The sequence below is a fragment of the Lagenorhynchus albirostris genome, chromosome 1 (genome assembly GCF_949774975.1).
Source record: "Lagenorhynchus albirostris chromosome 1, mLagAlb1.1, whole genome shotgun sequence".
NCBI classification, from domain to species: domain Eukaryota; kingdom Metazoa; phylum Chordata; class Mammalia; order Artiodactyla; family Delphinidae; genus Lagenorhynchus; species Lagenorhynchus albirostris.
The window spans coordinates 49,360,647-49,623,683 of NC_083095.1; the positions used below are offsets into that span (position 1 = coordinate 49,360,647).

Genomic DNA, 263,037 nt, shown 5'->3' on the forward strand with positions numbered 1-263,037 from the left:
GTACAGTCATAAAAATAAAAAAGTAATTAATTAATGAAAGATACAGTTAGTACATCTTGATCTGAAGATGGAAAGAAAGTCATGTGTTTAGAAACCTGGTACATGAAAGATACTGTGTTAGAGGATTTCCCTAACATTTTCTTATTTAATTTCTCAGTACAGCTCCTTGAGTTAGGTATTACGTTTCCCACTATATTAATAAGGAAATTGAGGTTCAAAAGGAGCATTAATTTATCCAACAAATATTTACAAAGCGCTCATTATATCTCAGGCACTGTTCTCGATGCTGGAATATATAGCAATGAGAAAAACAATGTCCTCATGGAATTTATGCCCATGTTCTTGTGGCTAATAAGTGGGTTTACATCCAGATCTGTCTGATCCCAATATTCATGCTTTTTTTCACTGCTCGTGGCAGCTGGAATGGAGGAACTCAGAGACAATTACAATATTTGTGTAACCTGAATAAATTCTATGTGACCCTGCCTTGGCTCTACAATAAAAGAGCTAGTGTACCCAAAAAGTAAAAGTACTTCAGTTCTTGGTTCTAAGTTATTTATTCTTCTTTTTATGACTATTATTTTTAAATTTTATTTATTTATTTTTGCCTGCGTTGGGTCTTCGTTGCTGCACGCAGGCTTTTCTCTAGTTGTGGCGAGCAGGCTTCTCATTGTGGTGGCTTCTCTTATTGTGGAACACAGGCTCTAGGCACACGGGCTTCAGTAGTTGTGGCACGTGGGCTCAGTAGTGTGGCTCGCGGCCTCTGGAGCACAGGCTCAGTAGTTGTGGCACACGGGCTTAGTTGCTCCGCGGCATGTGGGATCTTCCCGTACCAGGGCTCAAACCCATGTCCCCTACATTGGCAGGCAGATTCTTTATCACTGTGCCACCAGGGAAGTCCCTAAGTTATTTGTTCTTTTAAACGATTAACATATACTTTTTTTTTTTACTTACAATATATTGTTAAATTCCATTTTTCCTGTCTAGACTCTGGAGAGTATCAGATTTTTGTTAGTTAACAAGGAATTATTCTGACTCTTTCAGAGGATGCTAAGGCTCATGGACATGTTTCTGCCCTTTTGGAAAAAGTCCAGCTCCTTCTTCCATACATATGTTCTTGTGTCCTATACACTAAAATAATAACTCTGGGTTGATTCCCTTTACTACAAATTTTGTTTTCAAAAGACCCCAAACTCCAACTTCTCTGCTTACTATGTTCCCTACTAAATGTTCTTTCCAACCCTAACTGTTTCTTCTGAAATCCAACCCATGAAGCCTTCATAACCTCATCCACACATGCTCCCTCCTCTGACCCCCATGACACTATGGAACACATTTATGGCACTCACAGTCTTATACTGTGATCTTGAGGGATTTTGTCTTATTCTCTAATAAACATTCACTCTGAGAGGGCAGAGATGTGTTCCTTTAGTCTCTCATAATCAACAAATGAGCAATAAATATTTTTAATTGATTGTGTTATTTTTAAAAATTTAAGCCCATAATTATCTCTACCCAGATTTTTTTAAACTGTCATTTTAGAGAACCGTCTATTTTCAAACCCACAAATAAATATGCCACTCAAATAAAAGCCCATGTTACAGTTATTGAATCTGTAAGAATGTAAAAGAGGGTTTTCCATTCAACCCATAAATAATTATTTGTCCTCTACACTGCAGAAATAATAATTCCAGGATAATTGGAGGTTGCAGTGAAGAACCATATGTACATCCAAATTTGTGAAGTGTTATAAAATAATTTAATAGCCAATCAATTAAGGGGTGATTGCAAGCAATTCAAAGAGATTTGAATTATGGAGTTGGAGCAAGAAAAATGATCTTACTCATTCAGGCTCTCATCAGAAGTAGATCAGGAAAATTGGAAAATCTGGGGCTCAAAACCCAGCAATAAATGAAACTATCCTAAGATCTACATAAAGGCCTTCTAATACACTATCCATTGGTGGCATCAAGGAAGAGAAATATGGAGCAATAAATATTAGCCACTTCATAAAAATAGCACCTCATTTTCTATGTTACTACCCTACAGATATCATTGAAGCTGAGAAAACATTGCATAAGACAACGCTACTATTAGAAATTATGACAACAAAATATTCCCTTACAAGTTGGTTTGGCTACTCCTATGTATGAACTGAATTATAGCCCAATGCCATCTGCATGACCCTGGGCACGCCACTTAACCTTTAAGAATCTCTGTGTCTGTAAAGATAAAGTCACTTACCAGGATTATGAGAACCAAATGACATCTAATACATGAAAGTGTTCGTGAAAAATGGGGTATCATACCAAAGGTATTATTTCTTCTCTGCTTAAATATTAAATCAATATGTTTACTACATTAAACTTGTATTTTATTTTAAGGCATAAATAGATATTTTCTGCTTGATATTTGAGTAAAAATTCATACCAAAGAACAGAAATTAATAATGAAATGTCTAGTAGTACTACAGCCATATTTTAGCAATTTTCCTCTCCCAAATGAGTTTGAGCTCTATTTAATCCTATTTAGATGTCATCATGTAGCAAGTGGTTCTGACTTTTCACTTACTGCAAGAAGTCGTACAGGATGCTTTAAGTATTACGTGTTCCCCAGAGCCTATTCTCATTCTCAGTAAGCCTGGGGAGAAAATGATATGAAACATTTTTTCCTTGAAGACTATAGGACACATGCTCTTCCTCCTCCTCCTCCCCATCCTCTTCCTCCTCCTCCTCCTGCTCCTCCCCCTCCTCCTCCTCCTCCCCCTCCTTCTCCTCCTCCTGCTCCTCCCCCTCCTTCTCTTCCTCCTCCTCCTGCTCCCCCTCCCCCTCCTCCTACTCCTCCTTCTCCCCCTCCCCTTTCCTCTCCTCCTCCTCCTCCTCCCCCTCCTCCTCCTCTTCCTCCTCCTCCTGCTCCTACCCTTCCCCCTCCTCCTCCCCCCTCCTTCCTCCCCCTCCCCCTTCTCCTCCTCCTCCTCCTCCTGCTCCCCCTCCCACTCCCCCTCCTTCTCCTCCCCTCCCCCTCCTCCTGCTCCTCCTCCTCCTCCTCCACCTCCTCCCCCTCCACCTCCTCCCCCTCCACATCCTCCTCCTCCTCCTCCTCCCCCTCCCCCTCCTCCTCCCCCCCCTCCCCCTCCTCCTCCTCCCCCTCCCCCTCCTCATCCTCCTGCTCCTCTACTTCTTCTTTATCCCGTTCTCTTTTGCCTCCTCCTTCTTCCCAGAAATATAATTTGGATATGAAAGCCAGAGTTTCATAGAGCTTCAAAGTACCCAAGGAACCATCCAGGCATTCTTAAGACTTGGAAATTTGGGACCCACATGGTACAGGACATGCACAAGATCATATAGCTCAAACAATCCTGAGAAATCTAATTTTAGAACTGTAATCTGTGCTTTCTTCTTCAAAGAGCAGCCAAGTTGAAAGAATCAGTCCATTCAAGTCTTCACATTCAAGTCCAAGATCTTTACAAATTTCCTTAACTTGTTCTCTCCCTCACCAACATTAAGCAGTATGTAAACAATAATTTTATTCTTGTTTTTCTGATAGCTCAATGTAGGGGAAAGAGAATTGGACCAGAAGTAAGAAGTCCTGGCTTAATGTCCTGGCTCTGCTCCTTAATTTTTAACCTTGGATAAGTCACTAGATTTCTTTAAGTCCCTGTTTTTGTACTTGTAAAACTAAGATGCCTGTCTTAATTACCTTACAGAGTTTTAACAAATTAGAAGGTGAATGTGAATACCTTTTATTCTATTAATATATCTCTTAATGTGAATATCTTCTATTAAATTATACAGTTCCGAGTGAACACGGGCACTTTTAGTATTTATTATTTGATCTCCTGGAAGGTTTCTGAAGATTAAAAGAGAAAATTTTATGGGGCAGAAATACAAACCACTTAAATGCTCTTTGTAAAATGTAGGATAAGAATGATGTCAGATTCTTGAGTTGATTGTCCTATGAGGAGCTTCAGCGCACGTCCCAAGCTGAGGTGTCGGCTCAGCCGTTTCACGAGGAACTCTGGTCTGAAGGGCTGGGGGCAAGGCCTCTGCATGGGGCCCGTTATGAGCAAGTGAAACAGACTAAGCACAAAGGGAAAAAAGGTGGATGGGCTAAGCCTGAAGTGAGATTGCCAGATTTATGTCCTTTCCAAATGAAATGTGGACCCTCTAGCAGCAGGAGGTGTGAAGAGAGAGGACCTTCAAGATGGTGCAAAAGTAAGATGTGGAGATCACCTTCCTCCCCCAAGATACATCAAAAATACATCTACATGTGGAACAACTCCTACAGAACCCCTACTGAATGCTGGCAGAAGACTGCAGACTTCCCAAAAGCCATGTGGCTGACAGGGTCTTGGTGTTCTGGCCAGCTGTCAGGCCTGAGCCTCTGAGGTGGGAGAGCTGAGTTCAGGATATTGGACCACCAGAGACCTCCCAGCTCCACGTAATATCAATTGGTAAGGGCTCTCCCAGAGATCTCTGTCTCAACACTAAGACCCAGCTCCACTCAACAACCAGCAAGCTCCAGTGCTGGAAACCCCATGCCAAACAACTAGCAAGATAGGAACAAAACCCCACCCAAGAGCAGAGAGGCTGCCTAAAATCATAATAAGGTCACAGATACCCCAAAACACACCACCAGATGCGGTCCTTCCAACCAGAAAGACAAGATCTGGCCTCACCCACTAGAACACAGGCACCAGTCCCCTCCACCAGTAAGCCTACACAACCCACTGAACCAAACTTAGCCACTGGGAGCAGACACCAAAAACAATGGGAACTACAGACCTGCAGCCTGCAAAAAGGAGACCCCAAACACAGTAAGTTAAGCAAAATAAGAAGACAGAAAAACACACAGCAGACAAAGAAGCAAGGTAAAAAGCCACCAGACCAAAGAAATGAAGAATAAGTAGTCTACCTGAAAAAGAATTCAGAGTAATGGCAGTAAAGATGATCCCAAATCTCAGAAATAGAATGGAGAAAATACAAGAAACATTTAACAAGGACCTAGAAGAACTAAAGAGCAACCAAACAATTATGAACAACACAATAAATGAAATTAAAAATTCTCTAGAAGGAATCACTAGCAGAATAACTGAGGAATAAGAACGGATAAGTGATGGGCTTCTCTGGTGGCACAGTGGTTAAAAGTCCGCCTGCCGATGCAGGGGACACAGGTTCGTGCTCCGGTCCAGGAAGATCCCACATGCCACGGAGCAGCTGGGCCATGAGCCATGGCCACTGAGGCTGTGTGTCCGGAGCCTGTGCTCCACAACGGGAGAGGCCACATCAGTGAGAGGCCCGCATACCGCAAAAAAAAAAAAAAAAAAAAAAAAAAAAAGAGCGGATAACTGACCTGGAAGATAAAATATTGGGAATAAATACTTCAGAGCAGAATAAAGAAAAAAGAATGAAAAGGATTGAGGACAGTCTCAGAAACCTCTGGGACAACATTAAACACACTGAATTCAAATTATAGGGGTCCCAGAAGAAGAAGAGAAAAAGGGAATGAGAAAATATTTGAAGAGATTATAGTTGAAAACTTCCCTAATATGGGAAAGGAAAAGGTCAATCAACTCCAGGAAGCGCAGAGAGTCCCATACAGGATAAACCAAAGGAGAAACACACCAAGACACATATTAATCAAACTATCAAAAATTAAATACAAAGAAAAAATATTAAAAGCAGCAAGGGAAAAACAAATAACATACAAGGGTATCCACATAACGTTAACAGCTGATCTTTCAGCAGAATCTCCGCAAGCCAGAAGGGACTGGCAGGACATATTTTAAATGATGAAAGGGAAAAACCTACAACCAATATTACTCTACCCAGCAAGGATCTCATTCACATTTGAAAGAGAAATTAAAACCTTTACAGACAAGCAAAAGCTAAGAGAATTCAGCACCACAAAAACCAGCTTTACAACAAATGCTAAAGGAATATCTCTAGCAGGAAACACAAGAGAAAGAAAAGATCTACAATAACAAACTCAAAACAATTAAGAAAATGGTAATAGGAACATACATATTGATAACTACCTTAAATGTAAATGGATTAAATGCACCAACCAAAAGACATAGACTGGATGAATGGATACGAAAACAACACCTATATATATGCTGTCTACAAGAGACCCACTTCAGACCTAGGGACACCTACAGACTGAAAGTGAGGGGATGAAAAAGATATTCCATGCAAATGGAAATCAAAAGAAAGCTGGAGTACCAATTCTCATATCAGACAAAATAGATTTTAAAATAAAGACTATTACAAGAGACAAAGAAGGACACTACATAATGATCAAGGGATGAATCCAAGAAGAAGATATAACAATTGTAAGTATTTATGTACCCAAACATAGGAGCACCTCAATACATAAGGCAAATGTTAACAGCCATAAAAGGGGAAATCAACAGCAACACAATCATAGCAGGGGACTTTAACACCCCACTTTCACCAATGGACAGATCAACCAAAATGAAAATAAATACGGAAACACAAGCTTAAAATGACACATTAAATAAGACGGATTTAATTGATATTTATAGGACATTCCATCCAAAAACAACAGAATACACTTTCTTCTCAAGTGCTCATGGAACATTCTCCAGGATAGATCATATCTTGGGTCACAAATCAAGCCTTGGTAAATTTAAGAAAACTGAAATCGTATCAAGTATCTTTTCCAACCACAATGCTAAGAGACTAGATATCAATTACAGGAAAAAAATCTTTAAAAAATACAACCACATGGAGACTAAACAATACACTAATAAATAACCAAGAGATCACTGAAGAAATCAGAGGAAATTTTAAAATACCTGGAAACAAATGACAATGAAAACACGACGACCCAAAACCTATGGGATACAGCAAAAGCAGTTCTAAGAGGGAAGTTTATAGCACTACAATCCTACCTCAAGAAACAAGAAAAGTCTCAAATAAACAACCTAACCTTACACCTAAAGCAATTAGAGAAAGAAGAACAAAAAAACCCCAAAGTTAGCAGAAGGAAAGAAATCATAAAGATCAGATCAGAAATAAATGAAAAAGAAATGAAGGAAACAATAGCAAAGATCAATAAAATTAAAAGCTGGTTTGTTGAGAAGATAAACAAAATTGATAAACCATTAGCGAGACTCATCAAGAAAAAAAGGGAGGAGACTCAAATCAACAGAATTAGAAATGAAAAAGGAGAAGTAACAACTGACACTGCAGAAATACAAAGGATCATAAGAGATTACTACATGCAACTCTATGCCAAGCAAAATGGACAACCTGGAAGAAATGGACAAATTCTTAGAAAAGCACAACCTTCCGAGGCTGAACCAGGAAGAAATAGAAAATGTAAACAGACCAATCACAACCACTGAAATTGAAACCGTGGTTAAAAATCTTCCAACAGACAAAAGCCCAGGACGGGGTAGCTTCACAGGCAAATTTTATCAGACATTTAGAGAACAGCTAACACCTATCCTTCTCAAACTCTTCCAAAATATATCAGAGGGAGGAACACTCCCAAACTCATTCTACAAGGCCACCATCACCCTGATACCAAAACCAGACAAAGATGCCACAAAGAAAGAAAACTACAGGCCAATATCACTGATGAACATAGATGCAAAAATCCTCAACAAAATGCTAGCAAACAGAATCCAACAGCACATTAAAATGATCATACGCCATGATCAAGTGGAGTTTATCCCAGGAATGCAAGGATTCTTCAAGATACGCAAATCAATCAGTGTGATACACCATATTAACAAATTGAAGGATAAAAACCATATGATAATCTCAAGAGATGCAGAAAAACTTTTGACAAAATTCAACACCCATTTATGATAAAAGCCCTCCAGAATGTAGGCATAGAGGGAACTTATCTCAACATAATAAAGGCCATATATGATAAACCCATAGCCAACATTGTTCTCAATGGTGAAAAACTGAAACCATTTCCACTAAGAGCAGGAAGAAGACAAGGTTGCCAACTGTCGCCACTGTTATTCAACATAGTTTTGGAAGTTTTAGCTACAGCAGTCAGCGAAGAAAAAGAAATAAAAGGAATACAAATTGGAAAAGAAGAAGTAAAACTGACACTGTTTGCAGATGACATTATACTATACATAGAGAATCCTAAAGATGCTACCAGAAAACTACTAGAGCTAATCAATGAATTTGATAGAGTAGCAGGATACAAAATTAATGCACAGAAATCTCTTGCATTCCTATACACTAATGATGAAGAATCTGAAACAGACATTAAGGAAACACTCTCATTTACCATTGCAACAAAAAGAATAAAATACTGAGGAATAAACCTACCTAAGGAGATAAAAGACCTGTATGCAGAAAACTATAAGACACTGATGAAAGAAATTAAAGATGATACAAACAGATGGAGAGATGTACCATATTCTTGGATTGGAAGAATCAACATTGTGAAAATGACTATAATACCCAAAGCAATCTACAGGTTCAGTGCAATCCCTATCAAACTACCAATGGCATTTTTCACAGAACTAGAACAGAAAATTGCACAATTTGTATGGAAACACAAAAGACCCCGAAAAGCCAAGTCAATCTTGAGAAAGGAAAACGGAGCTGGGGGAATCAGGCTCCCTGACTTCAGACTATACTACAAAGCTACAGTAATCAAGACAGTATGGTACTGGCACAGAAACAGAAATATAGATCAATGGAACAGGATAGAAAGCCCAGAGGTAAACCCATGCACATATGGTCACCTTATCTTTGACAAAGTAGACAAGAATATACAATGGAGAAAAGACAGCCCCTTTAATAAGTGGTGCTGGGAAAACTGGACAACTACATATAAAAGAATGAAATTAGAACACTCCCTAACACCATACACAAAAATAAACTCAAAATGGATTAAAGATCTAAATGTAAGGCCAGACACTGTAAAACCCTTAGAGAAAAACAAAGGCAGAACACTCTATGACATAAATCACAGCAAGATCCTTTTTGACTCAGCTCCTAGAGAAATAGAAATTAAAAACAAAAATAAACAAATGGGATCTAATGAAACTTAAAACCTTTTGCACAGCAAAGGAAACCATAAACAAGATGAAAAGACAACCTTCAGAATGGGAGAAAATATTTGCAAATGAAGCAACTGACAAAGGATTAATTTCCAAAATATACAAGCAGCTCATGCAGCTCAATATCAAAAAAACAAACAACCCAATCAAAAAATGGGCAGAAGACCTAAATAGACATTTCTCCAAAGAAGATATACAGATTGCCAACAAACACATGAAAGGATGCTCAACATCATTAATCATTAGAGAAATGCAAATCAAAACTACAATGAGGTATCACCTCACACTGGTCAGAATGGCCATCATCAAAAAACCTACAAACAATAAATGCTGGAAAGGGTGTGGAGAAAATGGAACCCTCCTACACTGTTGGTGGGCATGTAAATTGATACAGCCACTATGGAGAACAGTATGGAGGTTCCTTAAAAAACTAAAAATAGAACTATCATATGACCCAGCAATCCAACTACTGGGCATATACCCTGAGAAAACCATAACTCAGAAAGAGTCATTTGCCACAATGTTCACTGCAACACTATTTACAGTAGCCAGGACATGGAAGCAACCTAAGTGTCCATCAACAGATGAATGGATGAAGAAGATGTGGCACATACATACAATGTAATATTACTCAGTCATAAAAAGACACGAAATTGAGTTATTTGTAGTGAGGTAGATGGACCTAGAATCTGTCATACAGAGTGAAGTAAGTCAGAAAGGGAAAAACAAATACCATATGCTAACAGATATATATGGAATCAAAAAAAAAAAAAACTCGTTCTGAAGAATCTAGGGGCAGGACAGGAATAAAGACGCAGATGTAGAGAGTGAACTTAAGGACAGGGGGATTAAGAAGTGTAAGCTGGGACGAAGTCAGAGAGTATCATTGACATACATACACTACCAAATGTAAAATAGATAGCTAGTGGGAAGCAGCCACATAGCACAGGGAGATCAGCTCCGTGCTTTGTGACCACCTAGAGGGGTGGGATAGGGAGCATGGGAGGGAGACGCAAGAGGGAGGGGATATGGGGATATAAGTATATGCATAGGTGATTCACTTTGTTATAGCGCAGAAACTAACACAACAATGTAAAGCAATTATACTCCAATAAAGATGTTTAAAAAGAAATAGAATGATGTCAGAAAGATAACAGAATAGGAAGCTGCAGCCTTCGTTCCCACACAGAGACACTGACTCAACCATATATAGACCAAAATGCCTTCACAAGAACTTCAGAAACGAGTCAAGATGTTGCAGAACGCCAGGTGAGTGCAAAGCCAAGAACAGCTGCGCTGAAATGAGTAAGGAAAGCCATTGCATTCTGTCTGCATTTGCACCTCACCTCAGCTGGCACAGCTTGGCACAATAGGGAGAGATCACCCAACTCGTGGCTTCTCCCTTGAGAGGGAAAGAGAAGCTTGGAATGTGCATTCAACATTCTGGCTTCTCAGGGGCTCCCCAAGGGACTGACTTCTGTCTTCCTGATATTTTGAATGCCCGGGGGTCATGGAGAACAAAAGAGAACTCTGGGACTTGTTGCAGCACCAAAGAACCTGCAGTACCACAAACAGAAAGCATGAGATAACAAGCTCCTAAAAAGTAAGCCAGCAAATCTCTCTGATTGGGAAATTATCTGCATAAGCCCACAGAAGATGGGTTCCCAGGAAAGGCTTGAGAGGTCCCCAGAATCTCTGGCCTGTCTGATTGGTGAAGGTCTTCCCTTGTACAAAACTGTTCCATAAAGACTGGAAGAGGTGGCTATTTTTTCAAATATCCCACTCTCAGAGGAAAAAAATTACAAGGCATGCAAAGAAACAAGGAAACATGGCCCAATCAAAGGAACAAAAATAAATCTCCAGAAATTGACCCTGAAAAAACAGATGTCTATAAATTACCTGACAAAGAATTCAAATTGGTGTCTTAAGTTCAATGTATATAGAACACAAACAAACCACTAAGTGAAATCAGGAAAATGATGCATGAAAAAAATGAATCATAAACAAAGGATGGAAACTAAAAAGGAACGAACTTAAGATTCTGGAGTTGAAATTAGGTAGTATAAAAGGCAGAATGGGTCGAACATCACAAAAAATGGGGGAAAAAAATGACCATTTCATGAGATGAAGATTCTCTTCATTGCCTTCTTATGCACACAAAATGGCTATTTTGGTTTGGAAGCACATCTGGAGACATGAATTTAAGTGCAAGTATTTTATTTGGGGGATGATCCTAAGGAACACTGTTAAGGAATTGAAATAAGAAAAGACAAGAAGGTAGCCAGTAAAGGGTGAGTTATTAAGGCACTTTGGGCAACTTGAGCTGATCCTACTGGGGAACTCTGGGAGGCAATGTGGAAAAAGTCTCAAAATTATCTCAACCAAGAGATGTTAGGAACCTAGTTATTTATCCACCAATCCCTCACCTACCCAGCATCACTTGTTGGGGGTGCTTCCAGGGGCATTAATTCTCCAGGCTTCCCCTGTGTCTTGACTGAGCATGCTCCTTGGCTAGAAAAATCTCTCAAAAACTCACAGTTTTTTGCACTAAGTGGCCTTTGGCATGAAGAGGTACATGCTAAAGAAAAGTGGACAGAGCACCAACAGCATCTACGACAATGCAGATCTCAACATCTAAGTGATTAAAATGTGACTAACTGAATAGTTTGATTTTAGTCTTTTGATTGGAAGGAAAGAGAGCACACTTCAGCTAACCAAGAAAAGTTAAATTTATTGTAAAGATACCAGTAAATTTGTGGCATACCAGTACAGAAACCAAAGTAATGCCAGGTCTAATGGGAACTATAACAAATAAACAGGTAAGAAGCAACATAGCTACTTTGTCTCTTTTAAGGGCTATACTCATGACTTGTCTCTGCCTATCTCTTCCATTTATCTCTCTTTACTACTATATTAGTCAGGTTAGGCTGTGCTGTGTTACAGTAACACAGAACCCTCACATCTCTGGCTTAACACGCAAAAGCTAATTTTCCTCAGTTGTTCTTCAGGCAGTGAATCACCAATTCTGATAGCTGCTTTCTATGTGCAGATTCAGGGATCCAAACAGCTTTGATCTATGGTTCAACAAAATCTCAACACATTTTCCATAACTTTGTGCAGGAGATTTTCATTAACTCAGTCTGGAAGTAACACACATTTCTGCACACATTTCTATGGCCAGACCTGGTCACAAAGTCTTGCCTAACAACAAAAGTTTGCATAGTCTCCCATACATACGCCCAGGAGGGAAAAGATATTGCTAAGCACTGATAACATCTGCCACGCCAGACATGTTCCTTGAAACTTTAGCTTCCATATAACCATACTGGCTAATTTGGCCTCTAGTACACTTCATGAACTTTCTGGTTTGCACCTCCAATCAGTTTCCCAAATTCAAAATCCCAAGAGAAGAATTCCTATATTCCTATATCCTATATTCTCCTGTATTGGTCTCCCAGCATTACCAAAAGTAATAACAACTAAATTTAAAAGAAATTGTGAATGACTCCTGACTTTGAGACTTAAACAGAGAAGAGCTTGGGGCAATGTTTACTGAACACCTACAGCAAAAGAATTCTGCTGTCAAGTTAATTTTTCTAGCAAATTATCTGCTTCTTAAAGGCAGGGAAAAAATATTTGAAAACTTGTAGAAAGTAGAGAAATTCACCAGGAAGACAGCTCCAGAGAACACTCTAAGGTGCAATGGCATGGGAACTGTACTGGGAAGCTTAAGAAGAAACTAGCTCTGGTTTCCTATCAGGATAGAATACATGATATATTGTCAGATTAACACTGTAACAGCATATGTAAAGTAGAATTCCGAAATTTCAGATCAGAAACATGAGATGCTTTTTAATTCTGGCATGTAACAATGAAGATTAGATAGGAGAAAGGGAATTACAAGTAACAGTAGTCACACTCCTTCAGAAATTATTTCAAAATTCTTGTAAGAATTATTTTTTAGATACTTTTCAAGTTATAACACACTTGTAACACGTTTGTTACAAAAAGTGAAATAACCTAGAACAAAGTGTATAAAGGCTAAGCCAACATTTTTCTTTGCTTTTTGAACTTTTTAACCTTATTGATGTTTGTTTTTAACTTTAATAGATGTTCCCACACAGCTTACTTAGAATCTTTATTTACCATTAATTGACCATAGATATATGAGTCTATTTCTAAACTCTATTCTGTTTCATTGATATATATTTCTATCCTTAAGCCACTAACACAACAGGTTAATTACTGTAGCTTTTTAGTAAGTCTTAAAATCAGTTAGTATAAATCTTGCAAGTTGGATCATTTTCAAAATACTTTTGGCTGTTCAAGCTTCTTTGCATCTTCAAGTAGATTTTGGAATCAGCTTGTCAATTGCTTACCCTCAGAAACAGACTTCTGAAAATTTTCATTGGAATTGCATGGAATCTATAAATCAATTGGGGGGAAATTGCCATCTAAATAATATTGAGTCTTACAAATCTATGAACATGGGATATCTCACCATTTATTAAAGTTGCTTTCATTTCTCTCTGAAACATTTTGTATTTGTCAGTGTATAGATCTTATACATATTTTGTTAATTCAAATTCATGAAATTTTGATGCTGTTATAAATGGTACAGTTTTAATATCGGTTGCTAATTGTGCATTGCTAATATATTTTTGTATATTCGATGCTTCCTCTTCATTCCGGCTAAAGAGAATATGAACGATTCCTGGTCCTATGTGTGCTCTGAGAATTGTTTATATTACAAATCCAATAATTGCTCTTTCCTCAGAAGTTGTTATTGCCCATTCTTGTGGAGAGTAACCCTATACATGCACACCTTGTGTTCAAGCACTCAAGCAAATCCACGTGCAGATTCCTTGAAACTGTCTGTCTGATTCTTTCCTCTCTCCAATTCTAGCTTCCTTCACCTCCCCAAAATTGAATCTCTTTCTCCTCAACTCAGGGAGATTGGTGGGCTTGTTTGGATTCCTCCTCTGTATCACATTCTGGAAATTACCATTTGGTCGAAAGCCTGGTTGAAGGTAGGGCTCACCTCTTTGTCTGCCTTCTCTCAGGAATTATAACCCTACACTGTCTGTTATCTGGTGTCTGACAATAGTTGATTCCTATAGTTAATCCTGCTTTTTAGTCATTTATGGAAGGAGGATTATTCCCATATGGCCAAAAGAGGGAATTTTGCCCCTTTAATTTTTCATGTAATAATTCGTGTTGATAGTTTACCTGACACTCAACCGTACTAAGATTCCTGGGGAAATCCTAAGATCCTAACCTTTTGCTACAGCGTTGAAATCTGTTTGCTAATATCCTGCTTAGCATCTTTACATCTATTACTTAGGTGGTTTAGGTCTATAGTTTTTGATTTATTGCATTCTCTGTTAAGTATATTATTATATTGTGTTCTTAAACTTATGATGACTTTATAAAGTGGACTAGGGAACACTGTATATTTTTCTTTAATTTAGGTTATTTCAATAACATTAAAATTACTTGTTCTTAAAAAGTTAACTAGAGCTCGTCTGTACAACCATGCTATCCTTTTTAATGATAAATCAAAACTTAACCTTTCAAATGTCTTTTATGGAGGTTGGTCTATTTAAGCTTTCTACTTTGAAGGATTAATTCAGTTAATATAGTATTTTGCCAGGAAAGTATCCATTTCTTTAAGTTTAAAATTTGTTGTCATTGAGTTTCACATAGTACTGCCCCCAGGTTTGTTAATTGTGAGTTATATTGTACTTTCCATTATATTAATAGTTATATTTCCTTTCCCAGGCCTCATAATGCATGCATATATTTACTCTTAAGTGAAAAAGAAAAGATAATAAGTAATCCCTCCAACAAAAATATTCTATTTCTCACCTATCTTTTCATATTTTTTCTCTCTCCCCAATTCTTAGGTCCTCAGAATACTTTTACTTTCCCATCATCTCCTTACGCATCTTGTGGACTCTAAGATTCATTTGTATTTAGTTTAAAATCCTTCTCAAGTATTTTTCTTAGATGGAATATGTGAGCGCTGTATTCTCTAAATTCTTGCAAAATCTTTTTTTAACCTGACAAGTGATCTCTTGGCTGGCTATAAAATACTTAGACATCTTCTTTTACTTCTAGTAGGCTGTAGACTTTATTTCACATTCTTCGTGCCTTCAGGGCTGCAAAATAGAAATCCAATGCCAATCTGATTCTTTTCTTTTTATAATTAAGTTGTTTCTGTCTGAGAGCTTGTAGATGTTCTTTTTTCCTTGGAGTTCAAGAATTGTATCTGTATGTGCTTGAGTCTTTTTTTTAAATCAATGTCATGTATAATTCTAAAATCCTTTCAATCTGTAATCTTATATCTTATATCAGGAAAATTATTTTTTTCAGTTGTGATCTTTTCTCCATCTGTGCCTTTTCCTCTTTCTAGGATTCTTATTATTCACAAGTTGGGTCTCCTGGATTTATTCTCCAGCTGTTTTACCTTAATATAAGATTCATTAAATTTCCATCTTCCCAGATTCTCCTGTCTACCCTTTCCAAAGTACTAGTCCCATATTACTCGTAGTTAGAAACAGTATTTGAATAAGGTCATGTTCCAGTAGTACTAAATGGGCAAAACACTCTTAATTTACTGTAATTATTGCATAATTAAAAAGAAAAAAGAATATCAACAATAAATAAATATGTAAGTTATTAAAGGATGGCACAAACATTACAAGTTTAAAATTAAATATTAATGGGTTAAGTTACCCCATTAAAAAGTTTCCTCAAATTTCTTTTGAAATAGAACATCACCTCCATTATTTTCAAATAATGCAATTTTTACAAACCACATTCAACAATACCCTTAATCACAAAATAAATACAGAATATGTTTATCTATTTGTCAGAGAATCTTAAGGTGCCAGAGCCTTTAATCAGCTCCTTTCATGATTTCCCCCCCAACACCCCGTACCTAAGGATTGATGGCACTAGAAGAGAACGTGCGGGGAAGAGAGAGAATTCTTTCTCCTCTGAGTGTTCATTCTTTAGAATCAGAGACAGTTATGTTAATAATCAAGCACTGTAGTCAAAAGTAAACAGGAAAGCACCTAAATTTTTCATTGGAAAACACTTGTCTTTAAAAAAAATGGAAAAGCTGCTAGTACATTTTAAGTTTGCTCAACTTATTGCTAAAGAACATCATTTGGGTGAATAGTAAGTTTCAGAGGCACTTTACACAAATGAGAACATCTACAGTCACTCCAGGAATGATAAAATTACAGGGCTGTCAATCCTCATGCTTCAGGGCATGGGCTGATCTCCAGCTGGAAGAGAGAAGATAGTCCCTATAGTATTTCTATAGTATCAACTACATTCAGATTTTTATTTCCTTTAAATACAACTCATTGGAGGGTTGTAAAGTACATTATGGCCAAATACTGCAACATGAGGGGAAAATATAAAATATTTTAGAGAAACAAATTCAAGAAAATGCTAAACTATCAGAGAAGGTAAGCAGAATAAGCATAGAAGTTAAAAAAAGATCATTTGGTTTACAAGCAGCTCATGCAGCTCAATATCAAAAAAACAAACAACCCAATCCAAAAATGGGCAGAAGACCTAAATAGACATTTCTCCAAAGAAGATACACAGATTGCCAACAAACACATGAAAGGATGCTCAACATCATTAATCATTAGAGAAATGCAAATCAAAACTACAATGAGATATCATCTCACACTGGTCAGTATGGCCATCATCAAAAAATCTAGAAACAATAAATGCTGGAGAGGGTGTGGAGAAAAGGGAACATTCTTGCACTGTTGGTGGGCATGTAAATTGATACAGCCACTATGGAGAACAGTATGGAGGTTCCTTAAAAAACTACAAATAGGGCTTCCCTGGTGGCACAGTGGTTGAGAGTCCGCCTGCCGACGCAGGGGACATGGGTTCGTACCCCGGTCCGGGAAGATCCCACATGCCGCGGAGTGGCTGGGCCCATGAGCCATGGCCGCTGAGCCTGCACATCCAGAGCCTGGGCTCCGCGAGGCAAGAGGCCACAGCAGTGAGAGGCCCACGTACCGCAAAAAAAAAAAAAAAAAAAAACTACAAATAGAACTACCATATGACCCAGCAATCCCACTACTGGGCATATACCCTGAGAAAACCATAATTCAAAAAGAGTCATGTACCAAAATGTTCATTGCAGCTCTATTTACAATAGCCAGGACATGGAAGCAACCTAAATGTCCATCAATAGATGAATGGATAAAGAAGATGTGGCACATATATACAATGGAATATTATTCAGCCATAAAAAGAAACGAAATTGAGTTATTTGTAGTAAGGTGGATAGACCTAGAGTCTGTCATACAGAGTGAAGTAAGTCAGAAGGAGAAAAACAAATACCATATGCTAACACATATATATGGAATCTAAGAAAAAAAAATGTCATGAAGAACCTAGGGGTAAGATGGGAATAAAGACACAGACCTACTAGAGCATGGACTTGAGGATATGGGGAGGGGGAAGGGTAAGCTGTGACAAAGTGAGAGAGTGGCATGGACATATACACACTACCAAACGTAAAATAGATAGCTAGTGGGAAGCAGCTGCATAGCACAGGGAGATCAGCTAGGTGCTTTGTGACCACCTAGAGGGGTGGGATAGGGAGGGTGGGAGGGAGGGAGACGCAAGAGGGAAGAGATATGGGAACATATGTATATGTATAACTGATTCACTTTGTTATAAAGCAGAAACTAACACACCATTGTAAAGCAATTATACTCCAATAAAGATGTTAAAAAAAAAAGATCATTTGGGGTATTTATCATACACAGAGCCTGACAGAGAGTAGAGCTCAGCAGTTGTTGAATGAATGAATGAACAAAGAAAGAAAGAAGTCCCAGTCTCACCAATATTTGACCTTCAGAACTTTGCTTATCCTCAGTTTACTCATCTTTAAAATGGGGATAACTATACCCATCTCTTCTTGTTATTACAGAGATTGAACTAGGTATGCATGTAAATAAATTAACTTACGTCCTGGAACAGTGTGAACACTAAACAAATGATACTCATTTAAGTCTCCTGGGTTTGATTTAGCTAATCCTGACCAAATAGATCTAACAAATCATCTCAATATATTTCATATTTCATAGATTTCATATATATCTGTCACAGGTCTAGAGACTGGGAAGTACAAGGTCAAGGTGTTGGCAAATTTGGTAACTGGTGAAGATCCTCACAGCGGTGGTCTTCTCATGGTAACCTTACATGATGGAGGGGGCAAGGGAGATTTCTTGGGCTACTTTTATAAGAGCACTAATCCCATTCATGAAGGCTCTGCCAAGGGCCACACCTCCTGATACCATCACCTTGGGAGTTAGGATTTCAAGATAGGAATTTTGGGGCGACACTTTCAATCCATAGCAGATGTTATACTGTGATAAGCAAAGTTCAAACTCATAAAAAGAGTAACAGCTGCACACCTTGAAATGTCCAAAGCACTGGCTCAAGGCTACTACAACCAGCCAAATGCATATAAAAGTCATTTGAAGGATTGTAAATCATGAGTGGTACTGACGCTCCTTTCTAACTACTTATTAATTATTAACTACTTGTTATTAGCAAATTATCTTGGGACCTGTAAATTAGATGTATCCTGCAAATAGATAATGTTCCAACCTCGAAGAAGTTCAATGTTTATAAACAGAGTACATATGCCTTTGGATGCTCTGGACTCAACTAGTTAAAAGCTAGGTTAAAAATAAATCACATAGAAATCAACTATACTCCAATATATTTTTTTTAAACATCACATAGCATTTGTAATTAACATAACTTAAAAAACGATGAAAATTTTTTTCCCCAAATAATGATCAGGTGCTGTTTTTACTGCAGTTGAAGGTGGGAAAGATAACCTAGTTTACGGACTATTTCTCCAAGGACAGGGTTATAAAAAGTCCTTTTTTTTTTTTTTTTTTCCTGCACAGTAGAGTGATTTAAATGAGCTGCATATAATCAAGTTCTCTCTTTTTTGGAAGGCGGAAAATTGGAAGATTTGTTAAAACTTGGAAAGAAATTTTGTCATTTACTTCATGAATCACTCAGCAAAACAGCCATGTGCAACTTCAAATAAGTTATTACCTCAGAATATCACTAAGTCACTTAACCTAAATATGAGTTTTTTGTTTTTTGGATTTTCTTGTTCGCCATCATCAAATCAACAGTTTTGCAGGCAAGGGGCAGGACCAATTATCTCCAGCGATGTTTGGGGAGAGGGAGAAGAATGGAGCTTAATATATGAGGACTAACACTAGAACTAGGCCCCCACCATCACCATCACCTCTTGCACTTCACTAGAAGAAACAGAAAGAATCCATCATTCTGCAAGCTGTGGTAGATGCTTGGGCCACATAACATTGAATAAAGCTATTTGGAGTCACACACTGAGACTCGACAGTGACACAGTGATTCATCTACAGAGCTAGTTTACTAAACTATGGGCACTCAGAAATAAGCAACCCATTCCTGCCTCAACTGAACCAAAGGTTCTGCTGGCCTTGTGAAAGCTCAGCCAGGTGCTGAGAGCCCCGGTGAGAGGACAGCTTTGGGGGGAGGAGGACTGAAGAGGGGACAGAAGCTCTTTTACATGAAGAGGGGATATAGAGACACGTTCACACCGCAAGGTAAGAAGCCTCTGGGCCAAGCCTGAATTGAAAGCGTGAAATGAAGGGGGCATAGATTTTAACTAATATATTGAGCCTTTACGTGGGTCGCGTAGTTTAAATCTCACAGCAACACTAGGAAATCGATACTGTCAATCCCCTTTTAGACACCAGGAACAGGGAGAAAAAGAAGCAAGAAGGCTCTTGCCAGGCCTGCGCCGTCAGACCCCCGGGATGCAGGAGCGCAGGGGCCGGCTTCCGCGGGTTCCTGAGCGGGAGAATGGCCCGGCTCGGGTACAGAAACCTAGGCCTGGGTGAGGCGCCAGCAGCGGAAGAAGGTGGGGGTCTCCCGCGCGGCGCAGCACTGGCGAGCGGAGATCGGAGCGGAGACTACAGCTGCAAGCCAAACGCAGACGCCGGCGACAGGCACCAGCCCCTCTGCCAGCCCCCTCGCAGCGCGGAGGGGTTTCTCACGCCCCGCTCTTGGGCGACTGAGCCGGAGGTCGGAAGGAAGCGGGGCGAGGGATGAGTCATCCCGCCTAATCCCTCCTTCCCGGTGCCCTCGCCCCCGCACGCCGGCCCCCTCCCGAGATTATGCAGCCCGAAACGAAGACTCCCCTCATCCTCAGAATCCTCCACCAAACCCCCCGTGGCCTGCGGAGGAGAGGAGAAGGACGGGGCGTGTGGCCAATGAGAGCTTTGCTCTCTCGCCCGCCGTCCAATAAGCCGCTGCTTACAGGCTGGGGCGGGACTAGAGGGGCAGGAGGGGGCGGTCCCGGGTTGGCGCTCGGCGCCGCGGTTCGGTGGCTCACAGAGAGAGCGCCTCACAGAGAGTCGGCGCCTAAGCGACGCGGGAAGGCGCCACTGCCAACGCCACCGCCGCCGCTGCTGGCCAAGGTGCTGGACACGACAGGCCGGCCGGCCACCTCGTCAGTTCAGGATCCAGTTGCAGCCGCCGCTGCTTCGCTCCCAGCAAGGTCCCCATGGAAGAGATGGAAGAAGAGTTAAAATGCCCCGTGTGCGGCTCCTTCTATCGGGAGCCCATCATCCTGCCCTGCTCTCATAATATATGTCAGGCGTGCGCCCGCAACATCCTGGTGCAGACCCCGGAGTCGGAGTCGCCCCAGAGCCGACGGGCCTCGGGCTCCGGGGTCTCCGACTATGACTATCTGGACCTTGACAAGATGAGCCTGTACAGCGAGGCGGACAGCGGCTATGGCTCCTACGGGGGGTTCGCCAGCGCTCCCACTACCCCGTGCCAGAAGTCCCCCAACGGCGTACGTGTGTTCCCCCCGGCTATGCCGCCACCGGCCACACACCTGTCACCGGCCTTGGCCTCGGTGCCCCGCAACTCCTGTATCACCTGCCCCCAGTGCCACCGCAGCCTCATCCTGGATGACCGGGGTCTCCGCGGCTTCCCCAAGAACCGCGTCCTGGAAGGGGTAATTGACCGCTACCAGCAGAGCAAAGCGGCGGCCCTTAAGTGCCAGCTTTGCGAGAAGGCACCCAAGGAGGCCACCGTCATGTGCGAACAGTGCGATGTCTTCTACTGTGATCCGTGCCGCCTGCGTTGCCACCCGCCCCGGGGGCCCCTAGCCAAGCACCGCCTGGTGCCCCCGGCCCAGGGCCGCGTGAGCCGGCGGCTGAGCCCGAGAAAGGTCTCCACCTGCACAGACCACGAGCTGGAGAACCACAGCATGTACTGCGTGCAGTGCAAGATGCCCGTGTGCTACCAGTGCTTGGAGGAAGGCAAACACTCCAGCCACGAAGTCAAGGCTCTGGGAGCCATGTGGAAACTGCACAAGGTGAGTCCTAAGAAAACCCACCCCTAACTCCCCGCGCCTCCGATCCTCCGGTTTTGCAGCAGACGGTCCCCCTCTTCTACGCACAGAGCCTCCCAACTGGGGCGCAATGCAGGTGCCTCCAATATCTGCTTCCCCCGTCTGGTGCATTGCAGGAAGCGCAGGGGACCGTAAACGGCGCACAGGGGAGTTGAACCTCTCCAGAGAGTTGAACCTCTCCAGAGAGTTGTTTCGGGGATGCGTAGAGCGGGTCTCCCGGTGCACGCAGCCTGCGAGCCAGCCTTAGGGCGCCCCCTCCCCGCCGCGGACGTGCAGCTCTCGGCGGCCACCAGCGTGCGGGAAGGCGATGAGTAGCTGGGCCGATCCGCGACTGTGCTCAGGGCCGCCAGGGAAGCTCCAGGGCAGAGCCGGTTGTGGGGCTCCGGCCGTGGTCCCCGGGGAGGAGGTGGGCGCGGCTGGGCGGCGCGGACCGCTGGGTGCTGGAGCTGCTGGATAGGCTGGAGCCTGGATTCGCAGAGGGGGCGGGGAACACGCCGCGAGCTGAATGCTGATAAGTCGGCGCTGGCCCAAGTCCAGCGGCAGCGCGGTAAGGATGCGGGTCCGGGTGCTTTGCGCACAGAGGTGTGCGAATGTGGAGTGGGGTGGAGAAAAAAAAAAAAGAAAAAAGAAAAATCCTGTAGTCGCCATGGCAACACGGCCTGAAGGCTGCGGCCCTGACCCTCGCGGAGGGGATGTAGGCTGGAGTAGCAGGACTGGAGGTTTCTGCGCGGTCGCGGCCTGAAAGCTAGGCAGGTGCATCTCCCAGTCTCCCAGGGTAACCCCCTCCTATCGATCACCCACACACCCATTTGTCCAGAGTCCAACCCTTTTCCTCACAGTCAGTAGTTGTCTGTGAAAATTTGGGGACACCTGTTACCAAATTTATCTTTCTGATGTCATTTGATGGTACCTCCGCCAAAGCTAGCCTCCAGAACAGGGCCTTTAACGACTTGTTAGGTGATGCCACTCCTCTGTTCAAAATCCTCCAATTGCCCCCCGCGTTTCTTAGACGGTCCTTAGGGTAGTCCACCAGGACCTCACATGACCTGTTCCCACTTGGCCTCATCGCCCTCATTTCCTCCCATTCCCTCTGCTTCAGCCACGCAGTCCCTCTTGCTGTTCCTCCACCAACACCAGGCCCCTTCTGAACCCGGGGCCTTTGCATTTGATGTTCCTTCAGCCTGCATCTGAACAGTTCACTCTCTTGCCTCCTTCAGATCATTACTCAGATGTCACGCTTGCAGTGAGACCTTTCTGAACCCCTTGGTTCCCTCCCTGCTTTATTTTCCTCAGTAGTACTTACCACTAACTGGGATGCTATATATTTTAACTATCATGTTACTTTTGTATTTATCTATTGCCCCCCCCAACATACACACACAAAATAAGCTTCGTGAGGAAAGAGATCTTTATAATGTTATTGCCCACACTGCTTAGAAGGAAGGGAACCACTCTTGAGGAGATGTACATGGATTGGACTTTTACTTTTTAAATAATCGACTTAGTTGGGTGTGCAAAGGGCAAGGCAGGGGTTCAGGACTCTTGTAGGGAGGTTTTCTTCACATCATTGAGTTGCAAGCCCCAGGATGAGGCAGGGCAGTAGAGATGGTGTTCAGGCATCAGCTCTGCCCCACTCAGGGTTTCCTGGCATTCCTTGGAGACCAGAAAGGCTAGCCTTTGAGAGAGGCCTTGGGGTTAAGGAGGGGAACACTGATATTTTATTTGCAGCAAGAAAAAATAAAATAAAATAAAATAAAACATCACCATATTCAGCAATCAGGGAGCTCAACTCAATACTGAATGGGATCCATGTTTACAGTCATTTATGTTCTCACATATAGTCTATTAAACTGTATTAGTACTGATGAAGAGACTTAATTCAGCACAAATTTGAGCTCCCCTCCTAGGTACATGCCACTATTTTTTAAACACTTCAGTTTGTTTAAATGATGTGTAATTTTGAAAGTTTTCAGAACTTTAGTTCATGGCCCATTTTTTCTTCATATTATGATTTCACTCTTAAGCTTCTAACTATAGCCTATGTTAAATTGCCCTACAAAACTCTCCTTGGAACTAAGAAACTAATCACCTGTCTGGAAAAAGAACTTAGAGGCACATGCTAATTAGGATGGTCAAACCACTGCATTATTCTTCTGTGAAGAAGAGCCTATACTTTATCCATTAAGACCAAAGGCAGCCTTTAAATCTCTGCCAAGCCCTGTGTAGATTTGAAATGTTAAACCATTTGTTTTATCGGTAATGGACATTGTGAGTAGACACTGTGGTGTGGACAGGGTTGAAATTTGGATGTCTGCTAAAAAAGAATAATATAAAGCCCTTCAGACATGACATAAGTAGGCTAGGAAGGGAATATTGGTTCATTTTTTAAAAAGACCATTTCTTCTCTGATCTTTTGCACATTTTTTCAAAAGAGTAAATAGTTATATTTTTGTTCAGTCAATATCAAGATTATTAAACTGCCAATAAATATAAGGCAGAAGGATGACAGATTTTAACATTCACTTATCATCTGTTAGATGAACAACAAACATTATTCCCCCACCTTATCTCCTTAATAAGGTAATGTGATAATGTGCGATTTTCTCCTATGTCTATTTATCTTCCATCCTCACAAAAAGCTTATGGGCCAGAATTTCTATGTCCTTCAAAACATAGGAGAGCAAAGAATTACACTAAGTAGTTCTCCCAAAGTTGGGCAGTTAGTTATCCACACAAGTTATCACCAGACCTGAAAGTTTTCATTAATATTTAGTCATTTCCAGTGATAAAGAAAACCCTGTAAATAACTGTTTCCCTCAGAAAGTCATCATCTTACACATTTAAGACAAAATGGCTGAAGTTTATCTTTTAAATGGTATTAAAAACAACTAGTTGAAATTCATTAGTTGTCAATTGACTAAATTAAAATACGTTTCAGATATAGATGGCCTTCAAAATCCATGAAAAATAATGCAGGAAGTGGCCTTATAGGGCAAATATCTGGTGACACTTTTTATTTAGTATCAGCACTTGCTCTATTCCTTATCAAACTTGGGTTGGTATAAAGAATTGCTACTCACACAAAAAAAGATTTTGTAGACATTTTCATATAGGCAATTGGAAACATTATTATTACTTTGTAATTTTGGCAATTCATATTTCTAAATCTAACATTATCCTTGAATTCTTGGTGTATTTTATCAATCACTGAATGAGTAATACATTTGTAACCGTTCCTTTGTGTTTGTACTGTTGAGCAAGAATTTTCTTTTCCTTTGTACTCTAAACACTGACTATTCATTCAGAATCTTGTCTCAAATGTTATTTCTCTATTACCTTCTTTTTTTTTAAACAAAGATTTGCAAGTTAAACATTTTAAAATAAATCATCAGTTATTATGGTTTCACCTTCAAAGCCTTCTGGAAAAAATACCTGCTTTGTAGTATGGTGGCATCTCATCAAAAATTTGTGTAGTAAATGTGTTATTTAATGTAACCAAAGTGGTGTTCAGTTTTATATATATATATAAATATATATATTATATATATTATATTATAATTATATATTATATTATAATATATATTATATATATTATAATATATTACATATAATATATGTAATATATATCAGCAGTAAATACAATATAATCTAGATGTCTGTATGGTAAATGTAACAGGTAACATATGTTCATGTTTTTAACTTCTTAAAAATTTACTTTTAGTATAATCAGAACGTTCTGTGAGCACTGTGAATATTCTGACAGGTATTAAGGAGAATGTTACAGAGGAATGAATTGTTCCTATTTGTGCTGAGGCAGAAATAGAAAGAACTAGATGAGGTTCTGGGTTCCAGACCTGTTGCTGCCACTTACTCGCTGGTAATTTTAAGCAAGTCTATAACCTCTCTGTGCTTCCTACACACAGGATGTAAAGCACCTAAAACTATATTTGCGAAAATATTTTGAAAAAGTAATTTAGATGTTTATAACTTACTAATTTCAGTTTGGCAAAATAGAAAGTTTTTGCATAAAACGGAAGTTATTGTCTCACTAGTCAACAGTTACTGCATAAAAATCTCATCCCCCAATTTGGGATAATTTGCTTGCTCCTTACAGAGCACAAGGTGCCATACAAAGGCTACTCTTAAAGGTGGCCTAAAAGAGTGAGCCAGATCCTCATGCGTCCTCAGAGAATAGTCACTTGAATTAACCCCAAGGAACAAGGACACACACAAAGATTTATTTGTTTTTTTGCGGTACGCAGGCCTCTCACTGTTGTGGCCTCTCCCATTGCGGAGCACAGGCTCCGGACACGCAGGCTCAGCGGCCATGGCTCACGGGCCTAGCCGCTTCGTGGCATGTGGGATCTTCCCGGACCGGGGCATGAACCCGCGTCCCCTGCATCGGCAGGCGGACTCTCAACCACTGCGCCACCAGGGAAGCCCTTATTTGTATATTAAACAAAGGTATTTTGTTTTTCAATTACAAAGCTAGAATGATAACTGATATGATTCAGTTTTGAAGATATTATCACTTTTGAAGCAGCAGAAATTGTTCTTCCTGTATATACCATGAAAAGATGCTATTAACTGGAATTTCAGATCAACTCACAGTTTTCATAAAATTAGAGAAAACTGTCACAGCCATCTGTCATTGAGTAATAAATATAATGCACAGGCAAAAATTATCCTTACCATGAGTACAATAAATTGCACTTCTCTCACCTAAGCACCTTTCAAAGTGTGTGTATTCGTATAACTTAGCCTTGGCACAGAGGAGGCTAGAACCTATTCTATGATAAATGTTTAAGAAAAAAATAGTTCTAAATAATATTGTTTTTTATCAGTTTTATCAGAGGTTGTTGGTAGTAAGGAACAGAAACCCACTTAGGGGATCTCAGAGGATTTCATGGGAAATAAAATCAACTCACAAGGAGACTGGAACTGGAAATCTAGAGATTAAATTCACATCTGTGTATCAGTCAGCTTGGACTAAGTTATGCTGCAGTAACAAACAATTTTTTTGTTTTAAAAAACAAAAAAATAATTTTTTAATTAAAAAATTAATTTTGTAAATTCTCAATGAATTACAACAATATCATATAATTTCTTACAATAATACCCACTGAAAGTCAGCTCTGGCCCTTCTCCACATCCTCCTTATTCTTGAACTTAGGCTGAAAGAGCATGTTTGGAACACACCAACCTTAGGGCAGAGAGAAGGGAGTAGAGCAGAACCACTCAATAGCACTTAAAGTTTCCACTCAGACATTGCATGTCTCTTCTGCTTACATTCCATTGGCTAAAACAAACCATGTGACCAAGACTGACATCAGTGCTACAGGAAATTCACTCTTCCAACAGAGAATGGCACTGAGAAGAGCCTTGTAGAGGAGGACAGAGAACGTTTTGAACAAATAATACAGTCTGGCATATGCCTAACTCTCTCATGCCTGCTTCTCTCTCTGGATGGGTTTCCTTGGGCTGCACGAGGCCTGACATGACTCCTCCAGCCCCAGTGCAGCATGACATTTCTGTTCAAGTATCCACTCTCATCTAACTACTGTCTCTGTGTCTCTTAGGCCACATTTTGAAGTTTAGAGAAAGAATGTGATTGGCCCAACTTGAGTCAGGGGTCTACTGATGACTGCCTAGGTCACAAGCCTACCCCTTTAGTGAGGTGTATGCAGAAGACTTGGGTGAGACAAGTGAGGCACTCACCTTGGGTGAAAAACATAAGGGGGTACCAAAAACTCAGTAATCAGGATAAAAAATATTGTAAGGCAATATCTTAAAAAACAAAGATGAATACAAAAAATCCATGATGAGCAGAATATCAGCATTTTAAATGTTGATCAGTAACAGTGCCATGCTAAGCCATATTGGAGCCTGAGTCTGAAGGGAAAATCAGTACTATTGATCCTATCTTTGTTTAAGATTTTGCTCTTCTGTTCATCATGTATTTTGGGGCATTCATTTTTATTTTTAAAAATATTCCATTAAAATATTAGTGTTGATTACTGAGGTTTTTTGGCACCCTTTTAAATTTTGCATCAAGGGAGAGTGCCTTACTCCCCTCACCCTAGTCCTGGCCCTAATGAACAGATACTTGATACAAACCTGGCCCCTGGTTTCACTGTTCAGCTGGAGGAAAGCCCAGGGCAGAATGCCTTTGTGAGCAGCAGGGACAGGGAGGCACTGACCGGCGCCTCTTGTACAGTCTAAGAGGAAACCATTCTGAGTGCAGAAGAAAGCCTTTTTGCTCTCCCTGGATCTTCTGCATTTTAAATACAGCACTAATTTCTTGAGATGCTTCAAAAGTGGAGCAACAGGGGCTTCTCTGGTGGCGCAGTGGTTGAGAGTCTGCCTGCCGATGCAGGGGACACGGGTTCGTGCCCCGGTCCGGGAAGATCCCACATGCCGCGGAGCGGCTGGGCCCGTGAGCCATGGCTGCTGAGCCTGCGCATAAAAAAAAAAAAGTGGAGCAACAGAGTTGATGAAGAAAAAGAAGACAGAAAAGGGTAGAGAACACTGATAGCTATAGCTCAGTGCTTCCTCTCCCCAGTAATGCTCCACCACCAAGCAGTTTGGGTGGTTATTCCTAGTGCTATTATATATTATGGTAAATATGGCCACCTAAGAGCAAAGTGATCCCTCACTTGGCTTGTGTATGAGTGAAGGAAGGAGGACAGAAGGTGCCAAAACACAATTTTGCACTAACTTCCGGTGCCTCTTGAAAAGTATGTGATTGGGTTGGGAGTGGGGGGAATCATATAGTTTCATTTCAGTAATTCCATCTATTTGTTAGAAGAAAAGAGTGTATAGCAACCATAGAGTTTAGTGTTTTGTGTTGTTTATGTTTTGGTCTCATAACAGCAGTATTCTTCTTACTTAGTTAAGTGCTTCCCCACACCACCACATTCCTGCCTCTGCTCAGTCCTTGTGATTCTGGTGGGCTGCCAATCCAGTGTTCTGCCTTACCTGGCCAAGTGGGAGGGCATGTGACATAGGCCTGACCAATCGTCACACCCTATCCCACTGGCCAAAGTGATTAATTCAAAAACTGAGCACATGAAGCAAGCCAATCCAATCAGAGTCCTCTTCTGAGGTTTATAGATACTGAATCAGGGACAGAAGAGCATTGCTTTCCTCTGGGCTTGTTGCAGCTAGAATAAAAGCCAGAGGTGTCTGTGTCCCTGCCTCTTCCTCTTCCTCTTACCTTAGTAGAAGAAAGTAAGGCAATCCCCAGAGTTACAGAGGTAAGAAACAGAGACTTCTGAGAACACTGTTGAGTCCCTGGAACCCTTCATAACCCCTTTCTACCCCCTCCTGCCTTTCCAGTTAAGTGAGTCAGCAAATCTCCCCCTCCTTTTTCTCTTTGGCTAGTTTGTATTGGTTTTCTGTCACTTTCAACTGAGATTTAGCACGTATAAACATTTGTATCTGAAGATACTAATTCTTATTCATTTTAAGTATTATCTCTAGAATACTATAGTTGGAAGGCTGCATTCTGATGCCATAAATACAAAAAAAGCAGTTTTGATTCAATGAAGCAGAAATTATATAATATTTAATCTAACTCTGTCTACTCGTTGACCACTGTGTAATCTTCACTAGTTTTTGGCTAGTCTCTATTCTTATTGAGAGATTGCTTACAAAGAAGCCTCAGGGATTTTTTTTTAACCAATTCTAAATTACTTGGCATATATGGTGACGTTATGGTTAAGACCAACAGGCTGGACAAGGAGGTTCTGAAATCAAACTTCTGCCCAAAATCAATGTTGTTTGTTTTCAAAGGCAAGAAACTTCTGAAGACACACATGTTGTTTTGACCCATTCTCTAGGTGGGAAGTTTTTAAGTGTATTCCCTCGAAGTTTCCATAATTAAATAAGTTTGAGACTCTCTACTCTACACATGCTCTTGGTGATCCACATTCTGCATTGATATATCCATATACCGATCGATCCTGAAACAAAGAAACCTGCTTGGTTCAACCTAGAATTTTCCAAACTTATTTGACTTTGGAAACTCTTTTCTGTTTGTTCGTTTCCTTTTTTTTAGCTTTATTGAGACGTTACTGATATATATATAAATTTAAGGTGTACAACATGATGATTTGATACATGTATATACTGTAAAATGATTACCACAGTAAGATTAGTTAACACTTCCATCCCCTCGCATAATTATCATTCTTTTTTTAACTTTCAAGTATATAATACAGCATTTTGAATTATAGTCACCATGCTGTATGTTAGATCCCCATAACGTTTATCCTATAGCTGGACATTTGTACCCTTTAGCCAACATCTCTCCACTTCCCCCCACCACCACCCCACCCCCAGCCCCTGGCAACCACCATTCTACTCTCTACTTCTTTGGGTTCAGATTTTTTAGATTCCACATATAAAGTGAGAACATACAGTATTTGTCTTTCTCTGTCTGACTTACTTTACTTAGCATAATACCTTCGAGGTCCATCCATATTGCCACAAATGGCAGGATTTCCTTCTTTTTATGACTGAATAATATTCCATTGCATGTGTGTGTGTAGGTGTGTGTGTGTGTATATATATATACCACATTTTCTTTATCCATTCATCTGTGGATGGACACTTAGGTTGTGGAAGCTCTCTTTGCTTCCACACAAGTTTGGGAGACATCATTCTAGGCAATGACTAGCCAATAAGTCAGTAAGGAGGTCAGTGTTCTTAATTTCTTGTGTGTGCAGAGTAGACTACTCTAAAACTCCACCCTGCTGATAAATGTCCCTAATTAGCCTATCCTTAAATCTTATGTTAAATCTAAAATATTAAAAGTTAAATTTATGTTATTCCTTAAATATTAAAGTCAAAGACAAAGAGGTAAAGCAATTATATAAATTTTGTAGTATGTATGTACATATATTTAATATATGTTGCTTCTATTTCTATTATAAACAACTGAAAAATGATTTTGGACATCAGTAATACTAATGTAATATAATTAAAAATAACTGCTTTGATCTACTTCTGACTGCTTTTACACTTTGTATACATGATACCCAATGACTGGCTTGATTGAGTTTTTCATTAAATTGTGATAGAAATAGATTGTTTTAAACATTCTTTTATAAAGCAAAAAAGGACAATTTTTGCGCGCAGGCTCAGCGTCCGTGGCTCACGGGCCCAGCCGCTCCGCGGCATGAGGGATCTTCCTGGACCGGGGCACGAACCCGTGTCCCCTGCATCGGCAGGCAGACTCTCAACCACTGCGCCACCAGGGAAGCCCAAAAGGACAATATTAAAAGGTCAAAACTGGTGCTGCTCTTGGTAACAACAGAGCAGAACAATGTGTGAAAGCTAAGAGTAGTACTGTAGTACTTTGCCTGTTACATCCCAGCCTTCCTAATATTTTCATATTGACATTCAGGATCAATTTTTAACCTTGGAAAAGGAGCTAGTATAAAATGGCCACCAGCAGAGAACCTAGATTATCAGAGACCATCTAGGTTTTGTCAACAGCATGTCTAATTCATCCCCCAAAACATCTCAAAGCCAAAAACCACTGTCCTGGGGTGTTCTCACAGCAGTTTTATCCCTAACCTGAAACTGGGCCCCTGTCTTAAACTGAGAACTATCTCAGAGTAAGATTACTAGGAAAAACCCAAGCAGACCGCACAGAATGCACTTAACATCATTGTCAGGGAAATTGTCATTTCACTTCTGTTTGGCCCAGACTTTGCCATCTTTTTAACTTTTCTGGTTTACGTTGCAGATACAGCCATAGTCCCACCTGCCTGTCTAGGTTACCTCTTCCTTCTTGACCTTCATGGCCTTCCAGCTTCCCCACCAGCCCTCTCCCGGTCCACCAGGCCTCCCTCCACCATTTTCTTAGACTAGACCTTCAAATCACCCCACTAAGCTTGCCAGGCGCAGCTCACAGGAGCCAGCCTCAATAGCCTTGCCCCAGAGCAGCATGCCCGCCGGGAACCTGGGTGCAGCTCTGCGTTCCAGCAGAGCCTCTCCTGCACCAGCAGAACTCCCACCCCAGCTGGGTTTAATTACAGACACTTTTTTTCCTTAACTGTAGAAAGAGTTTTCTTCATTTTGACTGACTGATTTTAAGCTGAAAGAGCAAGAAAACTCATCTTGAATTTCTAGTCATGAATAAAGAAACATCACTGACTTTTCTGTTCTCAACACACCTGTCTCTAGAGACTCATCTACCCCATGGCTTCAACTCCCACTTGTATCTGCATGTCTGGAACAGAACCGGTCATTTCAGTGCCCTGCCCGTTCACAGTGTGGTCCCAAACTCTGTTCTACCTTCTGTGCGCCCCACCCACCAACCCCCGCAGAGCTCCCATCTTTGTGTTCTAACACTGAACATCCTCCCACTGTATTATAATTGCATATTTTAGAATCTCCCATTGGACCCTAATAACTCAAAGTCATAGACTTTTCTTATATATCTGTTTTCCCCCATTTCTGCACTCAGAAGATGTTTTAAAAAGGTTTGTTTAATGAAAAAAATAATCAGTACGAAAAAGATTAATGATTAGCAACATATCCTAATATTTTGTTTCTCATACAAGCCTGACTGTAATAATTAGACTTGAAAACCTGTATTTCACACTTTTTGTTAAAAATGTACTGAACACTGGGACTTCCTCGGTGGTCCCGTGGTAAAGAATCCGCCTTACAATGCACGGGACATGGGTTCGTTCCTTGTCAGGGAGCTAAGATCCCACATGCCGCGGGGCAACTAAGCCCACGTGCCACAACTACTGAGGTCTTGCGCCTCGACTAGAGAGCCTGCGTGCCACAAACTACAGAGCCCACGTGCTCTGGAACCTGCGTGCCACAACTAGAGAGAGAAAACCTGCAGGCCGCAACTAGAGAGAAGCCCGCACGCCGCAATGAAGAGCCCGCGTGCCACAGCTAAGACCCAATGCAGCCTAAAATAAAATAAATAAAAAATTATTCTTTTTAAAAAAGATGTATTGAGCCCTTACTACATGCGAGGCACTGTTCTAAGCCCTTTCTAGCCACTTTTTCATTTAATCTCCAGAATTCACATATTTTCCTCTGAGAAAACTGAGGCACTGGGACTTTAAAGGTTATAAAGTCGTACCGGTTGTAAGAGGCAGAGCCAGAGTTTGAATCCGGGCTAACTCCAGAGCTCCTGTGTCGAACTGCTCTTCTGTCCTACCTTCTGATAATCCCAGGAAACATATGACTGCAAAGCACAGTTTTATGTGCTTACAAATTCAGTGACATAACTGAGATCTTTTAGTTCTCATGTATGAAAATTAGTGAGAAATTAAAAGTCATTTGTCTCCTAAGTCCCCTTGTGACAAAATAAATTTAAAGAGGAAAATAGCGGGTAGAGGGAAGGGAGAGACAAGTACGTTGAGTGTTCCATAGACCAGATCATTGGAAGTGTGCTGGATACCTCGGCCTTGTCAGAACCAAGCAAGCGACAGATAGGCAGAAAGGTTCTATCAGCTCAGCCAGGGGTTCATTGTCCTCTTCTAACAAAATAATCATCTTAAAATTTATAGGCAGAAATGATATAAAAGAACAAGTATATTTTTTTGGCATTTTAAGTATATTTCTGTAAATCTAAAACATTTATAAGTCTATCCTGGAAAACATCAAAATGCATTCAAACCTGTAAGCAGTTATTAATTCTGTTTACTTTCAGTTTTTTCTTGCACCTTTTGCCAAGATGGTTAAAAAAAATTATGTGTATTCCTGTTCAGGAAAAGACCTAACCTGCCTTTTACCATAAATATAGAAAGGAATATGTGACCTGGAAAAGCCTATTGTTTAAGAATGGATTAAAGCACAACCAAATAAAATGGTTTTTCATAAGCCTTGCATAGAACCAGAACTGCACATTTTATCCTAATAGCTCTGATCAAAGAAGAAACTGTTCCTTAAAAAATTATCTTGGGAAGTAGAATGCTGAACCTTGTGCTTTGGTATGGGAATAACTACCTTCTGTCATTAGCCAGTACACATAGATGGTTAATCCTCATCTACTGCTGATTTATTCATTGAAGCTGACTGAGATTTTTCTTTATCCTCTCTTTACTCTTACTTTCCTTGCAGCTTGCATGTTAAGAAGCAACTGTTTGACACCAAACACTTATCACTCTCTGCCATGCTCCAGGAAGAGCCTGCGAGAGGGCCGTGCTGCTCTGACCTGTGTGGTATATCAGTCTAAGATATTATCTAGTCTCTGAACAAAGCCAGTTGCAGAGAGAAGTAAATGTGAACATGGGGGATTAAACAGTTTCTACCTAAGGCAGGTCTTCATAACAGGCTTTTTGATTTTGTAAGGAGCAAATGCTCAGAAGGTCAGATATACACAGATTCAGTTATAATTATAACTCACCCAAAGCCAAAGGGAAATGACTTTATAACATAATCTACCAGTTTTGATCATCTGTACTTTAATTTCTTTTCGTCAGTGCACATAATCAACAGCTGATTTTATTATAGATGTGCTACTTACTGAGGGTATTTATGCCATCACCCAGACACACCAATTCATGAACTTGAGAAGATGGTGTCACTTGTGCTGTGCCATCCCTACCCCCATGTCTGTGAAATGTTATCCCAGGAGCATTAGTCGCATAAAATCAAATGTAATATTGGACTTCCATCCAATCTAATAAATCTTACATGGCACAGATAAATCTGTGGTGCTTTTAACAAGCAGTTATTATTGATTTTATTGACCATCAATCATCTGGCCCAGACTCAGCAAGGAAATACGATAAACAGCTTTTAGCACACAGTCAGTGCAGTGTGAAGAAGCTCCGTGTTTACATTCAACTCGTGTTATCTGGCTACCTTCTGCCACTATGGAAGCAAATCTCCCGTTGGTGGAACTAAAATATTATTCAGAAGTTAATAAAATTTTCTCTACATTCTACTTGGAGGAACAAAAAATACGGAATATAGGAACTTGTATGAGCACTGAATTTCCAGGCTAGCTTCAACAAGCATGATAAGCAAGTGTACAGAGTGTAACTACCATTCCCTTACCATTCAAAACTGACACGTTTCCACGTGAACAAAGAATGGTTGCTCTGGTCACTGTATATAGAAATTTTGTGGAAAAGTTTGACTTGACAGTAAGGTCCTGCTATGTAGGTTAAAAAACATATTAATAAATATTGGTATTAATTGGAAAGTCAACACACGAATATTTTACATTAATTTAAAAAAACAGCAAGACAAAGAGAAAATTAATGCTTCCAGCATTGAGAATATCCTTGAGTCTTGTTTTCCAAAGAGGCTGCATCATCTTACATTCCTACCAGCAATGGATGAGGGTTCCAATTTCTCCATATCCTCCCCAACACTTGTAATTGCCTGGCTTTTTGCCTAGAGCCATCCTAGTTGATGTGAACGGGCGTCTCATTGTGGTTTTGATTTGCGATTCCCTAATGACTGTGATGTTGAACATCTTTCCATGTGTTTACTGGCTATCCTTATATATTTTTAAGAGAAATGTCTATTCAAAGCCTTTACCCATTTTGAAATTGGGTTACTTCTCTTTTATCGTTGAGTTGTAAGAATTCTTTATATATTCTGAAGTTTACTCACTTTTTGAATGAAAGGAACAGAGGTGTGAGCCTCTCATCTCTCAGAGACACAGGAAATAAAAAAAAAATCAGACACAGATATGAGTGGGAGAAAAAACTTGTCAAGACTGGCCTACCAGGACCTACTGCTGCTTCCTTACCCAGTAACCTCTATCAGCCAGTTCTGAAGCAGAGCTCAGATAGGCTCTACCAGGATTGGCTCATGACAAATAGGAAACATGGAGAAATCCAAAAGCGGGGGGGAGGAAATAATTTCGTTATGAAAATCCCTGAATATGATGGCTGTGCCTCCTCTTTACTTCAAGTGCCACTCCTCCCGACGTTAGTGATGGAGTTCACTTTAGTACAATATCATAAAGTTCCAGTGGTTCTGCAGTTCCTGTTACTTACAGGTTACCACTGTGGTATTCAAACAAGTCACTTCAGGGTGTCAAAGTGGTGGACGTTTCCCCTGTATTTGAGAGTTATAAAATGATAGAATCGGGATCTTTTGCCCAACCCCCTCAACAGTCAGAGAAATAAATCCCAGAGCACTTCAGTAAATTATGTACAGTATGTATTACCAAAAATGCCTTTGATTTCTTAGAACTTATATTAATTGTTCTGAACAACCAAGGACCTATTTTCAGTTGCTTCTGTGTGTATGTGTGTGTGTGTGTGTGTTTGCACGCACATGTGTGTGAAGCTCAATTGAAACACGTTTTCTCTCTTTTGGAGGCCTTCTTGTGCCCCCAGACAAGCATAATCACAGTTTTTTCCCCACACTCCATGACTACAACTATCAAAGTTTACCTTAACCTTGTTGTTCTCTCTTGAAGGAGAGATTATATATGTCTATACTATTGAATAATGTTCCTTCATTATAAATGGTAGTCCTTTTTTAACATTTGCCTTCAGTACGCAGTGCCTTTGCTCAAAGCATCGATCTAATGGTAGGAATTTCAGCATAAAGGCCAGAAAAGGAAGAATTTGTAGGCAACAGGCTTTCCTTTGTCCCTCTTGCAGGGAGAACTGCTGCATTACAGCATGGCTGTCCCCTGATTGGCTCCTGCCCTGGCCAAAAGCACAAAAGAAGTTTATGAGACGATGCGAAAGAGTCTCCTGTTGCTCCTCTCCCCCTTCTGGTGCACTGCTTGCCAGCTTTGTTGGCACCTTACTGGCCACCACCCCTTTCTACTCCTCCCCGCCCCACTCCCACTGTGGTCTCCTGTGAATCTCCTGGTTTCTGCTCACCTGTCTGCGGGCCCAGCTTTGGTTTCAATGTATGTCCCTTCCTTCCAGCCATCTCCATGCCTTGCTCTGACCAGTGTGTTTCCAGTCTGCTCATCTAGCTTCAGACCCTTGATAGCAACTTCCGGGGAGTCTCTCTGCCCAGCCCATCTGGCCTGTGCACCCTCTGCCTCCAACCTAACACTGACTTTCCCAGCCCTGGCTTCCTTCCCAGTAAACGTCCCAGTGCTGACAGCTCCTCAGCTCATACCACGTGGGTAGCAGCTGCAGGGCCGGCACTGATCCCAGCAAAAGATTAGTGTAATGTACTTGGCCGATCACCTGTAATGTTAAAATAAGATTACAACGTATACATCTGGGTTGTATACAAATGAACTCACATGACACTTTTCTTTTGAAACATGCCATAAAATGATTTAACTAAATACAAACACAGAATCCATTGACTTATAGCCACCACTGAAATGAAATATGGCGCTATTTAGTAGAACCTGGAAGCTCTGCTTACACTGAAGGCAGGAATTAAAGAATAATTTATAAATTTTATCTGCAAAACTGGGAAGGAATGAATTAGTAGGTAGAAGATTATTACCCAGTTTGGAGGCTGGCCAAAGACGGTCAATTACTCTCTTCTGAGTGGAGCCAAATAGTTCAATTATATTAAAATTTCACTCCCTTAGGTCTTATATTTACTTTTATAAGAACAAAGTCATCAATTTACAATTCACGTTATTTAATTTGCATGTTATGAGGGCTTTTGAGTTATGGTCAATTATTAAGTTTTTTAAAACTATGTATAGAAGGTTATTATTGTGAGATACAGCCATCAAAAATTAACCCAGTGTTTTTAGAGAAATTCTATAGTTAGTATATCTGAAGGGATTGGTATAAAATTTGCATAAATATTAGATTTGAAAATTAATTTCATTTAGCATTTGTTCGTATCACATGATTTTCTTCAGGGATTAAATCGTATTTATCAGTGGTCTACTAAACCCACTACATTCCTACTGTTCTTTAATCTTCCCAGCCATGTTAAGGAATTTAGATGGTCTGTATTCAGAGCTCAATCCTCACTGTAACTTCCTCAAGGCCTAGTGTGGGCTGAGTGAGGACCTTACTGTTGTTGAATCAAGTTCAGGATACTGATGGTGCAGCGTGAGACCACTGGCTGTTTAGCCAGCTCTGAGCTCCGGGTTTATTCAGCTGCTCAACTGGGGAAACTCATACAATGAGGGAGATTTCCAGTTTGATCATAAAAACAAAGCACTTTTATGTACGCAGAAAGAGGAGTGGATAATGGTTACACAGATAATGGCGTGTGACTATTTTAACTCCCAAGCACCTCTGAGAAGAACTGGTTCTTGTAATGTATTAAAACAAAGGTCACGGAACAGTTGTTGCTAGAACAGGATTTGCTGTGTGAACTGTGCTATGAGATGTGATGTCGCATCAGTGTCTTTTCCACCATGAACTATTTCTTTGATTTAACAGTGATCATCATTATAACTGGGTTAGGAGGGCTTCATCCATGTTGAAGTTGAGACTCAGGGCCAGGACTAAAGTCTGACAGCTCATGATCACCTTACCTCAAACCTTAAAATACCCTATTGAGGCCACCATGTCACCTACCAGAAACATGAGACTCCTTCCTCCCCACTCCTAAAAGCAGTTGACCATGTATGCCATTGTGAAGTTGCCACATCAGTGCCTTGTTGGCTGAGAGCAAATGATGGCAAGCATTTTAAAACTATATATAAGCTAGAAGAATTTGAGTTGCACAGCAGGAATTCAGGTAACAGACAATAAAATAGGAGAAACAGGAAATAGAATGAGCATGGCGGAATGTAAAAACTAGTCTCTGGTTAAGCCCTTTTATAGTAAGCGCTGTAACGAGAGTTAGAACCAAAGGACTAGAGCCCAGCTGAAGAGGCCTTTTCATGATAAAGCTGTAGTGGAAGTGCCTGCATGGTACTGGGCCAGAAAAGTTAGTATAGGGCCAGAAGAGCTGTGTTCTGTTCCTGGGTCTGCTATTATTCAGGCAACACAATGGAGGAGTTAAGAACACGGACCTTGAAGCAGACTGCCTGGGTTTAAACCCTAGATTTTCTACCATTTAACTGCATGAACTTGGGTAAGTTACTTGACCTCTCTGTGCCTTGGTTTTCTCATCTGTAAAATGGGGATAATAATCAGATTGATCTCCAAGGATTGTTGTGAGGATGAAAGGAATGGTAGATACAACACCCTTGGAACAGAACCTGATCAGAATAAGTGCATGATTAATGTGAGCTATTGTTACCTGTTAAATAGGACAGGAAATAATAATAAGTCATATATGTATATGACTTATCTTTAGGAATTGGCTCACACAGTTGGAGGCTGAGAAGTCCCATGATCTGCCAGCTACAAGCTGGAGACACAGGCAAGCTGGTGGTGTAGTTCACTCTGAGTCTGAAGGCCTTCGAACCAGGGGAGCTGATGGTGTTATTCCCAGTCTGAGGGCAGGGGAAGAGCAAGGTCCCAGCTCAAGCAGTCAGTCATAGAGACAAATCTTCCTTTCCTCCACCTTTTTGTTCTATTCAGGCCCTCAGTGGATTGGATGATGCCTGCTCACACCGGGAAGGGCAATCTGCTTTACTCAGTCTACCAATCCAAATGCTGCTACTCTCATCCCAAAACATCCTCACGGGCACACCCAGAAATAATGTGTAGCCAAATAGCTGTGATCCAGTCATGCTGACACATAAAATTAACCAGCACATGGGGTTAGTCAGAAGCTGGCCAAGAGCAGTGAGAAATTCAGGTAGGCTTGAGAGCGAGGGTAGCGCAGCCATCCACATTGCTGTCTGCTCTTCCCCAATGGCTGCTCCAAGGATTCCTGACTCTCACTCACCTCTGGGTGTTTGTGAGGAATTCGGGCCAAGACTTCAAGGAGGACAGCAAAAATGGAAAAAAAGATTGACAGGCAACAAGCTGCTAAGGACTGCTTCCAAAATGCAGCCCCAAGTGGGCATGTGTTCCTGTAAACTTCATGTAAACAAAACCATATTTTTAAAATTTTTTTAATTAATTTATTTTATTTTATTTATTTTATTTTTGGCTGTGTTGGGTCTTTGTTGCTGCGCGTGGGCTTTTCTGTAGTTGCGGCGAGCAGGGGCTACTCTTCTTTGTGATGTGCGGGCTTCTCATTGTGGTGGCTTCTCTTGTGGAGCATGGGCTCTAGGCATGCGGGTTCAGTAGTTGTGGCTCGCGGGCTCTAGAGCGCAGGCTCAGTAGTTGTGGCACACGGGCTTAGTTGCTCTGTGGCATGTGGGGTCTTCCTAGACCAGGGTTCGAATGCTATCCCCTGCATTGGCAGGCAGATTTTTAACCACTGAGCCACCAGGGAAGCCCAACAAAATCACATTTTAAATGTACTAGAAACATTTCCTACAAAGAAATCTCCGGTATATATTTTTCAAATGTAAATATCTGTTGTAAATCTACATTGCCTAGATTCTAGGACACCAACAAGTTAATAACAGGCTTTAATTTATTTCTAGGAAAAAAATGATAAACAAGAAAAAGAATTTTAAAAAGAATTACAAGGTACATCCCAAATTCAGAAACATTAACATGGGCTTTCCTGGTGGCGCAGTGGTTGGGAGTCCGCTTGCCGATGCAGCGGACATGGGTTCGTGCCCCGGTCCGGGAGGATCCCACGTGCCGTGGAGCGGCTGGGCCCATGAGCCATGGCTGCTGAGCCTGCGCGTCCGGAGCCTGTGCTCCGCAACGGGAGAGGCCACAGCAGTGAGAGGCCCGCGTACCGCAAAAAAAAAAAAAGAAACATTAACATGGAGTAAGAGTGGGGGAGAGGTCCATCAGGAATTTATGAAAGTGGCAACCAGGTCCCAATATAAATAGAAAAAGCAAGAGACACAGAGTTAGAGGTCCCTGTTCTGACCTCTTGGGCAACCCACTTGGCTTCTCTGGACATCCAGCTTCTTATGTATAGAATAAGGATGTAAGATTAGATGAGAGCTAGAGTCACCGTCAGTGTCAAATTTAATTGGGATCTAGATTTATTGATGTTTCTCTGGTTCATTTCCTGACAAGAGTTTCTTGGATAAAACTCTCTGCTGCCTGCTGCTTGTGCCTTTGTGAAGAGACACTTTAATTTTCCTACTGTTTCAAGTTTCTCAGTTGGGGGCTTCAATATTTGGGGATCAAAAGAAGATGGACCGAGTAGCTGCAGCATCTTCCGTTCCCCTCATATTACCCTGGCCTTGGAAGTGCCCCAGGGGCTCCAGAGCCGTGTGAGAGGGAGGCTGACAGCACAGGGTGGAATGGGCAGAGGCAGCTAGGTGGGGAGAGGGGAGCACGCGCCACCCAGCTTTGACTTCTGCTTCTCTATCCTGGGTGGGACAACCCACTGGCGGGTCTGTAATGACCCCTGTCTACAGATGACACTCACTGTCACCTCCTTGCAGAGAAAGAAAAGGGCAGGGCGGAGGGGGGTGGTCAAAAAGGAACAAAAAAGCTACTTTGATTATTTACTTCCTAAAATGAGAAGATTTGATTGAGAGAGATCAAAGGTGAAAACAAAATGGGTAAATGTGCTTTAGCCTTCTCCCTTACCCACCACGAGGATTTTGAAGTTTGAGTCTTGATGTGGAGTTCCTTATCTCAGTGCAAGAGCCAGTCTGGTGCTAATCTTCTAAGGGGAATGTTCATTTTAGATGCAAAATTTCTTCAATTTCAAGTGATTATTATTTATGCAGAAGAAATTTATCACTGCTGTGGTTCAGTGGCACACTGGAAAAAAAAAAAAAGTAAAGCCCCGATTTGTAGGGTTTGCCATGTCTGACTTCAAGCTATCCTGATGTGAAAGCAATGACCTTGGAGCTGGGATGAGAGTCAGAACAAGCCAGCTCCAGCACACCACCACTCATTGTTAGTGCTTTTGCTTTATGTCAGACCCAGGAAGTGCCAGATTGCAAGTTTTCTGAAATTACTTCTAAAATTATTTGAGTCTGCAGCTGCAAAAAAAAAAAGGAAATGTTACAGCAAGTTTTAGTGGAGAAATCGTGAATGTACAACTCAATGAATTTTCACAAACTGATCACACCTGTGCCTGCCAAGGGTCCAAATATCCTGGCTTCTGACAGCATGTTAATTGTGCCCGGTTTTGTATTTCACGTGAATGTAATCAGACAGCACACACTCCAGCATGGCTTTTTTTTTTTTTTTGCTTATCTTTATGTTTGTTGGATTCATTCGTATTGTTGCCTGTAGTTTTAAATCATTCATTTTCATTGTTTTACAGTATTCCATTTTAGGAATATTCCACAATGTATCCATTCTACCATTGGTGGACATCTGGGCAGTTTCCAGGTATTGGCTATTACGAGTAGTGCAGCTGTAAACATTACACTACATGTCTTTGGGTGTACGCACGTAAGCAGTTCTGTGCGTTATATCCCTAGGAAGGGAGCTGCTGGGTCATAGTGTACACGTAAGCTCACCATTAGTCCATGCTGCCAAACAGTGTTACCAGGTGGCGGTGCCCTAGTGCGTTCCCACCAGCAGCACCCACTCATTCTCACCAACACTTGCTATTAATTGTGTTTGCATTTTAGCTATCCTGGTAGGTATATAGCGGTATCACAGTGTTGTGATAGCCAATGGTATTGAAAAGGTTTTCATATGTTTTCTGGTCATTTTAATATCTTCTTTTACATGTAGTCAGCTAAGTAATTTGCCCACTCTTCCACTGAGTTGTCTATTACTCACTTGTCTTTTAAATTTCTTTTCTTTCTTTTTTTTTTTTTTTACTCACAGATACTAAAAGAACCCTAATTCTGAAATAAGCTGCTTTTCCTTGGGGCCCAGAGGTGCTAATTAGAAAAGATTTGCCACCTCTGCTTTCTCTACACTGTACATCTCCCTATCAAGTCATCAGATTTTGTGCATATTTCATAGTGTCACTTAGCAGTATTATGAAGCAGTTTAGGGAGAAGGGCGTTTTAAGAGCAAACAGTGCAAATGCAAATACATTTTCAAAAGAGAACAATTCTTTCTTAAATGAAAGTAAGCTATTCAAATAGTCTGTTAGAAAAAAATGAGTTGAAACCTAAATAATCTCAAAAAAGTAATTCTGATTCCATATTAAATATGAATTTTTTTAAGTTTCCAGAGGTAAGGCTTCTTTTTCCTTTCAGTTATCTCAATAGAAAGGCTTTGTTCCTTATCCTCAGTCTTTTTTTTTTAGAACCTTGTCCACTAAAAATTGAATTCCTCTTACATATTGTGTGAGCTGTCTTATTTTTTAAATCCTTATTTAGATATGGGAGTGCAATCTATTAATCCATAGCTGATTCTATGGCAAGAATATAGATAATTATAAAGAATAGTTCACTATTTCAGAGCTTAGGGAACTTTCCTTGGATGGCTGGATGTGGGACAGATATACCAACAGGTTTGCCATAGAAGCCTAATTACTTTATCCTCCTTCAGTATTTTTTCTCATGTAATAAGACAAAGTATGAAGATAACTATTTTGGGAGTGAGAGTTAAGTTTCCCTATGAGAAGGCAGAAATAAATGTCTTGAAATATTTCAGAAAGAATTGGGGATATTCCCAGTAATTTGAATTGGATCATAGACCTAAAAGTATAAGTTGGAACCATAAAGCTTCTAGAAGAAAACGTAGAAGAATATATTTTCAGTTTTGAAAAAGCAAAAATTTCTTAAAGAGGACACAAAAAATGCTAACCATAAAAGAAAAAAATATAAATTAATGTCATCAAAATTTATAATTTTTCTACAAATCAAAAGGCATCAAGATGTAGACTAGGAAAAAATAAAACATATATCAAAGAATTTGAATCTGGTATATATATTCCTGCAACAAAAAGCAAACAATCCAATTTTAAAATGACAAAATACTTGAATAGACCCTTTACCAAAGAAAATAGAGGAATGGCCATTAAGCACATGAAAAAGTACTCAACATCATTAATCATTAAATAAATGTGAATTAAAACCACAATAAGATACCATTTTATATTATATTATACATTATAATTATTTTTACATTATATTTTATATAATTTTTATACAATAAAAAAGACTGACAATACCAAATACTAGCAAAGGAATGAAGCAATTAGAAATTTCATCCATCACTGGTGGGAGAATAAGTGATTTTTGGAAAGCTGACAATTTCTCATAGATTTAAACGTGAATCAATAATGAATTTATCACTATTACACTATGAATCAATAATACCACTCTTAGGCATTTACCCAAGAATAATGAAAACATATGTCTACAAAAGACTTGTGCAAGAATATTTATAGTAGTCATATTCATAATAACCTAAAACTGGACACAACTCAAATGTCTATGAATAGGAGCATGGATAAACAATTGTAGAATATCCACATAGTGGAATACTACTCATCAACACAAAGGAATGAACATGCAACAGAACGAATGAATCTCAAAAACTTGATGTTGAGGAAAAGCAACTGACACAAAAGAACATATACTGTATGGTTCTATAAAAAATAAGAAGAGTATGATATGTGCAGAGAATGTTATGATGTTGACCTAAGAAGTAATGAAGGAATAAAGAGGTTGGCAAGGTGGTAACAGGAAGATTGGCTGATATAGGACTTTGAAGGGTAGTCTAGAGAATGAGAATTGACTAAGCAAAACAATAATATTTAGACTCTTGACAGGTAAGTAATATGATAAAAATGCTTTCTGAAGACTCTCCTACCAGTCAAGTGCATTTTTCTTTATAGAAGAAAGAAACAGAAAGCTAGAAAACCCATTACAAATTCTGAAGTTTTCCAGGCAGGAGGTGATTTGTCTGTGTATTCCAGTTTAGTGGAATTTTTTTTTGAGTGAAAGAGCCATAAAAATCTTGAAACTGGGACAAAACATTTCTTTTACAGAATTTATTCCACATTTTCCACTTAATGAATTATTTGGAACCTGGTTTTAGAGCCTTGCTAGTAACTATTCTAAAGAACCTACACTGATAGCGGTAGCTAGAGGAATATTAAATTCCCTAGTAAAGCTGTATTGTTTTCCCATTCTTCTCATTGTGCCCCCAATTCTATGTCCCCAATTTGTGGTGAACAATCGAAAGTAAATTTTGAAAGACAGGACTACCCCATCGTGTATTTTTAGCAGATGCCCTGTAACTTCCTATTACTAAGGAAGGCACCTGGGTAAACGCTATGCTTATGGGGTCCACTATTGCTCTTTCTGTAGAACTTAATTCAAAAGGCATGTGGTAACCATTGTAACATCAGGCAAAGTTGTAGAAGAGGTGATTAGGGGAAATGAAAAATCCCAGCCCTTCTTATCTCTGATTTTCTGTGCTCCACTGTTTCCCTCCTTGGAGGAAAGAGTTGATTTCCCAAAAACCATTATGGGGAGGATGGGCATTGGGCTGGTCCTAGGCCTAGCCAACTTAGCCTCCATTTCATCACTTCTTCCTTAAAAACACATTCTGGGGGACTTCCCTAGTGAATCAGTGGTTAAGAATCCGCCTGCCAATGCAGGGGACATGGGTTCGAGCCCTCGTCCGGGAAGATCCCACATGCCGCGGAGCAACTAAGCCCGTGTGCCACAACTACTGAGCCTTCACTTTAGAGCCCACTAGCCACAACTACTGAGCCCATGTGCCACAACTACTGAAGCCCGTGCGCCTAAAGCCCGTGCTCTACAACAAGAGAAGCCACCACAATGAGAAGCCCGCGCACCACAACGAAGAGTAGCCCCTGCTCGCCGCAACTATAGAAGGCCCGCGGGCAGCAATGAAGACCCAATGCAGCCAAAAATAAATAAATAAATACATTTATTAAAAAAGAAAACAAACACATTCTGACCTGCCCTACAGAACGTGGAGACCTGTGCAGTCAGCCCATGAGTCCCAAAATCCTTGTTTCCTTCTATGATCTCCAAAGAAAAATGCAAATCATCACGAGAATTCTTACTTGTATGTGGAGAGCTAAGAATATAATTTTTAAGCTTAAGAAACAGCAATATTTTTCTTATTCTTTAAGCATCTTATAACAAATCCCAACCAGAATTTTCAGGGCATAGGTCATTCATATTTAGTGTGATTGGGACATACCACATGCAGCTGAATTGAAGGCACTTAAACATGATGGAAATTTTCTTCTTTTACGTAAAAGTCTGAGCTGAGTGTACCTATTCTGCTGAAGGAGTCATCAGGAATGTAGGTCCCTTTGGTCTTGCTGCCATCATCCTCACGGCCCAGGATTGCTCACCACCACACCTGCATTCTCACCACCACCATGGCCAGAGTTAGTTCTAGGGCGACACCCAGAGGCTAAGAAATACAGTCTTTATTCTCGTGGAAAGAATTCACATGCAGCTGAATCAATAACCTAATACATACGTGATCTCATTTAGTCTTCCCAACTTGTAACATTGATAGAATAGGCAACGCAGGAATAACTCTTCCCATTAGGTGGATGTGAGACTCATAGCACCTCAGTAACTAGCTCAAGGGCACTCAGATAATAAGTTGTTATGTCTGGACTAGATTAGCATTTCAGCTCTGAGTTCCAGTGCAAGACTGTGTTGTGCTGTAAGTCCAGGACCCTCTCAGCCGTACTGAGGAAAGTTGAAATGTGCTAGCCCAGGTCCCTAGATCACCATGGGACTTTTCTTCATTTTCGCTTGTTTTTCAAGTCTCTTTACTAGGCTATCAATTGTTGCCTCTTGCTGTAATCTGTTTTCTAGAGACATTACTTTCAGTGAGTCGTAGACTTTGAAACAAAACAATCAAGGTTGTTAGAATTTAATTTAAAATCAGAGTAAATTGTCTTGGGATCAGGGCCCAACTTTCTCTCCTTTGAGTAAATTATCTTGAATTGATCTTTAGCAGATAAATTTGTGTATCAACTTGGCCCTGTCGACATCTTCTCCAACCCACCTCTTCTTTCTTACTGAGTTCCAGAGAGATGGTTTAGCCTTGTACAAATGTTTTGGTCTCAAAAGAATTTTTTTAATTTATGGATTTTATAACCTTGGTGATTTTTTTTAGTCAACAGAGTATATTACTAGAAGAAAGATGAGTAAATTCAGATTAAAAGACCATGATTTTGATTTTATAACAAAAATAAAACATAATTTTCATATCTTCTGAAATTTGCTGATGTGCAATGCTATTCTGCCCATGTACTGTATGTCATATTTTCAGTGGGTCACGAATGAACAGTTGACAAGCAGATTTTAAAGATAAAATCTAAGAAAAAAATTTCAAATATGACAAAGCAGTATTTTTAATTTAATGTATTTTATTTTAGCAGATAGAATATTACTCTAAAAGATAGGGGACTCAAGTTTTAATAATATTAATTATTATGACTTCCCAGAAAACAAATGCCTTCATCTTTAAGAGGAAATAGTGTGACTTGCATTATAACCTTCCTGAAGACAGATAAAAGAATATTTGTAAATTTCTTTGGGTTATTTTAGAAAACAGAAACATTTCAATTCTGTAATATGAGCAGCACTTCTAATAATCAGGCTAATAACAGTAATAGAACAATTCATTAGCTCAGTCATTTGCTGTTGAGACCACCCAAGCAATTTGCTTCCCATTGAAAGTGTGAGCAGCAGTTTCTGTCAAAGTGGGGGGTGGCGGTTAGGGTGATGAAATAAGGATCAGAAGACTTAGAGCACAACATCAGTGGCCATGCGGGTATAATATGTCTGAAACTCCATGCTGGCTTCCCAAAGAGCCTTATCAATAAGTGCTCCAAAAAATGAACGTCTCCAGAATGATTCTGTTAATGAATGGGAAGTGGGTTCATTTACTCATTTTTTTATCTGATGGGCAGAAGCTAAGCCAAGCCAGATGAATATTAAGGTACAAAATATTGCCTTAAATCTCTATTTCACCGTAATAAGTATTTGCTTTCTGATCCCAGAAGCTGGAAACACTGACCTTCGATTTGAAGAGGATCAGAGAAAGGGTTGGGAAAATTGCATTGTGTATGCCAAGACAACAGTGATAGAGGAAACAAAGAAATAAAAAGAAAAAAACTGTTGGCCAGAAAAAACAAGATCTTGGCCCAGCTACAATTAAGATCCTTCCTGGAATTGTGAAACTTGAAGGATAATGGCATAAGAATAACAAAAGAATAATTTTCTTTGATGGTTTGCTGAGCTGGTGCTCCAAACCAATGCCTAGGTCATCTATTTTGTATTCAGAGTACTGTGCCCCCTGAGGGATAGCTCACTGTGCCCAGGTGAGGTGACATTTCCAAATTGCCTGAAAAATGTTGGACTCATTTAATGTCAAGGTTTTATACATGAGATTATGAGATCTGGGATCTAGAGTGTAGTAGGCCTGGTGCTGGGGATTATTCAAAGATTAGTTTGTTTATTTTGTTTTTAGAAATTCAGCTTTGGATTTAGGTAGTACAGTTGCAAATTATACATTTGTATAGAATGAATGTATTATGTGCTAGACTGAGGGCTAACACAAAGAATTTGATATTTAAAAATTTTTGAAACCAAATAAATACCAATTAATGTTTTTCATTCCATTACATGATAAAGATTCACTGACTAAAAACTAATATCTGATCTGGTTAGAGAGGTTTTAATACTCTGGAATATTCTAATGTTTTAGCTGGATCAGTGATTATGAATGCATAGGCATTATTTTGTCCCATTGTAAAGGGTTTTTTTCCACATCTGTAATAAATAGAAGTGAGCAAAACATCAGAGACAAGTGAAATGTTGAGTAGTAAGGTTGATTCCTGAACGTATTTATCTGAATTTATACATCCTAATGAAGGTTGTCCCCTATGGGAAAGGAGTGCATAATTAATCTTTTCAGGCTTGTCTAAAATTGTTTATGAATAACAATTGATAAGTTTCACGAATTTATATATCTAGTAAAATATAAATATTATAATTTCAAATTTGTACAAGTTATATTCATGGATTCTAAGATGTACATTGTATTAGCTTCCTATCCCTGCCATAAAAAATCATACAAACTCAGGAATTACCTGGCAGTCCTGTGGTTAGGACTCCGCACTTGCACTGCAGGGGGCACAGGTTTGATCCTTGGTCGGGGAACTCAGATCTCACATGCCGCACGACCAAAGGAAAAAAAAAATTAATTAAAATAAATAATAAACGACAACTCACTAAAAAAAAAATTATACAAACTTGGTGGATTGAACAATCACAGGTTTATTACCTTTTACAGTTCCATGGGTTAGAAGTTCAATACAGATCTCTCTGGGCTAAAATCAGGGTGTCAGCAGGGCTGCATTCTTTCTGGAGGCTCTAGAGGGGAATCTATTTCCTTGCCTTTTCTAGCTTCTAGAGGCCACCCACCTTCTTCACTCATCGTTCCTTCCTCCATCTTCAAAGCCAACAACCTTGCTCCTCTCTGACGATTCTTCTGTAATTACATCTCCCTCTGACCCTTCTGCCTCTGTCTTCCACTTCAAGGACCTTTGTGATTATAATCCGGAATAATCTCCCCATCTTCTGATTAGCAATGTTAATTCCATCTGCATGTATTCATCTATATGAATACCTAACATGTTTGTGGGTTCTGGAGATCAGGTTGTGGACATGCTTGGGGGCCATTATTCTGCCTACCACACACATTTTTTTTCACATTTTATCATTTCTGCAATCAGGATATGACTTACAATCAATGTGATTTTTAACAATTGCTTCATAGTTTAACTGGCAATGCTTTTCTTTCTTACTGGAACATAAAATGATGGTGCTTTTTAGGATCGATGGCATTTAGACCTAATGAAATAACTTATGGTAACTTCAAAGTAATATGCCAAATGAGTACAAGTAATGTTTAATCCTTTCTTTTCTGTGTGAGTCATAAATCATACTCTCAAAATGATGTCAAACTTCTTTCTAGAGAAAGATGAACTAATTCTGTGATGGTCCCTGGACTTCAATTACTAAATTTTAAGATAATGAATTTTTAAAATTCAGGTTGACCATTCATCTATCTTTAGAGATGATGGCTGATTAAATTGACAACTTCTTTTATTAAAGATTTTAAGAAAGCAGATGCTTGTAGATTCATTTTTGCCCATAAATATTTCCTGTACATTTGATAATCTTTATCTTCAGGTGATAATTTGTAACCCCTCTCATCCCTAAGAATACTCATTCTGATCAATCTTGCAGTTGAGCTTGTGTGTCTGAGAAACTCCCAAAGAGTGTGAAGTATGAACTGCAGACTGAGTGTTGAGTGAACTTTTCTGCATTTGAATTGAATGAAGCCTCATCCCCTGTTGTCAGTGTGTACAGGGCATCGCTTCTCATCAGTAAGAGCATCCCCAGCTCCATAAAGACTAAGGTCTTTAAAAGAAAGTACCAGGAAGAAACAGATGATTTCCCTCAGGACTTTGGGAGGAAATGGGCTTGACAACTTGACTCATCTTGGGACCCTTAGGAGTCTGATAAATAGTGTGAGAGTACCTGAAATAAAGCTCATCTAATTATTATTGATAAAACATTTCATAAATATGAAATGAGTGCTCAGTGCAAGGTATTTTTCAAGATTCTTTTCAATTCTTAGTTTTTTGTTGGTTTGTTTAGTCTACAGAGAGTAAAATGACAAGTTCTTTCCATCGGTGTCAGGAATGAGGTATGGGGCTTATACTGTGCACCAATAAAGTGATGTGACCTGTGAATCCTAACTCTCAACACTTAGAGATTTACAGCCAATGATGTCTGTATCTGGGGTCAAAAATGAGGGTTAAAGAGGAATCTGCTTAAGTAATGGAGTCCGAGTGCATAGTGGCAGCTGCTAAACTGAATTATAGAATCTTGGCAACCTCTGTGCCTATGTCAAAACTCTGCTTTGAAATCAGGGACTTGTATCAATTGAAGAGTGTTGACATGTCAGAGTACGCTGCTTCAGGCAACAGAATCAGTGTCTCCTTCCCATTCAAAATAAAATCCATAGGGATTAAACACAAATTAAATGTTGCTACTAGCAACGATAGCCAAAATACTAAGGGACGAGACTGTTGATGATTAAATTTAATTCTCCTGAGAAGAGGAATTCCAGCAGACACACAACAGGGGGTAAAAATGTTTTGAAGACTCTTTATTAACTAAAAAGCAATTCCTAATCTTTTTCACAGGCCTTGGCTCTTTTGTTATTTGTATAGTGTCTCCTCAAGTGTTACGGAGTTGGCAGTTTGCTTTACAACATTTATAGGTCTTTTTTCTACCATACTAATGATTTTGGAAAAATACATGTTGAGAGAGTTAACTTAATGACAAACCACATAAGGTATTAATAGAATTCAGTAGCTGGCTCATTGTGCCTATTAGATAAAAAGACCGTAAGTATGCGTTGTTTGACTGCTCCATCTTTTCTTCAGGGAGCCTACATTTATACCTCACTAACAGTCCAAGTTTAGGATGATTTAGCTATTTGCATTCTACTCCTCTGCTAATTACACCCACACTGGCAAGTTAGGTGAATGCATCTCTTCCTGGGTGTTTTCTGTAAAAATCTCTCAATCTCAATATGCAGCAGAGGCCTGCCTTCACCTCACCACCCCAAATTCCTCTTCAGTGCTTTCCTCACAGCGGTGGTTTGGCTAAGAGAACCACAGCTCCCCTGAGTGCCACTGGGGAGGCCAAGGAGGGAGGGAATGTGAGTAATTGAGAGAAAGGAAAGGAGCAACAACAAGGGAGAGGGGCATTAAAGAGAGAGCACAGGTGAGAGAGATGAGATAAAGTGACAGGAGGAAGGAGAAAAGATAGATACATGTTCAGGGACAAAGAGGCTTTCCTGTAGTTATCTGGTTATGATAATATTTTTTTGTAACTGGCAAATCAGAACATATAGTTCCTTACTAAAAACCTTCCAATGACTTTCCATCGTACTTAGAATTAAATCCAGACTCCTTACCATGACCTTCAAAGGCTTACATGATCTAGCACTTAGTGACACCACTTAGTGACTAAAAGCAATTCGTCATCTCTCACAGTTTCTGTGGGTCAGGAATCAGGAGTGGCTTGGCTTCGTGATTCCGGCTCAGAGTCTCTCATGAGGTTGCAGTCAGATGTTAGCTGGCACCAGAGTCATCTGAAGGCTTGTGTAGGGGTGGAGAATCCATACCCAAGGAGGCTCACTCAGATGGCTGGCACGTCGGTGCTGGTTGTTCGCGGGAAGCCTCAGTTCCTCTCCATCAGCTTCTCCAAGAGGTCTGGGCTTCCTCACAACCTGTCAGGTGGGTTCCTATGGGTGAGCATCTCTGGAGACAGGGAGGGAAGGAGGGAGAGAGAGAGGAGAGAGAGACGGAGAGAGAGAAGAGAAAGAGAGGGAGAGAGAGATTGGAAGCGAAGCAGAAGGAGGCTTTATCCTCTTTATGACCTAGCCTTGGAAGGCACATAAGATCACTTCTGTCACACTGCAATGATTGGGACAATCCCAAGCCCTCTGTAGCTTCAAGGAGAGGGAACATAGACCACTTCTCTTGGCGGGTCACGTTGTTAGAAGTACATCTAGGAAGAGATAAGTATATAGATACGGCCATCTTTGAAAAACACAGTCTTCCACGGGGAGGGTTCCCTGTGGTTATATGGTTATAATAACTATTTTATGTAAACGGTAAATCAGGTAATATCAGTTGGTCTAATGGCTCTCCATCAGTTACTTTCAAGAACTCCTTACCTACAAAACCTTACATGACCTAGCCCTTCACTGTGAACCCTTCTTCTACTCCCCTTATCCCACCCACACCCCTCTCCAGCCACGCTCATCTTTTTGACACTTCTCACACCTGCTAAGCACATTCCCTCTCCGCGGATTGGTTTTTTCCCAAATTGTCACATGATTTGCTTCCTGGCTTTATTCAGGTCTCTGTTTAAAGGGTACCTTCTGAGAAAGGCCCTCCCTGTGACGCCCGCACTACTTGCCCACGTACACACTCACTTTCTCTCTCTCCTCTCTTTCCCCTTACCTCACTCTGTCTTCAAGGCACTTGTCACTACCTGACATCATGGATAGAGAGATAGATGGATGGATAGATAGATGGATAGAGAGAGAGATCTATATCTATATAATGTCATCTATTAGATACAGATACAGCTTTGTTCTCTTGCCTCTCAGCAGAATATGTGTTCGATGAGGGCAGGAACTCATTTTGTTCACCAAATGAGTTCCAATACACAGAACAGTGTCTACCCCAGAGTAAGTGCTCACTCTGTGCGTGTGTGTGTGTGTGTGTTGAATGAGTGAATGAAAATAAAAAGGGATGGCACCTGTTCCTGAAGGCCATTCCCAGGTTCCTCTGATCAACGTTGGCAGCACCGTAACAAGTGTGTCTGGGAGGATCAGGAAAGGCAGCGCTCCACAGCATGTACACCTTCTAGCTGCTAAGTCACAGTGAGACCCAGTGTAATCTTTTCAGTCTTGATGAAAGAATAAGAAAAGCCCATCATGGTGCTTACACTAAACTAAGTTAACGTAAATGATAAGACTGAGACGGGATGACTTTTAATTTGTGGATTCAGAGTCCAACCCAGCCCTTTGCTTTGCTTTTGCGTTTGTTGCTTGTGCCAAAATCAACAATCTCTGAGGCTTTTTGAAGTAGTGGAGCACTGTCTTAATGATGATATATCAAAGAGTTAAAACTTCAGGGTAAGTAGCATTCCGTAATGGATTTTAAAGGCAGGCTTGCCTTGCGTATCACTGGGTTCAAGGGAAATGGTACGGCTAAGGAGCTGAGAGTTCAGACCTTTTCTGAAAGCCAGCAGAATAAAAGCAAGAATAATGCCTATGCTTACTCATTTAAGAAATTTGGCAACAACTTGATCAGTGATGGTTCTGCTTACTACGGGAAGCAGAGAAAGCAGCAGGACATCTCTGGACCAGATCTCCTCACTGCTGTGCTGCAGCCATGCCGAAAGGCTCACAGTTCCCAACTAAGCCGGGCCATCTTACCCCTCCATACCTTTGCTCGCTGGGAACGCTACAGCTCTTGAGCTTTACCTCCTGACGCTCTCTTAACCCACACCCCCCAAAGTAGAACCAGGTGCTGCATTCTGTTAGGTCCACAGTAGCCTGACGCACACCTCTCACAGCACCATAACACTTTTTTTGCATTTATGTAAGTTCGCATGCCTGCCTCCTCTCCTGGATCACCAGCTTCTCCAGGACAGTCTGGGGTCATGCTGGTCTTTGTGTCCCTACTAACTAACCAATGACTTTGACATAGGACACACTCAGTAGAAGGATTTGATGGATGGACAGGCAGACAGACAAGTGCATGAACTTTCTTAACAGTGCTCTGTTGAGAACGGCTCTTGAAAAAATGAGGGAAGACGTGCTCAGCACCCTGCTGTCATTCTCACTGGGGAAAAGCATTAGTGGCTCTCTTCCTAGACTGTCACATTGAATGTGGCTCCTGTCTGTAAAGTCTGTGAGATGAGAATTCTCAGGACAGGCCTTCGGGGACAGAGCTGCACGACCTCTATATCACCTGCAGTCAAACCTTCACGCGGCAGGGACTGCCCATGTGATGATCCTTCCCTAAGCTGCCAGACATCCAGTTTAACCCTGAAAACCTCTGCATGTGCAACAGTTGGAGAATTTAATTTGGTATAGCTAGATATTCATTTTTCTAACATTAATGATAGAGCCTTGTAGGAGTAAAATTTAGGAAATGGCACCTTGGAGCAAGCTATTAATCAGGAAGGAAAATATTACCTTTCAGGGCCTGAATGAAGGCATGGACTGTACAATGATAAGATAGCTAAGGGGACTTTTTAAAAAGAATAAATTATGTAAGAGCATATGTATGCGAAATAGATTGTTCTTTTAGGTGTTTCTTTAAATTACAATGAAATATAAATATTTGTTAAAAGCTATGTATTTCCATTGAAAATATTTTTATATGAAATGTTGCTAAAAGCTATATACTTCAATTGAAAGCTTAGTTCTTGTTCTCTAAAATGTGTTGCATTATTCTCACTTGGGGGAAAAAAAATGAATCTCTCAAGATTTTCCCATAGCATTTGGTTGGTACCCTTCTTTGGCCATTTTTCTTACCAGATACAGATCATATGTGCAAGTCTTGCCTATACTAGATCTCATGTCCCTTGTCCTGTTTGTGTTTGTACAACAGGGCCTAGACCAGTGCCTTGTACATGTTAGATGCATCCGGAATATTTTAATTAATTACCAATCAAATAACTTGCTGCAGAGTGTTAATCGTCCTCTCTTGCTTCCTAACTTTGCAACACTGCTGGTAACAAATCAGTCCCATGATTTCATCATCCTACAGGATGGTTTTCTAAGCATTATGTTCATTCCTCAATATTCAGCCATTGCCCAGTGGGCCTGACCTTGCCATCAAGGAGCTCCGGTGGGGACACAGCCATGGAAGAATGAGTGCTGAGGCAGGGGTAGATGAAAGTGCTGTCTGAGTGTAACTGATGGTCTCACCTGGGGCAGGGCAATCAAGGACAGCATCTCAGAGGAGGCGATGTTTGAGCTACAGGACTCAAGAGATAACACACTATGCAGACAAATGATGCTCCCAATGTGTGCCTCCCCAGGGACATTCCGTTCCCCGTTATCGGAGGTGACTCTGTCCTGAATTTGTATTTATCATCTCCATGCATTTCTTTATAGTCTTACTATAAATATACGTATCCCTGTTTTCCACCTTTATATCAGTGGTACCATAGTGTTCATGCAATAAGAACCAATGATTTACTAGGCACCTAAGATATGCCAGCACTGTTGTAAACACTGTACATATACTGAGCCAGTTAATCCTCACAACAACTCGATGATGTGGGTGCTATGGTTATCCCATTTTTACTAAGAAAGAAACAAAGGCTCATAGTCTTCCATTTGTCCAGGGTTTCACAGATAATCAGTGGGAAAGCCAGGATTCAATCAGGCACTTGTAAGAAGTAATATCGAGAAATCCCTTCTACACTTTTTCCAGTTTCCTCAGTGGTAACATTTTGCAAAACAGTAGTACAATATCACAATATAACAGGATATCAACACTGATACAATACACCAATTTTATTCCGATTTCCCAATTTTACTTTTACTTTCGTGTGTGTGTGATTTCTATATAATTTTAGCACTAGTATAAGTTTGTATAGACACCACCACACTCAAGATGATCAATAGGTTGGACCCCACAAGTCTCCCTCCTGTTGTACTTTTAAAACCACACTTTCTCTCTCACCATCCGACCCCCAACCTTCTCCAACCCTCACCTCTAACCCCATTGCTAACCAGTGGCAACCTGTAAACTGTCCTTCATTTCTAAAACGTTAGCATTCCAAAGCCCAAATTTTTAACCTCTCTATTATATTACAATTTGCTTTTTTTCCAATGAATATTTTATTTTCAAGATTGATACTTTTTTTTTTATTCTCTTGTTCATTCATTGTAACTGGGGTGTGCATACTCGCTGACTTACTTAACTTTTCTTCTGTTGATGGACATTGAGGTTGGTTCCAGGATTTTTTTCACCAGTACAAACAATTCATGAATATATCTCCTTGTGCAGACTGTTGCTTCTTCACACTTGAATTGGGGTCTGCTTTTGATGACCAAAGAAAGATGAATGAGAAAAATTATTTGTTACAGATAATGCACCTATTTGTTATAATCAAACTCACCAGAACTGTCTTATCATAGTCATTCACTGTCCTTTTTCTCACAAATATCCAAATTACTAGCTCACTTCTAATGAAGGTGTTTGAGTTAAGGCAAACAATGTTACAATACAATGACAGTAGCGTCACATGTCCTCTATTTTAATGGGGATTTATGTTACAGTCTCCTTAGTCTGGACTACCTGGAAGGTCCATCTAGTTGGAAGGGACCTTCTAGGTAGTCCAGACTAGTTAGGTCTTGAATGCCCTCTACAATCTTCCCATCAAAGCTTGACATCCTATACCAAACCTCCAGGGTCAGGTAACTCTGCCCCTCTCCAGGCAGTCCATCACACCTCCTGATAGCTCGGGGAGTTGAAAGTCCTATTTGACATTAAAATGAAATCTGTCTAGGCGCAGCACTGCCATCACCGCAGCTGTCGGTGCCGGAGACCATGGCTCCACGCAGGCGGTGCTCATGCCTCTGCTCCCCGGCCAGCCCGCGCCCACCCAGCTGCCAGGGCTGTCTCCAGGCTCCCGCCGCTGCCGCCGCATGGTCGGCAGCACTGCTGCCGCCGCATGGTCGGCAGCGCTGCTGCTCGCCTTCCAGTCAGTAGTGAATCAGGCTTCTGACACCACCCATTACAGATAATATTCTCAGAGGACAAAAGTGCCCTTCTGGCAGCCAAATCCAATGTCTTAGAAGCAAGAAGAACTACAGTCCTGCAGCCTGTGGAACAAAAACCACATTCACAGAAAGGTTGACAAGATGTAAAGGAGAGGGATATGTACCAGCTGAAGGAACAAGATAAAACCCCAGAAAAACAACTAAATGAAGTGGAGATAGGCAACCTTCCAGAAAAAGAATTCAGAATAATGAAAGTGAAGATGATCCAGGACCTTGGAAAAAGAATGGAGGCAAAGATTGAGAAGATGCAAGAAATGTTTACCAAAGACCTAGAAGAATTAAAGAACAACCAGACAGAGGTGAACAATACAATAACTGAAATGAAAAATACACTAGAAGGAATCAATAGCAGAATAACTGAGGTAGAAGAACGGATAAGTGACCTGGAAGACAGAATGGTGGAATTCACTGCTGTAGAACAGAATAAAGAAAAAAGATGAAAAAAAATGAAGACAGCCTAAGAGACCTCTGGGACAACATTAAATGCACCAACATTTGCATTATAGGGGTCACAGAAGGAGAAGAAAGAGAGAAAGGACCCAAGAAAATATTTGAAGAGATTATAGTCGAAAACTTCCCTTACATGGGAAAGGAAATAGCCATCCAAGTCCAGGAAGCACAGAGAGTCCCATACAGGGTAAACCCAAGGAGAAACATGCTGAGACACATAGTAATCAAACTGTCAAAAATTAAAGACAAAGAAAAATTATTGAAAGCAACAAGGGGAAAATGACAAATAACATACAAGGGAACTCCCATAAGGTTAACAGCTGATTTCTCAGCAGAAACTCTACAAGCCAGAAGGGAGTGACATGACATATTTAAAGTGATGAAAGGGAAAAACCTGCAGCCAAGATTACTCTACCCAGCAAAGATCTCATTCAGATTCCACGGAGAAATCAAAAGCTTTACAGACAAGCAAAAGCTAAGAGAATTCAGCACCACCAACCAGCTCTACAACAAATGCTAAAGGAACTTATCTAAATGGGAAACACAAGAGAAGAAAAAGACCTACAAAACCAAACCTATAACAATTAAGAAAATGGTAATAGGAACATACATATCGATAATTACCTTAAACGTGAATGGATTAAATGCTCCAACTAAAAGACACAGGCTCGCTGAATGGTTACAAAGACAAGACACATATATATGCTGTCTAAAACAGACCCACTTCAGACCTAGGGACACATACTGACTGAAAGTGAGGGGATGGAAAAAGATATTCCATGCAAATGGAAATCAAAAGAAAGCTTGAGTGGCAATAGTCATATCAGACAAAATAGACTTTAAAATAAAGAATGTTACAGAGACAAGGAAGGACACTACATGATGATCAAGGGATCAATCCAAGAAGAAGATATAACAATTATAAATATATATGCACCCAACATAGGAGCATCTGAATACATAAGGCAACTGCTAACAGCTATAAAAGAGGAAATCGACAGTAAATAATAGTGGGGGACTTTAACAGCTCACTTACACCAATGGACAGATCATCCAACCAGAATATTAATACGGAAAAACAAGTTTTAAATGACATATTAAACAAGATGGGCTTAAATGATATTTATAGGATATTTCATCCAAAAACAGCAGATTACACTTTCTTCTCAAGTGTGCACAGAACATTCTCCAGGATAGATCACATCTTAGGTCACAAATCAAGCCTCAGTTAATGTAAGAAAATAGAAATCATATCAAGCATCTTTTCTGACCACAATCTTTTCTGAAATCAATTGCAGGGAAAAAAACATAAAGAACACAAACACATGGAGGATAAACAATTTGTTACTAAATTACCAACAGATCACTGAAGAAATCAAAGAGGAAATCAAAAAATGTCTAGAGACAAATGACAGTGAAAACATGATGATACAAAACCTATGGGATGCAGCAAAAGCAGTTCTAAGAGGGAAGTTTATAGGAATACAATCCTACCTCAAGAAACAACAAACATCTCAAATAAACAATCTAACCTTACACCGAAAAGAAATAGAGAAAGAAGAACAAACAAAACCCAAAGTTAGTAGAAGGAAAGAAATCATAAAGATCAGAGCAGAGGAATTCTCTGGTGGCACAGTGGTTGAGAATCTGCCTGCCAATGCAGGGGACACGGGTTCGAGCCCTGGTCTGGGAAGATACCACATGTCACAGAGCAACTGGGCCCGTGAGCCACAACTGCTGAGCCTGCACATCTGGAGCCTGTGCTCCACAAGAGAGGCCACGACAGTGAGAGGCCCACGCACCACGATGAAGAGTGGCCCCCGCTCGCCACAACTCGAGAAAGCCCTCGCACAGAAATGAAGACCAAAAACAGCCATAAATAAATTAACTAATTAATTTAGAAAAAAGAAAAAAAAGATCAGAGCAGAGATAAGTGAAATAGAAACAAAGAAAACAATAGCAAAGATCAATAAAAGCTGGTTTTTTGAAAAGATAAACAAAATTGATGAACAATTAGCCAGACTCATCAAGAAAAAGAGGGAAAGGACTCAAATCATTAAAATTAGAAATGACAAAGGAGAAGTTACAACAGATGCTGCAGAAATACAAAGCATCCTAAGAGACTACTACAAGCAACTCTATGCCAATAAAATGGACAACCTGGAAGAAATGGACAAATTCTTAGAAAGGTATAACCTTCCAAGACTGAACCAGGAAGAAACAGAAAATATGAACAGACCAATCACAAGTAATGAAATTGAAACTGTGATTAAAAATCTTCCAAAAAACAAAATTCCAGGACCAGATGGCTTTACAGGTGAATTCAATCAAACGTTTAGAGAAGAGCTAGCACCCATCCTTTTCAAACTCTTCCAAAAAATTGCAGAGGAAGGAACACTCCCAAACTCATTCTATGAGGCCACCATCACCCTGATACCAAAACCAGACAAAGTTACTACAAAAAAAGAAAATTACAGACCAATATCACTGATGAATATAGATGGAAAAATACTCAACAAAATACTCACAAACAGAATCCAACAACACATTAAAAAGATCATACACCATGATCAAGTGGGATTTATCCCAGAGATGCAAGGATTCTTCAATATATGCAGATCAATCAATGTGATACACCATATTAACTAATTGAAGAATAAAAACCATATGATCATCTCAATTGATGGAGAAAATGCTTTTGACAAAATTCAATACCATTTATGATAAAAACTCTCCAGAAAGTGGGCATAGAGGGAACCTACTTCAACATAATAAAGGCCATATATGAGAAACCTATAGCAAACATCATTCTCAATGGTGAAAAAGTGAAAGCATTTCCTCTAAGATCAGGAACAAGACAAGGATGTCCACTCTTACCACTGTTTTATTCAACATAGTTTTGGAAGTCCTAGCCATGGCACTCAGAGAAGGAAAAGAAATAAAAGGAATCCAAATTGGAAAAGAAGAAGTAAAACTGTCACTGTTTGCAGATGACATGATATTATACACAGAGAATCCTAAATATGCCACCAGAAAACTTCTAGAGCTAATCAATGCATTTGGTAAATTTGCAGGATACAAAATTAATGCACAGAAATTTCTTGCATTCCTATACACTAATGATGAAAAATCTGAAGGAGAAATTAAGGAAACACTCCCATTTACCATTGCAACAAAAAGAATAAAATACCTAGGAATAAACCTACCTAGGGAGACCAAAGACCTGTATGCAGAAAACTATAAGACAGTGATGAAAGAAATTAAAGATAATACCAACAGATGGAGAGATATACCATGTTCTTAGATTAGGAGAATCAATATTGTGAAAATGACTATACTACCCAAAGCAATCTACAGATTCAATGCAATCCCTATCAAATTACCAGTGGCATTTTTTATGGAACTAGAACAAAACATCTTAAAATTTGTAAGGAGACACAAAAGACCCCGAAAAGCCAAAGCAGTCTTGAGAGATAAAAACAGAGCTGGAGGAATCAGACTCCCTGACTTCAGACTATACTACAAAGCTACAGTAATCAAGACAATATGGTACTGGCACAAAAACAGAAACATAGATGAATGGAAGAAGATAGAAACCCCAGAGATAAACCCACACACTTATGCTCAACTAATCTATGACAAAGGAGGCAAGGATATACAATGGAGAAAAGACAGTCTCTTCAATAAATGGTGCTAGGAATACTGGACAGCTACATGTAAAAGAATGAAATTAGAACACTCCCTAACACCATACACAAAAATAAACTCAAAATGGATTAGAGACCTAAATGTAAGACCGGGCACTATAAAACTCTTAAAAGAAAACATAGGAGAACACTCTTTGACATAAATCACAGCAAGATCTTTTTTGATCCACCTCCTAGAGTAATGGAAATAAAAACAAAAATAAACAAATGGGACCTAATGAAACTTAAAAGCTTTTGCACAGCAAAGGAAACCATAAACAAGACGAAAAGGCAGCCCTCAGAATGGGAGAAAATATTTGCAAATGAATGAGCGGACAAAGGATTAATCTCCAAAATATATAAACAGCTCATACAGCTCAATATTAAAAAAAGAAACAACCCAATCCAAAAATGGGCAGAAGACCTAAATAGACATTGCTCCAAAGAATACGTACAGTTGGCCAAGAAGCACATGAAAAGCTGCTCAACATCACTAATTAGTAGAGAAATGCAAATCAAAACTACAATGAGGTATCACCTCAGACCAGTTAGAATGGGCATCAACAGAAAATCTATGAACAACAAATGCTGGAGAGGGTGTGGAGAAAAGGGAACCCTCTTGCACTGTTGGTGGGAGTGTAAGTAAATTGATACAGCCACTATGGAGAACAGTATGGAGGTTCCTTAAAAAACTAAAAATAGAATTACCATATGATCCAGCAATCCCACTACTGGGCATATACCCAGAGAAAACCATAATTCAAAAAGACATATGCACCCCAATGCTCATTGCAGCACTATTTACAATAGCCAGGTTATGGAAGCAACCTAAATGCCCATCAACAGACGAATGGATAAAGAAGATGTGGTACATATATACAATGGAATATTACTCAGCCATAAAAAGGAATGAAATTGGGTCATTTGTTGAGACGTGGATGGATCTAGAGACTGTCATACAGAGTGAAGTAAGTCAGAAAGAGAAAAACAAATATCATGTATTAACGCATGTATGTGGAACCTAGAAAAATGGTACAGATGAACCAGTTTGCAGGGCAGAAGTTGAGACACAGATGTAGAGAACAAACGTATGGACACCAAGGGGGGAAAGCCACGGGGGGGTGGGGGTGGTTGTGTGATGAATTGGGTGATTGGGATTGACATGTATACACTGATGTGTATAAAATTGATGATTAATAAGAACCTGCTGTATAAAAAAATAAATTAAATTAAATTAAAATTTTTTTTTTAAAAATGAAATCTGTCTTGTCATAAACACTCATTAGCTAGTGTCACCCTCCTAGGGCCACACACAAAAATTTGTTGTCTTTGAATATTCAGAGACAACCTTCATGTCCCATTCCATCATGTATCCCCCAGTTCTTCTCAGAGCATAATATCCAGAACCAAACCTGGTGCCCAAGGTAGGATGTGAATGATGGCAGGGAATGAAACTGGTTCCTCCCCACGGACCTGAGCTCATGAGCTGAGCTGGGGCTCGCAGACTGAGACCAGCAGATGAGTCTTGAAAAGCCCCAACAGGGTCAGCCAACACAGTAGTTAAGAGTTTTCCATATTTTCACATGATGACAATCAACAGGAGGTGAGAAGCAGCCACTCTGTTATACAAATGAATTCTCTAGTTCACCACAATCCTCACCAATCCCAAGTATCTCTCCGGTGCAATATTAGGCTAATGTTAGAGATAGCCTGGATTTTTCTTCCTTAAGCAAAACCAAACAACTACTACTATTAATAGAAACTTCCATGTGGCGGAGATAATAGAGAGTGGCCAAGTAGCAGCTACTCACCTAACCCATTTCATTCATTTTTCACAAGTTAAGATTGGATTTAGCCACATAATAGGAAACAAGATTGGATTCAATAAAATAAAATTTTTTCTCACTTGCATAATATAAACACAGAGACAGGTAGTCAGCTTATGGTGGCTACACTGTCATCAGAGACCTATGTTCTGTCTATTGTTCTGCTCCACCATCCTTATTGTGCAGCTTCTACCCTCCAAGTTGCCTGATAGTTCAAAATAGCTGCTAAAGTTCCAGTCATCGAGGTCATGTCCCAGACAGGAAAAAGAAGAAAGGGAGGAAAGGGCTAAATGGCACCTGAGTCAGTTCCCATTAAAGAACTTCCTCAGAAGGCCTCTCAAAAACTTCAGCTACCTCTCATTGGCTAATCACAGCTGCAAGGGAGGTTCAGAAATAATTTTTAGCCAAACACATCGTTGCCCCCAATAATATAGTGATCTGTTAGGATGGAAGAAGGAGGAACTGGCCATTAGGAAAGCAATTAGTAGCCCCTGGAAGAATTTGAATTGTTGACCTTTCTAAAGATGCAGATCTATATCAATGCATCCTGATTTTTTTCCTGCATTCACATCATTCTGTGACCTCTGCTGAACCTGTTTTCTAAAATTCCTAAACCACTTTTTTTAAATTAATTTTTATTGGAATATAGTTGCTTTACAGTGTTGTGCTAGTTTCTACTGTACAGCAAAGCGAATCAGCCATACATATACATATATCCCCTCTTTTTTGGATTTCCTTCCCATTTAGGCCTAAACCACTTTTGACATTATTCTGCAAAATCACATCTTACAATCTTGGACTTGCGCAATTTTTTTTAGATTTTATCAAGGGCAAAGCATATAATCTGGTTCAATTCAGACTGTGGCTCCAATCAGAATCTCTTTGGGTCCTCAGTCTGTCTTTTAATTTAAGTATATGCAAATATAGTATCCTCTTTGCTTTTAAGCCATCCATACTCCATTGAAATCTAAAAGATAAACCAAACAGGACCAACATTATGCCTGAACCGTGCATTATACCTTCAGAAATCTCCCTTTGTTATTTAAAAAGTTACGCTCCACCAGCTAAATAATAAGCTAGCTAAATTTTCTTTTTCTTTTCTAGAAAGATATCACACTAGATTCATTTAAATGCCTTTTTAAAATCATACTATCAAGTTGGTTTGACAGTACTTATTTCCTGTGAACCATTATTGGCTTCTGGGGATCACTGTTTTCCTTCTAAGTAAATACAACCCTACATTTAATAATTATCTTGAGACTTCATGATTTCTATTAGCTTATAATGATAATAGAATTGCCTACATTTGAAATTTTATTTAGATTTTATATAGCTGAAACTCTGCTTCATTTATCAAAAAGACTTTGAGATTGATTTCTTAAGCAGTTGCTTTATTGAGATATAATTCACTCACCCTTTTAAAATTCACCATTTCAAAGTTTACAATTCAGTGGGTTTTAGTATAGTACTCACAGACTTGTGCAACCATCACTACAATCTAATTCCAGAATATTTCCATCACTCCAAAAAGAAGTTCTGTACCCATTAGCAGTCACTCTCATTTCCCCCTACCCCAGCCACTGGCAACTACTAATCTATAAAACTTTCTGGCTCTACAGATTTGTCTATTCTGGACTTTTCATAGAAATAGAATCATACAACATGTATCCTCTTGCATCTTGCTTCTTTCACTTGGCATAGTGTTTTCAAGGGTCATCCATTTTGTAGCATATGTCAGTACCTCGTTCCTTTTTATTGTTGAATAATATTCAGCAATAATACTGCGTAGGTATAACATTTCATTTATCCATTCATTGGTTGTTGAACATTTGGATTTTTTTCACTTTTTGGCTTTCATGAATAATGCTGCTGTGAATATTTCTATACAAATTTTTGTGTAAACATATGTTTTCAATTCTCTTGAGTATATACCTAGAAGTGGAATTACTGGGTCATGTGGTAACTCTATAACTTTTTGAGGAACTGCCAAGCTGTTTTCCAATGTGGCTGCACCCTGTTACATGCCCACCAGCAATGTATGAGGTTTCAATTTCTCCATATCCTCCAACACTTGTTATTGTCTGTCTTTTTTATTATATTCATCCTTGTGGGGATGAAAGGGTATCTCAATGGGTTTTGGTTTGCATTTTAATTTGATTTTTATACGCACAGCGTTCTTAGCATTAAAGAAGACTTTATTTGCTTACTGTAGAACTAAATGTTTTTCAAATCTTTCCCTTCTATATCAGCCAGGGTTCAATCAAAGAAGCAGAACCACTAGGAGATATGCTGGTTAGTTAGTTAGTTAGTTAGACAGACAGGGGGATTTGTGACAAGGATTTGACCTCACACAATTGTAGGAGGAAGTGATTAAGCAGTCTCTGTAAGGCTGTTATCTGAATTCATATCTGACCCTGGAACTTGAAGTCCACAGGGCAGAACTAGAGGAGACTGAAACACACAAGCGCAAGCTGGAGCTCATGAGGATGGACCGAAACCCATGTCAGTTCTTCTTGCTTCTGACCTTGGTGATGTGATGCAAGTGTCTTGCAGAATCTGGGGCCTTTTGTCATACAACTAAACCACACACACACCTGGCCCAGGAATTGGAGAAGCTGGAGGGTCCAGGGGAAGGTGGAGCGATTGCTGGCTCAGTGGCTGCCTCATGCCAACTAGTTGAACCAGCATATAAGTGACAATGTGTGTAAGTTACCAAATGACTGATAATTCCCTCCCCCACTCCAAATCTCCTTCAAGGATCTCTCTTGTGGCCCACCCTAACTGGACATCCAGGAAAGGGAATTCTGGAGAATGCAGTTCTACTTTCCTTCACACATTTCAAAGCCACCACCGCTTCTCAGTTTCTTTCTACAAGCAGAGAACTGAAAAGTAGTCATATAATTAGTGAGATGCCTAGTTCTATTAACTCTGTATGCACATCCTATAAAAACAGGTAAAGGATCTCTAAGTTATAAATCCTAATATTTGGTTTCCTGACCAAATTTCACATAAAACTTCTGTAGATAAGTGTCTATCATTGGATGAATGGATAATGAAGATGTGGCACATATATACAATGGAATATTACTCAGCCATAAAAAGAAATGAAATTGAGCTATTTGTAATGAGGTGGATGGACCTAGAGTCTGTCATACAGAGTGAAGTATGAAGTAAGTCAGAAAGAGAAAGACAAATACCGTATGCTAACATATATATGGAAGTTAAGAAAAGAAAATGTCATGAAGAACCTAGGGGTAAGACAGGAATAAAGACACAGACCTACCAGAGAATGGACTTGAGGATATGGGGAGGGTAAGCTGTGACAAAGCGAGAGAGTGGCATGGACATATATACACTCCCAAACGTAAAATAGATAGCTAGTGGGAAGCAGCCGGGAGATCAGCTCGGTGCTTTGTGACCACCTAGAGGGGTGGGATAGGGAGGGTGGGAGGGAGGGAGATGCAAGAGGGAAGAGATATGGGAACATATGTATATGTATAACTGATTCACTTTGTGATAAAGCAGAAACTAACACACCATTGTAAAGCAATTATACTCCAATAAACATGTTAAAAAAAAAAACTTCTGTAGATGGAATTGATCAAGAATGCTTATGAGTCAACAGGCATTTCAACACTACCCTAGATGGTCTAGTATTTGATTCTAGCTTGTTCTCTATCTTCTCTTTCTACCTTTCTATCTTGTTCTTCTCTCCATCGTTCCCACCATTCTCTGCCTTCCCCTCTGGGATGCCCCCCCACCAGCTTGATGTCTCTGCTGTGCTCTGCCCATGAGACCACATATTCTACCCACTCTGGTTTCTTCCTTCCCCAACACCTCTTCTCTCTCCATACTTAACTCTAATCAATTAGCCATCAGCATACCAGAGTTCTGTCACTTTAAATATATAACTAGAAATAGATGGAAGATGATATTCTAAATATAAGACATTCAGGTAGACAATTCCCATAAAGCTGATTCACTCTAGTAATAACATTCTCAGTCAAAAATTCAGAAATTTCTCAGTCAGAAATTCAGAAACACTATAGGAGTTATAATGTATGCATTTTAGGACCTCATATAAGCAAGTTAAGCTGTTAACATTATTAACCATGAGCTTAATATTTTATGCTGGGAATATATATGTGTGATATATATGTAATTAGAAGTGGCAGAAGAGGAGGCCAGCCCTGTGTTCACCCAGAGAAGGTTGAGGCCAAGTCTAGAAGAAGCAGGCAGGTCTGTAGCAGAGCAGGCTTGGCTCAGCTCCTGGGAAAGGCTCACGATGAAGGGACACCAGTTTCTCCACCCACACCTGCCAATTGGACCAGGCCCCCAAAGGCCTCAGAGGGCTGCTCTTACCCTAAGGAGGAAGATGCCCAATGGGAGGGATGGGAGGAGAGAAACTTTATCCTAAAAAGATCATTTCAGGTTTGCCTTTGTGGCCAGCACATTTGTAAAACTAATGTAACTTCAAGGTCCCCTTTCCTCATCAAAATTCTTCCCAGTTTTCTCAACATTACCAAAAATTCCCTTAACTACAAAGTCTTTCATTTGACAACTAGAAATAAAAGATGTAAAAGGGAACTCTTTGGTTTAGATAAAATTTTAATGTGAATGAATTTCAATGACAGGATAATGGCGTATTTGGTCGATCATTCGATCATTCTTAAGTGACTGGTATCCGATCCTCCCTAAGCTATGAGAGGAAGGAGAAGAATTGACATCAGGGGACAGGCTGAGAGGACAAGGAAAGTGCACAACGCAGAGAGGCAGACTTTACCAGATTTGGCCATAATTATCTTCTGCTGGGTGGGGAGAATGACAGGTGGGATACTGAGGAATTGCTGTGTAATACTTGCAGTGACATTTAAAACCCGCTTAGCATAATGCAACTTAGGCTGGGGAGGGAGGGGTTGATTTAGCTATCAAGTTCACACTTTGCAGAGGGTCCTCATCACAGTCTTGAATAATCAGCATCCTTATTCAAAGCTGCATACTCATTCCCTTCTCAGTTCTCTGCTGAGGACACCACCTCACTCCAACAGAACTTCCTGCTCCAGCAGTGAGTCCCACGGTTCAGAAGGAAATGTGGCTTAATGGATTCAGGAATGGAATTAATGGAATTCGCTTTGCTAATTATATACTGCTAGATTGATGGCAATTTTTTTCTTACAAATCAGAATTAACCATTATGAGTTATATAAATGTTATTAGGAAAATATGTTTATAAAACATTATTTGAAACTCTGAACAATAGGTTTTGAAATGAAAATAAAAAACCTGAAAATGTTCCTACATATCTTAACATATAGAATAAATAATATATTTTAAATTATTTTTAATTGATAAAATAAGATTACTAAGAAGGGGAAATGATGGTAAAGAGAAAAGAGTATTCTTGGACAATAGCAGCACCTTATTTTAACAGAGATAATAAGCAACTAAATTCATATCATACTTAAGAACAGCTCCGGGAATCTCGTCTTTTCAAGAACTAATAGTTTCTGGAAATAAGAGGAAAGACATTTGGGGGTGAGCACTTGTCATTTGCTGTGAGGTGCTCTAAAATCTATTCCCTCTACCTCGGATGAAAACATCATTGAAATTCACAGGAGGGCTAGGCTGTGCAGCCCACACTTGGCGGGTGCAGAACGCAGCGAGCTGCAGCTCCAAACAGGCCTCTCCCTGCACATTGCTCTGTCTGCGTGATGTCACCTCACATAACCCACCCTTGCTCATGCAAGCTTTTAACAGGCTTTTCTTTGGAAATGATTGCACAGTTATTTAGTCGTTTACAAAATCAACCAATTCCCATGGTGAGATTCATTTCTGCGGGAGTCAAATCTTAGATTCTAACTAGCAGAGCGAAAAGCTGTTGTCATGGAAACCATTCCCATTTCACTAGGCAGGAGCTGCAATTCACTTGCCTGGAGATGGATTGACAAAGACGCAGAGGGAAAGGGTAAAAAGAAATCAGACATAGCTTAAATCCATTTTTCTGAACAATATTGATGATCGCTACTAATCTTACTTTGGATGGAAAATTGACCTGTAAATACTGGATCCTAACAAACCTTTCAATGCTGGGGGGAAGAAAAATCGAAGTATGTTTTAGAAGCTATTTAAGATAACCCAAAGAGTTTCTCTTTTGTCAATGAAGAGGATCATTTATTAGAATAATAAGATTGTGTTTTAATTTGTTCTCAGAATAATTGAAGCCATGGTAGTGAGAGAGAGAGTTATGTTAAGGGTAATTCAGTGTCCTTATATTTAGGCTTTATAAGTTAAATGTTAGGACTGTCAGAGAAGTAATATGTGGATTTATCATGAATATGAAAGGATCGCATGCATCTCAAACTCATAGTCAAACCAAGCACGTCTGCACACAAGTTCTTCTTTCTACAAACTTATGGCATCATGAGTTGACCAGAAAGGACATGTGTATTTCGAGCCTTATGGTATTCGTGCCTTCCTAAAGGACGGGACATTTCTAAGGGTAGGTGGAGGTACTAGCAGAGGTGGTGTGAGCCATCCCATTTCGTACTCCATGGGCCCAATCATTCCTCCTCCCTCTGAGAAATTACCACTTTTCAGATTAGGCATACATTTCCTCCTAAAGGACCTTCAACCAGACACATCCTTTATTTTATTTTATTTTTTATTGAAGTATAATTGATTTACAATGTTTTGTTAATTTCTGCTGTACGACAAAGTGATCGTTATACATATATATGCATTCCTTTGTATATTCTTTTCCATTATGATTTATCAGAGGATACTGAATCTAGTTCCCTGTGCTATACAGTAGGACCTTGTTATTTATCAAACCAGACACATCTTTTAAATTACAATGATGTCATTGTGAGAGGGCACACAGATCAGAGTTAGCGGATGCCATGTGGCCAGATTTCAGGTGCTGCTGGGTATCTGCAACAGAAGTGAAGTGACAACACGGTCAGAGGAAGGGTTGAGAGATGACGGTCTTCATCCAAGGCAGCAATAGCTCCCAATATCAAGTATTACAGAAAATTGAGTGAAATATTTCTAGTAGTCAACTATAAGATCCTTGAGGGTTTTGTGGGTATCTGTTTAAATTCAGAGATTCAGTTGAAAGACAAACAAAGTCATCTGAAAAAATACTAACCCCACAGCATGGGGTCTTAGTAAACAAAGATTAATTATATACAAGGAGTATTTATCCTTGGGAAAAAAAATGTTCATTTTAAAATAAAAAGCGTAAAGTATCTCCAGTAAAATATACAAACCTTAAATTTACAGCTCGATGAATTTTTATATATATACAAACTTTTACACTTATATATATGTTTCTACCACCCGGATCAAGATGTAGAACATATCCCTACACATAACACTTTCACCATTTTCCTGACTTCCATTATCATGGATTAGATCTGCCTTTTCTTAAACTTTACATAAATACAATAGATATATTTTTGTGTCTCACTTCTTTTGATCAACATAATGTTTTAAAACTCATTTATGCTTCGCATATATCATTATCTTAAGTGTTTTCGTTGCTAAGCAGTATTCTATTGTATGAATATACAGAATTTATTTATCCATGTTACTATTGATAGACATCTGGGCAGTTTCCAGCTTGGGGCTATTATAAATAAAGCTGCTATGAACATTTTATCTAAGTCTTTTGTGGACATATGCTGTCATGTAGGGTAGCTGTATATTTAACTTGCGTAGAAAGTGTCAGTTTTCTCAAGTGGTTTTGCCATTTTAACTCTCATTAGCCTCTGTGAGGCTCTCCATCCGCACCAGCACTCAGTGTTGTCAGTCTAGTGGGTGTGTAGTGGTCTCTCTGTGTGTGCCCTTTTTTCTAAAGAAGCTTTTTAAAGAAGCTGTGCTAATATCTGCCTCAATGTTATAGGAGGGTCCTGAGGTCAGAATAAAAATTTCAGATATTGTGATTAACACTTCCCAGCCTCCCAATGACCCCATGACTTTGAAAAATGTAGCTTTTCCAAGATAAGTAAAATTTCAAGTGAGCTGAGATTTCAGGGTATAGATAAACTGATGGTCATAACAGGTTCAAGTGGAAAGGAACACTGGTATCCAAAACACACATCAGTTTAGGCTTGAACAAATAGCCACTTGCTCTGAAGAGACCAAAAATCTGTTTCCGGTCCCTGTTTTAAAAGAGCTGAAATTCAATAGCTGACTCCAGCCTCATGGGGAAGCTTCGCCCTTGGTGATTAGCCGCAGGGCTATTGAGACAGCTCAATCTCCCAGAATTTCTAGTTTATGAGGAGGTCAGGTGCCTCAGATACTTCACATGTGTATGGAAAGGGCTGAATAGCCAATTATGGTTCCTTAACCTTGAAATGTGTCCGCAGATTTCACTGGGCCAAATTCTTTGTGGTCATTCTACTTTTCTTTGGAAGCTAGTCCAATGTCAAAGGGAGAACAGAGGATGCATATTCTAAATACATTTACAATATATAAGATGAAGCAATCTGGCCATTGCCCAAGGGAGTGAGCACCCAGCTTCTAACTGACTGCCTTCTCAGGTGTGTTAGGTTTCTATTACCACAACCCTTCATGACTTAAAACAATGCAGATTTTTTAATCTTATAGTTCTGTAGGTTAAAAGTCCAACACACAGGGCTGAGTCCCTTCTGGATACTCTGGGGAGAATCAGTTTCCTTGCCTTTTTCATTTTCTAGAGGCCACCTGTGTCTGTTGGCTCATGGCCAGCTTCAGAGCCTGCAATGTGGCTTCTCCCTGATCCTTCTTCTCTTGTCACATCTCTCTCTCATTGACTGTAGCCCAGAAGGTCCTCTACTTTTAAGGACTGATGTGATTAGAATGGGCTCATCAAGATAATCCAGGATGATCTCCCCAAACCAAGGTCCATAACCTTAATCACATCTACAGAGTTTTTTTTGCCATGTGAGGTAAGATGACACAGGTTCCAAGGATTAGGGCATGAACATTTGGGGAAGGGGCATTATTCTGCATACTACATCAAGAAATAGAATCGACACCCAGGGATTGAACCTGGTCACCCTGATTCTGGTGGCTGAGCCCTGCTCTCAGTGACACTACTAAGACACAGGTGCTCCCTTGGAGTGAACATTCATTAATGCTGCTTAATGGTGTAGATTCCACAAGTGTGGCTTTTATTCCTCCCAAGGTGTCACAAAAGCTGAAGAATAGATGGTATGACACCTCTTGTATTTGTTTCCCAGTAAAGTTTAAAGGAAACTTGTGACTTTAATCTCAGTTACAGGATTGCTTAGCTGTGAGCTATTCTTTGATGTTATGAAAAATATTTTTAAAAGAGTTAGAGACCACTGTATCTTGCCATGCAACTCATAACTTAATACTGGAAAAAAAGACACTGAAATTATTGAATGTTCAGAACATAAGAAGAGTCTGCCAGAGCCATCCTGATGTAAGCACTTAAGTGCAAAAAAGCCTCTTCTTTCTTTTATGATCTGGCCACTATTGTGATTTACCTTTGAAAGTATATTAGAGTTGGGAAGGATTCTATTCTGGGTCTAGGAGGTACAGGATAGGGAGAAGGGAAAAAAATATTGCTGGTTTTCCAAGTTCCATCTAAGAACAATATTTCTAGTAGGAACAATGTTATAAAGAGTATGTGGGTTTCCTACCTCACCCAAATAATCATATTTTTGACTGTAATATATTTTCACAAATTATTTCTCCTCATTAATATCTAGATAAATTATAAATTCAGTTTCAGTTTCCAGTTTGATCCAAGGATTATTTAGAACGGTATTTTTTAACTTCTGAGAGATACATTAAGTGAAGCATTTGGGGTACTGTAGTGGGAAAGGAGAGTCAAAGTTATTAGTTAATTTTGACTCAGTAATGGACAAATGTAGGTTTACATGTGATGAAGATGGGAAAGTAGCAGCTTGCAAATGGAAAAACATAGCAAAACATCCAAATTAATTGGTGAGTGCGATTAAGATATTAAAAGAAATCTGATAAAGCCACACATTTTTTAAAAAGGAAAAATGGATTATAACAAAGAGAAATATAAACAATATTGATGGAATACAGTCAACTATATCAATTAATACAATAAGTGTAAATAGCCCAAATTTCCCTACGGTAATAAAAAAAAGTCAGATTGAGTTAAAAACAAAAGTAGTTTTAAAATGAAAGATGAGCAAAATTTTACACGAGAGACAGGAGGGTATATATATAGTAGTATCATATGAAGTTGAATTCAAGGCCAAAAGAACTAAGTGAAACATAGAAGGATAAGATCTAGTGTTAAAAGGTATAAAGAAGATATAACAAAGAAGAAAGCCACAGATACAGAAAGGAAAAACTCCTAAAAATAAAGGAGAACATGATCCTTGTGGGAAATTTGATATCTATTTGTTTTAGAAAATTATGTCAAGTAGACAGATAATGAACAAAAATATAAAGTATCTTAATAACCCAATTAATAAGTTCAAGTATGTTTACAAATCTGTTACAAAGGTTTATATTATGCATATCATCTTTATATTATACATATCCTGTCCTGTAAGAAGAGAGGATATTCATCTCTTATGCCTGTTACATGTTTACCAGAAGCTATCATGTACTTGTATCTGTCCGCAAAATAATGATTATAAATTCGAAAGAGTAGAGATTTTGTGAACCAGACATTCTGACCATAATCTACTAAAACTAGCAACCTATGACTTCACTTCCTCTCCAACAGGCAACCTGAATTTTCCAGATCTCTTTCCAGTTTGGGGCCCCTAAGGTAAGCAAACACGTGTGGTGAGGCCAGCCTTGTCTAGTCATCAGCAGTGGGAAGAAACTAGCTTCTGTAATTAAACACTTAGGTAGCACCCCATGGACGAGGACCTCTTCTAAGGGCTTCACAAATAATACCAGTGAGAACTTATACCTTAACTAGGAAAAGATCAATAAGAAGCTTTTGAAAAAAACCCACCCACCCACGCTGGTAATTTTAAAATGCAAATTTTAAAAATGAGGTTCCATTCTTTGCCTATCAGATTACAAAGGTAGATACAAATGATAATATTTAGAGTGAGATATACAGACAATAATACTTGCCTATATATTACCTTCAGCAGGAGTGTAAATTAGATGATTACCTAGAGGGACATTTTGATAACATGATTTTTAAAACCTTCTAACTATGAAAGTTTGCTGATCAAGCAATTTCACTTTTGGAAATAATCAAGAATGTGTCCAAATACTTCCTACGAATTTCATTTTGGCTCTTTGCAACAAAATGGAAACAAACTAAATATCCTAAAATAGGAGATTATTTAACTAAATTATGATGCGCCTGCACAGTGGGTTACCCTACAGTTTATCGGTGAATAGCACAGATTCTGGCCACAGACTTCCTAGGTTTGAATCTCTGCTCTGCTTCTTAACAACTGTATGACTTTGGACCACTTAACCTCCCTTGCCTTCAATCTCTCACCTATAAAAAATATGAATAATAATAGTAACCACCTTTGCTGGGTTCTTTTGTGAAAAAAGTTGAGTTAATATGTGTAAAGCTTTGTGAGAAGTGTCTGCCATGTAGTAAATGTTATCAAAGTGTTATATAGCTATTATATAGTCAGATAGGTAGTCAGTGTACTTAGTCAGATGGAAAAATATTTATAGCATATTAAACGAAAAGGTCATATTTCAAGACATCAATAAGTATATGACTTGATCCCAATTTTGTTGATATACACTATATGGAGACATATGTAATTGACTATAAGTGTATACAAAATTTCAAAAGATAAACATCAAGGGTTCATTATCAAGGCTATTAGTAGTATGTCTCTGGTGAGATTGAGGGTTTTCTTTTTTCCTTCTAAGTCTCTTTATTCTCTGATTTTTCTGAAATGAGCATATTCTGCCTTTGAAATAAGGTGGGAAAAGTTTTTTCTTAAAACAAATAAAAAGTCTTGCTCTTGCCAATTCTCCTCACTGGAAATTTGAAGGGGTGAGTAAGAAGTCATTCCTGTTTTGAGCACTTAAAACTTGAGTCTCTGAAAAAGCACAAAGCGTTTCTATATGAAAAATAGTTCAGTGCTTTTTTACCTTTTCATGTATATTTCTAAGATCATGTTTTAAACTATTTAGTGAAAAGTGCTTATTTTAGAACTGAGAGTTTCTATCTGAGGTATTTAAATACTATTAAGAACTGAAAATTTATAGATCTTAAATCTGTTTTGCTTGTCTTAAAACAATTCCCTGGTAGTAGCAGACAAAGCAGAATGCTGTAATACCACCTGGAAGAACATGATGGACCAGTGCGGACGTGAAGGCAGCCAGGGGGATCCACAGAGAAAATAGCTTTCTGGAAAATCACTCAGAGCCTGCTGGTTGGGGCCCTAGAATTCTCCTAGGAGAAAAGGCAACACACACACAAAGGAGATCTATCCTGTACTCCATCTCCAGGATGTAAAATCCAATATTTGCACGAAGGCTTAGCCCAAGGAAGGCATATTTCTGATTCTCGGCTGTAAATACTTAGTAACTGCCTAACAACACACATGTGGTGGCTTAGAATATCCACAGAAAGGCGAGCTCTGCCTTGGGAAGAGTGGTGTTGACCTTACAGCCTGTGTGCCTGCTACTTTATTAAAGTTTCAAGCCTTCAATCACAACAGTTTCTGCATGAATTCTTTCACAGCTTGCAGCACTCTAAGCAAAAGCCATAGAGACATTGAAAATCAATTTCCACCAAGAAACTATGAATACTGGGGTGAGGCAACAGTTATTTTGCTTTGCGATGAGGTAAAAAGTGGCTCCTCTATTTCATTGCTGAAAAAACCTTCAGTGTTGATTTGCATCTCCATTTTGAGTGTTTTCTGTCTAAGACAGAGAAAGGTCTGAAGTTTGGTGGATAAAGGCTGTGCAGAGAACCTCTGGAATCAAACTCTGGCCAGAACTGGCTATGTCTTACTAGGAAAGCAGATACTTCTCATTTTCCCTGAGAAGTGGAGAAGCTACATTTCTGTTGTTAGTTGTTAGAATATTCCAGGTTTCTTCTGCTTTATTAGAGAGCCTATGGGAGAGAACTTTTAAAGGGGACATTATTAAGCTCAGAATGGTGGAAGTTTCAATGCAATGATGGTTCCTTGAGGCAAGAGATTATGTCTACTGTCTTTATTATTGTTTTCCTGGCATGAATCACTATGCCTGGTCCATGGTAAAAATGGAAGGTTGATTAAATTAATAAATCATGAAGGGAAAGTTATAATTGCTATCTGTATTAGTCAGTTTTGCTGCAGTAACAAACAACCCCCAAAATCTCAGTGGCTTATAAACCAAAGGTTTATTTCTTGCTCATATTATATCATAGGAAGTAGTCTGAAGTTCCATTATACATGTCTTCTTTCTAAGGGCCACAGCCACCATGTGGGATATGCCCTGTGGCATGCTGACCTGACTTATACCAGCCCACAGCTCAAAAGAGTTGATGGTGCACATCTCTCCCCAACTCTGTTCAGTGATGCCATGTTGGTGGCCTAAAATTAACTATGTATTTACACCATGGGAATTGGCAAACACTGCAAATCAAAATTTGTTTGTTTCTTGGTTTTGTTTTTTGAGGGCCAGTTTATCAATACACCCCTGGATCTGTGTGACAAAGAGCAAAAGAGCTGGTAGAAAATCACAAGACCTCTTTAAGCTAAAGCAAACCACATGGCCAAGGGTGACAATGGGGCAGGAACACATGCTCCATCTACAGGAGGTCCTCCAAGTCCTGTGGCAAAGATGGGGAGGGAACAAACAATTGTAAATACTACAATATACCCAACTGTCTAGATAATTGTAATTGACCAAACCCCACATTGGGACATGTGGTATGACAAAGTGTTTTAATGATTTATGTATGTGTATTTTAACATAATTCTCATTGTAAAAACAATACTATTTATTAAATGCTTATAATATGCCATGTGTTGTATAGAACTTTATATAGTACATAATCCTCACCACAGTACTATGATACAGGTACTGTGATTATCCACGTGTTGCAGATGAGGAAACTGAAGCCTAGAAAATTGTTTTTTTAGATAGGGTCCCCTGGACACAGATTCAGAGAGTTGAATAGGGATGGTTAGCTGCTCAGTGGTCTCCATAGATCCATCTCCAAGGAAGTGAGAAGGCCAGGATTGAGCAGAGGGAGGAGTTGACCTGCAGGAGCCTCAGCCAATCCTGCAGGGAGTTCTGGAGCTGGGATGACCCTTCAGGATTATTCTCAAAACAAGGTAAGGGGGTCCCAGCTGGTCCCTATCCATGGGACATCCCTGAAAGGAGGCATAGCCTTGAGCAACCCAGTTTGCTATGGCCAAGAGCAATTCCTAGCGTAATTTATCAACAGCAGATAGTCCCAGCTGGAAGAAGGGTGCAGCAGCCTGGAAAGGGAACCTGGGCAGAGCACCAGAGAATGCACTGTGGTTAGGTGATATGTCCAGGGCCACACAGCTAGTAAAAGGCTAGGATTGAAACCCACATCCACCTGCAAAGGAGGCAAGAGTATACAATGGAGAAAAGGCAGTCTCTTCAATACATGGTGCTGGGAAAACTAGACAGATACATGTAAAAGGATGAAATTAGAACATTATCTAACACCATATACAAAAATAAACTCAAAATGGATTAAAGACCTAAATGTAAGGCCAGATACTATAAAATTTATAGAGGAAAACATAGACAGACAGACACTTTAAGGGAGACTAGGGTCATCCTAGGGATGCAGTCTTGAGCTATTAGAAAGTATGTTAGTGTTTGTTCAAGTCTATGTAGGCCATAATTGAGTCCTATAAAGTAAACAAGAGGGCTCAGAGGAGCCTGGCTAGATAGAGTTTGGTCAAGGAGAGACTCTTTGTCACACCAATTAGCAATAAGCAGCAGTTTAGTGGACCAGTGCCCTACCCTTAAGACCACTGTGATACAAGCCTTATCCAAAGCTAAGAGCCTCCCCATACACCACTGATGAGATAGCTCATACACACACAGTCACTCTATACTCACTCTCACACACTCTATACTCACATTCACACTCACATATACACTCACATTTACATACAATCACACGTAGGCTTTCGCACACACATATGCATACACACATACACAGCCTTGCACACACATGTTCTCACACTCACATACACTCACACACACACACTTGCCCCTGGACTGTGTGTTTCAGTTCCCAGGCCCAGCTACTCAGTTTGTAGATTGCAGCCTGTTTGCTGCCCCAGCCCTGCTGTTAAGTAAGAGACAGGGTGGCAGCTCCAAGCAGGCCATCCTCTGAGGCCTCCCACCCATCTAACTACCGTGAGCTGGGGCTGGGATAGATCCAGGATCTCCCACCAACAGACCAGAGGAAAGAGCCCTTCGTGGGGGGAGGAAAGGTACAGGCAGGAACTGAAGTTCTAAGTGGAAGGAGAATCAGGCCCCTTGGGTAGCTCAGCTTGGAGGTTGCCCAGGTTCTACTCACTTTTCTCTTCCTTGATCTCATTCCACACTCAGCCCAGTCCCTGCCCGAGATCTCAGGTCAGTAGGTGATAAAGCCAGCATTGGACCCCAAACTAAAGCTTCTGGCCCTCTCCCATGAGACCCCTCTCTTTGACAGGGGTCCTTTTTAAAGTCACTAAAAGTGCTTTATGAAGGAAAAAAGTTGACCATTTCATAGGGTAACTAGTCTTGCTGTGGTTTACATGTAAGCTGACTGTTAAGCATAATCAAATTCCCTAATAATCATAATCCCCTCCTCAACTCACATTCTTTCGTTTTACATACTCTCACCATGGGTTGTTTTTGTTTCTTCCTCTGTGGGTGGGGCAAGAACTCTCTTCTCAGGAGGCTGGAGCAAAGAGCACAGCTTTGGAATCAGACTAGGGTTTGTGTTCTGGCTCTTCCTTGAACCAGTGAGTGGTAAAGCCTTAACTCAGGAGTATCCATACCTTTGAACCTCTGCAAAATGGCAGGGAGGTGATTGGGGTTAAATAGGACACCTGATAAAAGCACCCATCAGAGTTCGTGGCTCATAAGAAATGACCAATATGTTGACATCATTTGAATTTCTAGTTTTTACTTTTTAATTATATAATGTCAGTAATGTAGTGAGAATCAAAAATCAGTATTTCTTCAATAAAAATTGTTATTCTCCCGGTGGGGGGTGGGGGCGGCGGGGGGCGGGTCCTTCTGAATCGCATTGCATCGATCCTCACTTTTCTCCTGTGTTTTGTGGTGACCTTGGTATCTGGCAAAGAGGGGGCGTGGGCCACAGTCCCAAGCGGGGTGCACTATGTCAGAGTTGCCCAGGGTGGCAGCAAGGTCGTTTTGGGGCCATCAAGGTGCCTTTGCACATTTGCCGCCTCACCTATTTTGTACCAAATCTTGGTTGACCCTTTTTGACCCATCTCGTGCTTATAACTTCAGATCCCAGACAGCAAGGAAGCTTCCTTTCATTTGTTCCAATTTGTCTCCATGCAGTATTTGTAGTAAATTGAGGGGGGGAAATGACAGAAGAATAATGTTCACGGCAGGGAAAGGAAAGAAGACGTGACTTTCTGTCTGGGAAAGCTTGGTATCTAGGAGGATGCACTGAATCCGTTACTGGTTTCCTGAACCTAAATAATAGTGGTTCTGAAACATCCTCCACTGGGGCTCCCAGACTGAGCTCTGACCTCTTATAACATACACTCCTTTGCGAGGCTAGGGGAGCCAGCCAGGGTAGAAGCTGGAGGGGGAAAAGCCCGGGAGAAGGAAGGGAGGAGGTGGAGTTCTTTGTTTCTCTCCTTCAAGCTCCAAACAACTTGCCATCTTTCTGGGCGATCTTGGTTATTCCGAGCATTCTCTGAGCTCTGGACTGGAAATTTGTCAGTGCTTCTTTGGCTACATCATTTTCCCACTCCCATTCACTTTCTGATCATGACATCTTTTCAAAAGTAAATTGGAAAACAAATATCCAAGAAATCGGGATGTCATTGCTTAGGCATTATAAACAGCTTCTGATGGCTACAGGTACAGCCAAAGATGCCAAAATGAAAACACATACTACGTATTTTCATCTTCAGTGTTCTGGTGTAAATTTACAGGGCTGCTCTGTGGTCCTGAATACAGAACGTCTCTGTTAGCATAGAGCAGGAATGTAAATGCTTCTGGGAAACAAAATCAATCAAAAATAATGTTCTTCTACATCAGATGTGGCTTATAACTGTAATCAAAAGACTGTCCTATAAAAGCAACGCACATATAAATCCTTACAAGAAGAGCATTGTCTAGTGATAGATAGTTTCCAGGATTTTTCATTGTCTCCTGCTCTGTTTCCACAAGGTGGCAAATCTTAAGAGAAAGGTTTCTAGATCTTTATCTTATAATGCAGTTGTTTATCAAATACCAGAACAATCATTAGCCAGGTAGAAGGCCTGAACATAGACACAAAGGGAGGAAATCCACAAATAAACTGAGTTTTGCAGTTTATGTACTGCTTTACTGTATAAAATCCAGGGAATGGTTGAGGCCAGCACTCTTTTTCTACTATAGTATAATCTTCTTCTAAGTATATAGCAGCACCTGGTCAACAATGCTTATTGGGTGTCAGGTCTGACTTCCATTATATACACACACATTTAGTTGCAAGGCTGGACTGTAAGAAATCAGGTAGCTCCAGTTCTGTGCAGCTGAATGAATTTGACTTCTCTACTCAAACCTCCAAATGTGGTTACTAAGGCATGGGTTACAATAAAAGGGGGAAGAAAACTGTGGTAGCCCAGCCCACTCTGACTCATTTAGAAGAAGAGAGAATATGAGTTCTAAAGTCACAAGAACAAACTTTTTCCTTTAGAATATGATTCTCATTCTATTGCTCACTCTTCCAAATAAGACTCTCTTTACCTTTTTCATCCCCTGGGCTCCTGAAAAAGTTCTTGAGACAACTTTTAACCCAAGTTATAGCGCAGCCGGGACCCAGTAATAAATCATTGAGTAGCCCTTTCAGCAACTCACTGTAGGATCACTTTTTACTTTTTCTTTCTGGGCTGCATCGGTTTAGACTCCCAGAGTTTGAGTACCTCGATCAAAGTACAAGTGATGAAGGGTATCCTCCAAAAGATCCTGTGCCAGGAGCCTGCCCCGTGAATCCCACCCCAGTCAGTTCACAGGTGTTTGTGGGCAGGAAGGAAGAGGTGAGTAAGAGTTAATAACAGCCGACATTTATTAGCATGAACCATGTGCCAACAGGGTTCTGGACTTTAGATACAGTATCTCATGCCGTGCCCACAGCACCCAAGAATCGTAGTGTTCTTCTCATTTATGGATGAGGTCAAACTATGTGTAAGATATGAACAGCTGGTAACTGACAGCATTTAAGAATTTGGAATAGTTCCCCTAACCACTATCCTTTATTAGCAGGAGCCTTCAGGCTGATGAATGCCTTAAGCCTTCACAGTAACCCAACTACAAAATATTATTATTCCCACTTTTTCCATTGGAGTAACTCAGGCAGAGGTCACTTTCTCAAGGTCACGTTTAGAAAGGGACAGAGCCAGAATCTGAACCCTTCCAAAGTCTGTGCTCTTACTGCCTCCCCACAGTGCTTGCACCAGGCCTGTGGCATGCACACTTTTAAAGAGATTCAGTGCCTGACTGCGTATGTAATAATGCAAATATAAGTGAAAAACATCCATAGGACCAAGAGATATAATTTTAAGATTCTGCCCTTTAGCTGAAAGGACAGAGTGGATGAGGCACTGTGTTGGCAAGGAGGAGAAAGGGCTTCAGCCTTCAAAGAAAGTGTTGTGGGGAAAGGCAGCGTGTCTCTGTAATTTATAGGAGGGATGGAAGGACTTGCCCAGTCTGCCAGGAGCAGGAATTTTGTACCAAGTACAGTGGTAATGGCTGCAAGTAACGGTAAACTCCAGTACAGGGATTAAACTCGGAGGTAATTTTCCCCCCACCATAACAAGAAGTTTGGTGGTAGGAGACTTCAAGTGCCGGTTCAGATGCTCAAAGATGCCATTGGAACCCAGGCAACTTTCTCCTTTCACCGTCCTCCCTTACCACGTTGGCCTTCTCTTCTTGAGAGTCACAAGGCATCTGCCATAAAGTCAGCAGCCAAAGGGAAAAGGTTGCACCAGCCACAATGGTCCCATGTTAGCAGAAAAGCAGAATCTTTCTCAGACCCCTCCAGCCCCCATCCAACTTCCACTTAGGTCTCATCAATCAGCAACAGAGATTGGGAGCCCGTGTGGAGGATGTTTCAGAACCACTATTATTTAGGCTCAGGAAACCGGTAATGAATTCAGTGCATCCTCCCAGAGACCAAGTGCCACCCGCCAGCAGCAAGTACTTACCTGGACACCTGGGCCCCCCCAGCAGAACTGCATCCGCATGTGGACGGGGTGGTGTGGAAAGTCAGAAGAGAGTGCACCTTGCTTTAGGAGGCTAGTGTGGAGAGGAGCTGGGGCAACAGGGCTGTACTTGAGAGAAGGATGAAGGCGCTGATGAGGAAGAACATCATCCTGCCCTCTGTATCTGTCGTTACAATTAAGTGACCCCAGAGCATGGCACAGGCTCTCACCCTTTCTTCCCTCATCGTGTTCTTAACTGTCTTCATTCTTTCTGCCCTAATCCCAGATCAGTAGCACATGGAGCTAAATAATATTGATAAGTATCAGATCATCTGACTCACTGTTTTTTTTTAATTAAATAAATTATTGCTGAATTAAGTAATTAATGAGATGAGGAACTTCCAGGCAGATATCAGCTGGGAAGGGCCTTTGACTGCGATGGCCAGAAGTTTTCACCTTGTCAGAGGAGACAGTCCTCAGGGGCCTCTGGAAGGAGTCGGGATGCCGTTATTACCAGCATCCTCAAGTACAGATGTTGGCTCAGTGGCCCAGCTCAGACAAGAGGAATCTGAGGAGGGCGAGGTCTCCTGGGTCTTGGATGAAAACCACCCTGTGCGGCCTTGTGGCTGCCTCCTATGATGAAAGCTCCATGGTTTCCTTCTTCGTCTCTGCAGAGCCAGCTTTCCCAGGCACTGAACGGGCTGTCGGACAGGGCCAAGGAAGCCAAGGAGTTCCTGGTGCAGCTGCGCAACATGGTCCAGCAGATCCAGGTATTGGCAGCACCGGAGGCGGAAAGCACGCCCCGCGGGTTAAGATGTAACTGTGGGGCGGGCAGGGAGGGGTTGTCTGTCTCTTTTATTTTCTGTTTTGTGGGAAATTTCCTATGTATTTTTTTCCTGATCTTTCTCTTCTAATACATACGAACACACATACAGGCCAACTTCAAATATACCCCTTCTCAAGGTGGTTACGTTTTCCCAACAGGCCAAAGACACAACCCCGTTTTCCAACTGGTTCCCATCTTCCACACTGAGCTCCTAATTCTCTGCTGCTGTGCAAAGAAAGATACCTATTTCTTTGTGAATGCAGTCATTATTGTTAAGTTTTTTTAATTCTATAGGTTCCCAAAGCACCTTGCAATCATTATATCTTATCTAACGGTAGCAAACAGGTCACATTTTCTTTTTTTCGTCCTTCTTTCCTTCCTTCCTATCCCATAATAATGCTTCTCCTCTACTTAGATACTTAAATGTTTTTCAACCGTGATCCCCTGGCAACTAGAATTTGCACAGTGACCAACGGATCAGCTGACATTTGAGAGCTTGTGAGCTCTCTACTATAGCTGAAGGGGAGAAGCCAGAAACTGCATGAGATGCTAGAATAATGACCTTCTTCACTGTTTACTGTTCTTATGTTTTGAGGTTTGCCTCACAGAAATAACCTTAGCTCTGGCCTCCAATAGATTGGCGTTCTGAGTTAATATTTAACCTGTGTCAAGGCAGAAATGGCTTTTTAAATGTAAGCCTGGCTTCCAGAGAATCTCACACTGATTTCTTTGCCTTTAGCTGGCATGCAGGCCCATGTTAAAACTTTTGATTCCCTAACAACCTAACAGTTGTACACTTCCTCCTGTTTTCCAAAGTAGAAGCGTTGGTCCTTTCTTTGCTTTTGCTGGCATAAAGTGTGCAGCCCCAGCCTTGCCTCTGCACCTCACCTCTTCATCAGAGCAAAGCTTTCTTTCTGCTTTAAATCAGAGCCAGCTGATTTAAATCAGAGACAGCTCCCCACTCCCTACCAATACTACCCTGCTTGGGACATAGAGAGCTCTTCAATGATGTTTTCCAGGAGAGTTCTGTGAGAGCTCGAAAGCAATTGCCACGAAAACCAAAACCTAACCTTTGTAGAAGTCATTGCTGAAGCAATTACAAATGCACACCTTATACAGGCGTGTATAAGACCTTGCATTTGAGACAGTGGCTTAATACCTATCCATAGATCCTTATATTAAGAGACACAGTTCTTGATGACTTTGGGAATAAATTAAAATTTGATAGGCTAAGCTGTTCCTTCCTTTCCAGCCCCCCAAATTTTACTCCGTTTACTCAGTTGACTGCTATTTTTTCAATACTATTACTGTATATGTGACGAGTATTCAGCTTTCATTTGCTGTAAATTACAATTGTTTTCCAGATTATGGTTTGAGAATCAAAATTACATATGTAACTATTGAAAGGGTTACCTTTAATTTAGGGAGAGAATTGCTTAAAAGAAATGTCTGTAGCATGTGCAGATTTAAATCACGTAAAAAATTTTAGATCCAACGTTCAATTTAAACATCATGGGAAAGCTATAATCCATTTCGAACATGCTTACTGTTCCCCACAAGCTGGTTGGTTCACATCTGATTTTTACAGCAGGCTGATGCCTGTTACGTATACCAGTTATTCTTCACTGCCTACATGCACTCATGACTTGCTTTTTTAATGAGGGGAGCAAGTGCTTTTGCCCATGATTATTCTGTTGTCATTGGATTATTGTTCAATATCGAAGACGATTGCCATCCGCTTTCTTCTTTGTCCCCCTGGATTCGATGATTCTTTCTCCCTCATGCCTCAACAATACCCCATTCCCCCAGCAACCAGCCTTTCTGAATGCCACCTTCCACCATGCACAGCTGGGCGCATGCCAGCCCTCAAAAGGATTCATGTTCAACTCTACAAACTAAAACTTTATTTTACTTGATATAAGTCAAACTGTGGAGATGATTTCCTTCTGATAAGAATAAATGTATGAAGTAACATTTATTCCTTTGAATCTAAATTTAACGTGAAACACTACCACTGTGGAACAAAATTTATTCCGTTATTTATAAAAAGCAAATGTGCACTGTGGACGGGGCTCCTCTTCCTTCCCTTCAGCAGGGATTTCCACCCCACAAGTGGACAGGGGTTCTGCTGTCTCTGGCAGCCCCAGGTGCCCAGGCGCCTCGCGGCTGAGCGCTGTGCTCTGTCACGCAGGAGAACAGTGTGGAGTTCGAGGCCTGCCTGGTAGCTCAGTGTGACGCCCTCATTGACGCCCTCAACAGGAGGAAAGCCCAGCTGCTCGCCCGTGTCAACAAGGAGCACGAGCACAAGCTAAAGGTGAGCGCTGTGCACCGGGGGAAGCAGAAGGCCCGCAAGCCCGGCTCCCAGGCTGGGACAGGCAGATGTACGCCCGCCCACAGCCTTGGATGGCCAGTAGCCTGGCCAGGGAGAAGCAGGCACGTCCCTTCATTCACCACTCACTCCCTCCTTGACATCACCGATACTCACTGAGTGATTTCTCTGGACCAGGAATTGCTCTGGGTACAGACATAATAAATAAATAAAAATCCCTGCCCTCCTGGGGCTTATGTTCTACCAGAAGGGATAAACGGGAAGCAAGATAAGTAAGTAAAATACGCAGTATGTTAGTAAAAAGTGCTAAGAAAAAATAAGGAAAAAGGGATGGGGAATACGAAGGATGGGGGTTGAAATTTTAGACAGAGTGGCCAGAACAACCATGCAGAGGCAAATGTATTTTTGAATTGGGAAATGGAATCTGTACTTTCCAGAAAACAAACAAGATTTGTCTTAACTTCTGAAGCAAACTATGCAACTGAACAGCTGTACAGACTTTGGTCATCACACAGTAGAAGCAATTGATTGCAAGTCTAGGGCCCTATTGGCAGGAAGACTGATCTTCCTGGAGACATCTGATACCCCATCTATTGCCCCCTTGGAGCAGGGCAACAACACGTGAGAGCAGGCTGGATAGACATAGATGGGCAGCGGCCAGCCGAAGGAAGCAAGAAGTAGACCATCCGGAGAGGGCCACATACATGGCCAATAGCCTCAGGGTGGCTACCAGTGGGTAGTGGGTGGGCAGTGTGCCATGTTGGCCTGGCATTGGGGTGGAGGGAGAAGTGAGGTCTGACCATTGGTTCTCTGTTGGGGTCAGGCAGTCAGCATCAGGGAGCTTCAGTATTGGGCAAGAGTGAGTGGACACAGCCTCGGGGGAGCTGGGGACTGGTGAGCAGCCCAGGAAGTGGCAGATATCCCCAGCAGGCTTGGAACAGGCTTTAGTCCCTGAAGAACAAAAGGAGATCCCATTTCTAAAAGAGTGGGATTCCAGTAGGAGAGCCAAGGGAGAGTTTCAAAATGAAGAACTAAGACAACAGAGCTTACAAGATTTGGGGCCAAAGCTTGGTGGCAGGGAAGCTTCAGACAGGGCCAGTGCCCAGTTCATGGTTACTAGAAACAAGGCAAGAAACTAGTTGCTAACTGGGGCACGAGACCTCAGCAAGACCTGCAGCAAGACGGCAGTGCTGAGCCCTGAGCAGCGGAGTCACCGTCCTTAATCTGTGCCCAGCACACAGCAGCACCCAGGGCCCAGGGCACTCTGCTGTGAGCATGGGGAGCTGGGCAGCATGAAAAGAGAAACATTTCCCCAGGGAAGCTTAACAGGTCTCTCCAAAGTTGAAGGAAACCCCAACTCTATCTTCTTCCTTAAGGTTCCCTCCTCTGCTACCCACCTGCAACTCCTCAAAACGCATTTAGATCCACATTCCCACTTCTTCCTTCCCCAAAGCCAGGGCAGTGATGTGGCCGGAATATAAACCTTTCTCCCCTGCCTTTGTGACTTACCCACCTGTCACTCTGAAGGTGCCTGTGACATGGAGGCTGAGCTGCGACAACAGGGTCCAGGCCAGAAAGGGCCTGTGAGGGCTGTGCCCTACAGTAAAGTTGGCCGGCCTGACCCCACTGGTGCTGTGTCAGGGCCATGTCCCTCTGAGTGTTCCCGATGTGACACAGAAGAGCAATTGCATCAAGGAGAGGCACAGCAGATTCTTTGTTGAAGAAAATTGCATGTCTCGAAGTTGGAATCTGAACCAGGAGTTAGGAAAGAAGAGTGCCCAGGGATTGAATGTTCAGAGAGCCCCAGTCTGTTGGCTTGGACAGCAAACCAAGGCTGGGGATCTTACCGCTTCTTCCAGAGAGGCCATTGCTGTTTTGGGGTGGTGGGCCTGACTGGAAGACCCTCTCAGTTTCATCTTAGAATGAATACAAGCCCCTGAGGGGCACCACACCAACCCCAGCCCTGTGGAGCCTTCGCACTGAACTGCAGGTGATCGAGAGAGCCCTGGGTTTTCCACACTGACCCGTGTCATGCATGACTCGCAAAGTGCTCACTCAGGGCGAGTTTTACTTAGACGACTTTCTCTAGCTCATCAGTTTCCAGGCTCCTGTCCCTTAGCGTCTGTGATCAAGTTTTTTGCTTTTGACTTTTGTAAAGGGCCCCTGGACTGTGTGTGTGTTTCATGGTAACATATGTAGTCATTGCTAAAATGTGCGGGAGACAAGTGTGGGTGTATTCAAGATGCTGTTTTTTTACCCAGAAAGTTCTCTGAAGGTTGTACCATGTGGATGCTAATCTTATACATTTAGCCGCAACAACCTGGGAAATGGGTTTAAATCCAGAAGCATCTTCATCCAAGGTAAGTTAGGCCTCAGTGAAAAATTCTTCTGGAGTCACCTTTTTTTTTTTTTCTTGCGGTACGCGGGCCTCTCACTGCTGCGGCCTCTCCCGTTGCGGAGCACAGTCTCCGGACGCGCAGGCTCAGCGGCCGTGGCTCACGGGCCCAGCCGCTCCGCGGCATGTGGGATCTTCCCAAACCGGGGCACGAACCCATGTCCCCTGCATCGGCAGGCGGACTCTCAACCACTGCGCCACCAGGGAAGCCCTGGAGTCACCATTTTTTATCTGAATTAAAATCTAGAAGTGCTGCGACATGTGATTTTGTAGTTACCCAGGAGCAACGCAGAATGAGCATCCTTGTGACCAAGCCTGGCTTTCATAACAGCAATAGCTGACGTTCGGGGATACCTTCTTTGAGGCAGCACTATACAAACTGTGTTACAGGGATCAGCTCCTCTATTCCTCACAACAATTCTGCAAGGTCATTATTACTATTATCCACATTCTAGAGGTGAGGAAACCATGGCACCATGACATTAAGAACTGGTCCAAGGATCCAGAATTCCAGTCCTGGCAACCTGGCTTCAGAACCCAGAATGTGGACCGTGGCCCCCTACGGCCTCTGGCTGTTAGTACAATGCAGAGAGAAGGCATACGGGGATTGACGTAATCCGTTCACCAGTCAGCCAGCACCTACCTAATGAACACCTGCTAGGAGCAGAGTGCTGGGCACAGGGGCAGGGGGAGGGGGACACAAAGGTGACTCGGGATTCTGGGGCTTACAGTCCTGTGGATGAGATCAGTCACACCCACAGATGACTCCAGCACAGGTAGGAAGTGAGTTTCCAGGAGAAGGTGGCCATGTCGTTAGAGTTGTGAGGAGGGCAAAGTTACTTCCAGCTAAAAGGGTCACAGAGTGCCTCATGGAAAAGCTGGCACTGGAGGAGCCCAAAGTCTGGGAGGCGTGTGTTGATGGCGACTTGCATTCTTGCCTGCAGGGATGGGCCAAGCTGTGCGAGAAGAAGAGGGTGATCAGCACAGTGCACCCTGGTCTTGGTGAATCCAGTTAGTCATGAGGACCAATGGGTGCTTTCTGCTTCCATCTCCTGCTCTAACGCTACTAAAAGCATTATCACCATAGCCCTTCCTTTTATCACCCTTCGGAAACCCAGAACTTTTATTGTTATGGTGGAACTTAAAATGTCATTTGAACCACATAGAGTAATAGAGTATCTAAAATAAAACCACAGCTGTCTTCGGGCAATGAGCTGGACAGCTGGGATTTTCCCTCTAATAGTGGACCAGCCGTTTTAATACGTAGCCATAAAATTTTAACTTTTTCCTTAACGGACGTCTCTTTTGTGAAACGTTGCGGACACTTTCCTGGCATCTTTAAACAGAAACTGGGAACAGTTTGTGTTAAGTCATAGGGTGACGACAGTGGCATCTCCGGGTTTTCTATATGGGAGAGATGTAAGGGCAGCAATCTGGACAGATAGGGGATCAAGGATTGAGAAAACATCATTTATCCATATCAAAAAATGCAGAGCCCCCTGTCTCCCTCTCCTTAGTGCTGCCTCTGCAGGACGGGACTGTGTGGAAATCAGTTATAGGCTGTGCTGTGGGGACGGGTGGGGATGGCACAGGAATAGCCGGAATGCATCTCGAGGACCCCACGTCCAGCGTCAGTTCATCGGTGCTGGTGATCTGACTGGCCAAGCACACTGATGCACTCAGGGACCACTGAGCAGAGGCAGCTGCCTGCCCTCATTACACCCGGGGTGGAGTTCCCTGCCCCAGATCCCAAAGGGCTACTGAAACGAGAGACAGGTGGCTGGCTGTGGCCCACGGCAGCAAAGCTGTTCTGTCTTCTGTCTCGAGTGATTTGTTTCTCTGCTGTTTTCAGCTGATTGTATGTCGCTGCTTCTGAAAACAGCCAGCAAGGTCGACACCGCGACTGCTGATGTCAGCCTCCGAATGTCTCCCTCCCTCTGTTTTTCTCCTCCTGCCTCTTCCCTTTCTTGTCACTTCTGTTGCTCCTCAGATTTGTGAGAAAAGACTGGCCTTTTATAGACATCGCTTGCCAAGCACAGTACTTCTTTCTGTCTTTGTTGGCTAGCCCATCACTCACGGTCTGGCAGGGGTAATCTTATGGTCTTCCGCTTCCCTTTGGCAGAGTTCTCTTGGGGGCCTGCTTTTTGCTGACAAAGAGGAGAGTTGTATGTGTGTGTTTTTCTGGGAACTTTCTCTTCTTGAGCCATGCAAAAGACTAGGGGAGCTGGAAAGCAAGTGTGCATAAAGGCAGTCTTTATAATCTACTCATGCCCCTCTCTGAAAGCACTGATTGCTTGAGCAGATTGAACAGTTCTGGTTCTGAGGCAAGATGGAGCTGAGGGATGAGAAGCCCAGATTCTGGGTCATAGAGAATGGGGCGTGAGGACAGACTTTATCACTTACTAGGTCTCTAACCATGGACAAGTCTACAGCTCCATTTCTTTCACCTGTGCGTAAAATAAGGCTAGACGTAGTCGACACCTCACAGGGCATTGTAAAGCACTTAGCACAGTACTCAAGATATTAGCTTTATGGTTGCTGTCATTGGAAGACTGGAAATATGCTCTCACTCAGCACACTGAAGAAGTGCTCCTAGGGACTCATTTTCCATAATACCAGCGTTCATATTGTAAAATTAGCCTATGTGCTAGTGTAATTGTCTCTGAACCTAGGAAATTCTTTAGCGGCTTGAGTATAATTGATCGTCGCATAAAATAGTGCACCAAATTTGGTGAGCTATTTTTAAAAGCTGAAAAAAAGGCTTTGAGGCATATGCAGATGTGACCATATTTCAGGAACACTGTCTGAAATATAAATTATAGTTAATGCTGTCCTGTGGTTTGAAAACACACTGGGAGCCAAATGTCTGTTTTCAGGGTGTGGTAAACTAATCAAATGTCAGAAAGCTACTGGAGGGAAAAAGTGCTTTTGAGCTTTCAAAAACTATTACTAACTCACATTTGGTGCTACTTGGGCAATATTCCCACTATCAGCAGAGTCAGCTGCGTCCCCAGTTTTCTTGTACGAACTGTGTATTTTGTCAGTATCCTTCCTAGGTCTTCCTTAGCTGAGTAAGGCTTTAAAATATCTTCATTGCCTGTGATCCTCAGAGGGAATTTGTAACAACACTTAAAATGTGCCATTAATGAGATCTATGCTTTTTTCAGGAACTTTACAAATGTCATTTTTCTTTTGGTAAGCCCAAAGAAATATCTGAGAATTATTTTCATGTATGTAACATTCAGAATTTGAAATAATTCCACAATCATCTTAAATGTGTTCTCTCCCCAATATTTTAGAATGAATTCATGTGTTGAATAGTACACAACTATGATGATAGGTGATAAGTGACAGGTGTCTTCTTGGTTTCTTGGTTCCCTTGCAACTCTAGAGCCTCTGAAAGAAAAAAAATAGTTATAACTATTCAAATATATTCTGAGAAAATCTAATCTTTAATTTCCATGTGTGGTTGGTAAATTAACATACCAAGGACATTACTCAGTGAGAATGCTGAGGGAGAATCATAAAGCTTACTGTTTTCCAGAGCTTTCACTTTTACCGAGGGCTTCCATGTCCCAACTGTAGTTATCTATGGAATGCTTGATTTTGAATCCAAGTGTACCATTGGGTTTTGTTAGATTCATTATCACGATTGGCATTGTTATCTTTGTTATTATTTACCATGTATTGCCTGTATGTCCCCATTATGCTAGCAAAAACATTAGTTATAGGGCCATATCATTAAGAGTAGAAATTTACACTAGGGATATTACTGGCTTACTTGAGCCATTTTGCCAATGCTTCATAACAGGCAAGTAATCCTTTGATTCAGGTTGAGAGAGAAAGAGAGAGAGGGAGAGAATGGAAGAAAAGGAAGAAGGTAGTCAGGAAGGAAGGAGGGAAGGAAAGACGACCAAGCTCACAAAGAATTTAAAAATAATTAGATAGGATTTGACTGTTACAGTCATTTCTAGAAAGTAAAGCAAAAACTAGAAAGAAAAAGTCAATAACCCACTCAATTCCCTTAAAACTACTGGCAAGGAGTTCCATTAGTTCATTACAGTGAAGACATTTGGAAAAATTAGGCACACTGGAACACTTGAAACCTTTGCCCTCAGCAGAAGTCTTTTGGGGGTCAACTTTCATAATTTAACCACAGTTATTATTGATTACAAGCCTATCATTAATGGGGAATTCATTCGGCAAATTCTGTGGTCCTCTGCTTCCCACCGTGTAGGAGCAAAAGTCACAGAGGGCGTGTAAGGAATAGAGCGCCCAAGGTGCCCGTGGAATCGTCAGGATGCCACCACACACAGTTGCAACTCACCAAGGTTAGAGGACATACCTTTAAACACCCTCAACCCACTCTGGCAATGCCAATGAAGCATAGTCACAGAACTTGTTTAATGCCCTTTGCCTAAACCCATATATGAGTGACACTCTTAGCTCCAGAAGACACTTAAAGCACACTTTGAAGATGATGGAATAATCCACCGTATCTCACATCTTACAAAACACCATACTGGATGCATCACTTTCATTGCGGAATGGCATAAATTGTAAATGTTCTCCTGTGTGGGTGGGACCACACCAGGATGCTTCTCTCTCTCCAAATACCTTGTATTTCTTCCTTCATTAACTTCTCTGTACAAGGATACAGTATTCTATACACTAAGAGCATGCATTGGATATTCCACTCAATGTTTATTGATGAGGTTATTGGCATTCACACTTCTGAGATAGAAAGTTCACAGTTTTACTGTTAAAATCTCAAGCCTTCCTCAAAACAGGTATGTGTTTTATTTATTTAATAGGCCTAAATGATCCTTTAATTTAATTTATTTATTTTTGCGGTACGCGGGCCTCTCACTGTTGTGGCCTCACCTGTTGCGGAGCACAGGCTCTGGACGCACAGGCTCAGCGGCCATGGCTTACGGGCCCAGCCGCTCCGCGGCATGTGGGATCTTCCCGGACCGGGGCACGAACCCGTGTCCCCTGCATCGGCAGGCGGACTCTCAACCACTGCACCACCAGGGCAGCCCAATGATCCTTTTATTGATTAAAAACTCAAAACCTCAGACTTGTCTTTGAAATAATTAGTTGCCAATGTGGTTCAATTAATAACACTAGCACAGAGGATGGTATCTAGAGAATGGGGGAAATAGCTGCCGTATTTCCATAAACCATGTGGGAGAATGGTGGCATGTGAGACATTAAAAATGTTCTTCCTTAATTTAAATGCCTCTAAGTTTCAATGAATGTAATAATATAGGAGATAATATTCTACTCTAGGAGAAAATCAAGAGAATTATTTATTTTACTAGATGAATCTAATGGTCAAAGTACTTCACCTGTAACTCACCAATGAGTTCATTCCAAGTATCAGTTGGGCATCTTGCTTCAGGACATTATGGGACACATAGAAAAAACTATCCCCACTGACCAAAGGGACCTGTGAAGAATAAATTCTTCAAGACTGTATCTTGAAAGTACTTGTATCTTAGAAAAAAAAAAATTGCATTATACTTAGAGGAAATTGTTTTAAATGGTGATGGAAATGTATAGATTCTATTTAAGAAAGAATATCTTGAAATATGAGAGAGAGAATGTTAGTATTTACTTAGACTAAAAATTCATTAGTCTTATCCCTCCAGACCCCATGATGAGAGAAAATACTATGAGAAAAAGTATTTATTAAAAAGAAGATTTAAAGAACAATTTTTAAAGAGCCACATGTAAGAGGGAGAGGTGAATGGAGGTGGAGGAAAGGTGTCAAGGTCAATATTGGATAAAATAATGAAATTCCCCTTAATTAACCTCAGTTCTTGCTGCTCTTTATATCACCTGAGCTGAGTGGCGAGAGATTGGCCTGTTCAAGATGTGACGGGAAAATGTAGTTGTGGATAGGCAGAATGAAATTTCACATTTGTACTGTATAAGCTCTCGTGGGTTACTCTCTGACACTAAAAAAGTCTAAGCATTCAAAGGGGCACAGCAGTCTGTTCTCAAATTCTCCTTTTCCAAAAAGGTACAGTGTCATATCCTGACCCAAGAAATGACCTTTATAAATTTGCCACTCAACAAAATAAAACTCTTCAAGTGATCAGTAGGATTTGCCATCCAGAAGAGATGGTGACTGCTTATAAAATTGTGGAAGCCTTCTCTGAAACTGTGGACCACAGATTAATTGTCCCCTGAGAGCTGGTTTCGGCTTTAATGCACATGAAAACGGGAAGATTGTTTCCAAGTTCCTATTTGTGTCACTCCCGCAACTTGTACATTTCCTTCTTAAGAAAAGAAAATCCGGACTTCCCTGGTGGCACAGTCATTAAGAATCCGGCTGCCAATGCAGGGGACACAGGTTCAATCCCTGGTCTGGGAAGATCCCACATGCCACGGAGCAACTAAGCCCGTGTGCCCCAACTGCTGAGCCTGCGCTCTAGAACCTGTAAGCCACAACTACTGAGCCCACGTGCCACAACTACTGAAGCCCACGGGCCTAGAGCCTGTGCTCCGCAGCAAGAGAAACCACCACAAGGAGAAGCCCCCGCACTGCAACAAAGAGTAGCCCCCGCTCGCCGCAACTAGAGATAGCCTGCATGCAGCAACGAAGACCCAACGCAGTCAAAAAAAATAAAAAATAAAAAATAAATAAATAAAAGAAACTACTTAAATCCAGCCAGCTGCAAACATGGTGCCAAGGGTTTCTCCAGAGCATCAGAGCCACTGCACAGAAATGTGGAACTCAAAGAAAAAGTGATATGGCCTGGCTTCCTAAGAATTGTTTTTCATAAAAAAATATACTGTAGAAATAAATAATAATAATGTGGTAGAAATAACACAGAGTAAAGAAGGTAGCAAGTAAGAAAGCTGATAAAGACACTCAGAGAGGGACTTCCCTGGCGGTCCAGTGTTTAAGACTTCGCCTTCCAATGCAGGGGGTAGGGGTTTGATCCCTGATCCGGGAGCTAAGATCCCAAATGCCTTGTGGCCAAAAAAACCAAAACATAAAACAGAAGCAATATTGTAACAAATTCAATAAAGACTTTTAAAAATGGTCCACATCAAAAAGATATTTAAAAAATAAAAGGGGGGGGCTTCCCTGGTGGCACAGTGGTTGAGAGTCCGCCTGCCGATGCAGGGGATGCGGGTTCGTGCCCCGGTCTGGGAAGATTCCACATGCCGCGGAGCGGCTGAGCCCGTGAGTCATGGCCGCTGAGCCTGCGCGTCCAGAGCCTGTGCTCTGCAACGGGAGAGGCCACAACAGTGAGAGTCCCGCGTACCGCAAAAAAAAAAAAAAAAAAAAAAAAAACAAGACACTCAGAGAAAAAAATATTTATACTCTTAAAAGATTTAATTATCTGGCTGATTTCCATAAGATGGGAAATCTTGCTAGATTAATTAATTGAGAAACTAAAAGTTAATTATGAGGGACTTCCGTGGTGACGCAGTGGTTAAAAATCCGCCTCTCAACGCAGGAGACATGGGTTCGAGCCCTGGTCTGGGAAGATCCCACATGCCACAGAGCAGCTAAGCCCGTGCGCCACAACTACTGAGCCTGCGCTCTAGAGCCCGTGAGCCACAGCTACTGAGCCCACGTGCCACAACTACTGAAGCCCGTGCACCTAGACCCTGTGCTCCACAAGAGAAGCCACTGCAAGGAGAAGCCCACACACTGCAACGAAGAGTAGCCCCCACTCGCCACACCTAGAGAAAGCCCGTGCTCGTCAACGAAGACCCAATGCAGCCAAAATTAAATAAATAAAATTTTTTCAATCTTATAAAAAAAATGTTAGTTATGAAACACCCAAAAATGCTGCTTCTGGGAACCCCACTGTTTAATTTTTAACAGTGATTTTTATCACAGGCTACTGTGATTATTGCGAAACGGTTCATTAAAATGCTTTAAAAATGGACCAGCATCCATTGTGGCAACAGTGGGAGTTGAGAGCCAAGAATTTAGGGATGTTGAGTCCTTCCAAGAAGCTTGAACCATGGACTACAGGAGCCAATGGCAAACAGCCTTGAAACTCACAGACTCTTGGCAGTGCAACAGTGAAGCTTCTTAAGAGTAGTCAGAGCCCCCAACACTCCCACAGCTCCTGTTGCACCAAAAAACCTTGCTTGAGAAGGAAACTTATAGAGGCAGACATAGAATTTTATGAGGCCTGAGTAATGTATTTATTTCAGCACATTGAGGTCATAAAATTATCATTGAGCTGAATGTTCTGGAAAGTAAACAGAATTCCGTCTTTTTTGCCTCAAAAGCAGACTTAGTTTGGGTTACAGCGCTCAGATCCAGTCTGTGCTTGTTGTTTGGACTTTCAGTACCAGTCAGTTCTGCATAGTCTAGAGCAGATGCCATTTGGATAGTGAATGGTGACTGCTGAGGTTTCTGCTACCTAGCAGCATTGATGCACAGGCGGCTGAAATGTAAAAACATTTTCTGGGAACAATTTAGTCAAGCCTCATATAGCAGAGAGGAGTAGCGTATTAGCTGTAGGTCACCTGTGTTGCATTTTTAAGGGTTTAACCTGTGGGTGTTTTTTTTCCCCTAAGAAGCAGAAACTTAACCTTTCTTTACTTTCCGATTTTAAAGCAAAATAATAAAATATAGTAATTTGCATTCCTTGAGCCCAGACCAACAGACGGTGGTGGTAGTCTGACAGAAACATACTAGATGTCAGAAGAAAATAAATCAAACAGTGAATTTAAAATTTGATCTCTCCACCCCTGCCAGTCAAAATCACAAAACAATCCCCACATCGAAGTTGGTTTCTTTCACCAATTCCGATAAAGAGATTTTAAAGCCTACATTTTATTTTTTATTTTAATTATATTAAAAGTTTAAAAGCAATAACAAATCAGCTGTCAAAATATTAGGAGACTCCAAATAGTCAGAACAATCTTGCAAAAGAAGGGCAAAATTGGAGTTCTCACACTTCCTAATTACAAAATGTACTGCAAAGCTATGAAGTATAATACTGGCATAAAGACAGACAAAAGACCACTATTGAATAGAGCCCAGAAATAAACTCTCACACATATGGTCAAATGATTTTTGACAAGGGTTCCAAGACCATTCAATGGGAAAAAGGAAGTTTTGTAACAAATGATGCTGGGGAAACTGGCTATCCTCATGCAAAAGAATGAAGTTGGGCAGGTATAAAAATTAACCCAAGGTAGATCAAAGATTGAAATGTAAGAATTGAAACTATAAAACTCATAGATGAAAACATAGGGCAAATGCTTCATGACACTGGATTTGGCAATGATTTCTTGGATATGACACCAAAGGCACAGGCAACAAAAGAAAAAGTAGACAAATCGGACTTCATGAAACTTTATAAACTTTGTGCATCAAAAGATAGCAAGAAAACCAAACAATCCAATTTAAAAATGGTCAAAGGACTTGAATAGACCTTTCGCCAAAGAAGATACACAATAAGCACATGAAAAGATGCTCAAGGGCTTCCCTGGTGGCGCAGTGGTTGAGAGTCCGCCTACCGATGCCGGGGACACGGGTTCTTTCCCTGGTCCGGGAAGATCCCGCATGCCGCGGAGCGGCTGGGCTCATGAGCCATGGCCACTGAGCCTGCGCGTCCGGAGCCTGTGCTCCGCAACAGGAGAGGCCACAACAGTGAAAGACCCGCATACCGCAAAAAAAAAAAAAAAAAAAAAAAAGTTAAAATAGTAAGTTTTATGTATATTTTATGAAAATAAAAAAATCAGAAAGGAAGATCAACAATAATGAATGGATGAACTGTCAAAAAATTAGGAAGAACTTTGTGTCAAAAAATAGGTTAAATTATGATAAGCCACGCAATCAGATATTTATGTAACCAGTAACATTTATTGATGACGGCAACACGGGAAATGCCTATGATATGGTGTTAAGTGGGAGGAGATAAAATTGTCACATACTATAATTGCAGCTATAACTAAATCTAGCTCGGAAAGAAAACTGAAAGGAAATATCAAAATGCTTTAACAATTTGCATTGGAGTGGTGAGGTGATATGCTTTTTTTTTTTTTTTTTTTTACCTATTTTCCTATTGTTTTTGAAAGAGGGTGTCATAATCTTTCATGGAAAATAAATTTATAATGAAAACTGAAAAGAAGGAACAAGGAAAAGTTTTAAAATCATTGTTATTAAAACCCCTTTTAGTTATTACCCATAAAATCCAGAACGGTGGTTATTTTTGAGGCTTTTGCCAAGTAGTATAAATATAGAGGATGAGTAATTGAGGTTCCTAGAAAACCCTTGTTCAACTCTATGCTTCAAAAACTGCTTCAGGATTTGGGTCACTGAGCAGAGGACACAGAAGATGAACGTTTCTAAAGAAGGAAACTATTCAAGGACTGCCATGCCCTTGACACTGGGCAAAGACAACTTCCTGGAGAGAAAAACTGCATGTTCAGCGAGATGCCTCTCTAGGTTAAGGTAGACTCATCTCTCGGCAAATAGCCTTTGAAACTGCTTTCCAAAGTGAAGCAGTGAGTGATGCTAAGTGGATTATAGCTTGATTCTGTATCCGTCTTTCTCTGGCATACTTGCTGTCATTAGCTCATTGTCTTTCAGCAAGTTCCACCTCTAGCCCTACTCTACCACCCACCCAGGGAAAAGAGAATTGGAACAAGAGAGGATCTGGGTTCAGATGATGTCTGCTCTTCAGGAGGGACGGGTAGAGGGCTTCTGTCCCAGAGCAGAAGCTGCAGCTGCACCTCAGGTTACTCAGCTCCTTGACAGGCTCTCCACGACCTCCCACTTAGAGCAGCTCCCGGAAGAGGGGCGTGAGGGGGACCTGTGGAAGATGTCCCTTGAGGCACCAAGGTAACCCGCTTCCCAGAGGTCCAACTTCTGCGTGCCTTTCTGATGGGTCCAGTTGTTATAAGCCCCTCCCCATAAGAGCCATTATCTAATCAGTCTTCCAGAGCCATTGTCCACAGCAGACATGGCCACGCCACAAATACTCTCATAAATTTAGTTCCATTCCATGATGCTCTTGGATTCTGGTTGAAAGAAGCTTTCCAAAGTCCCAGTTTGCTTTCTTTTCTACCCTCTGCCATTTTGGACCGTTCTGTTGTCTCATCAATCCTAGGTGGTTCGAGATCAGATCTCTCACTGCACAGTGAAGTTGCGCCAGACCACGGGTCTCATGGAGTACTGCCTGGAGGTGATTAAGGAAAATGATCCTAGTGGCTTTTTGCAGGTAAGTGTCAACTAGCTTCTGCTTCAGATTCCCAATGCCCCACGAAACTGAGTCTACGACGCCAAGGCCAGACTCCCAACGGCCCTGGCTGGGCATGGGCCCCTGCACATCAGAACCCACCTTTGTGTGGCCGTGCGGACATGGGTGCCTGCAGAACTTCACTGGCTTCTCAGAAGTCTCTGCCACCACGTGCTACAAGATTGAGAAGTGCACGGGCTTTTAAATTTGTTTTTGTTTATGTTTGATCATGAAAACATAATTCCCTCTAAGTTCCTCCAAAACAGAGTTATTGCCTTGCTTAAGAATTGGGTCCCTTTACTAATATCCTGGACAGTTTTGTCAGCTAGAGATGTAATTATACAAGGTTTCTACCTTTTTTGACACCTCCTTCTGGCCAGTAAGTCAGTGATTTCCCAAATAAATTGAAGTTTTTTCATTCCTTGGATGTCTCATGATTTCTTCAGAGTTGTTTTAATGACATGTTATGATGTCAACTAAATTTTACTTAACTTTTGATCCCAGTGATTAAGGGACCTTTTATTAAGGAACGTGTAGATTCCTTCCAACTGACATTCTACCAAACTGGCCAAGAACAACAGAGGGGACCTAAATATAAGAAACAAAATAGTTCTCTACCAAAGAATAAAGTCATACATGAAGATGATGTGCTTAAAGTGTAGGAAATTCTATATTACAGGTTAGCATATGCAGCCTCTCTGAACTATTTAATAAAACTAATTTCTAAGTCTTGACAGGATACCCACAGCTCATATCAGAAACTTAGGGCCATTGGTTCTAGTAGATTTAACTAATTGCTAACATATCATTATTTAATGTTGTTGGCTTTTAGTTGATAAGTCATAAACAGCATGATCATGTATCCAGATCATATATTAGAGCAATAAACAGCAGCTAATTATATATAGTGCCTCCCTCTGACTCCCAAAAGTGTTCAGATTCTCATGATAAATCACGGGTCACCCTCGTCATAAAAGGCTCCTTGCTGCCTGCATAGAGACAGGAAGGGTGTGAGTCCCGAGGCACTCAGTGGGCTGCTCTGGGAGAGCCGAAGAGCTCTGTGTCCATTGTGGGGATGTATTTCTTAGGCTGTGGTCTTTGTTGTGATAGATTTCTGACGCCCTCATAAGGAGAGTGCACCTGACTGAGGATCAGTGGGGGAAAGGCACACTCACTCCCAGGATGACCACGGACTTCGACTTGAGTCTGGACAACAGCCCTCTGCTGCAGTCTATCCACCAGCTCGACTTTGTGCAGATGAAAAGTGAGTGCCTGTGCCACCCCCCTGCCCAGTCATAGCAGTACCCCAAGTGGATCCTGGTGCTGGAAGCAGGATAAAGGCGGCTTGCCAGATTGCAGCAAACAAAAGGCAGCCTCCAGGTTTATAAATCAGCTGAGCGGTGGGAAAGTCCACACACACACACCTCTGGTTAATGTTACAAAAATCTGGAGTGGCTCCTGTCTTATCATGTAATAGAAATGTACCCTTTTAGCTGGGTGACCTGCCTCTCAGAAAGTCAGATAAATCCAGATCAACTCAATGCTTGCGTCTTTGAGAATCTTAGAGATTTCACGTGCTCAGCATCAGAGAATAGCTGACATAAAAAGAGGAAGAAAGAGAGAGAGCTGTACATAAAATCTTGTTACAGATAGTAACCCAGATATATTGATATAAATCAAGGGAGTTAGAATTGAGACTGCTTCCACAGGAGTAGAGATAGTGGCAAACAATTGAGTGTAGATTAGCGGGAATTTGAGAGGATCAGTCAGCCTGCCTATAGTGGTCAGGAAAATGAGAGCCTGGACACAGAAGGAAAATGAAAATATGAAATAAATTTTAACTTTTTAAACATTTTGGTCCATGCAATTAGGGGATATGGCAAGATCTGTTTGAGATTTGGGGTGGCTGAGGGGAAGTACAAGTACTTAAAATTATCTTAAGGAAAATAACTCTTTGAAAAAAAGCTAAAAACTCAAACCAAACATGCAATGATATTTTTATGGCAGTGTAAGTAATAGCCCATTTGAAAAATATTTCTGATTTTTTAAAACTTCTTATTGTGAAATAATTATACATTCACGGGAAGTTGCAGCAATATTAAGGAGAGGTCCCCTGTACCCTTCAGCCAGTTTCCATCAGTGGTTATATCTAGCGTTTAACTATCACATAATATCAAAACCAGGAAATTGACATTGGTACAGTGTGTGTGTGTAGTTCTGTGCCATCAGGTCACATGTATAACCACCTCTGCAATCGAGATACAGAACTATTCCATCACCACAAAGATTTACCTCCTACTGCCTCTTTTAGTTACACCCACACGCCTCCCCTCCCCCATCCCCAATCCCTGGCAACCACTATCTGTCCTCTATCCCTCTAACTTTGTCATTTTCAGATCTTTTTTTAAAACTGAAGAAATTGATTTGCTCTTTGCTTCTCCCAATTTAAGCATCCGTGTAATAAATAACTTAGAATTCAGTGCTTTAACATTTTTGTTTCTTAAGAAAAACCTGCATGCGTCCTTTTATTAGACAGATAGAGCCATATAACCCAGCAAGTGTTAGGGCTGCAGACTACATCATGCAGTTACACGCATCCCTGTCCCTGGTACATGTACTTCCCTCATTTTTTTAATGGATTTTGACCCTCTTTTATTTTCAGTTTTCTCATCTTTTTGTTTCATCTGTATTGCTTTGGGATAATGCCTTAATTTTCGAAGTAAGTAGTATATAGATGATAAATAAAAATGCTTTGTTGTAGTAACAAAAATAGTTAGCATTTACTGACTGCCTACCAAACCAGACACACTCCTAATTGCTTTCCATGGATTAACTCATTTTATTCACACAATCCTAGTAGGCAGCTGAGGCACAGGAAGACTGGGTTACTTGCCTGAGCTCACCCAGCTAGTGAGTGGCAGGGCCGGGATTCAAACGCAGGGAGCATGTTTCCAGAACCCACACCTACAACTTCTGGTTTGTGCTGTAAAGTTAATGCCTTACGAAGTGGCTTCTTCAAGGAATAACTGAAGTCTTCTCTTAAACTTAAGAAATTTAACTTTTTGTTGCAGCAGTGCTTTCAAGCTTTAAAATTTTTTTTTCTTTAACACCTACACAGTAGCCTGTGATGTGTCACCATCCAAGTAGTATAGAGAGCCTGAGGTAAAGCCCCCTTGATCAGCCTCTCTCTTTGCCCAGTTCCTTCAAGGAGGTAGAATCATTGAAAGGTTATGTCATAAGTAGCTCAGAGGAGAAAATGTGTCCCAAAAGGGCAATGTAAGGGCTTTTGGTGGAAGAGAAAAAAAAAAAAAAGAGCCAATCCAATTAGCCTTGGTGATGGGGCAGGAGGAGGGGCTGGTAAAGGATAGAAGCCTCAGGGCTTTCAGATGGTTTAATCAGCTGGAGAGCCCTCTCCTCCCCCATCCGTCCTGAGTCATGTCCATCTGCCATGGTGGACTCCAGGCCAGCTGGCATGATGGTAGCTATTGTACTGGAGTGAACTGGCCCTTCATCTGATGTGGGAACTGCAGGTTCACGTGTCGTGCATCACAGACCACATTCCTAAAGCATTCTCACTTGGCCATTTAGGGCTGCACACAGGAGTTAAGTGTGGACACGACTGTACACACAGGAGAGAATGTCACACATGCTAAAGGCCAAAACGCAGAGAGCTCTCGCAGCAAAAATTCACCTGGAACACAAAATTATCCAGAACAGTTATTTATGAATTTAATATAGCAGGTCATTTGGTATGAGAGTGGATTATTCCATTTTCCTTTTCAACACTTCATGTTAATTTAATTTACTTCTGTTAAGTGTCCCTCTGCAGAGTTCATTTATAAGCTTTGCTTTGTGCTCATTAAGTTTAATTAATTCAGTGAGAGCCCAGTCCTCTTTAGAATCTGAATAATTTTTATCGGTCATGCTTTCAATGGAAAGAAAAAGCCAAAAGGTATGACACAGTAGAACTTAATTGACGGTAGTTAGGACTTCTCCTACTGGCCCCTTTGATATCTGTTAGTATATACGCAACCTTGCCTTGTGTAGTGTTGGTCTTTTTATTTTCTTAAGGTATTCATAGTCAGTTTAATAAACTGTGCTTTCACAGCTTGTCAGTAAAAATATCTCAAGAAATTACACCCCAATATCCATGTACAAATGGCCAAATTTAAGTAGCATTTGGAATGGTGTTAATCTGACCATTGTGAGACTAACAATACGTTAGTTTCAATATATGATATCTAATTGTGCGAAGTGGATTAGCAGAAACTTTAAAATATTTTCAAAGTTACTAGAAATATGTATTTAAAGCTATGATTCAAACTTACAGCTAGAATATCTGTTTAATGCCTGACTCAAAATCTGAGCATCTCTCTGGTTTTGAAATTTCATCTCAGGTGCCTTTTTTTTTTTTTTTTTTTTTTTTGCGGTACGCGGGCCTCTCACTGTTGTGGCCTCTCCCGTTGCAGAGCACAGGCTCCGGACGCGCACCGGACGCGCAGGCTCAGCGGCCATGGCTCACGGGCCCAGCCGCTCCGCAGCATGTGGGATCTTCCCAGACCAGGGCACGAACCCATGTCCCCTGCATCAGCAGGCGGACTCTCAACCACTGTGCCACCAGGGAAGCCTGCCTTTCTTTTTTTAATATCAAAGAAGATAGGTCTGTGGTTGGTTTTTAAATATTTCCACTTAGGCCAGCTGCTACTCAGCTAAAATGCATTGCCTAAAATTATTCTCTTATTAGTTGAGGATTTAACTGATCTGCTCTTTCTGATTCCATATCAGCCTCAAGCAATTGAGATTTGAGTAGAGAATGCTGGTACCCTCTTTGTTCAAATATTCCTAAATTGTGATGGCATGTTTTCCAGTTGCATTTTGATTAGAAAATCATCTTACTCTCTTTCCAGACTATGGGAGTTGTGCTTGATCTCTCAGGCTTTTCTTTTGTAGAAAACAACTGATTAAACTTTGTGTTCTGTTTTTATTATGGAGTAATGAACACATTTTTCCTTAATTCTAAATTGCTATTTTCAACGCTTACCAGGTCATGGGAAGGAAATTTTAATGTTTTTTTTCCCCAGTCTATCAAGGGCTCTGCTGCTTGGCTCAGAATAGATTTCAGACACCTACCCTCTCCCAGAAAAATATTACCCCAGAATTGCCTAAGTACACAAAGTGGTCCAAGGTTCATGAGTCAGTGCTGAAATGAAACACCAGTGTGTTCATTCCAGCCCAGGATGAAACATTGACCTAATGGTCTATCAAGCGTTTTTAGCACATAGACCAATGGCTGTTAATCCCTTGAGTGCCTCTACTCACCTAAGGACACATTTATCTTCATTAACTAGTGTTGAATGTTAAAAGCCCTGAGTATGCACCAAGGTCACGGGCAAGGACGGTATGATCTGAACAGACCCTCCTATAAATCATGGAGAACGAATGCACAGAGCTTTGGCAGTGATGGGAATGAGCACACGTGCGGACTCGTGTGGAAGCTGTTCATGGTCTGAGGGCCTGGAATTCGTGTCCTCAAAGCCCGTGTTCACATTTATCCTTAGCAAAGTACTAGTGATAGCTTTCCAGAAACAGCCTGTCCTTCCTCTAAAGTCTAAACTTTCCTCAGATGCCATTTGTATTATTCAACCACCATAAAAAGGAAAGACAGTCTACAAAGGAACCTTCAGAGAACATGACGGAGTAAAATTGCTTTCCCAACCACCATAGCTCTTAAGGTGAAATGTTTCTTTAATCTATACCAGCAATTCTTGAGAAGCTTTATTGTTCACATTATAGGAACCAAAAATGTTTCATTCTCTTGGAATTAGGCCTACACTTTCCGTCTCATTCACTATTACTGAAGCCCAGACTGGAGAGACAATAAAAACATCCAGCCCCTGGAACCAACCAGCTGGGCATCAAAACCCAGCTCTGCCACTGACTAGTGGTGAACTCTTTCTGTGTTTCAGTTTCTTTGTCTAAAATAGGGATAATAACAGTACCTACCTTGTGGGGTCGTGCTGAAAATTAAATGAGTGAACACATGTAAGCCTCTGCCCACAGTCTGGCCCTCAGCAGTGTTTCCACAGCACGGGATCTCTTTTCTCCCATTGTCCTCACCACACTCCTGTGAAACCTCACAGAGGAATTCTGGATGATTGTGAGTGCTCTCAATCTGAAAAGTACTGGGAAGAGGGAAAAGTAAACAAATGTGAAAAACGTGAGAGATAATTTGAACTAGAATGGCCTTTAAAAGGTAAGATGTTTGAGGGCTTCCCTGGTGGTGCAGTGGTTGAGAGTCTGCCTGCCGATGCAGGGGACACGGGTTCGTGCCCCAGTCCGGGAAGATCCCACATGCTGCGGAGCGGCTGGGCCCGAGAGCCATGGCCGCTGAGCCTGCGCGTCCGGAGCCTGTTGCTCTGCAGCGGGAGAGGCCACAACGGTGAGAGGCCCACGTACTGCAAAAAAAAAAAAAAAAAGGTAAGACATTTGAAAACCTTGGTATAACAAGCCACTGTGGCAGAATTTAATTTTGAGATGAGACTCCACCAGACCCCAGGGAAGTCAATAAGAACACCTACCCTCCTGTGTCAAAGAGACTTTTTAGCCTGAAGCTTGATTTTACAGGCTAAAAGGATGCTGAGTACTAGAATTCTGATCAGGTCAGGGGAAACTAGTTCTTTAGGAAAAATAAAGATGTCCAGGAATGATCATGAAGGAGTTAAGATAGTTATTGTAGCTCCAACTATAGGAATTTCAATAAAATAAAACCTTCTCTCTCAGAGTTCAGCCCAGGAACTGTAATGCTGTCCATTTCCAAAACACAAGAGATAAATTCATTTGAAAATACTTTATATTCTTGTAGGTCATTTATTTTATACCTAATAAAGTGAAAAAGGGTAATAATAATATAACACCCAGTATAAAATCCGTTGTTCTGAAATGCCACTCTTAGTCTTTGCTAATGAGGCTGTAATTATGTCCCATTTCCTTTTATATGCAACATCACTTTGGGGTAAATAAGGAAAAAGAAAAAATAATTCTCAGCACATTGAGAAATAGATTTAGATACATGCAAATGTTTCTGGGTTCCTTCCTTCTCTCTCTTCCTTTCTCTCTCTCTCTCTGTCTCTCACTTTGCTTTCTTTCTTTGCTTGTTTGTTTAAATTTGGGACACTGTTAAGATCTGAAGATTAGTGACTGGTTAGACTTTTTTCTCTCTTCTTGGCCTTTTAAAGTGTATCCACTGAGGACTTATGAATGAAGTTCACATGCTTTAATTATATATGACACCATGTATTTCAATTAATCTTTTAATTATACCTATGTCTATATGGGAAATTTGAGGTTTCTTATCAGAGACATTGCAAGTATTTGTATGATTCAAATTGAAAACATCTTGTGATCTTATTCTTTGATTTTAAAATTGATGAAATGTAAACTTGCCTGAAACATGAACAAAGGGAAAATGAAGACTGATAGGGCACATAATGAAATAGAGTCCAAGAAATTGTTGTTTTATGGAAGGCTGTAACCATTAGGCACAGCTAAGAGCAAATGTCCCCAGGGAGAATCGTTCCATGTCTCTAGAAGCCCTTTGAAGAATGGTTTGCTTAAACTTGTCAGATTTTACTCCACTGTTGATATGTTAAGATGTATTCTGTTTATACGGAAAAAAATTTAAATGACAAAGTAAGTTCCTAACTGGAATAACGACCTTAAGTTAACCTCCAATTACAACTCCTAGATGATACCTGTTACATGTAGATGGTCATTAGAATCATTCGAAGCAGTTCTGTCTTCTGTCTCCTCCTCCCAGCCAGTCCTGTAGTCTATGTATTGAACAAGGCAGTGCATTTATTTCCTTTCCTCCAATTCCAGATTTCCTCTGAGGCTGCAGAGCCATTGTTCCCTGATAAGATCCCACCTGAACCCTGTGCAATTGAAACTTGAAACGTTATTTCCCTTCCTAAACTGATGACCTCCAATTACCTGGTGGTAATTTTGATTTAATTATGTTTGATCTGGTAACTCAGGCATGGTTTTCTTGTCATGTACCAGCCTTCTTAATTATAAGATAATAGACCTGCTTCACCTTCATATCACTTATAGTCACTGCTTTTGTTTTCTAGGTAATCCACCATAGAACCTGTTTTCTAAACTGCTGTTAAATTAACCATCTTAGTCAGGGTGACTGGCAAGGAGATTTAATTCAGTGCATGACACTCCAAGTCCAGTTTTGGTACAGCATACCAGGTGTTCCACAGTTAACATTTGTTCACCTGAATGTCGCTGGACGTGGTCCACACCATTCTCTCCTGTGTTAAAGTGCTACAAAAATAAATTCATGTTTTGGTGCTGAAAAATAATTTTAAGCAGTTAGTAAAAACACTGCTCCCAGATACATAAATTGAGTTCATATGTTAGGAGCTAGGATTATTCATTCGCTGACATTTCTATGTCTGTATGTCTGAAGGCTCAACTAATCTGCAGTTTTAAGTAATACAAGACTCAGCACAAAATGGGGGGGGTGGTATTGTGACTAGTAACACTGTGACAGATTCTCACAAGGTCACAAAGACACTCTGACCTTCCCTGCCAGGCCCCATCTGTTCCCATACTCCTCTCTAGGTTCACAGTTGACTGCTCTACACCTACAGAAAGAACAGACTTGAGCTAGTGCCATTTTCAAGGTATAGCTGCTTTGAAAGAATGGTGTCAAATTCCTCAGAAGTTTCAAAACTGAGAAATCACTTGGTACCAAATTTTCAAAAATCCAGAGCTATAGCTTCTTATGTGCACAAAACCTTGAGTGGAATCACTAATAAAAAATGATGGAACCTTAGAAATATAGTGGTTTCAGAGCTATTTCTCAGCATAGGCAGTTCCCATTTTATTAAATGTGGTTTAAGGCTCAGAATAAACTCTATGATAAATTCATCAGCCATGTTATGGGGGTGAAACAGGCTTCAGTGGGCTGGATGGGACATCCATTTCCTACGTGAAACACTTCTCTTAGGGGTGATGTCTTCGGTGCTCAAGGGGGTGAGAACAGAGCCATTGTCTCCCCGCCAGGTAAGGTAGGAAGTACCACCATGAGCTGGGAAAAGGCAGCGCAGTAGACCAGAAACCACGGCCACTCCTGGAGACTCTAGGAGGGATCCTGTTCAGGCGCCCCCCACCTCCATACACCCCAGGCTAGCTGCTTAGCCCAGCCACTTGGCCTAAGGAAGGGCGTGCTTCTCATTCCTAGATACTGAAAATGTTGGCAGCTCGACAGAAGCCAGTGTTACACTAATTTCTGTTTAGCTTCCTCTCCAGTCCCAGCGACTCCCATCTTACAGCTGGAGGAGTGCTGCACCCACAACAACAGCGCTACGCTGTCCTGGAAACAGCCGCCCCTGTCCACGGTGCCCGCCGAAGGATACATTCTGGAGCTGGATGACGGCAATGGTGGTCAGTTCCGGGTAAGTGGAGAACCTACGGCTTGTCAGCCAAAACCGGTGACGACCTCGGAGGACCCACCATGGAGTCTCCGACCCATCCCGGCAGGGCCTGCCTGCTCTTCATCTGAGGCCTGCTTTCTCCCTGTCCCATCAAAGAAGGACAAAGGAGTCCCTGAATAGAAACTGCTCCACTCTTCTGAAGAGAAAATATTGATACGTGCAGTACTGCCAGCTCTGGTGTCAGATTGCCTGCATTCAAGTCCCAACTCCCCCACTTGGCTCTGGGACTGTGCCCATTTCCCAGCTCTCTGAGCCTTCAGGTCCTCATTTGTAAAAAGGGGATGACAATAATATGTACCTCGTGCACTGTTGTTAAGAGCCACTTAGATAATTCATATAAAAGTCTTAGCATACTGCGATCTCAGACCCCAGTCTACTGAGTATCCCACTGACAAGTTGTCATTTTAAGGCTGTGCTTTTGATGCAAATTATTTTTACTCATTACATCAGCATAATGTTGCAACGTGTACAGCTAAAGAGAGAGGCATCTGCCTAACCTATGCTAAGGATGCATTATGCTAGGATTTATTTTAAGCTTTTGAAATGTCATTCTTCCTCCCTTCCCTGTTTCCTCCCTCTTCCTTCTGTACTGTGGTGAAAATCTGAATACTCATGATTTCCCTTCCTAAACTTCAAAACTCCTATGCTTTGTGGCAGTTTCTGAAGTTATCAGTGGGTTATAAACATAGCATAGAGACCACTGCATGTTTTCAAACCTGTTTTTTACAAATCATACTGATGAATAAAGAGCTCAGTAGGTATAATATACTGAATAAATGCCAATAATAATAATAAGCATAATGCTAACTGTAAGTACCCAGTTTTCATCTTTTAAGCCCTATCTGCTAATAACTAGCATTCCGTAAGCGGCCAGACCCACGCTAAACACAAGGCACTATGCTAGTCAGTTTGCACGTATGACCTTATATAATCCTCACACCAACCTCATAAGGTAGGTATTTTTGTCCCCATTTTACAGAGAAGGAAACTGAGGCTAAAAGAGGTCAGTTCAGTGCCCAGTAGCTCACAGGCTGAGCTCAGATCAGGCAGACCCCAAAGCACCTGCTCCTGTCCACCCTGCAACATTGCCTCCTGACCAGCCCCGGGCAAGGGTTGGCGTTAAATGGTGGCCTGTTCTTTTCTGCCCCTCAGGAAGTGTATGTTGGAAAGGAGACCATGTGCACCGTGGATGGTCTTCACTTCAACAGCACATACAATGCTCGCATCAAGGCCTTCAACAAAACAGGAGTCAGCCAGTACAGCAAGACCCTGGTCCTCCAGACGTCCGAGGGTAAGGCCCTTCAGCAGTATCCCTCAGAGCGAGAACTGCGAGGCATCTAGAATGGCTGGCAAGCCCGGAGGTAACCCCACCACTGCCCACATTCGCAAGTGTTTCCATGACTTGCCCTGCATTCTGGCACAGAGCCGCTGTTTCTCTCCTGCGTTTAGCGAGCCCATGGTATGTGGACGTGATCAAACCAAAGAGTCCACAGCGGCAGTTCCAATGGCCTTGGCCGGCGGCTTCCTTTGATAACGCTCTAAATAAGCTGCAGCGGAAGAAGCTGAAAAGTGAAGGCCTCAATGTGCCGCGGTGTGTGAGACAGATGTATGTAGGCTCTAGGGCAGGCTCCCATTCTCCACGATACACACCACCGGCCAGTTTTGCCCAGACGATTCTCAATTGCTTTGTAGCGCTGGCTTGTGTCTGAGGGCGGGGCTGAGGTCCTTTCCAGCTGCGGATTTATCTGACTGAACGTGTTTCCAAGGGGTGTGGGGCGCAGGAGCCTTTCCAAGAGGGCCTGTCGGCCACTCCTGGCTTAACCAGCAAGTTCCGTTTCACACGCTGGGACCGAGGCTCCCCGTGGGCACCAGCCAGGAAGAGGCCAGCGCCTCTGCGTTACCTCGCCATTTTCACCTTTGCCAGTCCCTCTAGGCTTGGTTAGGCTGCCCGGGGCCTCCGCACAAGGTCCATCTCCAGACAACTTTCGCTTCTTGGCTATACTGTAAATATTTTGGCCATCAAAGGCAAGCCATCCATGTCAGGAGAGGGGCTTGCATTTGATGGCCAGGTATAACCTCTGAGGCTGTTAACATTTTCACTCTAAAAGCAATTGCAACACATGAAATGAAACTTATGACGAGGTATTTGTGGTCGGTGCCAAAGCATTTTCAGACCTTCTGGGTGTCACTTTAATCATAGAAGCCACCCCCATCCCATGGCATTCTCCGTAACTTCCCTCTGCAGAACTGATTATGTTGATTTTGCTCACATTCAAAATGTTAGCAAAAAGAACTGTGCTCCGCTTCCCACAAACCTCAGCATGTGCCAGTCACCCCTAAAATGGTTCACATGGTTAAAAATAAGCACAACTTCAAATCCCACAGCAAGGTTGAAAGGCCCCTAGTTGTGAAAACCACACTTGGGGAGCACTTGTAAGTCTGAATGATGCTACTCAAAGAGAAGGATCTGGTGAAGGGGAAATGCCCACATACCTATCCCGCTTTGGGTTATAGGGATGTGGCAGCCGAGCCTCCCCTGGGATGATCATTTTAGCAACTTCTCTCTGGGAAGAGACCTGTCAGCTGAGAGCAATTGCCTCTTTTCCCAAAGCACCATGCTAGATGCTAAAGCCCTCCAGAAGTGTTCCTAGGTGCAATGCAGAAGGCCCTTGATGGGGATGGCCTTGTTTCCCATGTGTGTACAAAGCGGTTTGATTGAAGAGTGAAGTGCATGCTATCAGAGCAGGGTGACAATCTGCAGCAGCGTTGTTAATCTGTGTCACCAGACCTATGGGAAAACTATTTCTATTCATAATGCATCATGGAAATCATACTATTCTGCTAAAAATCAGTTATTAGCATAGCAGCCTGAGCACTTATGTCTCTCTTTTCATCCTGCAGGAGGATGTAGTTTCTAAGTTTCGATTAATGTTCATAAGATTATGGTGTCTAATAAATTACAGGATTGGAACTGCGATCCTTGGTACCACAGTCACAGAACTGGGGGTCATTTTCTAAAAGAAACTAACGGAACAAGTCCTCTTCCAACAAAGAAACTGTACTGTAGAAATTAATTTCCTCCATGAATTTTATATATTGTGTACAAATATAAGGTATGTATCTAAATACAAAGAAAACCCTATCATCGTGTAGATATCAGTATTCTCTGTTACTGCACAGAAGTGATTTTCTCATGATGAAATAAAGTTCACACACATACTTTCTCCATAACTTTGGTTTGTTCTATTTGTTTCTCCCTCATTCTAATTCATTCCAACAGTGAGACAAGATTTAGAAAGCAAGAAAAAATATAACGAATAGCTTATTAGGAAAAAACAGATTTGATCGATCTGTAACAATTGAGAAAGCCTGTAGAACTAAAGAATTATACCTCTTTTTTTTGTTTTTTAGAAAGCAATGAGGAAAATGCCATTAACAAGAGTTTTAATAAGTTAACTGAACTTATACTTTATTAATCTTATTTCTTACCATTCCTGGAAAGATTTGCTTTGGAGATTTTTTTTCTTTGCTACTGTTGTGGGTGATGGGATGGTTGGTTTGCTTTCTACTTTAATAAAATCTTTTATGTTCTTTTTAGCAAGAGTTGACCCCTTTCCAAGGTTCAAAATAAAAAGTCTGTATCACAGAAGGGTACGATCTCGTATGTGATAGCAAGTCTAACTCGTATTTACATGCATTTAGTCCAAGGTTTAAATCACCTATCACTTATACTCTCTGAACTATTAGAGAACCTTCTGCTGACCTAAAGGTAACTTTATGCAGGGGAGATCAAATGTCCACATTGTTGTGAATTCTGACCTTTTTTTTCAAAAGCAAATTTGTTTGTCTATTTGTTGGGCAGTATTTGATAACTGTCTGATATGGGTATAGAGTGTTGAGCAGAGGTCACCCCAGCTGTCACGGAGCTCACAGTCTAGGAAGAGAGACAGGCCTTAAAGAAATAGACATGCAAATATTGCATACTTACAAATTACGATAAACACTGTGAGAGAAGGAAAAGGGACCGTAAGGAAGACATAATTTATATAAGGGAATCAGTCAGGAAGACAATGAAAAATAATTTAATGCAATGGAATTATAAAGAATGTGTTATCAAAAGAGAAAAGGAAAGGAAAACAAATTAGTATATGAGTTCAAGTTTGCTTAGTTCCCTGAAAGCAAAGTTCTTGGGAATGTACCTAACACAGCCATGAGAATAAGGCCAGTTGCAGATCTAAACCAAATTACCCTGACTTAAGAAGAAACTGAACTGTAAGCAATTAATAATTTTAATGAAATTTTAAAATAAGGCCCACAACCTGGTTGTATATATCTTTAAAGTAATTCATTTAATAGCTGTGATGGCTGTGTCACGGTCTCTGAAACCAGCTACAAAAGAGTATTTGTTTAAAATATTATGTGACAAGGTCTTGTTAATACATAGAGTTCTAGGGCTCATTCTGTGTCTGGGAGACTATCCTCCTGCCCCCCACCCCCAAGGAAAAATAGACATGGGTGAGAATAGGACAGAAAAATTTTTGTTCATTTTTCTCTATTTTCCTTCTACCTACCTAAACAGACTACTTTTTTTTTTCTTCTTTTCAAATCTGGAGAAAAAATAAGATAGACCAAAGATAATATTCCTGGTGCTCAAATAATTCACTGAGACTATTATCTGGCTGGAGAAAGGTCTTTCTCTGACTTCCCTCAGCTCTCAGAGCCAGGCAACTGCTTCACACAGCCTTCTCAGCACAGGAGGAGCTGCAGCTCACCAATCCTTCAGAGGAATTAGAACACAGAGGGTTGCACCTTCTGTGCAAAAAATACTCTTTAATCCAAATCTTTGCGAAAAAGATCATTTCACTGGACACATTCTTAGAAGTAGAATTACTAGACTAAAGAGTATGAACGTTTTTAAGCCCTTGATCTATGTTTGCAAATTGCTTTCCGGATAGATTTTACACCAGAAATGTATGAGCCGTTCCATTTTTAATATCACCTTAATTCTACTATTTAGAGTTTAATTTCGACTAACAAGCAGCCTCTTCTAAAAGTAAAAATGTTTCTAACAGAGGGTTTTTTAATTCGTATTTTCATAGACATAATATTCTGATTGTCTTACATCTAATAGCTACATGACATACAACACACTACAGGGAAAATGAACATGATCTAAAGGGAAGGAGAGACTTCTCAGAGAAGGGAGAGAGAGAAATCCTAACAGAGGGAATAACTGTAGGTAAGGTAAAAACGTCAAATTATGCCTTGAGCTGACTTTGCAAAGGAGGCCTCATTCACTCACAAACATTAATTGAGCGAGCCGATTTGACGCTCACAGCGATGCATACAGCATGGCCCTGCCCAGTGACTATGGGCTTTACTCTTCCTCCTTCCCTGAACTCCATGGCACCTGGCTCAGAGTGCCTAAAACTATGGTACCACCTCACCCCTCGAGAACTAAGATTTCCACCCTACAGTGTAGGCAGTCATCTTACAGTCAAGATGTAAGCAACAATGGCCTGTGATTGGTAGGAAAAGGAAGGACAGAGTTCAGGCACAGAAGCTCCTACGTTGTTCTCACGGCAGAGCCCTTGGTGTCACTCGGCTCTCCCTCTTTTTGTGCACAATTCCGCTGAGCTCATTGACCCATTTGCAAAGATCACAGCAGACCGGAAACCTCACATTAGAAGAGAAAGGAATTTGGTATAGAAGAGAATTGAGGCTGTTGGCAGCACTGAGCAAGGAAGGTAACTGGAAAAACTGTGAACAATCCAAAAAAAAAAAAAAAGGGGGGGGAGAGAAAGAGAACGTTCTGTGGCATATGCTCAGAAAGTCAGAAAGTCTATAATGCATTTTAGAAAGATTTCCACCTAATACATTTAAAAGTCAGTATATATTCTGGAACTCTTGATAATGGAGTATTAAGTATATCAGAAGGCTTTATGGAATTACAGCATAAGTACCCCCCCAAAAAAAATACTATGGTAATTTTGTGTAGAGCTTCCAAGAACTTTCTTCATTGCCCATTAAAAGATTCCATGAAAAAAGACAGCAATTTGAAAGCCAGCAGATATTTTTAGGATACTGAAATCCAGCAGAGGAATTGTATAAAAGCTATCCATTTACTATAAGGTCCTAAAAATAGGGATTCTTTTCTCTTCACCCTAAGACTGCTATATACCTCTGTACCCACTGCTATTGTTTAAACCTCCCTTCTGTTCTGTTGCTGCAACATTCCAGATTTGCCCTATGTATTACTTTCCCATTGCTGCTTTAACAAATTACCACAAGCTTAGCAGCTTAAAGCAACACAGATTTATCACCTTACAGTTCTAGAGATCAGAATCCTAAATGGGTTTCACTGGGCTAAAAGTGAGGTGTCAGCAGGACTACGTTCCTTGGAGGTGGTTCTAGGGGAGAATCTGTTCTGTTTCTTTCCCAGCTTCTAGAAACCACCGGCATCCCTTGGCTCACGGCCCCTTCCTCCATCTTCAAAGCCAGCAGCATAACGTCTTCCAATCTCTTTCTGACTCTAACCCTCCTGTTTCCCTTTTATAAGCATCCTTGTGATTTATTACCTTGGGCCCACCTGCATAGTCCAGGATAATCTCCCATCTCAAGATCCTTAACTTAGTCACATCTGCAAAGTTCCTTTTGGCATTTTAGGTGCCATAGTCAACAGATTCTGGGGATTATGACATGGAGATTTTTTGACGGGCCATTGTTCTGCCTACCGCACTCTATGAGGAAAGTGTTATTATTATTATTCCACTCTACATATGGCAAAACGGAGCCTTCCCTCTCCTATCCTGGGAGAGGATAAATGACGTGCCAGGTCTGGGCCTTTCAGCTCCTTTCAGCCCAGCACAGTACACTTTGATGCTGACATTAAAACAGTGCTATTTGCACTCAACCAAAAAGAGGAAAAGAGGAAAAACTACCCTAAGTCTGTTTGCTAGATGTCTGAAGACAGCTTGTAGAAGCAGTACTGTGTAGCTGCCTCACATGTTCATCCAGAAACCCCAGGCAGAAATTGGACTTTAACACTTTCAGTCATGTTAGACTTTTGCTCTAAAGAACAATATTCCTGCTTTAAGAAGGAGATGTGAAAATGACTGTCATTTCCAGTATCCAAGCACGTCCTTGGGTCCTGTCCTTTTTCCATGTCTTCCCTCTGGCTCCCCAACCCCCCGGGTTGAGCTTCTCTCCAACGTGGACACTTTCAGCTGGCAGTGATGGGTCACTGCCTGGGAAGGAAAAGGATGTCAGAGCCACATCTTTGAGGTCCTTGAAAGACCCCACCAAGTGAGGTCTGGGACTGGGAGCCCTGCTCGGGTTGAAACCACAGAGCTATTTATTCACAGAAGCTCTCAGCCCTCCAGATCTCAACTGTGAGGAAAAGTGGGAAGCATAATCAGGGATCATGAGAGAATCAGGCTGTAGATAAGGCTGTAAATTGTAGCATTCTCTGCACACAGGTGCTCAGAGCACTGAGCAAAAGTGCTCTCAAGCATTGTCTTACTTGAACAGCCGTAAAAGCCATCTCCCCAATGTTTTCCAGGATTGTTTTTATCTAATGGCAACAAAAGGGTTGGGACTCTTGAAATCACATCTTAGAAACTGCTTTCTAAAAGGGGACATAGAAGGTGTTATTCATAAAGATTAAAATGCCTTTTTCTTTCGCATTAGGCTCTCAGCATCACAGCACCCTTTCCAGTGTGCTAGCTTCTTGTCCCACACGTCACAGAAAATAACCCAGAGAATATTCAGTGATGCAGGCAGAATACAGGCCCAGAATGACCCCAGATGCATCTGTTCAAAAGTCTCTTTGCAGATATTTTATAGTGATTTGGGGCCAGGATAAGTGCTGTACTCTTAAACCTTAATGTACTGAGACACACGCCCACCCTACTTCCCACCAGAGAATGTGTAACCTTGTGGAGGGAAAAGAACCTCATCTGATCTCAGCCTGCCCACCTTGTGTGGTCAGAATCCCAAAGGGGAGGGTGACGTATTTGCCTTTCAATTCCTAACCACCACAGTCCACGGAACCACTCTATATAGACAAGAAAGATTCATCCTCAGTATAATGCAGGGTGTGGAGAATGATAATTAGGTCCTCCACACAATCCTTGGTCACCCCTGAGACCACTGAAATGTGCCCCATGGCCTATAGCATCGACCTTACCTTTTATACGTTTCCAAGGCACAAAAGAGAGCAATGGCCTTGTCAGCCCCCAAATTTTATCTACCAGGAATTGATCTGCCTGGGGCCCTTATCCTGTCCCATCACAGGTGGCAGTGTGACTTAGATGTGTCCCTTAATCTCTCTGGACTTCACGGTTTTGTTTGGCGGCGGGGGGGGGGGGATTGTTTTGTCTCTAAAACTATAGACTTAGAGCAGATGACCTCTAAGTTTTTACAGTTAATACCCCCTGGTTTTCTTCTGTGGCTTCTCTCTTCAAAATCACGGCCGAAAGCTGTTACTATTTCAGGAAACGCTATGGACTGGCGTAGCCGCCTCCTACTTCCCCCAGGGGTTCTAGTGGGTCTCAGAGGTTGCCTGTGACACTGAAAATTCAACACTAGTAGGAAGTAGCCGGTAAAGGATCACACAAGGAAAAGCGTATGGTCCACTCTGCCTCGGCTGTAGTTTTCATGACTCCGAGCACCAGAGCCGTCCCTGCAACCCCAAATACAAGTATCTAGTTAGAGGGATATGCATTTCCAGGACAAATTCCTCAAGGTAGGTGAACCATACCTGAACAAATCCAGGTAGATTTTATGAAATCCAAGGTGAGAGGCATCGTGACAGCTTTCAGAGCCCAGAAAAGAGGTGCTTTACTCTTTCTAATTTTGACAACATGCACGACATCCCAGAGAATTGCCTGATTTTCCATAAGACCGAATTGGATCCAAACCCTGTTTTCGCTTTTGGAGAATGTGCTTTGCACTTGACACTCTGGGGAGCAGTTTGGTCCTTTGGAATCTTTTGTATCTCTTTGAAATATAGGAATTTTCAGTTCTTCTGATGATAGTTCCTTATGAATCATGCCCTGGTGTTCTAACTTGGAGTGGAGGACTTGGTGACAGTGTGCAGCTGTCCCAAGGGTGGAAAGAGCCTGTTGCCTTTCTTCTTTTAAAAGGAGCTTTTCAGAACGGAAGTGTTTCTCACTTCTCAACTGCAGTTCATGCCACACTTAAGAAAGATTATAATACCACCTTTCACTGTAAATTATGTACCAGTGGGACATAACTGTGACTTTGGATGCTCATTAGATCATTTAAGGACACTCAACCCCTTCATTCATTTCTTTGTCTCTTTTCAAGTCTTCCCAACAAAAGCAAATTATTTTACAGCTGGTTTATAATTGAACTGAAACTCATCTTTAACGCTGCTCGTGCAGCTCTTAGTGACATATCTTGCCTTACTGTACTCTGAAATACAACCATCTTGTTGAACCAGCACCCAAGGACTGCTTAAGTTATGAAGCTGTTCACTACCAGACAGGAAGATAACCAAGAATTCTACCAGAGCACAATACAAGCTGGGTTAGCCTATGGAATCCCTGTCAGTTTGCCTTTCCTCTTTGAATTCCAAAAATAATACCTCAAAGACTGTACTTTACAGTTCCAAATATTCCACATCTGTAGAAATCTTTAGTGCACTGTACATGTTGGAATCAGTCAAGAAACTCTACCCTCAGAAGTATAAAAACCAATTAGTAGTATAAGATACAGATTTTCTCTAAATACGGTCAGTTCTCCTCCCAACTTCATGCGTCCCATTTCCCAGCTGCTCAGGTTTAATGCAATGTCTGCTAGTGAACAAATAAAATAAATATACAGTAAGGCAAAAAAGGAGCACACCACTTAAATATTCTTTTTTTGCCTCAAACCCAAAAGTCAGTAAATAATAAGTGTGGTCCCCAGCCAATCTTTGCTTTGATGATTCTTGATTACTTCTTCCAAGCAGAGGCCCCAACTCCAGAGTCTGGCCAATCCAGGTGGGAAGGGAAAGCAGTCCAGGCAAAGGCAAGAGGAGAGTGATGGTCACTGACAGAGTTGAGGGAAAGTGTGTCTCGTCACACTCCCATTATAAACACTGTCCTCATCCCAGAGTTACTGATATGCCCGGAGCTGCCACACCAGTATTCCGTTGGCATTCTGTTTCCTGTTGCTCTTTCCTGCTAAACTGCTTTTTGCTCAGCAAAGCTCTTCAGCAGACAGGATCACTGCATGTGATGAAACATGACAAAAAAATTAAAAATCTTTGAAGGGGCTATTTTTCTTCCTCCAGCGACCTATACGTGAAAAATTAATAATAGTTATCCTGGTTATTAGCTATGACCTGAAACATAGCTTCATATCATGTATTCTGAAAAAAGCACTAACCCAATTCCTCTTTGTCGTGACTGACAGAATATTAATGGCTGAAAAGCCTTCTCCAGATCTCAGTAATTGTGCTTTGAAGGAGAGGTAAGGAAGTGGCATGTACATCCTTCCTGCATCCTGGGTATAACACAGAATACACTCTTGGGTAGCTATGTGTAGGCTCAATGTTAGTTGTGTGATTTGGCTAAACATGGGTGTGGCACCACTGTTCCCAATGTTGTCTTACTGTCTTTGGTTCATGTCTTTGAACATGTCCAGAGGGGCACGATGAGGAGAGTAAAGATTTGAAATCCACACCCTAGAAGAAAGGTTGGAAATCGATTCTATTTATCCCAGAAAAGGGATGATTTAAAGGGGACCGGTGACTGCTCTCAAATATTTGAAGAACTAGCGCGCTGTTCTGTATGGCCCCAGATAGTAATGGTACGATTAAGGAGTCGAGTTCCCAAAGAGATATATCCAGACCCATGTCAGCAATGACTACAAACAGGAGGGGGCTGCCGGAGGCCATGAGATCCTCAACCTAGGGGACTTCAAGGGGAAGCTTGTGATTGCTGCTCAGATGTTATCGAGATAAGTGTCTTCCCTCTTAGACTCCTGCAACCTAAGGTAATATCAAGTGACTTAGATGACCTGTAGGCAACTGACCCAACACTTGCACCATGTGCCCATGGGGAAGGGCACAGAGAGTCTGCTGGGATCAAGTGGAAAGTGCTCTCTTGCACTTCATTTGGACAATTTTCATGACAAGGTAGGAAGTTTTTTTTAGGAGCTTCTTAGAGAAAATGGGGTAAGAGCCCAGCTGGTAGGGTATGGGAGGCCATAGGTGGGAAAAATTCAGAGACAGAGATGGAGTGATTGGGTAACATGTATATTAAATAAGCTTGCTTGAATAGAGAGTATGGTTCAAGACTGAGAGGAGTCAGGGACAATTGGGTCATCAATAAATAACGAATCTACATAAAAGGATAGAAAAGCTAACCATTTTAGTGTCAAGTTATTAATCCCATGAATAACCATAGCTGCCCTCAGCCCAGTCCCGCAGAGTGGTACCATCACCAACTCTAAGTGCTTCTTCCCGGTGCTGAGAATAGAAAAGGGGAGTATGATGGGATTGGATATGCTCCCTGAGTCTGGATGCAGTACACGTCTCTTCACTGGTTTTCAGATGATTACTCGAGAGTTCAGTATACTCTGAAATTCATTCTACTGTATGTGTCCTTTCCCTTAATTTTCAGGGCAACAAGTATTTTAAGGATAATGAATTAATTATTATTACTTGGTGAAAAATACATTTCCAAGCAAATTCTTGTTAAAAATGTTTTACTGAGATAAATATAATTGTAAATTCTCTCCCTAAAAGAAGCCCGTATCAGTTTGTGGTGCTGTGCAATTGTCTTTCAAATTTTTCCATTAAACTAAAAGACTAATTCCCCCCTGAGATCATTATAATGTAAATCATTTCTGAACAAGGAAATGATCACACATGCCAAATTACCCGAACCATTTGAAGTTTAGGTAGAAGAAAATTGGAATGTATTGTTATTGGGAACACAAAGCCTTAACTCCATAAGTAGCCATTTCTTTTCTCTGAAAATCTGCTTTACGCTTTTCTGTAAAAAAGTAAAAAAGAAAAAGAAAAGAATTTTCCCCAAGGATAAGTCTAAAGCCTGAAAAGCTAATTTTAATATGCTCAGAAATGAAAATGAGACCGGGTTGGCAGTATTAAGCTGAAATGCTCCACCAATGCCCTTGCTCTGAGCTCTTCAAATAGAATCCCGTTCTGCACACACGTGCTCCACTGAGCATGTGCAGAATAGCATTTGGATAGGATAAGGATGTGTTCAACACAGAGGAACATGCTAACAGACTCAAACCAGAAAAATATTCCCAGGAACACTCTCTGGCCACCAAAACAAAATTATTTTTTCAATGAGAAGAAAGTTCCTTGGTGGTTTTGGACATAGAATACTACCATCATGCCATCTGTATTTCCTAAATTATTACTATCAGACTAAGCTCTAAGAAGGCCCCTATTGGTAAAACATCTGTCTCTGACCAGATAACCCTACTGCATACAACCACCTATTGTTCAACAGAAGAGAAAAGAATGATTTTAGTAATTTAGAGGAACTACCTCTAAATTACTCTAAATGTTAGAACCAAATCAAGTAATTGGTATGTCCTTACTCTGGGATAATAGTGATCTTCATGCCAGACCTGACTATCTGAAAATAAAGACATTTTTGCCACAAATGCACCTCACCACTGCCCATGGTCTGTTTATTGTTAGAGAACCAGAGATGTTCAAGGGCATCGTTAGGGTCTCATCTTAATGCAGAGACAAAGGTAAGGCTCCTTCCCTGATTACTTGTTCAGCCCTATCTTCCTCTCCTATTCAAAGAGCAAATTCAAACAGTGTTGTGCTGGTATAGAAAAACCATCTCGTCCATTTAGAAACGGAAAAAATAAGAGACAAAAGGAAAAATATGGAACAGCAAAGAGTTGGTCAAAATCGTCACCTCCTAAATACAAACCCTTTAAGAGGCCATCGTTGTACAGGTAGTAACATCCAAGGGAGCTGGAGAGGGTGAAGTATTAATCTCCTCTTGGTCATCAATGGGTAAAATTTACCTCTAAGGTTTCTAAATTCAACTCGAAAGATATTTAATTAAACGGAAACTTCCAATACCTTCTCTACCACTAAAAATTGGGAGAAGAGAAGACAATTGTCTGTGATATTTGAAGTATCCTCTGGTCATGGGTTCCGACCTGCCGAGAATTCCCTCCCAGTCTCAAACCACATTGGCAACTACGGGGTGGATGAGGCTTTGTGAAAATGCATTCGTAAGGCAGGTCTTGGGGAAAACTGTGCACAGCAGGTGGCAGATTTCTGATCTCTAGTTTGCGTTGATCTTACATTTAGACACAGATTCAGAAGAACAGACAGTCCCTTTTCCAGTGCCTTCGGAAAGATTGCCGCTCCGTAGAATGAGTCCTTTCTCCTCCACCCTTAATCTACAGCCCAGCTTCCCCAGGAGATCCTACTTTGATTTCCGATCCTCACCCCATCAGCTGAGCTTGCATTCCTCTTTACAGTCTCTCAATGCACCTGGTGAGCTGAGCTCGTCTGACCTTTCCTCTTGATCTCTGTGCCTTGAAGGCATCTCTGAATACCTGTTTCGTTCTTGGCGTCCATGTGCGTGCAGAGGGTGATGAGCTAGTCTCTGTGTCTGTGGCCTGCTTCCTGTATGAGGAGCATTTGGATGAGGGAGCTTTGTGGCATCCTTGTGTGTGTGGTGTGAGGACCAACCCATCGAGCTGTGGTCAATGTATATAATGGTGTCGGAAAGTGATGAGTGAAGTTGTTCTTTTTGCACAAGCTGGTACCACCATGGGAAACCTGCTCTGTCATCACATGCAGTGGCATAGCACGCGCAGGTGCTGGCTGAGTGGAGGCTGTGGCCTTAGTATGGAGGTTTGCAGCCCTGCTGTATCCAGGAAACCAGCTGTTTCTGGGAGACTGGATCAGTGCACCCAGCCTGGAGTGGTCTGATTAAACATAGACTCAAGAGATCTTTATTGAAAAAATAAAAGTAAAAAACTTGCCGACAGCAGAATACATCATACAAAGCAGACACACCAGAGAGCAGCAAGTGAAAGTATTTCCTGCCGAATCCTGCGCTCCCTGGTCAGACAGGGTCATGGCTGATTTTTTTCTAAGCAAAGGGGAGGAACCACCACCAGCTAAATCAGAAACCCTCAACTAGCCTAAGGCCCAAAGATGGGAGTCACTGAAAAGTCTGGCCTCCCGAAGTTTCCTACAGCTAAGAGGGTTGTGACACGGCTTCAGGCTGATTTCAGGAAGCTGGACTAGTGATACTATGCCATGAACTCTGTCTAGCCAATAGAATCCTAAAATATCTAAACTGCAGTCCTATTTGATCTCTTCAGGACTATATTGTAATCAGGGATACTTACGATGCACATTTCACATTTCCAAAGGTTTCTTTTGTTTGTTATTTTATTCTGTTTGCTCATCCCACATCCTGGAATGAAGAAGCCCACAGCATGACAGTGCAAAAAGGATGCAGGGACTTCAAGCTCTCTTTAAAATGACATTTTTCTTTGTGCTTTTATGTTTCTTAATGTTTTTCTGTGCGCTATTGGCTTTTAGACATGCTTTGTTATGGAAGCCTTTTCACTTGTGTCTAATGTACTGAAATATTGTTATAGTCTTTGTAATGTATATATTGTCTCAAGAATAAAATATGTGGGTTTGGGGATATCTGATGGCTGTATTTGACACCATTGTTCTAGTTGTATCGTTGAAACTTAAATGTACGATGGTGTGTTTAAAGTAGTGTAAAAAAGATTTCAGAAAACTTGTTTTGAAAAAGACTTGCACAAGGCATGATTCATTTAAAAAATTTAAAAGCCCTATTCAGATTCTACAAATTTATGTCCAAAGCTGGATATCAGATTCAGTTTTAAAACTCCAGGTGTTCTGTACTCACTAAGTTCTAACCTGTGAATAGGAATTGAAGTGATAATTGATACAAACTAAACATAAGTATTCAGCCATGAGTTGGAGAAAATGATTATTCTGCATATCAGTTCATCCCAGAGGAAAAAAAAAAACCAAAAGTAATATCATAATCTTTACATTTTGTTTTTAATTCAATCATTAGTCCTTTCTAAGGTGCTTTCTTAATTCTTCTAAAATTCTTTTAATTCAGTGTATTATCCTTTATTTAGCACATAAGGGCCTTACTGAATTGAAAAAACATTAAATGATCCTTTCTAGGAGATACCCTGGTGCTCATCAAAAACACATTTCCTAGATCAGTCACTGACAGCACTTGAAATTGTAGTTCACACACCTTTGAACATTTTAAGACTAGACTGCTTCATCCACCCTGATGAAACTTCTCATGGAGTAGGTGAGGGTATGTTAGGGAAAGAGGGAGACGGTTGCAAAAGTCGCACAGGTGATTCCAATACATCTCTGAGGTCACTCCCACCCCCTTCAGCACCATTTCCCCCTCCCTCCCTTAGGTGAAAAGGACTCATGTAGTAAAACAATCTAAGAAAGAGATGAGGTCATTTTCATATTTACGACATTTAATTCATGTCATTATTAATAATGACCAGGTGTATGTATTAACATAGGGATTACATTACACATCTAGTTATATAATTATCATGTGACTTGAGCCCAAGTCACAGCAAAGGCCTCTGGGCATAACCAGAGTTAGAAGTACATGGAACAGTGATGTAGAATGGAGTTTTATCAAGATTCAGTGATTTCTCCATTTCAATTGGATGAATTTTTCTCATTTTCTTCTGAATACGGAAACTTTAGTGGAAAAGATTAAACTCGGAAGATGATGAAAATTTAAGCTGTACAGTTTAGAAACAATTGGAGGAGATTTTATTAAATGAAAAGAAAAAAAAAAGATTCATTTTGAAAGAGCAGAGAGGCAATTTTTACCCAGGCAAGTAAACTAATATAGAAAGGGCTTTGGTTTTTCATGAATCAGGCCTCTGGTGACTCTCTTCAGCTGGTGCTTTTTACATGTATACAAATAATTTTTATTGACCTGGTTGTTGTTTCATAGCTTTGATGTGTAGTATCTCTTTATAGGATGCAATTTTGAGACACAATCTGCACCTTACTCTCAATTAGGCAAGTATACCTATTGTAATTGTTATCTTTTACATATGTGCTTGGTGTGCTCCACTCCCTTCACAAAATAAACGGTGGCAGCTTATTCTATGTCAATAGAATTGTCTAATTGTCATTCAAATCCCATTATAGCAGTTTCTCACATGCGCAGAAAAATGAGTCTGTATTTTGAAATCTTATGCCTCAGAGAAGATTACTTTTCCCCCAGCTTTCTTGTACATCAATGCAAAGCACTCTTTATAAGCAGAGCACTTGTGGGCAAATGTACTAATCAGACTGATACAGTTTCAAACTGAGTAGTGTATGCAGTTTTAAACTGAGCCCTTTTTTGGTATGAGTCTATCAAGAGAGACATGTTTTCTTATCAATGTCAATTTTGCTTCCTATTTCTCTCTCCCATGCCTTTCACTTGGAATGACAACAGTTGATATTAAAAAGCTGTTGGCAGGTATGGAATAACCTTATTCTGTTACAAATAGCAAAGACCAAAGTGCATGTGTGGTGGCTCACAGATCTGATAAATCAGCAATTTCATCTGTCCAGAGCAAGTTCTGGGCAGGTGACATTTAGAACTCGGGCACAGCGCTGCGTACAAAGACGTCATTCCATCTGCACCTAAGGTCCAAAACGTTTTACACGGTAGTTTTAGGAGTAACACGGAAACTGCATTTGTGGTGAAGGAAGCAACCTGTCTTACACCCAAGTCACAATCACTCATGAAAATTAGTTTCTGTTGCTGATAGCTTCGAAGCTTTTGAGCTTTCGCTAACACTGAGGAAATTTTCAAAACGAGTAGACCTGAGCAATTCTGCAGAAGGGACATTTCCTTGTTTCACTGAGTGTGTTTTATCCCTCCTCCATCCAGGACTCTAGCTCCTAGCCTCCCCGTCTCAGGGTTACACAGGCATCTTAGCGCATCCCTCTCCCCTTATGTCTCTGGTGTACTGTTCTGCCAGTCACCGGGTGAAGGGACTTGCACCTTCCAAAATCGATGCCACTGCGCTTCCGGATCACCCGGCTGGGAGTGCAGGCTGAGCCGGGTAACCCCTGCTGAATCGGTCGTGTGTCCTCCGTCTGCTTCTGGGCGCAGAGAGCCCTAGCTCCCAGGAAGTGCCCCCTGTCTGCTCACTCACAGCCCCTTCTGGCCCTGGACACCTCCTTCCCGCATGGAAGCATGAAAACGGGACAAGACGCTCCTCTGCGGCCCAGGAGTGCGTTATGGCGTGAGCTCAGTGGGTCCGTCTTAGTAACCGCCCTCCCTTCTGTTGTTCCCAGTGGCCTGGTTTGCTTTTGACCCTGGCTCGGCGCACTCTGACATCATCTTCTCCAATGACAACCTGACTGTGACCTGCAGTAGCTACGATGACCGGGTGGTGCTGGGGAAGACTGGCTTCTCCAAGGGTGTCCATTACTGGGAGCTCACGGTGGATCGCTATGACAACCACCCAGACCCTGCCTTTGGTGTGGCTCGCAACAACGTGATGAAGGATGTGATGTTAGGAAAGGACGACAAAGCCTGGGCAATGTATGTGGACAACAACCGGAGCTGGTTCATGCACAACAACTCGCACACCAACAGGTACCCTGCAGCCCCTACCCCCCAAGCAAGCCTTCTTCATGTTGGCCTCTGGTCGAGAACGAGAGCCCGAGTTCAGAGACCTGTTAAACAGACAACATGAAGGAAGACAGGCAGGCGATCTTTATGAAGTAGAAGTCCTACTGCTCTTGGCTGAGTCCCTCCTGGAGTTTTATTTTATTTTATTTGCATAATGACAGAGACACGAGTACTTTCCTAGGTCCCTCATTGCTACGTTCCACCCAGGGCTGGAAACTAAGAATCCTCATGTATATGTATTATAGAAAAACATTCCAGGATTCTAAAATCCAGACTTACAACTTCCCAGAGAAGCACTGTTGGACAAGATACTTAGTTTCTCTGAACATCGGTTTCCAAATCCACCAATTAGGAAAATCATGTTTTTCCATGCATAAATGTTCCCCTGATTACATGAATCATGCAAAAATGCCTCCCATCCACCTGAAAATAGAAGCCACTGTTCTTATTATGATTATTATCAATGCCACTTCTCAGAATAGTAGCCATTCATTAAACGAAGTGTATGGATGCCAATTTGGATAGTCTTGTACTTGAAGAGCTCTCTTATTATTGTATGGACTCAGAGTACCCAGTTTGCTGGGGAAAGAGAACAAAGGTAAATAAAGGTTTTCCTTTAACAACAAAATATAGGCAAGTATAATTTAACCCATGCTATCATATTTTTTCTAGACCTCCTTTTTCATATGGTTTGCGTTTTCTTCCTCAAATGTATTTGTCACACATTTCCTAGGTAGAGAAGTGTCTTTTATGGATCCTAGTCCACCTTATTCTCAAAGATTTCCCCAGGATACATTCTCATTGGTGTCTCTGGGAAAAAAACAAAACTACAGTTGTAGTCAGTTGGATCACAAGGAAAGTGAGTCAGGCAGTGGTAGGCAGTGGACTCCACTGTCTCAGCTTTTTCTGTATGGTCATCACTGCCCCTTTTCTAGCCAGTAGGACTCCTAGGTCCTTCACTTCCTGTCCCCTTGGATAGCTTCTATACATCTGCATTCAGTTGTGTATTATTCACCATCACTTGAAGTGAGCACACATGCCATTCCAGCCTGATATCAAATCCTACTAGATGTATATAAGCCATTGTCTTCAGTAATTCACATTGGGGGGGACCCTCTGTCACCAGATTCCCTGATGCCACGTACCACGCTTACCTTTCCCTTTTAGCTTCTTTATTTGGGAGTGAAGGAGTGAGTAATAACACAACTGCCACGCTATGCAGAGAAACACTTTCTTAAGGCAGAGCACATCTGCTTGCATGCAAACTGCATGTCACCAGTGCCCTCATTGCCGAAGCTGTGAATTTCCAAGATGAAATTGACACCCCTGTGTTTTAACCACCACGGGCAGTCTGTGTTCTGCGTGCCGGGGGGAAAGAACAACACTCTGACATTTCTGTGCTCTGCTGAGATGAGGCTGAAGTTCAGTATTGCTAGCTCTCAAAGAGGAGGAAAAAGGCAAATCTGATCATCCATGCTTAATGGCTTTTGTGAAACCATCAATGGAAGCGTAAGACACAATTCGTGGTCAAATGACAGTCACTCCACCTCCTACAGTATAATTAATGATTTCACCTTACAGAGAGGAGATTCCTCTTCTCCGGTGTTGGCGTTTTATGAAGAGCCTCCAACTTCTCCAAATTCAGCATGCCCCAAATTACCATCTTTCTGGAATGAGCTTTTCTGTTTCATGGAGAGCAGAAGGGCCCAAATCCAATTTTTCATGCATGTGTTTTAGGTTCAGCTTAAGTGCTTCTTTGACTTTCAAATTAAATCATTTTGTATTTAATGATGTTTAATTCACACCATATGTGCAAAGCGTGAGACCCAGCTCTAGGCAGAGCTCTGATAGCCCAGAGGCTACTTTTTGCTCCTGGCCTTTGATGCTTTGTTTTCTACTAGACGACAGCCTGTAGAGACCCTGTATGAAGGAGTTCGCTCTCAGCAACGGCAGGGCAGCACGGTGAACCTATACCTTCTCAACAGGGGAGTGAAAATTGGTTTTCCAGGGAGCGAGCAAAAGATCTTACTTCTTATATATATAAAGCACAGATATACGTACAGCCCATCAGCAGATACACAGTATATCTGCGGTATTAAAATTGTAAGTGAGGAGGGGCGATTAGGGGGAAAAATGTTTTAAAAGGCTCCTGGGGTGGGGATGAGGAACAATACTTTTAAACAAGTTAAAAAATACTGGTTTAACCATACAAAACGGGAAGCTTCTAGAATGATGACAGGCAAGTGAAACCCCATGTTTTCTTTTCCCACAGAACTGAGGGAGGGATCACAAAGGGGGCCACGATCGGGGTCCTCCTAGACTTAAATAGAAAAACCTTGACATTTTTTATCAACGACGAGCAGCAAGGTCCCATCGCGTTTGAGAACGTGGAAGGGCTGTTCTTCCCGGCAGTCAGCCTGAACAGGAACGTGCAGGTGAGCTGCAGACTCTGCTTCTGAGGCTGCCCACGGGCAGCGAACTCAGCCCCTGCCCACCGAAGGCCCAGACCGAGACGCGGAGGAAGGGGGGGGAGGAGCGCCGGGTGGGATGGACGTGACAAGCGAGATGATTCCAGACTGGCATGAGCCCCTCGGTTATATTTAGACACAATCTAGTGAACAGCAGGTGGGAAACCGGGATTCTCTGCGTGGCTGGCTAATTAATGATTGTCCCTCTGAGCCCTAGATTCCTCTCTAGTAGAAAGGAAACTCTTGAATCAGCTGGCATGAAAACAAGTGAAATGACTGATGGAAAGCGCCGTGAGTGCCAGAGAAGGGAAGGTGTGAGCCTGAAGTGCTAGCACGATGCTCAGAGATTTGGGGCGATTTCTCTGCACTCTTATCAGTTCTGTCAGGCGCTTCGGGGACAGAAAACACATACTGATGATTTACTGTAAATAAAAACAACAAGTTCTTCTCATTCGTTCATTCAACAAATATCTATTGAGTGCCTTTAATATGTCAGGCGCTATTGAAGTATTATGAGTATTGGTGTTTACCAGTGAAAACAAAACAAAAATCTTTCCCTCTTAGGGCTCACATTCTAGTTATAGGAGACAGACAGTGAATAATAAGCACAATTGCTATGTTAACTATATAGTATGTTAGAAGGCGATGTCCAGTGGAGACAAGACCGAGGGAGGGCAGTGGCCATCTTAAGCAGCGTCGTCAACGTAGGTGGACCTTATTGTAGTCACAGGTGAGCTGAGCCTTGAAGGGGGTGAGGGAGTGAGCTGTGTGGGGCTTTCCAGGCAGAGGGAACAGCCAGGGCAAAGTTTCTAAGGCACGAGAGGCCTCACTTAAGCAAGGAAGGGCCAGGAGGTGGCAACTGGGGCAGATGAGGGGCAGTGGGAGACAAGATCAGAGCCATGCGGGAGGGTGTGCCCTGCCAGCCTCTGCCGGGACGGGACCTTTCACTTCCGTCCTGAGCTAGAGCTCATCATCGACTGTGACCCTCATTCAGCAAATGGCTGCCTTACGATAGGATAGATAGGGCTTGAGAATCAAAACACTGCTGGTGGTTTTTGCTCTATATAAAACCACGTCTTGGAAGCTATTTTAAAAATCCATTGTTGTTTATCAGTATGTGCAGTAGAAGTGATTGCAACCCAGTGACCTCTGCCCTTCTGTCTTGCTGCAACTAGATGGGTTTTTCTGGATGGCTGACATCTAATCAATCAGAGTGCAGCCTCTACATTGGACAAAAGAAAGCTATAGATTTCCCTAGAAGTGTGTCTTCGAAAACCCTCATTCAAAGTTTTCCACATTTTCAGCTGTTTCCCTTGCAAAGAATATTGTACTTGACGCTCTTTAGGGGTTTCTGAGTATCTTTAGAGAAAGACTCTTGGGCTGGGGAAGACAGGGACAAGACAAGAAGGGGAGAGATGACAGACAGCAGTGCATGAAATGGTTCTAGCCTGGTCCGTGCAGCTCAAGTATGAGGTTGGACAAAATTCAGTGAAATATTAAATAAGTGCCCACGTTTCTTCATACCTGGCAATCATGTAGTCCATCCCTAAATGAAAGGCTTATCCTAACTGGAATAACTAGTGGACAAATAATAGGGGAAGAGTTGTCTGCGCATCTGCTTTCTGTCCATGGACATGGCAGTGATCACCGCCGTGTGGCCAACAGGCTTTTCTACCTTCATATCCATGCCTGTGTCTTCAGTCATAGGAACACAATCTCCCCAGAATCCTTTGAAGAAGCAAGTGGCTGCGAACCATATTATCAAGTGTCTCCAAGAGTGGGGAGCCCAGCATGGTGGCCAGGTTCTTAGCACAGGCTGAACTCTACTAGAATTCTCTTCAATGCCTGGTAGAATAGATGTTACAGAAAACTGAACAGATCCCCTTTTGAGTGAGGAACACACCCGCTGTGCTCTGGGGAAGGGGTGCAGGGGGGGATCCTGCAGTGCCTTTGGGACTCACAGTCTCTTCCCACAGGTCACGCTCCACACGGGGATCCCAGTCCCCGACTGCTACTCCAGCAGAGCATCAATAGCCTAAAGATGTGCTGTGGAGGCGCCAGCTGCCTGTTCTTACCTCCACCTGAGAGCAACAGCAAGGAGCTCAGCCAGAGCTGGAGGGAGAGGGAGGAGGAGAGAGATGCTGGTCCTCGCACCCCGCAGCCCCCCTTTCCCTCCAGCCTCTCTACTGCTGTAAAGCCTGCTTTCTCTTCCATGTTCAGCAGTTCTAACCAACGGAAGACCTAGACAGCCCACCATGTCACTTTGTTTCCACAGCCAGATTTTGCTTTTAGTTACATTGTTTTTTTTACGTAGGTGACTTATCTTTTCTTTCTCCTTTGATCATCTCATTGGTGACTTACTGACCTGGCACTGCCAAGAGAAAATTCTCCTGATAACTTTTTTCTTAAACTTTCTGTCAAGGAGGTAGGTAGTAGGGAGAGGTAAGGAAGAATGAGCTGAATTCGGAGCTTGCCGTTTAGAACGTTCTTGAGTGTTCTTACCCTGCGACCTCTCATGCAGCGTTAGCTCTGCAAAGCTAGTCTTTTCAGCAATGAAAAGTTTTACTATCCACTAAAGCACAAAGATATCAGCGACCCGACTACACAAAGACGAAGGGGTAGAGGCTCACAGGACAGCTAGGTCATTAGGACGGGCCAGAAACCCTGGTCGCTGAATAAAATGGGAAGGTCTCTAAAGAGAGGCAGGGCAGGGGACTTCATGATCTGGTTCATTCATTTAATACAAGTTTTTAATTGAAAACCGACTCTGGACCAGGCACTGTTCTAGACAATGGAGACAGAGTGGTGAATACACAGGTGTGGTCTCTGCCCTCCCGGAGCTTATATGGTCCTAGGAGAACAAACCAAAAATAAAATTATTACAAATTGTTATTAGTATTAGGAAGGAAATAAACAAGGGCCAAAGAGGCTTCTTGGTAAGATCTTTCAGATCCCCTAGAATGATGCTAAAAATCCATGCATTCTGGCCATAGTACCGGAAACATACCAACTCAATGCCTTTTCAACTGTGCTATTTTAATGATGGTACTTGCTGCCATTCACCACAGAGTCCTTTTTCGGTAGAAATGATGTCAGCATTCTTATTTGTTAATACTGCGGTGATACTAAGCCTTAAAAATAAATGTGAAAAAAAATTAATGACCAGAAGGAGGAAGACTCATTGACCATAACGGAGGATCTTAAGTTGCAGTTCACAGCATTCACATTCTCAGGATTAACGCGCTTGTCTCCGTGTAGACTCACTATCTGTGCCTGTTACAAATGAACAATCCATCCTCTCTGCTGCCATTCACAACCCAACTTTCTGGAATTGTTCAAATAATGTTTGGGAGGAAAGGAAATTGTAGGTCATTGCTATGATGGATAGCGGAATACTAAGCTTATTACTTCCGTGTAGAGATAGACTTATATAAGCTACCCTTCCGATCCTTTTGTTTGACATGAAGTTTTAGAAAATGTAGCACCTAGAAAGAGGTTCTGGTTAGTTGTCTAAATATTTGCCAGGGAGCCAAGAAATTCACCATGAAAAAAAAAAAGAAAAAGAATAACAAAAGGGAAGAGGTAGGATGGGAAGGCTAACAAATTAAAGTTTGGGCAAAGAGTAATATATGTAAATAGCTACTAATTTACTTTGGGGCTTACTTGATTTAGATTATTCCTATCAGCTGTGGTGTTTTTCTAGTTACGTGTACCTGATTTATTGAATGGGTGCTATCCTACTTGTGTCCACCTTGGTTTTTCTTGGCTACAGAAACATTCTGTTGCAGGCCAACACTAATTTGATATATGATTTATTCTCCAATGAGACTCGATGGCTGGGCCGCTGTAGACTCATAGTTACTCTTGTTCCTTGTTAAATTCATCCTGCTAATTAGATTTCTAGTGACCGGTAACACGTAGTTTACACAGAATCGCAGTTATAGATGCATACAGCTACTGTACTAGAACAGATGGATATTTCTGGTGTGCCAATAAATGATTTTTATGAGAGAACATCCCATGTGTCTTTAGAATTTCTTAGTTTTTGCCTTTTGGGGACGACAGTTCGCCTTTGTCAGAGCAAAGTGTCATGGGAAGGTCCCGCAGAGCTCGGGAAACACCTGCACTTCATTCCATCTCCTCAGGAACCTTGCACCGTCGCCTGGTGGTGCTGACCTCCTGAATCTTAACTCAGTATGAAACATTAACAGTGAGATGCTGTCGAGGGTCTGCCTCCAAACACTGGGCACTTACCTTAACAAACCTGCTCCTAGAAGCTCCACAAACTTGTACTGCAAGATACAGTGTCACTGACTTTTTCTAACCTGGTTCCTTCACCACTTCTTGGAGTAGCTAAGCAATACGATTGTTTTTAAATAATTACAACAACTAGCCTTTTCAAATGAACAGCCTCGGGTTTATATTAAAAGGAAAACATGACCTAAAAGCATATCGAAAGCACGGGTTAAATCCATTTCACCTGCCTTCCCGAATCTAGGTTGTTTTAGGACCCGGCTCGCAGCCTAAACTATAAGATGTTTGAGGGAGTGGTTTTCCAGGAACTTGGCATCAGCTGTGTCTAATTCCAGCTGAGCTGATTAAGACTGGATAGGATTACCAACCCCTCAACTGGGCATGCGTGAGTGTCCTCTCGGTGACCTTCTGAAGGCGCAGAGGCCTGTAATTAGTTACAGCTGGGCAGAAGGACACTTACCGCACCTTTTTCCAATCACCTTTCCCCATGCCCCCCACGCGCCCCACGAGCCCCATACCTCAGACCAACCTGCTTCCTTATGCAGTTATCCCATAAATACCCCAGCCCCTTGCCTTGGGTGGGGAGGCGGGTTTGAGATTTGTTCCCTCCTCTGTTTGCTTTGCTGGAAACCTCAGCATCCCAGCGTTTTGGTACGCTGTGCCATGGGCAAAACAAACCTGGTTCAGGGCTTCCCTGGTGGTGCAGTGGTTAAGAACCCGCCTGCCAATGCAGGGGACATGGGTTCGAGCCCTGGTCCGGCAAGATCCCACATGCCACGGAGCAACTAAGCCCGTGCGCCACAACTACTGAGCCTGTGCTTTAGAGCCCACGAGCCACAACTACTGAAGCCCATGTGCCACAACTACTGAAGCCCTGTGCCACAATTACTGAAGCCCCATGCCACAATTACTGAAGCCCGTGCGCCTAGAGCCCGTGCTTCGCAACAAGAGAAGCCACCGCAATGAGAAGCCCGCGCACCGCAGCAGAGTAGTCCCTGCTTGACACAACTAGAGAAAGCCCACGTGCAGCAACAAAGATCCAACGCAGCCAAAAATAAACTAATTAAATTAATTTTTAAAAAAACTTGGTTCAGTAACAATATGATCCAGGTTGTAACTTGAGTGGAACCTCAGGCAGTTGTTAGGAGCTGCTGCTCTGTGTCCGTCCAGGTTTCTGCACTCTTCTTTCCTCACCGCCTACCCTGATATTTTGTTCTTCTTTCTCTATTGGCCCCATCTTCTGGTTTCCTTCTCTTCTGTTTGCTACCTAATGGAACACTTTAGCCATGTTTTCCTCTTCCCGTGGTGTTGAGGTTAATAGAACTTCTGATCCCCCTCGAATTTCCTCATAGTAGTGACTAAGTGATTTGCAAGAAATCACCCTATTTTCTGGAAATGAGATCCTCTTTTTCTGCCTCTAATGTGTGCGTTCATCTTTTGCCCATCTATTCAACTCACTGATAAGAAAGGAGGGCTTGCCATTGAATCAGAATTTCTGATTATGGAGCAAAGAAACTATAGTAATTAAAGAAGATCTTAGATCACAGTACCTTATAAGTTTTATGAACATGCTAAAGATATCTGCGTATATTCTTCAACTATATGAGCCAGCTACTTCCACTGAGACTGGTGTTTGGGAGCCTTGGGTCTGACATAATACATCACACCTAACTGAGGCTACTTAAATCGTGTCTTTTTCTGAAGAACCAGTTTTGGGGATACATACAGAATTGAGGGTATCAAATAGGAATGAACAGTTGGAAGCACCTAATTAAATACACAGAAACATCAGCCTGGTCATTTGGACTCATTATCAGCTCCACTCTGCCACAGCTGTGCTAGGGAAAGCTGCATGTACAGAATTAGATAAAACAGAATTAGATAGTGGCAGTGGTGGCATAACCTTGTAAATATATTAAAAATCACTGAGTTGTACACTCTAAAGGGGTGAGAGGCCATGTTGGACATGACCAGGACTCTCCTTACAGCCTTTATCAAACTACTTAATAGTCTGTTCCTATTTCCCCAAACCTGTCCTCTGAAATAAAGCCTAAGGCAGAGAGGGAGTGGTATTGAGGACCGAGGCACTGACCTCCTGGCTCTACCTTTTCTTCCTCTTCCCATATTCCCTTAGTCAGTGGAAGGACTTTGGTTTGCTTCCTCTTCCTGTGTGTTGAAGACCGCCTCTACATTTCGTCCTTGGCCTTCCTATCATGGACTTTAACCCGCCCCTTTCCTGAGGGTCATAGTGGTGGAGAGAGTAGAAAACCTGGCTACCATTAAGGAAGCAATTCAAAATAGGTCTTACATCCCCCCGGTGGGTATGAACCTTGCTCACATCTTTTTTCCTTCTCCCACCAGGTAGAAATAAACATTCACCATGAAATCTAAAAGGGCTAATATTTTGGTTTGTGTTCTCGCCCTTTTTCCCCCAATATTTTTTCCTAAAATTCTCTAAGCAATGAAGATAATAAATTATAATTCCACTAATAAGCATGGCTGAATGTTCAATTACCTGTTAACTTACAAAACGTGTTTTGCTGTATGGCCATGATTTTTAATGTGTATGATGAAGGAAACCATAAAGCTAAAGAAACCACCTTGGGCTTCCCTGGTGGCACAGTGGTTGAGAGTCCGCCTGCCGATGCAGGGGACACGGGTTCGTGCCCCGGTCCGGGAAGATCCCACATGCCGCGGAGTGGCTGGGCCCGTGAGCCATGGCCACTGAGCCTGCGCGTCCAGAGCCTGTGCCCTGCAAGGGGAGAGGCCACAACAGTGAGAGGCCCGCGTACCGCAAAAAAAAAAAAAAAAAGAAATAAAAGAAACCACCTTGATGAGAGAAACTTCATGAAGGTATAAACCAGTGAGTCATTCTCCACCCTGGCTAAAACTCTCTAATAAGAGCAATATGTCCAACTATGCATTTATATATGTTCTGCACAAAGAAAGGGGCACAAAGCAAAGCATGTAGAAGTGCTTTGTGCAATAGAGATGAAAGACATGTTAAATATAATTATTAAGTGACCTCTACCCTCTGCACTGTCAGACAACCTGAGAGCGGTCAGGTACAGCAGCTGAGAGCACAGCATCTGTCGGTGACCGTCTGAATTCTGGTCCTGGCTCCAAGGTTTGCCAGCTGCATGCCCTGGAGCAAGCAATGAAAACTCACCCACAGTTTCCACATCTCTAAAGTGGAGGTAAAAACAGAATTGTTTTGAGGGTTAAACCAAATAATAAATGTAAAACACTCCGAACCGTACCTAGCCCGTAATGAGTGTTATGAACTGTTAGGTATTATTCTTTTCTGTGCCATCTGTTGGTGATGTCAGTTCCATCCCTTCCCTAAGATACCAACTGAGTGTCAGTAATGATTCTTACCGTCATCTTCTTGGGTGACAATGCCTGTCTTTAGAACTTGACAAAAACTCTTTGTCAAACTCTTCCACAACAATTTATAGAAGAATGTAGGCAAGGAAATTCTGAGAAAAAGCAGTAAGTTGACTTATATGACACATTAAAATCTATTTCAAAGCCACAGTAATCAAAATGGTATTGTATTACTAAACTCAGCTATAACTCAGAAATAGATATTTCAATGAATGTTGAACACAGAATCACAAAGGAAGAAATGCAAATTATTCCAAAATGTTGAAAAGTATTATCTGAAATTTAGTTAACTATTTGGAAACTATATTTTTAATCATATCACATCTCAGATATTAAGATGTTAAACATGAAATATTTAAAACTTTAATAAACCAGAAGACAATGCAAATATTCATCTGATCTTTCTCAAGGACGCTTAAGTCACTGTGGATTACTTTATTCAATAGGTTTATCAATTTTCTAAAACTCCTCTCCAACTTATATTTTAAACACTCCTTTGTTATTCCTGCCTATACACCATAGCCATTTGTCTTCTTCTTTAATGAACTGGGCCCATCTTTATCCTGTCTAAACCCACTTTCTAGTACTATAGATTTATTGAATGTATTGATTTATTGTTATGCTGCCATTTAACAAACTACTTTTAAGGAAAGATGGAGTTATTAAATATGAACTACTCTACACTCTGTTTCTGGACTGTATTTTCAACCTAACAGTTAATGAGTTTCTAATGAGCAAGTCATATGAAGTAAATGAGGATCCTAATTGTTCTTCTGTAAAGGCTGATTTCCACATGTGATCTGTGAGAAGACTACTCCACTCAATATATTTTCCTAATTGCCTGGTGAACAGCGTAGCTGTCAGATGTGAAGAAATAAGTCTCCAGGCTTATCGGTTGGTAGGCTTAAAATGATGAGCAGGTGAAGGTTAATTGCAGCTTCTCAAGAGATTGGTTTCATGCTTAGCAATAAATGGGCTTTGCAGAATATGCAAACTTTATCTAGGTATAGTGACGCTCTCAGACCTGCTATGCCTGCAGAAAAAACAAATCTCAAATATCTATCAGAAAGAAATCAGTTAATCTTAGAAACTCCTGAGGATCAGTCAAAACTCCATGCCACTATTAAATTCCCTGTCTTCAAGATTTCAACTAAGACCAAGAATTAAAACAGTGTAGTTATGTATACTGTGTGTGTTAGTTGTCCATCATCCAAGTTGAGGGGACACTTTTCCTTGATGTTGAGAGAATCTGAGCATCTGCTCTCCATGGCTTGGGGAGAGAGAATCCCAGCGGATCAGGTGAAGCACTGAGAGCTAGTTCAAGGGCAATCAGGATGCCACATCAGGGACCCAAAGGGAACAAGAGAGAACAGGATACAGGGGCACACTCAGCAACAAGGAGATTCAGATGCATTTCACATGTGCATTTTTTTCCCTAGAGGTCTCAAGTGTTAGGCTTCATCCTTAAGCCTTTGGCAATAACCATTGGAAACTCAATCACTGGGGCACATTCCTAGTAGAAACTTTCAAAGATACTATAAAGGACAACAAAGAAACATCGGTTCTTCCACCAAGTGGGTCTGACTCAATATGATATTTTTCATGGTCTGAATCATCTCGGGGCTAGGCTAATAATAACATCATCATAATAATACCCTATTTTCTTATTTCTTGAATACAAGGGTGGTTTGTTTTTTTATTTTTGTTTTCCACACTTTAACATCTCTGCAATGAAGATACATCTCACACGTATCAAAAGAAATTCACCACTGGTAAAGTGGTGATTCTCAACCTTCGTCACGAAGTGACGTCATCTGAAGGACTTTAAAAATACTGATACCGGGCTACTAATTTAATTGGCTTGAGATGCAGCCTGGGAATGTGGGCTTTTTGAAGTTCCCCCAGGTGATTCTAACATGCAGCCAGGGTTGAGAATGAAGGGGTAAGGGATGAGGGGGTGGCATGCACTCAGAGACAGTTTTTATTGCCTGTACATTTGGGAAATTAATAAGATGTGGGGATGGGGAGACCATCAGTTCATCAGTCTGTTACTTCTGTGGAGTTATTTGCATTGATAACTGGTAAACTTAAATTCACATCATAATTTCCACTTAAAAGATCTTCTAAAAGATCCCACTACAAGGCATTCCCTGTAGTGTAGTTAGGGCTCCACACTTCCGCTGCAGGGGGCCCGGATTTGATCCCTGGTCAGGAAACTAAGATCCCTCAAGTCACGTGGAACGGACAAAAAACAAAAAAACAAAAAAACTCACTACAATGTAGTATAGAAAAGAAAAAATATATTGTGTGTAAACAAAATTAATCACATACTGAATAATGCAACTGAAGGCAATAAAAATAGCCAAAATTCTGAGACCAGATCACAGCTTTTCAATTGTTGGGACCAACAGATGTGTTAAAAAAACTATCCTTCAGATGTCCAAATCTGTCAAAAGCTTCCAGCTACTTTCCAAAAAAGCTCTTTACTTTAGTTATGTGTAATTCAGTTAGCGATAATACAAACAAAATAGCCAAGAGGGAAACACAAACAAGCAAACAAACAAAACCCTACAGAACGCACAGTGTTCTTTGGTATGTGTTTAAATTATTCTGCAGCATCACAAAGATGCTGACAAGGTCCAGATCATCAGCAGGGGTGACCTGACCGTTACATGTAGCTGCCAGTAGCCATAATTGAGAGATAGGCATTCTAGACCCCAACTGTGATTGTCATTCTGAAGAGGAAAGTAGCATGTATTTGTGGGTATAAATATACACTGTGGTAAATTAGATTTTTTTTAAGGTTGTATACATTTTATGTTGTATTTGGTTTTGTCCAAAGAACTGTCAATAATATTGTCAGTGGTGCATCTTACGATCTATAACAAATTTTCTTACAACTGAGAAATACTCCAATAATATAGTAGCTATATATTGGATCTCATTGTTTTCCATGCAATGCCCAAAGGCTTTAAGTGAATCATCTTCCTTAATCTTCATCTTACCTACATATTTTTATTATAACCATTCTAGAAATGAGAACATTGAAGCACAGAGCAGTTAAGTAACTTGCCCAAAGTCACACAGCAAGCAAGTGCCGGGATTTGAACCTAGATGGCCTAACTTCAGGGCTCACGCTCTTAACCACTTGGTGATAGGGCACTGTGGGTGTACCCCATACAATACCTTCAGTAAGTAGTTAATGAGCACCTATTAAATGCTATAAACATTGTCATAACAACTGGAGATACTAGCGAAGAAAATAGTCAAGGTCTCTACCTTCTTAGAGCTGATATTCTAACAGGGAAATGCAAATAAGTAAATAAAGCTCAAGGTAATTTTAGGTAGTAATAAATACTATATCAGAAGTTGAACAGGCTGATGAGATGGAAGGCTTCGGGGTGGTCACCAATGGCTTCCCTGAGGAGATGATGTTTGGGCTGAAGAGGCGGGGGTGGGGACGGGGGGCTGGGGGGGGGGGCACAGGGGGCAGGGGGGTGGATTGGGAACGGCAGGGGCAAAGGCCTTGGGGCAAAAGTAAGCTTTGTGTGTCCAAGGAGCTAGAGTCAGTTCGGCTGACAAGCAGTGAGAGGAGGGGAGAGAGAGAGGAGCGCAGCACCAGGTGTGTGTGTGCTTGGGGCGGGATTGGGCCAGATCACTGAGGCTCCTGCAGGCCAGGCGCACCAGCTGGGAGTCTGGTTACAAAAAAACAAACTTGACTCTGGCTGACCTAAAGACACAGAAGGAAGGTACTGGAATGGCAGGGAGCAGCTCAGAAAGATGGGATCCAGGGCAGCTCTAGGTATCAAGGGAGCAGGAACTGATGCGCAACGGCCTTCTCCAAGCCCCCGAGACCGTATACTCCCGCGGTGCCTCATCTCTTAGTCTCTGCTCAAGATTTGATTCCAGAAAGACAGTGTCCGCTTTGGCTTCGCTCCAGTGTCTGCCTCTTAGCTGACGTCAGGACCTAGAACCCCAACTACTGCATTCGATCTGTGTGCTGTTTCCAGAAAGGTAGGGGATGCGTGCTGGCAGCCAAATGAACAAAGCAAAGAGACAGGTTCTATCCAGGTCGTGTTTTGAATGAATGAATGCTGCTTACGTCTGTGCCTTCAGTTTCTGGGATGCAGGGTCGGGGGTGGTTTGGGGGGCGGGCGGTGTGTGTTTACAAAAGCAAATGTTTTAGAAATGGTAGGAAGAGAGGAGGCTTAATTTCAATCTCTGCAGAGAATGAACAGTGAAGGGGGATGTTCTCTTCAGTACTGACTTTATATCTCAGGATTCTAAACGCTCACAACTTATTTAGCTCAGAAAACAACAGAGCTTCTATAACTCAGTCGAAACTGGGACCACAGCCAATTCTATCTAATAGAAATTTCCAAGCAATGAACACAGAAATCGTTGCCTCTAAGCTACTCAGAACTGAGCTGGGAACTTTTTCTCATGGCATAAAGAGTCACGCAGTCGATTTTTAAAAATTATTCTTTGGGTCCTGCTCATCTGAAAATCTGCCTCAACATGAGCTGTAAAGTCACAAAAACCAGTTTCCCAGCCCAGATCAACCACTTATTAGATATAAGCTTAGACACGTTAATTAACCTCCATCAGCCTTAGTTTGTGATAAACTGGAGATAATAATGCCTACACCATTGGGTGATTGTAAGGACTGAGTTAGAAAATACGTTGCGTGCCTAATACAGCACCTCTTTGGGATTCCTCTTGATTAAGCACTTGTTGATCCTTGCCGTGAGAATGCTCTGCATACAATTAAAATATACATTGCTAGGGGCTTCCCTGGTGGCGCAGTGGTTGAGAGTCCGCCTGCCGATGCAGGGGACACGGGTTCGTGCCCCGGTCCGGGAAGATCCCACATGCCGCGGAGCGGCTGGGCCCGTGAGCCATGGCCGCTGAGCCTGTGCGTCCGGAGCCTGTGCTCCACAACGGGAGAGGCCACAACAATGAGAGGCCCATGTACTGCAAAAAAAAAAAAACATTGCTAGTATGTTTACATTAGTGTGGATGTGGAGGGGGAAGAAAGTTGACGCAAGGTTTTGGCCTTGAATAAATTTAAAAGATTTACATTCCTTGGGAATATAGTTCATGCCAATGTTTCTTAGGACAAGTAATAATAATCATCGTTACTATTACTTTAGTGCTCACAATGTCCCAGGCACTATTCTAAGCACTTCATATTTATTTACTTATTTAATCTATACAGCAACCTCATGAGGTTGGCCTTATTATTATCCCACATTTTAAAAATTAGAAAGCTAGAGCAAATAAAGTTTGTGTATGTGCCCAAGGTCACACAGTTGGTGGGTGACAGAGCTGGGAGTTGAACCCCTACGTGTTGGTCCTGGGGCCTTCACTCCTAACCATTCTGCTTCACTTTCCAAATAGCAAAGAAGCACTAATCTACACACTACCTCACCCATGGGCAACTCCCTCCTTTGCATACAAGTTGTTCCATTTGGAGTAACAAATTAAGCCTCCAGTTATAAAGTTATGTGTGTTGCATGGATCCACAAAGAAATCAAAGAATGGAATGGTGGTTGCCAGAGGCTGGGGGAGGTGGGAATGAGGAATTGCTAATCAACAGACATAAAGTTTCAGTTAAGCAAGATGAATAAGTTCTAGAGATCTGTTGTGCAACACTGTACTTATAGTTAACAATACTGTATTGTGCACTTAAAAATTTGCCAGGAGGGACTTCCTTGGTGGCACAGTGGTTAAGAATCCGCCTGCCGATGCAGGGGACACGGGTTCGAGCCCAGTCCAGGAAGAGCCCACATGCCGCGGAGCAGCTAAGCCCGTGTGCCACAACTACTGAAGCCCGCACACCTAGAACTACTGAAGCCCGCACCTAGAGCAACAAGAGAAGCCACTGCAGTGAGAAGCCCACGCACTGCAACGAAGAGTAGCCCCTGCTCGCCGCAACTAGAAAAAGCCCACGCACAGCAACAAAGACCCTACGCAGCCATAAATAAATAAATAACTTAAAAATAAATAAATAAAAATAATAATTTGCCGAGAGCATAAATCTCATGTTGTGTTCTCATCCCAATAAAACAAAACAAAATAAAATTAAGTAATAAAATGAGAGGTTTATGCCCAGGACCTGGGGGAATTCTGAAGGAAACATGGTCTCCCTGAAACCTGGCCCTTGGCCTTGGCCTCCTCGGAGGATCGCTAAGCTATTGTAAAGAGACTCTCTTCTCTAGGCTTTATTGTCCTATTTCGTGTCCTGGAGGATAGAGGACAAAGCCAACTCCAGGCAAAATTCCGAAGTAAACAAGGTGTCTCTTTGACACATTCTCTTTCCTTTCTGTGTCCATCACTTCTCACCAGGAATACAGTATCCAAAGTACTGAAAATTTCCAACAGTGACAACTTACCCCATGCCTCAGGAGCTCAATCTCTTCCATTTCCCTCATTTATCAAATCTCCCAGTCTTCAATTTCCAGGTTATTGCTGTGACAGGGTAATAAACTCCAATATAGTTTCTTGCAACTTCCTACTAAGATATCCATAGAAGCTTCTTAACATATAAAAGTTTCAACAGCATTAAAAATCCTATCAACCATCTGACAGTGCCTAAAAAGAATTCACACCAATGTCAGCATAAAGGGGGCTGACAATTGTGGCCAAAATGCAAAAGGAATTTATTGAAATAAACAGGCTTTACCCCCTGGGACAGAGCAGCATGGTCACCTGGGAAGGAGAGAAAAAGAGGCTTGAGTCACCCCACTATCAGCACCCAGCTCAGGAATGCAGGTCCTGCACAAAATAACACGCAGGGACCTATGCCCTGCTGCAGCCAAGAGGGGAACTACCTCTTTTTTTTTTTTTTTTTTTTTTGCGGTACGCGGGCCTCTCACTGCTGTGGCCTCTCCCGCTGCGGAGCACAGGCTCCGGACGCGCAGGCTCAGCGGCCACGGCTCACGGGCCCAGCCGCTCCGCGGCATGTGGGATCTTCCCGGACCGGGGCACGAACCCGCGTCCCCTGCATCGGCAGGCGGACTCTCAACCACTGCGCCACCAGGGAAGCCCGGGAACACCTCTTTTTGTATGCATTCACGACTATACCTCTCAGCGCACCCATGACAGCTGTGTGCAGACAGGATGCTCTGCCGTGGAGGTGATGCTGGCACCTGAGGGCAGGGGCAGATCTTCAGAGGCAAGCCATGCTCAGGGTGTTTTGCTAATATTCTTGAGGACAAAAATGATCTTCCTTAGTAAGACGGACGAAAGAGAAGGAGTTAGGAGCAGGGAGACCAGAGAGAAAAGAAGTTTTTAAGCTGCAGCCATTGCTGGCATTGAGGACACTGTAAACAACTGCTTTGGGTGGAGCTGCTTTTTTTCTTCTTGTTTCCCCCTTTTTTGTTAAAATGCCTTAAAGGGACCTCTGATTATTCAACAGGAAAACCCCAGCCCATCCCAGTAGGGGTGGCTGAGAGAATGCGGAGCTAAATAGCTCTCTGCAGTAACGTGAGTGTTTCATCTTTGTGCAGGTGAGGTTTGGGGAGAGGGGTTTGTTTGTTTCATTTTAAGGGACTTCTTTTTTTCTCCTGGCGGCCCAAAGATTACACTTGGTGGTCCCAAAAGAAAGAGGAGATGGAAAAAGCCACTCTAATCGAAAAGGGTGGTCTCTAGGAACATGGAAGCAGAATAGGACCCAAGGAAAGAAACAGTCAGTAAGGAATTCCCTCTGACACCGTTTGTCTAATGGTCTCTGGCCTCGATGCTGTCTAAACTCTGATTTCAAGATATCTCCTGTGTTGTGACATAATTCTCTTCTATTATCACCCTCCCTGCCGAGTCTTTAGAGAAGCCTAACTTATATAACCCAGTGCCAGTTTTAAGCGAGAAGTGCCTCACTGCTTGAGAGTGAGGGATCTGGGGATCGGAGGGTTAAACTAAAATGCCCGGGAATGACTGAATAAGCCAGCACCCAAGTAACATGTATAGTGATTCTTCCAACACATGTAGTGCACTCAGTAAGGAGGACTCTAAGTGCACTCAGTAAGGAGGACTAAAGAAATAAAATTTTCTTAATTTTATTACATATTTGTACTTATTTTTAAGTTTCCTTCTGTTTCCTATATTAACTCTTTTTTGATTGTGTGTCAGTTCTGTCTGTTGAATCCATGCGTGTCAATCTGTTGGCTTTCCTTAAATGTTTCGCTGTATTTGTGTTGAGGGTATGTTGAACTATGCTGGCAGCAGCATGTTGTTTTTGCTTTCATACCAGTGAGACTGTTCCCCTGCAGTAGAATTGTTCAGGGCAGAGGAGGCTGTGGATGGAATAGGTGGCTCTTCCTCAGGAAAAGCATTCCCAGCCCTCCTGTGGCTGCAAGGTACCTGGGACATTAATCCATTTCTCTTGCCCAGATCTCCACTCTTGGAGCACGTTTGAGGAGACTCACTCCAGGAGTTATATTCCCAGCTCTGCCCTAAAGGTCACGATAAAAGTATAGGTAATGACTCACCTGGTAATTTAATTTCCCGGGGCGGGGGGCGGTCAGGTGTATCAGGTGTCCCCCAAGACCAACCTCATGTTCAGTGATTTGCTAAAAGGACTCAGGACTAAGAGGTAGTTATACTCACAGGTACAGCTTATTGAAATGAAAGGATACAAAACGAAACCAGCAAAGGGAACAGGCGCATGGGGCAAAACCTGGAGGAAACCAGGCAGAAGCTTTCCAGAGTCCTCGCCCAGTGGAGTCGCACAGGGGGCACCTAATTCCTCCCATGGCACCGTGTGGCAATACTTGCAAAGTGTGTCTGCCAGGGAAGTTCACTGGCCTCATCGTCGAGCTTTTTATTGGAGGCCGGCCATGTACAGACCCTCTGCCAAACACGTGTCAAAACTTCAGACTCCCAGAAGGAAGCAGGTGTTCAGCATGAACATATTGTTTGCACAGTCTAGACACAGTGAACTGTCCTTATCATTAGGGAATGGTGGGAAAACTCCTGAAATCCAAGTTCCCAGATGCTAGACAAGGGCCAACCTTGCAAGCAGGGCTTGCTAAGAACAGGTGTCTCAGGGCTGCTATGTCAACTATTTTCTGCACAGTCTCCCAGAGGCCCCTCTCCCCAGCCCCCAACACCTCTGATCTTGGACTTGTTCCGGATTCTGTTGGGTAAGCTCAAGTCTTGGAAACCCTGTAAGATCTCAGGATCTCTGGTTTTATTCAGTTTTGCCATTAGTACGTAGGAAGCTCTCAAAAACATGTGTTACGTAAATGCGTCATGTAAAAAGAAAAAAATTGGATAATTTAAAACCTGAAAGAAAATACTCTGAAATATATTAACAAAGGAAAATGCTATTACATGAGACTTTTATTTGTCTTTTGTTTTTTGTTTTTTTTTGCGGTATGCGGACCTCTCACTGTCGTGGCCTCTCCTATTTGTTGTATTTTTATATGCCTTCCAAATTTTCTAGAATAAACACATACTATTGCTATAATTACAAAACAAGTAGAAATAAATGTTACTTTCCAACAAATCTGAGTGTTGGTCCTGTAGATTAGATGCAGAATCTGCAGGGATGGGCCTAGATCCACTGGATAACTTTGACCTCAGGGATATTTTTGGCCACAGGCATTCTGAGCGAGGCCCACATCACAAAGCATTTGTCCTTTGGGACTCAAACTTAGTGTTGTTCTCTTCCATTCAGTCTTCATAAATAAACTTGGAAAATACAATGGTCAACACTTAAAGAAGATTTGTCAACTGATAAACTGAAAATAAAAAATCAGAAGATCCACTGATGTTTCTCAGCTTCCAGTGGCAAATGCTACAACCTATAGTGATGCAATCAACTTTTAGCGATCTCCACTGATGGATGGAAACAATTTTTAAAAATTTTTAATTACTTTCCAAGCATATCTTCCTAAGGTTAATATTAAAACTTAGCTTGTAGGAGGAGGAATCCTAAACACATTCTAGGTAGCAGTGGGAAACGATCCTAAATGTTTTTCAGTTTGGCATCAGCAATACAACAGTTTACATTCTTACCACTTATTATGACTTATGATAACCAGCAAGGATTCAACATTAAGTACCCAATTTGTCAATACCCGGCTACTCTGAGTAATGCCAACTCTTTATTTCCCCCCTCGTAGATGAACTTAGTTTCTTCATCACTTCAATCCCTTTCCGGCAAGAGAACTGTACATCTATAGCTAAACTACATTTTCCACAATGGGAAGAAAAAAATGTCATTAAAACTATAGATCAGATCTAGCAATTATATTCCCAACAGAAATGGGGGGCCTGTGTGCAGTAAAAACATGGACCAATATCTTTATGGCGGCTTTGTTCATAATTACCAAAAACTGGATACAACCCAAATGTCCATCAACAGTGGATACATAAAACATGGGTAACTAAAAATGGGATAAAATGGTGCTATATTCATATAACGGAACACTATACACCACTGAAAAGCTATGAAGTTTGGCAAGAACACAAAACGTACAGACATGATGTTGAGTAAAAGAAGTCAGGCAAAATAGAGATGCACTGTATAATTAATTCCATTTATGCAAAGTTTAAAACAGGCAAAAGTAATTTGCAATATTGGAAATCAGGGTAGTGATTACCCTTAGAGAGGGAGACAGGGAAGGGGCACAAGAGAGGCTTCCGAGCTGCTCGTAATATTCTGTAGCTCCGTCTTGGTGGCGTTTGCACAAGTTATTCATTTGTAAAAATTCACTGTGATAAAAACTTAAGATTTATACATCTGTCTGTATACTTTACTGCTATAAAAATATTACTCATGGGGACTTCCCCGGCGGTCCAGTGGTTAAGGCTCTGCGCTTCCAATGCAGGGGCATGGGTTTGATCCGTGGTCAGGGAACTAAGATCCCACATGCTGCGTGGCGTGGCCACAAATAAATAAATAAATAGATAAAATTGTAAAAAATAAAATAAATATTAACCAAAAAGGAGGGTTTTACAAAGAGCTTATACATCAAAAACAGACATAGTAATTACGGTTCTTTTAGTAAATGTTCAATAACTCTAAGAACCTGACCAACAGTATATATGTAATGCCTATTTCTCCAGACTTTATGCGTCTTTGAGTCGGAGGAATCTCGTTAACTCCAGCGCAAATGTCTGGGTCTTGCTCCCATTTTCCATAGCAAACCTCCACGCCCTGTGCACCAACTCGTGTGTTTCTGGGAGCCTCCACGTGCTCCCAGTCATGCTGCCAATTCCTCTGCCCATTGAGCCCAGTGCTTCCTCCAGACCCTCTAAGCTGTGCAGAAGTGAAGCACAAGAGATTGAGTCCCCTGTTCAGGTGGGATGTTAAAACAGTGTTTCTTGGATCTGAGTATTTTTTATAAAGCTCAGTGAGAAAACTCTTTCAGTTTTTACTGACGGCCTTCTACGTGCTCGTGGAAATCATGCGTCTAGATACTTAGACCAGGGTATCAAGAAACTGCTACAGTGCCCCAATCAGACTTACTGCTCCCCTCTGACAGCTAAGGTTTCTTGCTGGCTCAAGCTCATCAGCAGATTCCTTCTACCCTTAGGGTGATTTCTTGCCCAGGAAACTCCTCAGCCTCCAGCAGCCTCCCACAGCTGGACATGCCCTCACCCCAGCAGCGGGAAGGGCATGACTTCTTTCCCCATGATTCCAACCTTCCCTGGGTGTATTGATGTCACTCAGGCCTGTCTCACCAGTTCACTGATGTGCTCAGACAGGCCTGAAAACCTGTGATAGACCCCAGATAAACCAGTGTAGCAATCCCTCTACTCTGCTACTTTAATATTTGCAAACTCAGATGCTTGACTCATATGGGAGCCCAAGCCACCAGTATACCCAACTCTGAGTGTGTTCTAAATCTAGCATAAGAATGTTAAGATTCTTAAAGACGCAGACATAGAGAATGGACCTGAGGACACGGGGAGGGGGAAGGGTAAGCTGGGACGAAGTGAGAGAGTGGCACTGACATATATACACTACCAAATGTAAAATAGATAGCTAGTGGGAAGCAGATGCATAGCACAAGGAGATCAGCTTGGTGCTTTGTGACCACCTAGAGGGGTGGGATAGGGAGGGTGGCAGGGAGATGCAAGAGGGAGGGGATATGGGGATATATGTATACGTATAGCCGATTCACTTTGTTATACAGCAGAAACTTACACAACAATGTAAAGCAATTATACTTCCATAAAGATGTTTTAAAAAATGTAAAAAAAGAAAAAGAATGTTAAGATTCTTAACAGAATGTTAAAATCTTCTTTTTTAAAAAGACTTCTTCAATGTTCTGTGTGAGAATAAATTATTACTTTAGATGTCAATACATCTACATCTAAGATTTTGAAAGGGAGAAAGTACCACCTATTTTATGCTCTGGCTAGAGGGATGAAACTAATCAATTTTGATTCATCTTCTTCAGAATACAGGTAATTTTTGTTTGCTTGTTTTTCTTTTATTTTATTCAAGTATAGTTGATTTACAATATTGTGACACACACACACACACACACACACACACACACACACACATATATATATATACATTCTTTTTCATCAGAATATAGGTAATTTTTTCAGAGTGCATAAATATCTGGAACAAAGAAAGAGAAATAAAGCAATAATTAAAATTGCAATCACATCCTTTGCTGAACCACTGGATGGCCTGAGATGTTGAGTTCAAATAGCAAATTCCTCCACCTGCTGGTATAAGCTTGACTCTGCAGTTCTCACACTTAAATCTCAAAAATATAAAATGATGATTTGTCATGAAAATTATGGATGGAGTGAAACTTCATGTTTTCATCTTCAACTGGAAATGTACTGTGATCCCATGTCTAATATACTATGGTTCAAGGGTGTGGAGGAAGAAATAGCACTTCTAAGAAGAAAGAGAAACAGCTGTTGTCATTTGGCTTCAAGACGAATACAAGATGCTCTTTCCTTCCTGCGAACTGAGCACTTAAGTTCTGGGCTGTTTTTTCCTTCAGCATATACTCTGCCTTGTATTTTCATGTGAGTGTGGTGCCTTAACCTAGTTTAAAAGTTCTTGGTAAGGCAGAGACTGTGGCCTGTATTTTTTGTACCATTAACAGTGAGCACAGTTCCTTGCATACAATGGGTGCTCATTCAATGATTGATTTGTTGACTTTCCAAGTTGGTCCATTCTTCCAGTTCCTTCTTTCACCGGGAACATGACCAAAAGGGAGTCCTCTATAGTCATTGTTGTAAAATGACCACTCCCACGATATACTTAAGTATAAAGGGGCGAGGGGAAGCAGATAAAGAGAGGGAGTGAGTTCCCAGGAAACCAGGGACTGGGGAAACAATGTGCCTGCCTACTCTGTCATCAGTTTGGTTCACTGATGTATCCCAAGAGCCCAGCAAAAGGCTGGACACATAGTAGTTTCTTAACAAATATTTTTAAAATAAATCAATAAATTAAAACATTGAATTTGAAAAACAGAGATAGGCTATGCTATGCGAACCTATGCTGAATGAAATCTAGTACAAACAAGAAATGCAAAAAGAAAAGTGACATTTGTGCATGAGATCAGCTTTTAACACATCATCCAGACTCCCAGGCTCCATCCTTGAAAACATTAAATGGAAAGGAAGCTATTTTCTTCTCTGTAATATGTTTTAAGCTGATAAATGTTACCTCAAATCCAAGCATCCTATTGGTTAGAGCTTTAAAGATGGATGATTAACAGCTCAGAGAAGTTAAAAGTGTTTGCATTTGAGAACCTGGTGTTTGGGATTCCTTCAGTTTACTCCTTAAGAGAACAAAAGTCTAAAGAACAGTAATATTTGTATGGCAGCTATATGTTTTATAGGTAGTCCCCGCAATAAATCTATTACGCACGAAGAACAAGTGAAAATGTGGACCAACTATGGTCGGCACGACAAAGGCCCTGAGACGAGGTGGCAGGGAGGCTGTCTCTAGGGCATGTTGCATCCTGATTACCTGCTGAAACCCTAGGCTTAGCACACTTCTCACTTCCCTTCCTCTGTCAGGATTTGTTCATATCTCCTTGCAAAACTTTCCCAGAATTTATCTCCTATAAATGTTATTCATTCCCATAACAAGGTGAAAACTTTTTCGGAAACATGAGTCTTGTTGCATTAGTAATAATACCAGAGGGTAAAGCAGATACAAACAGTATGAAAACTCAGGTGTGTACAAAATGCAGCTTTATTTGTTATATATAATTTGAATTTCTAATTGGAACACTCATTCCTCCAGGAAAGGGAAAAGGTGATCTCACTTAATTGGCCCATTCACTCCAAGCACCAGTGGCAGGGGATTGGGGGTGGGAAGCCCAGGCCTTGACAAGTCTCCCCCTGGGTATTTTCTGAGTCAGCCTTCGGCATCCGGTCTTCACCCAAGGGCTGCCCCACGCCTCCCTGGGGATGGGGAGTCTCTGTGATCGTGTCTAAGCCCAGCCTCCTCCCTGAGGTCCTGCTACTTCCCCTGGATATTCCAGACAAGCAGGGCCACACCCCAGGCTGCTCCCTGGGGTTTCTGCTGCCTTCCCAGGGACGCAGGCTCCCTCCAGGCTCCTTGCTCCAGGATCAGTGACATCTCTACTCCCCTCACACCCACTGTGATAGCTTCTCACTCCTGTGAGTCTTCTCAGACCCCTGGCTCTCATTCAGCATCTCCCAAATGTTAACCTAGACCAGCTACAAACCAGGAAGGCTACGTCCTTCCTCAGTGAGTAGGAGCACAAGGTAGAGTGGAAAAGTAAACCACCAGGAGAATAAGGGAAATGCTGACTAATATTTCAAAAAATAATCCCATCCTGGGCTTCCCTGGTGACGCAGTGGTTGAGAGTCCGCCTGCCGATGCAGGGGACACGGGTTCGTGCCCCGGTCCGGGAAGATCCCACATGCCGCGGAGCGGCTGGGCCCGTGAGCCATGGTCTCTGAGCCTGCACGTCCGGAGCCTGTGCTCCGCAACGGGCGAGGCCCCAACAGTGAGAGGCCCGCGTACCGCAAAAAAAAAAGGCCAGAGAACAGTATAAAACAAACTAAGGGGACAGGGTAAGTAGGTCAGCTAAAGTGCAGTGAGAATTCATGCTTACTTAACAGATCCCAAACCTGAAAACAATATGCAAATATTTGAAAACCTCTTCAGCCTCTTACCCGTTAAGTGATCTTGAGCAAACTACTTAACTTCTCCAAGCCTCGGTTTCTTCATCTACAAAATGAGAAGAAAAATAGAACTTGCCCTACAGAGCTGATAAGAGGATTAAACGAGGGAACACACATTAAGAGCCTAGCCAGAGCCCTTGGAAAATGCTAGCTGCAGATTCGATGAATCTGAAAGTGGTGTGCCAACACAGTAAGCCCTACTTTGGAACATAGTGGCTGTTAACCTATGTTTGTTATCTGATATCTTTCTGGTGGTTACCAGAATGGGCCTCATAGACCTCCAACTGCAGGGAGCATAACTGACCAAGGGCCACGGATGTCCTTGCTGGGCTTGTGAAAAGGCCACGCCTCCCCAGGTTGCTCCCAGCGATGGCTAAGAGAGCATGGTGACTTCTCTGACGGTTGGCTTTGGTGCCAGAATTGCCAGTGGCTTTGCTGGATCTTCCTGGGACTGAGGGCAGTCTGGGATCGTCCCTCCCATTGTTCCCCCCCTCTCTTCTTCACTGGGGGTCAGACTTGCATCATAGCCTGAAACTCTACCAGGCTAATTTGGCTCCTTCCCCATTTCCTTTCCCGCAGGCATTTGCCCTAACAAAATCCTTGCATGCTGAATCCTGTCTCGCCATCTGCTTCTCTGAAGACCCGGACCGACACGCTTTCCCACGTTCTTTTCTGAAGTGGCCAACTTACACTTGTCTTGTGAGGTCTGCACAGTTTGTTCAGCTATTCGCAAGGGCCATTTCATCAGCGCAGCCATGAGGAAGCCACAGCTGAGAAACAGGAATTAACAGGGGTCATCGTTGCACAGGCTGGTGTAAACAGAGGTGAGCCACATAAGGCTGACACTTTTTCAGGGAACCACAGTTTTGGGTGTTTCTAGTCAGGGAGAGGCTGAAGGAACGGTTTTTAAAGATCGTAATCTTCTTGGTCAAGTAACTTAACCTCTCTGGGCCTCAGTGTCCTAGACCAGTACAGAATGAGCAGATGTTCGATTTCAAAGGGACCTGGGAGACCATAAGCTCTGTGTTTCCCAAACTTTAGTTACATTTGTACACTTTTAGGCCAACCCATGTGCCACCCAAATGCTAACTTTTCTTCAGGTAAATTCACTTTAACTTAAAATTTAAAAAGCGAAGTTTATGTCAGAGTGTTAACTGGAGAAGTATCATTTACCATAAGTGGAAGACAACGTTATTAAATTCTTGTTAGACGTTAAAACCTGAAGAAGGTGTAGAGTCTGGGCCTGCTTTCTGTTAAAAATATAGATTAACAAGTGTTAGAGATCTGCTAACACCAAATACTTTCTAGAAAGAATGGAAGAGAAGTGAAAAGACTATCTGACAATGGGATTCATTGTCATTCAAGACTAGATCTATGCCACACTCCTAAGTCACCTAAGTCACCCCTTTCACATGGGCTTGGACATCCCTCCCCTCACGCTGTAGTTTGGACATTCTACCATTCACAGTTTTTCCACTTTGAGAGATGTGCAACTCAGGGGTGTAGGTTTACTAACTGGCTACAGAATCAAGCAAATAGTGTGTTTATTAGCTCATCATTATCCTGGGTTCCCAACAAGAACTTAGTCCATCTAAGTAGATGGGGGGCTAGGATCCACCTATTTGAAATTTTCTTAAACGAAACTAAGAAGCAACGAGTTTGCCTTTGGTGGCTTCCATCTCTTCTTTGGCACCCCCTAATTCCTCACTCCCCATCCAAGTACCCAGACAATTCTTTTGCCTTTTGCTGTTCAGGCCTCCCTGGGAGTAAGATCTACTCAGACCTAGCTTCCCCTCATCTCACTGCTCCACCCTATTTTCCATCTAACTGTTGAACTATTTCACACCAACCTGTGAATGACCCACAACTGGCTTAATGCTGTGACCATCCTAGAGGTATTCAAAACTGCTTCTAGAAACATAGTTTTTATCATCTAATTTGTCAAGAGACCTGCCCTTTCAGCCTCCCCTCAAATTTTACCATAGAGACCTGGTTATTTTAAGATCAACTTTTTTTTGCATTTATTTATTTTTTATTTAAGTATGGTTGATTTACAATATTAGCTTCAGGTGTACAACACAGTGATTCAACATTTTTATAGATTGTACTCCATTTAAAGTTATTACAAAAGAATGGCTATAGTCCCTCTGCTGTACAATATATCCTTGTTGCTTTTTTTTTTGGCTGCGTTGGGTCTTTGTTGCTGTGCGCGGGCTTTCTCTAGTTGCGGTGAGCAGGGGCTACTCTTCGTTGCCGTGCGCGGGCTTCTCATTGCAGTGGCTTCTCTTGGTGCAGAGCACGGGCTCTAGGCACTTGGGCTTCAGTAGTTGTGGCTTGCAGGCTCTAGAGCGCAGGCTCAGTAGTTGTGGTGCATGGGCTTAGTTGCTCTGTGGCATGTGGGATCTTCCTGGACCAGGGCTCGAACCCATGTCCCTGCATTGGCAGGCGGATTATTAACCACTGTGCCACCAGGGAAGTCCCTCATTGCTTATTTATTTTATACCTAGCAGTTTGTATATCTTAATCCCCTCCCCCCCCTTCTCTCCACTGGTAACCACTAGTTTGTTCTATCTGTAAGATCAACCATTTTGACGCTGCTCCACTCTCACTTTTAATTCAGGGTATTTCTGGCCTCATCCAGATGGCCAGACCCTCATCCTTGTGTCTCCTAAATGCTTTCCTATGCAGGTCATCAGTACTACAGGCACTGCATATTGTAACTCAGTCCTGGCTCTGCCCCGAAGGCCTAGAGTCTAAAGCCCTGACATTGGGAGGACAAGGGGTCTGGATATTTTGCTAGACCTATGAGATCTGAAGTTTTATTTTGATGGTGAGAGCTGCATTTAGCCTGAGTCAAATAATCCTCCCCCACACACCACATCAACTCAAAATAATCAGCTTTGGTTTATTATTAACAGTAAAGTCCATTAATAAGTTGCACTAAGATTTTTGGGGGGGAAATTCAATTCTGGCAATGGACTGTTTCTAAAATAATAGATTAATACCACATCTTACTGAAAAAGAAAAAGCCTCTGACATCCTTTGCCAATGTTTAAACACACACACACACACACACACACACACACACACACACACACACACGCGTGCGCGCGCGCGCATACACACCAATAAATACCACCTACGCTGGAGGTGAATGGTGCAAAGATCAGCCTGTACTGCAAAGTAACACAGACTGCTTTGTTTCCTGTAAACGAGGCAACCAGCCCAGTGAGTTATCCCTTCATTTTACAGGACACACCTTTCTTTTTTCTCCTCCCTCCACCCTGCCTTCGGTTAAACAAGAGGCCAAAGGTGAAAGCCCCTGCCACCTAATCAGCCTGAAGGTCCAACTCAGAACTTCTGATTCTCACTAACTTGTCTGTACAGATGAGCAGTAGGATGCTTTGACAGGGCAAGCATGAGTCTAAGAGTCAAGAAGCCCGAATTCCTGACTCCTCAAAAACTAAATGAAAGCAAAGGGGGTGCCCTGGCTTTCTTTTCTGATCCTAGATGGGGGGATGTCAAGGACTGACAGGGACATGGGACAACCGAAGTAAAAGAGTGCTGACCCTCCAGGATCCCTTCCGAAGCTTGTGGTAGAACCCATTCCAGGTGAGAAATAATAGCAATAATAATAGCAAATAAACCTCCGTAAAACAAAAGTTTGCCAGCAACCTGCTGTTACCTGAAAACTGGGTTCGCCTCTTGGTGGGTGTCGAGCCCAAAGACACAACCAAGCCAAAGATCGGGAGAAGGAAGAATTTATTACTTGCAGCAAGTAAGGAGAACACGCGGAATCCTTCCCAAAGCAGAGTCTCCCTGAACAGCAAAACTGGGGATGTTTTAAGCTAAGGGTACATGCATATTCATGAAAGGGCTGGAGGAGAGGAGAACTCAGCAAAGAATTGGGGCAAAGGTAGACAGAAAAAAAAAAAAAAAGAGAGAGAGAAAAAAAAAAAGGTAGACAGAAGCCAAGCTTTCCTTGACTTAAGTCATTAGGGTCAACATCATCATTGCACCCTCCGCCTGGCTGGGGGGCCTTAGTTCCTGCAGACCTCAAAGATGGGTATCAGATTGCTATGTATATCCCTTGAGGAGGAACTAGGTCTCTGTTTTATCACTGAACCATTATTTCTTGACTGCTTTTCCTTTGTTCCTGCATTCCCTTACTTCCCTTAAGATCATTAATCACTGAGACCTCTTCAAGGACAAGCACCGTGGCCAGGCTTAGCTCACAACATGGCTTAGGCCAAAAATGCCTTCTCTTATGTCAAGAAAGCCATGCAGGTGGTTCTCCCATCTCCAGGGACCTTCCCCCCCTGCCCCCCATCTGCTTACAACGCTTTCACACCAGACATCCTCCTTCTACCCAAGACTCTAGAGTGGGGAGGCAGGACAAATTCCCTCCTCTACTCACCCCCCAGCCCCATTCCCCAGATCCGAAAGGAGGCGTCAGAGTGTCCACGTGAGTCACCAAAGGTCCCACCTTCAACTGCCAAGAGGATTCAGCCCAGGTCCCTGGCCGCCAGCCCCCCACCTCCACCCCCTGGCATATCGGGTGCGCAGAGGTCGCGACAGGTGCTCTCCCACCGCCCTACGCGCCCTGCCCGACCCAGAGTCAAAGGGAGGGGCCAGGGTTTCCCTCCGCCTCTCAGGAGGGCGGGCTGCAACCCCGGGCGGCGCCGCACCGAGGGGCGGGCGTCAGACTTTTCGCCGACTCAAAAGCGGCGAGAGGCGCGGGGCGACTCCGCCCCTGTCCTGCCGCCGGGCGTCCGGAGCCGCACGTCTTGCTCGCCGCCGCCATGGCCAAGCCCCTGACCGACCAGGAGAAGCGGCGGCAGATCAGCATCCGCGGCATCGTGGGCGTGGAGAACGTGGCCGAGCTGAAGAAGGGCTTCAACCGGCATCTGCACTTCACGCTGGTCAAGGACCGCAATGTGGCCACCCCCCGCGACTACTTCTTCGCGCTGGCGCACACGGTGCGCGACCACCTGGTGGGGCGCTGGATCCGCACGCAGCAGCACTACTACGAGACGTGCCCCAAGGTACGCGCCCGGGCGCTGGGGGGCGGGGAGAGGGGGAGGGGGGCTCCTCGCCGCCCCTCGCCGGGTCGTGCCCTTCCGGGACGGCGCGAGTCCAGCATCCGGGCGCCGGGGCGGTGTCCGCGGCGGGGGTGGGTGGAGACCCCGGAGTGACCTCTCCTCACCCCGTTCTTGCCCCACGCGAAGTCCGGCGTAGAGCGTCTGGGCGGCGGGTGGGCAGCCCAAGGGGCAGATGCGGCCCTCCGCCAACACCCCGTTCACATCTCGTGGGCCTCACTGCGCTTCCTGCCCCTGGGCACCAACTGGAGCCGACGCCCAGGCCTCCCTCGCCTGTCCACTTGCTTCACAAACTTTTTTGGAGCATTCCTCTCAGCGTTTACTCTGAGATGTCGGGCGGCTCCTCTCTGTATGCCAGACACAGTTCTCGGCCCCAGGCAGTCGACCCAGAACAAAACGGATGAGAACCCTGCCTCGGGGAAGCTGAATGTTTAGGGAGGGAGACAAATGCAAAGGTCGTCAAACGGTAATAAGAATTAAGGGGGGGTAGGTGGGGAAGAGTGGGAAGAAGGTGCTTCAGAGCCCATAGAACTTTTGGAGGACTAGATGGGGGTTTCGCGGGAGACCCGGGCTTGTCGTAGGTACTGCCCGAGTGTGGTGAAGAGGGAGGGGTAGAGGTCCCACCCCATGGTCAGAGCTCTGAGCGACCCCCGGCCCCTCGCCCAACACGCAGTTCCTAGGAGTGGGTTGTGGAGCTTCTGGACTTCCTTGATTCCTGCGGACTGGAGACCGAGGGCCAGGCCACCCGGGAACTGCTGAGGAGTGCTGTTCACAGACCACCCCTACCCAGTGCGCGGGGGCTGGAGTGGACGCTGCTGGGCGCACGGAGGAACACTATTTCCACCTGGCCAACCTGGGAAGGCGGGGTGGGGAGGACTGAGTAGGACTTGGCGGCCAGAGGGATTGTGTTGTGTAGAGTGCGGGTGAGAGAGCAGCTCTGGCAGCAGCCGTGAGGATGGTTGTGAGTGTTGAGAGAGGAAACTGGAAACGCTGGCTGGAGGCATATTGGAAAGGGTGAATGATGGGAATATCCTGGAGGTAGTGGGAAATACACATAAACATTTATTAGGATTTTTTTAAATATGTAAAACATGAAAAAGAATAGCCCATATTCCAAGTGCTCAAAGAACCCCCTAAGCAAAACAGTCCGCAGAGTGAGAAATTGCAGCTGTAACAGAGCTTTCAAATAGAAAGTAACTTCCCCGCCCCTGAGGCTTAGGCCTCTACCCAGAGGTAGCAACTGCTAAACTATATCCTTAGAAAACACTTTATGTATACATATATTTACCGTAATTTTTATTTGCATAGCAGGGACTGCACCTTACATTAAAAATTATTGTTTATTTAAGTTTTTAAGCTGGAGAGTGAGATGATGAGCCATATTTTAGGACCTGCCCCCCTCCCCTCCCCACACACTTCCAAAGCATTTAGTGCCATAGAACATAGTTGCCTTGTACGTTTCTCCTCCAGTGATTTATCTGGTACTTTATGGTTTTCTCGTTCTCTTGTTAGTTTCTGCACTGGGCAAGCATTTCTTACTTACGCAGGTATAAGCCAGGTATTCTGATAGTGATACAAGTGAACAAGATCCAGTCCACACATGTTCATAAAGTGTCTACTCTGTGACAGTCATTCATATAACAGAAGGTCCCTGCCCTCAGCATAGAGTGGAGCCAGTAGGTGTGTCCAATCTTCTCTCCCACCTCCCCTACTTTCTAGTAACTGCAGATGAATCCCAAATCTGGATCTCTAGTCTCAATTCCTTTTCTGGCTCCATTCCTACATTTGTAAGTGCTCGGTAAACATACCTAGATCTCGCCTTATTCCCTTAAACTCAGCATGTTAAAAACTCAAATCCGTCATCCCTCCCGATCCTGCCCTCTCTTCTGTGTTTCTAATGTTAATAGCATTGTCATCCTGACAGTCACCCAGACACAAAACTTTAGTTTTGCCTTTGATTTCCTCCTGTATTCCCCGTTCAACAAGTTGCCAAATTCTGTTGATTTCTGCAGTTTGCCTTGAAAATACCCACTCTCCTCCGTTCTCACTTTTCTGCCTAACTGAGGCCCTGGCCTCTGGTCTTCGATGAAGTAGATTTCTAAGTGTTTACCTTGCTTCCCAGAAATGGTTAAACTGGCTGCATGCAACTGAATATGGCTAGCAGACTTATTTTATTTGGTTGGTTAGACATCTTTAAGCAGTTTTATTTTCCGTACCTTCGGGCAGGACACTCCAGTTCTTGACCCAGTACTCCTCATGGTTTTTTGTGACTGTCTTTACACACTTATTTTCTGTCTGGCTCCTGAAGGCATTTGAGTTTGCAATCCCATCTCATTCTATGCGTTATAGTCTGATTAAACTGCTTAAAGACATCCATCTTGCCCTCTGCTCAGATCTATATCGCTGGCAGTGTTGCCTTCCACAGTCCTTAAGCACTGAAGGCCCTGCTCAGCCCAGGTGAGCCTGTCCCTCCCATTACCTTGCTCTCCCACCAGGCCAATTTGCCGTCCCCATCCATGCCCTGTTCTCCCCACTTCCGGGCCTCTGCCCACACTGCACCCTTCACCCGGAATGCCCTTCCCACCACGTGGGACTCTGCTCAACTCTTGGCCTGCCCTGCAAGTCTCAGTTGTGTTGCCGCCTATTCCATACACCTAGGAACAAATTTAATGTATTTTAAAAATATTGCTTATTGTTATGTCTTCTTTATTTTATCTATACAAGCCTTTTGAAAATTTCTAATTTTTGTAAAATATACATAAGATGTTAGTAATAGCAGTGCATGCATGTAATCTATAAGCTATACTGGAGATGCTCAGATATTTTACTACCAGAAGTATGTTTAAATGTTTAGGGACCACTAACTAAGACGATGAGGGAGATCAATTTTTTAAGGTCTTTTATACCCCCAAATATAAGGTGCTATCCTCCCCAAAAAAATTTATTTGTGGGAAAATAGGAAATCACCTTAAATTCATGTCCTTGGAAAATCTGTCATGTAACAAGATGCTCTCTATCAACTACTTTATTTTAAGCAGCAACATTTTTTAAGGAAGACCTTGAAATGTCTTAAAAACTCTTAAGTCCATGCTAATTTAGAATCCTTAAAAGGGAGACAAAGAAACTTAACACAGATGTCGTCATTATTCCTGAGGCTATGACCTCACAATTGCAAGTGTTGGATATATATACTGTATTTATAACCAAGCTTTTTATAGATCACTAAAAAGTAAAAAGCAATAGGTAGTGGTTATATTATAGAGATCATGAAAATGCACACAGGGAAGAATGAAAAAAACTGCCCTGATGTTATGTAAATGTATATTTGTGGCTTGAGATGCTCTTTTTTGTGATGCATTGGTACAAGGGCGCCGTGCGGGGGGGGGGGGGGGGGGGGGGGGTGAGTGACGCCTTGCACCTCTTTGGCCTGAGTCTGCCCCAGGAAAGATACCTTTTCCCAGCTCACAGAAAGGTATCTAATAAACTAATGAGGGCCCTAATGACAGCATTATAGATATTCAAACAACTTGGATAAAAATAATGATGATGTGCTCTGGAAAATAGTGTTTGATAACATGTTGACTATCCATGGGAAGACTTAGAATTCAATTGTTTCATAAAATGAAAGTAGGGAAAAGTAAGATTTCTGAATTGACATTTTCATATAATATTTTAAGTATATATGTGTAACTAATGATTTAAATATCATAATAGGCATTTCTTCTTTCTTTATTTTTATTTTTTTTTGCGGTACGCAGGCCTCTCACTGTTGTGGCCTCTCCCGTTGCGGAGCACAGACTCCGCATGCGCAGGCTCAGCGGCCATGGCTCACGGGCCCAGCCGCTCCGCGGCACGTGGGATCTTCCCAGACCGGGGCACGAACCTGCGTCCCCTGCATCGGCAGGCGGACTCTCAACCACTGTGCCACCAAGGAAGCCCCTTTTTTTATTTTTATTATAGGCATTTCTTATATTGAACTATATTCTTTTTTTTTTTTTAGTACTTCCTGGTTGGCCAAATCCTTTTCTTTGGGGTTCTTCCTATTGAGAAATGGGGAAGTCCCTAAAATTTGAGGTGACTTTATATTGATATTGATGCATTTACAGATTTTTATTGTTTTGTTTTGTGTTTGGTGAAAAAGAAAAGAGGAACTGATACAGAGAGTAAGATATTTTATAAGAGGATGATGAAGTTACTGACCCTTTTTGTTTTTTTTGACTAGTAAACTGTGCTTGTATTTTAAAGGGTTTTAGGTAAGTCTGAGCTTTGCACCTTTTGCTTTCAACTCTGATTACTATTGATATTTGCTTGGCTTTTACTTTGTCAAAGGCAAACAGTTTCTAACCTGATAGAGAAATGTCCTGTTTCACCAAGAACAGACACCAATAAACCTGAGGCAGTCTTTTGTTATACAGAAGGAACTATTGCCAGTTCATAGACTTTCTAGGATAATTTTAATTCTAAAATATTTAATTATAATATTACTTGCAGTAACAGTTAAGGAGGAATACTTTGTAGCCATTGGGTGTATCTTGAAGGAGTTAATCTCTGTGTTTCTTGAATGACTTGAGATGCTCACAGCCGACCCCACCTGACCCTCATCCTATAAACATTTTACAGATGAATGATGAGCTATGTCAGTCTGACTTCCGTTTACCCCAAACATATGTTTTTTCATGAGGCTCATGAACAGGAAGAAAAAACCCACAAAATATTGAATCTAATGAGTTGGATGAGTTTGCTTTTTTTCCCCTCCCTGGGGGTAAAAGATATGTATTTTTTAAGTATTACCACCAAAACCAGGATATGAAATGGTTTTTCCAAAGCCAGTAAGTTATCAGAAGTGCTTTTCTTTAGCCCTTCATGCATCTATAGGAGTCTCATTTGAACCTGAGTTAAAGTAGTCCTGCCTGTTTGTTTCTTACGGGTGACCTTGTGTTTTTATGTTGACAAGTATGGTTGGCCTCATAGCCGTTAACATGACCTCTCTCTTTGTTTCAGAGGGTTTATTACCTCTCTTTGGAATTTTACATGGGCCGAACATTACAGAACACCATGATCAACCTTGGCCTGCAGAATGCCTGTGACGAGGCCATTTACCAGGTACATTGTCTCCATATTTCTCTCATTCTCTCCCTTTAAATTTCAAGTTCAACTCAGGAACCTTGGGGATATAGCCGCCCCAACCCCCCCAAAAAAATGGTGAAAAATTGCTTCTATAGACATGGCTATTACAAACTATTAGAAATCTAAACTATAGTACTCCTGATCTCTGGGTTAAGAGGAACAAAGCTAGAGAACTAGTTTTACCTCATGAGAATTTTGTTCTGCAATCAGTTTTTGACAGCATTATGCAACAAATTACATTTTAGCAATTAGCATCTGAACAAGCCTTGAAGAAGTACTTGAGTCCCTGCTATCGGAATCACAAGCTATACTTTGGGCTCCTATATACTTTTTTAAAGGGATCAAAGTTTGACTGTTATTTGTATATCAAGGCAATACGTGAAAGTAATAAACTTTTAAAATTCTGTTGTCATACTTTCTCTGTTGCTTAATGAGATGTAAAATACACTTCCTCTTTAAATGAGGAGCCTGAGGTCTTGAACCTAATGTGCTAATTTGTTTGAATGAACGTATGTAACTGTTTCTCCTTTGACCTTCAAGCATCTTGATACCAAAAATAGTCCTTAACCTTTCTGATGTGGTTAATAGGAGGAACGAGTATTTGCAAAGGTGCACTCTAAGTAAGAGACTGTTCAAGTTGCTTTTGGCCTGGCATAGGGTTGTTGTCCTCCCCTGTGGCCAGCTGCTTGTCACTAGGGCTGGTTTCCTTTGTGTGGGTTTAGTAGAGCATTTCGTGCGAAAGAACCATTGCAGCTCCTCTCTACTTCCCTTTTCTTTGCTTCCCCTGATATCAGCTGAAAAAAATATACCTCCTTTGCACCATAATCTAACCAGGTGGGATGAAGTAACCCATGTCTCCTTGCTCAAGGTTTATAGCCTACTCTAGACTCACACGTTTAGAATGTTAAAAATCCTGAGCACTAGCATTAGCAGTTGATGTCACAAGGACCCCAGTACTCTAGTCACCAGGGAGCAAGTTTGAAAGCCCTTTGAACAATGAACAGAAGCAACTCCATTTTTGAACTCTTAGAAGATTTAGTTATCAGGACTTGTGTCAGAAAGCAACTTTTGAATAAGGGTAGGGATCCAAGCAGGTAACCCCATGGCAACTGGGGCATCCACTTCAAGCATAGTTACATCTTGTGTGTATGTTTTCAAATGTGTGAATTATGTTTCCATGTAGAATTTCATGGATTGCATCACTTTCAGATTAAGAATGCAGTCCAATTCTTCCCAATGGACCATTATTAGCCAGGCATGGGCTAGATTATTATCTAGTCAGCAGAGGACAGGTCGTTTAGTTTATCTGGCCATCAATTTCCTCATTGTAAGATGAACAGTCCAAAGTGACCTCTACAGCTGCAGAATTTTGATATGAGTCCACACTGCTGCTAGTGACCTCTGGCTGTGCGGGTCCCAACACTTTGTGGCAGGGAGCTGACTGGCAACCAATTCCATCCATCCCCAAGGTCACAGATGCTCCTTGGCCTCCCACAGTCTCTCCCTTTTTTTTTTTTTTAATTGACTATAGTTAATTTACAATGTTGTGTTAGTTTCAAGTGTACAGCAAAGTGACTCAGCTATATATTCTTTTTTAGCTTCTTCTCCATTATAGGTTATTACAAGATGTTGAGTATAGTTCCCTACGCTATGCAGTAGGTCCTTGTTTTTGTTTTTTTTAATAAATTTATTTATTTTATTTATTTATTTTTGGCTGCATTGGGTCTTCATTGCTGCGCACGGGCTTTCTCTAGCTGTGGCGAGCGGGGGCTACTCTTCGTTGCGGTGCGCAGGCTTCTCATTGCGGTGGCTTCTCTTGTTGCAGAGCACGGGCTCTAGGCGCGCGGCTTCAGTAGTTGTGGCACACGGGCTCAGCGGGCTCAGTAGTTGTGGCTCGTGGGCTTAGTTGCTGTGTGGCATGTGGGATCTTCCCAGACCAGGGATCAAACCCATGTCCCCTGCATTGGCAGGCAGATTCTTAACCACTGCACCACCAGGGAAGCCCAGTAGGTCCTTGTTGTTTACCTATTTTATATACAGTAGTGGGTATATGTTAATCCCACCTCCTAATTTATCTCCCCCTCCCACTATCCCCCCACAGTCTGTTATCTACCCCAGAGAGAAGTAGAGAATTTTAGGCCCATCCAGCAGGACCACGGGGCTGAGGTTTCCCTGACGGCTGTCTGGCCCCTGGTGTCATGGGCAGTGACTCATTAACTGGTTTTGGGTTAACAACCTTTGACCTTACTGAGTAAATACGTTGTGGTCATGAAAAGATGAACTGTAGTCCATCCCGGAAAATCTGACCTCATACCTTTCGGTCATGTTCAAAATTTAGTCCAGTTAGTATCAACTTGGTACTGGACTATTTCTGAGGTTTTACCCTGGCAACAAAAAATAATTTTAAGAAATAGTAATAGCCAACATTTATAGAGAAATACCTACCCAGGAATCATTCTGAATGCTTTGTTTGTATAATCTCATTTAATTCACAGCCCTAAATGAAGTAGATACTATTATCCTCATTTTTAAACGAGAAGTGAAAGGCATAGTGAGATTTACTACCTTGCTCAGGTTCATATAGCTAAGAAGTAACAGGGTCAGTAATGGACATTTAGAGCCCATACTCTTCTCCAAGCTGCTGCCGTGCCATCTCGGACAGTTTGCATCTTCAGTCACCAGCATCCGCAGCGGGTATCTGATGCTGGTTCAAGCAGTGAGGGACCTGGCAGGATTGAGTTCACAGATGAACCTGAAGACCCAACCCAGAGCTTTAGGAAATTACTGTTCTCTCTGAAGTGGCCTGTTTGTATATCTAAAGTTTGTATCCACATCCTATGTTGTTTTTCTTTCATCACCAGCTTGGATTGGATATGGAGGAGTTAGAAGAAATTGAAGAAGATGCTGGGCTTGGCAATGGTGGTCTTGGGAGGCTTGCTGGTAAGTGTGCTATTGTCTGGCCCTTGACGCCGTCTCAGATGCCATGCACAGCCATGCTTAAAGAACCAGAAGACTGTCTAGAAGTGCACAGTGTGAGCCGGTTGTAGCTGTGTTTGTTTCTGAGTCTGCACGGTGGTTTGACCAGTTCTAGACAAACAGTAGAGAAACGATCTTTAACAAAAGAGACATTGCTTAAAAAGTTTGGAGACATTGCTTCAAACCCCAAAGCTGACCAGATCCTTCCTGTTCACTTAAGGGTTTCCAAGGTGGCCCCTTCACTTCACTGTTATTTCTTCACAGCTGCTCAATTCACATACTCGTGTGGTAGCACCTAAGTTGTTTACCCATTGTGTTATCGTCCTGTGCACTTAACAGTTTGCTTTTTGATTAACTAGTAGGCAGTGACACACTTGTTATACTATTGGTATGATTTAATTAATGAGTATTTTTGTTTTGTATGGATGAATTTTGAGTTCTTTGCTTTATCCAGGAAATGATTTTTCCACAAATATAGAGGAAAACATTAAAAATATAATACCAATGCCATTAAATTAAAAATATGCATCCTTACCACCAAGCAATTCTACTTCCTGATATCTACCCTAAAGAAATACTCCAACATGTACACAAGGAGGCATGTGAAAAAAATTGCTACAGTATTGTCTGTAAAAGCAACATTTTAGAAATAACCTAATGTCCATTGATAGAACAGGTAACTAAGTAGAGGAACACCATGTTACAGAATAATATATGTCAACCTAAAAGCGAACTATTTGTACTTCCCTGCATGGACCTCCAAGAGGTGGGGGGCTGGGGGCAGAGGAAACAAGTTGCATTAAAAGCCACACAGTGTGATACCATTTATGTTTTTTAAAAATTAATATTTTATGTGAGAATGTATATATGTAAATCCATAGAAAAAGTCTGAAATTTGAAATACTGAACTGCTCCTTGTGACTTTCTGTAGAAAGGCGCGCAGAATTGGGGGTGGCAGTCAAAAGGGATGCTAGCCCTGTGGGTAACATTTTATAGTGTTTGTTTATTTTTACTTGTTGACAGTTTGCTTTATTTATTTATTTATGGCTGTGTTGGGTCTTCGTTTCTGTGCGAGGGCTTTCTCTAGTTGTGGCAAGCGGGGGCCACTCTTCATCGCGGTGCGCGGGCCTCTCACTATCGCGGCCTCTCTTGTGGAGCACAGGCTCCAGACGCGCAGGCTCAGTAATTGTGGCTCACGGGCCCAGTTGCTCCGCGGCATGTGGGATCTTCCCAGACCAGGGCTCGAACCCGTGTCCCCTGCATTGGCAGGCAGATTCTCAACCACTGCACCACCAGGGAAGCCCTGTCAGTAACATTTTAATTGTTTTTACAAAGAGGATGTTACTATATTATTTACTTGTGAAATTTAAATTTAATAATAGAATGTACGACCACACATGTATGTATCAGATCGTACTCTATGAAAAATAAATACCTACGTCTTCTCTTTTAGAAATGATTCCACAATCTCTTAATTTTACACACAGTTTCAAATGACTAGAACTCCATTTGCATGTGTTTCATATTGTTTATTCCTTACTACATGAGTGGCCATGTGTTTTAACGTTGCAGTTAGTCATAGAAAACGCTGCCTTTGGCATACTTAGCCACCTTGAGAAGTTAATCATCGGGTAATTAGTAGGCTTTCCATGGAGCTATAGGAAGACCAGCAGAGCCAACGGCATGCTCATCTAAGACTGACAAGGTAGGCTGCCTTCCTTTTATGTAAAGTCCCAGGCCTATTTTTTGGCAGTGTTCACCCCACTCTGGGCCTGACCGGGAAGGGGTGAATGAGGCTGAGTAATTCTCATTAGATGACCTCATCTCTTACCAGACTGAAAAAACTGGGACCCCCATTCTGGTGAGACTCTAAGGATAATTTGATCAGGACCCAGGAAGAGACAAATCGCCACAGCTCCGAGAGAGCAGGAACTGGGACAGAGCCAGGCCACATGAGCACAGGGACTGGAAGACCATTGTGATGTTACAGTAACTTGAAGGTCTTGGCCATTGGATCTGTGGCCAAACAGATCTGTGGATCTGTTTTAGGACTCCACCATGAACCTAGCTCAGTCTCTTCCTGTTTGATCTGTAATTTTCAATGTTCTTTTCAGTTTTAGGTCCTACTATATTTTCTCATTCTCTGTATATTTCTCAGTTCAGATTCCTGAGAGGGGCACCATGCTTAACGTAACCCCTAAAATTCCTCCTGACCACAAGATAGATCCTACCCAGCCTGTTGATCGGCTGCTCTAGATCAGGTGCTCTGTCATTAAAGCCGTTGGCTACAAGAAACAGAAAACCTAGGAAAAGCTAGTTCCGCCAGCAAGGACATGTATTATCACAGAACGAGAACTTCAGAGGTTGGCCATTTTAAGACTAATTTATTCAGCAGCACAATTCTGTCAGGACTCTGGGTCTCTATGGTTCTTTTGACTTTACCTTCATGGGAGAAAGATGGCAGCAGTAAGGAAAATCTTTCACTGTACCCAGCAGACTTTCTAGCACCTCTCATTGGATTGAATGTCATTGAATGCTCATGCCAAAACCCAAACTGGTGAAGGACATAAAATTACTATGATTAGCTTAGAAGTTTAGTCAAGATTCAGTTCGTCCAGCCTCCCTGAAGCATAAGGCCACCTGATAATGTGAACCACACTGGAATTCCATTAGCCAGAAAGAGAGTCTGCCCCAGATGTCCAGCTAGTCAGTCAATTTACATGTAAATTATACACGTCTTTTCAAGCAGGGGGGCATGGAGACCGCTTCCCCTAGAAAGGGCAGTGTGAGGAACAGACATAATAAAGGAATTTCTAACATAGACACAATAAAGGACATTTCTAACGTAGACACCTGGCATTTCTCAGATGAAATGCCAACACAGTGGTTATTTCTGGATGGTGAGGTAATAAATGTTTGTTTTCTTCTTTATACATGTTTGTATTTTCTACCTTTTCCATAGTTTATTCTATAATTAGAATGTTATTTTAAAAACTTAATACCCGCTGTGCTGCAGTCTCTGCTTTAGGATACAAATATGGTTTCTCATAGAGAAATGTGTTGTGGCTGCCATGTTTTTTAGAGAAAGACAGAATTTTGAGTAACCTTGGTGACGCTGCCTGTGGCCTGTGCTCTGTTTAATTTAGCCTGCTTCTTGGATTCCATGGCAACTCTGGGGCTTGCAGCCTACGGCTATGGCATCCGATACGAATATGGAATCTTCAATCAGAAGATTCGAGACGGATGGCAGGTACGTGAGACGTATTTTTTAATTTTGTCATTAAAGTCCTTTGTCTTCATGGTGTTCTGGATGGTTTATAACTTATGGACATTTTACGTAGAGCTTCACTACTTTCTGTGGCATTTGGTTGACATCAGTGAATACTGTCAGCCTTCCCACTTTGAGGTGTAAGCTCCCTAAGAGCAGAGAGCCTGCCGGTATCGCCAATATCATTCACCACCAGATCCGTAGCATCTTGTATGGTGCCAGACTCACAGGGGTGCTCTGAAGATAGTTATCCCTGATTGCCTGCATGTGGGCTACCTATAATGTGCAGTGTCCTATCTCTGCAGCATATAAAATGGAGGAGCACATCTTTTAGCTCATGATCTTCCCCAATAACTTTTTTCTTTTTTTATTAATTAATTTATTTATTAATTAATTTATTTATTTATGGCTGCGTTGGGTCTTTTTTATTATTATTATTTATTTTTTTTTTTTGGCTGCATTGGGTTTTCTTTGCTGCGCGCGGACTTTCTCTAGTTGCAGCAAGCCGGGGGCCGCTCTTCGTTGGGGTGCGTGGGCTTCTCATTGCAGTGGCTTTTCTTGTTGCGGAGCACGGGCTCTAGGCGCGCAGAGGCTTCAGTAGTTGTGGCTCGTGGGCTCTAGAGCGCAGATTTAGTAGTTGTGGCACACAGGCTTAGTTGCTCTGTGGTATGTGGGATCTTCCCCGACAAAGGCTCGAACGCGTATCCCCTGCATTGGCAGACGTCTTCTTAACCACTGCACCACCAGGGAAGTCCCCCAATAACTCTTGATAGTAGGAAGCATGTCACCATTTTTGTAGGTGAGAAAACTGAAGGTCTTAAGAGGGGAAGTCACCTCAGATCACACAGCTGGCAAATAAGGCTGTATATCCCCAGATTTCCAGGTCCACATTCAGTATTCTTTTCTACACTCAGAGTCTTGCCCTCCTTAACATGCCTATTTTACAAGATACGTAAGCTCAGTGTTCTAATTTTTTTTATAAGACGAAAGCAGGCAGTCCTGTTAACTATTATATTAAAATACTCTGGCATATATGTAATACGTATAATTATAGTGCTCTGTAGAAAACTGCACAAATAGTAATGAATCCATACAAATGACTCTCATTTTATTTTTATATAACCAAACTAGATTCTTAAGTATCTGTTTATCTTTGGTAACTCTTTGAACTACAGTCAGCCCTGGCATGGACAGTTTTCCCCGATGCTAAGTGTGATTTAGGTTTTTTCTCTGCGTATCTTTGTCTCATACACACACATCATTGGCAAAAGGATACTGGATATTCAAGAAGCCTGAGCTCTCTGAGCCCTCCCAAGAGTCAGTCCAAGGTCAGCGTGATCAGGCCTTGGGTTGAGGGACCTAGGCTGGAGCTAATCCCAGGGGAGAGGAAGGACGAGAAGCTGAGTGTCACCGCCATCCACTTTCCCCTCCCTCAGTGTCTGGACACTCTGGGCCGAAGAAGGGGGGCACTAAAAGATTGGATATAAGAGAATGCACCAAGGGAAGTCCCAGGAGGAGAATTCTGGGAACATATTGAAAGACAAACTTCCAAATTTTGTTAAGAACCAGTGTATCTTTAGCTACTCCTAAATCAATTAGGAGGCAGCATTGGGTAGGAAAAGAAATTGGGCCCTAATATGAGATCTAATTTCTAATTTGAGGCCTAAGTGCAACTCATTACCCTTATGAAGTTTGTTGTCTTGATTAGGTTACCTAGCTTCCCTGAGCCTCACTTTTCTTGTCTGCAAAATGGAGATGCCAGCTTCACAGAACTATGAAAATATGTAAAATGTCTGTTGCACACATAGGCACTCAATGAAATGTTAATTTGGCCTAATAAAAGGAGGATAATTTTTTTAATTGTGGTATTATATAATAAAATATTAATGTAACCATTAATATCATGTTTTTAATTAATTATAATGAAATGGGAAATTGTTTATGACAGCTGAAAAAAGGAGGTATAGGATCATTTGGATAGTATGACCTATCCAAAAGAAACCAGAAAGATAAAGTGCTAGAAAAAAAAAATAATGTCAAAGCTTCAACAGTAATTAATTATCTCTGGGAGGTAAGATTATGGGTGACTTTGACTATCTTCTGTTTGTTCTCCTACATGACGCATATTTCATAAGAAATGTGTATTTTATAATCATAAAAAGATATAAAAACGGGGCTTCCCTGGTGGCGCAGTGGCTGAGAGTCCGCCTGCAGATGCAGGGGACGCGGGTTTGTGCCCCGGTCCAGGAAGATCCCACGTGCCGTGGAGCGGCTGGGCCCGTGAGCCATGGCCGCTGAGCCTGCGCGTCCGGAGCCTGTGCTCCGCAACGGGAGAGGCCACAACAGAGAGGCCCGCGTACCGCAAAAAAATAGAAAAAAAAGAAAGATATAAAAACAAAATAATTGGTTCCCTTCCACAGTGAAGTAATCTAGGGCTACATGGTGAGAAGCCTAGCTTGGCAGGCATTTCCAGTTGGACCAAGATTTTAACACAACCTGACCAAGCGATACGTGGTATCCATTCTCAGTCTTTGTATCCTGTATGGTACTCATTATACCCCAGGATGTTTAAGGATTTTATTTCTTACTTTTCTGTGAAAGATTTTTTTTAACTCAGCAGATCAGTCTCAAAAAATTGTCTTTCAAGTGCATTTTCCCCCAAAGTCTTATGAAAGGTCACTCTTTATTAATCCCACCTATGACCTTTGCTACTTTTAAATGGCCTTATTTCAGGAAACCATCCCTTCTCTCCTGTGAGACCCAAGAAGTATATATGCTAGTGTCTTTAAAGGAAAAAGAGAGACCAAGTGGCTTTTGCTAGTCTCCAAAGCTAGCTTTACTACATCATCACTTCTTTCATTACAACTGAAATTGAGTCAGAAGGACACCTAATTTTATCTACCATAGCCATTGTTCACTGGGATGGGATTTTAAAAAGCAAACATAAAAAAGAAACTGTTTCCGTGAAAAACAAAAAATATCTTCCAGGAAAGCAGAATGCCTTTTGGGGGCATGGTCACTGCTCTACTCACATCAGCTACATGGTTGCTCTTACAGTGGAGAAGGCTGATGAAAATTGCACAAACTAGGAAGATTTTTAAAGGTTGATAGACTTTCAGTTTTTGAAGGCTCTCTTCAAGGAAGATTTGCAGTAATAAAGTGTGTGTTGTGAACTCCACCCCACCCCCCAAGGAAAACAATTTTATTGCTCAAATGCTTGACTTACCTCGAACTCTAATGGGGATCATTGAAACCTTCTCAGCATAGTCCTCTGAAAATGACTGGCCACTGGGAGGAAGAGGGGGAAAGGCAGTTGCGACAGCCTCAAGTTAAACAGTCACACGCTAAAGTTCTGAGTGGAAAGACGCTGGTAGTAGAAATCTCAGGGTTGAATCAAGCAGTCTGCTGGAACATTCTCTTAGAACCCTGCTATACCTAGCCATGCACAGTTCACATTACCCAGCAAGCCTCCCTCTCCTGGCCATTGTTGAATTCCTGGTGTTCCCCAGAAACATTTACAAATGACTGGTACCATCAGAAAGCAAAGTTTGTTGACAACTCCTGTTGGTTGCTCACTGGTTCTTCATGTCCCGTGTATCCCACAGTTGAGGGGAAAAGCGTTTCTTCGAATTCAGTCACTCACAGAGGCCCTGAGCTGACCTCTGCTTCCATGCTGGCTGGAATAGATCCCACCGAGTAATCTCTCTAGGAAGACCCCAGATCCAGCTGCCATGCATCCCCCCCACACACACCACCACTGCCACCACCACCCAGGCGGGCACGCTGCTCCCCACGCCACAGTCTCCTGCTTGCTTTGTCTCAGCTCCTTTTCATCTGGGATGTTCAGATCCACACAGCCCACTTGTATATAAATGGAAGCTCTCCTCCCGTCTGGCCCCTGCCCTTCATATGGCTCAGCAAGTTAGTGCACTCAGGGATCACTGGTTAGGTGGAAATCTAAATTTACAGACCAGTTTGTTGATTTGTTGGAAGAAAGCAAGATAGAAAGGAGGTTTATCACCATCCCGCAGTCTCTGTGGATTGAGCTGGGGTGGCTGGAGGCAGTTCTCTCTTTCTCCTCTGATCTGCTCAGACCAGCTTGCTTTTATGAAATATCTATTTTTCAATTTACCTTAAAAACAGGCTTTGCATAACTGAGGGAAGTGTTGGCTGATTTCTTGCCAAAATCAGGAAGAGACTCAATAAAGAACAGCAAGCTAGGAGTCCTGTTCTCCTCCAGAACTTGTTAACCCAGTGAAACGAAAACCAGCCATTATTTGGCAGGAAAAAATCAGACCAACATTGAGAGTGACTGGCTGACTAGTCCCTTGTTGCTTAACAGCGTGTCCTCAAAAGAGCAAATGCAGCTTCTGATTTGCAAAGGAGGCCAGGAGGGGCCGGACAGTGGTGGGAAGCCCAGTGTTCAGCCTCTCTTGTACGGGCATTTCACAGTGCTTGAGGGGAGAAGAGTCTGCTTCTGCTGCATTTTGCAGCAGAAAATATCTTGTCAGCTCACCTGTGGACATGATTTTCGAGAGGAATGCTGTTTCTGCCTCCTCGTCCTCCTGGTTCATGTAAAAACTTAAGGTGTATTTTACAACAGTCCTGAATGCTGAAGTGAGGCAGATAGGCCGTAAGGTTCTTTCCTGTTACAGGAAGCATTGTGTGTTCACATTGACCAGTAATTTGAAACCCAGAACACTGCTCTTGCCTAAGTGCAGCGTGAAGTGTTTTGTAAGTCAGGATGTTTGATCTTTGTGCATATCCTCATTTATTTTTCATAGAGTTTCTAGTTATTAACATGAGCTAGAGGACTCTAACTTAACCAATTTCTTATCAACTGATAAAATTCAATCCTTTCCTTGTTAAACTTTAATTGTATTTTTGTTCTCTTTATGAATGGGATAGCCGAAGTCTCAATTCTGAATTACAGTTCCTGACTTTGTATCGCTGTGTAGCTCCCTGCTGCACCGTGTTCCCGCCGGCTACATGTTAAGATGCAATTTTTTTTTTTTTTTTTTTGCGGTACGCGAACCTATCACTGTTGTGGCCTCTCCCGTTGCGGAACACAGGCTCCGGACGCGCAGGCTTAGCGGCCATGGCTCACGGGCCCAGCCGCTCCGCGGCACGTGGAATCTTCCCGGACTGGGGCACAAACCTGCGTCCCACGCATTGGCAGTTGGACTCTCAACCACTGCGCCACCAGGGAAGCCCCAAGATGCAAATTTTTAAATGGAAAATTTAAGACCCCTCCCCAGACTGCCTGAGACTCTGCATTTTAACAAGGTGCATTGTACTGATTAGCTCACATCTAGGTCCAGCCTTCCCTAGGCTTCATCCTGCATCTGCTATATCCTCCTGCAGCTCTCTAATTCCAGACCTTCTATCCAAAGATGTTGTTTCTGTGTGTCCCCTTTTCATTCATCATGATGCTGGTAGCTCTTGTTAATGGGCAGCTTACTAGCATTCCCAATATGATCAATGTTTGAATAAATGGATGTGTGTTTGCTTGTCTGGTTGTTGACATTAATGTTTTGTCTAATATCTCAAAAGATAGCTGTGTTTGTTTGCCTCTCTCCACACTGTGCCTGGGGCAGACGCTGAACTCATACATAGGTGATCATGAAGCATCCAGCATTGTGTCATAATTCATCATTAATATCTTTTTAAACTAAAGCTGAGTTTTCTAAGAGGGAAGGATGAGGAGTCAGGTAGGTAAAATAACCATATTGGGGGTAATCTCATTGACAAGGGAGCTTTGTACTAAAAACCTTACCCCTCCCTTCTTGCCAGAACACGATTGCATTTTTTAATGTATATGGACTATTTTAAAGGTTTCACTCATAATACCTTTACTTTAAAAATGCAACCCCAGCCCCACCATGTGTCTTTTGTTCTTGTTTTGGCATTTTTATTTGTTTCTTTATAGAAAACAAAATGCATTTGATGTCCAGGATACCCAAAATACAAATTAGATTTTTAAATTTTTATGAGAAATATTTTGTTATAAATTGACATAAATACATGGGAAAATGTTGTAATTGTCAATAAAATAAATTCCTTGCATTTTAGTATATGTCATTTTCAAAACGAATTAGAAATAATAGTTCATGGGACTTCCCTGGTGGTGCAGTGGTTAAGACTCCACGCTCCCAATGCAGGGGGCCCGGGTTCCAGCCCTGGTCAGGGAACTAGATCCCACATGCGTGCTGCAACTAAGAGTTCGCATGCCGCAACTAAGGAGCTGGTGAGCTGCAACTAAGGAGCCCCACCACCCACCCCGGTTGCAACAAAGGAGCACACATGCCGCAACTAAGACCTGGCATGACCAAATCAATAAATAAAATATAATAAATAAATAATAGTTCATTATCAGATCAAAATTCCATAAGGATTAAATTAAACAAAGACTACAAAATGTGTTCTGTTGATGGGAATGTAAATTGGTGCAGCCACTATGGAAATAAGTATGGACGTTCCTTAAAAAACTAAAAATAGAACTACTATATGGTCCAGCAATTCCATTCCTGGGTATATATCTGGAAAAAATGAAAACGCTAATTCAAAAAGATACATGCACCCCAGTGTTCATAGAACCACTGTTTACAATTGTCAAGGCATGGAAGCAACCCAAGTGCCCATCAACAGATGAATGGATAAAGAAGATGTGGTGTATATATATGCAATGGAATATTACTCAGCAATAAAAAATGAATTAAATACTGCCACTTGCAGCAACATGGATGGACCTAGATCATATTATGCTTAGTGAAATAAGTCACACAGAGAAAGACAAATACTATATGTTATCACTTATATGTGGAATCTAAAAAATAATACAAATGAATGCATATGCAGAACAGAAACAGACTCACAGATATAGAAAACAAATTTGTGGTTACCAAAGGGGAGAAGGAACGGGGGGAGGGACAAATTAGGGATATGGTATTAACAAACTACTATGTATAAAATAGATAAGCAACAAGGATATACTGTATAACACAGGAAAGTATACCTATTATCTTATAATAACCTATAATGGAATATAATCTGCAAAAATACTGAAACACTATGCTGTACACCTGAAACTAACACAATATTGTAAATCAACTATACTCCAAATTAAAAAATGAAAAAAAAAGTTATAGCGTTCTGTGCCTATACTGAAATAAGCCTTATTAAGGGAGCTTTCTATGAGTACTTTTTCTTAACCGATTCTGTGCTTTCAAGGCACAAAGCTCTTGACAGAAACCATAATGTAGGACCCATCAGGTCCAGGTATCCAACAATAAACATCCCTGGGAAGCCTCTCTCTTTCCCTCAAGCTAGACAATTGGATTCACAGATGTTAAGACACAGGCTTTAGAACTCACAGACCTACCATCAAATCTTACCTGTATCATTTACTATCCGTGCAACTTTGAGCAAGTTACAATTTCCTTAACAAAGGGAGAAGCCATAGCTCCCTCCTATATTTGCTATGAGGATTAAATGCAATAATATGTATAAAACATTTAGAGCAACACTAGCCAGTATTGTTGTTGATTTAGGCTGTACGACAATAACAAAGATGAATTGAGATTGACAGAACCAACATCTTTCTTGCCAAAACAGTATTCTTGAGTTGATTCAGTCAAAAATATATATATATTTTTTTATAAATTTATTTATTTGGCTGCGTTGGATCTTTGTTGCTGCACACGGGCTTCCTCTAGTTGTGGCGAGTAGGGGCTACTCTTCGTTGCGGTGCGCGGGCTTCTTATTGCGGTGGCTTCTCCCGTTGCAGAGCACGGGATCTAGGCACATGGGCTTCCGTGGTTGCTGCTCACGGGCTCTAGAGCGCAGGCTCAGTAGTTGTGGCTCGCGGGCTTAGTTGCTCCGAGGCACGTGGGATCTTCGTGGACCAGGGACCGAACCTGTGTCCCCTGAATTGGCAGGCGTATTCTTAACCGCTGCGCCACCAGGGAAGTCCCCCAAAATACTTTTAATTTGATATAATTGAAGGGCTAGGTCCACCGCTCCTGAAAAACAAATTCTAAGCCATGTCCTTTTTGCAGATAGAAGAGGCAGATGACTGGCTCAGGCATGGAAACCCCTGGGAGAAGGCCCGCCCAGAGTTCATGCTGCCTGTTCACTTCTACGGGAACGTAGAGCACACAGAGGCCGGAACCAAGTGGGTCAACACGCAGGTATTCTGAGAGTCCTCGTGCTGAGCATTGTATAGAGGATGGCACAGCGTGTGACGTGTATGTGGTGTTGAGTATAGTGTGTTGTATATTGAATAATAAAGTATATTTTTATAAATAAATCTGTTACGTCTCTTGGTGAACCCACTCATTTTGGAGACCAGGGAGCTGAGGCCAAGAGAGAAGTGACTTCCCCAAGGTCAAGTGACTTACCAGGGTCATTTTGTCATCCGGTTTATAAGAAATTAATCAATTCTATAATCCCAGCATGCTTAGCTCTCCAGTTTTATATAAAGCTGTTGAAACCAAGATTGAATAAAGTTAAATGTCATTCCTCACCCCACTGCCATATGTACATTGACTTGTAAATTCTAAGGGGTAAATATTTTTCAAGTGAAGTATTTATTCAAAGGATTACCAAAGTTCTTCTTCATTACAAAGTCAAGAAAAACAATGCAAAATATTGCAAAATGCACTCTGTTACTGTGTGCCAAATCACTTCTAGAGAAATAATGCTGGTGTCAGTCCAAGTGTGCTTAATTCACGGCCGTGTATTTATCCTGCCCCCAGACTCGAGTGTTACCCTGCTACTGAACAATTTACTTTTCAGCTCCTCTAGTGGTGGTTTGTGCTTTGCTGTCTTCATATGTCCTGATAAATAACCCCTAACAACTACTGGATCGCACTGTCCAACCACTGGAGGGTCCACTTGAGATATCTGTTTAGTAAATATAGTCTTAGGCCAGAAAAGATGTCTCACTGGCCACTTGAAAAGCTTAAAGAAAATGGTAAAGACCAAGGAAATGCTGTTCTTATATGGCAAAATCAGGAACAAAATTCAGTATCGTAATGCTAAATGCAGTTGGTTTGCGGACTCTAGACCCACGTTATAGTGGACTTCTAAGCTGATGCTTTATTCTGCTAATCCATGCAAGGCTATTCACAGTTCACAAAAGAAAGACTGCTCTTGAAGTTTTTCCTATCTGAACATGATTTTTTCAGCATATGAAATAATGGATTAGAAGCTAAAATAGGTCATTATATATAATAAGGAAGAAACTAATACTGTAATTTCAAGATGTTTCCCTCTATCCACCACCCCCCTTTTATTTTGGTTAAACAATAGACCACAACTGAGTTGCAGTTGATTACAAATATGACCATAAGAACTGCAACAAATCAATTGTTAATATGCCTAAAGAATTCTCACATGTTTTGGGTATTAATCTAGCAAGTATTTGGCGTCTAAAACTTCCAGTGGCTTCTGATCTGTTTAAACGTACGCAGGTTATACTCCCAATCCTGGAAGCATTCTGTTTACTTCATAAGTCCCACTGATGACCTTATGATGACCTGATGATATATTTACAAAGCACCTCTAGACATTTTCATAATACATCCAGAAATTCAATTAGGGAGAGTGTGTTTTTCTGTGCCCACAAAGGCAAGTTTATGGGGCAGATGTAATAAAGGGTGAGCTGACCCACCCTGTGCAGAATTTTATGGACTGACGCCACTGCCTGATCAGCCCCAGATTTGTAGCTAGTGAGGTCAGAGAGCTTGAGGTCAGACCTCATGTATGCCTGCTGTGAAGGCTTCCAGTAAACTGAGTTACTTGTTTCATTTCTTGTGTCAGTTCAGGTCCTCTGGGAAGCAGACAGAAGGGAGAATTAGAAGTACAAGTGATCTATTGCAGAAATGCCTGTGAAAGATAAAGGGAAAGGGGACGGGAGGAGGGGGGAAGTCGTTCAGACTGCAACGCAGGTGTGACACCTGTGAAGAGAGAGAGGGAAAGAAGGACTCTCAGGAAGGAGCCTCACACTGCAGTGCATCTCTGAACAAGTGCCCAGGCTGATGGGACATTGCTCATGAGGGGAGTCCTGGCTCTCATGCTCCCACCACGATGGGAGCATCCCAAAGAAAGCACAGCCTCGTGTGAGCTCTGAGGTGGCAACTTCTCCCTGAAGTTCTCTAAAGGGACCTCCAAGCCATGTGCTTCCCCAGCTGCCTCAATTATGCTTTGAGGGTCAGAAGGACGAGTCATGTTTGGACCCAGACTCAGAGTCCCACTCTGTAAGTGACTTCTCCTGATTGACCACAACTTGCTCTTAGAACTCCAGAGATCTTTATTTCCTAGTAAAAGATATTCACATAAATGTGATTTATTACTCTGTGGTTATGATGTTCATGAAAGCATGACTGAATGTATGTGACTGATTGATACAGGCTAAAGTGTTTCATTCCTTCATAATTCAGCAGACCAAATTAAAGAGATCTGTGGTTAGGTTTCAACACTACCACTGACTATGACCTTGGGTAAGTCACTTCTCTCGCAGCTTCATTCCCCTCATATCCAAAACACCTTAAGTTGCACTAGATGATCTCTAGCATCCTCCAATTCAATCCATCTGTCATTCCCCTTCCTTAGAGCTTGATTCTGATGAGGCAGGGAATAGAAATTTGTCTTCTCCCACATAAATTTTAAATTCATGTGAAACATGGTTCATCTTCCTGTTCTTCTCTATTTCCATGACCGTCACAAATATTGAGCTAAATTTTCCAAAGCTCACCTCTTAGACACATCTCAGCTAATTATCAGCTTATTTGTTAGATCACTAAAATAACTGTTCTTCGTGCAACTTTGAAAAATCCAGCATAGCATTTTAAACATCATATGTAATATTTATCTTCATAAATTTCCTATTCTGCTAATTTTCACCGTATTTGAAATCAGATCATTGAATAGCCTACATGAAACTTATCTTGATTACTGTTTTTTAATGGGTACAGATTCACATTTACCACTTTGCACATCATATTTTGCTATCTTTAGAGCAATGGCTTGATCTTGAAACATGAAAGATCTGTGTCTAGATCAGGGCAAGGGACACAAAGGGAAGTCAGCGTGGAAATGATGTGGAGGACCATCTGGGACCATCTGTCTGGGTCATTCCAGCCATCCATATTGTTCCAAGTGCGAGGAGGACCGACATGGCCCCTAATACCACCTCCAGCCTTGGGACCCTTAGCTTGGTTTAGGGATCATACAGTTTGAGTTGGTGATGGAGCCAGGAACCAAATTCCAGCTGCTGTCTCCCACCTCTGTTCAACCTCCTCCATCCACATGGGTAACAGTAAGTAGCTGCTTTGGTTTCACCCCGCAGGTGGTCCTTGCTCTTCCATATGACACCCCGGTGCCTGGATATCTGAACAACACGGTCAACACTATGCGCCTCTGGTCCGCTCGCGCACCCAATGACTTTAACCTCAGAGACTGTGAGTACAGCGTGGGCTCCCTTTCCTCGTGTGTACCTTTAATCTTTCTGTCCAATAATTAGAGCCAAGTTGCACTGAGTTTCTGATCCAAACTCTTTAGTGACTAAAGCATTATATGGAGCAGGTATGGGGCACATGGCTAAATCAGTCCTTCAGTCTAACCCTCTTAGACTGTCATGTGAATCACAGCATGAAGGTTTGCTGAAATCTCTTTGGAGTTTTAGGAATCCCACATGGTACCCAACAAGCATCAGGTGAGATCAGGGGGCTTCTGAAAACAGTGATTGGCTCGTCTGTTTATTCATTTTTCTAACGTTTCCCTCAGTTAACGTTGGAGACTACATTCAGGCTGTGCTGGACCGGAATCTGGCCGAGAACATCTCCCGGGTCCTCTATCCCAATGATAATGTGAGTGATCAAGCTTGCTTTCTCAGTGGAAACAGAAGCAGCTTATTTCAGAAGCACCTATTCAGTAGCCATAAAGCACATACTTAATATTGGGTTTTTTCCTTCAGTGAGGAATAATCACCATATCTCTTCCTGACTTGTGTAGATTTCCCCTCCCACCCATGTAAGGAAAACAAATTTGTACAATTCATGAAATCAGAATTGGTGTTTCGCCCTTGATTAGTGACCCTGTCACTAATTGGGAGGCTCTGTACATGTATTTCAAAACAAAACCTGGCTATAAAAGATGAGGTGCAGTACAGGTGAAGCACTCCTTCCTTTCCAAACAGAAATTTCATCCACAGCATCAGAAGTCCCTGGAGGTGTCTTGCCTGTCCTCTTCCCCTCACTCATGGGTCTCCTCTGACCCAAGGCAAGGTGGGGTCATGGACCTCAGAATAGACCCAGGAGCAGACACTTGTTTCTTATGCCACTTATTTATCTCATTAAACTTTTTCTTATAGGTGGTCATTCCAAAGTTTACACGAAAAATAACTTAGTTTAAGAAGAAAAAAAAAAACACTTGGAACTGGATCTCAGATGCCTGTTACGGATCTTTTTTTTTTTTGCCGTATGCGGGCCTCTCACTGTTGTGGCCTCTCCCGTTGCGGAGCACAGGCTCTGGACGCGCAGGCTCAGCGGCCATGGCTCACGGGCCCAGCCGCTCCGCAGCATGTGGGATCTTCCCGGACCGGGGCACGAACCCGTGTCCCCTGCATCGGCAGGCGGACTCTCAACCACTGCGCCACCAGGGAAGACCACGTTATGGATTCTTAGTGGGTTAAAACATACTTAGCTCTAACTTCTCCATGAGTAAAATAATTTTCTGGGCGCTATAATGATTTTTTTTTTAAATAATAATCTCAGAAGTAACCAAACTAGTACTCTGCTCCACAAAGATGTCCACAAAACAAGGATCTTGGGGACTAGGACATAAATGATCCTAAGACCAGATGTCCACTTAGTGTTAAACCCATCTCCAAGGAGGATTAAGTGGATTTGCTGCAGTATTTTTAGGAACTTAATGGTATGTGTTATTTTTCCTTTGGGAGAAACGATGTGGCTTCAGTACCTTAAAAGAAATCTGTAACGCAAAAGCAAAAGACTGTTCTGTTTCAAGGTCAATTAAAGTAAGAATCCTTCCAAGACTGGGGCCACACTGCCTAGCCAAACCCAAGCCTGCAGGATTGTTTAACTAGAAGGGGCTTGAAATTCATCCTCCTATCTTCAGTAGGGCCCAAACCTAACTTTACTTGGAAATAATCATCCACAACAATTGATAACACATACTAGGTTAGCATGGGGTGCAAAGTTGACTAAATGCATTGGGCAGAAAAGGTAGCTCTCAGAGTTATGCTTGTTTTTAAGTAGAAGTTGATAAATCTTTTTCGTACTGTAACCACAAGAACAGACTCATTCCCTCTCCCCAACTTGGCCATAGCCCTATTTGTCTGTCTTCCAAGAGTCTCGCCCCCTGTCCTCACTCTGCAACTAATGAGTTTTTTTTTTTCCTTGCTTAAAATTCTTTAAGGCTTTTGCTTACCCCTAAGAGAAGTACAGAATCGTAGGTGTATCTTCATCTATGTGGTCATCAGTTCTGACACATCCTCTGTGATCTTGCCCTAGCAATAGGTCCCAGCTGTAGAGGATTATTTGCCCTGTTCTTTCTAACCTCCATGCTTTGCCCAGGTTTCCTCTGCGTGCAGGGAATACTCTGGCCCTCTGCGCTCACCTCAAATTCCTACTTAGCTTTCAGGGCTCAGATAAAGATATCACCTGAGTATTCAGGTCCCCAAAGTACTGTGTATACACTTAAATACAACATAAATGTTTTTAAAAACTGTCTTGTTTGATTTCAAGCCTTGATTATACATCTGTCTCTCCCCAGTAGTTTGAACTTAACTGAGGTCAGTGATTGTTTAATTAATCATTTATTTCTAGCACATTAAAAATTCCCTAACTCAATAAACATTTAAATTCATTGTGGATGGATTCATGTGCTTTTTTTAGAATAATGATTTCATTATATTTTTTACTATGAAACATGCTATTAGAAAAAGAAATATAAGCAATATAAAAAACTACCAAGTAAAAAAAAAAAATTCCAAATTCTACCACCTATAAATTCCCATTGGTAATATCAATCCAGACAGTTTCCTATTAATGACTTTAAATTTTTCTTTTGGTTTTTAAACTTTTATCAAAGTTGTACCTGCACATAGTTTAAAGAGAAAAGCAGCTCTCTGAGGCTTACTATAAAATCAGTCTCCTACTTCCCACTTCCCCAAAGCAACTACATCCCCTTGCTTTGAATTGCTTTCCTGGATACTTACCTCCATAGTTCTAACAACATGCTGTTACTGCTGCTTCGTGATTTCCTCTTTTTACAATATTGACTCCCCGCTACTGAAGATGAGAGTTTAGCTCCCTTCCTCCCATAGACTTCCACCCCCACCACAAAAACACATTTTCTATGCCCACTCTCTCAACATTAATTACATGGTGATTTGCACTAGCTCTTCAGCTAGTGTTTACATTATTATGACACTGTCAGTGCTACAGACAGCTGATCTGTGCACAATACATGTCATCGTCTCTTATTTTTCCTTTCCTTAAAATGTTCTCCTTTCCTGGAGTTAATCATTGTTTTGTTTGTTTGCTTGGTTTTCTGAGTACTTTTCCCTAATTTAGCCTACACTCTACCCCAGTCGTAGAAATTTCCTCTCAATATATTCAGACACCTTAGGTGTTCTGTTGACTCAGTCTTCTTGAAGTCTCTTCTGGATCTCTTCTGGTTGGCTGCTCCGCTGTCATCCTGGGTTCCACGTTTCCCATTGTTCTGAGGACGTCTGTGCTCATATACTCTCGGGGATCATTTGTTTCCAGGATCCCACGTCTTGGTTTGCTCCCTTGTTTTGGTAGTACACATGCCTGGGGCTTCCTAGGAAAGGGTGCAAGTGAGGTCAATTTTTTTGAGACCTTGCATGTTGGAAAATGTCTTTATTTTGCCCTGTCATTGGGAGTTTGCCTGGATACTGAAGACTCAAAGTTTGTTTTTTTTAATCTCCTAGTTGTTGGTGTTGCCGAAAAGTACAGTGCAATTGGATTCTTGATCTTTTGTTTGAATTCTGCTTTTTGCCCCCTTTGAAAGCTTCTAGTCTCCCTCTCCCTCTTCCCCTCCCTCTGTCCCTCTCCAAAACCCCTCTCTCCGAGTGTACTAAAAGTTTTGGGGGGTGTGCTTTGGTGTAAGTCTGCTTTCACTTATCACGCCTGGGTACCCTTTCAGTCTGGGGACACAGGACTACAGCTCTCTGAGAAACAGTCTGGAATTGTTAAACATCCTCAACTGGTTCTTTAGTCTTCTTACCTTTTTTCTTTTATTTATCATCTCTTTGTCTTCCTGCTCACGTTTTGGGCAATCACAACTCTCTCTTCCAGTCTTCCTATTGGGTTTTTCACTTTGGCTGTCATGTTTTAATTTCCAAGTCATCTTTTTTTGCTCTAGATATTTTCTTGAAGCATCTTATTCGTATTTCTTGAATACAATATCTAATCTATCTGAGGATACTGGTAGTATTCTTACAATCATTCTTTTCTCTAATCTCTGTTACCTCTAAGTTGGCTTTTATTATTTTAACATGTTTTAGAAGTTTTTCTTGGCTGTCTAATGGTCCTTAGCTGCCCACTGAAACTTAAGAGAAAGGTACCAACAAGTTTTGGGGAGCTCTGTACACTTGTTTGGGATTTATCTATTTGGTTTCCCTCACCTGTGACCTGCTGGGGCCGCTTCCTGGTGGAGTTCCTCATGTCCATGTCTTTAGGTCCTCCCTCCTGTGCTGGTCGAATTCCCTAGAGAAGACGTTTGCAGCTTCTCTCCTGGTGGAATTAACACTGGCTGCCTGTGTTCTCAAATTCAGTTGGGAGATGAAGACTGAAAGCATCAGTATTCAGTACATAAACTTTCACTGAGCCTCTTCCCCCATTTTTAGTATGGGATGGTACCCCTGCCTCCCACTTTACCTGCTGCCCTCCAGTCCAGAGACCCCTGTTATACCATCTCCAGAGAACAGACCTCCAGCTTCTACCTGAGTTGGCAAAGGAGATTGTCCAGTTGAGGGAATTGGAGAGGAGGTCTGAGGCCAACTGCTTCTTAGGCTCCCCACTAACCTTTTACCCCCTCTTCACCCCTACTTCTGAAGGCACCCAATGCTGACACTTCTTGGGCCTTTTGGGAGCTTCAGTGTACACACTGGGTTGTTCCTTTGGTTTTTCTCCACACCAGGTCAGGATGCAGCTTTCCTGGGTCTTCTGGTTCAGTTTACCATTTATCCATCTGTTTTTCAGCTTCTGAAAAGCTGTTGCCGTTGTCTTCTCTCCATTCCCTTCATCCTTTATCAGTATGCCTTTTTTCAATCCCTTTACTGTCGTTTTAGTGGAGTTTCAGGAGGCTGATGCTTGGCATTCAACCTGCCAGCTTCCACCAGACATCCCATGGGCTTTAGCCTTAAAGTCCCCTGGTAGGGGACGCCACCCATGTTCTGGCCACTCCTAGCAATGTGAGCCCTCTCACTCAGTCTCTCTGGCTTGAAGTTTTTTGAAGGGAAGGAGCTGAGACTGAAGCAGGAGTACTTTGTGGTGGCTGCTACCTTGCAAGATGTCATCCGACGTTTCAAAGCCTCTAAGCTTGGGTCCAGCAGGAGTGCCGGAACTGCGTTCGATGCCTTCCCAGATCAGGCGAGTATTCAGCCTGAAGGCAGGCGGGAACAACTGAGGGCATCAGGACTTCCATCAGATTTACTCCTCTGTCTCCATGCTAAAAAAAATCTGAGTGTCTATATACCAATCAGAAACAGACTCGCAGACATAGAAAACAAGCTTGTGGTTACCAAAGCGGGTGGAGGGAGGCAAACTAGGAGTATGGGATTAACAGATACACACTGCTGTACATAAAATAGATAAGCAACAAGGATTTCCTGTGTAGCACAGGAAATTTACTTACCTATAATGGAAAACAATCTGAGAATATTTATATATAACTGAATCACTATGCTGTACACCTGAAACTAACACAGTATTTTAAATCAACTATACTTCAATTAAAAAAAAAAACTGAGTAGCTGCAGTATACTTAAAGCCTTCAGTAGAGGGCAGACGTTTTGTTTGTGCACGTGTGAGGCACGGATGAGAACAAGGGCCTGGGCCGTCGGTGACCTTCACGTCGGTTTTCCCCTTGCAGGTTGCCATCCAGCTGAACGACACTCACCCTGCGCTCGCCATCCCCGAGCTGATGAGGATTTTTGTGGACATTGAAAAATTGCCCTGGTCCAAGGTCCGGATGCTTTGGCTTCTTTTTCCTTTGACTGGCCAGAATATCTGTGCTTAAGAGATTCTGCCCAAAGCGCCTTTCACAGTGTTTCAAAATAAGTCACTGTTGCTAACTTCCAACAATTAAAGGTAAACTTTGGCCTGGCGCTGACATGTCTCAGCTCTTACTGCTTTACAGGGAGTAAGACTAAGAAATAAATAAACACATTGCTAATGGGACACAGCTCAGTGGCTATATTAAGGCTTATATTGTGTTTGCCATTTTTGTGTCTAAAAGGATTCGAAATTAAACTCTCTAGCCTCAGAATACAGCTAACTGAAGGTGTCTCCACCGATTTTAAACATACTTGGTACTTTCTCAGAACATTACTGAAGTTTTATTCCTCAAGTTTTGTTTGTTTAATAAATGAAAGACAAGTTAGGATACTAGAGAAGATTTATCAGCATATGCTGTCCTAAATCTTATCAGACAATTTACTGCTTTTCCTCCCCCTCCCCCCCCCCAAAAAAACATGTTCCCATTACCTGGACCATCCAGGAACCTAGCGGAATTGTGTCTGACTGTATACATGCAGATAGAATTGTCCTGTTGCTGACGGGCAGGAGTTGAGGAAGTGTTTGGCCTGCAGGATGGGGCACGCCTGCAGGCCGCCTTTCCTGCAGAGGCAAGCACTGAGCCCCCCTCTCCCCGCAGGCATGGGAGATCACCCAGAAGACCTTTGCCTACACCAACCATACAGTGCTCCCGGAAGCCCTGGAGCGCTGGCCTGTAGAGCTGGTGGAAAAGCTGCTTCCTCGACATTTGCAAATCATTTACGAGATGAATCAAAAGCATTTAGATGTAAGTCACTTTGACAGATTCATAACCCTTTTGAGAAGGAGGTCTAGAGATGTTAAGGGTGGCTGCAGTCTTCCCTCTTACCAAACCTGAGGCCCAAACATCTTCCAGTCATTGATACATCAAAAGCACTCAAGTCTGGGTGGGGCTCTGTTAATGACATCCTTTTGAAAATACTAACCTGGAGGGATGGCATCTCCCTAGGCATCTTCACTCCTCTCTGTGGGAGTGAGGTTTCACCTTTGCTCCATCAAAGGTTTTGGTTGGGAAGTGAATGACGTTATCCCAGGGTTGCTGGAAACCTGAGTGACCAGTAAGGCCTTTCTCTTCCTTTGCCTAGAAAATTGCTGCCTTGTTTCCTAAAGACGTCGACCGCCTGAGAAGGATGTCTCTGATAGAAGAGGAAGGAGGCAAAAGGATCAACATGGCCCACCTCTGCATTGTGGGCTCCCATGCTGTGAACGGCGTGGCTAAAATTCACTCAGACATCGTGAAGAACCAAGTGTGAGCCTCCACCCCTGTCGCAGTGGGTCTCACATTGCTCAGGAATAGAACGGTGCTAGCGAATGCAGGGTTGCGGTTGGAGATGAGGAGAGGCCCCGTGAAATATTTAAAAGTAATGTCTTCTATACAAAGAACCCTTCTCTAAAAGGAAAAGCCCTTCCTCTCTGAACAGTCCTAATTCTAGACTTACAAGAAAAAAAACAAAACTCTTCTGCTCAAAAGTCTGATATATATGTCAGTGCTGGGAAATCATATGAAGGTGATTAGATTGGATTTTTTCTTGTAATTATTTTGAATTGCAAATGGATTTCTATTTAGAATGACACCCATAGCTGCTGTCAGCCCCTCTCTCCACTTTTATTTAACCTTTCTAAGCCTACACTCTGCTCCTTAGATCTAACCCTGAACTTCATCCAGCATGCGGGAACCTGCCGTTCCAGCCACGTTTAGTGATGTGTCTCTTCCATCTTCAGATTCAAGGACTTCAGTGAGCTAGAGCCAGACAAGTTTCAGAATAAAACCAATGGGATCACTCCAAGGCGCTGGCTGTTACTCTGCAACCCAGGACTGGCAGAGTTAATAGCAGAGGTAACCGGGAAGTGCCGAGGGAAAGGGGGTTTCTGACTAGAATTCAAGAGGCAAAGAGTGCGCTTATAACTTGCAAATCCAGTCTGCAGCAGGGCCTGCTTCATCCCCAAGCCAGTGGCCTATGCAACCCCACAGGGCTCCGCACTGGTTTCGTTCTCCGCCGTAGCCAGCTTGAAATTCTTGATTTCAGAAAAAAGAGACCCCACGCATTACGCAGCTGGCCCTGGTGCACAGTGCTCATATGACACACAGATGGTACCCCTGTTTAATAAAAGAGGATAACAGAGGTCCTCTAACAGGACCTTTGTTTGTCTTCTAATAGTAACTAGTAGAACCTGGGTTATTTGTCACTCTTTTTAGGTAGATTTCCTGTTTTTAACACTTAATACCACTGAAGGTATAGCAAGTGTTCTTCCCACACGGCGTTTTCAGCATCTCCTGTGAATGAAGCCATTCTGTGTGCTGTGGGGTGCGAGTGTTAGGGGCATGTGAGCCCTTGCCACAGACTGATAGAAACTGCTCATGTGGGCTTGACTGCCTTCCCTGATTCGAGTCACCTTTTCCTTTAAACTGAAAGAAAATCGGAGAGGACTATGTGAAGGACTTGAACCAGCTGACGAAGCTGAACAGCTTCCTGGGCGACGACGTCTTCCTCCGGGAGATTTCCAACGTGAAGCAGGTGAGGCTTCCCGGTGTGGGTGCTTTGCCCGGCGGCACTTGCTTGGAGGGTTCATGCCCCACTCTTTAAAAACAGACCACCCACCCAATGCTCCTGAGTCCAGAGGGCCCTGGCCCCATGCACTGTCTCAACAGGAGAACAAGCTGAAGTTTTCTCAGTTCCTGGAGAAGGAGTACAAAGTGAAGATCAACCCATCCTCCATGTTTGACGTGCAGGTGAAGAGGATCCATGAGTACAAGCGGCAGCTCCTGAACTGCCTGCATGTGGTCACCATGTACAACCGTGAGTCAGCCCTGCAGCCCCCGACCAGCCCCCAGAGGTGGAGCTCTCACCACCCTGGCCATCCTCCGTCCTCCGTTCCATCCCCTTCTCCATCTTTTGCAGGCATTAAGAAAGACCCGAAGAAGCTATTTGTGCCCAGAACAGTTATAATCGGTGGCAAAGTAAGTTGCTTCTCTTCCCTGGGTACTTGGGGGCTCTTGTCTCTTTGGCCGTTTCTCCACTTCATCATGCCTGCATTCTGTCATGTGTCCACACCCTTCCCCAAGGCTGCCCCAGGATATCACATGGCCAAACTGATCATAAAGCTGATCACTTCAGTGGCAGAGGTGGTGAACAATGACCCCATGGTTGGAAGCAAGTTGAAACTCATCTTCCTGGAGAACTACAAAGTGTCTCTTGCTGAAAAAGGTAGTGCTGTCCTCACAAACCATGCGGGGCCAGGGCACATGCTAGGGATGGATTACACATTATAGAAAAATGGAGCAGCTGACCTCGGGAGCCAGTGACTTAGGATAGAAGGTGTCACTCTTAGGCAGAATACGACCCTAAGCTAAGAATGTTTAAGGTGACCCAACTGACACTGAGATGACTGTCCCCAGACTCCACATCAGAGGTTACATCTGCAAGCACATTTTCCTCTTCTCAGCTGCTCAGGGCTGGGTGTTGGAGGAGGTGGCCCTGAGGTTTTGGTAAAGTACAGAGCGTGCTCTACAAAAGAAAAAAAGATCTTCAGTTCCCAGCCCCAGTTCTGCAATAGAACACCAGTGCCCCAATCCCCGGATATTCCTCTGGTCACTCCATGGAAAGAAGGGCTGTCATTTGTTCATGTGGCAGCAGGGAATGAGGGCAGATGTCAGGCTGCCAAAGCCCTAGGCTTAGACGTGCCTCAGACAGGCGCTCAGAGCAGGCGTGGAGTTCCCATGTGGGGACAGGCAGACTGGCAAGAAGCCAACATCCCTTTCTTTTCTTATTTGCATCACAAAGCACCACCCACATGCAAATGCCAACTGTGTGTTCGCCCTTTTCCCAAATTGAAAAGGGACCTTTCTCTTTCTGAGGTGTTTTTGGGTCCTCTAATGTTACAATTTAAGAACTGTCTGCATAAAGAAAAAAAGAGCCAGATTTTTATGGGCGCAAATGAAGATATGTCTAATCCACAAATAAGCTCTCAAAGTAAAGCTCTCAAAGTAAAGCAGGTCCTGTGCTTTGTAGCAGAGGCACCGGAGGGATGCTGCAGGCAGCAGGAACTTCTGTGTGAATCAGACTGAAAGGTCTGCCCTGGGCACACCTCAGTTGCCTGTGGCTTATTTCCCTGCAGTGAAAGTGGAAGGAAGGTGGTAAGGAGTGGAAGGAATGGCACAATCCAGTTTCCTCAGATTGCAAAAGAGGGGTCAGGGAAGATTCTGAATTTTAAGGATCAAGAAAGAGAAGTTTAGATATATTTTATAAAGTTATAAAATAGAAGAAATAAAAATAAAACCATAACAAAAACTGAAAGGAAGAAGGGGGAGAAGAGAAGTGTAAGGTTGATAAAAAATTAATCAGCCCATCCAAGAAAGAAATGGAAAATTTTATTTGAGCCAAACTGAGGATTATAACCCAGGAACAGCAGATCAGAAAGTTCCAAGAACTGTTCCACCCATTAGAAGTCAAAGCAGTTATATAAGTTTTTCGAGACAGGGGGCTCTACATTAAATGCTGTATTGTTGACAGTTTACACAATCCAGATCTTCAGGTACAAAGTGGTGGGTCATTGTGACCCCTTACAAGATCAGGAAGGAATGTTATCTTTTAAGGAGTTGTCTTGGTGCCAGGAGAACGTTGCTCTTTATGGCTGAGTAGGTATTTCTGCTGATGGGGAGGTTTGGTCCATGCCTAATGCAGGTACACAATGCACAGGAGAAGGGAGAGAGGAGGCCAAAGGGCAGAGAAAAATTTCATGTTTAACTTTTTCTTGTCTTGCCATAAAATAGGAATTTTATTTCACAGTAGTGTCGACTTTTATAGCAGAGAGTCAATAGATGCTCTTTAAATTTTATAGACCAAGGACGAGTAGTGTAAGCATAGAGTTACTTAGCACTGTGGCCATAACCACCAAGAAGCACATCAGAAAGGGGCAAAAGTGGTTGCCAGAGTCAAGGGGAAGCGTGAGATCCATCCTGCACCATTTGAATGTTTATCTTGATGTACACATACTACGTTAATGATTAGAACAGGCCAGCTAGGTGAATGCTTGGGTACCGTGCAAGCGGATCCAGAGAGACAGGATCACTAATTCTGTCACTAATGCCTTGCTTGCAGTCATTCCAGCCACAGATCTGTCGGAGCAGATTTCTACCGCAGGCACCGAAGCCTCGGGGACGGGCAACATGAAGTTCATGCTGAACGGGGCCCTGACTATCGGGACCATGGATGGGGCCAACGTGGAAATGGCCGAGGAAGCCGGGGAAGAGAACCTGTTCATCTTTGGCATGAGAATAGAGGACGTGGCTGCTTTGGACAAGAAAGGGTGAGAGAGCACTCCTGCTTGTTGAGCAGGTATCCCCCCAGGAGGGTACCTGCCCACCCAGGTGTCCCATTGAGGCAGGTCCCATGAGAGTGACAGCAGAACATCTCCCATGAGTCAGGGGACCCTCCTGACCACAGATTAGTCTTGTTACACGCAGCAGGTGAAAGTGAATGGAGCTTGGGCACAGGTACGTGGGCTCGTTGCTATTTGTTATCAGCCATGGCAGAGCTGGCCTCATGAGCTATTCACGTCTCCACATCTGTGGTCTTTACTTTGATCAAAACACTGAACCAGTGTGTAGTTGAAGTTTTTGCCTATTATTTAAACCATCGAGTGTTCCTTTAAGACCTCAAAGAGATGGACTAAAATGTGGTAGATGATAGGCCTGGTTGTATAGAAGCACCCAGAATACTTGTTCCACTTAATATCTGGATAGGTTTATTAACCTGGATTCAAATAAGAAGTAAAGAAAGATGCTGCTCAAAGGAGCCAGAGCGATCACAAAATCTGGAGGGTGTCGAATATACTTCCCAACCCTTGGAAGTAAATTTTTGTTCAGTAGCAACAAATTTGGGAATCTGTGGGACCAAAGAGCAACTGTCGGGGACCTCCCTGGTGGTCCAGTGGTAAAGAATCCACCTTACAATGCAGGGGATGCGGGTTCGATCCCTGGTCAGGGGACTGAGATCCCACATGCTGTGGGGCAACTAAGCCCGCGCGCCACAACACAAGAAAGAAAGAAATAATAAATCTTTTTTAAAAAAAGCAACTGTACGACGCTTGTTTAGAGCCATAAAGCCTGCTTTGAAATGAATCTTACTGTATTTTACCAGATTAGACTATTGCTCTGTGACTAGGATTTTTATTATCTACTGTCCTTAATGTCTTTGGTTACAAGGAACTCATCAAATTTAGTTGGGAAAAAAGATGTCAGGATCTAGTTAAGTATTATTTATACCCTGTTGAACTCTATAATGACTTTATAAATGCCATATTTCTGAATGCATTTTTCACAGCTAATGTAGCGTCCAGTGTGTCATTAACAAACATTAACAGAACCTTTTGTTATCCCCCACCCCGACCCTACAGGTATAAGGCAAAAGAATATTACGAGGCACTTCCAGAGCTAAAGCTGGCCATCGACCAAATTGACAAGGGCTTCTTTTCTCCCAAGCAGCCTGACCTCTTCAAAGACTTAGTCAACATGCTATTTTATCATGACAGGTGAGTTCCCACAAGAAGATGGTGCTGTTTGGGCCGTGGAAAGGGGATGAGAATATCTTAAACCAACTGCAACACATGTAGATTAGCATAGATCTGTGATCTGATAAGCTAACGTAGACTTGGAAAGGAAAATTAGATATTCTCCACTAACAATGCAAGGAGAAGACTTAAGAATAAGACCCACAAATTTGGTATTCTTTTTCTCCTTCCACGGGTGTACCCAACTTTCAGATGCATCCGTGTGATAACATTCTCACGTGTGGGAAGAAAGGTTGAGGGCTGGTTGAAACCCTTGTGAATAGAAGTGTCAGACTGGTAAGCCAGCCATGCCTGACATTAAGCAAAAGCGAATTTTGAATGGAAGCTTAGCACACATCTATTAATGAAGCTTTTTGTCTTTTCCTTCTAATCACAAAAAAAGGTTTAAAGTTTTTGCAGACTATGAAGCCTACGTCAAGTGTCAAGAAAAAGTCAGTCAGCTGTACATGGTGAGTACATGGCCGAGACTTACAAAGGAAACCAGTTTACGGTTCATTAAAATTTTGGTTTCTTTTTATTAAATCTAAATAACAGGGCCCCACCAACCAATCAAAAATGGGAAGTGAGGCAGCTCTTTAGGTTTTTCAGATCAAAACTTAACTGTTCCCGAATTCAGGCAAAGGTTGGCATTTGACGTTTCAGTTGCAGTTGTAGGTTTTTTAATATCCAAGTAAAAAGTCACAAATAATTCAATATTTATTGAGCACCCACCATGCAGCAGGCATATCCTAGAGACTAAGAGTATAAAGCGAAATTAAATACTCCCTTTACCCGCTCATTTATTCAACAGAGAGGCACTGGGGCATTGGGTGCCTCCATGGCAGGCCATGCTGGGCACTGAGGCCCCAGCATGGACAAAGCCAAGGCCCCTCCAGGAGCCTATTTAGGGCTGGGGCCCTTAACCAGAAGTGCATCAGAATCACCAGTTTTTTTAAAGTACAGATGCCCACCACCCTCTAAGAGATTCTGACCCAGTAGCGGGTGGGACCACCATCAGCATTTGAAAAACCTGCTAAATTGCCCGGAGATGGAAACAACCTAGGTGTCCATCATCGGATGAATGGATAAAGAAGATGTGGCACATATATACAATGGAATATTACTCAGCCATAAAAAGAAACGAAATTGAGCTATTCGTAATGAGGTGGATAGACCTAGAGTCTGTCATACAGAGTGAAGTAAGTCAGAAAGAGAAAGACAAATACCGTATGCTAACACATATATATGGAATTTAAGAAAAAAAAAATGTCATGAAGAACCTAGGGGTAAGACAGTAATAAAGACACAGACCTACCAGAGAATGGACTTGAGGATATGGGGAGGGAGAAGGGTAAGCTGTGACAAAGCGAGAGAGAGGCATGGACATATATACACTACCAAATGTAAGGTAGATAGTTAGTGGGAAGCAGCCGCATAGCACAGGGAGATCAGCTCTGTGCTTTGTGACCGCCTGGAGGGGTGGGATAGGGAGGGTGGGAGGGAGGGAGACGCAAGAGGGAAGAGATATGGGAACATATGTATATGTATAACTGATTCACTTTGTTATAAAGCAGAAACTAACACACCATTGTAAAGCAATTATACTCCAATAAAGATGTAAAAAAAAAAAAAGGAAGAAAAATCTGCTAAATTGATTCTCAGGCTGAACCTTCATTTATTGGGAAAAGACTGACCCCCCTAGTATTTGAAAATTGTAAAGTAAGTTCCTCTCCTGGATTACCCATGGAGTGGTGCTATATGAATAGAATATAAATGTATAGAAAGAGGGGAGGTTTCACATTTGAATTTAAAAAAAAGAAAAAGAAAAAGGAATGAAACAAAGAGAGAGAGAGAGGGAGGGAGGAAAGAAGGAAAGAAAGAAAGAAAAGGAAAGGAAAGGAAGGAAAGGGAGAGAGAGAGAAAAAGAAAAGAAAAGGGCTAGAGCCACGTGAGTAACCCTTCATGTGCACAGTCATACATCTTTACCAAAAAGCCCAGCCCTCTAGGTACATTTAGTAAATATATGGAAAGGCGATCATCTCTGACAGGAAAGACTTGTAGGGAACTGCAGAAACCACAGAAGAACAGATACAGGAGGAGGCTGGCCCTGTGCTAAGACTCCAGCTTGGGCTTCTTGAGGTAGCCGTCCTTGCCCACACAGTCTCCATTTTGGCTCTCCAACTAGAAAGCCATTATAGACCAGACCAGTGGGAACGCATAAACTCTCCACCTCCTGCCCTCTGGACACATCAGTCGCTATTTCCGACAGAAACATACTGCGCTAACATTTCTTTCTATTCCTTTCCCAAAGCCAGGTGACAAGGTAGTTCCCATAGTCATCCCAGATATCCCTTTGGGGTTTTAAAACAGGATCACTCAAGGCCTGTGCTGCTTTACAGCATATCCAGCCCCCCAAAAGTGTATATAAACCAGAGTTTTATATACTTCCCAAGGAGAGGCAGTGCTAGGTTTAAGCAGAGTGGCTCACTTCCTGCTCCCTGAACACTGGAGAGAGCAGCCACATACAGCCTCCAAGAACTCAAAGACAGAGGAAAGAAAATGGCCCCCTCTAGCTCCTTCCTCTTGATCTCAACCCTTGCTTGTTATGTAGAAAAGCTGTATAGGAAAAGAAACAGAAGTGAAACAGAGCAGGAGAGGAAAATATGAGTGAGGGCATGCACACATGTGAATGTTGGTTTTGCACAGTGGTCCCTTCTGTTAAAATGATGGCCCTGATCCAAAGGATGCCCACCTAGAAGGCCAGCATTCTGTTCCATCTTCCTTGTTCATTAGTGCAAACTGCAGCTTTTACTCTTAACAATAATTGTATTGTTGAAGCGTAGAAAACATGGCCCACATGGTTGGAAAGTCTAGTCATTATCCCTTTAAATAAAGAACGTGAAGAGAGGAAGCTTTTATTCTCTTCTTATTTTAGTAAGTTTCCAAAGTCTGAATAAACTAATTTCAGACTGTGTTTTAGTTTTTCTTTTAAATGTTTATAGTTCACTGCTGATTGTTTTCAAATAACATTCTGGTCATTTCCATAGAACTCCTTCTCAGAGTTCTTTACGAAATCACAAGGCTCTAAGTAGATTCTCAGCTGCATAGCACAGGGAGATCAGCTCGGTGCTTTGCGACCCACCTAGAGGGGTGGGATAAGGAGGGTGGGAGGGAGACCCACCAAAAGGGAGGGGATATAGGGATATACATACGCATACAGCTGATTCACTTTGTTATACAGCAGAAACTAACACAGCACTGTAAAGCAATTATACTCCGATAAAGATGTTAATAAAAAATAAATAGCTTCTTATACTTTTTACATAAAATTATGAGAGATATATATTTTATTTAGATATATAGATGTATATTTTTTATTTAGGATAAAACCTTAATTGGTCCTGTTTTCAAACCCCAGTGGAGTATTTGGGATTCAGTGTAAACCTATTGGAGTATCTACCTTCTGAAAAAAACAGGAAAAGAGAAGTCGGTGAATAAAGTCTCCCATGGGACTGTTTGCCTGCATGGTAGCTAATGTTCTAGAGTAGTGTTTTTCGAGCTCTGGCTGTGAGCCACGGGATAAATTTCTTACGTGGCATCTAGCAGACAATGAATGTTAGTCTCTTCCTTTCCCCCGTAGTTTAAAGGGAGATGAGGTATCTTCATTCAAAATGAAGCATGGGAAATAAGGCTTACATGCCAAAACATTGTAACTATGGCAGAAATTACCAATTAGGGTTTCTGTAAGAGTGAAAAATACTTTCTTTTTCATTTTAGAGAAATATAATCTAAAACAGGAGAAAAGCACAGTCTGCCCTGTCCAGCTCCCAACTGTGGAACAAATGTATTTATGATTCATTACAATTTACTCCTGTCACTTTCCCCATAAATTGTACTTGGATGTGCTTGGCCTGATGTTTGTCATACAGCTTGTTGGGCACTCAGGCCCTGAGCCTTAGATGCACGTCAGTTTAATTCAATTCAATTAAACAAGTATAATTCTTGTTTACAGAATCCAAAGGCCTGGAACATCATGGTACTCAGAAACATAGCCGCCTCAGGGAAATTCTCCAGTGACCGAACAATTAAGGAGTATGCCCGGGACATCTGGAACATGGAGCCTTCTGACCTAAAGATTTCCCTGTCCAGTGAACCCAGCAGTGGGGTAGACAAAGCCAATGGAAAGTAAGTTGTAAAATGTCCTGAGAAAAAATAGCTTCTTACTGGACTTCAACATACTCACAACATTCTTTGATTTTGTTTTGTTTTATTAAATAATAATCTAGTTAAGTATCTCTGGGAATTGGGAGGGAAGTGTATGACTATATTAGGGCTAAAAATACAGTGTTAATTTCCAAAGGCTACATGAGTGCCGAATCTTACTATTTTATAGCAGATTGAATAGCATGCTAGGACTTTCCCCAATGCTATTCAGAAAGCTAGAAAACAGCTTGGAACTTTTTAATGCCATTTAAATTAACTAAACTGAAATACAAATTATTTAACTACATTGGAGCATCTTTCTTGCTACTGCTTGCTGTCTAGGTGCAGATCAAAAACCACCTTATCCACAGATATCCCCAGAATGTTTGGTAACTGTACATTTTTAGATGGGATCAAATTTTTACCAAATTCTGATTCTCCACAGTGAAGTTTTGGCATGTTCCACAAAGTAGACTATGACAAGCTAAACAAGGACATTCCATAATGCCCAGCGTCTGTGCTTTCCCTTACTAAAATGGCAAGTGACTTGTAGACATGTCAGTAACTTCAGCTCACCCAAGCAGCCCAGTACAGTTTTACATAAGAAAGATACACCACAAGTGGTGTTTGGACCAAGTCTTCGCTCTCCGCTATACTCAGACCTCACGCCCACTGCTGGCTCAGGAAACCTCTGCAGGAAAAGGACTTAGATGAGCTCACATGCGTTCCCCACCTCATGGTCTAAGTAAACCAGAGCAGCCCTCATTGCATTTAGCAAAGCAAATCTTACCTCACGGTTTTTAACAGTGTGGTGCCTTTACACAGGAAGGTGTGTTGGAGGAAAGATCACCATCTTCACCCGCTCTTTGTTCCTATATGCATTGTGTGCAATTTCATAGAGCTGCAAGGGGCAGAAAGACAAGGACTCAAAGGCTGATCATTGAAGCAGTTGTTTTCCTAGTCTAAGTTTCCTAAAAGGGTATGGGAACAGCCAACTTAAGGAGTTAGTCCCATTAAGTCAGAGATACGGGCACCCTGCATATCCCTGAGTGGTTGCCTCTACAACCAAGGAACTGAAAGCTGCATAGCTCATGGAACAGTGGCAACAGTGTATTGTATACACCAGGCGGCACAGCAATTCAGGGGTGCAGAGAACCCCTTATAATGTCAGAGACCCTTCTTTAGGCCCTAAGCAAAGTCTGGCTGGCTGAGAAAATGGTGAAATTAGTATAGTATGTTTCTGTCAGCCGCTGAACTCAGTTTACCTTTTTTTCCAAATTCCAAAGGCACCGTTTTGTCATCCTCACCATGTATGATAAGAAGGGGAGAAGACAGGAATTTAACACTAGGAACAAGTGGAAGAAAAGCTTTCAGTTCAAGAAATATACATTGAGATTTCTCCTCTTCTAAGTTAAGGCTTTAGCAAAACATGAGGTTTGCCCAAAATAAAGGAATGCTCTTTCCATCCCTCCCAGGAAATACAACTTCATATATAATAAGCTTCATATAGTGACTTTTTTTTCCTCCAGGCAAGATTCTTCTGTTTACTCATACAATTTACTTAGCTTATTGGATTTAATTTATTCCTATGTGATTTTTGAAAATAAGGAACAAAAACATTGAATTTGTACAGAATTAGCAGAGCCTCACCTTTTCCTTATTCTGCCTTATTTCATAATATCTGGAATGTTTTAATTAAACGAAAACAAAGTAAGTCAAACCAAAAAATAACAAGAACTACCACAGGACCAAGGAGAACGCTTTGTAGCAATTTGTTTACATTTCCCCATAAATGTACAGGATGGACATGAGATCAATAGGTTTGATTAGCCTCCTGGTCAACTTCCTATCTGGTAATTCGAAAAGGCTATGACATGAAGGATGACTAATAGTACTTCCCTGTCCCCTTCCAAATTCTGATACCATCCACCCCTGCCACAGTGACTCGCTGTTACTCCTGAGGATGTTAGATCCCTCAAGTGTGCTGAAAAGAAAAAATACTGATAACGACTGCCTATTTGTAGGCACTCGAGACTCTCCAGCTGTGAGAGGCTGACTTGCCAGATTCTCGTCACTGGACTTGCTGTTGGGTTATTCGGCTGATGGTGTATGGATTTTGGTTACATGGGGAATAAGACCTAGAACTCAGAGATTCCTCCAAGGAATGCTAGGTTAGACCGTACAGGACCTTTAAAGGGTCCTGAAACACCCTAAACCTACAACTCCCTTTATAACTTCAGAGAAAGTACTGCATTGGTAAAGTCATTAAATTAGACATAAGGATAATACCAAATACTAAAAATTTGTAGATACTGTAGATACCTTACCCCAAATCCTAGTGCCCATCTAAGAATTCTCATCTACTCATTCAGACTGGTCACCTCCCCATTCAATAAGTCACATGATAATTACCCACCAGAATCCTATAGATATAGTAATAATGGACATCTTTACGTCATTAAGTTACTTTTCATCACTGGGGAAGACTAGTTCGTCTTTCCTCAGGGCATCCATAACCGTGCTTAAAAATCCTGGAAGTTTCCAGTAAATCTATTTTTTAAAAAGGAAAAAAAACTTGAAACATGGCCTATAGCTATGTCATTTGTTATAGTTTCCCACTATGAACTGTAGTAATATAGAGAGTAGTGAGTTTCTAAATATAATAAACTTTTTTTTGGAAATATAACTTTTATGTTTTAAAAGTAATTCATGTTATTGTAGGAAATTTGGAAAATAGAAGAAAGAAGAAGCAAATCACACATAATCCCACCATCCATAGATAATCACATTAGACATTTTGTGGTTTTTACTTATCTTTTTTTAAAGTACAAATAGCCCCACTAACTTATTTCTTCATACTTATAAAGCAGCAGTGATACGCATAATCTAAAAATTGCTTCTACAATGAACTGCAGAATAATTAAGTGGTTTAGTTGGGGAAAAGAACATTCTGATTAATTAGAAATTCTGATAAAGTATACAATACAGAGATAATTGGTTTTAAAGGATTTGAACATTATAAACTCTGTTGAATATGATTTAATATTGCAGTGTTTTAAAAAGGCACTTTAGATTTTAATAATGACCATAGGACGCCAAATATAACAATTATCATTCTAAACATACTGAATTTCCTCATTAATGGAAAATTCCAGTAAAAAGAATGCTAGCTAAATCAGCTCTTGCCACATTTTGATTAAGTCGAAAGGTAAATTAGCTTATATGCCCTAAAAACATCCATTTCAACTGAAAATGAGGAAAGGACATAAACCCTGAGCAATACTGCACCTTCCTCAAACTTTTAACCCTACCTCTAAACTACTCCCAAGTCCATTCAGTTCTCTCCATTTGCACTAATCACCCAGCCTAACCCAGCCCTCATCTCTTGCTTGGATTACACCAACAATCCCAGGTGGCTTCCTGTTCCACCCTCGCCCTGCTGTAACCCAGTTCCCACAGGGAAACCAGAGTGATCATTTTAACGTGCAACTCTCATCACATCCCTCTTTGCTTCACATCCTTCAAAGGCATGTGGATTAAACCCAAGCATCACCTTGGCCTTGGAGGCCTTACAGAATCTGGCCACAGCCTCTGTCGCCTATCACTAAGCCCACTCCTCTCCACCCCCAGGCCCTGCTGTCTTCTGCTCCTGCGACACGTCAGCCTTGATCCCACTGCAGGGCCCTTGCCTTTCTCTTCCCTCAGCCGAGACCTCCAGATTCTGCCATGACAACTGGCTCCTTGTCATGCAAGTCTCAGTTTAGATGATATTTCTTCAAAGAGGTCCTCCCCTAACTAGCCATCGAACCTCGTCCCCCCCATCACCTCCCAGTCATTCCTTTCACATCATTTTATTACCTCTACAGCACTTCTCACTATTCAAAATCCTCTTATTGCATACTTGTCTTCTATGTGCCTCTCCAGCAACTATACAGACTTCATAGGAGCTTAGACCACAACTTTCTTATTCCCTGTGGTATCCCCAGAACCTAGAAAAGTTCCTGGTACCTAATAGACACCTGATAAATATTTGCTAAAGAAGGAATGTATCGACTGTGCAAATATCCCTGATGTACACTTTAAGCTATTATCTGTCATTTTCATCTCAGTGTGACTGAATTTCATTCAGAGTTTATTCCTTGGAACAGATTTGCAAAGAGAAAAGACCAACAACGTATATTATGTGTATTCCTCTGCGGTGCTGAGCAGGGAGGGGGGTGCAATGTAGTAAGTGGGACGTTGCCAAGGGAAGGGAGTGGGTACAGAATAGGTAGGCTGGGGCCATAAATGCAAACGTCTGCTTCGCAGTTTAAAAAGAAAAGAATTATGTTCAGGTTCAGTGTAGAAGCAAGTTTTAGATTTCTGTTTGTCACGCTCCTTTATGAGTATGGAGAAATAAGAGTTAGTGGTCATTGCCCCAGCGCTATAATATGTCATTTGCTGTAGTCTCCCACTATGAACTGTAGTAATAGAGAGAATAGTAACTTTCTAAATATAAGGACCTTTAAAAAAATTTTTTTTTCCTGATTATAAAAAGGAAATTCATGCCTGGTAGGGAATATGGTAGGGAAATGGGTACAGAATATGCAGGTCGAGGTCCGTAACGGCAAACTTCTTCTGCTTCACAGTTTTGACATGGGCCTGCTGCTTGCAGAAACCTGCGTGGTTTCCCAGGGTCTGTCTGGCCTGCATTTTTTGCGTGGTCTCACAGCAAATGACTCGCGTTCGGGGACAGTCTGGAAATCCCAATACTGCTTCTCTTTCCCTTCCTTCCTTTGCCCTCCTCTTACCGTGCTAAGGGCAAGATTTCTTGGTTTTCTCTTTCCTTTGTCTTCTGGTTCTGCTACCCCTGGAATCAGGACTCCTCTGAGGAGAATTCAGTAAGAGAAACCCTTCAGCAATTCATCTCAAATTCTGAAGGCATAAGGAGAAAGCAGGCCCCAGTCAGTCTACTCCCCTTATCCCTCACTCCTCTCCAGCCAGAGGTGCCCCTCGAGACTCACAGGTCAGACTACCCCTCCAGCCCAGACCACAGCGAGGGGCTCCTAATTGGCTTCCCTGGCTTCAAATTCCGCCAGATAAATATTCTTAAAATACCAGTTACTTGAAATCTGCTGTTACAAAGCTTTGGGAGTGGAACACTATCTATTTAAACAGACAAAAATCTCCTATCTTGGCTGTAAGCCCATCCGCATCCGGCCACAGTCTTTCATCCCAAAAGCTGCACACCTCCATCTGACTGCCTGGAGTTAGGAAATGCAGGATCGAGTCCCATTTCCGCTCTGTAGGGTATGGGGCAATTGGGCAAGCCTTTAAGCCTCCATTTCGCTCAGTGGAGGCAATGGTGCCAAACTCAGAGGTGCTGTGAGGATTTAAAAGAATGACGAGTGTGAAAGATCTTATATAGAGGTCCTCCGTGACTCTCAGGTATTTCATAACATAATCACCCCATTCTGGCCCCGTGCCTTGGCTCACATTCTCCCCTCCTGTCTGTGTTTTCTAACTGCTCTCCCTCGCCTTCAAGAAATGAGCTTAGATCCTGTCTCCCTGTAAGTCATCATTGGTCACACCTGCACACAAGACCCTTCTCTTCCCTGAATTCTCCCTACCCTGATATTATTGTTCTGGGTCCTCCCCTAACACCTAACTTAGTCTACTGTATTATAGAAAGAGTGGAAAAAAGGAACAAGCATTTGTTGAATGCCCATATTTTTGCATGATTATTTTACTTAATTCAACCTTCACAACAACCCTACGCAGTACCAACCTCATTATAGAAATAGGAAAAATACAACAAAGGGAGATAATTTACCAAAGTCGTAACTGGTTAGTGGCAGAGGCCAAATTTGAACCCAAATCCAAATCTGTCTAGCTTCATAGCCCATGGTCTTTTTCCACTGTGCTGAGTAATGAAATCGACTCCCAAGTGATACTCGGAAATCCACATCATTACTTTATACCCCCTGTTAATTTCCTGTCTCCCCAACTAGACAAGAAACGTCTTGAGGGTAAGGACCTATGCCTTTCACTACATCCGTGTCTCATCCCACCTACACTTTTTTATTCAACAGTACTGTTCAGAGTTATGGCACTCTACTGATAATAAAAATAGCTAGCGGCCATTGAGGGCTTACTCTGTATCAGGCACTATCATACATGCTTTTCATATGTGAATCTACCACAACAATCTTGATAGACTGTGATTACACCCATTTATAGATGAAGCATTAAGAACAGTTAGTCCAAGATTACACAGCTGTTAAGTGACACCCCTGGGGAAAAAGACCCAGAAGGCCTGACACCAGAGCCATGGTTCTTAAAGAAAATATTTTAAAAACGTTTCTGTGAAGGTGTCAGAGACCTACCAAAGTAATGAGGTCTTGAGTGGCCTAGATCCCAGAGAGAAGGGAAGCCTAGTGAGGTGAGCCTGACACTCAACACACTTTTCTCCTTGAGACAACTGCCAAGTCAGAAGAAAGCCAGAAAGTAGAGGCAAAAGAACACAGAACAGATGACACAAATAGAGAACAGAGAGAGTAGATTTAAGCCTAAATAATATCATAATTACATTTAATGTACACAGACTAAATACTACGATTAACAGACGTTTGTCATACTGAAAAAGAAATCAAAACTGTACTATATGTTGCTTACAAAAGATATATATTAAATATAAGATTTCAGAAAAGTTGAAAGTCAAGGAATAGAAAATGATATATCATGCAAACACTACTCAAAACAAAGGTATATTAATATTGGACAAAGTTGACTTTATGTTAAGAAGCATTGGGACTTCCCTGGTGCGCAGTGGTTAAGAATCTGCCTGCCAATGCAGGGGACATGGGTTTGATCCCTGGTCCAGGAAGATCCCACACGCCGTGGAGCAACTAAGCCCATGCGCCACAACTACTGAGCCTGTGCTCTAGAGCCCGTGAGCCACAACTACTGAGCCCACATGCCACAACTACTGAAGCCCATGCGCCTAGAGCCCATGCTCCACAACAAGAGAAGCCACTGCAATGAGAAGCCCGTGCACCGCAACGAAGAGTAGCCCCTGCCTGGCGCAACCAGAGAAAGCCTGCACGCAGCAATGGAGACCTAACACAGCCAAAATTTTTTAATTAATTAATTAATTTTTTTAAAAAGTACCCTTAAGATGCCTTCCAAGATTAATCGACAGTTTACAAAGTTGGGCCATATGTCCCCCCTAAGAATCTTACCCCACCCCCCTCTCATTTGCTAACATTTCTATGGAGGTATGACTATAAGCAATTGAGCATCAGACATGGAATGAAATTATAAAATTAGGATCATATATAAAACAGATTAAAAAAAACCACATCTTGTCAGTCAATTCTTTATCTTCTTGGAAAGATCATCTTCTCTACCTGGGATGCTGTGTAAAACCATTCAGCAACTTCCTTGAATTCTCTAGAGACTTCCTTCTCATAAAATAATGAAAGATGTGGGTGACATTCATAGGGCTGAAAATGATGTATGAGAGGTTTGTTTTCACTTTAAAAGGAATAATAAATAAACGAACAAACCTAAGTCAAGTCTATCTATGAAAAAAATTATAAAAGATATGAGGTATAGTTAGTTAATGGGGAAAAAAAAGCTTTGGCTCAATCTATTAGAAGGAAATAAAAGGACTACAAAATCCAAAAGCCGTTGTGCCCCCCTTTAATAGCAACTGGCTAATAACCTATCATAAGTTAGAATAACTTAGAAATATATAAAACTAGTTAAGAAAAGGAAAATTGTTAATGTTTGTGTGTGGAAACAACCTATACTTTGACATCTTGTAAAGATCTATCACTCACCTTTAACAAGGGATAATTGATACTTGCAACCCATATGTTGGTAAATGGAGCCTCCAAGATAATAGCATCAACTGGAAATCCTTGAAAAGAAGAAAAAAGAAATAACTCCCCTATTACATTTCAATACTGTCTTTCCTAAATAAGGGATCTTCAAGGTCTTGTACATGAACTACCTGCATCAAAATCAGTTGTGAATCTTATTAATAATGCAAATTCATGAACCCACACCAGAGTCCAGTCAGAAGTCAGTATCTAGGGGGTGGGGAGTGTGAGAATGTGCATTTTTAACTAGCACCCTCGCTAAAGAGATTTCATTCCTAGGTACATGATAATTGAAAACCACTACCTTCTTCTAAAACACAAGCAGATTTTCATGACTTGGATAATTTAAGAAAGCAAAGTACTACAGGAAGGGAGAGTGTTCAGCAGAGGCTGACGATGTTGTTTTGGCCAGCACTCCCTCTGAAAACAAAAGAGCTAAACATTGGAGTTACTGTATATGTACTTTGAAATAATTTACTGAAAATAACAAATGGTAAAATAGTGAAATATTTATTACAACTTATTGTTAAAGAAAATTTCGTATGATATATTGAACAGGGTATAATGTGTAAAATATATGTAAATATATTTAAATTAGAGCACAAAGAGAAAAATGTCTGGAAAACTCAGAAAAGAACACTGGAAACATATAAGACATGGGAACAGATAAATATATATATATATATATATATATATATATATATATAATTATAGTCCCAGATAAAGAGAAGACAAAGAATGGAGCAGGCATAATATTTGAAGATATAATGACCAACAATTTTCCAAAATGGATGAATATCAGGCCACAGTTAAGCAGGATAAGTACCAAGAACACCTAGGAGAATCAGAGTAAAAATGCTGAAAAACAAAGAAAAAAAGAAATCTCAAAAATAACCAAAAGAAAACACTATCTTTAAAGGAGCAACAGTAAGACTGGCAGCTGACTTTCTAATGAAACTGTAAAAGCAAGAACAAAGTGGATGACATCTTAGAAAGGTTGAAATAAATGACTGCCACTCTAGAACTCTATGCCCAGGAAAAATGGCGTTCAAAAATGAAGATGACATAAAGACATTTTCAGACCAAACCATTTTCAGACCAACAGACAGGTGGAAGAAAAAACCCAGATGGAAGCACAGCGATGCTGGAAATAATAAACAGCAAAGAAAAGGGTAAATCTAAATACTGACTTTATAGTATGAGAATAATCATTTTTATGGAGTATGTAATATAGAGAAAATTAAAATACATGGTAGCAAGAGTTCATAAGTTGGAGACTTAATGTAATTAAATTTTCTAAGGTAATTGCATTATCCAGGAAGTGAAGTATTCATTTATGTGGGAATTTAATTCAGGTAATTCATTGTCAACACTGAAGGAGCCATGAGAGTTTAGAGGACCAATGAAATGACATTTGTTTTATTTCCATAAGTAATTAAGATTGTGTATAGCAGGTGACACACTTTAAAATGTTTACTGTAACTCACGCTCACCTGTATTGCCAAGTAAAGTTTAAGATATACTGCAAGTGATTACAAGCTTTTAACACGTATCAAGATCACCTGGTCTTAGTCACAGGGATTCCAGTTTATGAAGACAGCTAGGATCCACCTAGCTGTCACCTGTGTTTCTAACGAACACCCCCTGCAGATTCTGACAAAGGCAGTTCTCAGAACACTTTGAGAAACACTGATATAAATATTATGTAAGGAGGGCAGCAGAAAGCAAGTCCTGCCTATTACTTCATAACATATTATTTTCCTCCCCTGTAATCCAGATTACTCCATAACAACACTTATTATCACTTCACAGTGAGGGCTCTTTTAAGGTAATTTTAACTCTTTCCTTAGTATTTACTTTTAATTTCATAACTCTGAAAAGCAGGTATTGTGTATATTAAATAGAAAAAAGAGAGTTTATTAGACTGTCAGGAACTGTCTGAAGTTGGGGTGCTCCAGGTATCTCTGTGTTCAGATTGTACACAATAGTCTCTTCACTGTTTTTCTTTTCCCACATCAAGCCAAGAAATTATACGATGTAAAATAAGCATTTTATCTTACCTTTCTCTTCTAGAACTTTTGCAGCATTTGTTGCAACTCTGTAAAGCAATGAAAATTAGTACATATGCGAAGCAGTGACTTAACAGTCAAGTAAACAGTACAAAATGCAACATCCAGTATGAGCATCTGATGAAAGCTCTTGACCCTCAAATGTGCACAGACACAAAATTTTTCACAGGATTTCAAGAGGTTCCACTGGCCCTAAACAAGAATGCTTTCATTTAAAATGCTCAAGGAGAGTTCTGGAATGGGCTTCAGTGTCATAGACAGCCGGAGAACTAGACCCTCCCTTGTATTACAGACAGGCATGCTGAGGTGTAAGGTCACTAGCCCCATGTGGAACCTGAGAGAAACCATCTCCTAGCTCAAGGGTCCTCCTGCTGCCCACTGCTGCCTATAATATGACACTAACGCCCCAAGGACCCACCTCAGCACCCATCTTCAGACCCCACTCACCCTGTTCCCAGAGAGTGGCCCCAGAGACACACAGGGGTGGTACCATTTCTCGCCTCGGTCCATTCATAGACACAGACAGCATCCGCACTCAGCCCATCCTCCGTGGGTTTACCCGTCGAGTCCCCGAACCCTGGCAGCAAGGAAAGGCAAACACAATATCACTGCCTCCAAAATGAGGGCTATCAAAAGGCCCCTTCTTACTGAAAAATCTTTGTACACTTTTCCTAACACATACCTCCGTAGTCAACAGACAAGACATGAAAACCACTGTCACTCAGCACCTAGATGACAAAGGAGCTGTTATCACTTTAATTGGGAGATGTAAACAAAAGTGGTCTCACCTCCTCAACACTTCCATAATCCTGGTTACGATGGCTTAATAGGTAGGGAAAAATGCATTTCTGAAATCTGGTGTTTGACTTCAAACTTGAGAAGATCAGGCTCAACGGGAAAGAAGGAAAGCAGCATGGCAGAATAGGACCACACAGCCTGGGTCACACCCTGGCTCTGTCACTTAGCAGCTGTCTGACCTTGGGAAAGCCACTTAACATCTAACTGTGTAAATATAGTCTGCGAAGTGAAAAATAATACCTTCAGGATCGTTGGAAGATTGCATGAGATGATGTAGTACCTTGGTACATAGTAAATGCCTGTTTTTTAGGAATTCCCTGGAGGATAAGAACTCCACACAGAGTTGTAGTAGAAGCAAGCAAATAACGGGAAGATATTTATATTAAGTATGAACAGATAAAGAGTTAATATTGATCAAAAATAAAGAGATCACTTGGTTACATGAAACCACTGCCAGCCCCAAATAGATAAATGAGAAAAGAATATAAAGACATAATTTTAAATGAAAAAAAATACAGTGATAGACGAAGAGAAGGGAGATAAAAGGGGACAAAAGTTTACTGTGCAGGCACTTTTAAATCTTTACTTAATTCTCACAACAGTCCTACAAGGTATGTGTTCTCCACATTTTACAGAGAAAGAAACCGAGCCTTGGAGAGCTTAAGTAACTTGTTCACAGACACCCAAATGGCCAGCAGCAGAGCCAAGATTCACACCTGGGCCTGCCTGTGTCCAAACATTGTGCTTCCCCTACTACTGCATAGATGTGAGAGACTGAACTTTAAATACAAGCTGAACTAATAATGAGGAAGTAAATGAAACTTTTAAACTTTTAAACATGTCATATTATAGGCAGCAGTGGGCAGCAGGAGGACCCTTGAGCTAGGAGATGGTTTCTCTCAGGTTCCACTTTTAAACATGTATTTAAACTACATTCCCTCCAAACAAGTTATCCAAGACACAGGGCAGTTCAGCATCCAGGGAAACGGGAACATCCATGTGTTTTTTGTGGTGCCATAAATTGAAGAGCCACTTGACAATGCAACTCAAGCAACAGCTCCTACTCCTAAGACAATGCAACTCCTAAGACAATGCTACTCAAGCAACAGCTCCTACTCCTAAGACAATGCAACTCCTAAGACAATGCTACTCAAGCAACAGATCCTACTCCTAAGACAATGCAACTCAAGCAACAGATCCTACTCCTAAGAATTAATCTCCAGGAAAAAAAATTCCAAAAGAAGAATAAACTAACTGCTTAAAGTTTTCCATAGCAATACTATTTTAAAAGAATTTAGGAGGAAAAAAAAAACTTGTATTAAATAGCAGTGAAATATTTAAGTAAATAAACAATTGTCTATAAATATAATGGAGAATGATCACCCTTTAAATTGGTAACTATGATGACTATGGAAAAACACTGAAGAATATTTTTTAAATGGTATTAAGTAAAAGAGCACAACGTAAAGTTATACAGAGATACAATCAGTAACATGAAAAACTTTATAGAGATGAAAACTAGGTGGGAATGCAAATAAATGAAAATAGTTTTGCTGGGTGATTGAAGTGATGAATGAATGAGAAAGGGGGAGAGAGGGAGGGAGGAAGGACAATTTAATAACAAAGTTTTAATTTTTAAAAGAAATCGCCTATCCAAAGGAGAAAATGAAGAGCTAGGGGAGTTTGGTCAGGCTGGGAAATGATGACTGTGGTGTGTGGAATCCAGAACCTGCCTGGAGGAGGAAGTCTTATCATACCATCCCCACATATCCCACACACCACAAGGCTGATCTGGCTACTTTTCACACCAACACCTACAACTCTTCTTCCTGTGCACATCGAAGACATACAATTCACCTTGGCCAACAGTAGGAGGGGAAAAAAGTACACGTTCCCACAGACCTCAGCACCACACCATCCCACTTAGGGAAGTACAAAGAGTGGAGTTCAAGGTGGAGAGTAAACCTAAAAATTAATAGACATCATCACCCCAGGCAAAACTGCATCCAGCCCACCACTCCTTGGAGTGATGAGAGAGGGGAGTAGACAGGAGAGGATGGCCATGTCTGAACAGGGGAGGGAGGATGAAGAAGGTGCTGGGGTGCTGGGCCTGGCAGGATTCCGGGCCCCACTAATGCTGTGAAATCAGGAGAGGGCTCTGGAGTGGGAGCTGGCTTGTGGGAGGAGAGACCAGGTCTTGGGATCAATAACTAGACAAGCAGCTGAATCACCTAAGGGAGAGATTACTGACTACCTGAGGGGAGTGTGGGAGGGCATAAACAGGAGCCCGCCAGCCAGCTGTCAGTCAGATAAGGCAAGGTGGAGAGCCTGCCATCTTCCTCATGCTGGGAGATGCAGGGGCTGCCCCCCAAAACTGGAGTCTGTAGCAGGCTGGTGAGGACACCAAGGTGTGGCCACCTTCCCTCGGCCCAACCTCTTATGGGGCTGAAGAAGGGCCTGAATGACTTAAGAGAAGACACTCTACATCTTTATCCCATACCACCAAAAAGGTTGTTTCTGGTAGAAGGAGTGGTTTTTGCACTTAATATATTTTCTCAACCCATCCCCCAGCCCTTAGAAAAAGCAAATAAATTCAACTCCATCTGGTGATGAAAGGAACAAATTCATTAAAGTGTTTGGGACTCAGAGATGTTCACGTCTGTTTTGATCCCCCAAGGTCAAAGCTGTAAGAGAAGTCTACTCATGGGACTTTAGGCCCAGACACCACAAACCCACCCTCACCTCCAGGAGCTCTCAGGAGATAACCATGCTGAGGGCAGAGGAAGATCTTAGGGCTGTAGCCCAGAAGAGAATAAATGGAGACATAAAATCGGTGCCTTGAGGCCCCTTCAGACATACCTTTACTAGCTGAAGTCTATGAGGAACTGCCGTGTAGAGGAGGTTTAAAAAAAAAGAGCAAGGATTAGGAATTACAATGACAAATTCAACAAAAATCACTACCATGCTGCTGGCATCTGATCTCACGCCTTTCTTTTTCAGGTTAGACAAATAACCAGGAGAGAGGGCAATGCTTCCTGGTGTCATAGCCCACGCGCCTGTGTCAGGGTGAATGACCCACAGCTCCCCTCGGCTGCCACCTTCCTCCAAGTGAGCACCGGCTGCCCGGACCGCTAGCGCTTCTCAACGTAAGCATTTGATTGAACTGCTGACAATCCATCTCCTTTCACTGCTGCACAGCAAAACCTATTGCTAAGGATACTTCTAGAAGCTAAAGGAAAATAAGTTCCAGAAAGTGGCTTTTCAGAAAAAGGGATGATATAATCAAGTTCACTAAAGGAAGATCTGCCTGCATCCTGTCCACTCTGCCATGAGGTGCAAGATGAAGTGAAGGAGAGAGACTCAGAGCCCTGGAGGTACAAGAAATACATTTTTCCCAAAAGAACCACAGCCTACTCTGTATTAACCACATAAAAGGGAGATAAAGGTGATTCAAAAGGCAGAGGATTCTTTAAAAAACCATTTGAATTTGTTTTAGAGCCAAGTTTCTTAAACCTTAGTGGGTCATGGAGCCCTTTGAACATGTAATTAAAGCTATGGACTCGGTGCCCCAAAAAATGTATCCACTCTTCAAATTTTGTGTACAATTTTGGGTTGGGAGTTCATGGACCCTCTGGGGCTTCTGTGGATCCCAAGTATAGAACCACTGCTTTCATCAAGGTTCCCTGTGATCTGTCATTTGGCCTCCTTCCAGCTCAGTACTGCTGAGAGCAAGCTGAGACTTCCGGGCAGGAGACAGAGGAAGGTGCAGCTGACCCCAAGTCAGGAAATCTGGGATAACTGAGGGCAAGAGCGGATTCACTCAGAGGGCAGACGTGACTGTGTGATTCACATGACCCTTTAAATAAAAATGCATTGTAACACCGTGCCCAAGTTTACACAATCAGAACAATGTTAAGCAATGTTGAAAAATGTTGATTTCACAGGAAATCTCTGTAAATGTGACTCTGAAACATACACCTCAAGAAAGCCCCTTGAGCAAAGGCAAGTCTTGAGAAGGCCATCTTCTGACACAAAAAGACAGTGAGTAAAAGAGACAGAAGGAGGGGAGCCGAGGGGCAGATTCCAGACCTTGTCACTGAGTTTGAAGTGTCCTCCCAGAGACAGAGCGAGGTCTGCGGGTCTCTGAGGCACATCGCCCCTCCCCCATGCTGAGACCCGCAGTCACAGCCAATACTCATCACCCACCATAATGACACAGGCCCACAGAGGGACTGGCGGTGCACCAAAGGACAGCCAGCCTCCTGGGAGGTGCTCTTGGTTACCAAGCAAGGTTGGGACCACAGAGAGCAGGCCGAGGCATCAGTATTCCAGACTAGAATTAGTCAGGTGGCCCCCAGTAGCCGTGATCAGAATTCCAGGTGATCCCTCCTAGGGAATCCATACTTTTGATTAATAGGATTCATGCCAAATAAATGAATCTCCATGTGGTTCTGTGAGAAGACCACTGATGTGGAAACTGCTCTTCCTGTTCTCCATACCTCATGCCTACTCCCTACCCAGTCGTCCATGGATTTGATCCATCATTTCCGACACTCTTAGGGAGTAAAGGAACCATTGCCTTCTTTGAAATCAGTATCCAAATTTTGGAAGTTAGTTTCCCTTTCAGTTAAGGATCCACATTATTCTACATATAGAATATATAGATTTTTTTAAAAGAGAAGCCTATTGCCAGAACACCCTCAAATTTCAACAAAGGGAAAAAAATATGTGAAGGGATGCGTACAGACCTAAAAACTGAGCTCTGCCTTACATTCCCCACAGGGCTGAAATACTCTTTCACTCTGTAAAAAAAAAAACATCCAAGCAAAGGCAACTGACTTGTGTTCTGCACTGCCATGAAGATAAACAATAATTGGGTTGCCATCATGGAGGGCTGCTTCGTAGCAGCTACGGCCCTTCCCCTTAGCATCCTCCCCGCACCGGCAGCTAGAAACTGTATGCCTGAAAAGCAAGGAAAGGTTTCAGCCAACATGGACAGAGAGAAGACTTCTCTATCCTTGCCGAAGTCTGAAACCTCCTTATGTCAATCAGATACATATTTATATTTATATGTTTATATACTATTGGAATATATAATGGATTATTATACGTAAATAGTCAATATATTTACATACAGATATGTATCTGCTTAATACATATGCACATGGTAAAAATTAAAATATAATGCCACAAACGTCTTATAATGAAAACCACTACTGCCTTACCCCCCCTCTCCCATGCCGAGATAACCCCTTTTAACCATTTACTGTTTTAGTTCTTCTGGCTCCTATACCAATCATGCTTCCAAGACTGCAATTCTTAGGTGTGGTTTGTTGAAATGCAATCCACTGGGTGGAAACAAGTAAAAGATAATAGATGTCTGCCACCTGCTCTTGGTTTGGCTGAAGAAACAAATTGGAAACAAAGGGAAACCAGTTTAGGTAGGAGAAAAGAACTTGAACGTGAAATTAAGCTATTCTACTCAAGAAACCCAGTGACCTTGTGATTTTAAACACCTGAGTGAGCTCCAGTTCCTCCACCTTGTTAAACCAATGAATGAACCCTGCTAACACGAACACTGCCATATGACATGTCACCAGGAGACCTGGAGAACTGGCCATGTGATGATAAATCTTCAGTCCCTCAATCTTTTTTTTTTTTGTCACACGGCGTGCAGCATGTGAGATCTTAGTTCCCCAACCAGGGATCAAACCCATGCCCCCTGCAGTGGAAGTGCAGAGTCCTAACCACCAGACCACGAGGGAAGTCCCAGTCTCTCAATCATTTAGAGGCAAAAAGTCTGACATCAAACCCCAAGGCCTCTGTACTGCGAAGACGGGCATTGCTGCCAGCTAGATAAGCTAGTCACGAGGACAGCTGACTCACCAAACAAGGACTGATGGGGCAAGAGTAAAGAAGAAAGATGTTTTCAAATTCCAACACTATTAGTGGGACTGTACCCTGCAAATTAGGAAGAAGTTATGTGAACCCATCCATATTGGCCCCCAAACATTCTGTGATCACATGTTTAAACTCAGGGAGATGAAATATAAAACAGGGCACAGGAAAACTGGCAACCACGAACAAGTAGGTGAACCAAACAAGAAAATATTGAGATCAGCAGAGCAAAACAGACAGTAGGATGCTCACGGCCTTGATAGACAAGTATTTATGGAGTGCCCTCTGCCAAGTACTGTGCTGAGCAATGGAAACCCACCAACAAAGTCCCCCACCTATGAAGTTACTGTCTCATAAGGAAGACAAACATTCATCAGATAATCACACGAGCACTTATTCAATTACAGTGGGGATAAACGCAGTAAAGGACAAGCACAGGTTGCACTAACATATGCCGAAAATGGGGGCGGTGAGGAAAGGGTTTCCTGAAAATTACCGTTTAAAATGAGACCCAAGAGATGGGTAAGCAGTTAGGCAAAAGGAGGGAACAGAGGGAGCAGAGAGAGAGAAAGAAATGCAGACAGAGCATGGCTTCTATACATGGAGGCCAGTGGGTCTGGAGCAGGGTGGGAAGGGGGTGAGGCATAAGGCAGGGAAGAAGACAGACCCAAGGCACCTGAAAGACTCCAAACTCCAACGTAAGATTCCTGAAAAGCAAATGCAAGCAAGTCAAGCGTCAATATAAAGGGAAGCTCTGTGGAACAGCTTCCTCCAAGGAACACCGACCTCTCCCCAGGCAAGTAACACAGCACTGCTCACCTCTGCCCTTGTGACCTGAAAGCCACACCCACCAAGCACCCCAGGGTCCAATCAGTGCACTCACCATGTTCCCAGAATCACCCTAGGTTCACCTTTGATGTAGAAGCTCACTGTGTGAGGAATCTTTAACTCCGGTTTCTTTAAATCCACAAGAAATGGTGCTTTGACTGGAAAGGAGAATTCATTGTCAACTCCCAGAATCGAATTCCACGTCTCTTAATCACAATCAAAAAAAGTAATTAGCCTCATGATTGACATGTTTCTAAGCTGCAAGCTACTACACTCAATTCCAAGCAAAGTATTTTTACTTTATAAACTAGGACTACCCCGCAAAAGAGTTGCCCCCCCCAAAAAAAACTAAAGCTAGACTTAAAAATACCACCAGTGTTATATATAGCCTCTAATGGAGTTTATTCAATCTTCATCCCCGTTTCAAGCGAAAAGCAAAGGAGACCATTCACCTAAAAAGTAAGAGGGTCTAGAAGAAGGTAGTGAGTATTTTGCTACTTAAGTCATGAGTTACTTTTTGCACTAAGTAAAACCTAGTCATTAGCCATAAGCCACTAAATGTCCAAGATAAACATACACCTGGAGACATGCAGGTGAGAGCATCACCTGTGCTCTAGAAGAACCGTGTGTCGCACTGACTAACGCAGCACTTGGTAGAAAAAACACGGGAAAATAGATTTCTCACATCAACCTGTCTCTCTCTCAAGGGATACAGGCAAGAAGAGGAAGAGAAAAGGCACAGAATACAGGAAGCAGTAAGGTATACAGATTAATAGCCAATTTGAAGACTGAGCTCCTGAATTGAAACCCTACCCACAAGGCCATATTTTTCTATCTATCCCAACAGTTTGCAAGGATTCATCCTAGACCCCAAAGCCAATATTAAATAGGTTTCAGACCATTTAAGTCTAGCCACAATTTTATAACTGACATATCTTTTTCATTATGCCATAACTGTAAGGGCAGTAAGTTCTCTATTTGGGAAAAAAAAATATAAAGGCAAATTCACAAAAGGTACATACTCACAAAAGTTGAAAAAAATCACCACGTGCATCAGAGGAGGGAAAATATGTTCGTTTAATGATTTAGTTGTAAAGCTGTCACACAGAGTGGCAATTTTTCTTGTGAGGGTTGAACAGGAGTATGGGAAAGATCTGTAAGATATTGTGAAACAAACAAGGTATTCAAAATCAGTCCAAGTGTTGTCTCGGTTTGTTTCTCCTTTTAACCTCCAAATCGAATTTCACAGACCGACACTGGGAATTACAGGCAGGTTGGCATTTAAGCAAAAATCCTTTACAGAACTGTATGTAATTAGGGCAGATCCAGATCCGGCACGAAGGGAGAACCAGGAGAGGAAAGCAATAAGTCAGGGCCCCTACCAGCTGCTCAGAAAGCCCAGGTGTGACAGGAGGGGAGGGGACACGGATGTACTCGCGTCAGACTTGTTTCCTCAGTGTACCCCACAGAAGGCCAAGGCTGGACCCCGAAGTCACCAGGAAACAGGATTCAGACTGTTTTAACAGTTGCCACCGTTTTCAGTCACATCACAGTTCAGTGCCGTATGTGCTAGCTACTATTAGTATTAGTCTAAAGCAGTGAATGAATAATCGTCAGATTCCCACCGCCCCTTCTGGCTGGGTCTTGGGAAGCAATGAGACGAAACCCTCACATCTGAGGTGACATCCCTGGTGGGCGGGGCCGTGAGGAGCAGCGTGGGGTGCAGGGGGGACCTGGAGGCTGGACGCAGCAGGGCCTGGTCAGGGAATGGGACACGGGGGGCCACGCACATCTTGTTCATTCTACTGCCCCCTGTGACACGAACCATCCAAACTGGGTACCACCAGCAGACAAGTTATGGTTTGTCCATGAGGGCTCACTCAGGCTACCTCTGTCTCTAGCCACATCTCCCGTGAGGACTGAGTGTCTCCTACCTTTGAGAAACGAGGGACACAGGAGGTCAGTGTCACCACCTGCTGCTCCCAGTTTTTGTCCACATCGTCCATGCCAAGAGTCCCTTTCCCTACTGTGAACGGTCAGTGTGATCAAATCGTGAGGCTATAGGGGATGGAAAGCATTTCTGATGCACTGTCTCCCCTGCCCTGATTCCTCTGCTAGACCAGAGGCATCTTAGAAGACAACTGTTATTACCTCTGCTTTGCAGATGAGGAGGCTGAAAAGTTAAGGACCCTTCCCAAGGTCACACAGCCAATGAATGGCAGAGCCACGTGAACCCAGGTCTGTACAACCCCAGAGTTCCATGGTGATCTCCAGTGAGCTGTCACAGTCCTGGTGAGTTCTACTTGTCATCCTTGAAGCAAAAATGAGCCCCAGGAACAAGGCTGGGCTCTGGTAAAATTCAGCTCTTAGAGAGAGTTGTTTCAGGATCCTTTTCTCCCCTTCTGCACCCTTGCTCCTCTCAGGGTCCCTCCTTCCTCCCACTTTCTTCCTTCCTGCTCCCGTATCCTCAGAAGATAGCCAAAGGCATCAAAGAAAGACCTCTAAAAAAATTCTCCCTCAAGTGTTAATAACTTAAAAATCAGGGCACTTACACATGTTTGGAAAAGGCATGGAGGCAGAAGATAATGAATCTGATGAATTTCCAGCAATTCTGCTGGGAGTGGAAAAGATAAGCAGGCTAAGGGTGATGGACAGCTCTTCAAATACATCAGCCATGGGCAACTGCCTACACATAAAATCAGCAAGAAAGAAACGAAAATGATTGTTTCATACTTTAAAATAGCCTCCATGAAGGTGGTCGGAAGCAGAGTATATGGCTGTTCTGATTTTAGAGATAAGAAATCAAAACCCAGAGGAGCCACTTTGAGCCACAGATCACGCCCAGACAGATGAGCAGAACTGAATTCTTATGCTCCCTTCCAGTTGGCTGGCTCTGGCTTTCTTTCTCCTGACTCTCTGAACTCCCACTACCCTGCCTGTTAGACTCCCGCTAAGTTACCTTTTGCAGGTAGCAGGGTGCTTGGGAAGCTGGGGCAAGAGAGGGAAATATGTTTCTGTTTTTAAAGAATAATTCATACAGGACCCTTCTCTCAAATAGCTCAAGGCACTTCTGTGAGAATTGCTGCGGGAAGAGAACAGAGTGACCACATCCCTCACAGCATCAATAATGCACAACGGCTCCTTTTAACTAGGGGGCTGTCAGTTTGACTTCCCCTAGATCAATAGGGGATCAAAAGTCACCAGTGGCTAATAGACCTTATTTGAGCAGAGGATGCAGTTTCAGCCCGATCCTCGCTCGCGGCCAGCACATCAAACAGCCACCTTGCTGCTTTGATGTTCTTCGCCTGCCCTTTGATTAGCTGTGGCTGTAACTGCACCGCATCCCACAGGGGCTATAGAACCTAACTGGATGATTCTTACTGGCAAAACCTGGTGGAACCAGCTGCTACAGGGCGAATCATTTCTCCTTCATGCTCAGAGGTACCAGCTTTGGGAAGCCCAACTCTGACCACATTTGGCAAGACAACGATTCCAAATATTAAGACATGCCACACATCCACCCTGTGCCCATTCATCCCGCCAACATGTATTGATCACCAACTCACCAAGCACCAAGTTACATCTGTGTTCTCCTCCCTTCTTTCCTCCCAACCAAATCCTCCCTTTCCTTCACATCCACTCAAGTGTCCCTGTTTTTTTTTTCAAAGCTTCTCTAGACAGATCTTCTCATGGTGACTTTTCCTCTTTTCACCCCTCCCACTAATTATAATCGGGGCCTCAGTTTGACCCTTAATTGTTTTCTGATTGTTTTCCCACTATGAGTCCTGTCTCCCTAGTGACAAGAACCACGTGACAGATAATACTGCTTTTACATTCCACTCTGCCTAGCACAGGCCCCAGCTCCATAAATATTCATTGAATGAAAGGTTGAGAACAGAAAGAAGAGTGTATTTCTTTCATAAAGGAGAAGGAAGCAAGGCTTATTGGTAGCTTTGGGGGACAGGGGAAGGGATTCCTTCTCTGTTTTGAATTATTGATACAACTGAAAATTAATCCCCCAAGAGCAGGGGTTTTGCCTGTTTTATTATGGCTGTGTGTCCAGGGCCTAGATGAGTGCCTGATAGGGAGTGGGATGTCCAATACTCTGGTGAGGATGGATACGTTTATCAGCCTTCTCCTGGGGATTTTCTAAGCACTATCTAGAAAAGTAAAAACTTGGGATGAAATAGGGAGAAATGAAGAGGAAAACAGCCCTTTGGCTTCCCCCAACTTCTTTCCTGAACATGGTTTCCATTTTTCTGATTTGAAGAAAATCAGTTGCAAGTGGAGATTTACTTTCCTGGGCCCATCCATCTTCAGAAGCAACTACATCTGATGAGACTTTTGTAAAATAAATAAATAGATCCCCAAGGCATTAAAAAATAATCACTGAAAACAACATGGTTAAATGTTCTCCCTGAGTTTCACAACATATCATAATAGATCCACAGCTACAGGCTGTTCCAGGTGCACAGCAAGCCCTCCATGAATGTTTGCTAAACTAACCAGCTCCAAGGAACAAAAAGGACTCGGGATGCTGGATATCAGTCTGTGCCTCAGTACGGCCTAAATTAGATCAGTAATTTTCTGCTCAGATGAAGAAATGCCCAAGTATTTTATTCTTTCACGAAGCATCTCGAGAATTATTTTTAGTAACTACGAAGGCAAGTAAGGGGCCCCAAATCCCCATCTCCACTCCACTATTAACAAAGTGGGCTGTTCTCTGAAAGCGTGAACTGCAGCTTTGATTCTCTACCAAATAAATGTTAAATAATCAGCCACCCACTGAAAGGTGGTAAATGCTAGCTTTCCCAGAACAACCGTATCTGGGAGGTAAGGCCCATGATGGTGAAAAGTGCAGCCAGTCAGGACATTCTGACTGGTGTTCAGATCCAACACAGAAAGGGGGCTCCGGCCTGCACCGCTGGGCCAGGAGAGGGCCGCTCTCTGCCTCCTGCCTTTGGCCACAGCAGGAAGAGAGGAAAGGAGATTGGTGTTTGTCTTCACCACTCAGATATTCCAAAGTGAAGTCTCCTGTGCCTGGATATGATTTTTGGATATCTTGTAATCAGCAAAAATTTAACAAAGCAAAACAAAGGAATAGAAAAAAGAAAGGTAAACAAAACTGCCAATACCTTCCCACACCAACAAGACAAAACAAGACACGCAGTCTTTTGGGTCCAAGGTCTCCAACCAATACCTGGCTTCAACGCAAACAAGACTGTCAGTGCATTGCTGGTCGACTGAGGTAGTCTAAGGTGACTGCTCAAGCCAAGGATTCATGGAAGGAAGAAAATGAAAAACCTGTGCTGACCTACACATTTCACATTTAAAGGATATAAGAACTAGGCACAGGCAATGATGCCAAGTTATAGTTTCAATGTACCATGCATCTCTAGCATTATAGAGAGGCGTTCTTTACACACCAGACGCTTCACACTCGGAGGTGGGCTTCCGATCCTTCTCCATCTACACAGATAGGCCCTTGACCTAACAGAATGCCTTCCAAGACTACAACACCGATTATTATTGCCACTATTATTATTTTTTAAAATCCGTCCTGCTGTTAGTAAAATGTCAAGGCAGATAAGAGATTGGCACAGGAACCTGAACCAGCTTTCTGGAATCTCTAGTTCAGAAGCCCCAAAGGGATATAGGTTCCTGAAAAATCAAACGTGCGAGTCTCGCCGGCGCGGGTAGGAGTTGGAGCTGAGGATACAGCCGTCCAAGAGCTCTGGGGGCCTCCGAAGCCCCGGGAGTCAGCGCTCGGCCACCAGCCCTGCGTCACCGCCCGGCGGTACCCCCACTGCCGCATTCCGGGCGGTCGGAGCCGGCGGGGCGCTGCCGGGGCGCACAGGGCGCGGCGTGCACTCACCTCAGGTTCCACGCGACCATGTGCCACCACGCGGGCACGCAGCCCTGCTTGTCTGTCTCCATCCCGCGTCGCGTCTGGATCCGCCGCCGCCGCCGCGGGAGCTGCCGCCGGTAGCCCAGAGCCGCGCCCCGGTCGCTCTCCTCCCCCGCGGGTGTGGCGACCCGGGGGCCCTGCGGCGGGTGGAGCGGGGCGTCTGACCCAGCGCGCGGCTGGGCGCGGCCCGGGGGCGGGCTGCCCTAGCGACCCCGACTCCACACGCACTGATGTGTGATGGAAATAAGTGCCCTACTCTTCTAGCTGGCTACGCGCAAACTTATTTTCTGTTTTATTCTATACATCTCTGTGTGTGTGTGTGTGTGTGTGTGTGTGTGTGTGTGTGCGCGCGCGCCCTGCGTGGAGTAAAATACATTTCTTACTATGATAGTAATAAAACAAAAGTCTGAGAGTCGCAGCTTTAGAAGATCCTCCTGAAGGACATATGCTTTCCTCCACTTTAACCCTTCTTTTTTCTTCCTCCCTTTTGTTTTTCCCTTTTTCCCTGAACCTTCCCTTCCCAACCCCCATCTTCTCCCTCTCTCTCCCTCTCTCCTCTCTCTCTTTCCCTCCCTCTCTCTTTCTCTCTCTCTCTCTCTGTCTCTCTCACACACACACAAACCTGTCATCATTACTGTAGTAAGAATTTCTTTAGCTCTCTTCCATTGATTACTACTTTATCTGTCCACAGGGTTATGAACTACACAATTACTCCATGTGTCCAAATGCACCACCTTTTTGGTGTTTTGTTTACCTAGCAGCAGGTAGCAGAAACCTCCACCTCCACCCCCCCTTGTATCAGGAGTTCAGGCTTCGAAAGGTTTGGCAGCGGTGCGCTTACATCGTGCACCGTCTTCTGGAGCAGAAACCGTCCTTCACCGGAGCTGTTCCAGGCAAGCCACGGGGCAAAGTGTGAGGGCAAAGGGGCACAAAGGGAATGAGGTTCCATTTGGAACCAATTTGATGCCAGCACCAAGACTGCATCTGGGAGGCAAGGTACAACCTCCCCAGAGGGAAAAAGGGGTCTCTCATGTGCCTGAGCTGTTGGGCCTTTGCCAGCTGAGCAGAGGGCCTAGCAAGGACTGCCAACCCACAGAAAGTGCATAGGGACGCATCAGCTGGGGGCAACTGGCCAGTCTAGAGGAAAGCACCAACACCTTTCAAGAAAGGGCAGTTCCCTTCGAGAACTAGGCCATTTCAGATAACTGGTCAGACAAGGGGGAATTTTATTCACCTCTTCTTGTCATTTCTCTAGGAATGTCAACTTTTGGATGCACATCAAGATAGAAGAGGAGTCAGGTGAGGAAGGACCAGAGGAATCTGAGCCTGCCTGATGAGCCAGCTGCAGCTGGGTCACACCCTGCATGATGAGAAACGTTAAGCCACCGTCAGATTCCACCCCCGGAGTCATCCGTGAAATGGGTCTGGAACCTCACAGAACTTATTCAGGGGAGCTCTGGAGGATACCCTGGGCCATGCCCCGTGGAGGTGGAGGGATCCGAGATGGCAAGAACAGGGGGAGGAGAGAGCAGCAGCTGCGTTTGGTCCCAGCTTCTATTTCCATCTGTTTATTCAGGTTGAGAGGTCAGAGGCCCACGTGCTGGTTGAGCAAACAAAGTTGTAAGTCCCAAGTCTAAGGAAATGGTTGAAATGCTCAGCAAAATCTCTGAAGTTAGAAATAACTATGGCCCATTTTTTTTTTTAAAGACTGTATAAATTAAAACTCTAGGAGAAATCTTTCCCCAGCATTAATAGCCCCTTTTCAAACGGCACATCCTGGAAATCAGAGAGCAGAGTCTGAAATGATTTGGCAAAACCTGAAACACAAGTGATTCATTTATTTTTTAAGCACCTATTTCCTGAGTACATTTTGGGTGCCAGGTACCACATTTGGCTCTACAGGGATACAAAGCAGGATCCTGCGTGGTAGAGAGACTTACCTAAAGATAAATGATAACACAAAACAGGGATGGAAGAGTGCCCTCGGGACAGAAATCAAGTAAGATGGGGGGGGGGCGAGGCTGCCAGGGCCTAGATGTGGAGAAACGGGGTGACTACAAAGGGACATTTTAGGGTGATGGAAATAGTCTGTATCTCAAGTTTGTCGGTGATTACATGACTGTACGCGTTCACCAAAATTCACTGAACTGGAAACTTTCCAAAGGTGAATTTGAGGAAACATAAATTATACCTTAACAAAGCTGAGTTTTAGAAAAGTGACCTGGGGGGGAGGGGGTGGGGTCAAGATGGCGGACTAGGAGGACGCAGAATTCGCGTCTCCTCACAACTAGGGCACCTACCAGGCACCGGTGGGGGACCACGGACACCGAAGGGGACGGGAGGAACCCTCAGCGACCAGGTAGGACCTGGGGCATGGGGGGAGTGAAGGGGGAGGAGAAGTGGAGGCGGGATGGGACTGGTGCCTCTGAGGGGCGGCTGGGGGAGGGGAAGGGATACCACGCCCGAAGAGGGAAAGTAGGGGACCATTGAGAGGGCAGAGGATCAAAAGGGAGCGTGGCCAGGTTTCCACTGCCCACTTGGGCCCCTGGGAGCCTGCTGAGATCCCGGGCCTGATCCCCTGCCCACCGAGGACCCTTACAGCCACTCGGGTCCTGAGGGAGTGGGAGGGAGGGAGGGAGGGAAAGGGGGAGCAAAAGTAAAGGCCAGGGCTTCCCTGGTGGCGCAGTGGTTGAGAGTCCGCCTGCCGATGCAGGGGACACGGGTTCGTGCCCCGGTCCGGGAAGATCCCACATGCCGCGGAGCGGCTGGGCCCGTGAGCCATGGCCGCTGAGCCTGCGCGTCCGGAGCCTGTGCTCCGCAATGGGAGAGGCCACAGCAGTGAGAGGCCCACGTACCGCAAAAAAAAAAAAAAATAAAAAAAAATAAAGGCCAGACCAAGGGGACCAGCACCCCTGAGGGGCGGCTGGGGGAGGGAGGAGTTCCTACACCCAGCGGGACCCACCCACGGTTAGGGGTCCAGCAGGACAGAGGAGGCCCTCGTCCTCGTGTTACCGTATGCTAACACGTATGTATGGAATTTTAAAAACTGGTACTGATGAACCTACTGGCAGGGCAGGAATAAAGACGCAGACGTAGTGAACAGACTTGAGGGCACGGGGGCGGGGGGCGGGGCAAGGGGAAGCTGGGATGAAGTGAGAGAGTGGCATGGACTTATATATACTAACAAATGTAAAACAGATAGCTAGTGGGAAGCTGCTGCATAGCACAGGGAGATCAGCTCGGTGCTTTGTGATGACCTAGAGGGGTGGGGTAGGGAGGGTGGGAGGGAGATGCAAGAGGGAGGGGATATGGGGATATATGTATACGTATAGCTGATTCACTTCGTTATACAGCAGAAGCTAACACACCATTGTAAAGTATTTATACTCCAATAAAGATGTGAAGAAAAAAATAGAAAAGTGACCTAAAAAATGTACAGATAAACTGCATAAACAAACATGTCCTTTCTGATGTCATAGAAATGGAAAGACAAAGCTGTGGGTACAAATCCGTCAGAAACCAATAGTTGAATGTTATTTGTGCTTCTAGCAGAAAAAGAGATCTCATTAGAGACAGATTAATTTTACCACCTCGAATTATTCTAGAGAAAACGAACTGGGGACAAGAACAACTGTCTCTCAGCTGCCATACAGCTGTGGAGGTAAACCAGTGGTGATAGAGCATTTGAGGGACGAAGAACTAGCAAACAACAGGTAACTGATTTTCCATTATTTGGAGAATGTTTTTTCTTGAAAAGAGAGTATTTATCCACCTTGAATTTTCTTCTTCTTTATTGAGATATAATTGATATATAATATAATATATTAGTTTCAGATGTACAACATGATTCAATATTTTTATATATTTTGAAATGATCACCATATTAAATCTCATTAATATCCATCACCACACATAGTTACAATTTTTTTTCCTGTGATAACTCTTAAGATCTACTCTCTTAGCAATTTTAAAATATAAAATACAGTGTAATTAACTATAGTCAAGCTGTACATTACATCCCCAGGATTTATTTTATAACTGGAAGTTTGTTTTGTATCTTTTGACCCCTTCACGTATTCATCCATCCCCATCCCCACCTCTGGCAGAAACAACCAATCTGTTCTCTGTATCTATGAGTTTAGGTTTTGTTTGTTTGTTTTTAGATTACACATACAAGTGAGATCTTTATCTTTTGTCTTTCTCTGACATTTCACTTAGCATAATGCTCTCAATGTCCATCCATGTTGTCACAAAAGGCAAGATTTTCTTCGTTTTATGGCTGAGTAATATTCCACTGTGTATATATACATATATGTATATCACATTTTCTTTATCCATTCATCCACTGATGGTCACAGCTTCTTTCCATGTCTTGGCTTACTGTAAAGCTATAATGAACATTGGGGTGCATATATCTTTTTGAGTTAGTATTTTTGTTTCCTTCAGATAAATACCCAGAAGTGGAATTGCTGGATCATATGGTAGTTCCATTTTTAATTTTTGAGGAACCTCCATACTGTTTCTCATAGTGGCTGCACCAATTTACATTCCTAACATCAGTGCACAAGGGTTCCCTTTTTTCCACATTTTTGCTAACACTTTATTTGTTGCCTTTTTGATAACAGCCATTCTAACAGCTATGAGGTGATATCTCCTTGTGGCTTTGATTTGCATTTTCCTGATGATTAGTGATGTTGAGCACCTTTTCATGCACTGCTGGCCATCTGTGTGTGTCTTCTTTGGAAAAATGTCTGTTCAGATCCTCTGTCCATAGCTTTATTGAAATATAATTCACATATCATAAAATTCACCCTTTGAAAGTACAGTTCAGTGGTTTTACTATATTCACAGAGTTGTGCATTTATCACCACTATTTAATTTTAGAACACTCTAATTCACCCCAAAAGGAAACCCCATACCCTTTGCTGGGTCATACATTAATTTTATGTTTAATTTTTTACGGAACTACTAAACTGTTTTCCAAAGTGGCTACATTGTACAGTCCCACTAGCATGAGCCCTACATAAATTACTGCCTTGCGTTTTCCCATTCTTGTCCTTTTCACCCTTTTTTCAACTTTGCATACACAGATGTGGGATATTGAAAACAAAACAAAACAAAAACACAAAAAAACAAATGCTGTTGAGATTGAAACTCAACATTAAAGGGAAGTTTGAGGATAGTTCCAGAAGACAGGGAGTGAGTCAGATAACTTATTCAGATCATTTATTTTTCTATGTTGTTTAGGTTTTGTATTGTCTTAGCCTATATCAGATCTAATTTATAGTTACATATATAACTATATATAGTTATATAGTTAGATTATAGTTATAAGCATGGATGTTGTGTTGTTCTCATGGTCTTGGATTTGAGCATGTTGATACGGGCTTCCTTTTAGCAAAGGAGGTGATTTCTTTGAGAAGAGACAGTGATGAGAGTTGGACTAGAAGTGCCTGAGTGCCTCCTTTCTTCCAAAGAACCCTGCACTTTCCAAGACATAGCCCAGAGGCTCTCTTGTTCCTTGGCAAGAGATGGAAGTTGGTTTTCCCATGTATCTGTGGAAGGAGTGAGCCAGGATTAATTGTGTTATATCAGTGTGTCCATAATCATGTTCAATTATTTGGGGAGCTCTAGGCTACACACAGTAAAATAAGTTCCTTTGTCCAGGATCTCACGTCTCAAAATCGTTACTTGGCTAATGTTCTTTGAGGATCTCGAAGAAGGAGGTATAGAATGCAGCTTGTCACTAAATTCACCTCGTCCCCACCCTCCTCCAAACCTGTTCCTCTTGCAGGATTCTCTCTCTTGAAGAACAGCATCATCACACACCAAGTTTCCCAAACCACAAACTTGGGACTCACCGTTGATTCTTCTGCTTCCCTTAGGCCCAGAATTCCCTATGGATGATTTCTTGCTGTGGTATCTGTTTATTTAACAAATATTTACAGAGCACATTTTATAAAGTATCTGGCTTGGGAAGCTTACACTCTAATTGTAAGGACAGGACAGGATCTACGCAGATGAAAAGCTAAATACCAACATGAGATGTGTCACCAGATAATAAATAAATGTGTATTACAGATAATGTAATGCTGCAGGCTCAGGGAGAAACATCTTTTCAGACTGAAGAGGTCAAACAACGAGTTCAGGGAAGTACTGTTCTGTTGTTTAGAAACAGCTTTGGCGATGGGAGATTATTTTATTATTTTTTAAAAATACTATTCATTTATTTTATTTTTTAAAGTATATATTTTATTTATTTTATTTACTTATTTTATTTATTTATTTGGTTGCGCCAGGTCTTAGTTGCAGCAGGCGGGCTCCATAGTGGCAGCTCGCCAGCTCCTTGGTTGTAGCATGTGAACTCTTAGTGGCGGCATGCATATGGGATCTAGTTCCCTGACCAGGGATAGAGCCCCGGGCCCCCTGCATTGCAAGCATGGAGTCTTAACCACTGCACCACCAGTGAAGTCCCAGGAGATCATTTTAAATGGCTATCCAAAAGGACCCATAGAATGTTCAAACTGGAAGATATAAAGCAGCCATTTGCCAATACGCTCATTTTACGTAGAGGAAATGAGACTCAGTGACACCAAATGATAGATGTTGGGCTGCATTCATTCAGTATTTATTGAGCACCCACTGCATGCAAAGGCACAGAATGTACTACACTTACTCAAAACAGCAGGCGAGGTGAGGCTAATTCTCCAAGGGCACCTGGATCTTGTAGGAAACTAAACCTGTGTCAGAGTGTCCCAAGGGGCAGGGCTGTGATGGCAAAGTGGTGGGACCAATTGATAGTTGTAAACTGGGTTATTGGTCCTTCCACTAACCCTTCAAGATAAAAGAATTAAAATAGTTAATCACGGGTTAGTTATTTCTGCTTTGTGAGCAATCAGGGTGAAGGAACTTACCACCACCTACAGTGTCCTGCTGTCTCATTAGATATCCAGCTAGGAGATTCTGAAGCAATCTTTACTCTGTCCACTGGAGGGAAGGTGACAGCGGAGTTCTTGTGAAGTGGAAACACTGTGGTTGATTTCAGGACGATACAGACTGGGAGGTGCGGAGAGTCTCATCACCAAGGATTTTTTTTTCTTCTACTTGCGTTATTTTTAAAATGATCCTCTAACAAATTCAGAGTAAGGGCACTTCATGGTCCACGTTCCAGCCTTAGGGAAAACAGTGACATGGGGCTTTTACTCCAGAGGAATTCATACAGGAAAAGCTAAAAGCTCAGGGAAGAATATGTAAAAATATCTTCTTGAAAACGAAGGCACATGCATGGAGACAGTGTTGACAGGAAAAAAGTCACAGCTGTCGAGAAATAAACAGGAACTGACTTTCCAGTCCCAGAAGACTAAATGTTTCCAATTCTGGGCTTTCTGGATGCCAGACATTAGTTTGACATCATCTATGCCTCAGTTTGTAGAATCTCCAAAGACAGAAAAAAGCCTCACTTCCTTAGTTCCCCTGTTCATGCCCTGAGTGTATGTGTGCTTTCAGCACAGCTTGAAATTAGCATATTTTTCCATCTTCGTCTTTAGTTTTTTAACAAGCAGGGAGAGACCCAAGGGGACCTGGACTTGCATGCACCTTGGACTGCAAAGCCGTGTCGGGTAGCCTGAGGCGGGTCTGCATTATCCTCAACCGAGCTGGGCATGCGTGGAACAACCCGCCCCTAGAAAGGAGTTTTAAAATCATATTATGTAGTGTGAAATGAGATCATAGATATGAAAGCTCTTCTTTAAAGTTAAAAAAATTTTCAGCCCACAAATGCACAGTATTGATATTATTTATTAATGAATGTATTTGATACTCTCTTTGTCCGGTTCCTAGCCATATTCAAATGCATTCATTTAAAAAGACAGTCATCAGCCTTATGGCTTACAGACTAACATAGAAATTTAATTACTAATAAATACTAATATATACACAAATGTGCTCCCTGAGGAGGCCACGCAGCCACTCTCTTCTACTTCACCGCCAACCAAAAGGAATTAAAAATTGATGTCAGCAGGAGATTCCCTCCCTTCCTTATAGTGTGTGAGACAAAGGAATGTAAGAGGTTGTGGGTGGGGGGTACTCCTCAAAGAGGATAGGAACTCCCAAAGGAGCCCACCCCACCCAGCAGTCACAAATGACTTAGCAAACACCAGCTCATTAATCCAGATGTGACTGTGAGTAGTATTGTGAGGTGGCCTGAGAAACAATTTTGAAGCAGAAAGGCTATAGTGTTTAACAGGCAACCCTATAGTCTTGCACTATAGGAATTAGGAATCCTTGTGTTTGACGTTACTTGTCCAGTTTGGAACAAAATATCATGCACGCAGGCTACATGTATCCCCAGCACCTAGCATAACACCTGGCACAAAGCAGGGGCTCCTAAGTAAATGAAGGAGTAATTGAATAATTGCAAACTTGAATCTATCTGTACAGCAGCCAGTCCAGTGCCACACAATTCCAATCTTTCCATCGCATGTATTCTCGATAGGCCCCTCTGGCATCCTCTGATTCAAATCTATAAAAGTCTGAACTGCATGATGATAGGAAGGAAGAATCCAGGACTGCAAGGTCTACTGTGGAAGCCGTCGCAGGGTCCACTGCCTTGTTCTCACCTTCCCCACCTGGAGCCAACTTCCCAGCTCAGTGTAGCCATCATGCCCTGCACTACCTTTGACCCCTCTGAGGATTCGACAGGTATTCCTTCTCTTGTGCGATCCCACTCCACGAGCATTCATCAAATGCCAACTGCATGTATTACACCCTGCTAGGTACTGTGGGAGTACTGCTAGGTACTGCTAGGTACTGTGGGAGTACTGCTAGGTACTGCTAGGTACTGTGGGAGTACTGCTAGGTACTGCTAGGCACTGTGGGAGAGAGCAGAAATAGAAGATCAGGCCCCTGATCTCAAGAACTAACATTATGGTTAGGGAGACTCTTCATTATTCTTCATTTATTCTACAGACATTTTGAGCATATCTGCTTAGTACCATTCTAAGTGCCTGGGATTCAGTGTTGACAAGACAGATATCTTCCTTGCTCCCATGATACTGACATTCTAGAGGGGGAAGACAAAAAAAAATCATATAAACAAATAAATACATGACGAAAATTCAGACAAGTGCTACCAAAATGAAATCAGGTCATAGAGAAACTATTTTATCTGAGATCTTAGTGACAAGACTTGAGAGCAGACTTCCAACCAGAGGAAATAGTAAGTTCAAAGTCACCCAGGTGAGAACACAAGCTTGAATGTTCAAGACCCAGCCGGAAGCCCAGCGACAGTGGGAAGAAATAGGAGACAAAGTCGGTCAGGCAGGGGCCAGCACATGGAGGTTGTGTCCTTTACTACTCAAAGTGTGGTCCATGGACCAGCAGCATCAGCATTACCTGGGAGTTTGTTTAAAATGACCCCCAATCTCAATTTCCTTTCTTTTATAGCCAAAGGACTATCAACTTTTAGATGGCATATATCTGCCTGCAATAAAGACCACTTCTCCAAACCTCCCTTGCAGATAGTTGTGGCTATGTGACCTAAAGGGAGTGATAGATGTGGCTTCTGGAAATGTCCCTAAAGGGCATGTTTTCTTCTTTCCTGCTCTCTGGATACAAATTTAAAGGCTACTTCTCCAGCAGCTATCTTGGACCATGAAATGTCTTTGAGGATGGAAGCTACCCAAGGCCAAACAGCAAGCAGAGAGCCCATGTCCCTGCCCTGAAAAGGCCTTACCAGCCCTGAACTGACTACCTGTCACACTCCTGAATATAAGAAAGAAACTTCCATTTTCCTTAAGTCACTGGTTTTTTGGAGTTGTCTGTTACTTCCAGCTGAATTCAATCCTAACTAATTCACACTCTTTATCATTATTTCTCTTATAGAACTGTACATTTCCCCCAACCCTTAAGTAAAATCAATAATCCAAGAAGATATACTACATTTATCCTGTAGCTTCAAAAAACTCCCACTAAGCCCTGACCCACCCCTGCTCCTCTACGGTCACACATACAGCAATCGAAGCAGCACAGTCCCAGCTGGACGGTGGCAGGGAGGGTGGACACAGCAGAGGGCAGTGGCAAAGGCAAGGGCAAAAGGCCAAAGGTCAGCTTGAGCTCCAGGTCCTCTGCTGCTTCCCTCCTGAGGACACTGAGGGAAGTGGACCCCTCCAGGCTGAGCTGCTAAGCCTCAAGTCTTGGTGGCATTGGCCTGCCTACTCTGAAACATCTAAAATTGTTAAACAGTCAACAGATCTCTTGCTCTGTTGAAGCGACTTCAACCTAGACTGATAAGACACTTCACACCAGGTCTCTATACATAGAAAGAGCTTAATATTTGAAAACTTGGAGGACTGACCAACTGCTTCTCTTCAATGGCAGTTCAGTAGGCAGCTCCATCAACAGCCCCCAGAGCCACCTCTGTTAAAGGCACAATTAAAACAGTGCTTAAAGGCAAGTGCGATCTCAAGACATGTCCTCCGACACTCACATTCAGTCAAAGATAGTTACCCGAGAGCTCCTTCTATATAGAAATCCTGGAGCCTCTGCTGCCGGGGTTCCCTGCTGCCTTTGCAAGACATTGCCTGGCGCCTTGTCTCTTACAGTTTAATGTCTACAGATGCACCAAAACTGGATATCACAGGAGATACAGGATAGATTTTGGCCAGAGCAACTTAAATGGCCCAGAAACATTGGACTTGTATCTCAGTTTGTATCCCATAGTTTCTGCCTTCCCCTCCAGGGAGCTAAAGCTGATCTAGACCTTAGTTCACAGGATCGGTGAGTGAAGGAATTACGAAACAATGAACATTCCACCAACAGCTCTTTTTTCAGTAACCCTGGCTGCCCATTCAGACCATGCCTTTCACAACTTTCCTTTGGGGGTAGACATGGGCTTGGGTCTAAGAGAATCTGCCCCAGTGTGTCCTAGGTGGGCACTGAATTTGACCAGACTTGTTTGATTGTTTTGAAGGAGGTAAAAGCTGAGTCCACTCCCTCAGAGCTATACCTGGATTAAACAGTGAACGATCAGTAAGATTCATAGATATGCACTCAGGAACCACAGAAGGCTGCTTTAGTAGGTGACTTTGGGAAGTGACACCACGGCTGCCATTGCAGTATAGGAAGATTCCGGGATGCGTATTGGAAGCAAGTGGCCATCTCCTCCATGCAGGTTGAGGAGGAGACTGTTGCAACCTTTCTGCAAAAGGTAGCAGCCTCTTAATCTATTCAGGATGGAAGGCATTTTCCAAATTCCACCCACGGCAACATGATATTCTTTATGGCCCTAGTTTCTATGAAGCAAGAAGCAACTTAGATAAACTACATAAATGAACCAGAAGCAGGAAGAACTGTGATTAATACAAACCCACAGGGGCAGCCTAGTCCACATCAAAATGGGGATCCAATCTCTCCACTGAAGACAAAGGTACCAGGTGAGCACAAGGAGGTTGCACTTTGATGTATGTTTGTTTAAGCCCTGTATCAGAAATTATCTCACATCGGAGACTCTTTATGCAAACTTACCATCATCCTGAATATAGGATTTCTATTGAACGCTATAAAATAAATCTAATGCACATCAAATAAATCATTTGGTTTCTCTGGAAGGGGGTTTCCTTAGTAGGGCTTATATTGCTAATATAATCATAACCACTCCCTCTAAGGATTAAATTTATCCCTTCAGCAAAGGCACAATGAATTAAAAAACAAAGAGAGAGAGAGACTATATAATGATGTCTTCCAAAATGAAAGACTTGTTGGAAACTCACCTGGGTTATACAGCTCTCACTAACAAGCTAGAACATTGCTTTAATTCTGTACCGTTTATTGTCATGGGATCCAACCGACTGGTGGAGGGTTTCCACCATCTACTTGCAGAACAGAAAATTGGGTTGTGATGTTTAGATAAGACACGCGGGGGCAGCAGTGAGCTGATGAGGAGACATAGCAATGGTGACACTTTTGAACCACAAAATTTGACTCTAGACATTGAGATGCTGCCAAGCTCTATTTAAAATCATTTAAACCAAACAGAAACACTTTTTATTTAACCTTAAAATTAAATGTAAGGGCTTCCCTGGTGGCGCAGTGGTTGAGAGTCCGCCTGCCGATTCAGGGGACAGAGGTTCGTGCCCCGGTCGGGGAGGATCCCACCTGCCGCGGAACGGCTGGGCCCGTGGGCCATGGCCGCTGAGCCTGAGCGTCCGGAGCCTGTGCTCCGCAACGGGAGAGGCCGCAGCAGTGAGAGGCCTGCGTACCGAAAAGATAAAAAAAATAAATATTAGAAGAATTTACTCTCCTGGCATACGTTTTCTGCTCCCCACGAGTGCTTAATATTTTTCCTTCCCAAATGTTTTTGCTTTTTCAATTGACAATGATCTTTTTCAATCCATTTGGGAGTTTGATAATTTTAAAGCTGAGAAACTTCCTCCTGACCAGTCCAAGTTGAAGCCGGGTGGGGGGGGGTGGCGGAGCAAGATATCCCAACATCGGGGGCACAGAAGGCAAGCCCTGGGTGGTGCGGAAGTTCACAACGTCCGCCTGCGTGGAGAGCCCACTGTGGCCTGGCGCTGACGTCGCAGAGCAAGCCGGTGGCAAGGGCTTTTTTTTCTTTTTTTGGTACGCGGGCCTCTCATTGTTGTGGCCTCTCCCGTTGCGGAGCACAGGCTCCGGACGCGCAGGCTCAGCGGCCACGGCTCACGGGCCCAGCCGCTCTGCGGCATGTGGGATCTTCCCGGACCGAGGCACGAACCCGTGTCCCCTGCATCGGCAGGCGGACTCTCAACCACTGCGCCACCAGGGAAGCCCAAGGGCTCCTTTTAAAGTAGGGGGACGCGGCGGCACTTCCTCTTCTTCTCCAAGGACAGGTTCATTTCATCCCCGTCTGTCTGAAACCAGAAGAACAAGGATCAGTACCGGGTTCGCTTTCACACCTGGAAGGAGATTTTGTAAACAAAGGTACCCCAGCCAATCCACCATCACACCCCAAAACGGGGTAGCAGTGAGACAGGCCTATAAGCAAAGCCGGAGATTGCAGGAGTGTTTACTGAGGGCAGGCTGGTCTTCCCGAAGGCGGCGTTGGGGAATGGGGGGGGGGAGGGGGGAGGGGAGAGGAGAGTCTGGGCTCTTCCCCACGTGGCCCCAGCACAGCCTGGCCAGGAGCCGCCAGGACAGCCCCTCTCGCTGTGCCCGACAGGAGGCCTTTGGCAGGCTGTCAGGCCGGGTTTTATTTTTAGGCTCAGCCGGGGCTGCCCTCCTGCACCGGGGCTTCCCCCTCGCGCAGCTGTTGCTTCTGCTTTCCAAAGCCCAAGCCTACAGGTGTTGTGCTTCCCCTTGCCTTTGGCCGTCACAAGTTGGAAGAGTGATGGTAGCTTTAAAGGGGAGGGGGGGAAGAGGTTGCAGGGGGCTGAGATTCCTGCTCCCCAGCCCGGCCTTGCAGCAGTCAGCCCTCCATCCTCCCCTGAGGATCTCCAATCCAGGCATTTCTAAACCAAACCATGGGGACTTCCCTGGTGGTCCCGTGGTAAAGAATCCGCCTTGCAATGCAGGGGATGCCAGTCCGATCCCTGGTCAGGGAACTAAGATCCCACATGCCTGCAGGGCAACTAAGATCGCGGGCCACAATTACTGAGCCCACATGCACTGGAGCCTGCTCACCACAACTGGAGAAGAGAAAACCCGCAAGCCACAACTAGAGAGAAGTCCGTGCCACAATGAAAGATTCCCATATACCGCAACTAAGACCCAATGCAGCCAAAAATAAAATAATAATAATAAAATAAATAATAAATAAACCTTAAAAAGAACTAAACCAAATGATCTCAGGCCCAGGCAAGGCGGCCTCATTTTCTTGAGCATCCTGAGATGCCAGGCCCTTCTCACTACTCTGAGTATGGGGCATTTCACCTGGTTCTCACCTGCTGAGAAGCCAACAGGAAGAGCAGAACCTGGACTCAAACTCCAAAGCCTGCTTCCCCTCTGCTCCCACACCACAAGCCTTCTCAGATAAAAAGGGTTCCTTGTATGTGTTCTATTTTCAATAGTTTCTTTCTTCCACTATTAGAAGCGGGGGCAAAAAAGCATGTTTATTGCAGTATTTCCATCCAGTATCTCTCTGGGCAAATCTAGACCTATTTTACGATTCTGCTTTTTAGAGCATGGTTGCAGCCCTAGAGACGTGTGACTGCCTGTGTCCCTGTGTGTATTTTAAAATCTACACGGAAGCAGAGGTTACCTGTGGGGAGTAGGACTGGGGGATGAGGCTGTTTTGCGTTCTTATTTTCTACCCTTCTGTATTGTCTAATCTTTTCCCAAGAAGTGAATTATTTTGTAATGCTCAAAAAGAAAAGAATGAGGACAGCTCTCTCTACAGTCAAGGCCGTTGCCTTGTTGGCCATGCCCTCAGGCAGGACTCCACCCAGTAGGGTTTTTTCTTCTGTTCTTAAAAATATGCTTAAATTCTTGCTCCTCCTGTTGAAGTCCCCTTTGTTAAGAGTGTTAAACGGCTCTGGTGTCCCTAGACACCCATTTCCTGAGAGCAGGCTGAGGGCTTCCTTCCTCCACCCAGCATTCCGCACACCCCTCCCACCCATACACTACTTTTTCTCTTTCTTTTTCAGAAACTCGATGCTATCAGGCCCAAGAATTGGCCAGGAAAGGTCTCAACACAGACAGGATCACTCAGAGAAACAGTAAGATAAGTCTGTGTGTTGTACAATACTTTGAAAAGCAAATTGTCAGGAGAGAGGAAGAGAGCCAGCTCTTCTTTAACTCTTTGTCCTTTGATTTGTATTTGCTCTTTAATCCATTCAGCCTCCAAACGCTTGCTGAACAGCTTCCCTGTGCCTGGCTCTAGACAGTTCCTGGGTTAGAAGGGAAGGAGCCACAGTCCCTGCAGGGAGGACCACACATTCTCGACCAGAACAAAGGCAAGTGGTGAGTTTCGGTGAGACAAGCAGGCGGGGGGCGCCATAGAGCCCAGGGCCCAGCACCGTCCAGCCCTGGTAGTGAAACTTTCCAGGACCTGGAAATGCCCCAGCTGAGTGTTAAAGGACCAGCTGGAGAAGCAGAGAACAGGAGGAAGGATATTCCCCGTGAAGGAAAAGTGAAATAATAACAAGGTCCCTCTGCTATTGAGCTTTTAGGTACACCGTGGCCCTGCTCTGAACCTTTCACATGTATATCACTTAGGTCTCACAACCTGCAGGGCAAGTACTCCTGTGGCTCCATTTTAAAGCTGAGGTCCCTGAGACACAGAAGGGTGGAGGGATTTTTCAAAAGCCATGCAGTGCAGGGCGTTGGAGCCAGGATTTGAACTGAGGCTCTAGAGCCCTCGCCTCTAAACCTTGGTAACCTTGGGTAACTCAAGAAGTGAGGCGGACGTCCCGCCCCTGCCTAAGTTCCACAACTCCCCACCACAGCCTAAACTCCGCCCCCGCCCCCATAGCCAACGGTTTTTTTTTCTTTTCTTTTTTCCTTTTTATGTTTTATTTTTTTTATTTTTTTAACATCTTTATTGGGGTATAATTGCTTTACAATGGTGTGTTAGTTTCTGCTTTATAACAAAGTGAATCAGTTATACATATACATATGTTCCCATATCTCTTCCCTCTTGCGTCTCCCTCCCTCCCACCCTCCCTATCCCACCCCTCTAGGTGGTCACAAAACATCTAGCTGATCTCCCTGTGCTATGCGGCTGCTTCCCACTAGCTATCTATTTTACGTTTGGTAGTGTAAATATGTCCATGCCTCTCTCTCCCTTTGTCACAGCTTACCCTTCCCCCTCCCCATATCCTCAAGTCCATTCTCTGGTAGGTCTGTGTCTTTATTCCTGTCTTACCCCTAGGTTCTTCATGACATTTTTTTTTCTTAAATTCCATATATATGTGTTAGCATATGGTATTTGTCTTTCTCTTTCTGACTTACTTCACTCTGTATGACAGACTCTAGGTCTATCCACCTCATTACAAATAGCTCAATTTCATTTCTTTTTATGGCTGAGTAATATTCCATTGTATATATGTGCCACATCTTCTTTATCCATTCATCCGGTGATGGACACTTAGGTTGTTTCCATCTCCGGGCTATTGTAAATAGAGCTGCAATGACCATTTTGCTACATGACTCTTTTTGAATTATGGTTTTCTCAGGGTATATGCCCAGTAGTGGGATTGCTGGGTCATATGGTAGTTCTATTTGTAGTTTTTTAAAGAACCTCCATACTGTTCTCCATAGTGGCTGTACCAATTCACATTCCCACCAGCAGTGCAAGAGGGTTCCCTTTTCTCCACACCCTCTCCAGCATTTATTGTTTCTAGATTTTTTGATGATGGCCATTCTGACTGGTGTGAGATGATATCTCATTGTAGTTTTGATTTGCATTTCTCTAATGATTAATGATGTTGAGCATTCTTTCATGTGTTTGTTGGCAGTCTGTATATCTTCTTTGGAGAAATCTCTATTTAGCTCTTCTGGATTGGGTTGTTTGTTTTTCTGTTATTGAGCTGCATGAACTGCTTATAAATTTTGGAGATTAATCCTTTGTCAGTTGCTTCATTTGCAAATATTTTCTCCCATTCTGAGGGTTGTCTTTTGGTCTTCTTTATGGTTTCCTTTGCTGTGCAAAAGCTTTGAAGTTTCATTAGGTCCCATTTGTTTATTTTTGTTTTTATTTCCATTTCTCTAGGAGGTGGGTCAAAAAGGATCTTGCTGTGATTTATGTCATAGAGTGTTCTGCCTATGTTTTCCTCTAAGAGTTTGATAGTTTCTGGCCTTACATTTAGGTCTTTAATCCATTTTGAGCTTATTTTTGTGTATGGTGTTAGGGAGTGATCTAATCTCATACTTTTACACGTAGCTGTCCAGTTTTCCCAGCACCACTTATTGAAGAGGCTGTCCTTTCTCCACTGTACATTTCTGCCTCCTTTATCAAAGATAAGGTGACCATATATGTGTGGGTTTATCTCTGGGCTTTCTATCCTGTTCCATTGATCTATCTTTCTGGTTTTGTGCCAGTACCATACTGTCTTGATTATTGTAGCTTTGTAGTATAGTCTGAAGTCAGGGAGCCTGATTCCTCCAGCTCCGTTTTTTGTTCTCAAGATAGCTTTGGCTATTCGGGGTCTTTCGTGTTTCCATACAAATTGTGAAATTTTTTGTTCTAGTTCTGTGAAAAATGCCAGTGGTAGTTTGATAGGGATTGCATTGAATCTGTAGATTGCTTTGGGTAGTATAGTCATTTTCACAATGTTGATTCTTCCAATCCAAGAACATGGTATATCTCTCCATCTATTTGTATCATCTTTAATTTCTTTCATCAGTGTCTTATAATTTTCTGCATACAGGTCTTTTGTCTCCTTAGGTAGGTTTATTCCTAGGTATTTTATTCTTTTTGTTGCAGTGGTAAATGGGAGTGTTTTCTTGATTTCACTTTCAGATTTTTCATCATTAGTGTATAGGAATGCCAGAGATTTCTGTGCATTAATTTTGTATCCTGCTACTTTACCGAATTCATTGATTAGCTCTAGTAGTTTTCTGGTAGCATCTTTAGGATTCTCTATGTATAGTATCATGTCAACTGCAAACAGTAACAGCTTTACTTCTTCTTTTCTGATTTGGATTCCTTTTATTTCCTTTTCTTCTCTGATTGCTGTGGCTAAAACTTCTAAAACTATGTTGAATAAGAGTGGTGAGAGTAGGCAACCTTGTCTTGTTCCTGATCTTAGCGGAAATGCTTTCAGTTTTTCACCATTGAGGACGATGTTGGCTGTGGATTTGTCATATATGGCCTTTATTATGTTGAGGAAAGTTCCCTCTATGCCTACTTTCTGCAGGGTTTTTATCATAAATGGGTGTTGAATTTTGTCAAAAGCTTTCTCTGAATCTATTGAGATGATCATATGGTTTTTCTCCTTCAATTTGTTAATATGGTGTATCACGTTGACTGATTTGCATATATTGAAGAATCCTTGCATTCCTGGAATAAACCCCACTTGATCATGGTGTATGATCCTTTTAATGTGCTGTTGGATTCTGTTTGCTAGTATTTTGTTGAGGATTTTTGCATCTATGTTCATCAGTGATATTGACCTGTAGTTTTCTTTCTTTGTGACATCCTTGTCTGGTTTTTGTATCAAGGTGATGGTGGCCTGGTAGAATGAGTTTGGGAGTGTTCCTCCCTCTGCTATATTTTGGAAGAGTTTGAGAAGGATAGGTGTTAGCTCTTCTCTAAATGTTTGGTAGAATTCACCTGTGAAGCCATGTGTTCCTGGGCTTTTGTTTGTTGGAAGATTTTTAATCACAGTTTCAATTTCAGTGCTTGTGATTGGTCTGTTCATATTTTCTATTTCTTCCTGATTCAGTCTTGGCAGGCTGTGCTTTTCTAAGAATTTGTCCATTTCTTCCTGGTTGTCCATTTTATTGGCATACAGTTGCTTGTAGTACTCTCTCGTGATCTTTTGTATTTTTGCAGTGTCAGTTGTTACTTCTCCTTTTTCATTTCTAATTCTATTGATTTGAGTCTTCTCCCTTTTTTTCTTGATGAGTCTGGCTAATGGTTTATCAATTTTGTTTATCTTCTCAAAGAACCAGCTTTTAGTTTTATTGATCTTTGCTCTCATTTCCTTCATTTCTTTTTCATTTATTTCTGATCTGATTTTTATGATTTCTTTCCTTCTGCTAACTTTGGGGTTTTTTTGTTCTTCTTTCTCTAATTGCTTTAGGTGCAAGGTTAGGTTGTTTATTTGAGATGTTTCCTGTTTCTTAAGGTAGGATTGTATTGCTATAAACTTCCCTCTTAGAACTGCTTTTGCTGCATCCCATAGGTTTTGGGTCGTCGTTTCTCCATTGTCATTTGTTTCTAGGTATTTTTTGATTTCCTCTTTGATTTCCTCAGTGATCACTTTGTTACTAAGTAGTGTATTTTTTATCCTCCATGTGTTTGTATTTTTTACAGATCTTTTCCTATAATTGATATCTAGTCTCATAGCGTTGTGGTTGGAAAAGATACTTGATACAATTTCAATTTTCTTAAATTTTCCAAGGCTTGATTTGTGACCCAAGATATGATCTATCCTGGAGAATGTTCCATGAGCACTTGAGAAAAATGTGTATTCTGTTGTTTTTGGATGGAATGTCCTATAAATATCAATTAAGTCCATCTTGTTTAATGTATCATTTAAAGCTTGTGTTTCAGGGCTTCTCTGGTGGCGTAGTGGTTGAGAGTCCGCCTGCCGATGCGGGGGACACGGGTTTGTGCCCCGGTCCGGGAAGATCCCACATGCCGCGGAGCGGCTGGACCCGTGAGCCATGGCCACTGAGCCTGTGCTCCGCAACGGGAGAGGCCACAGCAGTGAGAGGCCCATGTACCGCAAAAAAAAAAAAAAGCTTGTGTTTCCTTATTTATTTTCATTTTGGATGATCTGTCCATTGGTGAAAGTGGGGTGTTGAAGTCCCCTACTATGAATGTGTTACTGTCAATTTCCCCTTTTATGGCTGTTGGTATTTGCCTTATGTATTGAGGTGCTCCTATGTTGGGTGCATAAATATTTACAATTGTTATATCTTCTTCTTGGATCGATCCCTTGATCATTATGTAGTGTCTTTTTTTGTTTCTCCTGATAGTCTTTATTTTAAAGCCTATTTTGTCTGATATGAGAATTGCTACTCCGGCTTTCTTTTGGTTTCCATTTGCATGGCATATCTTTTTCCATCCCCTTACTTTCTGTCTGTATGTGTCTCTAGGTCTGAAGTGGGTCTCTTGCAGACAACATATATATGGGTATTGTTTTTGTATCCATTCAGCCAATCTGTGTCTTTTGGTGGGAGCATTTGGTCCATTTACATTTAAGGTAATTATCGATATGTATGTTCCTATTCCCATTTTCTTAATTGTTTGGGTTTGTTATTGTAGGTCTTTTCCTTCTCTTGTGTTTCTTGCCTAGAGAAGTTCCTTTAGCATTTGTTGTAAAGCTGGCTTGGTGGTGCTGAGCTCTCTCAGCTTTTCCTTGTCTGTAAAGGTTTTAATTTCTCCATCAAATCTGAATGAGATCCTTGCTGGGTAGAGTCATCTTGGTTGTAGGTTTTTCTCCTTCATCACTTTAAATATGTCCTGCCACTGCCTTCTGGCTTGCAGAGTTTCTGCTGAAAGATCAGCTGTTAACCTTATGGGGATTCCCTTGTGTGTTATTGGTTGTTTTTCCCTTGCTGCTTTTAATATGTTTTCTTTGTATTTAATTTTTGACAGTTTGATTAAGATGTGTCTTGGCGTATTTCTCCTTGGATTTATCCTGTATGGGACTCTCTGTACTTCCTGGACTTAATTAACTATTTCCTTTCCCATATTAGGGAAGTTTTCAACTATAATCTCTTCAAATATTTTCTCAGTCTCTTTCTTTTTCTCTTCTTCTTCTGGAACCCCTATCGAATGTTGGTGCATTTAATGTTGTCCCAGAGGTCTCTGAGACTGTCTTCAGTTCTTTTCATTCTTTATTTTGCTCTGCGGTAGTTATTTCCACTATTTTATCTTCCAGGTCACTTATCCGTTCTTCTGCCTCAATTATTCTGCTATTGATCCCATCTAGAGTATTTTTAATTTCATTTACTGTGTTGTTCATCATTGCTTGTTTCATCTTTAGTTCTTCTAGGTCCTTCTTAAATGTTTCTTGCATTTTGTCTATTCTATTTCCAAGATTTTGGATCATCTTTACTATCATTATTCTAAATTCTTTTTCAGGTAGACTGCCTATTTCCTCTTCATTTGTTAGGTCTGGTGGGTTTTTATCTTGCTCCTTCATCTGCTGTGTGTTTTTCTGTCTTCTCATTTTGCTTATCTTACTGTGTTTGGGGGTCTCCTTTTTGCAGGCTGCAGGTTCATAGTTCCCATTGTTTTTGGTGTCTGTCCCCAGTGGCTAAAGTTGGTTCAGTGGGTTGTGTAGGCTTCCTGGTGGAGGGGACTAATGCCTGTGTTCTGGTAGATGAGGCTGGATCTTGTCTTTCTGGTGGGCAGGTCCACGTCTGGTGGTGTGTTTTGGGGTGCCTGTGGACTTACTATGATTTTAGGCAGCCTCTCTGCTAATGGGTGGGGTTGTGTTCCTGTCTTGCTAGTTGTTTGGCATATGGTGTCCAGCACTGTAGCTTGCTGGTCGTTGAGTGAAGCTGGGTGTTGGTGTTGAGATGGAGATCTCTGGGAGATTTTCGCTGTTTGATATTATGTGGAGCTGGGAGGTCTCTTGTGGACCAGTGTCCTGAAATTGTCTCTCCCACTTCAGAGGCACAGCACTCACTCCTGGCTGCAGTACCTTTCATCCACACGGCTCAGAATAAAAGGGAGAAAAAATAGTAAGTAGTAAGTAAGTAAGAAAGAAAGAAAGAAAGGAGGGAGGGAGGGGGAGGGAGGGAAGGAAGGAAAGAAAGAAAGAAGATAAAGTAAAATAAAATAAAGTAAGATAAAATAAAGTTATTAAAATAAAAAATAATTATTAAGAAAAACCAAAAAAAAAATTTGAAGGAAAAAAAATAAAAAGGACGGATAAAACCCTAGGACAAATGGTGGAAGCAAACCTATACAGACAGAATCTCACACAGAAGCATACACATGCACACTCACAAAAAGAAGAAAAGGGGAAAAATTCATAAATCTTACTCTCAAAGTCCACCTCCTCAATTTGGGATGATTCGTTGTATATTCATGTATTCCACAGATGCAGGGTACATCAAGTTGATTGTGGAGCTTTAATCCGCTGCTTCTGAGGCTGCTGGGAGAGATTTCCCTTTCTCTTCTTTGTTCTCACAGCTCCCAGGGCTCAACTTTGGATTTGGCCCCACCTCTGCGTGTAGGTCGCTGGAGGGTGTCTGTTCTTCGCTCAGACAGGACGGGGTTAAAGGAACAGCTCCTTTGGGGGCTCTGGCTCACTCAGGCCAGGGGGAGGGAGGGGCACGGACTGCGGGGTGAGCCTGCGGCGGCAGAGGCCGGCATGACGTTGCACCAGCCTGAGGCGCGCCGTGCGTTCTCCCGGGGAAGTTGTCCCTGGATCCCAGGACCATGGCAGTGGCGGGCTGCACAGGCTCCCGGGAGGGGAGGTGTGGAGAGTGACCTGTGCTCGCACACAGCCTTCTTGGTGGCGGCAGCAGCAGCCTTAGCATCTCATGCCCGTCTCTGGGGTCCGCGCCCGTCTCTGGAGCTCCTTTAAGCAGTGCTCTTAATCCCCTCTCCTCATGCACCAGGAAACAAAGAGGGAAGAAAAAGTCTCTTGCCTCTTTGGCAGGTCCAGACTTTTCCCCGGACTCCCTCCCGGCTAGCCGTGGTGCACTAACCCCCTGCAGGCTGTGTTCACGCTGCCAACCCCAGTCCTCTCCCTGTGCTCTGACCGAAGCCCGAGCCTCAGCTCACAGCCCCGCCCACCCTGGCGGGTGAGCAGACAAGCCTCTCGGGCTGGTGAGTGCTGGTCGGCACCGATCCTCTGTGCGGGAATCTCTCCGCTTTGCCCTCCGCACCCCGTTGCTGTACTCTCCTCCGCGGCTCCGAAGCTTCCCCCTCAGCCACCCGCAGTCTCCGCCCGCGAAGGGGCTTTCTAGTGTGTGGAAACCTTTCCTCCTTCACAGCTCCCTCCCACTGGTGCAGGTCCCGTCCCTATCCTTTTGTCTCTCTTTATTTTTTCTTTTGCCCTACCCAGGTACGTGTGGACTTTCTTGCCTTTTGGGAGGTCTGAGGTCTTCTGCCAGCGTTCAGTAGGTGTTCTGTAGGAGTTGTTCCACGTGTAGATGTATTTCTGGTGTATCTGTGGGGAGGAAGGTGATCTCCGCGTCTTACTCTTCCACCATCTTCCCTACCATCTCTTCTCCATACTATTTTCCATAGTGGTTGCACCAGTTTACATTCCACCAACAGTGCAGGACTGCGCCACCAGGGAAGCCCTGGGTTCTCTATTCTGTCCCAGTAATCTATATGTCTGTTTTTGTGCCAATACCACACTGTTTTGATTACTGTAACTTTTTACTATAGTCTGAAGTCTGGAAGGGTTATGCCTCCAGCTTTGTTTTCTTCCTCACTTTGCCTTTTGGTTATGCATTAAAAAGCATTACTCTGAGGAGCAATCCAAAGTCTTTACCATATTGCCAAGAGGTTTAATGATGAAAAAGTTTTAAGAACACCTGACTTAAAGCTAAAATAAATAATGCTTGTTAATGATCAAAGAGGAGGAGTGAGGGGGAAGGAGGAAAACAAGGAGACTCCAAGAATACCTGGCTTGGGCTTCCCTGGTGGCGCGGTGGTTGAGAGTCCACCTGCCGATGCAGGGGACACGAGTTCGTGCCCTGGTCCGGGAAGGTCCCACATGCCGCGGAGCAGCTGGGCCCGTGAGCTATGGCCGCTGAGCCTGTGCGTCCGGAGCCTGTGCTCTGCAATGGGAGAGGCCACAACAGTGAGAGGCCTGCGTACGGCAAAAAAAGAATACCTGGCTGAGTGACTGGGTGATTGATGGTGACACCTCCCACCACAAAGAACAAGGAGGGAGGAGATGTTTGGAGAGGATAATGATGAAAGTTTTCATTTGTGAAGATGCTGGGTATGAGAAGCCCATAGTACAAGCAGTTGGAGCTGTCAGGTGGAGAGTGGGAAATATGGCTACAGAGTTCAGGAGTAACCATGGGAACAGACTCATTTCAGAATCAATGGCGTAGACTCATTACAAAATAAGCACGCATATCCCTCTCAACTACTATGATTGAATAGCCAAAAGAAGAGAAAGAACTCAACATGAAAAGAAAAAAAAAGAATAAACAAGCATATCCAGGCAGATTATGTGTAAGGCAGTATCTACAGGAACTGAGGAGGGAGAGGGGGTGGCGAAAGAGAGCAAGGTCAAGTGGTCAGAATGGAGGGAGGAGAACTGACTTGAGGAGCCAGGGCAGAAAGGATGCAGGAGAGAGTTGTGTCAAATTGTCAGACGCAGCAAGAGGCCAAATTGGACTCAGACTATTCAGAGGCCACAGAGTCAGGCAGTGGTGACTCTATGGGACAGTACCCCAAAGCTGCGAGGAGCCAGATCTCAGAGAATTGAGGAATGAGGATGTAGGAGCCATATATATGGGCTTCTCTTTCAAGACATTTAGTTGGAGGGGGGGAATAGGGGGAGGAATTGGGAAGCCTCTGAGAAAGAGGTAGGCAGGGAGTGGTGTGGCCAGAATCAAGGGATGACATTTTTGAGCATGTCTCTGGTCTGACAGGGAAGACCCAGTGGAGAGGAAGAGCTTGGCCATCCAAGCGTGGGGAGGTCAGTGGAGAGACAGAATCCCAAGGTGGTGGGGGGGGGAGGAGACCAGGGGCCATGAGGGCACAGGTGGATGGAAGGAGAAGGGCCATCTGTTCCTCTTCCATGAGAGGAGATATTGACTATAACAGAACGTACAGCTGAGTCTGGATGAGATGAGAAGAAACAAAGGCACTCCCTCATTCCTCTTTCCTCCAGACAGAAGTGGATCCACGGCTTGTGGAACTGAAATGTGTGCAGTTTGTGGGGAGGGCCTGTTTACGAAGAAGAACACAAAATTCACCAAATCAAAAGTAGGGACAAAGTAAACATTTATTTAGAACGAGGAAAGAAATCACACAAATTATACATTTTTAAGAAACAGACAAATACCACAAACCCTATAAAATTCAGAAAACAATATGGTTTATAGTTATCAACTGGCACACTTCTGCAATACTCTTTTCGCCTATATATTTGGCTATAAACTCTGCTCATCTCTATGACAATACTTGTGTAATATTTCCTAAAGAGAGAGTAGAAGGATAATTCGATATTTCTTCTACTGTGGTTGGTTGAATTTGTTTTTTTAATATTGACTGGTGGGATACGTAAAGCTTGCATCTTCACACACAGACTTACCTGCTGTTTGTAGTACTGCTATAGGATTCTGCTCTGCAAATTCAGGAATTATAATTTTATCTAACCGAATTCCCATTAAAAAAGAAAAAAAAACACCTGCGTAATGTATGTTTTAGCTGACTCAGGCTACTATAACAAAATACCATAGACCTAGTGGCTTAAAGAATAGACGTTTATTTCTCACAGTTCTGGAGGCTGGGAATTCTGAGATCAGGTACTAGCATAGTTGAGTTCTGGTGAGAGGCCTCTCCCTGGTTTGCAGATGACTGCCTACTTGCTGTGTCCTCACATGGCTGAGAGAAAGAAAGCAAGCTCCCTGGTATCTTCTTATAAGGTCACTAATTCCATCATGAGGGCCCCATCCTCATGACCTCATCTAGATCTAATGACCTCCCAGAGGCCCCATCTCCAAATACGATCACATTGTGGGTTAGGGCTTCAGCATATGAATTGAGGGGGGACAAGTATTCAGTTCATAACAGTGCATTACTAATTAAATAATGCCACATTATCTAGTATGTTCCTGACAGGGAAAAACTTCTGTTTTGACTATGTCCTGAGAACCAAATCCTCTACTTATTTTATATATAAGAGGATTACAAGAACTTTCCACAGACTAACTTCTGGCTTTGTACATTTCAAACCCTGTTTCCCCCTCTATCCCCACACCCCTGCTGCCAGCCTCTAATGGGACACATTCCTGTCACCATGTCCTGCTTGCACAGATGGCACAGCGGGTGGTAGGAATCCTGGGAGCTTCTTCTACACCAGGATGAACAGCAATAACTGAGATCAATATGGGAGCGACCAAACCACATAGATGTTCCCCACTAAATCCAAACTAATGTCTTCAACTTCCTCTCCACTGGATCCCCAAATGCCGACAGCTGCTTCCAGGCTACCTGACACAAGGGGAACATGTGGAAACAGACAGCATCTTAACCAATGGCTATTAAAATACCTTACTTTTGCAAACTTGACAAAAGCACCACATGAACACATTGCTAGGGCCTCTCTCAGGGCTCAGGAAGTGACGGGCTTTCCCTTCATGGTGAACCTATTTCTGCCTCTAGTGCACGGGCTGTGAATGTGAGGGTAGGGGCAGTGGTGAGACAACTATATAAAATAAAATCATTGACAATTATGCAGTGCTTACCAGGGGAAATGCTATGTGTGTATTAAGTTCTTTAATCCTCATAACAAACCTATGATGTTTGCACTATGAAATTCTTCATTTTATGGGCTGGGAAACTGAGTCACAGAGAGGTTAGGTAACTTGCCCAGGGTCACACATGTAGTGAGTGCCAGACCTCGGATTTGAATCCAGGCAGTCTGGCTCATGCTTGCCCCTCGTGCACAGAGCAGCCTTTCTGTAGCGTACCTCCCAGCCTGCACAACCACTCCAGGACTCTGCAGTCCCACCTGCCACTTTCTGACATAGTATAATTTTACTGATTTGCTTGTTTTCTGTCCCTTGCTACTAAAATATAGACTCTATGAGGACAGAGTTGTTTATTTTGTTCACTGCTGCATCCCCAGCACCTAAAACACTGTTTGGCACACAGCAGCTCTGTAGTAAATATTTTGTGATCATCCGAAACTCTTTAATACTCCTCTAAACTCTTTAATCACTCCAAGAGGAGATTTGTAAAATGCAAAAGAAAACAAAAATAAGAGGAAACACAAACAAATGGGGAAATTTTGGCTCACATGAAATCCATGGGGAGAAAATGAACTTTATATATTTTGAATAAGAAGTTGACGCCGTTCTAAGTGTCTGTAATTCATGTTATCCAGTCCTACGTGTCTCAGATCAGGTAGATTATACAGGGAACCACCTAGGAATGATCAAAGAACTCCAGATGGTCTTGTGCACTCAGTTGAGGTTTGAAATCAAAATTTGTGTTCGCACCTGACTGCATATTTATGCATTATGTGATCTTCTCTTGTAATGCTCAGGGGCCAAAGAAAACATACAGATGGGTGGATGCAAGACTGAGGATTTGTTGATTGGCTGTGCCAGCACATCAGGGGAGTGGGGAGGTTGTATCTGATGAGGAGAGTACCCTAAAGTGTCCTTAAATCCAAGAGGGCTGGGGGCTGTTGTACAGATAGATTGAAGGCCGATGCCTTGGTAAGACTGAAGATGGGTGGGATGAAGGTGGAGGGGAAGGAAGGGTATAGAGTTGAGGTCAGAGTGGAATTTCAAAGTTCAAGATTTCAGAGGTGAAGCAGTTCTAGGTGATGACAAGGTCTTGTAACAAGATAGGAGATATTGATGGCAACTGCGTAGAGCTCTCAGATGAGTCATAGGACATGAGAAAATTTGATATTGTGTGGGTTAGGCACTGATGCATACATTTATCATCTTGGGTGATGATTTGGAAACTGCAAAGCCAGCTTTAAATATCACATGATGTTTAAGTATCACCTTCTCCAATAGTCTCCTTTTGCTTGAAAATACTTTACTTATAATAACTCTAAAATAATAATCCTCCCCAAATTAACAAACCAGGATTTTAGTATCATTTCAATTCAGCAGGTTCATAATGTTGGGGGCTGTGAGTTTTGCTTGCTGAAGGTTTGATTCTTTTTTTTCTTAATATTTATTTATTTACCTATTTATTTATCTATCTATTTATTTATTTGGCTGCGCTGGGTCTTAGTTGCGGCACGCAGAATCTCCTTTGCGGCATGAGGGCTCTTTAGCTGCAGCGTGCAGGATCTAGTTCCTTGACCTGGGATGGAACCCGGGCCCCCTGCATTGGGAGGGCGGAGTCTTAACCACTGCGCCATCTGGGAAGTCCCTGAAGGTTTGATTCTGTTCAAAGAATAATTTGCAGATAAACACATACCAAAGGAGTGCCACTCTATAGCTCCAGATTAAAGTCCGTTTTGAGATGATACTGAAGGATCCATATTCTCTTTGGTGCTACACACATCATAAAAGATCTTGAGTCTCCAGAAATCCACATTCTAAAGCTACAAGACACTCAGTAAACACATAAATATCATGTTAAACAATGGTAGGATGGATAAAAGCACTTAGATCTCCCAGACACCCAATCCATGAAGTGCTCCAATTACAAATATAACAGGCTGACCTTCAAAGAAACAAAATCTTTACTAAGCATTCTCTAATAGCTTTTAAAAAAGATAATAGAAGCTTGAAATTGGATGTAATGTCCAGTGAAGAGTAAGATTTCAGCTTCTTTCACTGTCAGGTGCAGCTGGGGATAGGCAAAGAAATGTTCTGTTTTGTTTTGTTTTTCAAAGTTTTTTATCCAGTACTAAGCGTGAAACATTAAAGAAAGATATCAGAAATCCCAGATCAACCATAGCCAGCAAGTAAATTGATTATATTCTTTTTTAAGGATATTCATAATAAATGAATCAATCCACATGTTTAATTGAATTCACCTAAAATGGTAAGAAATCTTACTGAAGTTGTACAAAGTAGAGATTGTGTAAAAGGCATTCAACCTTGCAAACTTTCTAACCAGGGAGTAACTAAACAATTTCTCCTTTCCCCGCTTGGGAAGGTTGAGTGCCAGGTACCTGGATAGTGTGGGAAAGTTCTAACTGAAGGAATCCATGCTCTAGATTTTACATGTGAAGTCATTTTTAGACATTTTGTAGAGCTAGGGAAACAGTTTTGCCCTTTCCATTTTTCCCCTACCAAGTTTTCCATATCTTCAAGACAGATGGAGCACATGTAACAAAACCAACCCGATGCAGAGGATGCAATCTGGGATATTAAAAATAAAATCTTTTCCAAATCTTCACAAGCTCCTTTAAAAACACTTCCAACCAAGTGTTAAAGCAGCTAACAGAGGTGTCTAAAAATGGAAAAAAGAAGAGGTGCTCCAAAGGGTTCTTTTTTCAAAACCAGTCAACATTAATATTTACTTCTCAGAAAGAGCTCTTTACACAATCAGCAGATATGACCAAATTTAGTCATATGTGAATTGAAAATGATTATATCCCAGAGGGCTCTCCATTGACAATCTTTAAATATAAAAATGTTGAATCAAATCCAGAAATAAGACAAATAGTCAAATGCAATTAATACACAAGATAATGTTAATATTATATTTTACTTTATTTATTTTTGGCTGTGTTGGGTCTTCGTGGCTATGCGTGGGCTTTCTCTATTTGCTGCGAGCAGGGGCAACTCTTCGTTGTGGTGTGTGGGCTTCTCATTGCAGTGGCTTCTCTTGTTGTGGAGCACAGGCTCTAGGTATGTGGGCTTTAGTAGTTGTGGCACGCAGGCTCAGTAGTTGTGGCTCATGGGCTCAGTAGTTATGGCTCACAGGCTCTAGAGTACAGGCTCCGTAGCTGTGGCACATGGGCTTAGTTGCTCTGCGGCATCTGGGGTCTGCCTGGACTAGGGATCAAACCCGTGTCCCCTGCGTTGGCAGGCGAATTCTTAACCACTGAGCCACCAGGGAAGTCCCAGTATCATATTTTAACAGACTCCAAATAAACATTCAGCACCATTGCATTATTCAAAGAAATCAGTAAAGAAAATATGGTTAGGTAGATTTTGACGTTGTATTCTTACCCTTACTAACTCTAAGCCCTTTATTATAGAAACATTGTAGCTTATATTTTACATTTTTATAATATTTAAATTTTATATTTTCATAATATTTAAAAATAGGAGCCTATCAATTGTGGCTTCTGGATTTTTAATTTTCTATGTAAAACTAATTTATTCTGAGCCATATATAATTTCAGATTTTCTAGCAAGAGATTATCCACACAAAATTGTGTTCAAATGTTACTCTCCCATTGCCATCGTCCAAAGAATGCATCAATATTCAATTAAATGTAAATAAAATTAATCTTTCTTCTTTTTTCCACTGGGACATATAAGTAAATTGTTTGAAATGTATTACTGGTGGAAATTAAATGTAAATTACTTCTTAATTTCTGGCGCCTCAGTGCACTGGGAACTGATCTAGGTGCTAGGGATACAGCCATGAATGAGGCAAACAGGGCCAATTCAGGCTAGTAGGGGAGACTGGCAACAGCCCTATAAACAAGCAAAGGCACAAACAAGACCATTTTGGATAGTGATGAGTTTTGTGAAGGAGAGGGAATCCACCAGTGGCATGGAGGGTGGCTGAGAGAGCATGAGGGCCAGGGAACAGGTCAGTTGGGAAATCAGAGAAGGCGATGTTTCGATCAAGACCAGAGCAGCCGAAGGAGCCAGCTGGGCAAAGAACAGGGGGGAAAGCATTGCAGGCAAAGCGAACAGCTAATGCAGGGAGGAGCTTGGTGTGTTTGTATATCAGAAATGCGGCCAGTGGGGGTGGACTGGGGCGCCGGGGGTGGTGGTGAGAGATGAGGTCCAGGTGTTAGGCAGGGCCAGATTATGGAGTCAAGATTTGGGGGTTATTCTGAGAGTGAAAAGAAGCCACAGTAATTGATTGCATTTTTAAAAAAATCACTGTCTACTGTGAGGCAAATGGAAGGGCAAGGACCAGAATAGAGGCAGGGAGACCAGGTTAGACCTGCCAGGAGTCTGGGGGAGGCCCAACTAGAGGCCCTTAGCAGGGTGCTGGCAGTGGGGGAAGGTGAGAAGTGCTCAAATTCGCAATATATTTTACAGATACAGCCTAAGGGACTTTCTGGTAGTGAATTGCAACTCCTCAAACTAAGTTCTCTCTCTTGAGCTACATTTCCAAAGCTTTTCTGATACAATTTTAGATCCCAGCCCCTTGCGCTCACCTCCTACTCCTCTGCACATCTGTGCGCCCCTTTCAGACCTCAGAAAAATGCCCCCTCAAACCTCTTAAATCACAGTTGGTCCCAATGGCTTATCCAGCCACCCATTCCAGAAATGGCTCTCCAGACAGCCTTTCCCAGGTCCTGTCACCTTACAATCCATACCTTCCAAAGGACCCCCTAGAGAAATCCCCAAACAGTCATTTCACATTTTTACATGACTCCCCGCATACACAAGACTTCTGCACCCTCTGGGGATCTGTCCTAGAATGTTACAGCAGCCCCAGCCACATTCAGAGGGTGGTTTTGCAGGCAAGCTCTATACTAGGGTCTTTGCCTGCCTCAGTTACCTTGCAGGGGACAGAGCTACCAGTAGCGCCTTCTTCCAGTTGAGGAAACCAGGATGTAGATGTGTTTTGCAAGTTGCAAAACAACACCCAGCTAGGATTTAAGTCAGGTGAGGCTCAGCTAGGCTCTTTACCTCGTGCTTCTCTAAGAACTGCTTCCCCCAAAACAACACCCCTCCCCACCCACTCTTGGTGAAGCATCATGGTTAGAACACTTTTAGGAGTGTTAGGAGCCAGATTGCCTGGACTAAAACCCCAGTGTCATTACTTTTTAGTTGCATGACCTTGGATAAGACACTTAACTTCTCTGTGCCTGTTTCCTCCTCTGTAAAGGAGCGATAACGATAATACCTACCTCATGAGGTGAGGATTAAGTGAGTTACTATATATAAAGTGCTTAGAATGACATCTGGTTTAGAACAAGTGCTACATAAATATGAATTATCATTGTCATCATTCTCCTGTCCCCCACTGACACGTCACCTTCACTTCATATTTGTGCCATAAAACTTCAGCTACGTGATTATCAAGCTATTCCCAAAAGACTCCTAGGGAGGTGTCTAGGTAAGGGGGTTGTTAGGGGAGTGCAGAGTGAGGTCATTATAAAAAAAACTTGATGGGCAAAGTGATGAGGCAAGTGTCAGGGAGGCTAAAGAGACACTTAATACGTTGTGATTAATTTACTCTGAATAATGCATTGAAGTGAAGACATTTTTAGAGCATTATTTAGATTAAATGACTTACCATTCTGAGGCTCATCTCACTAAGCAGGAAGTGTGTGGAGCGGGCAGCGGGGAGCCTGTTCTCTCCAGTCTTGCATTACCTGGGGTTCAGGGCCTGCATCTCAAGCTCTTGCTTCCACTTCATTGTTTTTAGTCACTACAATGTTTAGGATGTTTACCAGTCTAAGTAGACTGGGTTTATCTGTGGGAACAACGATAACAACACATTTCATCAGCTCAGTGATAAGGTTTATTTCTTGTTCATACCACAAGTCTGTCACAGAAGGCCTACTTATTGTAGTCATTGAGGAACTAGGCTGGCAGAGGCTCCATCTCAACATGCTTCCCTGACCATGGGGGCAGGGGAGAGGGAGCATGGCAAGCCACACACATGGCTCTTGAAGCTTCTGCCCAGAAATGCCCCATCATGCTGCTCATATTAACTCCACAAGGAGTTAACTGAAAGTGAGCAGAAAACCCAACTAAAAGTAGCTGGAACAATAAAAAGGGGGGGGGGGAAGGTATTTTCTCACCCAATAAGAAGTCTGGAGGTGGATCAAGGCCCAAGTCTGTATATCCAGCAATACAAGGAGGGCTTCAGGGGTCCACTTTATTCCCATCCTTAGGGTGTCAGCAATATCCCCCCTCAAGGTCACAAAATGGCTGCAGCAACACCAGCCATCACATGCATACCAACAACATCTGGAGAAGAATAGTGATGTTTCCTCCCATTAGCCTCATATTATTGAGAAAATGTTTCCCAGAACCCCCAGCTTCCTTGGGCCCCATTGGCCAGAATTAAATCATATGGCTGTGTCTTAGCCAGTCACTGGCAAAAAGAATTAGACCACTTCCTGGTGTGAGAAAAGGCCTGTTTTCCCTTTGCCCAAACAACTCTGACTTCTGTAAGAAATATGCCACCGAACATAAGAAATCAGGAAAACGTAACCTAGTTTCACCAATAAGCTCCTTTATTCAGAGTGTAAATAAAGAGGGACCACGATGACCCCTCATGAAAAGCCTTCATTTGTGCTAACGTAATTATCCACAGTGGAATAACTATGGGCAAATAAAGCAAGCAAAACAGACATTTAATAGGGAGGGATCATTTACCTAAGGGTCAGGGAAATAAGAAACTACTTTGGGTTGATATTACATCTGTCTCAAAAGAGTTGACCGAAAGAATTCCCCACTCCCTGCTTTGTGATCTCCCACCATAACCTAAACATACCTTCTTCATCATTCCACTCACCACACGTTATTGCCTTTATCTGTGTACCTGTCTGTCTCCACCTGCAAGACTGTAAGCTCTTTGAAAGATATGGTCTGTTTCATCTATTTTTTTCCTGTGTGTGCTAAAAATAACAATGGGTAACATCAGTGGATTGCTCCCTGTGTACCAGTGCCCATTCTAAGTTCTAAATGAATTAATTCTTGTAATGTTAACACCTGTCTTGTGAGGTCTGTGCTGTTATTATCTATATTTTATGGATGAAGAAGAGACGAAGGTTAAAAAGGTTAAGTCACTTGACCAAATGTACACAACTATTAAGTGAGAGAGTTGAATTTCAAATGGAGGCAGCCTAGCTGAGTCATGCCTCACAGATGTGCTCCACAAATGGGTCAACCTAATGTACTTGAATATGCAATGTGAAGGTGAGAGAGAACAGGAGTGAAGAACAAGTGAAGTTATCTTTTATTGACATGTGGAATCTGAAATCAAGTATGAGAGACCTAAATTCTCTAACGGTAGAGATCATGTGTGTTTCCCCTGTTCAGTATGGTATCTCTGACTTCTAGTAGTCCCAGCACACGGTAGGTCCTCAAGTATCCCTGGAAGTGGGGGAGGGAGGAAGGGAGGGACTGAGCCAGGGAGGAAGAGAGGGAGGGAGGAAGAGAGATTAAATGAATAAACACAACTAATGTCCTCCTTCCTCTATATTTTCTACCTTCTCTTCCTCTTACTTCCATGGGTAACTTGGCTTCTGTTACCCTAACATCCTACCTAGGAGAGGAGGAAGTATTGTTTCTAAGTATTGTGTTCTCAAAGAGAAGAGTTTAAGTGTAACATTGTTACAGAGTACTGAGGCCTCTCTGCTGCCCTAAAATTCATTTGGGTTTTGAAACAATGTATCTTGTATAGAGTAGACTTTTCCTCAAACTGAAACATTTTTAAAGAATTTGGACTTGTGCTTGTTTTCTAATTGTGTGCTGCTTGAAATAATGCAAGGCAGGGATGCCAGTTTCCACGTGGACACATTGATTTATTTGTAAAAAGTCAATGCAAGTCCATAAGCAAATGAACAGCAATAATTAAGGGCCAGGAAATGGCCACTCTCCGTTGATGGAACTAGTACTCCAGCAGTCCCTCCACCAGCAATGTGTCACATTAGGTAATAGGCTGCGAATGCTAAAGGCACTTTTTTCTTCTTTCAGCACCATTGTCTTAGGACTCTGTTTTCATGGTCCATAGAATTTCACAGTCCATAGAAAAAACCATACAAATGTAACATATCAGATCTAATCTTTAAATCATATATACTCCCCACTCTAGTTTTAATCATCAAAGTAAAATCATACTGAAACTGAAGCATTGCACTGTTGTCGCAAGTGAATTTTAAGTGTTCTTATTCGTAAAGGGTGTCCAAGTTTCTGTTGTTGATTTTCTTGTTTGATTCTTATCCAGAGAGCTAATTTTTAAAAGTGTCTCTTTGGTCTAACCTTGAACTGGAATTTCATGGGTCTCTGAATATCCCAAAATTTGTTTGTTCTTTATTCTCAGGTTACTTTCCGATTTCATTTAAATGTCTTTGAGTTATTAAGGATTTTTTCTGGTGTCTCCTTCAATTTCAACACATCCAAAAATGAGCGCATTGATTTCTTCCCCATCTGGCTTTTTCCTCTGTGTTCTGTCTCTTGACTGATGGTACCGTCCTTCACCCTCTGATCTAACCCAATACTTTGGCCACTCTTGATCACTCTGATTTTCCCACCTAGAGCCAGTTAGTTGACAAGTCCATTCGTCTAATCTCTAGATCCATCCTTTCCTTTTCATTCTCACACCCACTGCCCTAAGTCAGTCCCTCATCATTGTCACGTGGAATATTGACCCCCAAAGTGGTTTCCATTGTTTATCTCTTATCCCTCCAACCCATCCTTTATATTTCCATTCAATTCTCTCCTAAAAGAGAAGTGTATCATTTCTCCCCTGCTTGGAAATCGAAAATGCCTCACCCTGACCAATTTTTAAAAAGCCCAAACTCTTTAATGACACTGAAGGCTCTTCAGTTACTCCTAGACTGCTTTGTCAGCCTCATCACCTTTCACTCCCCACCATCACCTTCATTATCCCTGCACGTGTATGTATTTTCCCCAGATTTACCATGACATTCCTCAATTCCATCTGCCTGGCAAAATCCAAATAACCCTTCAAGGCCTAGTTTGAATACCCCTCCTTTTATGGAAAGGTCCTTGATCGCCAGGCAGAATTAATCCCTCCTTCCTGCTCTCACAGCATTTTGTTTACATCATTATGCCCTTTGTCTGAGGTCAGGTTCCCAGAAGAAGATCCTGAGAGGAGCATTTGTAGGCAAAGGTGTTACTAAGGCGATGTTCCCAGAAGAGACTGGCAAGTGTATGAGGGAAGTAGGACAGGGAAGGAAAAGAGACAGAGCGAATGTAAGACAAGGCAAAGTCCTAGGAGTAGCTCGGCCTGATCTGGTAGGGAAAGCCTGGACATTAACTTAAGTCCTTCCCTAAGGCAAAGGGAGCTGGGCTTTTTTTATTCCCACACTGAGCAGTCACTGCTAGGAATTAAGCTCCCCAGCACTTGCTGCTCTCTAAGTTTGTACATAGTACCCTGGGGTAGCAACTGAAGAAGAGACACTAGTTCAGCCCAGTGGAAGCAAAAGCACATCAGCTGATGGAGGGGCACAGAAATGGTGACAGGGATCCCCGAACATCCGGGAGGAGGCAGACAGTGTCGGCTCTGCTCCTTAGTATAGGCTGACCTGGTTCCGTCTAAGCATCCCCAGCCCCTGGATCCCCAACCACTTGGGGGCAGAGAACCCTTCTTAGTCATCCTTACGTCCCCACAGCATGGAGGGTATCACTTTGCACCTCGAAAGTGCTTAAATAACATTTGTTGGTTCAAATTGAATACTCCTTTCCTAGGTCTTGTGCAACATTTTGCTGCTACTAATCATACTGATGAGATGGGTTTTTTTCCCCCTAGCTGGTTTTAGCTCAATAATAGAAGATATGGCTTCTGGGGTTTCAAAACCTATGGTTCAACTTTTCACATTGCGCTTTTCTTCCTGGGGCAACAACTTGCTGAGCACATCTCTTCCTAAATTCCAAGACAGGCTGCTTGCTCTGCTCAGTCAAGACTGCCAACTCAAGAAACATTTTTGAAAGATCACAGTCAGCGTCACTGCCAAGAGAAGAAGTTCTTGGCACAAAAAGGACCTGTTTCAATATGAGATGCCAGATGGTGATTTCAACTTCAGCTAAATTCCTGCTGAAAAAAAGTGTTTGAGCTGCAGATGAGAAAAGCTTCTATGACAAATTTCCAAGTGTTAGAAGCTTCAGAAGGAAATGGCAAGTGTTGATATACTCCCCTCCCAACCACATGCACACACACCATAGAACTACTACCTGCATCTGGTAGCTAAGATTCCTACAAAGATGCCTTTGCTTTTTAAGAAGACTTTCAGCCCTGATATGATTTTTACTAATATTAAAGTATATTATCCAAATCCATGAAAATAAAATACTATTTGTTTTTTGTGCAGTGTTTTTTCAAAGTATGTGTCCCTTTAGCATCTGCTGTGAGCTTTTTTGGTATCTGGAGGCAATGCTTTCCTCTCCACCAACAACTCCATTGTTAAGCCAATTTATAAACAGTGTGTCTCCCCTCTCTAAATACTTTCATGTTACAAGGGATGTACGTGAAGTATACATTGATGGTGCTCTGCCTGGATGCCCTTGGGTCCCTGACTTACTGGTGCAGGAAATAGAAAGCCCAGCTCCTCTAACTCAAGTCAGGGCAAACTCTGAGGTGCAGTTTATGCTCCAGAGCTCCACTCAAGATTAGGCTGAGGTTGGGACTTTGCCTGAAATTTTGCCCTTGGCCGGCTTCTTCTCTTCTGCTCTCCGTGTCTTCCCCCTCCCCCTCCCCCTCCTCCACCACCCTCCCCTACGGGTTTCTGCTGGAGCATTTCTTTAATAAAACTCATGCACACAAATCCTCATCTCAGGGTCTAGTTCTGGGGAACCAACCTAAAATTATGGACAATAGAAAAACTAAAGGCATTTTGTGCTAACAGAGGGAAGACAGTTTTTTCTGGAGCAAGGAACGTATGCATACCTCCTTTATCAATCAAGGTCTCAGAAGGAAATAGTGGATAAGCTCAAATTAGGTATTTGGAGGATAGTTAATAAAGGGACTACTTACAAAAGGGTAGGTCGGGTGCAAAGAAACAAGGATAGTGCCTGCCTGGGAGCTGATAACAGGGGGTGCCATTACCAAGCCCAGGCCTGAGTGGCAGAACGGACGACTGAGAGTTGTGTAGCAAAGGCTGTGCCACAGAAGCTGTGATCTTAAGGGAAGCAGCCGGCCTACAGAGACCCTACAGGGGGCAGCTGGCTGAATAAATACCCCAACCTCATGCTCTTTCAACCTTCCAATCTTTTGCCAGTGACCCTGTCAGCCGAACCTAACGGGATGCCAGGTGCAAAGGAGTCCCTTAACGCAATACATTTTGGTGGCCTCTTAGGGAATTCAGCAGTAGAGAAGGGTAGAGGGGGCATCTGGAAGGACAAACAAGCACACCTACCTATTTTCACACACACACACACACACACACACACACACACACACACACACATTTGGCCCATTCTTGACTTTGCTTTGTGACCAGATTCACAGAAATAGGCACTCATTTTTCTCTCTGCTGATTTCCCTCCTTCCCCTTTTATCTTATTTGTACTCCAGGGGATCCAGAAATAGGCTGCATGATGTTGGGGAAGAGACCTCAATAATAAAAAATCAGACAAAATGCTTTTTCTGTTAAAGTCTGAGCATGGCATCTGGGCATCTCAGCATAGCCCCCAAACCTCATCTCCAAGATGGCTTATTTATTTATTTTTTTTTTTGGCAGATTGAAATATGACTCACAGAGCTCACTGCCATAAGATTTATCATCACTTTGACCTCAGTATTTTGGCGCAAAGAGGTCTAGATTATATCCTTAGAGAACCATGCCCATTCTGTCCAAATTGAAAACAAAATGCAAATCAAAGATTTATGTCGCTTTTGGTAATGAAGGATCTAATTGCTTTCTCATCAATCCAGATGCAAAGACGCCCTCATTATTCAGTTTAGCCCCAAATGTCCTCATTATTGGAAATGATGCTGTCTTCTTCTTGGTTTCATTTTCTGTTTCTGAAATGGTCATTTCCCCTGCATTCACCTTTGGCTTGGTTCCGAATATAAAGCACTGCAAAATGTGCAGAGTGGAAGACAAAAGGTCACCCAGTTATTTCAAGGCCTTTGAGATTAATCATGGAAAACAACACGGCTCCTTAGGATGCCAGCAGTAGCTGATGTGGGCGGGACAGAGGATAGAGGATGGAGCAACGCCCCTCCCACTCATCCTTAGAGGACAGGCACACACAGCAGTGACTGCCCTCTGAGCCTCCAGCCCTCTCTCTCTGGGTCCCCTGCAGGTGCAGATACAGCTGAGCAGAAAACAGGTAGGCTGTGAGACAGGTGTTAACAAATGGCCTGCAGGGTTGTCATGTCTAAGTATTAAAATAGGGTACACTGGGCTATTTTCTCCTGAAATTTTATTTTTTTAAATACTTTTGGGGGGTCCAAAGGTTTTAGAGGGTGGTGGCTTTTAAGAATACTTAAAAATTCTGTGTTTCATTCCAAGAAGGCTGTTTGCATCACCCATGAACCTGCATGGGAGGCGAGTGCGAGTGTAGATGAGCCCAGCCCAGGGGACTGATATGTGATCTTGAACAAAGCACCAAACCCTCCTGAACCCAGGCTCGTTGTCACAACAAGGAATTGGGTGGGATGAAGTAACAACCCTCTTCTTGTTCTAACATTACACTCCCTGAAACACGAGCCAGCAGCCATAGGCACCTAGTCTGAGGGGAGATGAGCTACAAAATACACACACGATTTCAGACTTAGTACAACCACTCATGTAAATCATATCATTAATAATTTTTATATTGATTACATGTTGAAATGATAATATTTGGGGTATATTGAGTTAAATAAAATATAAACATTTTACTTGTTTGCTTTTACTTTTAAAAATGTGACTACTAGAAGTTTTTGAACTGCACATGTAGCTCACTTTATATTTCTTTCAGACAGAACTGTTTATTTATTTATAGGACTATTTTAAAATATGTTTCTGGGTTCCTATTTTACGTGTGCATCAAATTCTAGAAAACTTAAAGTAGTCTTGCTTGGGGAAAAAATGTTATGTCATTTTCCACTCAAAAGTCTTTCTTTTTTGTGTGTGTGGTACGCGGGCCTCTCACTGTTGTGGCCTCTCCCGTTGCGGAGCACAGGCTCCGGACGCGCAGCCTCAGCGGCCATGGCTCACGGGCCCAGCCGCTCCGTGTCATGTGGGATCTTCCCGGACTGGGGCACAAATCCGTGTCCCCTGCATCGGCAGGCGGACTCTCAACCACTGCGCCACCAGGGAAGCCCCCCCCTTTTTTTTTTTTTTAAAGGTAAAGATTTCATGTCATGTTGGCTAAATGTTTAAGAAAGTGCGAGGTGAAGGAATACCAATGCTTCTTAAACTAGAATTTTATTTTCTTCTGCTTTGAAGTAAGCTATAAGTGTCAGTCTTTAGGCACTTAAGTCTTTAGAACAGTAGAACATTTCCAGATTCCAGACACATGAAAAAAGGTATTTCCAAAAGTGAAGACCAGCCTCCCTGTGCTGCCATGCACACACATGTGACATCTCTTCTCCATGTAAGGGCCAAGTATTTGGAAAGCACCTCATAGCTCAATCCGTGAGCTCCAAAAGGCTCATGTTTCTGCTGTGCAATAACTGCTGGGTCAAATAAAGAACAGTGGACAGAGACAGGGCATCGGATATACCTTCAGACTGATGATCTGGGCAGAAAGAGCAGCAGAGGGAAGCTGCAGAGGCAGTTATGAGCACAGTGGAAGGAGGGTAGGTTGTCTGCAGACAGTGAGGATACATATATCTGCATGGATCAAGTAGGGTCTTGAATGTCAGGAAGGAGATCTAGGACCTGATATGAAAGGCAATGGGCTGAATGACTTGATAAAAGCCATGTTTTCAGGAAATCACACCTCTCTTCTCTGTCATGCTATGTATGTGTGTGTCTCCCAACTGGAGGACCTGACTGGAATCCAATGCCACCTCACAGTGTTCCCTCACTCTCTCATGTGTGCATAGTTTTGCTTCCCCAAAGGAGAGTAACACATTCCTCAAGGTCAAGGACCCAGGTTGATGTTTCTTTTGAACATCTCATGACTCCCAGGATAGTAATGGGCACAGAGTAGGTGTTTAATGCTTATGTTAAAAAAAAAAGTGCTGAATCCCTGTTTCTTCTTCATTCATATATTTCACGAGGGAAGATGGAGACTCCTAATTCCTAATAGAGGTCCTTCAGGGCAAAAGTGTAAACCTGTTTGCTTTCTGTCTCTTTCCCATCCCTCTTCTGTGTTTTTCTCATTTCCTGCTGGCATCTTCTTGGGTTCTTACCATAAATATTTTGTCACTGAAACTCCTAGTCTTTGATTTGCATGTCTGGAACCCAGATTTCCCCCTTCCTCCTTTCACCATTTCCTTAGGGCCTTGGGGAGAGTATAATGTCCTTTTCACCCAGGCAGTCCTTGGGTTGGATTATTCCCAATAATCTGCTTTATCTACTTGGTCCTCCCTGATATAGCTCTACAGCTCACATGAACACCGTTCTGATTAGTTCAAATCACCAGAGAAATAAGAAAGACACTTATTAAAGAAGTGTAGAAGGAGCTGGGAGTTACTACATAGTGATAGAAGAATTTTTTTTGACTATTCTGTGATTAAGAAATAATGTATACCCAACTGTGACTTTGAGGGAGAGTACACTGAGTTTGGTTAGAGGTCTAGCCTTTCTTTAACCAGAAAAAGATAACTCTGCAGATCCCAGGAAATTCACGAAGCCTGAATTTCCCTCTCTCTCCTCACCCCCAACCCTTAAAAAAATGTTTATTTATTTATTTTTGGCTGCGTTGCGTCTTCGTTGCTGTGCGTGGACTTTCTCTAGGTGCGGTGAGCAGGGGCTACTCTTCATTGTGGTGTGCGGGCATCTCATTGTGGTGGCTTCTCTTGTTGGGGAGCACGGGCTCTAGGCGCACGGGCTTCAGTAGTCGTGGTTCGCGGGCTCAGTAGTTGTGGAACACAGGCTTAGTTGCTCTGCAGCATGTGGGATCTTCCCGGACCAGGGATGAAACCCGTGTCCCCTCCATTGGCAGGCGGATTCTTAACCACTGTGCTACCAGGGAAACAAAGAATAACTTTCTTTTCCCTGGATGATGATTATTTGTTAACTTTTTACAGCTTTTTACCAATCGAAGAAAGCCAGTCCAGTACTGAAAAATGTAGCAGAAAAGCCATTTAAAATTTTCGGCTATAAACACCTTAAGGATACCGGGTCCCTGAACAAGGCTTTTTTTTAGGTGAGAGATGATATCAGAGGCAGATAAACTGCAACAGATAAGAAATGTGGCCTGTAAAGGGTATTAACTCTGGGTATTTACATTTCTTTTCATTTTTTTCTTATATTGCATATAATGTAGTATTGGAGCTTGGCTACTATTTCTGCTGTTATCTTTATTTTTTGTTTAACAGAGAAAAGCTCAATTGATAGCTTCTAAGGTAAATTCCTGCTTTCTTCCAGTAGCTCAGTCTGGACTAAGACAAACCTTTCACCCTGTGTAACCTAAATTGCAGGCACATTGTGTCAAATTATCTGAGTTAGCAGGACTGTTCGTGCAAAGCTACACTGTGAAGTAGCCATGCTGCACACTTTCCCCTCCTTTGTAGGGAAGCTGGAAGTTATATGTAATTTCCAGCATTAACTCCACCCCCTTAACTCCCCTCATGAAAGAGTATCTTGTGTTTTTGAAATTACACAATCCCTACCAATTCTGATCTTTCTCTATAGGGAACATCTCCTGGCCCCCAAGAATCACTGCTTGAAACTAGTGACAGTCTCATCCTTAAGGATTCTTGCAGGTTAAAAAGGGATGCTTGGAGAGAGAACTTGTAGGATGAGGTTCCCATGGCAGAGACTAGCTGAAACAAGAAAAAAATCTATAACATATATAAATCTAAATATATATATTCTTTTTCATATTCTTTTCCATTATGGTTTATTGCAGGATATTGAATATAGTTCCCTGTGCTATACAGTAGGATCTTGTTATTTATCCATCCTATATACACTAGTTTGCATCCGCTAATCCCAAACTCCCAATCCTTCCCTTCCCTACCCCCCTCCCCCTTGGCAACCACACGTCTGTTCTCTACGTCTGTGAGCCTGTTTCCGTTTCACATATATGTTCGTTTGTGTTGTATTTTAGATTCTACATATAAGTGATACCATATGGTATTTGTCTTTCTCTTTCTGACTTACTTCACTTAGTATGATAATCTCTAGGTCCATCCATGCTACTGCAAATGGCATTATTTCATTCTGAAAAAAAAAAAACAAACTCTTCATTCTTACCTTCTAAGACTGTTGGCTGTTTTAGTCCCCAATGAACATATTCTCTTATTTATAAGATGACACCTATGTAAGGATTCTGGTAACAGGTTAGCTATTCCCATAACAAAGAGTGTGTATGTGTGTTGTGTAATTATTACTAGACTGAACAACCATGCATAAAGTACATGAGTGTGTGTGTGTGTGCATGCTTGCACAAGATTGTTAAAAAGCGGGAGAGAGGAGCATGAATCTCTCCTTTTTCTTATTCTCCAGGTGCATTGTGTTGAAGGAATAGAATTTGGGTTCTAAAAGAAGACTGACCTTCTTGGGGCTTCCCTGGTGGCGCAGTGGTTGAGAATCCACCTGCTAATGCAGGGGACACGGGTTCCAGGCCTGGTCTGGGAAGATCCCACATGCCGCGGAGCAACTAAGCCTGTGCGCCACAACTACTGAGCCTGTGCTCTAGAGCCCGTGAGCCACAACTACTGAGCCTGCGTGCTGCAACTACTGAAGCCCGCATGCCTAGAGCCCGTGCTCCACAACGAGAAGCCACCACAATGAGAAGCCTGCGCATCACAAAGAAGAGTAGCCCCCGCTTGCCACAATTAGAGAAAGCCCGTGCGCAGCAACAATCAAGACCCGACACAGCCAAAAATAAATACATTTATTTAAAAACTAAATAAAATAAGACTGATTTGCTTAAAAAAAATAGCAAACAACCCCCCCAAACTTTGAGTTAACTGTAGATTCACAGTTATAAGAAATAATACAGAGAGATCCCTTATAGACCTTTTACCTAATTTTTCCCGATGATAACATTTTGCATAATTGTAGTACACTATCACAACCAGGAAATTGATGTCAATACAATCCTAGGGCTTTATTCAAATGACACCAGTTTTATGCTCACTCATTTTTGTATATTTTGTTCTATGCAGTTTTGTCACATATGTCATCTGGTTTTGAATCCCAGCTCTGCCAACTAGCTGTGTGGTCCTGAGGAAGCTCCTTAACTTCTCTAAGGCCCTAATTTGCAAAATGGATATAATAAAGTCTGCCTCCCAAAGGTGGTGTGAGGATTAGGTAAGATTATTCCTGTCAAGTTTCCAGTACACTGGATTCTCAATAAATGCTAGTTTCCTTCCCGTCTATCACTTGTTCTTTCAGTAGCAAGGGAGCGTTCTCCAGTTTCCTGCTGAAATAACCAGACTTGTGTAGAAATGCAGAGATGGGGGAGTGAGAAGCGGAGACTCTGGGGGAGCCCATGGAGTAGGGGGGGGGGAGGAGGCGCTAAACACCGAGCAATCATTGGCCTGAGCGGTACCGACTCCAAGGAGTATCCGTCCCGCGTGGCTAGTGACGGAGGGTTGGATGCACCCACAGAAG

The 263,037-nt window shown here is 42.4% G+C and overlaps 2 protein-coding genes across 20 annotated transcripts; both read left to right on the top strand.

Annotated features, from left to right (window-relative positions):
- The first annotated feature begins 20,510 nt into the window (after positions 1-20,510).
- Positions 20,511-130,538, top strand: TRIM9 (tripartite motif containing 9). Of its 19 annotated transcripts, none has more exons than XM_060167249.1 (13): positions 20,581-21,506; positions 82,723-82,818; positions 85,066-85,188; positions 98,701-98,811; positions 99,940-100,093; positions 108,136-108,293; positions 109,485-109,623; positions 121,654-121,842; positions 124,375-124,416; positions 124,841-124,864; positions 125,692-125,995; positions 128,304-128,466; positions 130,476-130,538. In XM_060167249.1, the coding sequence occupies exons 1-13, from the start codon at positions 20,685-20,687 to the stop codon at positions 130,536-130,538; spliced, it is 2,388 nt and encodes a 795-aa protein (XP_060023232.1). In that variant the 5' UTR covers positions 20,581-20,684. The 19 variants fall into 19 exon arrangements, with proteins under 19 accessions (XP_060023368.1, XP_060023232.1, XP_060023276.1 ...); XM_060167293.1 differs by having other exon boundaries at positions 125,692-125,941; XM_060167290.1 differs by having other exon boundaries at positions 121,690-121,842.
- A 25,468-nt stretch (positions 130,539-156,006) lies between these two features.
- Positions 156,007-255,677, top strand: PYGL (glycogen phosphorylase L). The gene is made up of 30 exons (XM_060142712.1): positions 156,007-156,332; positions 161,388-161,489; positions 164,375-164,453; positions 167,636-167,739; positions 175,815-175,946; positions 179,108-179,219; positions 179,545-179,627; positions 184,257-184,400; positions 184,903-184,995; positions 185,686-185,832; positions 186,170-186,333; positions 186,807-186,921; positions 187,499-187,600; positions 187,735-187,882; positions 187,985-188,043; positions 188,149-188,290; positions 190,184-190,391; positions 191,481-191,615; positions 192,037-192,103; positions 195,646-195,818; positions 209,569-210,609; positions 215,459-215,586; positions 220,458-220,822; positions 221,494-221,561; positions 222,808-222,915; positions 230,172-230,408; positions 230,491-230,634; positions 233,821-233,892; positions 234,014-234,136; positions 255,126-255,677. Exons 1-21 carry the CDS (start codon positions 156,090-156,092, stop codon positions 209,579-209,581), a joined length of 2,565 nt encoding a protein of 854 aa, XP_059998695.1. The 5' UTR covers positions 156,007-156,089; the 3' UTR covers positions 209,582-210,609; positions 215,459-215,586; positions 220,458-220,822; positions 221,494-221,561; positions 222,808-222,915; positions 230,172-230,408; positions 230,491-230,634; positions 233,821-233,892; positions 234,014-234,136; positions 255,126-255,677.
- Positions 255,678-263,037: the final 7,360 nt, after the last annotated feature.

What these genes read in the sequence shown, in the direction of transcription:
- PYGL (XM_060142712.1), top strand. Translation starts at nt 156,090, where the DNA reads ATGGCCAAGCCCCTGACCGACCAGGAGAAGCGGCGGCAGATCAGCATC. An exon ending in ACTACGAGACGTGCCCCAAG is followed by an intron (nt 156,333 to 161,387) that starts GTACGCGCCCGG and finishes TCTTTGTTTCAG; the next exon opens with AGGGTTTATTACCTCTCTTT. An exon ending in ATGCTATTTTATCATGACAG is followed by an intron (nt 191,616 to 192,036) that starts GTGAGTTCCCAC and finishes TCACAAAAAAAG; the next exon opens with GTTTAAAGTTTTTGCAGACT.
- TRIM9 (XM_060167249.1), top strand. Translation starts at nt 20,685, where the DNA reads ATGGAAGAGATGGAAGAAGAGTTAAAATGCCCCGTGTGCGGCTCCTTC. An exon ending in AGCACGAGCACAAGCTAAAG is followed by an intron (nt 85,189 to 98,700) that starts GTGAGCGCTGTG and finishes CATCAATCCTAG; the next exon opens with GTGGTTCGAGATCAGATCTC. An exon ending in ATCCTAGTGGCTTTTTGCAG is followed by an intron (nt 98,812 to 99,939) that starts GTAAGTGTCAAC and finishes TTGTTGTGATAG; the next exon opens with ATTTCTGACGCCCTCATAAG.